The sequence below is a fragment of the Dama dama genome, chromosome 31 (genome assembly GCF_033118175.1).
Source record: "Dama dama isolate Ldn47 chromosome 31, ASM3311817v1, whole genome shotgun sequence".
Lineage (NCBI taxonomy): Eukaryota > Metazoa > Chordata > Mammalia > Artiodactyla > Cervidae > Dama > Dama dama.
Window position 1 is genome coordinate 52,911,667 of NC_083711.1, and position 288,358 is coordinate 53,200,024.

The window sequence follows — 288,358 nt, forward strand, 5'->3', positions numbered from 1 at the left end:
TTCATGGCTGCAATCACCATTTTACAGTGATTTTGGAGCCCCAAAAAATAAAGTCTGTCACTGTTTCCACTGTTTCCCCATCTATTTGCCATGAAGTGATGGGACTGGATGCCATGATCTTAGTTTTCTGAATGTTGAGCTTTAAGCCAACTTTTTCACTTTCCTCTTTCACTTTCATCAAGAGGCTCTTTACTTATTCACTTTCTGCCATAAGGGTGGATATGTGAGGTTCTTGATATTTCTCCGGGCAATCTTCATTCAATCTGGGTAGGTTGGTTTAATCAGATGTTGATTAAAGTACAATCATCATTTCTAAATATTATCTGGGATATAGAGTCATTTCAGAGTACCCATTCCAGTAGCCCTGCCTGGAAAACATGGCCGGGGAACCTAGGGGGCTATGGTCCATGAGGTCGCAAAGAGTTGGGCACGACTGAGACAGACGCACAGTCACTAATAATGGAAGTTTATGAGGGAGAGCGGGGCTGCTAGAATTTTACTTGGGAAAATCCTAGACTTCTTTTTGCCAGTGATAATGACAAGACATAAGCATGCACTTGCTTATTTTGTTTAACGTATTTGTGGGCTCGGTTCCTCTGTGTTTATCAGTCAATCCAATTCTCAGAAACAGTGAGTCGGCGACTTCTGACCCAGGAGGCCGGCTGGGGCCCTTCATCTAGAGGAACAGAGATCCGGAGGACTGCAGTGGACCACACTGCATTGTCTCTTCTGCGCGAGGCGGAACCGAGCTATCCGACCTGGGGGCTGGCGATGCCCCAGGCTCTGGGGCAGCTGGGGACGAGCGTGTTCGCGGCCAGCCGCGCGGCCGGCCGCGCTCTCTCGGGTTCCGAGTCCGGAGCCAAAGATCAAGCGCAGGCTCGCTCTCTCGGTCGGTCCCGACGGACGCAGACTGGACGGTCCTCGTCAGTGGAGATCAGTTTCCGGTGCGAAAGACAGCGGTTTGCTAAAGAGGAAGAGCGGGGATTCTCTCTGGGACCCTGCCTACTCTGCCGGGCGTCCAGCCCTCCTCCCCGCCGTGGGTTCGCGGCGTAGGCGTGCGGAGCCAGGGGAGCCGGAGGCGGCTGGGCAGCGGAGCGGACGGACGGGAGGGAAGAGGAGGGAAGCAGTGGGAGGGGAGAAAAGAAGGCGAGAGAAGTGGGTCAGCTTCCGGGACCGTGAGATCCGGGGACCGAGCCTAGCTCGGGGCTCGAGAATGGAAGCAAGGCCAGCTGCTGGGGGTCTGGAAGGACGCGGGCCGTGGACAGCGAAGCCGAACCTTTGCTTGCGGGGAAGGACTCGGCTGGAAGAGGGGAGGAGGAGGGGAAGACGAAAGCATGCCTTTATTTTTCTGTGTTTATTTCTGTTTTTGTTTGTGTGTTCTTTTCTCTACCGAGCGCAGAAAGGGAATCAGCCGATACTCTGGTCTGGGGAGCATCCAACGTTTAATGGATACAAGAGAGCATGTATTTATTCTTTTTTCTTCTTTGAGATAAATTCAGCAGCACCGCTTCCCTCTCCACCTCCTCCGTTCTTCTCCTTTCCCACTTTAAATTCTGATATCCCATTCTCGCAGCAGCCCTAGTCTGATTTCCAGCTGTTCTTTGGAACTAATTGAAAAAATTTGTCTCTCTTTCTTTTTTTATGTCCTGTGTGTTAAGCTTTTGTTCGGTTTTAATTTGTGTAAATGACTCCGGAGTTTACTGTTTCGCTAATCTGGACTTCCATTCTCAATGTTTCCGTCCTTTTTAGTCCAGGGGTCTCATCATTAAGTGATCTCGGCCCCTTCCGATAATAAGAAAGGATTTTCGTTCTGAGCCCCTTGCATTCCAACCCCTAGTGGCCTGCGGTTTTGCCCTCTGACTGTCTTATCACATCAAAGGAGTTTGCTTTGACTGCCCTCACACCCAAGTAATGCCTATTGGTGGGGTTGCTCTCTAGACTGGGAATCCTTACCACTTAACTTCTTAAAAAAAAAAAATTTCCATTCTTAATAATGACAATAACAGTAATGCTTAGACGAAGTTATGAAGAGCATGCCCAACATACTACTTTCCTTCTCTATCCTCCATCATCTTTTTTCTCCCCTCCTCCCAGTTTCCATCAGCAACTCAGTTGTTGGCATCTCAAAAATTAATTCAGCATCTTGGACTCACATATGAGAAAAGAGCTGGTATCTGTCATTTTAGGTGTGCTATAAAGTAGCACCATTCATTCAACAAACACGCATTGAGTCCTTACTAGATTCCAGACTGGGAACCGGTCCAGAGACTGCAAAGATAAATGAGGGTTTTCTCTTCTCTTTTTTTCCCCATCACTTTCTCTCCCACTGCTGCTGTCCCATCTCCTTTGTCATCACCATCAGCATTGAGAATGATTGAGTTATTGACTCCTTAATTTATGCCAGGCATATGGGTAGGAGCTTTACATGCATTTTCTCTTTTAATTACTGTAAGGACCCTGATAATGCAACATTCTACCTTATAGGTGAGAAAATGGGCGATTAAAGAAGTTGAGTAGCTTTCTCAAGCTCATTCATCTAGTATGTGTTGGTGCAGGGGTTTATAAACCAGACAGTCTGACTCCAGACCTGTGGCACATCACTACTGAGAAGTTACTGTTCTAGTGGAGGAGCCAGACTTGTAAACAGATAAATATAATTCAAAGAGGAAAGTGCTAGCACTGTAGAAACACAGAGACAGCATGACTAACACTGCCTGGGGGAATCAGGAAAACCTTTTTAAAAGACAGCTTGACATGTGAGGTGGGTCTTGAAATATGAGTAGGAGTATCCCAGGAAACAAAGGGGTAGGTTGGTAGGTGCATCTCAGGCTGCCAAAGGAACCATATATGTCATGACACAAGTTGAGAAAGGCTGCCAGGGTATGTTTAGGAAACAGTGAGTTCAACCCAACTGAAGCATAGTGCTCATGAGAGAGGGCTGTGATATGAAACCAAGATGGGTAAATATGAAACCAGGACAAGAATGTCAAGGGCTTTAGAGATCTTTCTAGGAAGGTTAACCTTCATTTGTCAGTAAAATGATTCCAGCAGAGATTTTAAAGAAAGGGAGTGCCACAGTCAAGTGTATGTGTGTGTGTGTGTGTGTGTGTGTGTGTGTGTGTGTGTAGTCTGCCAGTCTACGAAGACTACAGGGAAGTCTTGAGGACGACGAGTAGAGCCACGTGGTAGCTGACTGGTTGGAAAATTCATGTACAGTGAGGGGGCCTGGGCTAGGAGTAGTGAGACTCGAAAGGAGAGATCTTGTTCACCAAAGAGTATTGGCGTTAGGACTTCTCTCTGTTTCTAGAATAAAGGGCTCTCAACATAAAGAAACTTGTTCAAAATAAAAAAGTTCTCTTCAGAGAACACCAAATTAGCCCTCTCACTTTCACAGATATAGTTAAAGTCTTATGAAGTTTAGGAAGATTAAACCACAGGATCAACTAGTGAAAGTATGGTAGTAGCCACTTTTTATTAAGACCGTCCACATATTTAGCATCTTTTAGTACAAGGGATCTTCCTAAACTGACACTAAGTACAAAGCTACTCTTTCATCCATTTAACAGATGAGGAAGCTGAGGCCAGTAACTTGATGAAGTCAGCACAGATGATTAGAGGTGGAACTGTGATTCAAAAGTAGAGATGTTTGATCCAGGAGTTCTTACCATTTAGTGTGCTGTGTTCTGAGATTGAAATTCAGGCATTCTTAACCTAGGCTTCCCATGTAGCTCTAGTGGTAAAGAACCTGCCTGCCAAAGCATGAAACATCAGAGTCAATCCATGGAAGATGGGGGGTTGATCCCTGGGAGATGTGGGTTAGATCCCTGAGTCCGGAAGATTCCCTGGAGGAGGGCATGGCAACCCATTCCAGTATTCTTGCCCAGAGAAGCCTGGCAGTCTACAGTCCATAGGTTTGAAGAGAGTCGGATACGACTGAAGCAGCTTAGCACAACACACACGGCACTCTTTATCTAGTGCTGTCAGGCATCACTGGCCACATATTTTTACTCTGTGCCTGCCTACTCTATGAATATGCCCCACAGTAGGATTTACTGTGGCTTCGCTATCTACCAAGCATACTAAGCAAGATACTCTGATGATTCTTTTTTTTAACACTGGGGGTTCTGTGGTGAAGGAAAGCAAATACGAAAGACATCAACATACGTCCAGAAACATAGCTAATCCAAACTATGAATGGAACACACATGAAGGATCAAGTGCCGTTGAAGAAATAGCTACTCTCACTCAGCACTTTTCTGTGCCAGAAACTTCACCGCTGTTATTTTACTTAAGGAAACTGACTCAGACAGGTGAAACAATTCACTGTCACATAAATACTAGATCAATGAACCAGAACTCGAGTATATCTGACACCAACCTCAGACTTGCAAGCACTGTTAAAAGTGGTTAGTGAAGAATAAAGTCAATTCCAAGGACAGTATGATATGCTAGTAGTTAAAACAACCATCTGAATGCAGAATTTCAAAGAATAGCAAGGAGAGGTAAGAAAGCCTTCCTCAGTGAACAACGCAAAGAAATAGAGGAAAATAGTAGAATGGGAACGACTAGAGATCTTTTCAAGAAAATCAGAGATACCAAGAGAACATTTTGTGCAAAGATGAGCACAATAAAGGGCAGAAATGGTATGGGCCTAACAGAAACAGAAGATATTAAGAAGAGGTGGCAAGAATACACAGAAGAACTGTACAGAAAAGATCTTAATGACCCAGATAACCACGATAGTGTGATCATTCACCTAGAGCCAGGCATCCTGGAATGTGAAGGCAAGTAGGCCTTAGGAAGTATCACTACAAACAAAGCTAGTGGAGGTGATGGAATTCCAGTTGAGCTCTTTCAAATTCTAAAAGATGATGCTGTGAAAGTGGTGCACTCAATATGCCAGCAAATTTGGAAAACTCAGCAGTGGCCACAGGACTGGAAAAGATCAGTTTTCATTCCTATCCCAAAGAAGGGCAATGCCAAAGAATGTTCAAGCTACTACACAATTGCACTCATCTCACACACTAGCATGGTAATACTCAAAATTCTGCAAGCCAGGCTTCAGCAGTTCATGAAGTTCTCGTGAACTGAGAACTTCCAGATGTTCAAGCTGGATTTAGAAAAGGCAGAGGAAACAGAAGTCAAATTGCCAACATATGTTGGACCATAGAAAAAGCCAGAGAGTTCCAGAAAAGCATCTACTTCTGCTTCATTGACTATGCCAAAGTCTTTGACTATGTGGATCACAACTAACTGTGGAAAACTCTGAAAGAGATGGGAATACCAGACCATCTGACCTGCCTCTTGAGAAATCTGTATGCATGTCAGGAAGCCACAGTTAGAACTGGACATGGAACCCCTGTTTATTTAACTTATAGGCAGAGTACCTCATGCGAAATGCCAGGCTGGATGAAGCACAAGGTGGAATCAAGATTGCTGGGAGAAATATCAATAACCTCTGATATGCAGATAGCACGACCCTTATGGCAGAAAGTGAAGAAGAACTAAAGAACCTCTTGATATAAGTGAAAGAGGAGAGTGAAAAAGTTGGCTTAAAACTCAACATTTAGAAAACTAAGATCATGGCATTCAGTCTCATCACTTCATGGCAAATAGATGGGGAAACAGTGGAAACAATGACAGACTTTATTTCCTTGGACTCCAAAATCACTGCAGATGGTGACTGCAGCCATGAATTTAAAAGACACTTGCTCCTTGGAAGAAAAGCTATGACCAACCTAGACAGCATATTAAAAGCAGAGACATTACTTTGCCAACAAAGGTCCATCTAGTCAAGGCTATGGTTTTTCCAGTAGTCATGTGTGGATGTGGAAGTTGGACTATAAATAAAGCTGAGCACTTAAGAATTGATGCTTTTGAACTGTGGTGTTGGAGAAGACTCTTGAGAGTCCCTTGGGCTGCAAGGAAATCAAACCAGTCAATCCTGAAGGAAGTCAGTCCTGAATTTTCATTGGAAGGACATTCTGAAGCTGAAACTCTAAGACTTTGGCCACCTGATGTGAAGAGCTGACTCATTGGAAAAGATCCTGATGCTGGGAAAGATTGAAGGCAAGAGGAGAAGGGGGCAACAGAGAATGAGATGGTTGGATAACATCACCGACTTGATGAACATTAGTTTGAGCATGCTCAGGGGATTGTTGATGACAGGGAAGCCTGGTATGCTGAAGTCCATGGGGTCACAAAGAGTCAGACACAACTGAGTGACTGAACTGAAATGAAAAACAACCATCTCTCAAAACCAAAACCAGCCCAGACTTGCACTGTTTGCCAATTTTCAATTTCCATTTCCCATGATGGCAATTTCAAGCTGCCAGTGTGACATACTGAAGGTGGCATGGTTAGTGATAGTGATGGAGATGACTTTGAAGATGCTTCCGAATTTGGGGTGGATGATGGAGAAGTATTCGGCATGGCGTCATCTGCCCTGAGAAAATCTCCAATGATGCCAGAAAACGCAGAAAATGAAGGAGATGCCTTATTACAATTTACAGCAGAGTTTTCTTCAAGATATGGTGACTGCCATCCTGTATTTTTTATTGGCTCATTAGAAGCAGCTTTTCAAGAGGCCTTCTATGTGAAAGCCCAAGATAGAAAGCTTCTTGCTATCTACCTCCACCATGATGAAAGTGTATTAACCAACGTGTTCTGCTCACAAATGCTTTGTGCTGAATCTATTGTCTCTTATTTGAGACAAAATTTTATAACCTGGGCTTGGGATCTGACAAAGGATGCCAACAGAGCAAGATTTCTGACAATGTGCAATAGACACTTTGGCAGTGTTGTTGCACAAACCATTCGGACTCAAAAAACAGATCAGTTTCCACTTTTTCTGATTATTATGGGAAAGCGATCATCTAATGAAGTGTTAAATGTGATACAAGGTAACACAACAGTGGATGAGTTAATGATGAGACTCATGGCTGCAATGGAGAGCTTCACAGCCCAACAACAGGAAGATATAAAGGATGAGGATGAACGAGAAGCCAGAGAAAATGTGAAGAGAGAACAAGATGAGGCCCATCGCCTTTCACTTGAGGTTGACAGAGCAAAGAGGGAAGCTCATGAGAGAGAGATGGCAGAACAATTTCGTTTGGAACAGATTTGAAAAGAACAAGAAGAAGAACGTGAGGCCATCAGGCTCTCCTTAGAGCAGGCCTTGCCTCCTGAGCCAAAGGAAGAAAATGCTGAGCCTGTGAGCAAGCTGCGGATCCGGACCCCAAGCGGCGAGTTCCTCGAGCGGCGTTTCCTGGCCAGCAATAAGCTCCAGATCGTCTTTGATTTCGTAGCTTCCAAAGGATTTCCATGGGATGAATCCAAGTTACTGAGTACCTTTCCTAGGAGAGATGTAACCCAGCTGGACCCAAATAAGTCATTATTGGAGGTAAAGTTGTTCCCTCAAGAAACCCTTTTCCTTGAAGCAAAAGAGTAAAGATGGCTCAGCGGTGGAACCAGCCATTCCTTGACAAGCCAGAGGCCTGCATCAAGAGGAGGGCTCCTCGTCAACCCATTTACACGCTCGTCTCACTCAACTCAATGTCACACTTCTGCCTCTTGCAAGATTGCTGGAAAAAGTAATAATAAACATAGCTTCTTAAAATTTCCCCCCCCCCAAAAAAAAAGAAGCGCTGCACACGAGCATCTCTGGGGAGAAGTCTACAACGGTACCATGGAGGAGTGGAAGCTCGGGCCATGTGTTAGAGAAGGGGTATGATTCGCAGTGATTCTTGGAGAAAGAAGGGATAATGCATGGAGGCTGGAAAGAGGATTCATTTAGTTATACTCAAGTAGGTAGATAGATTGAGCTAATTGTAGAGGGATCCAGTAGAATGTGTGATTGAGGATTGGCTGCTGACAGCTCCTTGCTTAAAATCACCATTCTGGGGGTGGTGGTGCGCAGTTTGCTTGAAAAAAGACCAGAATGGTGACTTCCTACAGGCACTTGTCTTAAGGGCTGCTGAAACTGAAAAGATCGGGCCTACATGAATCAGAGACGTTGGCCAATATGAATTTCTGGCTATTTTTCTACTTTTTCTTTATGTAAAGACAACAGCAGACTGATGACAGTGATAAATTGATGGAAAGTAAGCTGTAGCAAATATATGGACAATAAAGTTGAAAGGAGTTACTCAGCTCACCTTCCAAAGAGTCCTGAGGAAATACCTGCTTGTTTGGCAGACTCTCAGAGGAAGTAAGCGTGTTTTTGAATACTTCAGAATATTTATTTTGTCACCTTGTTTCACATCCTTCTAAGCACAGAGCAACACTAATGCTCACTCCTTCCCCACATAAACAGAGTGTGTACAGGACATGTATGCTCATTCATTCAGTTGTGTCCAACTCTTTCTGACCCCAAGGACTGCAACTTGCCAGGCTCCTCTGTCCATAGAATTTTCCAGACAGGAATACTGGAGTGGGTTGCCATTTCCCTCTCCAGGTTATCTTCCCGACTCAGGGATAGAGCCGGTGTCTCCCGTGTCTCCTGCATTGCATTATATTCTTTACCACTGAGGCACCTGGGAAACCATTAGTAAGAATTTGCAAGTAATGCCTGTTTTCTCTTTGTGCCAGTGATTTAGCCCTTAGAAAGGAACAAGGATGAAAACAAGATTAAGTTTTCCTATGTTACATAGTATTTCTGTTTTCACCTTTATAATCAAAAGCTCTTGTTGTACACAATCTGAACAGAAAACATCTTGGTTCTAAGAACCAGCTAAAAAATAACATAAAGCAAATGCAATGTACATCTACTGTTTTTGTCTGCTCCTTGGGAAATGGCCCCCATCCCTGCAATTCTGAGGTCCCGTCAAGTGTGATGCCCACCTGCCTTCTGGCTGCAGAGGTGGACATATGACTCAGGACTGGCCAGTCATGGTCCAGGATCTTTTTATTTACAGTAAGTTACTGAAGAGATGGGTAAAACCAGTTCTACACTTTTCCACGTGTGCATGCATGGTATGTTGATTCAGTCGTGTCCGACTCTTTGGGAACCCACTGACTGTAGCCGCCAGGCTCCTCTGTCCATGGGGTTTCCCAGGCAAGAACACTGGATGAGTTGCCATGCCCTTCTCCAGAGAATCTTCCCAACCCAAGGATTGAACCCTTGTCTCATTATTGGCAGGCAGTTTCTTTACCGCTAGTATCACCTGGGGAAGCCCCACTTTTTTCCATGAGTTAGAGTCTATTTCTTCCCTTAGAATTTCAATCCCTATGAATATAAGCTTAAGTTTGAAGGTATCTTTTTGGATGAAGGAAATTAGGCCACAGCAGAGAAACTAGGAAAACAGTCCAAGACAAGCAAAGGGATATAGAATTGAAATATGGAAAAAAGAACAAAGAGTCTTGACAATTTTGTTCAAATGCTTTGATCCTGATATGCCTAAACATACACATACTTTGGGGATTCCCAGTCATTTAAACCAGTAAGTCACCTCCTCCTCCTCTTCATTTTTTTCTCAGTTATACTCTCTGGACCGTGTTTTTGTCATTTTTTTAGTTGAAAGTATCCTGGCCATTACAAAAACTTTAGTAAAAATTTCCCAACATGATGACAAACTCTTGCTGGCTGACTGGCATTATCAAAACAATGTCTCTGTAGCTCAAATACATAAATAAAAAGCAGAAGGAAAGGGGAAGGGGAAATACCAAGAACTAAATTCCCTTTTTTGGCCTATATTCTAAGATAATTCTTATTTAATTGTGTGTTTTCCTGACCTATGACTCACCTCTCTTTAAATATCTCTTTCTTTCACTGATATCCAGACCATAATACATGTCTTCCTTCTTTCATAAATTGTCATGACTTTAGTATTTGAAGCTGAGCTTTCACGGTACTGGCCAAAGACAAGGCACTCAGTTGGGAGAAAAAGACAAGAGAAGGAAATGCTGATCATTTTAGAACTGGAAAGACATATCAGTGCTAGAAAAAAAGGCTTCACATCTTAAGTTTCATGGCAGGAATTTGAGCGGATGGTGAAAAATCACCTCAAGATAGAGTAACTTGGGAGTTTTACTTAGACTTTCTGGGAAGATCCCAGAAGTTGAAGACATGAGGAGAGCAGAAGTGAGAATACAAGATGACTCAGTTGCTGCTGTGGGAGAAAAACCTGAGTAATTAAGGCTATTACCTTCTCAGCAAGGCTAGATGACTATGATTCCCCTTCCATTCACACTCTCAAGCTGCTATTTGATGTCCCTTTGCCTTTAAGTGTTGAATTTAGAGATCATTTAATCTGAAACTCAAGATTTGTCTCAGTCTTGAGAAAATCTGAGAAATAACCATGGACCTTGCTCTCTTTTGAAATGTCCTTCTTGCCTGGAGAATCCCCGTGGACAGAGAAGCCTGGTCGGCTACAGTCCATAAGGTGCCAAAGAGTCACACACTTAGGTGACTTAGCACTCACTGGGAAAAATGATCGAGAGTTACATTCTTTGGGCATTATCTCCTACCTTGATGTGTTAACTGCTCTTGGATAGTATGCTTCACTCTATAACTTGGATGTCAGTTTTATAAAAAGATAAATAATTTTCCTTAAGAGATGTATCAATTAACTAGTTTTAACAGAATTTCAAAACTGGAAGCCATAGCTAAAAATCATTTCATCTGTTGATACTTCCCTGCCAGCTCACTCACACGTCACATATTCTGGTGACTTCAATGAAAGCACATACATGTTTATAAATCTTCTTGTGGACTAGATTATAGAGCTGTTTTAAAATGTATTGTGTTTTCTCTTAAGCTTTCACCTTGAGGTACAATTATTAAGTGGATTTCTTGCCCTTACAAAGAAAAGTAAGCACATTAAACACCTCCCTGTAATGTTAAAATGCTGGGCATTAAATTAAATTAAATATTTGTCCTATAGCACTGTTAGCTGAATAGGTTATGAATCATCTATGTTTGTGGAATACATTGCTCTGAATTATAATTTTGCCAAATGCACCCTGTAAAGAACAAAGTATAAAGAACATTGAGGCTTAAACTCTTGACTACTGAGCCACCTCTAGACTTTGCAATATTGATACTGCATCCGTAATCATGTCTTAGTGAAATGTTGTACAGAACTTTACTCAGAACGTCTGTTCCAAAAAAGAATTGGTTAAATACCCTGCATTTAAAATTGATTAATAAGACCTGATAGCATCCAAATATTTTTTTATATTGGTTTGTTCGACTTAAAAGTTACAGAGGATCTTGTGTATTTACTCTGCCAGAAAGTGGTCCTTTTGCATTTAAGCAAGAGTGGTATTTACCCATATCTGTGTAAATTTTGATAAAGTCTTCTGGATCCTGGGACCTCAACTACATCACCTGTCTTATGATACAGTTACACTGGCCTAGTGGGTTTCCTAGCTATGCTGAAAAGCTTTGAAGTATCTAAAGGGGGAAGTGAAACTTCAGGCTGCTTTATCAAACTTCAGTAAAAGCAGTCCCACCTGCTTCAGTTTATTAATTACCTTTCACAGTAATTTATTATTCATCAACTATTTGTGATTTGATGTATTCAGTCAAGTAGTATTGTGTGCCTACTACGTGTCTGTCTATTCTAGTCATATAGCAGAAAATAAAACACACACACATTTCTGCCCTCATTGAGCTTTCAGGCTATCATGTTATATGGTGATAGAGTTGATAGAGAAAAAAATGAAACATGAAAGGAAGATAAGGAGTATTGGAGCTGGGGGTTTAAATTTTAAACAGTTGTTCATGGAAAGCTTCAATGAGACAGTAACATTTGAGCAAATACCTTGACAAAGATGATGGAGTAAGCTACACTAATAACTGGGTTAAAGAGTATCAAGGATAAGAAATAATAAGTGCAAAGGTCCCATTGTGGGAATATGGTAGGTGGTTTGAATGGATCAAATGGGGAAATAGGAAATTGGACTTCAGAGTAAGCCTACATTAGAAAAAAAAAAGTTTGTATTTAAATAAAGAATGAAAACTCTTCATCTCAATTGCTTATAAGTCCCTAAGAAACATTAAAATGATAAGATTCATATGTTACATAATCAATGAGACATTATTCAGTGTTATTAACCTTTTTTTTGCTAATTAATATCACTCCTAAAAAAATCACTCCTTAGGGATAATACATTTATGCAAGAATTTCATCTTAATGCTTTTCTGTAAACTCAAGTATCTTAATTATTTTAAGGAAAAATGGTATAGATAACCTAGGCCTAGTTAATATTTATTTAATTCAGTTTTCCGGAAGTCCATTAAATCCATGATGATTTGTTTTAGAAAATCAAAGATACATTATTTCCAATTTCTATAGTTATTATTTGTTCTCTTCAGAATTTCTGAATGAAACTATAATAAATCACAATGGCTAGCAGACATATGCTTCAAGTAGAACATGGCAATCCACTCCAGTATTCTTGCCTGGAAACTTTGATGGGCAGAAGAGGACTGGCGGGGTACAGTCCATGGGGCTGCAAAGAGCCAGACATGACTGAGGGACAGCACAGCAGACATATGGTAGAGCAAGTGGAGAAAAGTTTGCAGAATTTTTGGAGAGGTAATCAGGCTGAAACTTCTTTTGAGGTATCAAAAATTTGAATAATTACACTCTTAGTCACTTTCTAATTACCCAAAACTGAAAGAATGGTATATTTCAGTTAAAAGTTGAAAACATATAAAGACCTTGGAAGAGACACTCTCAACCTATAGGATGAACTCAGACTGTTATAATTTTTGAGTAAATTTTATGCACCTAGTGAAATCACTAATGAATTATGAGTGTTCAATACACTAAGAGTTTTGGCATCTGTTTTATAGTTAACGGTATATATTTCATAGTCAGAGAGCTTACTAGATTCTTTCTCCATTTCTCATGTAGAAGACAGGAAGGAGATGACTAAGTGGATTTCTGCTTTGATTGAAAAAGCTGTGAATTTCTTTTTGTACCCAGACACTGAGTGATCCACAGTCTGAAATAATAACTCAGTGTTTACCATAGACTTTGAAAGTTTTTGCCCTCCTGAGCTCCAGTGATACAGCTTTATTAGCTAATGTTATTGAAGATGTGAGTTGCAAAATTGTATTCAAGTGATGACTTATATTACTATTAATCAAAATTAAACAATAAAATTCAAGAGAAAATTTTATAGAAGGAAAGATACCCTTCTGTTCCCCAGTCCATGTCTAGAGTCATTTTAAGCATCATTGACTTAAAAAGCTTTAGGGTCCAGAAATGAAACAGAGCTTTGTCTTATATCTGTGTAAACCCTGTACTTCTTTAAAATAATTATATCTTTCTAGACTTAATATAAATACCACTTAGCATTTCAGTATAATCTATTTCAATCTCTCTCATCAATGTATTAGGCAAGGCCCTTGCCCATTCCCTGCCTGCTCACTGGAGAACTTTACTAGTCAGGATTCTGTTCTCAGCATGGCTCTTTCTGTTTTCTTCTCACTGATGACAAATAATTTTTTCCACAGTCTTCTTCCTGTAGATTAAGTTTCTCAGCTTATATTTCAAGGTTTTCACTATGGTGACTAGGACTTGACTCATTCTTTTTGCCTTTCCTAAAGCTTAGTCTGCCTAGATGTAATATTGTATGTGATACCAAGAAATATAATATTTGGTCTTGACTCCTGGCACACAGCTCCTAAAACTCTTGGGATTTCCTAAATAAGGAGAGGGAAAGGGGATCTTTTGTTATGTTAATGAGGTAACTTTGGAAAGCCCTAGGTCACCTAAGGATGGTTCTTGGTTGCCAAGAGATCTGACTTCGTGATTAAAGTGTGAGACCTTTAGTCCCACCTCTGGACCTCCTGGGTGGGGAGTGGGACTTGAGAGTGAGTTCAACTACCAATGGCCAAGAATGTAATCAATGGTGCTTATGTAATGAAGCTTCCATAAAAACTTGAAAGGACTGGGTTCCAAGAGCTTCTGGGTTGGTAAACAGGTGGATATTTGGGGAAGAGAGGCCTGCTCAGAGAGCAAGGAAGCTCTGCTCTCCTTCCCACACAACTTGCCCTAGGCATCTCTTCTATCTGGTTAAGACCATAACCGGGCTGATACTGTCAGAATTAAGTTGAACTGTAGAACATTTAGCTAGGGTCCAAGAATTCCTTGGTGGTATGTAAAAAAAACCCCACACGATGGAATTGGTGCCAGAACATATTAGTCCAATCATTGAAGGCACAGTGGAAACACTTTTCATCTCTATTTTTCACTCTTCCCGTTAAGTTTGTTTCAGGGTCGCTGTTCTATAAAGAACTCTTTCACATTACGTATCCTTCATACTTACGTACTTAGGGAGTAGTCTATGTATTTGCAAAGTATTGGCCAGAAATGTGTACTCATTGGGAGGTGGGGGTGAGGACAAAGTGAGTCAGATTGGTTGTATGCTCTTGAATTGCATACATCTCTTGTTAAGCTAGGAAGGCAGACAAAACACTGTAACAAAGGTGGTAAGTAACAATCATCCCCAGCCTCCAAAACTATCTTTGGGAAATTTCATCTCCAGTGGGAAATTGTTTACATTGATCAAAGAAAAAAATCACTTCAACTTTTTAAATGCTCACATGCCCCACCTAGCTGTATTGTGACATACTGATGGGTTAGTACAAATGGGGCAAAAGTTCCTGACCTGAGCCTCTGGGATCCTGAGAACTGATCTCAACAGATTCTAAACTGAAAAATTGTCTACTGTGCTGTTACTGCTCTCAGCTTACTGTCCCGACTGATGATGGATTCTTTTATACTGGAGATGCAAAATGCTTCTCATGTTTCAGGTAACAAGAAATATGTTTTTCTCTGGCTGAACATTATTCATTTTATTTCCTGCAATAAGAAGTACCCATTATGATGCTCTGATGCATGACTAAACTGGTAAATATCATTGGAATACTGTTTTCTAGGTTGTAACAAAAGCAACTGTGATCCAGATGCTCCGGAAAAGGTCTTCCTGTTAAGAACTAGGTAAAGTGGTTCCATCTCTCCATTCTTTAGATTGTGAAGGACAAATACTCTACTACATTGTTTGGTGGAACTCACATTTCAAGCTTATTTCCAATTCTGAGCTCTTACTTGTGCTAAATTACTAGAAATAGTATTGTCATCTCATATGCACTGTACCTTGCTCATGCAGATAGGGTGCACTGCTTTACTAATTTCTTCAAGGAAAATGTATTTGAGGGTAGGAGGCTTTATTAAAGCTTTGGGACTATAAAGGAATTTATATTTAATCAACACCACCACCCCCCAAGCAAAAAAAGTCAAATTTATTGTTACACATTTCTGATAAACGAAGTGGATAGTGATAAGCAAGTAAATAGAAATGAAGCTCTAACATCAAAATCCCTTGAGTATTACCATTACTATAAATCATGGATGACTGTGTGACCTTGGGAAAGTTACTTCACGTCTCTGGGCTTCAGTTTCTTCATGAGTAAAATGAAGACAATATTAGCACCTCCTTCATAGGGTTTTTTTTGAGGGGGGATTATTCCACTAATTCATATAAATTGTTTAGAATAGCCTAACAAAAAGTAAGTGTTTAATAACTGCTATTAATGTTATTTATAATATATTTAAAGGTCTTCCACCATTTCAGTTTAGAATTGTGTGGCTTAGTCATTGTCCCTTCTTTTTTTTTTTTGGTCCCTTCTTTTCTCAGCATCTCTGTCTTCACTCCCCTACCAAATTCTTATTTTTATTATTTTGTATTTTCTCATTTTGCTTTTCTTATGTGATTTAATATAGAGTAGTTTCACCATCACTTTTGAGACCTTAGCTATAGATGACTAATAACTTTTGGAGTTACTGCTCCAAGTGGCATGTTAAGGTATTTTCCTAGGATAGGACAAATTCCTCCCTAAAAGGAATACTAGAGCAACTGAGCACTACATACAATCATACTTGTTCTAAATGTACGTATGTATAGCATGCTCAGTTTATAGAATGTATTCTGATCCAACTTAGCTGCACATCTTTGAAGGTGGCCCTCTGATGTGTCATCACACTTTGATGATGAGACTGACTTTTGCTCAAGGTCACTCACTTGTGCAGAACAGGAGTTTTAACTAGACTCTTATTGCTCCCTAAAGCCCAAGCTCCTTCTACTGTGCCTAGCCAACTATTTGTGTGATTTCCTTTAATCATGAGAGCAATCTCACAAGGCTGGCACTATTGTTGCCACTCTTTACAAGTAAGGAAACTGAGGCTTAGAGAGGTTTAGTTCATCAAGATCACGCAGCTGATAAATGTCAAAACCCAAATCAAACACTCTGCCTTTTGCAGATCCACTTTTTAACAATTATGCTATATTAACTCTCATCCCAAAATAAAGGGGATCAGATAGAGAGAGTTGAGGGGGAGATGGGTGGAGGTTAAATATATAGTTAAGATGATTTGTCCCTGTAAAGCTACTTAGAACTGCTGTTAAAAGGGAAACAGTTCCCTAAAGGATTTCTACAGGATCCCATCGGAATGCTAGCAATGCAGTCAAACTTAACTCATACTGAGTTAATAAATACTGAATAAAAGGAATACTGAATTAAAAGGTGTTTGCCTCATAGCATTTGCCTTCTTGTATGTCCATAGGTGAAAATGAAATGTTCATGTTAAAACCAAGAGGGAGAAACTACTTATTTAGAGAGGAAAAAAATATAAGAACTCTAGAATACTGTGAGTGTAATGTAAGAAGAACCAGGAACACAAGACTGGCAGCCTTTATCATAAAAATCACAGCGGAAGACGGAGCTTAGAGATTTCAGCATGAAAAGAAAAAGATTTCAAAGACTTGTGTGTGCACACGCGACCGTGCTCCCTCTTGTTTTATTATTTCTCCTGCCACCAACTCCGCTCATCCCCATCTAGCTGGTGACTCAAGCCTTCTGATGAAAGCGCAGTATGTGAAGATTGCTAGTTGACATTCTCTTCTGCAGACTAGCCTCACACAGGGGTGACCCTGTGATGCACAGAAGGCTATTCAATGCCTTGGCGAAGTGGTTCTGGGACCAAGATTTTATTATGCTTCGTGGATGAGAGTTGTGATCCCACATCCCGGATTTAGAGCCACTAAGGGCTTCGACAGCTCCACCCAGGTGTTCTAGAGGAAAATATTCCTTCATGCTCTCTGTCTGATCTGAAAGCAGCACAGCTTCCTAATGTTCCGCCTGGGAGGTGGTTTAATCTTTAGAAATTGCCGGAGAAGCCTGTCCATCTGCCGGCATGCCTGGCTTTTCTGAAAACGGAAAAGAAGCTTGGCTGTTAGAGTAACTTGAAGATTTCTGTTTGTAACTTAAAGCCGCCGCTTAATTCAAAATAAAAAAGACACACGCTCTGGCTTTTGCAGACATTGGGAAAATCTGTGTGACGAAGTATGGATCTAGAAATTCCTGATTTAATTTCCCCCGGGAAAGAGTAAATATTTTCTATTTGCAACTGGGCAGTCGACCCAAGCGATCAGCCTGCAAAAGGTGTGTGCGAGAAGGGCCCGTGGCGGGGATGGGGGGGTGGGGGGTGCGGGTAGAAGGAGGACTCAGCCTAATAAGTTGCTCCCCCCACCCCGCCAATCAGTGGCCGTTCATTTTAACTTCTCGGAGGCAAGTTCCCACCCTAGCCACCTCCTCCAGCCCCTCCTCCCTCTTTTGCTCCCCTCCCCCCAGCGTGGACCCAAAGTGAGAGCCCCCGGCGAGGTCCGTACCCCACCTCCCTGCCCTAGTGTTCCTTTTACAGAAGAAGCAGGCTGCGATATCACGGCCGAAAAGTCCCTGAGGAGTGAGTCAGTGAACGGGCGTCTGGGGGCAAACAGGGGGCAATCTGAACCGCGGCGAAGCTGCGTGGGCAGTGTGAAGCGAGCTAGGTCTGAACGCAGTTCTGGTAACGACACTGCAAGTGGCGGTCTCGGAAGGCCCTACCGAGAGCCGGCTGCTTCTGGGTCCGCTTCCTATTGGCGGGCGTGGCCCCGGGGCGGAGCCACTCAAATGCCCCGCCCACCTGGGGCTCCGGGAGGCGGCGCGCGCGACTTCCCAGAGGAGTCCCAGATCCCGCCTCAGCCTGGGACTTGGTCCTGCAGCGCCTCTAGGCTGCGGATCCCGCTCCTACCACCTGCGCTTGGCTGTACCTCCTGCGAAGCGGGGAGCTGCGAGGAGAGAGGGAGGGCGAAGGGAGGAGGAGAGCGGCAGCTTACACACGCCTTCCAGTCCCTCCACTCAGAGCAGCCCAGAGACCGCCGCCGGCGCCGCTGCTTTCGCCGCCGCCGCTGCCACCTGAGGAGACCGCCGGGACCTGTCGCCCCTCGGTTGCCACCCCCGGCAGTTCTTTCCTAACACCGGGCTTTTTATGCACACTGCCACTACCATTATTATTATTCCAAGAGAAGGAAAACAACAGACCCGCTAAAAAGAACCACGTATACCTTTCCGAATTACTCAAGTGTCTCCCGGGAAGAGAGGGTCGCCGGCCCCGGGAGGAGCGGCCAAAGGGGCCGAGGGCGGGTGTGGAAGGGGAGGCGGGAGGAGTTGGGCCACTGCGTGGTGGAAAGTTGCGGGCGGCGGAGACGGGAAGGTGCAGCGCCACAGCCCAGAGGGCGGTGTGTCGGGGAGAAGCCTCTGCCCCCAGCGTCCGGACCGCGAGCGCGCGGGGCCGGGGACGACGCCCCCTCCTGCGGCGCGGACTCTGTCGGTGGTCCCCGAGGAGGAGGAATATGGCTTCGAAGGCGGCCCCCTCCTGCCGTCTGGTCTTCTGCCTCTTGATCTCCGCTGCTGTCCTTAGGCCAGGTAAGAGCAGGGGCCTCGGAGCAGCCCCAGGGCGGCCTGGACCGGGGGGCAGCTTCCTAGGTCCCGGGCCGGGGCCTCGGGCCCCCCACCCCGCTGGGCGGCGCGCCCAGGCAGATGGGGGAGGTAAGGGACCGGCGGTGCGGGCACAGAGCTGGCCCTGGGTTCCCTCACCTGTGCCGCATGTTTGAGTTCGATCGCTTGGCTCAAGTTGGGGCAGCGACTGGGGGCACTGGATAAATCTCCAGGAAGTTTGGGTGCGGCTGGGGTCGGGGCTTCAGGGGGCCCGCAGGCAAGCTTCGTCTGGTTCTCTCCCCTTCCCCCATGCGGCTCCCGCCTGGGTGGCGAGCTCTCGCCCTCTGACAACCCCTCGGGTATCAAAGTCCACGTCACTGCGCTCTGGGCAGTTTTCCTTTCGCCTAGCTCTCAGAGGCAATAACTCGCGCTTTTTCGTGATAAATCCCCTGGTAACTTCCCCTGGGTGAGAGGTGAAGAAAGGAAGGGCGGGCTTTCCTCTTTGGAACCGCTGAAAAGCTCCGGCCGCGGCTTGGAAGCCCCTTCGTCCATTGTCTGGGTGGGTTGTGAGGGTGGGGGTGACGGCGGGCAAAGGACGCAGCCTGGACTGGAGTCCGCAGCCAGGTCTGTGCGCCCTTAACGAGGGGGCTGAGGATTGGTCAGGACCCGCGATCCGACCTCAGTTTTCAGTTCTGTACTGAGACTCATAAGGGGGGAAAAAAAACCCAACCAACAACTAATATATCTCGCCTGGGAATCCCTTTCCTCACCCTTGGGGACGTCCCCTGGCGCTGTCATCCTCGAGACCCGCTGGGTGGCTGACAGGAGTTGATCCTCCCAGGGCGTTCCGCGTGCTCGCAGTCGCTTGACAGAGCAGCAGGTTAATTTTTCCCTTGACTTGAGGATTTGGGGGGACATTCTTTTCTCCCTTTGAAGTTTTGATCTGTAGCCCCTCCTAGACAGTTGAAGATAAAACTCCTACTTCCTGTTATTCTGGCTTCTGTTTGTCCTCTTGCTCCTTGCTTTAGTTTTTATCAAAGGAAAACTCACTTGCTTTTCGCATCTTTTATTTCTGCACATACCTTGAGTTGTTGGCCAGCTCAGGTCAAAGCAGAGGTTTGAAAGCCTCTGGATCTCTCCCAGGAAAGGGGGGAAGAGTGAGGCTGGGGGTTAGAGCCTGAAGATCCCTGGTGTTGGTGAACTGCCGCCGCTGTGTGTGTTAGTGGTGGTGGTACGCGGGAGGTGGGTGCCCTCCCCAGATCGGGTCTCTTTTAAAGTTACATTTCTAGTTGAAGCAATGAGCTCACCTGCTGTTCTGAGGAAGAGAAAGAGGGGTCTGTGACAGATCGCCGGTTCTGGGGCTTCGAGTGTGAAGCCAGAGTTGAACCGGATTGAAAGCTGGTGGGGTGGGGCGAGAACACCCGAGAGGGAGGATGGGGAGACCCCCTTGGGTCAGGCACTGTACAGATCTCACTTTTTCCAGATCCCAGTGTCCGGTGTGGGAAGGAAGGGCACTCACTCGGGAGCCGAGGGGAGAGGAGGGAGTGTGAGGCTGCTGTAGTTTGTAAAATGCGAAGATCCACACGGCTACAGTTGGTTTTAACCCCCTCGGCACCTTGAGAATGTAATCTCACCTACACCCCCCCACCCCCACCCCCGGACCACATGCACACGCCCAGTTTCCTTTTCAGTGCTGGAATTTATTTTCAGTTGGGCCACCTCGGAGGACAGGTTTTTCCGCACTTGTAACTGCTATAAAGGGAGAGGTTCCTCTTTCGGATCTTGGGGCGACTCTTTTGGCTCAGCAAGCTCGCGTTTCTCTCCGACACCCGACTGCGCGCTTCCAGCCGGCCCAGGAGGGCTCCGTTAACCGCTGCCTACCCGCCACTGATCTGCGGGTCGGAAGGCTCGGATGCTCAGATCGGTGCTTTCCTTGAATTTAACCGGCTGACGTATGCTCCAGATTCTCCGTACGGCATGTGTGTTTTGAAAGAAAGGATTATGACACTAAAACCGCCATGTCCAGACTCTGGACGCAAGTCTTGGACGGCAAGTGCGCCTCCTTCGGATCCCTCAGCACAGCCGAGCCCAGTGGGGGTGCAGTGCCAGTAGCTGGCTTAGGCGAAGGGACTAACTATCTGCCCCGCGTGCAGCCCGTCATTTCCGGAGCCGTTTTGACAGTGTGTTTAGAAACCTAGAGTTTGTGAAACTGCCCCTGCAGGTCTTCCCGTCTATAGTCACTATATAGCATTGAAATCAATATATTGTAGGCATGGTATGTAGTCTGTTTTGAAGGGAGGGGGAGGATTATCTATGAACCACGGAAAATGAATTCGGCGATAAAGGCGATGAAGTATGTGTTCAGCATCTGAGGGAGCAAGAATCTCATTATTCTCGTAGAAAGAGCGTCAGCCTGTGGTGACATTTTGTATTGCCTTTAAAAAGGCTTTCCTTGGTTATTTACAGGAAGGTGGGGTCCTGTAATTAACTATCTCTTCTCTTGGGTCATCTGTGTGCGCTCCTCTCTGCAATGTTTCTGAATTGCTCACTGATATAAGGTTCATTCCAAAACATAAGCACCCTTGAAGCTGCACCCCCCCCCCCCAGTGAAATACTATGTTCGGAATGCATCTGTTTATCTTAAGAGGCCTTGGGAAAACATCAAATAATGTCCTTTCAGACTACCTCATGTGGGACTATTTAAATTTATAATTTCAAAACTGCAAACTGCTTAGAAGCCAGTAATACTGCTGTTTCCTTGATGATTTATTTAATCCAATAGCAATTTATAATTTAATGGGGCACTATTTAAAGTAAACTGCTTTTCTAGGTTTGTTTCAGGACCATTTACCTTCAGGCACTTGAGCAAGTCATTTCACTGCCTACTCGCCTCTGATCTGCGGGTCGGAAGGCTCGGATGCTCAGATCGGTGCTTTCCTTGAATTTACCCGGCTGACATATGCTCCAGATTCTCTGCACATAGGTGCAGCTATGATGAAAGGGTAACTCTGCCTGTGTGTATACACAGAAACTTTAATTTCCCTCAAAGTGTTAATTTTATTCTTAATTGTTAGATTTTCACAAAGGCCCATTTTATTTCTCACACATGATTTTATGTAGCATATTAAGAATTGAGCTAACTTATTGGAATACTAAAGAAAATTTTCTTGGGAGTGGTAAGTGATGAATTAATGTTTATTTGATTATTACTTTTGGATATCAGCTCCTTTTGATTTTCAATACAGATTGAAAAAGACGGGAAAAATGTCCATTTATATTTCTCATTACTTTTTTATTAGGGCAGAAGTTTCCTTTTCCTGTGGAGAACAAAGCCAAGACTAAAATATATCTAAAAAAAGGATATTATTGGCTTTTGATAAGGTTAAATCCTACAGTTATTACAAGTATCCCTATAGTGTACAAAATATCATATGTTTGTAGTTACTGATATTTTCATCCAGCTAATTTCTCTGTTTAAATAACAAAATTTATGTTCTCTCCCCCAAACATATTAGACAGAATACCATATATATTTCAGCTAGGACTAGTTCCAAATGTGCTGTAGTATTCAGTAATTGTTTTATGGTAACCTATTATCAGATCCCATTATTGTAGTGTATGTTCCAAGAATGAAATTAGCTTTTAGTGCTTCCTCTTTTATTTATCCAGTCAGTTCTCAATTATCTATTCTATTCAAGGGGCAATCAGAGTTGTGCAAAATCCAAAAATTTCTAATCAAAGGATTACATAATTCAACTTTGAGTTGAGGTACTTCAATGAACATGACTATGTCTGACCTTCTAAGAATTCATGAAAGTGAAAGTGAAAGTGAAGTCACTCAATCGTGTCCGACTCTTTGTGACCTTGGACTGTAGCCTACCAGGCTCCTCTGTCCATGGGATTCTCCAGGCAAGAGTACTAGAGTGGGTTGCCATTTCCTTCTCCATAAGAATTCATAGTATTGCAATATAATGAAATGAAATTGTGGGAGAAAAGTCTAATCAGAAATTAGACAGCTGTCCAGTTTCTCTGGCTTCCTTCCCTGCCTTTTTCCTCCCTAAAACTCTGTTCTCTGTCACTCCATGACCCATACATCATGGTAGATCCAAGACACTCCTGGTTTATGCCTGGTTTATTCAATTATTAATGGCACCCTTTCACTCTCAGAAGTGCAGTTTGGATGGCAAATTATATGGTCACAATAATTATTAATGACTTGACTGTCTATGTGTCTTTCTTAGAATACTTAAGTTAGAATACTACAGTTAAGGCATTCCTCATCCTGACACACTGCTTATTTCTAACCTTTTTATTTTAAGTATCAGCTACAGTGAAGTATCAATAAGGGGTTATATGTTTCTTTAATGTCAAGTTCGAAAGAGATATAAGGTTATGGCTGGAACCCCTGAATATTGTAGTATGTGTGAAACATTAAGAATTCCATGGATTGGAGTGGAAATCAAATTGACCTGAGATGCCAAGAGAGTAGTGGTGTTTGAAATTCACCTGAGAGCTATACTTAGCCATGGAGTTATCTAGGGAAGGCCTATTTCAGTTTGATTCTGAAATCCTTTCTTAGCCAGCTGCACAATTCTCATTCTGTTCTGTAAAGTTTCTCAGTAGCTCCACTGTCAATTTCAATCTAATAATAAATTACCAAGGATATCTATCCAATTGAAGGAGGGTTTCAAGCCTTTTTGTACATGTGAGCTACAGTTCCATCAGCTAGATATGGTGACCTGACTTGCAACAGCCAACAACAAGGCCAGGACAGTCAGTGTCAAGACTGACTATTCCTAATTGGTTACTCACAGGTTGTTTGGTTCATCTGTCTCTGAGGGTCTCAGATATACAGAAAACTCCAAAAGCAAATGGAGGTGGGAAATGTGAGAGGGTATTATCTAAGCACACAGTTAAAGGGTGCATAGATTTGTCCTCATTAATAGGATAGATTGAAGGGAGAGGGCATTGGACACTGCAGCTAAAACTCTTATCAGCATATTCTTAAGTACTTTCCCTAATAGTTGAGAGGTTTCTGGTTTTCTAGCTCCAAATCAAGCAAAAAACAAAAAGAAGTCTTGCTACTCTTATTAAAATTTTGAACCACAGTGTGTCAGTTAACTACGCCACATAATAAAGTACTCCAAAATATAATGGCTTAAAACAGCAACTGTCTTATGTAGTTTGTTATTTTTCAGTTTGGCAATTTAGACTGGGCATTTGGGTGCTTTTTGGTTTTAGTTCCATATCATTCTACTGTAGTCTGCTGTGGGTCAGCCTATGTAGCTTTGCATTTGAGATTTAACTGGTTGTTGTTCAGGAAAAATTAATTCTTTTCCATAGTCTTTCATTTTCTGATTGGCTTCCATAGGCTAGTTCTCTTGATGGAAGCCGGATTCTGAGAGAAGGCAGAAGTGTGCAAGTCTTCTGGAAAACCATTCTGCCACATTCTGTTTGTAAAGACAAATTTCAAGCCCAGCTCAGATTCAAGGGTGGGGAAATCATCTCCATTTATTGAATGGAAGGAGCTAAAATCACTTTGCTAAAGGGGTTGATAAAGACCAGGAGAGAGGGTTAGTATTATTTTTGCAATCAGTCTGCCTCTCACAATAGTAGTGAGGGGTGTGGCAGTAACAGGGGTCCTTCCTACAGATCCTTAACTCCATATCCACAGTTTACACCCTTCTTTTCCAGATTATTAGGCACAAAATATTATAGGGGCTCATATATTGTAGAGCAGTGTCCAATAAGAATATTGTTGCCCACTGTTCAAACTTAATTTTCCCCTGGAATAAAATCATGGCAAGTTTAATCTGTGTATGTGTGTGTGTGTATGTGTATGCAGAGAGAGAGACTGAAGGGTTAAAGGCATGCAATTCATGAATCAGAAGCTAAAATGTGGTAGAAGAGGGGTTACTGGGAAACTGAGAAGGTGTCTGAGACTTCCATCTTCTTCAGTTCTTCTGTTGACAGCTAAGACAGAGGAAGATACAGGTAAAGAAAAGTAAAATTTGAAAGAGACTTAACCACCATTTTTGGGGACAACGATGTTTTTAGTTTGATGTATGTTTAGACCCATAGGTTCAAGGTTTTAGAGCTATGAAGAACCTTAAAAGTACTTAGCTACTTGCCTAAGTATAACCAAGCCAAAATTAATTAAAACTCTTGTCAATTAACCATTCAGCATATATAATAGCATTCAAATTGTGTTCAGTATGTGCAAAGGATTGAGCTTGGTGCTGGGGATACCGTAATAAACTAGCTACTAAATAGCCAAGTCCTTCATGTCAAGAAATTATGTTCTCTCTGGGAAACTGACATAACTCAGCTAATTATATAATTATTGGATAGAACTTTTGCTAAGTACTACAAGGATGCATAAAGAACATTTTACATCAGTGTGGCCAAATTTGGTCTGGAGATTAGGAAAACAAATCAGAAAGGTTCTTTCAGGAAGTGATATCTAAAGTTGAGAGATAATTAAGCAGAAGATACGAACTGAAGGAATGAGATGAGTGACTACACTAAGGAGAAGGAATATGGTTCTCACTCCTAGAGGTAACCAGGAATTCCTTGACATTGTTCAGATTCTTTTTTGTAATTTCTCTAATTTACTTACCACTTGTGGGGTTCAGCAGAGGATCTCTTTGATTTTATTCAAATTCTTGTATACTAACACATATTTGCATGTATACTTTCTCCACTTTAAAAATACCTAGGGGAAAAAAATTTTAAAAAACAAAATAAAATAAAAATACCTAGGGGGAACATACTCTACATACCATTTTGTACTTTTCCTTTTTCATTTAGAAGCACATTTTGGAGAATAAGAGAATATCTAATATCAGCACATCTCTACCTCATTTTTTCACATGGTGTATTGGAGTTTATTATGCATACCATAATTAACCATTTCCCCAGTTCTTGGAAATGTTGATTTTTCCCTAATCTTTATTACAGACAATATGGTGGTGGACATTTTAATACTGGTTCTTGTTCATAAGATCAATTATGTTGGCAGGAAAATATCTTAGAAGTGAAATTGTTGAGTCAAAGAATATATGTATTTTACATTTAGAAAGCGATTCTATTAATAATTACAGTTCAAAGAACATATACTGAATTATATACTTAAAAGTTGCTAAGGAAGTAGATCTTAAAAGTTTTCATCACAGAAAATACTTGTAACTATGTATGGAGATGATGGTTAACTAAACTTATTGTGGTTGATGGTTTTTGCAATATATACATCTATAAAATCATTATGTTGTACACCTAAAACAAATATATGTCAATTATATCTCTATTTAAAAATGAAATATGTATCTTTGAGAAGTTTCCTCAGCAGCTCTGCAGTAAAGAATCTGCCTTTACAGCTCAGCAGTAAAGAATCCAGTGCAGGAGCCTAAGAAGACCTGGGTTTGATTCCTGGGATTGGAAGGTCCCCTGGAGGAGGACATGGCAACTCACTCCAATATTCTTGTGTGGAGAATCCCATGGACAGAGGAGCCTAGAGGGCTATGGTCCATAGTGTTGTGAAGAGTCGGACATGACTGAAGCGACTTAGCATGCAGGGACATATCTTTAATTGCAACAAAGGTATATGCAGATGCACCTTACCCATACTTCTCCTCTACTATTACTATAACTTTTCAAAAACCAGGATAATATGTTAATTCTTATTTATTTAGAGCTTGTGGGAAAAGTAAGAATTATAGGAATAATTGGCACACATCTTTATGTAAGGGAAAACTCTAGACAGTTTGATGTCTAACTTGAATATGCAGGAGTTGTTGTTTAGTCGCTAAGTTGTGTCCAGCTCTTTTAACGACCCCATGAAATGTAGCCTTCCAGGCTCCTCTGTCCATGGGATTTCCCAGGCAAGAATGCTGAAGTGGGGTGCCATTTCCTTCTCCAGAAGATCTTCCCCACCCAGGGACTGAACCCGTGTCTCCTGCATTGGCAGGTTGATTCTTTACCACTGAGCCACCTGGGAAGCCCCAATATACAGGAGGGTGTGTGCATGCGCAGTCATGACCCTGGAGCCACAAATGCAGGAAAGAAGTGCATTTATTATGAATTATTATCATTGCTATTTCCACATAAGATGGGTAACTTTTAGAACATAAACCATGTAATCATAAGCCATATTTTTTAGAAGACTCATACTCTGTGGGATGAGATTAACTGAAGCAGTGGATTAAGAGGGAGCAAGATGTGAACCTTAAGAGTAGTTGATAATGCTTTTCACTACACAAGTGGTTTCCAAATATTCATGTTAGTTCATTGTGGATGCAATACACATTAAACCCTATTTAATAAGTTTTACTGAATAGACCTCATTTTTAAGTAAATCATATTTTGAACAGTTCTTCCAAGTTTGTTTTAACAGGATTGTCAAAATTTTTTTTGAGCTGATAAAAATACCATCTTCCATAAGTTTTTAAAAAATATCAGTGCTATTACATATGGTTCACCCTGTAATTTTTGGCCCAACTATGGAAATGAGTAAAGTATAATTTTATAATCACTTTTGTGTGGAGAAACCATAAAATATATACATGAAGTTTCCAACAAGTATATGCTGAAGATATATTTTTAAAAGGCAACAAGCGCTCAAAATGGACTTACTGTATGTACATACTGTAATTTTATGAATAAAGCAATTTCTGCCTAGCATTTACTTTTAAATATCCAAACTTGTGGCCTTCATTCTGTAGGCATTTTTCTTTACCTGGTGATAGGTATGACACTTTCTAAGAAAAATGTTTATGTTGGTCATAAGGCATAGGTTTTATATTTTTGCAGAGATGAGCAAAATATGAATAATGAATAATGCTTTTGATATCAGATCTAAGAGTAAAATGTAATATATATTTGGATTTACCCTGTTGGATTAATCTTCTATGAAGCCCAACCCCAGTGTATCATAATCTAATTCTCAAATAGAAAATTTCCTTTAGAAATGACTGATTAGTATATGATAAAACTGCTTTTCTTATCATACTGGAATGGCAAATAAATATGTTTATTAAAACAAAACCTGCATCAACTCAGCTGTTTTTCTCTTTGCTGATAAGTATGTCTTCTTTCTAAAATAAATGATAAAACAGTAAAAAGAGTAGAGTTTCCAGGTATGGTTTGGAGGTTATCATTTTCTAGAAAAATGATCCTCAATATTGAACTAAAAAGGATTTGAATTACCTGAGTAGTGATTTTGTGTGTGTGTGTGTACACTGTGGCTATACCTCAGTGGTATTAAAAAATAATTGCTTAATTTTTGTAGACTGTCACTGCTTACAGATTTCACAGACTGTCAGTACATAGCATATATTCCATTGCACAAGAGCTCAAGAACTTGGGCTCTGGATCAGAACAATAGTTTGATTACTGTCTCTTGCCTTTATCTTCTCATTTGTAAAACGAGGATTACAATACTATCAAGTTCACTTGATGTGAATATTCAAGAAGGTAATGAATGCATAGTGCATGACTCAGTGCCTAGCACAAAGTGGACTCTCAACCAATAATAATCATTATGAATCACGTTTTTCAGAATTCATAATATTATAATAAGTGTCAGTTTATTTGTAACAGAAAAATCTGTGAAATACCTCACTTTACTGACTGGAAGATATATTTAGTTCCATTAAAGTACATTTTTGAGTTTCCATAACAAAATTGGAATTCCTATTCTTATTAGGACATATCATAGTCCCAGTATCTGTCAAGTAACTTTTCAGTTTTACAAACTCAAGGAAAACAAAAGGAAAACACAAATTGAAAATCGCAGCCTTAAAATGTAATTTCCTGCAAACAAAAATCGTTAAAGAAAAATAACACTTTGTAAAATTATAAAGACATAAGCAGTTTATAATACTATTCTTAGAAATTGATATTGCATATGTGCTTCTGTAATTTGAAAAGTAGAGCTTAGAAAGGGAAAAGTTTTACAATATTATAATAGAGTTGTTTTGAGGGTAAAATTATGATTTTAAATACAAGATGCATTTTCTCAACCATAATTCAACAGAGGGAGCTCCACTACTTTACTTTTGTGAGTACTGTAGGATGCTTCTATTTATTATGATTTTCTGGTGACCTCTAATTTAATAATGAAATTATTAAAAATTTGTAATTTTCATATTAATGATATTTTTGAAATTGAACAATATCTTCCTCTTATTAATAGAATTCAAAAAGTGCTTCTGCACATAATACATGTTTTAAAACCCTAGTTCTTAGTTCTCTATATCCTTTGAATAATAAATCACTAGAGGAAATTAAAGTAGGTATACTCTTGAGAAGCATACTTCAAATTAATACAGCAAGGCATCAAAGGATAAGTTTATTTCCAGTGATAAAATAATGAATATTTTGATACTACTTTTGTGGTATCTGTTAAATAAGACAGTTATATAATGGAGTAGAAGAGGAAAAATAGCTGGTATTTTTCACACTCTGCCTAGATTTTTAACCCAGTGATTATAGATGTCTATGTGCAAATGGCCTATACTCGTATCTTTCCCACTTTTTTATTTTTCCAAATATCCCCTTGATTTAGATAGCTCCAACTATATTTTCAATCTAAGTTGAAGTCTGTCACTTGTGTGTGACCCTGACAATTCATTTACCTTTTCTGGGGTTCACTTTTGTCATGGAAGTATTGTCTTATGATTTCTAAGATCTTAAAAATTCTAAGATTCAAAATTATACATTGATCTAGAAAAATTTATATAGGTTTGAATCAGTAGTAATCAATAACTTTTGCTGGAGGCCCAATTAAGAAAAAAGGTTTTAAAATGATTCTTATTTACTTTTTATTCAAAACAGAAATTATGAGTTCTACAGAAAATTGCCTGATTCTATACACAGACCTCCTAATTTATTTAAAAAATGCCATCAGTTAAAGAAATGGCCCAGTACGTGTAAGAATCGCCAACACAGAGAGAGACATCTTTTAAACATTTCATAAATTAAAGTTAGACATGTGCTCTCTTGGCAGGGCTAGTGGAGCAGCCTGGGATTGAGGCCTGTAACTTATTCATTATGGTTTTAAGCCTTCTTTGAAGTAAGTGCTTGTTTGATTTAGCTTTCTTTCTGTTTAGATTAGAGTTTTGAGAGTGTGGCTTCTGGAGGCAAACTGAGTGGTTTTGAGACCTCGTCTCCACTCTTCACCTTCCTAGCTGGGTGACTTTGGGCAAACTGTTTAATCCTCTTCTCTAATGATGTGTGCAATAGGGACAAGCTCATTCAGTAGTGTGATTGTCAAATAATCTGCTCTCAGTACATTGTTAATATTACTGAAATATTTAAATTCAGTTAATCTCCAACTTCCCCCAAATATGATTATAAACCCAACTTACTCCCACTAATATAACACATGAAAAAGAGAGGCCTCAGGTTATTCAAATTAAAAAACTGACAGCTGTAGCTCCTCCCCAGTCCACCTTTTTTCTCTACTCAAGAAGCAGACTATGAATGGCAGTGATGTTATTTATTAGTCATTAACTTTGAATTTATTTGCTGTATGAAACAAATAAGTCATTCACAAATGCCTAGGCTTTATCCATTAATTATTAGTACCATATTCATTATGACACAATTCTTGTCTGATAGTGAAACATAATTGCATTGTGGTCTAAATTTAGAGGTAAAATTAAAGCTAAAATTGTAGACTTTAGTTCACAGCGTCTGAAAGTGTATTGTTGTTTTAGGTCATTCTTGTAAGTTGGCCAGAGGTAATTTAAGAGTAAGAAAATGTGTATGTGCTTAAGACAGATTTACGTAGACTCTAGATTCAGAGTACAATAGAGTAGTGATCATAAGCAATTTTAAGGAAGTAAAAAAAATAAACAGTCTGTTTTCCCAAACTTCAGTCTAGCACCCCTCCAACCTCTTCTATCTGCCATTAAAATGAAATTAAGATGTGAAAGAATCTTGTTACTGTTCTGCTTAAAATACTTCAATGGCTTTCTGTTACTGTAAAGATAAAATACAAACTTCTAAGTGTAACATTTAAGGTCCTTCATGCATTTCTTGACACAGTCTTTCTTGGAAATCTGTGCTCCAGTCATACTTCTAAGTGTGCCATGACTTTTTTGACCCTGTGTTGTTATTCATGTCACTGTCTTATTCCAGAGTTCTCTCTCTACCCTCCTCCATCACCATCCCTTTGCCTGAAAAATAACTGGCATCTCCATCCTTCAGACACAGTTTAGATGCCATCTTCTTCAGAAATTCTTCCCTGATTGCCCTAAAGTGTATGCTCTCTTTAGTTCTAAAGCTAATTTCCTCTATTGCCCAGTGCCTGTTGACTCATTTCTCTCTACCTTAGAGGATTTTTATGTTCTGGAGGCAGGGACTATGTCTTAATCTCTTTTCCTACTCAGTGTCTACTGATACACACCATATCCCCCATACATATATGAAGATTGAATAAATACATTAAGTAAAATTAGAAATCTTAATAAAGCATATATATATATATGATTTATATATATATATACATATTCATATAAAACATATGAATATCTGTACGGGGATAATTTTTCAATGGCTTTTAGAAATTCAATTAGAGAATGGTTAATCTCCTGAATTATGGTTCTTAAAAAGAAATATTTGCCACACTTTACCCAAGCTACAGGCTTCCCTAGTGGCTAAGATGGTAAAGAATCTGCCTGCAATGCAAAATACCTGGATTCCATCCCTAGGTCAGGAAAACCCCCTGGAGAAGGGAATAGCTGCCAAATCCAGTACTTTTGCCTGGAGAATCCCATGGACAGAGGAGCCTGGTGGTCTATAATCCATTGGATCACAAAGTGTCGGACACGACTGAGCGACTGACTCTCTCACTTTTTCACCCAAGCTATGCAATGAAGTATAAAAAGAAGTGGAATAAAGTTGGTCTAATTTTACTTCCAGGTGCCAATCCAGGTTAACATAAAATAAAAACCTTAATAACTGTGTTCCCATAGACATTGAACATTAAAAGTAAGATCATCCAGAGAAATACAGAAGTGCATTTAAACTGATTTATTTTAGTTTTTAAGACTAAATTTTTCTAGGAAGATTGTAGGAACACATCCTCAATAGGCAATAAATGACCAGTAATATTTTTATTTCTCCTGTTTTGAATTCTTAACTTAAAACTTTGGATCAGGGCATTTTCCTGATTATGGCAAAAACAGGATAGAAAAGATTTCATTAGAAGTTGGTTAGTCACACAGGCAATATTGAATATATTTGTACCACAAAAGATATGTATGTATTGTGGGCCATGCCTTGAAGGCTGTTAACAGTAAAATATCAGAGATAATTTGGACAATATCTAGTGTTACTTCTGTAGAAGTATTTTTTATCGAAGAATTTTTATTTATTTTTATTTATTTATTTTTTTATTAGGAGGGTGGGATGTTTCAAAAGAACAGCATGTATATTATCTATGGTGAAACAGATTACCAGCCCAGGTGGGATGCATGAGACAAGTGCTCGGGCCTGGTGCACTGGGAAGACCCAGAGGAATCGGGTGGAGAGGGAGGTGGGAGGGGGGATCGGGATGGGGAATACGTGTAAATCTATGGCTGATTCATATCAATGTACGAAGAATTTTTAAAATGTAGGTACAGATAGAGAAAAGTTCATGAAAAAAATGGATTTTGTTTTTACTGAAAAATAAACCTTGTGCACTTGAAACAGATTTTTTTCTCTGGGCAAAGTAATCTTAATGCTTATAAGATTTCTAGTTAAAGTCTTTTTAAAAACATAAGCCTTTATTTACTTATTTTTACTTTACTTTGACTCCTTCCCAGTTGTTTGGAATTTTAACTTTCCTATCATGGCTGTATTCTGTTATTCCCTATAGAATACCTTGTTAGTAAATTTTTACTTCTATGGTCTGATACTCAAGTCCTGAATCCCACAGAGAATTTCTAATATATTAGAAAAGTACTTGTCCAGATAAACCAACACAAATGCAACACGTTGTCATTAATAGATCCCACAGATTATATACCTGGTATGCTCCATGCACAGTAGTACCTTAGAAAAGAATGACCAGTATATTTGTATAATCAATCTTAAGCTTAAAGACTATAATTTTTATTTTATTTTTTGAGTTACAAAGTCTACTGTCACTTTCAGCCTTTACAGCATAGGACTTTGAATGTGTATAGTGTTGAATGCATATAGCGTTATGTATCAAAAATTAATCAGTGTAAACATATTCTCAAATAAAGCCAAGTAAATGAGACTTTTTATTTATATATATAAAACTGGTTGGGCTATGTCAATGACCTGTCAAGAGTCTGTATTAGTCAAATAGTCCACATGAGAATTTAATTTTTTTAATTTCTTCTACTGCTTGAAAAAATGTTACTCATTTCTATGACAAATGTTGCATGGATTCTAGGGTTCTAATATAGGCTCCACATTAACAATATTGTAACCCAACAAAACAATCATCCCACAGTCGTGTCAGACAATATATAAATCATAGAGCTTTCAGTTTTCCATGGATGCAGAATCTAAGGTTAATACAATGAAATAATTTTCCTTATCAGTGAGCCTTATTTTATTCTATGTGAATAGGTTTCAAAAGTTAAATTTTCTTATAGGAAATGTGATTATAGGAAAAAATGAGTATTTTGTATATGCTGTAGAAGACAAGTGATGCTTAAGGGGGCAGCCTGTACTACCGAGGAATATGTAAGAGTGAATGAGAGGACCTGTCTACAGAGAAAAGAGAGACAAAACTTGAATGCTAGCATGAAAGAGAAATTGCTATTTAAAAGATATTAACACAAATTGCTTATGTGGACCAGTAGCATCATACCGTAAAATAATTTTTCTTTTCAGCTCAGCACCTGGTTGATAATAAACTCTAGTAATTCCAAATTTGAATCTCTCTTCTCAATAACTAAAAGTCACTTTTTTTTTTTTTTTTTTATCTTGGAGTAGGGAGAACAATGGCTGGAAAGAAACTTCTTACGGAGAAATTTTGATGCAAATCTCTATTGAAACCCAGATAATTATTGACCAAATTTAGCAGTGTCTATCCAATACTACAATAGCAGAATGTGAAATTATGTTTCTTTATCAAAGTTGGGGAATTCTGAATGGTATTAGTTTGCTGAATTCCAGAGATCAACTGAAGTTAAATCAAATAATTCTAGGGCATATCATTTAATAGTGAAGTTATATAAATATACAATATAATGGTCATTTTCCATATTTATGTATATTCTGATACATATTCTAAGCATATTTATGTATATTCTGATCTGTGATGAGTGCTGAAGTCTTGTTTATACAAATCCAGCTCCCGACATGAACCAGTGAGAATCTGCTAAGCCAGTGTTTTTGAAACTACTCCCCCAAGAGATGGATGGAGCATATGCTATTAACATAGTATTAAATGATCTTCTCTAAACCTGGGGATTAGTGGGCCTGAGATAAGGCTTGAGCATTGAGCTTCTGTTTCAAAGGGTGGGTCTGGGCTGGAATGAAGAGTTTAACTCCCAAGTTTGCAGAGGAAGTTAAAGTTAGAGGAATGAGTATAACAGAAAAATAAGTGGGTGACTACTCAAGTTCTGGAAAAGGAAGTTTGATAGGTGGACATCCTGAAGGAGGAAGAAATGGATATTAGAAAACCAGAGTTAGGTATACAAAAATGAACCAGTGAAATATCTTTGGTTAGAACAGGTGCCTCTACATCTGTTTGGCATCAACTGCACAATGGCTCATGCTTAAGCCTACTGAATTCAAGACCATAATAACTGCAAATTTGGTTCTACTTACAGTTTCCCTCCCCTGGTTTATTCATAAGGCAAGAGTGCAGCCGAATCAGTTCTTATTGGCTGGGGACATTACTCCCCATGCTTAGATTTTGTGACACTTTTCCCCACATGCTACCTTCCTACCCTCTTGCCCCATTGCCTTTACCCTGAGACATTAGACCCTGCTTCCTGATAGCCTCAACTTGGCCTCTCATTATATGAAAATAATTGCATGTATTTAGTTGATTTTTAAGTGAGTTGTGGATTTTTTAAAAATTAAAATCGTGTGAGAGATGTTTATTATTTCCTATAGAGTTACACACATTTATGAGACACATGCCTGTTTGAACACAAAGCCCAATTCAAGAACTACCAAATAACTTGTTGTCATTGTATTTCTTTTTCAAGTACAATCTCTAATGTTTCGAATGGTATCCTTCTGAATTTAATGCTTTAACATGAAAACAAGGTCAAAGGTAGTATGATCAAGTTACCTAATAAACATTATTTTCCCAATGGTTTTAATCTCGCTCTGGTTCATATCATATTAAATGGTAATGATACTTCAAATTGATAAGTTTTGAGTTTTATATTCTTTTCTCACCTCAGATAATTTTCTAGATAGGTATTTAGAAATTTCTCCTTAAAAATTAAAATAACTAAGTGGTAATTACATTTTCCACAGCAATGTTTAGAAGTCAAACAGGCTGAACTTCCAAATGAGTTTGCTACAGGAATGGCAGGCGGAAATAAAAATAAAATATTTAAACAAACCTCTCCACTCCCCACAAAATACCATCAAACAAAGCCCAGAAACAGTTCAAACATAAGATCATCCTTTACTTTTTTTGTGGTTATTTACTTTGCCTTCTGGAAATATTGCACAATCTGTTAGTCTTTTCTCTTTAGATGTTTGCAGGCTATGAGATGTACTACTAAGTTTTTTAAAACTGACATTGATTCTCACAACAGAACCTGTGTGTACTTGTTAACCACATAACTACATTATTAACTATAGGTGCTTCACAAATGGTAAGATAAAATGAAAAAGAAACTTAGAAAACAGCTGCCATGAAAATAGTTCACATACTCCACTAACTTTATTGTTTAATGATTAAACTAGAAAATATTTAATAGTGAGTGTTTGTTTGCCATTGTTGAATCAGTAACAGTAACCAGGATCGTGTGGCGTTGATAACAGTGACCAGAAGCTTTCCTATTTGGTGAGGCTTGACTGCCAGTGATCAATGGCAGAGTGATGTAGGAGACTGGAGAGGAAATATGAGCCCCAAGTTTCAGTTCTGCCCTGGGATTTTGCTGTTTTCTGTTTCTTTGGTTGTTCAGTGATGATATTAGGCCAGAACATGTGACTGATTATAAGTGGGTGAGTTTCCTTCCATGTGATTATAAGTGCTGTGTGATTTAATTATATTGCCAAATAAAAAGGATCTTTGCATTGCCTCTCTTGGTATTCACTGTTGTTCTTCTCTTCTCACCAATGTGCTCAATTAAGAGCTAACCATGTAAAATTTTGCAGTTTGAGATTACCAATCACATTGTCACATAAATAAAATAATAAACTGTAGAAATAGAGAATAAAGTATAGACAAGCATTATCAGTGTGTTAAATTATGGCAGACAGGAGGGATATAACTTCTCCCCTAGTCAACACTGAACATACTTGATGAGAATACACTATCATGTTTTCATTTTGGTCTCAATATTTGAAATAAAGATATAGAAAAGTTAGATTTGGTGCAGAAAAAAACAATAAACTTGATTAAGCCTTATAGAATACAGGTCTTGTGAAGAAGACTTAAAGTCTAGAGAAGGAAGGAATAAACTGTGAATTAATAGCTGTGATGAAAACACTGATCCATGACTCTGTCTTTAGAGACAGCTGTCCTACATCAATAATCACAACACAGGATTCAGCTACTGAAAAAAGATAGTTCCTTGACTCTGAATTGGCTGCTTTTGAGAATGACTCAGAGACTGCTGTCTCTGATAGTGTTACAAAATGTTATAGCCAATTGTCTGTCTGGGGTGTTTTATATGTATTTCATAATCAAGGCAGAGATTTTTCTGATATCTCTTTCAATGCAGAGATCAGTATGAAAGGATAATAAACTTGGTGATAAACACTTCATTTTTCTTATCCTTTGCATGATGGAAACTGTAACTTAAGATCTCTCTGGTTCAAATTGTCTATGATTTTTGAGTGTTGGAATGTTGGATCTGAACCTTAGCTTAATATTCAATTGTAGAAATATCCTTTTAGGAAACTTAGTTTAAAAGATCAGACTTTTCTTTCTTTTTCTTTTAAAAGATAAAACGGGTAGATTTTAAAATTTTTATTTATTTATTTTTGGCTGTGCTGGGTCTTCGTTGCTGTGCAGGATTTTCTGTAGTTGAGGCAGGTGGGAGCTACTTTCTAGCTGTGGTGCGTGGGCTTTGGTGGCATCTCGTGCTGTGGAGCAACGGCTCGAGGATCTGTGGGCTTCAGTAGTTGTGGCTTCTGGGCTCGAGAGCACAGGCTCAGTAGTTGTGTTGCATGGGCTTAGTTGCTCTGTGTCATGTGGAGTCTTCCCAGACCAATGATCAAACCCATGTCCTCCACCCTGGCAGGAGGCTTCTTTACCACTGAGCCACCAGGGAAGCCCCACGTGGGTAGATTTTGAACTTAATAATTAGATTTAAAATGAGTCTAACCAGACCCTGTGGATCTTTTAGCTCTTTAGGTTTCAAAGACCTGAGACTTAATATTCAAGATATAAAGACCATAGAGGCTTCCCAGGTGGCTCTGTGGGTAAAAAATCCACCTGCAATACAGAAGATGAAGACAGATGTGAGCTTGATTCCCCAGTTGGGAAGATCCCCTAGAGGAGGGCATGGCAACCCACTCCAGCATTCTTGCCTGAAGAATCCCATGGACAGAGGAACCTGGTGGGCGGCAGTCCATAGGGTTGCAAAGAGTCAGACATGACTGAAGTGACTGAGCATGCATGTACTCATAGACACTATAAATTGAGTGGTTATATTAAGGATATTGTGAAAGAAAAGAGGAAGAATGAATAACTGAAACAGATACTTAAGTGGGCAAGTTATGTAATTCTCTAGGTCAGTTTCCTTGTCTGTAATGTGAGTGAATGAATGAAAGTTGCTCAGTCATGTCCGATTCTTTGGGACCCCATGGACTATACAGCCCATGGAATTCTCCAGGCCAGAATACTGGAGTGGGTAGCCTTTGCCTTCTCCAGGGGATCTTCCCAACGCAGAGATTGAACCCAGGTCCCCTGCATTGCAGGTGGATTTGTTACCAGCTGAGCCACAAGGGAAGCCCATCTGTAATGTGAAAGGAGTAATAATATCAGAGTTGCTGAAAAACCTAATTGAGATAATCTTTGTAAAGTGATTAGCAAACTGAATGGCAAGAAGTACAGGCTGAAATGTTATCTATTATTGTTAGCACTGCCATTGTTGTCAACATCTTAAATAATGTTTTAATATGCTAAAACTTTCATGGAAAAGTTTAAATATTATACATATGCAAATATAATAGATAAGAGGAAAATATTTTCATGTAAAGTGGAAAACTACCCCACTATAGTTTTCTTTATCCTTTTCTTAATTCAGAAAAAAGTAGTGACAGAACTATGTATATGATATGCTCATTTGCAAGAAAATGGAATATGTCCTTAAACAGACGCAATCATTTAACATGCTTGTGTATACAAAGCTATTTTTTTTCTGGAAAACATACAAGAACATTTAGTAATGGCTATCTCTGAAAGGGAGGGCAGGGGATATGAGACAGAAGGGAAGATTTTTCTGTTTTAACTGCAAATTCTTTTATGTGATTTGAGTATTTATAATTGTATATTATTTTTAAATAAGCTACTAATACAAAGATTATTAAACAATAGTGCTACTACCAAAACTATAGAAGAGATACATCTTCTCAAGTAAGTAATGTATTTATTTTGACTTGAGAAATTAGAACATTTCTCTGCATATAGTGCCATCCATTATTATAAAATTTTAGAGTAACAGTTATACTCATTTTTGCCTTTCTTGCTTCTGTTTCTTTTCTTTAGGCCCATGAAAGTTTTTTGATTTATTATAGTAAACATACAAATATATTGGGATTAAAATGACCCCTCGTTTCTGTTGACATTTTACAAAATACTAGTCCATATTTCACTTTAAATCAATTTAAGATGATATTACAGTTCAGTTCAGTTCAGTCGCTCAGTCGTGTCCGACTCTTTGCAACCCCATGAACCACAGCACACCAGGCCTCCCTGTCCATCACCAACTCCCAGAGTCCACCCAAACTCATGTCCATTGAGTCGGTGATGCCAACCAACCATCTCATCCTCTGTCGTCCCTTTCTCCTCCTGCCCTCAGTCTTTCCCAGCATCAGAGTCTTTTCCAATGAGTCAGCTCTTCGCATCAGGTGGCCAAAGTATTGGAGTTTCAGCTTCAGCATCAGTCCTTCCAATGAACACCCAGGACTGATCTCCTTTAGGATGGACTGATTGGATCTCCTTGCAGTCCAAGGGACTCTCAAGAGTCTTCTCCAACACCGCAGTTCAAAAGCATCAATTCTTCAGCACTCAGCTTTCTTTCTAGTCCAACTCTGACATCCATACATGACTACTGGAAAACCATAGCCTTGACTAGACAGACCTTTGTTGACAAAGTAATGTCTCTGCTTTTCAATATGCTATCTCGGTTGGCCATAACTTTCCTTCCAAGGAGTAAGCATCTTTTACTTTCATGGCTGCAATCACCATCTGCAGTGATTTTGGAGCCCAAAAATAAAGTCAGCCACTGTTTCCACTGTTTTCCCATCTATTTGCCATGAAGTGATGGGACCGGATGCCATGATCTTAGTTTTCTGAATGTTGAGCTTTAAGCCAACTTTTTCACTCTCCTCTTTCACTTTCTTCAAGAGGCTCTTTAGTTCCTCTTCACTTTCTGCCGTGAGGGTGGTGTCATCTGCATATCTGAGATTATTGATATTTCTCCTGGCAATCTTGATTCCAACTTGAGCTTCTTCCAGCCCAGCGTTTCTCATGATGTACTCTGCATATAAGTTAAATATTGCAGGTTGCTTGTTAATTGGTATTTTGAAGTGACTTGCAAATGTAAATGTAAGCCTATATGATACCTACTATAAGACTGTTCAGTCATATAGGTAACAAATTCACACATGTGTAGATAAGCAAATGAGCCTGGGAAGAAAACATGTAAGAAGACAAATTTTAATTTTGTATCAGTGATAATTTTCTGACACCATAGGTTGTTGAACCATGTTTTATGAAATTGATAACTTTAGAAACTTGTGGAACTGAAGTCCTGGAGAACTGTTTCTTAGACTCTTATGATCCCAATAATTAGGGTATCATGAAATTCATCTGTGAAATGGTACATGTTTATACTCACTCTTAAAATTCAGTATACAAATAAGCTTTACTAATGTCTGATGTAAAGAAATTTGTTTAGCATTGTTTAATCTGGTGTCTGGTGTCTGATTTAAGACACTTGGAGAATCAGTGCTTAGGAAACATTATTCTATTCACATTTACAAAAAAAATATATTACACAAATGAAACTTATTTTCCAAACTTAAGATTATTTGCTTTCTGATATCATCTAGAACTATATTTCTGCATTAAAAATAAAAATACGACAGAAAAGCAAAATAGCCAGCTAAAGAGGTCTACACAATTCATTTCTATGAAGCTACATATGAGTTCTTCATAATTTAGAATTTATATCATCCAGTTTTTAATTTTAAGCTTACTTAAGACTAATTTTATATTTGGAGAAGTAGCCAACAATAATTGTATTATTTTCATTACTTTTTGCCTGGTATGCTGAATACTTAGCACCCCATAAGAAGCTAGAGGACTCGGGGGTTATCAAAGATACAATATTACTACACAGAATATAGAAAAATTGTATTACCAAATTGTTTTTATCAATCAGAAAATTTCAAAGCATAAATATCTGCAAATAAAACTTTTTGTTATTCTAATTTAAGGATGGCTTAGAGGAACGGAAGAATATTAAATCTTAAGTCTTCACTGGAGGAATTTAGCAGAGCCACATTCTGTGAGGCAGAGTTAACCCTCCTCGCAATCTTCCTAACAACAAAGGATGATTTTTTTCAAGTGTAGATTCATACAAAATGTATTTATAACTCACCTGATTCATGAGACAGCACTTGGGCCAGAATCTCCCTATAGTTGTTATCTCTGGCATTTTTCAGAAACATCACTCATAAAATGATTCTTTTCAGTACTGGCAGTCTAATGGTGTCTTACTTTTAGATTGTATTCTGGCATTTAGAAATACAAATTGTTCTGATTTCTAGGCCCTCCTTTGTATCTGACATTTAGTTCACAGCTATTCAAGAGCTAATTCAAAAGAGATTAGACTTTAAAATACACGTAAACATGTATTAAAAGAAACAACCAAAAGAATAAGATACTAAAATTAAGACAGGGAGTAAAAGGTTGTTTTGTTTTTTTTTTTTATTGAAAAATATAATGAACACCTGCCTGTAGGTAATCAACAATTCCAGAGTGTTATAACTGATCTCACTTGTCATGTATAGAAGCCAGGCTGATTTAAGTAAAAGTGCTTTCAGTTTATGAGCTGGGATGAATAGTATATGAAAGGCATTATGAATCCCCTCAAATTGCCATAGTAATCCCATAGCTACAGGAGCAAACAAAAAGGCTTTGTGTTTTTAAAATGTGGTTATAGTCCATTTCCTCAAGAATGCCACATCAGTAGGCAGAGTACTATGGCACTTTCACCAAGTATGGCAACAGTATGTAAAACACCTAAAGCTGAAAGAATTAAGATTAATTCTTAGATCATTGAGCCCACTAAGAAGGTGCAGAATAGTTTGAGGCAGTAAGGTGAGTGTATTTAGTTCCTCTTTTCCTTTCCCTTGTAGCCCATAACACCTGACTCACTTCATCTGTATGAGATGATGGTACCTAAACTGGGAGGGCATGGCAAACCACTCCAGCGTTCTTGCCTGGAGAATTCCGTGGACAGAGGAGCCTGGCGGCCTACAGTCCGTGGGGTCGCAAAGAGGAAGACACGACTGAGCGAGCAGGCACACACTACTGGGTATTCGAGCAAGGAGGGAAGCCTAGGCATCTTGAGATGTTTCCAGTTGGCTGCTGCAGATGCACACAGCCCTGGTCAGTGAGCCTCCACCCTCTCTCCCCAGTGCTTGGGCTTTTCTGTCTTCAAAATGCACATCGCCTGCTTCTCAATTGACATTTCTTTGCTACCATTTACGCTTACTAGGGCTTCAAAGATTTCCTTTAACTACTTCAACCCAGGCTGACTGTGAAACAGACCTTTGTCCCAGAGGACTTTTAATAAGTTATCACTGTGTTTAAGAAAATACAAGATATGAAACGTATTCCACAAAGTACTCCACAAAATTATTTTTCTTACTTCAGAGTTATATCATGCAGCTTTATGGTCTATGGGTCTCATGCACTTATTGTCATGAGCAAACTTATTTAGTTTGGCAAATGATTTTTTTTTTCATTTTAAGATTAACTGCAGCCATGTAGAAAGTATGGCAAGCCAATGACTATATTTTGGAAAGTTATTTAATGATAATTCAGTAGCTTACAAAGATTGCCTTTGCTTTTTCAGAATCCATCATGGTATTCTCATAAGGTTTTGCTTTATGTTATTATCCTTTCTATTAATATGGAAAGTAAAAGTAGTTTTATAATTGGTGAAACAAATTCAGGGTAGGTTAATAATGACCAGGTTCATATATAGTTTTTTGTAAGGTCATAAGTTGGAAGCATTATAAATAAAGTATGTATCACATACCACAGAATTGCACCTAAAGCTTATCATAAGTTAACAAGTAAGATCTGTGATTTAATGAAGTGACTTTCCTGTTAACTTATTGACAAACATTTTGTACTATTGAAATTTTTAACGGTTACTATGGATAGCTGTCCACTAAAAATATGTATATTTAATGACCACAATAAGGTCTAGATAGTCAAAGCTATGGTTTTTCCAGTAGTCATATATGGATGTGAGAGTTGGACCATAAAGAAAAACTGATGCATTCAAATTGTGTTGCTGGAGAAGACTCTTGAGAGTCTCTTGGACAGCAAGGAGATCAAAGCAGTCAATCAAAGGAAATCAACCCTGAGTATTCATTGGAAGAACTGATGCTGAAGCTGAAGCTCCACTACTTTGGCCATCTGATGCAAAGAACTGACTCACTGGAAAAGATCCTGATGCTGGGAAAGATTGAGGGCAGGAGGAGAAGGGGACAAGAGAGGATGAGATGGTTGGATGGTGTCACCGACTCAATGGATATGAGTTTGAATAAACTTCAGGAGATGGTGAAGGACAGGGAAGCCTGACGTTCTGCAGTCTATGGGATCACAAGGAGTTGGACACAACTTAGCAACTGAACAGCAGTGACCACAACAGAGTACACTTTTACATTTTATGTTGAACCATATTCAATGGAATTTTTTCGTGGCAACATTCCACATATTGTCATCCTCATCCTATACAGTAAAATGGATATCTAGAGCTTTTTGTCTTCTGAGAATATACAAAAGTGTAAAAATCCAAAAGGACAAATAGATTCCTACTTCCCACATGTAGATGGTTTTGTTACTTTCTTACTCTGTATATACTCATGTTATATATTTGTTCTGTCTGATTTCAAGTGACTTTTCCACATTAGCTTTCTATTTTATTTACCCTGAAAATATGCTTTTCTCTTATTAAGTCAAAAGTAGTTAACTAAATGTGACCTATGATTCTGGTACCTGTTTTGGTTAGGTAGTAACAGTGGTAGTAACAGTGGTCTTTTATGGTAGTAACAGTGGTCTACTTGATGTAGTTTAAGCAAAAAATGGGGTTTCTAATGAGGGTACAAAGTATCTGTGTAACAACAGGAAATGATACACCTAGGATTTAGGACTGCGAACTGAATAGAATCAAGGGCATGATCGCTGTCAGTTCTCTTTCTCCATTTCTTAGTTCTTCTTTGTCTTTGTGTGCCTTCTCTCTTTCTGCAAACTATCATATTTTGATTCTAATGCTGAAGGTTAGGCTGTATTGCCTGGATCTGGTTCATCTTCACTCAGTAAACTAACCAGCATGGTTTGTCTAGTTCCAGGTCCAAATTAGCATGGAAAGGATTCTTTTTGGCTTAGCTTGGATCAGATGCTGACTTCAGACCAAGCAGCTACGATTGGAGGGAAGGTTGACAGCTTTCTGGGCAGTTTCATGAAAATTGGGCATGTGGTAACGGAAGGGACTGGACAGGCACAATAATACTTTTCTTTACTGTATAATACTTGCAAGTAAGTTTTAATACTATGTAATACTTGCACAATAATACTTGTACTTTAATTAACTTAATATTTATTGCACATCCATGAGGAGCATTCCTTTGCAAATAGCTATTGTTCTGGATAAAGACAAATAAGATAGTTACTACATCAAAAGGTGTTAGAGCAACACAGCAATGGCACCAGTCATTGGAGCACAATGCAGACAGAAAACGGAGATTGGTAATGATAAGGAGAGAAATAGGAGGTCAGGGAGCTAAGGGGTTTGATTCAACGGAGTATGTTTGGGAAAGAAGAGATCTTAATATGTATGACAAAACCCACTGAAATGTTGTGAAGTGATTAGCCTCCAACTAATAAAAATAAATAAATAAAAAATAAAACATCATAGAGTTGGAATCATTAAAAAAAAAAAAATATGTATGTGGGTCAACAGAGAAGATGAAGCAAGCTAAAGTGGCAGAACTAGACTTGGGAGCAAATGGGGATTGATTAAGCAAACTGTTAAAGTTGGAGGAGGAGAAGCCAAGAAATGGAAATGGAGTGCTTAGCAACTTGGGCTTCTTCCTCAGAGGAGAAAATGAAAGGTGGATCAAGGCATTAATATCAGCTGGATTTTAAAAGTAGATTTGTAGCGGGCTTAATAAAGTTTTTGACATTCTGCAGTGATATGTACTCCCTAGGAATTAAAATTTGATGGAACCATAGCTTTCTTCCCTACCTGGTCCTCTGTTTCTTTTGTTCTTTTCTCCTGCCCTGGATGCTCCTGGTGTCAGCAATTATTGGCATGGCTAACACCACTGATGACATTCAGGAGAATAGATTGTTCCATTACGGGTTTTCATTCCTTTCCAAAGTTCATGGCCTCTGGATTCATTTCATAGCAGTTCTATAGTTCTTTTGTTATACATCAGCATGTGAAATAGTAATTTTTATAAAAAGGGAATGCATATCTTTAAGCATTAAACATTATTTATTGACTTTCTATTTGTTGGCTTTTAGCCAATTCTTAGATCCTGGTGACAGGTTTCCTATTGCAGATGAATGGAATTAACTTTTTGAAGTAACATATTTTTGTGAGGCTATGTTACATGGTTTGCTAAAGTTAAAATATATGACTGTGCCCAATTTCCCATTTTCTACTAAAGTTTATAATTCAAACAAAAATGCAATAAAAGCATGTCTCCTAAAATTGTACTTTGTAAAATGATGACAGCCGTTATTCTGCCCCTTGAGGTTCATAAATTGTCCTGTTGGCATTTGTTTCCTTATTTAACTGGCAGTATAAGTTTAGAGTTTGCAGATACAAATCTTACTCTTATTTTTAAGTTTTTATTTTTGTTCATCCTCTGTGAGCACTGATTTTGAAAAATAAAGGATATCTTTTACAGATTTTGCACATGTATCGATATATATGAATTGAAGCTATCCAAAGTGCTAGTTATTTTGTGACACAGAATTTAATGAATATATTAAATTATGTTAAATAACAAGAAATGATAGCTAAAAAGTTTAAATGGATGACTAAGTTTAATAAATAATTTATGCCAGTTATGCAGAATAATAGGTAATAGATTTTATTTCTCAAGAAGACCAATTCCTTCTCAAATAATCCTCCCTCCAATAGTACCAACAGAAAATGAACAAACTACTCATTCATAAATTCAAAACTATTTATGTGATGATTGTCATGATAACTTGTTAAAGAACATTTTATTTTTCAACTGCAGTTGACTAAATTTGAATCAGAATGCTTCCATTTAAATGAAACTTTTTAAAAAGTTCAACTTCTGTAAATGAAATTATTTATTTATAGCACTAGAAATACCTAAAATGATGATTTGGGATATCTTTTGAAGTCTACTTTATTTCGGAAAATGGTTTCTTTTTAATGAATTCAATCAACAAATATTCGAGTGCCTACCACGGGCTGGCCATTGTGCTACGCTGAGTGGTGGAGATCAGCAGCAAACACAATGTGGTCCCATGGAGCTTTCATCTCAGTGGAACTATGGTTCTCAAACTCAGACATGCATCAGAAGGACCTGGTTAGCTTGCTAAAACATAGATTGTTGGGTCCAGTGCCTAGAATGTCCAATTCAGTCCTTCTGATATGGAGTCCAGAATTTGCATTTCTAACAAGTTCACTTATATTACTGGTGCTGCTGTTCCTGGAACCGCACTTTGGTAACTGCTGTGCCAGAGGAAGGCAATGTTGTCTATCTATCCAGTCTCCAATGAGCCTACCTTCTGATGACCCCTGCCCGTTGCAGGACTCCCTTTGTAGTTATTTTCAGCAGTAAGTATGCTTTCTATATATGCAGTCTGGTGTTTGGATAGCCCACATATTGTGTAGTTGCTTATAAAATAATCAAGAAATTTACAAGGTCAGATAGATACAGTTTTCAAAGACAAAGCCACCTTGTTTATCCCAGAAAAATGTATCATCAGCATTACGGCTTGATTTCCAATTTAATCATCACTTTGTTTTAACATAAAGCTTTTCTTTCTGATCTTTTGGTAAGCCTCCAGATTTCCATAGTCTTTTAAAAGTGATGGCCAGCAGTTCATTTATTGCAATAATTAAGATGGATAGCAGCATGCCAGCTAGAATGACTACACTTGTGTTTGTTGTATAAATTATTTTCCTAGCATGAAAACCTCTTTTATGGCTTTTGCTTTGGTCATATCTTTTGTACAGCAAACAATTAAACATAGTACATTTAGGAGAGGTATTTATAAAGAAGCTGGTAGTATTTACCAATTTTTAATCACCATTATTCATGTCTGCATTTTTCTTAGCACTGAAGATTGCCTTTCACTTTGTTCCTTCTGCCAAGAGCAGCAAAAGAAAAGGGCCTCCAGCCTTCATAAGCCTTTTTTTTTTTTTCAAACTACCTTTACACTTCCTTTATTTTGTTCTCATTGTCAGCCCTTTCCCTTGGGAATCTTAAGTGATTTGGGACAGTTTACTAAAAGTACTTTGAAACACAGCCTTAAATGTGAATTTCTTATAAGGTATATTTGAAACTACCATAAGATACGGATAGCAATAAACTTTTATCAATTTTGAAAAATACTACTTGAATTTGGTGGCCTTTTCCATCTCAAAATGAATGCATTTCAGATTCTGTAGGAATTATTCAGATAAAACCTGGACACTTGTCACCTTATTTCTGTATCTGTTATAGTGCAAAATACATTTAGTTAATATTCGCTGAACTGACTATTTTTGTTCTATACATTTTAGCTTCAGAAGAAATTGCATGTCTGTTATTTCCCTGAAGCTTAAAATAGCTTGCTACATTTACAAGACTCATCTTCCACTTTAAGTTTTATAAATTTGAAAAGATGAAATATAACACTGTGTAAAAATATTAAAACATTAACTTAGTTATTATTTATTTGCCAAAAAACTAGTTAAAACAATTCAAAATAGCTAACAGAAAATACCTAGTCTCAATTAACATTGTATTGCACATATATACACCTATTAGACCTATGTAGATTTATTGGCTGCAACTCTTTAAATTTCCTTATCAAATTTCAGTATAAACAGTGAATGAAATAAGCAAAAGATTATATTTAGTCATTATTATTAATGTTAATTTCTCTGTCTCATAATTGTTCACAGCTCTATCTATCACTATGGTTTTGTGTTTTCAATCCAATTTAACAGGTTGGAGTTTTCTGACCATCCAACTGTGAAAACCTTCCCTCCCTGGAAAATCCAAAAGAGCTGGTCAGTTCATACAAAGACAACAAGGGTCACTCTGTTTGGAAAACTTTGGCTTTCTTTCAGCAGAGTTGCCATTGGCCTGAAAATACAGAGTATTCTTAACCACTGGCTTAAATTAACTTGTTCAGCAGACAGCCTCCATCTCTTTGTATAAAAACTGCTCTTAAAAAGTAGCAAATATTTTTCTAAATTCCCTTACTCCATCCCTCACTACCATCACCTACTTTCTGTCACAGGTATATTGATACCTTTATTCTTATATACAAATTTTATATGCATGTATGTTTATATGTATTCTACTCCTGCTTTCAAGTTGAACTTAAAAGTGTAATAGCTGTCTCTCTGGAATTTATATCATGTGTTTAATGGAGCGCCACTGAGACATATAAACCTTGCTGACTTCTGTATACAACTACTTGAGAAGTCCCTTACTACTTAAGGGACTGTGACACAGGAGCAATACAGTGGAGGAGCTAGACAGAATCTTCAGGAGAAGATCATATTCAGATAATTTTCTCATAAGAAATTTGTTTTCCCTCCCAATAAATTCAGTATGGTTGTTTGTTTATTCATTTGTCCAGCAAGTGTTTATTATGTTATTAATAAGGACTCATTCGAAAAGACCCTGATGCTGGGAAAGATTGAAGGCAGGAGGAGAAGGCGATGACAGAGGATGAGCTGGTTGGATGCCATCACCGACTCGATGGACGTGAGTTTGAGTAAACTCCCGGAGTTGGTGATGGACAGGGAGGCCTGGTGTGCTGCAGTCCATGGGGTCACAAAGAGTCGGACATGACAGAGAGACTGAAGTGAACTGAGCTGAACTGAACACCTGGAAATGTAGTAGCCAAGATAGACGTAGTCCCTACTTTCACAGAACTTAAAGTCTGTCTAAAAAAATTAATAATTTCAACTCTTTCGTAGGGTATTCATCATACTATGTAGAATAAATTATGTAAAGTTTCCACTCCCATACTGTAATCCTTTCAGTGACTACTGCCCTTAATCATTATTAGATAATGATTTGATTCTCGGAAACAAAGTAAATGCCTGTAGGTCAGTGGTTATCAACACAGACTGCACCATAGGATCATCTTGGGAATCTTAAAAAATACTAATAACTGAGTTTCACTGCAGGCAATTAAGTAAAAAAAAAAAAAAACCTTGGGAGTTGACTCTAACGTGTAGCTATGATCGAGAACCACTGCTTGAGAGTGGAAAGCAGAGAAGAGAAACACTATGTAATTCTGAGATAATGTATAATGACAAACACCAAGCAAAGGGAATGATAAAAGTAATACTGAAATATTCCAAGTATATGGCTTATACAGAAAACAAGTGAAACAACTTACTGTTACATAATCTAGTGATTTCATTTGTAGTCAATGGAAATTTCTGTCAAGAAATGTGCGAACTCTAGTCACTTTATCATAGTATTAGGAATTTCTTGTCCTAAAAATAGTTTGCCATACCTTGCTAACAGGAGCTATATGATTACAATGAATACAGGACAGATTGGTCTATGTTTTAGTAATAATACCTACATGAATTTGAATTTGCTGCTTGTAACTTTACTGGCTTCATTTTATCCTCACAGTCACCTTTGATGTTGTAACAAGGCCATCCATTTGATGTCCATTTGCAGTTTCAGTCTCTAAGATCACCAATCTGGGTCACCCAGAATTAGCACAATGGGAAAGGCAGGTTGGACAGGCTGCTTTAGAAGTCACAAAGGCAAGTTGTCTAACATTGGTGGGAAGGAGGTAGTATCTGCTGTGAGGTCTTCCATAAAATCCATCAGAGAATCAGAGTGGGTTCAAAGCAAACCAGGGCAGAGGCGTGTGCCCAGTCTCCCTTTGTACGTGTGTGTCTGTGTGTCTGTCTATGGTGTGTCTGTGTTTGTGTACCCTGATATTATTTGCAGCTCCATGGAAATAGGCTTTACTTACTTGGTTAATGATCTAGTGTTGGTTTATTTGGAAACCTAAAGGCAAACTCATTTATTCTGCTACCTTTCTATGGCAGGCAGTGCTTCAATATTCTTAACAGCGTGCTAGTGACTCAGAGATTGTGAAATCTAGTCACAGTTTGACTCATCTTTAAGTGGCTTCATATCTACAAGTTAGACCTTTCATCTGTGAAAAAAATGGTTGATGATGACATACTCTCCCATGGGGATTTGATTAAGGAGTAAACATTAAGAATGATTGTGTGACATTTTGAAAATTCAAATTCCTTTTTAAAAAAGTATTTTTAATTATTTTCAAAATTTCCTTTGACATCATCTCATGAGGAAAAAGGTATAATATTTTCCCAATATAGCAGTTTTTAAGAAATTTAATTTTTGACCTATCTTTATAATTTTATACATGCTTGTATATAAAACATCACAGCCCATTTATGAAGTTGATAAACATCATATAATATTGAAAGATATTTCTGTTAGGCAACTTTCAATTATTCATGTTAATGGAAGAACATTAATGCAGATCTTACAAAATGACAGACTGTCAGAACGCTCTCAGGAAGGATGAAGGGCCAGAAAAGCTAGAGGCCCTGATCTGTATAAATTTGCTGCAGTATCTTTATCAACTGTGGATAATAATTATGTTAGAGACCATGTGATCAAGGAGAGCCTGGCTCAACTGTACATTTAAGAGGAGTTAGGAGTTGGGAGGAAGTGATGTTCAGTTCCCTAAAGCTCACTCTGGGTGCCCCACATGGTAGAAGAGAGTGCATCTGCCAAGGTCTGATGGCATTAGAAGCAGAATCAAAGAAGTAATAGTAGTAGTCGTAAAGGAGTAGTAGTAATAATAGTCACAGGAGCAGCAGCAGTAGTAGTACCAGGAGCAACAGTAGTAAATAATCGGAGTAACTGAAATAGTACCATGGTATTAGGAGCAACAAGTGACATTTATTGATTATTTACTATGTGCAGCCGCTGTTATAAGCTCTTTACGTGTTTTAACTCATTTAATTCTCAAATTAGCCCCTAAAACATGAGCTATTCCCATTGTACAGAGATTATCTATGAGGAAATTATTCATCAAAATCAGTAAAGGGACTAAGGGCAAATTGGTATATAGTGTTCAGAGTTTAGAGATGCTGATTATCATCTGTACAGAGCTGAACAGGAGTTTCTTAGCAATGCTGCCTTTAAGGCAACAGAAGTCCTTACTTGACTCCATGAGTAACTACTGACATGAACAGCTTCTAATGCTAAGGGGCAGAATATATAGAAGATTCTACAGTCCTCTGTGTTTGGGGTTTCATAACCTAGGAGAGAAATATAATCTAAAATGAAGGAGTATGTATGTATGTTAGTCGCTCAGTTGTGTCTAACTCTTTCTGACCCCATGGACTGCAGCCTGCCAGGCTCCTCTATCCATGGAATTCTCCAGGCAAGAAGACTGGAGTGGGTAGCTATTTCCTACTCCAGGGGATCTTCCCAACCCAGGGATCAAACCCCGTGTCCTCTTGCATTGCAGGCAGACTCCTTATCATCTGAGCCACCAGGGATGATGGAGTAGAATGTATTTATCTTTCAGAAGAAAAGTGTACGAAATGGTTTAATCACATGTAACATTTATATTGTAAATAGGAAGAATGGAAAAACTCTCATAGTGGTTAGGGCATTTTATGAACTGCAACAAATTGCTGAAGGAAGAAATGAAATCTTTTCCCTTTGAGATATTTAATATCAGGACTAATAGCATACATATAGAATGATATGAATAAAACTTGGAGAATGAGAGGATAAGCCTCTAGAGTCATTTACAGACCTCTGAGTGTATAGTGTAAAGTAATTCTTAAATTTTTAGTATCACAGAATTGTACTCATAAGGGGAGAAAGACATTTATGTGACCAAATAATTAGGACATTCAGCATTTCCACTTTAACAATCTTGAAGCATGTAGTTAAAGAAAAACTTGAAGGCCAAAATTATTAGAAACAAATGTGCCTTATTCTCATTGTTAACTGAAATGGTAGATGATGTTTAAATTGCATAATTATAATTAGTCTGAAATGTGGTATTCAAAATTTAAACAAATATATTCCTCTCATAGTAACACTGTTAGAAGTAAAATAGTGATTTTTTTATTAAAGGCAGTAAAATTAGTGATCCATTTGCACATCTTGTCTTGCGAGTTATTAATCTTATATTGTATTTTTGTGTTTGGGAAATGCTCAAATTTTAATTCAGAATCATATTTTTAAGTGCCATGTTGCGTCTTTTACACATGAGATGATTTACAGTCTTAAGTGCTATGTTCTTTGGAAGAAAAATGACTTAGATATAGCGCCACAAGTCAACAAGAGCAGAAAACAAATGGTGATTTTGTCTGGTTTAAGAAAAAATTTCCCTCTAGTGTTTTGGAAAATACTAGAACAGTATGTAAATAAAAATATGAACTATAAGTTAATGTTCATCCACTATGTTTAATATTTTACATTAAATGCTCAGTAACAACCAAAGGTTATATTAATGAGGATATTAATTAGAATTTATCCAAGGAAACGGTTTGAACAAAATTATTATAAATCTCATGCATGTAAACTCCTTATCATATGATAAACAATAATAAAAGATTTATCTAAATTTAACATTTCAGATGCTTAAGTTCTGCCTGGATTATATAAACTTGCACATATAGTTAGGAAATATATCTTGCCATTCCAGCAGTCCTTGTTCTAAATCAATGTCCCACCCCTAGCTAGCATTGTGATCTTGGATAGATTAATACCATCTCTGAGTTTCCATTTCTTCATCTGTAAAATGTGTATAATGGTAGTATTTACCTTAGTGTTCTTGTGATGATTAATTAGTGAATTAAATGCTTGGCACAGTAATTGGTATTTATTATGTCTCCAAAGATTATATTTTAAAATTATCATTTGATTTAAAATATGCACCTGATAGTAACACCATATATTTTAGGTTAAATATTATAGGCTGGGACATTTATAGAAAGATATATTTGTTTAGTAGTCCTTTCTCGTGTTAAATCTCTCTATAAATTTGCTATACAAATAAGGATGAAAAATAGTTTCTCCATCTCTTCTATACATATTTGCACTGCATTTCAATTTTGTAGACCTGGGAATTTGTGCTGTAGTCTAGAACATGTCTAGACTCTATGGTAAAATATACCTGACTTATAGATCCTGAACTAGAACCTAATAACTGGGCACAGGATAAGTCACATATTCCATTTCAGTCCTTTCCATCTATAAAATGAAAGGACTGATATTTAACAAGTTGTTTGGAATTATCAATGTAACAATGCCAAGAATCTCTATTTGATATGCGGCTGCTACTGCTGCTGCTAAGTCACTTCAGTCGTGTCCGACTCTGTGCGACCCCATAGACGGCAGCCCACCAGGCTCTGCTGTCCCTGGGATTCTCCAGGCAAGAACACTGGAGTGGATTGCCATTTCCTTCTCCAATGCATGAGAGTGAAAAGTGAAAGTGAAGTCACTCAGTCGTGTCCGACTCTTCACGACCCCATGGACTGCAGCCTACCAGGCTCCTCCGTCCATGGGATTTTCCAGGCAAGAGTACTGGAGTGGGCTGCCATTGCTTTCTCCGTCTATTTGATATAGAGCAGGCTTAATACTGGATAGGTAATATATCCACAGCTCCTTTTTATTGCAGCATGTGTTTGATCATTATAGGCTTCCTTTTAGTTACAATCTCTTTTCATCGAAGAAATACAAATGAAAAGTAATAAAATAGAATGTGGAATATTTTTATTGAATTTTTGCACTCAATGAATGGAAGAAAATGGTGTAGAACATAATTATCTTTACTTAGACCTAAAATGGACATGTGCTATGATGTCATTTATCAAACATTATTAAGTTTAGCAAATGCAGTGCTTACTATATGTAAAACATCACGCCCAACACTGATGGAGGGGAATAAATATAAGCATTAATAGCTTAGATAAAGTTCTTCTATTTAGTGATTTAAAATCCAGTGATGCACAGAAACTCAAAGTTTAAGATAAGCAGTGAAAGTGTTTGAAGAGATGCACATTCAAAGTACTGTGAGTTTAGAAGAGAAATATAGATTTTTTTCAAACTGGGATGAATTGGGTATCTTCTTTATGCAGCTGACCTATGATGTATGGGAAGGCTGCTATGAAGTTTAAGAGTACTTTACAAAACAGCTTGATCAAATAAACTCAAATTTGAGAAAGCTTAGAGCATGTTCAGAGAATATAGGGTGTATCACATGTATGTTTGTGTGGTTGTGTTTCTTGGTGAAAGATGGACTAAGAGTCAGTGTAGTAGGAGATAAAGTTCAAAAATAAAGTTGTAGTTAAACTGGAGGAGGATTTGAATTCTAAGATGAAGGGTGTGGAGCTTATTTTGTAAACGTATCAAAAGCTTTTATGACTGAGGGAATGAAGAGACTACTTGTATTTGAGAAAGGCAAGTCTGATGATAGTATTTAAGATATGTTTGGGGAGAAACTTTAGAAAGAAGGAGAGCATTTAAGAAGCTATAATGAAGGTAAGAGACAAACTCAATCTGATCAACAGCATTGAGAGCAGAACTGGTAGAGCTAATTCAAGAGATATATTAGATAAAGCACCAGCAAGATCCGTGCCAGCTCAGAAAATTTTGGCTTCTCTCTAGAGTACTGTTTTGCATGCACTGCTGGGCTAGCAGCCTGAAACTGTTGCAGACTCTTCTTTAGAGAGCATATATATTCCACTATATAATTGTAAGGGATTTGATTTAGGTCATACCTGAATGGTCTAGTGGTTTTCCCTACTTTCTTCAATTTAAGTCTGAATTTGGCAATAAGAAGTTCATGATCTGAGCCACAGTCAGCTCCCCGTCTTGTTTTTGCTGACCGTATAGAGCTTATCCAGGGAACATCTGATGGATGCCCATTTTTCCTTGCTTATTTATTGAGAGACTCCAGGCAAGAGGCCTAAATTTTCTCTTTCTCGATAAACATGAATTACTTGCCTTCACCACTTTGGTCTCAGAGAGATTTTATGGATTAATTAGTTGAGATAAAATTCTTTAGAAAGAAAAACTATGGGACATATAGTTTAACTGAAACAAATAAATCTTCTAAGTGTCTCAAGTCTATGTTGTGGAAATAAATTTTTAAAAGGCAGAAATTGTGTGAAGTGAAAGATGAGTAGAGATCTCCAGATAAGTGATCTCCTAAGGACCAGCTTTTGCAAGGAAATGAAAATTTTTGTCCACTGACAACAGTTTATAGATATTCCCTCCAGAAAACAACCTGCTGCTCAGCCCCATGGCTAAATTAATGAAAATGGTGGAAACATTTATTGGTTTTCTTCTGGAAACAACATAAACCAGCAATTATGTTGAAACAAAGTAGACATATATAAATTAGTTTTACTTGAGAATGTCAACTCCAGAAGGTGTTAATGATAATAAAAAAAAAAAAAGAAAAGAAAAAAAATCTTTTTCCATCAAGATTTTTGTGCTGTTTCTTCTTAAATCAACCCTACAATTTTATGTCAAAAATACAGCTTCATTATACTTTTACCAATGGCATGGAAATGGTCAAACAGGAGATGGCAAGAATGAACATCGACATTTTAGCCATCAGTGAAATAAAATGGACTGAAACGGATGAATTTAACTCAGATGACCGTTATATTTACTACTGTGGGCAAGAATTCCTTGGAAGAAATGGAGTAGCCATCATAGCCATCAATAAGAGTCCAAAATGCAGTACTTAGATGCAATCTCAAAAATGACAGAATGCTCTCTGTTCGTTCCCAAGGCAAACCATTCAATATCACAGTAATCCAAGTCTATGCCCTGACCGTAATGCTGCAGAAGCTGAATTTGAACAGTTCTATGAAGACCTACAAGAAGTTCTAGAACTAACACCCAAAAAAGATGTGCTTTTCATTATAGGGGACTGGAATGCAAAAATATGAAGTCAACAGATACCTGGAGTAACAGGCAAATTTGGCCTTGGAGTACAAAACGAAGCAGGCCAAAGGCTAACAGAGTTTTGCCAAGACAATGCGCTGGTCATAACAAACACTCTCTTCCAACAACACAAGAGAAGACTCCACATGGACATCACCAGATGGTCAACACTGAAATCAGATTGATTACATTCTTTGCATCCAAAGATAGATAAGCTCTATACAGTCAGCAAAAACAAGACTGGGAGCTGACTGTGGCTCAGATCATGAACTTCTTATTGCCAAATTCAGACTTAAATTGAAAAAAGGAGGGAAAACCATTAGACCATTTAGGTATGATCTAAATCAAATCCCTTACAATCATACAGTGGAAGTCACAAATAGATTCAAGGGATTAGATGTTATAGACAGAGTGCCTGAAGAACTATGGATGGAGGTTTGTGACATTGTACAGGAGACAGGGATCAAGACCATCCCCAAGAAAAAGAAATGCAAAAAGAAAAATGGTTGTCTGAGGAGACCTTACAAATATCTGAGAAAAGAAGAGAAGCTAAAGGCAAAGGAGAAAAGGAAAGATATACCCATTTGAATGCAGAGTTCTAAAGAATAGCATGGAGAGGTAAGAAAGTCTTCCTCAGTGATCAGTGCAAAGAAATAGAAGAAAACAATAGAATGGGAAAGACTAGAGATCTCTTCAAGAAAATTAGAGATACCAAGGGAATATTTCATGAAAAGTGAAGTTGCTCAGTCACGTCCGATTCTTTGCGACCCCATGGACTGCAGCCTACCAGGTTCCTCCATCCATGGGATTTTCCAGGCAAGAATACTGGAGTGGGTTGCCATTTCCTTCTCCAGAGATGCACACAATAAAGGACAGAAATGGAATGGACCTAATAGAAGCAGAAGATATTAAGAGGTGGCAGGAATACAGAGGAGAACTATGCAAACAAGATCTGCATGACCCAGATAACCACAATGGTGTGATCACTCACCTAGAGCCAGACATCCTGGAATGTGAAGTCAAGTGGGCCTTAGGAAGCATCACTATGAACAAAGCTAGTGGAGGTGATGGAATTCCAGTTGAGCTATTTCAAATCCTAAAAGATGATTCTATGAAAGTGCTGCACTCAGTAGGCCAGCAAATTAAAAAAACTCAGCAGTGGCCACAGGACTGGAAAAGGTCAGTTTTCATTCCAATCCCTAAGAAAGGCAATCCCAAAGAATGCTCAAACTACTACACATTTGCACTCATTTCACACGCCAGCAAAGTAATGCTCAAAGTTCTCCAAGCCAGGCTCAATGGTACGTGAACCGTGAATTTCCAGATGTTCAAGCTGGTTTTAGAAAACACAGAGGAACCAGAGATCAAATTGCCAACATCCGCTGGATCATCGAAAAAGCAAGAGAGTTCCAGAAAAACAGCTATTTCTGCTTTATTGACTCTGCCAAAGCCTTTGACTGTGGATCACAGTAAACTGGAAAATTCTGAAAGAGATGGGAATACCAGACCACCTGACCTGCCTCTTGAGACATTTGAATTCAGGTCAGGAAGCAACAGTTAGAACTGGACATGGACCAACATACTGGTTCCAAATAGGAAAAGGAGTATGTCAAGGCTGTATATTGTCACCCTGCTTATTTAACTTATACGCAGAGTATGTCATGAGAAACACTGGGCTGGAAGAAGCACAAGCTGGAATCAAGATTGCCAGGAGAAATATCAATAACCTCAGATATACAGATGACACCACCCTTATGGCAGAAAGTGAAGAAGAACTAAAGAGCCTCTTCCTGAAAGGGAAAGAGGAGGGTGAAAAAGTTGGCTTAAAGCTCAACATTCAGAAAACTAAGATCATGGCATCCGGTCCCAACACTTCATGGCAAATAGATGGGGAAACAGTGGCAACAGTGTCAGACTTTATTTTTCTTGGCTCCAAAATCACTACAGATAATGACTGCAGCCATGAAATTAAAAGACGATTACTCCTTGGAAGGAAAGTTATGACCAACCTAGATAGCATATTAAAAAGCAGAGACATTACATTTCAACAGAGGTCCATCTAGTCAAGGCTATGGTTTTTCCAGTGGTCCTGTATGGATGTGAGAGTTGGACTATAAGGAAAACTGAGCGCCGAAGAATTAATGCATTTGAACTGTGGTGTTGGAGAAGACTCTTGAGAGTCCCCTTGGACTGCGAGGAGATCCAATCAGTCCATCCTAAAGGAGATCAGTCCTGGGTGTTCATTGGAAGAACTGATGCTGAAGCTGAACTTCCAATACTTTGGCCACCTGATGCGAAGAACTGACTCATTTGAAAAGACCCTGATGCTGGAAAGATTGAGGGCAGGAGGAGAAGGGGACAATAGATGATGAGATGGTTGGATGGCATCACCAACTAGACAGACATGGGTGGACTTCGGGAGTTGTTGATGGACAGGGAGGCCTGGCGTGCTGTGGTTCATGGGGTCGCAAAGAGTTGGACATGACCGAGTGACTGAACTGAACAATAAAAAATCAGAAAAAGAAATTAAGGAATCAATCCCATTCACCATTGCAACAAAAAGAATTAATTTTCTAAGAATAAACTTACCTAAGGAGATGAACTGTACACAGAAAAGTATAAGACACTGATGAAAGAAGTCAAAGGTGATGTAAACAGATGGAGAGATATTCCTTGTTCCTGGGTAGGAAGAATCAATATTAATCAAATGACTATATTACCAAATGCAATCTACAGAGTCAATGTGATCCCTATCAAATTACCAATGGCATTTTTCACAGAACTAGAACAAAAAGTTTCACAATTCATGTGGAAACACAAAGACTGCAAATCGCCAAAGCAGTCTTGAGAACTGAATGGAGCTGGAGGAATCAGCCTTCCTGTTTTTAGTTTTTTATGGAACCTCCATACTGTTCTCTTCAGTGGCTCTACCAATTTATATTCCCATCAACAGTGCAAGAAGATTCTCTTTTCTCCACAGCCTCTCCAGCATTTTTTGTTTGTTTTTTTGATGATGGCCATTCTGACTGGTGGGAGGTGATACCTCATTGTAGTTTTGATCTGCCTCAGGAATAGAGACACGGACAATAGCGGGATGAGTTGGAAGTTTGGGACTAAACTGTGTGCACTGCCGTGTGTGAAACAGGCAGCTCGTGAGAAACCTGGTGTGTAGTGCAGGGAGCTCAGCTTTGTGCTCTGTGTGGTCTAGGTGGGTGGGGCAGAGGGAGGGAAAGAGGTCCAAGAGGAGGGGATCTTTGTCAACATATAGCTGATTCACTTCATTGTACAGCAGAAACTAACACATCTTTTTGAAACAGGTATACCCAAATAAAAAATTTAAAAAGAGAATTGAGCTTCATTTCCCAAAATGATCATTTGTTGTGTGCCCACTGTGTGCCTGGCACATCTATAGGTTTCTGTTTTAGCCATCTGGACATGTAAGTGGAAGATGGATGGGGCTTGTATATGTGTGTATATATATATGTATATATACATATATATATACATATATGTATGTATATATACATACATATATATATATATATATAAGATCAAATATAAAACCTTTTTTGGCATTTTTGAAGAATCATAAATATTATTTCATATTTTAAAGTGATAGATTAGCAAATACTAAATACTTTAAAAAATTTCCTAAAGTGTACATGCTCCAATTTTCCCATAGACAACTGAGTTACCTTGCATCATAGAGTCACTGTTGGATGTTCTCCTTCCTCTTTTCCTTTCTTCTTCTTCATGTATACATGATCTTCAAGTGATCGCATTTATATTGGTTCTCAACAATAAAAATTTAGAACAATTCATTGACATATAACTCAGTTTAAGTCATGTTTGTGGACACCCAAACTGATAGGATGCATACATGTTGTTTTGGTGATATGACTCAACATAAATCAGGTGTTCTTAATGTGGATTGTGCAGACATGTTGAGGTATCTGCTCAGTTGCATTCTTCTGAAGAGAATTTTCATTGCTTTTCTTGGTTTCTCAAAAAGGCCTTTACCTCTGAAAGGACAAAAACCAGTGTAATAGAAATTTTAAGAAAGCCAATAGAAAGTGAATGTTCACACATCTCTGTGGAAGCCCCTCTCAAATACCAGACATCTGAATTGTCCTTTAGAAAGAACAGGATAGGAATTGATTCAGGGTTGTGCTCACTAAAGAGTTCCTGAAGTTCCTTCATTCCACAAGTAGCACGCAGACTAGTAAACAGTTACAAGGAATGAAGATACCTGAGTACCCCAGATGTGGAAAGAAGATGCCTACTCTTTTATGGCTCCAGGTTGAACTGCTTTCTTCTTTCCAAATTGCCATGTATAGAACACTTGTAGAAACAGACAAAACTTGCCTTTCTTTTAAAAAAGGTGCTCCAAATGTGTTCAATGCCTAGATATGTAATGCCCTTTATTATATTCTCAGAGTTCTATATCAAAGAACATTGAGAATACTGTTTTAACTTAGCAAAATTCAAGGACAGGTTCCATACGTTGCTATCTGCTCTAAGAGAATCAAACTCTGGTTCCAAGAATGTTAGCTTTGAGGAAATATTACATCTAAATATTGCATCTAAACTTCAGCCAGCATCAACTAACCATAGACTGAACTCTCAGGGAGCTGAACTGATTTGGTAGACAAGAGCATTTGGAATTATATATTTGAATTGTGAAAATTGTTTCCCATCAAATAATAATTTTTAGTATTATCTTCCTCAGCTCATAGAGCATTTATTTCTTAATGCCACTCCTGAGTCATTCAGTTCAGTGATGGCATTCCAGAAGATGCCAGGTTCTCTCTCTGGATGTACTCAGTGCAGTCAAATTGACACGCACATTCACAGCTAGCTATAATGCACTAGGATGGGGACAATAATGGAGATATTGCTATGGGAACATAAATGAGGCAGCAATATATTTTAGTGGAGGTGTGGAAGATGTCTGTGCAGAAGAGAGGAAGGCAAAATGACAGAGATTTGTCATCTCTGTGGGAGTATGGGGTTAAAAGATTCAGGGGTTTAACACACAATTTGGTTGCATTTCAAGGCATGAAATGAATGATAAATTAGTAGTAACTTTGGAGCAATATTTTTCAGGATTGGCAACCTGTGGGCAAATAAGTTAGTAAACATTTGTTTATAATCCTCAGAGACTATTTAAAATATATTTTAGATATGACGTGTTTTACTTACACTATCTCCCTTAATAGTAGCAATAACCTTCTGAGATAAGAGTTGTTAGCTTTATTTCAGAGAGTAAGAAATGGCTTCAGAGAGAGTAAGCAAATGGCACTGGTCACAGTTACTAATCACCACTAACATTCTAGCTGACTGAATTAAATATAAGACAAGAACCTATGATAGGAGGAAAACACTGTGGAATTGATAGAAAAAATAGAATAATATTGGTGCTGTTTCTTTTGCGGTTCATGAAAGTTCTGTGTTGAGTATAACATTGAAAATATAAAATCTCAATGACCACATATTCTATTTTTAATAAACTTTTATCATAAGAAGCTAATAAAATTGCACTGTTTCCCAAAGTTTTCTCAAACTCATGTCCATCGAGTTGGTGATACCATCCGACCATTTCATCCTCTGTCATCGGCCCTTCTCCTCCCGCCTTCAATCTTTCCCAGCATCAGGGTCTTTTCCAGTGAGTCGGCTCTTTGCATCAGGTGGCCAAAGTAATGGAGCTTCAGCTTTAGCTTCAGTCCTTCTGATGAGTATTCAGGGTTGATTTCCTTTCAGATTGACTGGACCTCCTTGTTGTCCAAGGGACTCTTAAGAATCTTCTCCAGTACCACAGTTTGAAGGCATCAGTTCTTCAGCACTCAGCCTTTTTTACTGTCCAGCTCTCACATCTGTACATGACTACTGGAGAAAACATAGCTGACCTTTGTCAGCAAAGTAATGTCTCTGCTTTTTAGTGCAGTCTAGGTTTGTCATAGACTTTCTTCTAAGGAGCAAGCGTCAAGTTCTGTACTAATTCTAATTCTTTGTCAGGATCATGTTTGTTTCTCAAATGACTAAAATTTGTATTAGTGCAGTAACCAAATTACTTTAGTTGGTAACAGTATTTTCACAGATTTTACCAGAAAATTATATACACTCATGTCATTTTATTCTGCAAATTAATGCTGTTCTAATTTAATATAAAGAAAAGTTCCCTTAGTATTTAAGTCTAAAGAAATCCACACCTTAACAAACCTTGATCCTATAGTTAAGAGTTCATACACTTTTCATAGAGGGAAAATAGAGCTTATAAGAGTTTAATTATATATACAGTAACTTTGATTCATGTGTCAAATAAGCTACCTGTATTTGAATAGTTTGGGGAAAATACACCTAGTATTTTTTTAAATAAATGATTTCTTATTAAAATTTCAGATTGTTCATTTAGTAACATTTTCAGTGCATATACCAAGAACACTACTACTCCAGATACACATGCTTTTTAGAAGTTAACAGTACCAGCTCAGAAACCACACATCTTTACTGGAAAATTGCTTTAGTTTTCCATACCCCAACTTCCTCATGTATGAGAAATGGTATCTTATCTTACTTCATAGGGTTATTGCAAGTATCAAGCATATAAATTCATGTCAGTCAGTTCAGTCACTGAGTCATGTCCAACTCTTTGCGACCCCATGAACTGCAGCATGCCAGGCCTTCCTGTCCATCACCAACTCCCTGAGCTTGCTCAAACTCATGTCCGAGTCGGTGATACCATCAAATCATCTCATCCTCTGTCATCCTCTTCTCCTCCTGCCTTCAATCTTTCCCAGCTTCAGGGTCTTTTCAAGTGATTCAGTTCTTCGCATCAGGTGGCCAAAGTATTGGAGTTTCAGCTTCAGCATCAGTCCTTCCAATGAATATTCAAGATTGATTTCCTTTAAGATGGATTGGTTGGATCTCCTTACAGTCCAAGTGACTCTCAAGAGTCTTCTCCAACACCGCAGTTCAAAAGCATCAATTCTTCAGTGCTCAGCTTTCTTTATGGTCTAACTCTCACATCCATACATGACTACTGGAAAAACCATAGCTTTGACTAGACGGACCTCTGTTGACAAAGTAATGTCTCTGCTTTTTAATATGCTGTCTAGGTTGGTCATAGCTTTTCTTCCAAAGAGCAAGCGTCTTTTAATTTCGTGGCTGCAATCACCATCAGCAGTGATTTTGGAGCCCCCCAAAATAAAAGAGTCACTTTAAAAAAATAAAGACTCACTGTTTCCATTCTTTCCCCACCTATTTGCCATGAAGTGATGGGACTGGATACCATGATCTTAGTTTTTTGAATGTTGAGTTTTAAGCCAACTTTTTCACTCTCCTCTTTTACTTTCATCAAGGTTTTTAGTTCTTCTTCGCTTTCTGCCATAAGGGTTGTATTTAAATACATGTAAAACATGTAAATACATTTTACATACATGCAAATACATACATGTTTAAATGCCTGTTAAAAAATTGTGGTGTTTAAAATGGTATTGAATTGAGTATTAGCTATAGTATGCTCTCAATAAATTATATCTATTATTTGCTATTATTTTCTCATTTAATCCTCACAAAAGACTTATTAAGTACTTAGTCCGAATTTAAAAGGAGCCATGCTATCCTAAATTATACATCTAGTCAAATATCAGAATTCATATTAAAACTTAGAGTTTTTTGAATCCAAAAATCTTATTTTTCCTATGCTGAGAATGAGAGGGCATTTCAGAGCAAAACATGTTGGTATAAGAATGAGAACTTCTATGGTATTATACTGAAGAATTAAATTTGCTTCTCTTAGAGTTTGGGGTAGATAACGTTAAATAGTTGGAAGGCCAGTTTGGCCTCCCCAGGCGGCTCTGTGGTGAAGAACCCAGCTGCCGGTGCAGCAGGTACGGGAGACACAAGCTTGCCTCCTGGGTCAAGAAGGTCCCTTGGAGGAGGGCATGGCAACCCACTGCAGTGTTCTAGGCTTCCCTGGTGGCTCAGTGGTGAAGAATCCACCTGCAATACAGGAGATGTGGGTTTGATCCCTGGGTTGGGAAGATCCCTTGGAGAAGGAAATGGCAACCCACTCCAGTATGCTTGCCTGGAACATTTCATGCACAGAGGAGCCTGGCAGGCTATGTACAATCCATGGAGTTGCAAAGAGCTGGATACGACTGAGCACACCTGCTAGTGAATGAAGCCGGATTCTCAGGTTAGAGAGTAAGTTCTTTTTCCTCTTCTTCACCTACCATAATCTATCAACAAAGATTTGTTTCTTTGAAATAGCTATAGTATTCTAACATGATTTCATTGTTTTGATGTCATTTTAGTGTGGCTGGGGCTTCACATCTATATTCCAATGAGGTCATCCTTACTTCTCTTGCTAATCTTGTCCTTTCCCAAAGAAACCTGCCATTTTTCGTCACCTTTAGACATATCCAAAAGACTGAGCACCTGCTATGTAGCTGCCATTGCACTCAGTATCCTGAGGTAAGTGGAAGAAGTAGAACTTGAACTCTGGCCTCCAACTTGTGGGTGGCAGCATGTTCTGCTATTTTGAGTTTCATTCTAGAGAAGCGACTTAGCAGCAGCAGCAGCTAGACATAGGAAGAATGGGGCTCAAAAATATAAATTATTATAACCATAAATAGAAGAATAAGTGCTAAAATTCTGAATGTTTGCAGTCATGTTCTGTGCTTCATAATTTTTAAGTACTTCTCTAATTCTTTCAGTGTAAGTGCTAGTCTTTCTGAAAACATTACTTTCTTACTTGAGTTCAGGCTGTGCTATATGTTTGGTGACACAATGGTTCCATTTCCTTTTTTTTTTTTTTTCATGTGTCTGTATAATATCTAGTGAGGCTTGAGGAATTTTCTCTTCATCCAGAGGAGACCCTCTCAAATTGTCAGAGGAGGAGCTTCTATTAGAGGAATATTGTTCTTTTAGAGCTTCAGCTGAGCACTTTAGAGTGCTAGGAAACTGATTTTTGTTCTCCAGAAATGATTTAAAGAATAATTTATTATAAAGATTAAGTGTATTACACTGTAAAAATCAAATAGATTACACTATAAAAATCACATAATTATTCCTGTAAAACTACAGATGAAAGCAAGCAGAGAAAATTATAGTGTAAAGTTTTTAATTAGCTTCTGATTAGCTGTAAACTTATGTTTTAAATGTACCATTCAGTACCTTATAATAACTAGGCATAGATTAAATAGCCACTGGTATGTACATAGTAAAAAGATTAATACTACAACTAGTAGGCAGTTTTTGCTGGCATAGTTTGATACTTTTTACAGTAAAGTGGGGGCAGATTCTGCAGAATTGGCGTATCCATCACATGATTATTGGAATGGCAGAATACTCTGTCAGAACATGAGCAGTAGACTTTACCTAGCTGCTCTGTGCTTGCTGATTTGTTCATTTCTTAGAAACGTAGAAGTCTCTCTTTCAAAAATGAGATCCTTGGAAGATTTCAATGATTTACTTTAATAGGGGACCTGTGCTTCGAGTAGAAGGGAATGCTGGCCTTAAGATCATAGCAAAACTACACTCTACTTTGCTATTTTTGTAGGCGCTGTCTTGCTCATTTTAGGTTATACACTTGTTCCTCATTTTAGGGTTATATACTAGAAACTTAATTTGAGTGAAAGTTTGGGTATTTTTTGATCTATATACAGTGACTTTAACTTGGTGAGTGACTTTGGGTAAATCATTCAAGTTATATAGGCTTTAATTTTCAAGCTGATAAACTAGCAATTTGAATTAAATTATAGGTGGCGTCAAATAAAAATAATCATCTTTCTATATTTATTCTACTTTTGAAGGTTCTTGGCCCCTAAGTTATTTCAATATTATCTTAGAAATCAAAAATACTTAAAAGGGTTTTAAAAAGCAACCCCTCAGTATTCTGACATGAAGAAAAAGTTTCAGTTGCTTTCCAGTATACAGTTTGTTAGCTGCTTAAGCAACGAGGATTCTTCTGAATTAGACTTTGGATCTCATTTGGCAAAATACCATAAAGTTCATAAGCCTACTTAGAATTTAGGAAGACTTAGATTCAATCCCCAGACATCTCTACTGGGACAGTGATGATTGTTTCTATCTTTTTGGTTACTTTTAAGATTAACAGAAAATGGAGGAACGAATATAACAGCTGGCCAAAAATTCAAGAGTGTATAGCATTATCTGCTTTTGTGGAGGACTTTCCTTGGGGGTATAACTGATCTTGGATATGTTAAAGGAGGTTGCTGCTGCTGTTTAGTCACTCAGTTGTGCCCGCCTCTGTGACCCCCGTGGACTGTAGCCCACCAGGCTCCTCTGTCAGTGGGATTTCCCAGGCAAGAATACTAGAGTGGGTTGCCATTTCCTACTCCAGGGGATCTTCCCGACTCAGGGATCAAACCTGCATCTCCTATATTGGCAGGCAGATTCTTTACCATTGAGTCATCTGGGAAGCCTAAATGTCTGGACAATGTAGAATTGCTATTTGCTTCAAATGCAAAATGTAAATTAGCATACAACATATTGTTCCCTGGATATTATAGATATGACTAGAATTAACAGCAAAAATGAATCACTAGACTTTTGTAAATGTATTTTTTTAATGTTTCCATTATTGATCAAAAATAAGCATAATTTAACAATATGGGTAGTTTTGTATATATATGCAATGATTCAGTGATTGAGAGTTCTCTTACAGTTGAACAGTCATTCCTTCTGGAGAGACACAGAGATTCTGCTGCCTTCCTCAGTGCCAGTGGGAATTGTCTGGCTTTGAAGAAACCTTTAAGGAGTGGGAAAGGAAGGAGAAATAAAGGAAATCATCTTCTTTCCTTCTCCACTGCCCACACTTGCCAAAGAACTATCTCTAGTTCTTAGTAGCTCCTTGCACAGCAGGGAAATGGAGGGAAGCAGACACAGGAGGGACGTGGGGAGAGGGCAGCCAGGATAACTAGGAAAGCGGAATGGCTGGCCAAGATTATCTTTCTCATTCTGACTGGAAAACTCCTATTGGCTATGCTCCTCCTTTCCCGGGAAACTGCGGCTGCCCCACACAACTGTGTCTTTCTCTCATCTGTAATGAAGAGATGGAGGAGAAGGGAGAGGAAGATCTGGGTGAGAGGCAGAGAGAAAAAAAAGGTGGGATGTGGGTAGAAGGGCAAACTCTAATTTAGATTGCCTTAAAACTTCCCTTGCTGCTAATTCTTGCCGTCTGTTCACAGTTTCATCATCATAGGCCCAAGGTTGCCTCTGAGTGGTGAAGGAAAGAACGAGCCTGAAGACAGTGAAACTGTAGTCTCCCTCAGTATCTACCATTCTTCATCTATTTCCCTGCCTTGTCTGACACTTTACTTAAAGCAAGGACTCTTTAACACCTGAACTTCTGGAAGGGAGTCCTTAAATGAGCTTCACAATGTTCTTTAGCAAAGTTTGGAGTGTTTTTGAGGGTTTGTATGGAGAGAGTACATAGAATTGACTAGATTCTTAGATTAACCTGGACTTCATTTTGGTTCAGTGTAACCTAACCCATGTGTACTTTTCAACTCTTTCCTTGATTTCTCCTTGCCAGCTCTTCATCACCTGTTATTTTGCTTCTCTCAGCTCTCCTACAAATTTAACTGCTATGTGCACAATTCTTTCCATTGGAAAATGTTTACAAATTGTATACAAAGGACGTTTCCAGACATGAGCAGAAATACTCATCCAAAGGTGGATGAGCATCCAGACATGCTCATCCAGACATGTCTAATTTTAGAATTAGACACAATTTATAATATTTATTAAAATGATAGGCAAATCAAAGGTTAGATTGAGGTAAGATATATTTTATCCTTTAAGCCCCTACACAGAACAATTTTGGAAAAGAAAGAAAAACATTTTAAAATCCTTTATTTATAACCTTGAAGCACCTGAACTAAATATTAGAATGCCTAGAAAGACCATGAGTTGCTGTGTGCTCTTAGAATCACACTACTCATATCCTTGGTAAACTCCCATGACTGCATAAATATTATCAGACGACCTTAGAATTAGATGCTTCAGTTTTTCGATCTAAACGTTTTCCAGGGCTAAAAGGCCCTTTTGACACAATGTTCCTCTTAAGGTTTAATGAACCTGGAAACAATAAAATCTAAAAAAAAGAAAACCAGGGACATTATTTTTTACCTCTTAATTTTTCACCCTTATAAGCCACTTTTTTTTTAATTTGAAAAAAATTGCTAATGGTTCTTCTTTGCAACTATGACTATCTTCTGTGATGTTTTCTGGCACTGAAAGAGATTAGTTGAGCACTCTGTACATATTTTTAGAATACTACATATAATGCATGTACTATAAATACTAGTAATGTATATACAAACATTTTAATGTATATATATAAATTTATTATATGTAGAATTTCTGCTAATCTCATTAAAGAAGGAATGAGCTATTGAACAAAGTGCAATAGTAGATATTACAGTCTTCTAATAAATATTCAGAATTTCTACTTTTAAAAGGTAATTCATGGAACACTGCATTTATATATCTTTTAATAATTCCACTATTTGTATCTCCTATGGAGACATGGTAGTTGTATGGACCATTATACAAAGCAAAGGTGGATTAATATTATTAGTGTCTGAAACTGTTAACCAAAAATATTTATTAAAACTGAAACGTGTGTTTGTGAGGGCATGCAAAAAAACAACTGGAGCCACAGTGTGCTGGAGTTGGTCTCCAGAAGGGAATTGGTGTCACCAGGCCCTTAAAGGAAGAACAAATCTTTAATCTTTATGACCTAGTGATTTACATTTGTCCATTTATACTCAATATAATCTTCACATTGGACAGAGCAAAACACTTTTAGTGAATTTATGTTAATATTCTTCCTTCCAGATTAAAAAAAAAAATCAAGCATAACATGATTGCCTTCTAACTTTTGGAATCTATGCTCCCATTTTATGGGCAACTTCAGATAATAAACACTAAACCAGTGGGCTTCCCTGGTAGTCCAGTGGTTAAGACTTCATGCTTCCACTGAAAGGGGCATGGATTTGATTCCTGGTCAGAGAACTAAGATCCCCCATACAGCACAGCTGGAAAACACACACACACACACACACAAACAAAACCCAACATCTTAAATTGTTTCACTCTAAAATCCTATCTGCAAAAAGTCTATTTTGCTCTTTAAGACAATATTAGTGTCAACTATTCTTCCATTATCCTTCTCTTGGTTGCCACGTCAGTAGACAGAAAGAACAAAAGTATCTGCCTGAAGCAAATATACTGCAGTTCACTGTCAAACAGAGATTCCCAAGAAACCAAACAGAAAAGGAATAAAAGTGAGAGGCATGTTTTATTAAATGTCTTCTACACCTGCTTCCTTTATCTTTTAGACCTGTTTACCAAAGCTCGATGGATAGCTTTCATTTCTTTAAAGCCACCAAACATATGAGCTAGTGGTTATTTCTGTCACTTCAATGAACATTTGTCTCATACCACTAAGTTATTAAGGATAATAACCTAGTGTTAAAAAATAATAATGTTCCATATATGTAGGGGACATTCATGAAAGTTTTGCAGCTAAAAAAAAGGTTATAGTTGCTAAGCAGACTGGTTATTTATTAAGCTAGCTTTGTAAATAAAAAGAATATTTAAACAGCTGGTATCTCTGTGATCTTACCATTAATCTTCTCCAGAAAAACTGTGACAAGAAGTGATATTTGACCATAATTTTAGAAAATGATAGTGAAAACTAAGTGATTTAAATTTTACTTTCAAAATTATGTTAAAATAGTGTGTGATATGTTCAAATTCATTTTAGAATTCAAATTACTTTAACCTACAAAATTCAGAATGAGATACTGTTTGTTTACTAGTGATTTATATTAAATTAGTAATCTGTTAAAATTCATTTCTGTATAACACTGTTGGGGAAATTACAATTTTTCAGACTTTTTAGACAACCTATGTCTGAAATTTCAAGAGAATCTTACTAGGTAATGAAAGAGAAAGCAAACAGGTCAATAATACATAAACAAAATGTTGTGTATAATCAATCAAAATCTTCCATTTGTACAGTGGAGCAGTGAATGATTCATTTTTTTAAAAAAAACATACTAACTGTTACATATTTTCAGGGACACTATATTTTTAATAAAAGTTTAATTTCAGACTGTTTTGGATTTATAGAAAAGTTGTGAAAATAGCACAGAATTCCCATATACTCTATACCCAGTTTTCCCTATTCTCAACATCTTAGCAACAGTATAGTACATTTGTCACAATGAATGAATGAATAATAATTAAGTAATTATTAATTATAATTCATACTTTATTCAGAATTTCTTAGTTTTTGCCTAATATCATTAGAACACCCCTCTCCATTCAGTCATCATGCCTCTTTTTTTTTTTTTTTTAACTGAGGTTTTACTTTTTTTTTTTTATTTTATTTTTTTATTATTATTATTATTTTTTTCCAGTGGGTTTTGTCATACATTGATATGAATCAGCCATGGATTTACATGTATTCCCAATCCCGATCCCCCCTCCCACCTCCCTCTCCACCCGATTCCTCTGGGTCTTCCCAGTGCACCAGGCCGGAGCACTTGTCTCATGCATCCCACCTGGGCTGGTGATCTGTTTCACCATAGATAGTATACATGCTGTTCTTTTGAAATATCCCACCCTCACATTCTCCCACAAAGTTCAAAAGTCTGTTCTGTATTTCTGTGTCTCTTTTTCTGTTTTGCATATAGGGTTATCGTTATCACCTTTCTAAATTCCATATATATGTGTTAGCATGCTGTAATATTCTTTATCTTTCTGGCTTACTTCACTCTGTATAATGGGCTCCAGCTTCATCCATCTCATTAGGACTGGTTCAAATGAATTCTTTTTAATGGCTGAGTCATCATGCCTCTTTAAGGTCTTGACTAGGACAGTTTCTCAAATCCCACCCTACCCCCTTTTTATTCATCTTGACAGTTTTGAGGAGTACTGGTCAATTATTTAGTAGAATATTCCTTATTGGGATTCATCTGTTGTTTTTCTTGTGATAATTTTGGGATTGAAATATTAGGTTTTGAGGAGGAAAACCACAGAGGCAAAATGCAGTTCTCATCCCATCATATCAGAGGTTCATACTATCAACATGATTAACAGCTGCTGTTGTTAACCTCCAACACCTGGCTGAGTTGGTGTTTGTTAGATTTCTGCCCAGTGAAGTTACTCTTTTTCCCTCTTTCTCTACCATGCATTTTAGAAAGAAGTCACTATGTGTAGCCCTCACTTAAAGGACACGTTATTTATTCTCTGCCTCCTTAAGTGTGAAGTATCTATCTAAATTACTCAGAATTATCCTACATGGGCTTCTCAGGTGGCTCAGTGGTAAAGAATCTGCCTGCCAATGCAGGAGACCCAGGAAACAGTGGTTCCATCCCTGGGTCGGGAAGATCCCCTGGACTAGGAAGTGGCAATCCCCTCCACAATTCTTGCCTGGAAAATTCCACAGACAGAGGAACCTGGTGGGCTGCAGTCCATAGGGTTGCAAAGAGTAAGACGTAGCTGAGCGTGCATGCATGCACACACGCACACATTCTGCATGGGACATTTATCTGTTCTCCCTTATTATTTATGTAATCATTTATATCTGTATACTCTCATGCATATTTATTTTATGCTCTCAATCATATTTCTTTACTACTTTGCTTATTTTGTTGCTCTAACAGTTCCAGACATATCTTTTGAACTATTTTTTTATATTTGGAGTTCTTAGCACAGTGCCAGAAACATAGTAGATGCTCAGTAAATGGTAATTTAATAGAAACCTGCATGTAGAAATGTGCTCATGGGCTGTTTCCTAATGAAGAAATATAAAATGTACTTTATTAAGATGAACTTATTTCTTAACTGACTTCCCTGGTGGCTCAGATGGTAAAGTGTCTGCCTACAGTGTGGGAGACCCAGGTTTGATCCCTGGATCAGGAAGATCCCCTGGAGTAGGAAATGGCAACCCACTCCAGTTTTCTTGCTTGGAAAATCCCATGGACAGAGGAACGTGGTAGGCTACAGTCCAAGGGGTCGCAAAGAGTCGGACACGACTGAACGACTTCGCTTTCACTTTATTTCTTAATTGCAGATCCCCACTTATACTCTTAGAAAGAAAAAGGAGAAGAGACAGAGTATATGATTTAGATATTGCTGCAGTAATGTGACATTATAAACAACCACTAAAACTTAGCAGCAAATAGCAATAAACATTTATGTAGCTTGTGAGTGCATGGAGCTCAGCCAGTCTGGTCCAAACTTGGCTGATTTTGGCTGGGTTCGCTTAGGTGCAGGTGTCGGAGGGGAGGGAGAGAGGTCAGAGGAATCGGCTGACTCCGGGAGCATAATTGGGGCAAATCAGCTCCAATCCAAGATCTCTTTTCACGAAGGAGACCAGTCTGGGCTTGTTCTGGGCAAGAGTGAGCAGAAATGTGTAAGCATTTTTCTGAAGACTCTTGCTCACATCACATTTGCTATCATTAGAGTGGTCAAAGCAAGAGTCAATGTGAGCCCAAATTTAAGAAAAGAGGAAGAGATCCGTGCCTCCTTAGCGAGCAGAACTAAAAGGTCGCATGGCGAGCATAGCCCTTACAGGAAGGGGTACAAAGTAGGGCCATTAAAGCAATCAATCTACAAAGCTTAACTGTGCAAGGACAAGTGTCTGAGCTCTCCTGGGTGTGCGTTTATTGTTTTCAAAGTGTTTTCACCCTGTTTTTGTTATGAATTATGAAAGTAAATGGAAGTGCAGTGCTATCATTAGCTATCATATTTCAAAAGCTGTTCTATCCAAACTGAGGACCAAATCATTTAAAAGTATAAGATAGTAATTTACTTTTCAATTCTGCACACATCTCGGATTATAATAAAATCTTATTGAACAAAAGCTTTTTAATAGGAGTGTGTTTTCAATATGAAAGAATTTCATGCAGCAAAATTTGAAGAGTAATAATGAACAGGTCTGTAAAATGAAAGAATCAGCTAAGCCTATAAATCTCCCCCATATACATTTATGCCAGAATTAGACATATGAATAATCTATTCTTAGTGAATATTCAGGAAAGGATTAACTCATACTTCTAAAGAGGTCTCCATGGAAATGTTCTTTAAAATAGCGTTATTGACAACTGATTAAATATGCAACTTGCAAATTTGTTGTTTTAGGGTTTGTTTGAAATAAAATAAGCCTTTCAGAATTCATGCATATCAATCCTATTTTTTTTCTGTAGGAAAATTGAAACAAACAAATAATTAGCTTTTTTTCTTAAAACATTGGAAAATAATGTATGAGATGTAATTAAATATAAACTTATATGTTAACATCTCATATTCTAAATACAATCCTAAAAGAGGCAGTTTCTGTTAGAAAGTTTCCTTAGAAAGCTGCTTATGTTTAAGGTAGCACTTTGTAGTGAAAAATTAAGAGTTTAAAATCCAAGAAGATTTGGGTTGAAATCTTGATTCTGTCTTTTGAAAAATTGGTTTAGCTAGGGTTTTTATCCTCTGTGAGCCCCAGTTACCTTATCTGTAAAAGGGAAGTGTAAAGTCTATCTTGTATGGTTTTTAATGAGAATTAAATGATAGATAGGCTGTCAAACGTAGTACTGTGATTTATACATAAGAAGATCATTAGTAATAATTTGATATCACTTATATATATATAATTTTGTGTTTATTTAATACCTTACTTCCCAATACTGTCTTTAAAAAAGTCTTTCAGTTACTTGCCAGGGTCCATATATCTATTATTCTCAGATTGAGATTATCTGCCGTATACCAACACTTTGGTTCAAATGTAGGCATTGGAAAATGCATATTAGAAAGAAAATCATCCTGCAGAGTCCGAACGAAACAAATAACTGGTTTAAATGAGTATGTTCAGTCAGTTCAGTTGCTCGGCCATGTCTGACTCTGCAACCCATGGACTGCAGCATGCCAGGCCTCCCTGTCCATTCCCAACTCCTGGAGTTTACTCAAACTCATGTCCATTGAATCAGTGATGGCATCAAACCGTCTCATCCTCTGCTATCCCTTTCTCCTTCTGCCTTCAATCTTTCCCAGCTTCAGGGTCTTTTCAAATGAGTCAGTTCTTCGCATCAGGTGGCCAAAGTATTGGAGTTTCAGCTTCAGCATCAGTCCTTCCAATGAATATTCAGGACTGATCTCCTTTAGGATGGACTGGTTGGATCTCCTTGCAGTCCAAGGGACTCTCAAGAGTCTTCTCCAACATCACAGTTCAAAAGCATCAATTCTTCGGTGCTGAGCTTTCTTTATCGTCCAACTCTCACATCCATACATGACCACTGGAAAAACCATAGCTTTGACTAGGAGGAACTTTGTTAGCAAAGTAATGTCTCTGCTTTTTAATATGCTGTCTAGGTTGGTCATAACTTTTCTTCCAAGGAGCTATTTTCTTTTAATTTCGTGGCTGCAGTCACCATCTGCACTGATTTTAGAGCCCCCCAAAATAAAGTCTGTCACTATTTCCAATGTTTCCCCATCTATTTGCCATGAAGTGATGGGACCAGATGCCATGATTTTAGTTTTCTGAATGTTGAGTTTTAAGCCAACTTTTTCACTCTCCTCTTTCACTTTCATCAAGAAACTCTTTAGTTCTTATTCATTTTCTGCCCTAAGGGTAGTGTCATCTGCATATCTGAGGTTAATGATATTTCTCCTGGCAATCTTGACTCCAGCCTGTGCTTCTTCCAGCCCAGCGTTTCTCATGATGTACTCTGCATATAAGTTAAATAAGCAGGGTGACAATATACAGCCTTGACCTACTCCTTTTCCTATTTGGAACCAGTCTGTTGTTCCGTGTCCAGTTCTAACTGTTGCTTCCTGACCTGCATACAGGTTTCTCAAGAAGCAGGTCAGGTGGTCTGGCATTCCCATCTCTTTCAGAATTTTCCACAGTTCATTGTGATCCACACAGTCAAAGGCTTTGGCAGAGTCAATAAAGCAGAAATAGATGTTTTTCTGGAACTCTCTTGCTTTTTGGATGATCAAATGGATGTTGGCAATTTGATCTCTGGTTCCTCTGTGTTTTCTAAAACCAGCTTGAACGTCTGGAAATTCACGGTTCACATACTGTTGAAGCCTGGCTTAGAGAATTTTGAGCATTACTATGCTAGTGTGTGAGATGAGTGCAATTGTGCAGTAGTTTGAGCATTGCTGGCCATTGCCTTTCTTTGGGATTGGAATGAAAGCTGACCTTTTCCAGTCCTGTGGCCACTGCTGAGTTTTTTTAATTTGCTGGCATATTGAGTGCAGTGCTTTCAGAGCATCATCTTTTAGGATTTGAAGTAGCTCAATTGGAATTCCATCACCTCCACTAGCTTTGTTCATAGTGATGCTTCCTAAGGCCCACTTGACTTCGCATTCCAGGATGTCTGGCTCTCGGTGAGTGATCCTACCATCGTGATTATCTGGATTGTGAAGATCTTTTTTGTATAGTTCTTCTGTGTATTCTTGCCACCCCTTCTTAATATCTTCTGCTTCTGTTAGGTCCATACCATTTTTGTCCTTTATTGTGTCCATCTTTGCATGAAATGTTCCCCTGATAGCTCTAATTTTCTCAGAGAGATCTCTAGTCTTTCCCATTCTATTGTTTTCCTCTATTTCTTTTTACTGATCCCTGAGTAAGACTTTCTTATCTCTGCTTGCTATTCTTTGGAACTCTTCATTCAGATGGGCATATCTTTCCTTTTTGCCTTTGCTTTTCTCTTTTCTTTTCACAGCTGTTTGTAAGGCCTCCTTAGACAGCCATTTTGCTTTCTTGAATTTCTTTTTGTTGGGGATGGTCTCAATCACTGCCTCCAGTACAGTGTCATGAACCTCTGTCCATAGTTCTTCAGGCACTCTCTCTTATCAGATCTAATCCCTTGAGTCTTATTTTTTCATTTCTACTGTATAACTGTAAGGGGATTGATTTAGGTTACACCTGAATTGTCCAGTGGATTTCCGTACTTCCTTCAATTTAAGTCTGAATTTGGCAATAAGGAGTTCATTATCTGAGCCACAATAAACTCCTGGTCTTGTTTTTGCTGACTGTGTAGAGCTTCTCCATTTTGGCTGCAAAGAATATAATCAGTCTGATTTTGGTATTGACCATATGGTGATGTCCATGTGTAGAGTCTTCTCTTGTGTTGTTGGAAGAGGGTGTTTGCTATGACCAGTGTGTACTCTTGGCAAAACTCTGTTAGCCTTTGCCCTGCTTCATTCTGTACTCCAAGACCAAATTTACCTGTTACTCCAGGTGTTTCTTGACTTCCTACTTTTGCATTCCAGTCCCCTATAATGAAAAGGATATCTTTTTTGGGTGTTAGTTATAGAAGTTCTTGTAGGTCTTCATATAACCATTCAATTTCAGGTTTTTCAGCGTTACTGGCCAGAGCATAGACTTGGATTACTGTGATATTGAATGGTTTGCCTCGGAAACAGAGATCATCCTGTCGTTTTTGAGATTGCATGCAAATAGTGCATTTCGGTCTCTTTTGTTGACTATGGTGGCTACTCCATTTCTTCTAAGGTATTCTTGTCCACAGGAGAAGATATCATGGCCATCTGAGTTAAATTCACCCATTGCAGTCCATTTTAGTTCTCTGATTCCTAGAATGTCGATGCTCACCCTTGCCACCGCCTGCTTGACCACTTCCAGTTTGCCTTGACTCACGGGCCTAACGCTCCAGGTTCCTGTGCAGTGTTTCTCTTTACAGCATCGGACCTAGCTTCTTCAACAGTCAGATCCGCACCTTGATGTTGTTTTTGCTTTGGCTCCATCCCTTAATTCTTTCTGGAATTCTTTCTCCACTGATCTCCAGTAGCATATTGGGCACCTACCAATCTGGGGAGTTCATCTTTCAGTGTCCTATCTTTTTGCCTTTTCGTATTGTTTATGGGGTTCTCAAGGCAAGAATACTGAGCTGGTTTGCCATTCCCTTCTCCAGTGGACCACATTTTGTAACCAGTATGTTACAAGGATTTATATATACACTTTTGTTCTAATCATAGTCTCTGAAACAACAGGAGCATGATCATTAACCAGTTAAATGTAACGCAACTAATTGCCCAACTAATACGCACGCACACATAAATTAAACTGGAGAACTCTGTTTGTAACACTTTGAACTTTGAGAAATGGCCATGTAGTAAAACAGAGAGAATGTGCAAATATTACACTTCAGTTTAGATATCACTTTTTCCTCCTTCCAGAGACAATGAAAATTTTTGCTTATTGCTATAATAATCAGGTACTATGTTAGATATATTTCAAAGAACCATTCTTTGTTTAATTTTTCTGTTATTGCTGGATGTTTGTCACAGAGTATCCTAGTTGATGCCAGGTCCTCAATGCCAGGATTTGTGAAGGACAAAGAGGCTCTATCGATAAATAGGTGTTCAGTGTGCAGCTTCAAATCAGAGCTTCCTCTGATTCCATGAAACATTCAGATACTCCAGACAAGTAGTTTTTCACTGCAAGACCCTGAATATTGTTTCGTAGAATCCATGAAAAAGTTATGTCTAAGCTACCAAATTCCTCCTTTACTGTCTCTGGAATGTGCTGAGCAAGTTTCTAAACAGAGCTTGACATTACTTCTTTCATAGTAGGAAAATATATGCACACTCTCAGACAAGCTGACACCCTGTAAGCGGATTATAGACAGTGTGTTTAAATTTTGTGATAGACATATGATGAGCTGGTCAGAGTGAATCCTCCAATTAGGCTTTATCTCACGGCAGAGAAGTGCTCCTGAATCTGCTGCCACAAAGAAGACTGAGTGATTAATTAAGAACAATGGAAGAGTTTCTTCATATTTTCTTCCCCCGCAAAGTACTTACTTCTTTGTCCCACCACTGGGGATATATGGAAGGGTCTTAATTATGAGACTAACTGATCTTAAAATATAAGACTAAGGTGCCCTTGATAGTAAGAATTTCTTATGATTCTAATTAATTTCAAAGTCTATTCTCCTCATAAAATGACTTTCTCTTTCAAATTCTTTGGCATTTATAAAATTAATAATGTGTTGCATTAAAACAGAGCTTTTCATTCAGGAACTTCAAAGCACTTTTTGTCTCATACTATAGTTAATTTATTATGACTATAAATTTTGTGATTGACATAGAAGTGAGAAATCATTAAGAAAAACAGAGTGCAATTTTAGGAAAGCTTTCAAATACCTAAGACTTTATCTTAACCAATTGTCTTAGTTTTCTGTTCATGGTTAAAAAAAAAAAAGTAAAATTTTAATCTCTCGGTCATGTCCAACTCTTTGCAACTCCATGGACTATAGCCCACCAGGCTCTTCTGTCAGTGGGATTCTTCAGTTAATAATACTGGAGTTCATGGTAAATGAGACTGAAATGTGAGAAGTTCATTTTGCTAAGATCTACTTATTTATTCTTTTATTTTAACTTTTTATTTTATATTGGAGTAGAGTTGATGAACATTATTGTGTCAGTTTCAAGGGTACAGCAAAGTGATTCAGTTATTTATATACATGTATCTATTTTTTTTCTAATTCTTTTCTCACTTAGGTTGAACATACAAGATCTGTTTATTTTAAATTAGATTTTAATTTAAATGATTTGTCCTTATTTTGAAAGTGTAATATAGAGAATATTTTGTCTCAGATTTTGAGTTTCCTTTACTAAAAGTTATGTATCTTTTAATATATGTAAATATATTCTACATTGGCCTTTTTATCTTCTTGGGCAATTACTAAAGTAATTCATAGACCTGTTCTTACTGGTAAGAAAATATAGATTAAATTTATCAGGACACTAAAGTAGCATTAGGTAAATTATGAACCATTGACCTAAAAGATAACTAATTCTCCAGAAATGAAGCTGTTTATTTCCTAACTCTTGTATAAGTTTATGTTGGAAGTTTGAAGCTGCTAATAAAATCACTGTTTATTGAACTCTTAATTAACAGTGCACAGCATGAAATTCTGCCTAATGATAATACATATATATAGAAATTGTGAACCAGTTTTCTACATGTGAATAGAGTTCTAAACCTAACTAAATATTGTAAGCTCTTACATTTGTGATTTAAAAGGAAGTCTCTGAAAAGAAATTATAGCATGAAGATAAGTAAACTCCCAGTATGGTTTCTTGTGTTTTAGTCTTTGCTTCTGCTACAGGGCAGTGATATGACATTAGGGAAAACACTTAACTTTGTTCAACTGTGAAATGAGGGTATATGTGTTGATTCCTTATGCAATTTTAGGCTTCTGTATGATTTAGTAAATTGCAGCTCCTTCTGTGGAAATTGGATTGTTCTTTCTCTGTTTTTAAACCATGCTTATGGTTGGATGCTACTGACAGAAAAAAGTAATGATTAATTATCTTACTTCAATTTTGTAGTCAACACAGCTGAAGCCACCAGTGGCAAGTCACACAAAGTAAAACATACCATCTAGAGCTGTTGACAGAAAAATAAATCCTGTTTTTTATCCTTCTTAAATTTAATATGAGTAAATTAAAAAGAGAACACAAACACTGCTAGACATTTCTTAGAGGACACCTTGTGATTATCCCTATTTCCTGCCATCAGTTCAGTTCAGTTCAGTCGCTCAGTTATGTCTGACTCTTTTCAAGCCCATGAACCACAGCATACTAGGCCTCCCTATCCATCACCAACTGCCGGAGTCTCCTCAAACTCATGTCCATTGAGTTTGTGATGCCATCCAACCATCTCATCCTCTGTGATCCCCTTCTCCTGCCCTCAATCTTTCCCAGGATCAGGGTACTTTCAAATGACTCAGCTCTTCGCATCCCGTGGCTGGGAAGTATTGGAGTTTCAGCTTCAACATCAGTTCTTCCAATGAACATCCATCTCCTTTAGGATGGACTGGTTGGATCTCCTTGCAGTCCAAGGGACTCTCAAGAGTCTTCTCCAACACCACAGTTCAACAGCATCAATTCTTCTGTGCTCAGCTTTATTTATAGTCCAACACTCACATCCATACATGACCACTGGAAAAACCATAGCCTTGACTAGACGGACCTTTGTTGGCAAAGTAATGTCTCTGCTTTTTAATATGCTGTCTAGGTTGGTCATAACTTTCCTTCCAAGGAGTAAGCATCTTTTAATTTCATGGCTGCAAGCACCATCTGCAGTGATTTTGGAGGCCAAAAAAATAAAGTCTGACACTGCTTCCACTATTTCCCCATCTATTTCCCATGAAGTGATGGGACCATATGCCATGATCTTAGTTTTCTGAATGTTGAACTTTAAGCCAACTTTTTCACTCTCCTCCTTCACTTTCATCAAGAGGCTTTTTAGTTCCTCTTCACTTTCTGCCATAAGGGTGGTGTCATCTGCATATCTGAGGTTAGTGATATTTCTCCTGGCAATCTTGATTCCAGCTTGTGCTTCCTCCAGCCCAGCATTTCTCCTGATGGACTCTGCATATAAGTTAAATAAGCAGGGTGACAATATACAGCCTTGACATACTCCTTTTCCTATTTGGAACCAGTCTATTGGTCCATGTCCAGTTCTAACTGTTGCTTCCTGACCTGCATATAGGTTTCTCAAGAGGTGGTTCAGGTGGTCTGGTATTCCCATCTCCTTCAGAATTTTCCACAGTTCATTGTGATCCACACAGTCAAAGGCTTTGGCATAGTCAACAAAGCAGAAATAGATGTTTTTCTGGAACTCTCTTGCTTTTTTGATGATCCAGCAGATGTTGGCAATTTGATCTCTGGTTCCTCTGACTTTTCTAAAACCAGCTTGAACATCTGGAAGTTCACGGTTCATGTATTGCTGAAGCCTTATGTCCCCCTAAATTTACATGTTGAAGTCCCAACCTCAATATGATGGTATTAGGAGCTGGGGTTTGGGGAAGTGATTATGTCCTAAGGGTGGAGCACTCTTGAAGGAGATTAGTGTCCTTATAAAAGAGACCCCAGAGAGTTCCCTTGCTCCTTCCACCACATGAGGACCCGAAAAGAAAAAGATCATTTATAAATCAGGAAGTGGGCACTCATCTGACACTAAACTTGCTGGTTTCTTGACACAGGACCTCCCAGTCTCCAGAACTATGAGCAGTATTACAGGTCTTCTGTCTTTAAGCCAACCAGCCTATGGTATTCTGCTACAGGAGCACAAAAGGGAAAGTGAAAGTCGCTCAGTCTCGTCCAACTCTTTGTGATCCCATGGAATTCTCGAGGCAAGAATATCAGAGTGGGTTGCCATTTTCTTCTCTAGGGGATCTACCTGACCCAACAATCAAACCCCAGTCTCCCGCATTGCAAGCAGATTCTTTACCAACTGAGCTGCGAGGGAAGTATGAACAGACCATAACATTATTTTTCCCGAGGTCAACACATATTTGGTCTCTCCTACCTGGGCTCCAAAGGCACTGCAGATGGTACCTGCAGCCATGAAATTAAAAGACGCTTACTCCTTGGAAGGAAAGTTATGACCAACCTAGACAGCATATTAAAAAGCAGAGACATCACATTGCCAACAAAGGTCCGTCTAGTCAAGGCTATGGTTTCTCCAGTGGTCATGCGTGGATGTGAGAGTTGGACTGTGAAGAAAGCTGAGCACCGAAAAATTTATGCGTTTGAACTGTGGTGTTGGAGAAGACTCTTGAGAGTCCCTTGGACTGCAAGGAGATCCAACCAGTCCATCCTGAAGGAGATCAGTCCTGGGTGTTCATTGGAAGGACTGATGCTGAAGCTGAAACTCCAATACTTTGGCCACCTGATGTGCAGAACTGGCTCATTGGAAAAGACCCTGATGCTGGGAGGGATTGAGGGCAGGAGGAGAAGGGGATGACAGAGGATGAGATGGCTGGATGGCATCACCGACTCAATGGACATGAGTTTGAGCAAGCTCAGGGAGTTGGTGATGTACAGGGAGGCCTGGCATGCTGCGATTCATGGGGTCGCAAAGAGTCAGACACGACTGAGTGACTGAACTGAGCTGAAACATTCAGCTCATGATACCTGGCATAATATACTTCATGGTATGGGAACTGGATTCAAGTTTGATTCAAGAGGGCATTTGCGTTAATTCATTTCTCATTTCCACACACTATAATTTTGAGGAGAAATACTAAGGATTTTCTTTTATTCTCTTTATAGTTGATCATTGACTATAATAATTACAGTCCTCTAAAAACTCAATCACAGAATTTTTAAACCTGTAATATGTCATACATTATAGTAACCTTTGTTTAATGTCATTAGTAAAAAGATTAATTATTTTTCATATACCTTCTGGGGGTCTCATTCAGTATTCTTTAGAACAGCCTTTTTGAATTTCTGGATTACTGTCACCATGATAGTATATAACTTCATGGCAAAGATAGATTTAGTTTTTATTTTTCTATCACTTCTACCCCTCAGGGTCCCCAGATATCTTGAGACAAGGAAAAATTTTAAAGACTATTCCTTAACATTCTTGATATTACCTGGAAGGATTCTTCTTTTTTGTGTGTGTGTGGTTTTTGTTTTTCTTTTCTAAAGGAATAAAAATGATTTTTAAAAATCCTAGGTGTTTTGTGGAAGAAGTGCTGGCTGATTCTTACATGTTAAAACATTAGAACACTTCATCAACAACAGCTAATAAGAAAAGAAATTTAATGCATAAGGACATTGAAATTAATTCAACTATATTACATGAACTTTTGGTATGTAGCTGATAGGAAAATCTGGTTAGCTATAATATTAAAGGAACTACTGTTCCTAATAGCATATCATCTTCCTGGGTAATAGGCTCTTCCTGAATCTGATATAACACTTTTTTTTTCCTCCAAGACAGGAAAAGGATGTAAGTTAACATAAAAAGTTTCTCTTTTAAAATCTACCCCAAAATTTATTACAGTGTTATGAATTCCTTTTCATTTTGTATTCATTTTTATTACAAATGAATACAAAATATCATACTTAAACCATTGTATGCAAATTAGAAGCAGCCTATTTTTACATCCATGTGTATGAAAAGGTTCCTCAGCTCTCATAGAAGGAAAATTTACGTTTTAATCAATTTTAAATTTAGGCCCCATTTAAATTTTAAAAGAAAAGCTGTAGCCTAAACTCAAACCCTATTTGTACATACATGATTCTGTACAACAACTAATTATATAACACAAAGTCATCTTTCAGGCTTTTTTCACACTCGTCTTTTAGAAAAAAAAAAAATCATTGACTTCAGAGGTGGTGCTAGTGGTAAAGTACCCACCTGCCAATGCGGGAGACTTAAGAGCTGTAGTTTCAATCCCTGGGTTGGAAGATCCCCTGGAGGAAATGGCAACCCTCTCCAGTATTCTTGCCTGGAGAATCCCATCAGAGGAGCTTGGCAGTCTACCACCCATAGGGTTGCACAGAGTCAGATATGACTAACGCGACTTAGCACTCACTCATTTTCATTATCAATAAAAATGACAAAGTAAAACAGTTTACCCTCGGACAATGCAGTGGTTAATCTGCCTGTAATTTACAGTTTGCCCTCCATATACAGGATTCCTCAGCATCCTTGGATTCAGCCAACCACAGATCATGTAATATTTATTATTGAAAAATATCTGTATATAAGTGGATCCAAGCAGTTTAAACCTATGTTGTTCAAGGGTCAACTGTAAAATGAAACTAAACAAAAACACTTTATATGTTTGGGATTTTTGTTATTGTTGGTATGTATAGAAAATCATGAAATTCACCTTGCATGTGGTAAGTACTCAACAAATTATACTTACTATGATCTGGGTAAAGAAACAGTCTCTTTCTAAAATGAGCTTGTGATTCTGTTGGGAAGAAAGCCATAAGATAAGTAAAACACGTGAATGAGAATTGGGGATGGAAAGAATCTGGCTCAGTGTGGAATTCTGACCTTGTATCTAAAAATAGAAAGTTGAAGCAAGTATTGATCTAGACTCTAAAATGTCAGGTGCAGTAAGATCAGGATACAAGTATGCAGAGCACAGATTGAATCCAATCCCAATGCTGAGTGAGTAATTTCTGTGTTCTATTTTATATTTCCTGAAGGAATCTTCCAGGCTGCAGGTCAGGACAATAGTATAGTTGCTTTGTAGAGAGCAGAATCCCTGTGGCTACAAAACTTGCTATTTTGTTGTTGTCATTGTTTTTATTGGCTATAACATGAAAGGAAAAGTGTGGTTAAAGGAATACTTTTACAGTTCAGTTCTGGTCCTTATCATCAAAAATAAAGCTTAAAGTGTTAATAAATATTCTATATTATAGCAGTTTATTTTACATTAAACTATAGGTACCATTTTTGTGTATGCCAGTAATTTTTCTTTTTGATTTTGAATTTGTCTTTAAATAAAATTAGGCATGTGAAAGTTCCTAGCAGAATTTGTAGAACATTTCCACTCTCTTTTCATAAGCATTCTTTACTTTTCCTTGCTCTGAAATATCATCATAAGAAAAATGCGTATCAATAATTACTGCCTAAAAAGTAAATCAACGATTCCTGGTAGCTCAGCTGGTAAAGAATCTGCCTGCAATGCAGGAGACCTGGGTTTAATCCCTGGATTGGGAAGATACCCTGGAAAAGGGAATGGTTACCCACTCCAGTAGTCTGGCCTGGAGAATTCCATGGACAGAGGAACCTGGCAGGCTACAGTCTGTGAGGTCACAAAGAGTCAGACACGACTGAGTGACTTTCACAAAAAGTAAATAAGAAATGTAAGATTTCCAACATGAAATGCTAATGAATGAAATATAAATAACAGAAAAACTAGATTAAGCTATATAGGTAACATCATTTTTTCTATTTCTTTTTTTAAATGATGGAAAGAAATAAAAGAATTAAAATGAATTACATTTTATGTTTTAATATTAACATTCAAGGCTTTTTGTAAAATTTAAAAATAAAATTTTATGTGGCACTATCCTGTATTCTAAAAAAGAAAATTATTTTATTGCTGTATCTTTGCAATTTATTTTTCAAAATTGTACATTATATTCAGTAATTTCTGAATGTCCATGCTATTTCTCGTCTCTCATTTCCTTACTTATTTAGTTCAGGGCATAAATCAATTAAATCAATATTTTGAGTAAAAGCCATCAACCTATAGCACCATTAATCATAAAGATGGTAGTTGCTTTCCATTTAGCTTTAAGTTCAAAATACCAAGTGAGACAAGCTGTGATTTTCTTTTACCTTATGATTTATGACTAAAAATAAAATATTTATAAGTCATTTATAATAATTGTTTATTGGCACAGTAAACAATTGAAAATCATCTAGCAATATTTAACCATAATAGGAGAGATTTTTAAAATGAATACTGTCGTGGTTAATTGAAGTGCTGTCCTTTAGTTTCATTTTTAAATATTTTTTTAAAAAAACTGAACTGAACTGAAGTGCTGTCCTTTAGTTGCATTTTTAAATTTTTTTTTTTTTTTTAAAAACAGATAAGAATGACAAAATTTAGAAGATGTACTTTTCCATTATGGTGTTTTGTAAAGACAGTCAACTGTTAATGCTTCAAAATCAATTTTCATCAATTTGTTGAGCCAAAGGTTCAGTAAAACTTGAATACTTTTTTTTCATTAATAGTTATTTTAAATTCTTTTCTTTTTCCACCTTAATACAAATTAAGAAAATTTTTTCATAGATTGCAGCATTTGACTTACTATCTTGCATCTAAAAGCATATGAAGCTATGGTCTTACTTTGGGTAAACTTTTTTTTTTAAAGATGATTTAGATACACAATATTACTTCTTTCCTATGGGAAAAACATCAGTTGTATATCATTCATTCAGCCATATGTAAGGATCATTTAATATTTGCAAAGAACAATACTTATCAATGCAGATTAAAGTGATAAGGATAAAAGTCTTAACAGGATAAGGAGAAAACAAATTCAGAATGAGAGAAAACCCCTGGGAGTAGTTTAGCTGTGGTCAGCCCAAGAAATAACACCTAAATCAAGTAAGGGAACCTTGTAGGCATCACAAACTCAGTGGACATGAGTTTGAGCAAGCTCCAGGAGTGAGTGATGGACAGAGAAGCCTGGCATGCTGCAGGCCATGGGGCCACAAAGAGTCAGACAGCTGAGCTAGTGAACTGAAGGGAACCTTGGGGCAGGAAAGGCAAAGGAAAATGAAACAGAAGAGAGAAACTCCTAAGAGGTACCACTTTTGATAAGAAAAAAAAAATTGTGGAACAACTCTAAAGCTAAAAAGAAAATAATTTATTGATTATCCTGCTGCCCATCCTGGAGTAGCACAGAGTCTTTTCAGACCTGTTTTATTTTGCTCTGTTTTGCCTAATTTCTTTGTGCTTGGTAGAGGAGGGGAGATTTGAGGAGACAACCTCCTCAAGTCACAACTTTTCAAGGTCGGGGACTGGAGTGTCTCTTTTATGACCCTGTCTTCAGCACTTCGCTCAGAGGCCATCAAATAAGAGACTTTCAACTAAAAAGACGGTGCAGTCTTTAAAGGGTTGCCAAGTTACTGACCTCTTACCTCCAACATGCCCTAGGGAAGACTTTAGCAAAGAGCGCTGAGCCTACCACCTCCTGTCAGTAATCAAGATTCATTTATGTTAATAATCCTTTTTTTAAAAGCAAGTCAGGCAGGAAATGTAAGTCATTGCACACTTCTACATAAATTACCTCCATCAGATAGCCAAACAAATCGCTTTTCTGTTAATGCTATCTCAGATCTGCTGCCCCAGAACATTTCTTTTCAGGCAGTAGAGGAAAGGTGTGAGTTTCTTTGGAAGTCCGGGCCATTTGGGTCTTCGTGAATCTTCTTGGGGGAACAGAATGAGGGTGAGGAAACAGAGAAAAGAAACTTCCTCTTTTAAAAAAATTTCACCTATGGTCTTTTGTATGAGTTAGAAAACCCCTTCAAGAGCATTTGTTCTAAACTGCTGAGGCCTTGTGCATGCTGTCTTTTAAGTCATACTCAACTCTGTCCCCATGGACTGTAGCCCACCAGGCTCCTCTGTCCATGGAATTTTCCAGGCAATAATACTGGGGGTTTTCCAGTAGTCATGTATGGATGTGAGAGTTGGACCATAAAGAAAGCTGAGCACTGAAGAATTGATGCTTTTGAACTGTGGTGTCAGAGAAGACTCTTAAGAGTCCCTTGGACTGCAAGGAGATGGAACCAGTCAATCCTAAAGGAAATCAGTTCTTAATATCATTAGAAGGACTGATGCTGAAGCTGAAGCTCCAATACTTTGGCCACCTGACACGAAGAATTGACTCAATGGAAAACACCCTGATGCTGGGAAAGATTGAAGGCAGGAGTAAGGGGGACGACAGAAGATGAGATGGTTGGATGGCGTGACCTACTCAATGGACATGAGTTTGAGCAAGCTCCAGAAGTTGATGATGGACAGGGAGGCCTGGCATGCTGCAGTCCATGGGGTCTCAAAGAGTAGGGCATGACTGAGTGACTGAACTGACTGAATACTGGCTTGGTTTACCATTTCCTTGTCCAGCTAAAGCCTGAGCTAATAGGACCTGAATAAATAATAAGTCCTAAATTTACAGTTTGATTCTATACATCAACCATGATCACTGGATTTTGAATAGAAGCCCAAATATCATTTGGCCATTTGCCAAAGGACCAATGTACTTTGTGACCAAACAAGAATAAAAGGAAATACAAGTTCTAACTATTAGATCTGACTTTTCTTGTGGGCTCACCATTTTTTAGCCCAGAATCAGATGATTTATTTTGTTTTCATGTTTACATATACTTTTTAACTGTGGTAACTAAAGGTTCTTAACAGTGTAGTTGCTACAGTGGCCGAAGTTCACAGATCAGCCTCTATGGCAATGCATTGAAATCAGGTTTCTGCTCCCATGTTTATAAAAGGGAAGATTGACTAGAAGAGAATATTGCCACCTGATTCATTATGCATAGCTCATTAGTTCCCCTGTCAACTTTCCTTTGCTTTTAATCAATTGAAAGAAAAAGCCTTCACAGATTTTCAAGTAGGAAACATATACAGCCACAGCTCATCAGTTAATATGTGAACTTATATGTAAAGATGCAGCTGACCTTGACTATGCATCCTTCCCATGTTGCCTCTTGTAAATCCTGTTATCAATAAATGAAATAGTATTCCAGCCCCTTCACAACTCACCTTCAAATAAATGTCTGGTTTTCTACATATTATTTAAAACTTCTGCAAAACTTTTTTTCCCTGTAACAGGCTCCAAATCCTCATTATATTACTGTTTCATAAAAGAAGGGTTTAGCATTTCTTCTGTTTTGAAGTATGACTGTAAGATAATGTTAACAAGATTGATATTTAAAGAAATCCAACTCTACCTAAATATCTAAATGAATGCTACATGCTTATAAGGAGTCACCCTGAGTGGCAATACGTTTATTCCAAGGCCACTGCCATTACATGTAGGTTATTGCTGTTGTTCTTTTGGAATGGCATTTAGAACCTGTTTTCAAACTTCAATACTTTATAGTAACGCCTCAATTTTTATCATTTACTACAGGTGAAGACTTTTTGTTCTCTGCTTTTTAAAATAACCAAGGGGATTTACACACACACACACACACACACACACACACACACACACACATATAGTGAAAGTACTGGGAAGAGTAGAAGATTGAAAGCTTATAAATGGGTCCATGCTGGTTTTGAGGCTGACTGAGATTTTATATTATTAACCAAAATTAGACTATGACCAGAGCCAATCTATCTTTGGCCTTTGTGCCTCTTTTTGTCTCCCAGGTTTGAGGTACCAGGGTACCCTTAGGGCCATCCTAACTCTCAGAGACATCATGAGCTTAATGACATTTATTGTTTTCAAAGTGTATTAAAACATTGAAGGATGTGAGCCAAGTAATTTTACAAATTTATTTTAAACTAAAACATTTCCACTGCAAGGTAATAATGAAGATATCTTTTCACTTTGTGCCTTAGCATAAATAAGAAAATGTCAAATATTTTAATGGGAAAAAAAGACTTTTTTAAAGAAAGAATTACTTTTTTTTAAATAAGTAAATTCAAAGTTCTCAGATTGGAAGAAGCATACAATATATCAAAACATTATTAAAAGAAGTATCAATAGAATACTTTTTCATAAAAAGAGTTGTTTTAACCTAAGGCTTTTTTTCTTATTTTGCTTTTCAGTGCACCCTAAGATATACTATTAAAATAATATGTATTATTTGGAAAACTAAATTGAAAGATTATTCATTTAGTTGTTAATTTTTGTATGAGGACAAGCATATTTTCATAGGGTTTAAATCATGGTCCTGAAAGGTGCCTTTTACGAATTGCATCGTCCCTCTCCAACTTTCTCTAAATTTGAAATGCCTCCCCCCTTTCCCTCATTTCTATTGCATTGAAAATCATACTGCCCGTGTGCAATGTTTCTGAGTAAAGGATATTGTGCAAATGAGCTTCCTAAAAGCAGAAAAAATATTTAGAACCAATGAATTAAATCACAGCTATACAAAAGACATTGAATAATAGTAAAAAGTATATAATCAAATTCAATAATTCAGTAATTAAAACCTTAACTGAGGTTTGTGTAAAATAATAGGCTTTTTAAACTAGAAAATATGATTTCTCTTGAAATTATAATAAAAATATATATATATATGTATACTTGTGTCTTCAACACTAGTGAAAGTGAAGTCGCTCAGTCATGTCCGACTCTGCGACCCCATGGACTGTAGCCTACCAGGCTCCTCTCTGTCCATGGGATTTTCCAGGCAAGAGTACTGGAGTGGGTTGCCATTTCTTTCTCCAGGGGATCTTCCTGACCCAGCAATCGAACCCGGGTCTCCCCCACTGCAGGCAGACGCTTTATCGTCTGAGCTACCAGGGAAGCCATCTTCAGCACTGGACAAATGTAAAGTGAAATATCTTTGTTATCAAAATAGGCTGAGAGAAGTTTTGTTATTACAATAGGCTTAGAGAAGTTGCATATAAACTTGCTGACATGAGTAATTTTAAATCAGGCCAGTTATAGCTTTCATACCTTGAATCAAATTCAGAACTCTTACTTTCATAGTATTAAAAGATAAATCAAATGTTTCTTTAATGCCTACTTTCATTCAATCTATACCCAGTTTCAGAGGACTGTTGTCATGATGCCAAAAACATAGACTAAATTTTTAATAAGTTCCTGATATGATAAAATGTATTTGGGATAATTGTATAGTATAGTCTATTGCTGAACTGATTTTATTCCTTTTGAATAAAATGAAACCACTACTAGTTTCTTAAAGGGCCTTTAAAAAAATGAATGGAGAGAGTAGCATGGAAACATATACACTACCATATGTAAGACAGATAGACAGTAGGAATTTGCTGAGTCAGGGAACTCATACCAGGGTTCTGTAACAACCTAGAGGGGTGGGAAGGGGTGGGAGGCGAGAGGTAGGTTCAAGAGGAAGGAGACATATGTATACCCATGGCTGATTCATGTTGATGTGTGGCAGAAACCAATGCAATATTGTAAAGCAATTATCCTTCAATTAAAAATAAATTTAATTAAAAAAATGACTGTAAGAATAGCATGATTTGTTCATAACAGGGCAAGAAATACTGCCTTTTATAATCATTCATAATAAAGGTAGTTGTATTTGCTTTTACAGTGGTATTGCAATTTATTTTCTATAAATAGATAAAATATATATTTTTAATTGAAATATAGTTGACATATAACATTATGTTATTTCAGGTTTAGGACATAGTGATTCAACATTTATCTACGTTATTCATTGATCACCACCACAAGTCTAGTAACCATCTGTTACCAAACAAAGTCACTGCAGTACTATTGACTATATTCCCAATACTGTACATCAGTGGTCCCCATACTTTTGACCGCAAGGACTGGTTTCATGGAAGACATTTTTCCACAGACCAGGAGTGGGAATGGTTTCGGATAATTCTTATAAGGAGCACACAACCTATTTATCCCTTGCATATGCAGTTTACATTATGGTTCACACTCCTATGAGAATCTAATGCTGCCACTGATCTGACAGGAATCAGAGCTCAGATGGTAATACAAGCGATGGGGAGTGGCCGCAAATACAAATGAAGTTTCTCTCGCTCTCCTACCTCTCGCCTCCTGCTGTGTGGCCCCGTTCCTAACAGGCCATGCATGGTAGCAGTCCATGGCCCGGGAGTTGGGGCCCCCTGCTATACATTTACATCCTTGTGAATTACTCATTTTATAACTGGAAATTTGTTCCTCAATCCCTATCACCTATTTCACCCAACTTCTCACCTCCTTCCTCTCTATTATTCTCTAGTTTGTTCTCTGTATCTGAATTTGTTTATGTTTTGTTTCCTTTTGTTCATTTTTGTGTTTTGTTAGATTCCACATATAAGTGAACTTATACAGTGTTTGTCTTTTTCTGCCTGACATATATCGGTACTTAGCATAATATTCTCTAGGTCCACCCATGTTATTGCAAACGGTAAGGTTTCATTCTTTCTTATGGCTGAATAATATTCAGTTTTGTTTTCATCTCTTGGCTATTGTATATAGCAGTGTAACAAGTGGGGAAGATGCCTTTTTGAATTAGTGCTTTTGCTTTCTTTGGGAAAATATCCAGAAGTGGAATTGCTGGATCACAGGGACGTTTAATCTTTAATTTAAACCTCTATGCTGTTTTCCATAGTAGCTACAACAGTATTCAGTCCTACTAACTACACATATCCTAGCCAAAACTGGATTTTTGTTTTTTTGGTAATAGCCATTCTGACAGGTGTGAGGTGATATCTCATTGTGGTATTGATTTGCATTTCTCTGATGATTACTGATGTTGAGAATCTTTTCATGTGTCTGTTGGCCATTGGTATGTCTTCCTGAGAAAAATGTTTATTCAGGTCCTCTGTCCATTTTTTATTTGGATTGTTTGTTTTTTGTTTTTTTTCTGATGTTGAATTTTGTGAGTTCTTATATATTTTGGATGTTAGCTCTTTATCAGATACATGATTTAAAATATCTTCTCCCATTTAGTAGGCTGCCTTTTCATTTTGTTGATGGTTTCCTTTGCTGCACAAAAGCTTTTTGATTTGATGTGGTCCCACTTGTTTATTTTTCCTTTTGTTGCCCTTGCCTGAAGAGGGAAATCCAAAAAAATGCTGATAATGACAGTGTCAAAGAGTACATGGTCTCTGTCTTTTTGGAGGAGTTTTATGGTTTCAGGTCTTACCTTTAAGTCTTTAATCCATTTTTAGTTTATTTTTACATGTGGTGTGAGAAAGTGGTCCAATTTCATTCTTTTGCATGTTGCTGTCCAGTTTTCCCAATATCATTTATTTATGAGACTCTCTTTTCCTGGTGTATAGTCTTTGCTCTTTTGTCATAAATTAATTGACAAAATAAGTGTGAGTTTATTTCTGGGATCACCATTCTGTTACTTTGATCTATGTCCCTGTTTTTGCTCCAGTACTGTACAATTTTGGTTGCTGTAGCTTGTAGTATACTTTGAAATCAGAGAGCATAATGCATCCAGCTACAATTTTTCTTTCTAAAGATTGCTTTGGCTATTAGGGTTCTTGGAATTTCATACAATTTTATGATTACCTGTTATAGTTCTGTGAAAAAATGTCATGTATGTTTTCATAGGGACTACATTGAATCTGCAGATTACTTTAGGTTGTTATTGACATTTTAATGACAATTCTGATCTATCAGCATGGTATATCTTTCCATTTATTTGCATCATCTTCACATTTCTTCCTCAATGTCTTATATTTTTCAGAGTACAGGTCTTTCATTTCCTTGGTTAAATTTATTTCTAGGTATTTTATTCTTGTTTAAATTAATTTTTATTAAAGTACAGTTGCTTTACAAGGTTGTGTTTATTTCTACTGTATAGCAAAGTGAATCACCTATATATATATATATATACATATACCCCCAATTTTTTGGATCTTCTTCATTATACAATGTATAGAAAACCCTAAAGATTTTGTCAAAAACCTATTAGAACTGATAAATGAATTCAGTAAAGTTGCAGGATAAAAAAATCAATATACAGATATCTGTTGCATTTCTCTACACTGATAAAGAACTATCAGACAGAAAAGTTAAGAAAACAATTGCATCATAAAGAATAAAATACCTAAATTTTCTATATATAGCATAATGTCATCTTCAAATAGTGACTGTTTTGTTTTCTTTTCTGTCTGGATACCTTTTATCTCTCCCTTTTTTTCATTTTCTTTTTTTGTCTTATTGTTTTGTCTAGGACTTCCAACACTATCTTGATTAAGACTGGTGATACTAGGGATTCTTGTCTTGTTCCTGATTTCAGAGGGTTCATCACACATGGTTTGTATTATGCTGGTGTATGTCCCCTCTCCACCCACTCTGTTGACAGTGATACCATAAATGGGTGTTGACTTTTCTCAAACGCTTTGTTTCCACTTACTGAGATGACCACAGGATTCTTATTTCTTTTCTTTGTTAATGTGGTGTATCACATGGTTGATTTACACACACTGAACCATCCCTGGAATAAATCCCATTTGATAATGGTATATAATCTAATGCATTGTTGAATTTTGTTGGCTAATATTTTGTTGAGGATTTTTACATGTATGTTTATCAGGCATATTGGACTCTAATATTTGTTTTTTGTAGTGTCTTTATCTGGTTATGGTATCAGAGTAATGGTACTCTCATAGAATGAGTTTGGAAGAATTCCTTCCTTTTAAATTTTTTGGGGATAGTTTGAGGGGGATAGGTATTATCTCTTCTATAAAAGCTTGGTGTAAAGTCATGTTGTTCTGAACTTTCATTTGGTGGGTTTTTTGATTATTGAGTCAATTTCATTACTAGTGACTGGTGTGTTTAGATTTTTTATTTCTTCCCTTAATCAGTTATATTAGATTATTTGGGATTTTTCTTTAAGTAAGCAAAAATATTGACCAAATAAAATAAATTCAAAAAGCCACAAAACACATTTAAAATTTGTTCAAAAGATGAAAAAATAATTCAAAGTGCCATGATTATTTAAATCTGGTCCCTCCAATGTGCAAGGTATTCATCTTCATAATTAGAACCAAAATGCTTAGTAATATTATTTTTGTTGTATATACTTTTAAAAAGTATTCATGCTTTTTATCTTTCTGCTCTTTTTAAAAGATAAGTAGTCAGGTAAGTAATCACCTATGCAGATCTTAACAAATAATGAACCTTTCATTTTGAAAATATTGAAAGCTTCGTTAGAAAGACGGATGGCATCACTGACTCAATGGACATGAGTTTGAGCAAACTCAGGGAGATAATGAAAGACAGGGAAGCCTGGCGTGCTGCAGTTCATGGGGTCACAAAGAGTCAGACACAACCTCACGACTGAACAGCAACAACAACCCTAGAAAGCAGTTTATATGCGTATGAGCCATGAACTCCCAGATGTACAAGCTGGGTTTAGAAAAGACAGTGGAACCAGGCATCAAATTGCCAACATCCGCTGGATCATAAAGAAAGCAAGAGAGTTCCAGAAAAACATCTACTTCTGCTTTACTGACTATACCAAAGCCTTTGACTGTGTGGATCACAACAAACTGTGGAAAATTCTTCAAGAGATGGGAATACCAGACCACCTTATCTGCCTCCAGAGAAATCTGTATGCAGGTCAAGAAACAACAGTTAGAACTGGACATGGAACAAATGCCTGGTTCCGAATCAGGAAAAGAGTATGTCAAGGCTGTATTTTGTCACCCTGCTTATTTAACTTATATGCAGAGTACATCATGCATAATGCTGGGTTGGATGAAATACAAGCTAGAATTTAGAATGCTGGGAGAAATATCAATAACCTCAAATATGCAGATGATATCACCCTTATGGCAAAAAGTGAAGAACTAAAGAGCCTCTTGATGAAAGTGATTCAGAGTAGAGTGAAAAAGTTGGCAAAACTCAGCATTCAGTAGACGAAGATCATGGCATCCAGTCCCATCACTTCATGGCAAATAGATGGGGAAACAATCAAAACAGTGACAGACTTTACTTTCTTGGGCTACAAAAGCACTGCAGATGGTGACTGCAGCCAGGAAATTAAAAGACGCGTGCTCCTTGGAAGAAAAACTGTGATCAACCTAGACAGCACAATAAAAAGCAAAGACATTACTTTGCCAACAAAGGTCCGTCTAGTCAAAGCTGTGGTTTTTCCAGTAGTCATGTATGGAATGTGAGAGTTGAACTATAAAGAAAGCTGAGTGCCAAATAATTGATACTTTTGAACTGTGGTGTTGGAAAAGGCTCTTGAGAGCCTCTTAGACTGCAAGGAGATCCGACCAGTCCATCCTAAAGGAAATCAGCCATGGATATTCATTGGAAGGACTGATGCTGAAGCTGGAACTCCAATACTTTGGCTACCTGATGCGAAAAACTGACTCATTTGAAAAGACCCTTTTGCTGGGAAAGATTGAAGGCGGGAGGAGAAGGGGCTGACAGAGGATGAGATGGTTGGATGGCATGACCGACTCGATGAACATAAGTTTGAGCAAGTTCCGGGAGCTGGTGAAGGGCAGGAAAGCATGCATGCTGCAGTCCATGAGGTTGCAAAGAGTCAGACACAACTGAGGAACTGAACTCAACTGATACATATATACAAATGTATATAACTCATACATTCCAAGTACATCCAGGAAACAACTAGCAGTTTTTTTGATAAGTGATTTATGAAACAAATTTTTTTTTGTGACCTGCATTCATCTTAGTCTGTCAGACAGTAATAGTATTTATAATGAACTTAAAGAGCAACAACAACAAAAATAATTGGAGAAATTAACACTGAAGACATATGTAAATTAATTCACTCCATTACACAGCTGCCACATATTCAAATACAATAAATGTTGGTTAAGTAATACATGAACAGGTAATTTTCATCTTTAAAAATTGGAAGGATTAGCTAAGAGGGAAAGATGTAAAAGGTTTTGTAATTTCAGTGCAGCAGTAAATTTCAGAATTTAATGAGATTGAATATATTTTTAAAGGTAAATCAACACCTGTCTTATTAAAAGGAAGACAAGTTCATGTTTATAATTTTGAAAAATATAATCCTCAAAACTCTAGCTTGTTTTTGACAAGTGTTCTCCTTTTGTTATCAAATAATGCTGGTGTTTGGCAGTGGAATGGGTTTCTGTCTTCCTTCATGACATTGTTACCAGTAAACACACGAATAGGTTGAAAAGATGTACTTCACTTTATCTTTATAATGCTCTAAAGGAGTAGATCCGGAGAAGGCAATGGCACCCCACTCTAGTACTCTTGCCTGGAAAATCCCACGGACGGGGGAGCCTGGTAGGCTGCAGTCCATGGGGTCGCAAAGAGTTGGACATGGCTGAGCGACTTCACTTTCACTTTTCACTTTTATGCTTTGGAGAAGGAAATGGCAACCCACTCCAGTGTTCTTGCCTGGAGAATCCCAGGGATGGGGTCGCACAGAGTCGGACACGACTGAAGTGACTTAGCAGTAGCAGTAGCAGTAAGGAAGTAGATCAAAAATATGAGGAGAAAGATGTTTGATTGTCCTGATTATATTTTTCCTATTGGTTTATAGATTATTGCAATTGGATGTGTTTGACATGAACTCTCGATATGTAGATACCACCATGACCAAATAAAAGCAGTTGTGATTGTGAAGTTCTAACGGTAAAGGATATGCTATTTTCTTTTAGAGGTTAGTTATTTAAAAGGCATCTGAAGTTGAACTATAAGTATTTCAGTAACATCCTGAAAGCATTTCAGTTCCAGTTTAGGGACTTTCTTGTTCCGATCAATTTAAAATAATTATCATATATATGAAATACGTCTTACATATTATTCTTTCTGCTTACAAAACTTTCAACTTTAGGATTTTATAAACTGTAGAAATGTAAGTAAATAATAAAAAACAGAGAGGAAGTGAGATACACAGAGAGAGACCTACTCTTTCTGATCAATTTTAAGCAATCTTCATCTGTACGTGTATATATAAAATGCAAATATATGCATAAAATATTAGGCAGTATAAGATTATTCACCCCTGATATGTTGAAATTCTTCTAAGCTGAAAGAAAAAATCTCACTTATAGTTCTTTAGTTTCCACTAGAATAAATAATTCCAGTAATCTTCTGAATCCCTTTTCAGCCAACAGCTCTGTAACATCTTGCCTCTACACGTGATACTGCCCTTTTAGCCAATTCCAGCTCAGAGAGATGAGTAACCATGGCTCCATCCAGTTTTCCACATGACATCTGTGGCAGCAGAGGCTTTCACAGGACCTCTTTCCTGGAGAGCTCTTCCTTGGGTGGAGCTTGAATTTCTGTAAGAAAATCATTGACACAGGAATTCAGTCAGGACTCTGCCTTAGGACTAGATGCTGCCAGGGCTCAGATGCTGACAAGGCCACATTTCTTATCTCTGGGACTTTCTGCCCTTCCCCCATGAAGCTCAGTTCCTTCAGGCTGGCAGGGAACTTGCCTCTGGACCAGGGGGTGACAGACCCTCTTTGATGATGATCATCCTCAAGCACAGGGAGCAGACTCTTGCTATTCATTGAGCTACACAGCTGTGACAACTGGGTTCTGCCCGGGTGTCAAAAATAGGGGGCAGGGCTTCAGTACTAGCAAAAGGGAAGACAGTTTAAGCACAAATGAACCGCTTTACGCTCTGTGAATTCATCTTCCCCCAGTTGCCCTGATTTAAGTTCAACCCTTTATTTTACTGAAACTTCATAGATGCAAAGTGACCATCTTTTCCATATAGGCTCATATGAAAACAATAATTACCATGCTTTCACACCTCAAAAGGCATATTTTCATTTATAAATGACTTGATAGATCTTTGATTTTAATATTTTCACAGCTATCTATTCTCCCTTTCTTACGATTCATCTTCAATTATATTGTATGCTTTGTCTGCCTCTGGGTGTGTGGAATAATAATAATGACTTAGTGGACTTTTTACCTCTTTTGTGAACAGAAAGCTTGCATAATTAATGAATAAACTGCTCAAATCTTGAAGGATATAGGCATGTTCACCAGGCATTTTTAGAAGGACATGAAAGAGGTAATTATTTACAGCTAAGCAAAGTTTTAAAAGCAGATAAAGAGTTAATTCTACTCTATAAATGAATATGCTAATCAGGGCATAATTTATCTCTGAAGAAACATATTTATTGTGTCTGCTATTTGATTAGATGGCTTCAATGTTCAATTAATCAGTTACCTCTCAATATCGTTCCTGTGAGCTGCTTAATTAATCTGTTGCACTGCAACCCTATTCATTCTACTAAGCTATCCCTTGCCCCATTTCAAATGACAAAGCCCAGGAACTGTGCCATGTAAAGACTTTATGTCAATGTCAGGTGAAGGTTGATAAGTGGCTGACTTTTTTTCTTTATTAGGTTAATCAAACCAATCAGCCTTATAGGATTTATATTTGTCAAAAATTTTAATGGGATGAAGCTAATGAGAAATAGAGGAAAATCACCGGGAGAATGGTGGTATTGCTGTGTACTTCAATGGAAGTATACTATTTTCATCAAATGAATTGTTTTCTCGTTTTTTTTTTTTCCTAAATGATGAATTTTTAAAAACTTTTGCTGATTGAACCCAAACTAGTCTATTATGCCAAACTACCACATCTCTCATTAAAAAATCTCTCTTCATGGTAGGTCCTTGTGTCTTTGAAGCAAGAAAGTGTTCCACATGGTTACTGCCTTCTGGGTACTGCTTATTGCTTCCCAAATGCTACTTATAATAGTTCAAATTATAGCACCATGAATATTTACCACAAATTTATCAGTTTGAAGGTGCTTCATATGTTACATAGAGTAGCCACTCTAAGTAGTAGTTAAGATACTCCACCAATTAAATCACAGGGTCATGGTATTTTCTTCTCCTTTTTTGTTTTCTGTGGTTGGAATCTCCTTTTTTATTTTTTTCCTCCTGATCTTGACTGAGATTCTATATTATCCCTCCATGTCATTCCTTTTTGCTCTGCAGAAGCAGTTGCATTTTGGTAGAAGTTCTACAAAAATTGGTATGCAGATTTGCAGATCTCAGATTATTCTTCATCTTCTCAATGTCCTGGGCCAACTGTCATCTCCCAACACCACCTCACATAGGCCCATTTAGCATTTTAAAAAGAATTGTAAATACTTTAAATCAATCTTGGTTACCTCACATAATTTCTAAAGTAAAAGTCATGAAAATATAGGGCAGTGTTTCTTTAATTGTGTGGGTGCCAGAAACCCCTTTGAGAAGACTAATACTAATAAAAATATTTGTATTCTATTTGAGTACTTTTAATTTGTCAGGTACAATTTTATGTTTTATATAAAATATGTATTATTTCATTTAATCTTATCTTCAAATCAGCCCTATATGCTAGTACTTTACTCATTATACATATGAGAAAACTGAAGCACTGGGAGATTAAATAACTTGCTCAAGTCATCTAATTCAAAGGAAGATAGCATTATATTTATAATATTTTTAATATAATTCTGAAAATTCTAGCAGGATTATGACAGGTACTTTGCTTTTATCAACTAATACTATAATCAAATAATACTTTCCTTAATTTATTCATACTCATAGAGACTAATCACAAAATTATCCAACAGATTATCTATTATCTAGGTTTCAGTTAGTGGCAACTAACAGTAAACAAACTATTTTAAGCTAAAAAGAGACTTTATTGACTTGGAGTGCTAGGAAGTACAGGGTACATATGGCCTTAGGCTTGGCTGGATCCAGGTACTAAAAGTATGTCATCAGGATATTGTCTCTTGCTATCTGTCAACATGCTTTCCTCTGTGTCAGCTTCATTTTCAATGTGGGAAATTGAGTATCTCAGAGGCTTAGAAGGTAGACCATGAGTCAGCAAGCTTGTATTTTGGTGCTGGCTTCTTCATTTACTAATTTATAATTTCCAATAATACTCCATCAGAAGGGGAAGCTCTGAGTATGCCCTTCCTCATTGTTTATTACTAGATAGCACCTGGAATGGTGCCGGCACAGTAGACGCTCATTAAAATTTGTTTAATGAATGACATTCTGTAACAATAGGCAGCAGTTCAGTTACTGTAAGAGGTTTAGGCAAACCCCTGTTTTTTAAATATTATTCATAAGTTTGGTTGGATGAACAGTGATATTTTACTCAAGTTCTGATTTCTGTAAAATAATTTATTAGGGATAATAAGTTCAAAATATAAAAAAACAATGTAAAATAACAAACACGAAAGTGTAAATTGGATGACTTAAAAAGTTATAAAATGCAAATACATACTAATAAGTTACTCACTAAATTGAGCCTGTAGAAATAATTCCAGTGTTATATTAGGTGCAAAGCATTATTTCTTATTGATTTTCTTCAGCAAAAGCATCTTCATAGTTTGTTTAAGAAGTGTTTATCCAAACTTGAATGAGACTTATAAAGCAATGGCCTGGGTTTTCCCTGGGCTCCTATTTGCATTTTACATATGGATCTATAGTCAGCCCACACTCATTCAAGTGCAGAAATGTGGTCTGTTCCTTAATTAAGTGTGAAAGTTGTTGCACAGTCATGTCCGACTCCTTGTAATCCCATGGACCGTAGCCTGCCAGGCTCCTCTGTCCTTGGAACTCTTCAGGCAAGAGGACTGGAGTAGGTTGCCATTTCCTTTCCCAGGGCATCTTCCCGACCCAGGGATCAAAACACAGTCTCCTGCATTGCAGGCAGATTCTTTACCAGCTGAGCCCCGAGGGAAGCCCACTAGCAGAAGTATTCATATGTTTGATTTAGAAATATTTTTAATATAATGTAGCTAAAAATCTACCTATGGACTCTACTACACTTAATTAGAGTCCATAAGTAGATTTTTACATTATATTAAAAGTATTTCTAAATCAAGCACATGAAAGCTTCTGTTTATTACGGACCTCAGGGAAAAGCAATTCCAGTTAGGCATGTTTTCGATCTAAAGGTTTCTAAGTTTATTCATGCTAATATGTTACATTAACCATTTTTAAATGATCTGGGTATTTAAAACAAATGAACTTTATTATATAGAACATAAAAGGTTTAAACTTTTCTTGATGATTTAGGGATTTAGGGGTGAACATCATGAATATCAGTTACACATCATCAGATCAAGTGTTTGTTCTAAACAAGCCTTTGTTCTAAAAGATGTTACTATTATCATGACCCCCATTGGAGTTTTTTATTTATCTATACTCCACTTTATGGTTAAGGGGTTAATATTCCTTACAAAATGCATTTTAATGACTTTGAAATAATGTTAAGAAGCAGGGAAATCAGGATACAGATGAATTAAGTAAAACCAATAAGATGAGGCTGGGGATGATAGTAATAAAAAGTGTGTATTAGGAAGTGCTCTTCATTTGTTAGAGGAAGGCACAAGTGACTAGCAGCCTACAAAAATAGGGAGATGTCATGTGTGCACATGTTCTGTTCAGATGTGCAGAAGAATCAGAGCTATTTTGGTCCTGAGAAAAACATTACAGTGTTTCCATGCCTTCCCATCTGCTGGCTAATTCTACCTGGCGTGTCCTATCACTTCTCACTGACTTACTCAGAACACTTGGAAATTTCGCATGCATTCCTCCAATGGCATTGTTAGATGCCTCTCCTCTGTAGTACTGTCGTTTGAGATGTATCAGTATCATTGCACTTACAACATTGTCTTATAATTACTTGTTTAATCATCTTTCTCCACCATGGTTTTGGAAAGTTTCTTTTTTTTTTTTTTTTCATTTATTTCATGAAAGTTTCTTAATAGCAGTGGTACTGTGTTATTCATCATATTTTATCTCCAAAACCTAACACAGTGTCTGAAAAATTACAGATAATCAATGAATATATCTTGAATGAATGAAAGGGTACTGGTATTGTACTAAAGAACCTCTTAAGCAATACACTCATTAGAAAGATTAAGAAAAGCTAGTTTCCTAGAACTATTTCTTATAATCATCCTTACTGTACATGCAGTTCAGAAAAACAACTTTATAGCGGAACCAACACACTACAGCTCAACATCTACATATAGGGGAATCATTTAACTCAGAAAATAAATTTTAGAGGAATGGTTGGATTTGGAATCATTATGGAACTTTAGAAGTTCTTCAACCCAGACTTTTTATATCAGGCAATCTCATGGATGCCTGAAACTTCCAACATACTGCACCCAAATATATACAATGTTTTTTCCTATACACACATACATATGATGAAATTTAATGTACAAATTAGGCATAGTAAGAGATTAATAACAATAATAAAATAGAGTAATTATAGCCGTTTACTGTAATACAAGTTATACGAACATGGTCTCTCTCTGAAAATATCTTACTGTACAGACTGAATGCATCTTAAATAGGCTCTTACCCTGCACTGTGGCCATAACTTTTACAGTTTGAGGTGCTGCAGCAAAACTAGCACACATTTCTCTTTCATTCTTCATGATTTCATGGATTGAAGATTCATTTTTATCATATATCTTAGCAACCACAGCATAGTTTTTTTTTTCTTTCCTTATTAATTCAAGAACTTTCACCTTTTCACTTTAAAGGAAGCACTTCATGGCTTCTCTTTGACATATCCAAATTTCCAGCATTACCACTATTATGCTTGGGGCTATTCGGTGAAATAAGGGCTACTTGAACACAAGCATTGTGATAGCCCAGCAGTTGATCTGATAACTCAGACGGCTACTAAGAGACCAACTACTCAGTGACTTACAGGCTGGATATGCTGGACAAAGAGAGGATTCACGTTCCAGGAATGGGGGAATGGAGCAGACAGCGCGGGATTTCATGATACGACTCAGAACAGCCAGCAATTTCAAAAATGTATGAATGGTTTTTTCCATTTAATATTTTCAGACTGTTTTTGACCAAAAGAAACTGAAACCTTGGAAATCAGAACTGCAGAAAAGGTGGCACTACTGTGTGTTAAGTTCAAGGCTGCCTTCCCTGGAAAGTGCCTTGAATATGCAGCAGTTCTATGCTGCTCCTTTAAATGAGGAGCCATGTACTTAACCTATTAGTGAAGCTGGGTATACCGTTGAGTTTTGTATGGAAAACCAGGCATATGTGGGCCAAGGTAGCATTCTCCTCCAGCACACAGAGAAATGGTAAATGTCATTAAACAATGCCAGAAACAAAAACTGCACCAGTTGGTGTGGTTCTGTTTGCTTTTAAGGTTTTTTTTACCTCTTTCTCTTAAGCTATTGGCTCTCATTTCTTAATGCTCTGTGAAACCTACCTACTCAAAAATTTCAGTTTCTAACTTATGCTGAATTGGTAAACTAGATATTTAGGCTTATTTTTAAATTATCTAAGTAAAGATAAGAAAGAAAGAGTGAAGTCGCTCAGTCGTGTCCGGCTCTTTGTGACCCCATTGACTGTAGCCTGTACTAGGAGTACCAGGCTCCTCAGTCCATGGAGCTGTCCAGGCAAGAGTACTGGAGGGGGTTGCCATTTTCTTCTCCAGGGGATCTTCCCGACCCATGGATTGAACCTGGGTCTCCCACATTGTAGGCAGACGCTTTACTGTCTGAGCCACCATGGAAGCCCACAAGTAAAGATCAAATGAACCTCAAATAAGAACCTGAGGAACTTCTGCTGAGCATGTGGTAGCTTAGGTAGAATTAAACCTGCTTTTCTTCTCGGATTCCCTATCTGTATGAAGGGCAGCAAAATCTACTCAATTATCCAAGCTACAAACCTAAAAAACATCTTCATGTTTGAGCTCTCTCTTACCTCCCCACATCCAGTTATTCAACAAGCTATGCCATTTAACTTCTGAAACAGTTCTACTCTGGTTTTTCAGCTCTCCCTGTATTGAGGGCTCATATCATTGTACATGGAGCTTCCCAGGTGGTGCTGGTGGTAAAGAACCCAGCTGCCAGTGCAGGAGACATAGGAGACTCGGTTTGATCCCTGGGTCAGGAAGATCCTCTGGAGGAGGTCACTGCAACCCACTTCAGTATTCTTGCCTGGAGAATCCCATGGACAGAGGAGCCTGGCGGGCTACAGTCCATAGGGTTGCAAAGTCAGACAGGACTGAAGCCACTTAGCATGCATACATGCACGTCATCTTACACGGACAGCTGCAGGAGTGTCCTGTCTGGTCTCTGTACCTTTCATCTTAGCCCCTCCAATCCAACCATCACTTTCACCTTTTGGAACCTTTTCCCAAATGCAAATCCTTCTGTACATATGCAGCACCCTTATGATAAAAGCCAAACTCCTTATCCACTCATTCATTCACACGAATTTTTGACACCTATTTTTGTACCAGGTGCTGTGCTGGGTGCTTAACTCATAAAAGCTTTCCAGGATCATATTTCTTCCTTGCTCTATCTCCCAGTACCCCCTGGTCAGGTCCTGTGAGTACACTCACCTTACAGAACAATGAACTCTTCTGGAATGCAGAATGTTCTCTCATACTTCCAAGCTTCTGCACATCCTGGTGCTTCAGTATTAAATGTCTTTCTCTCTTTGCCCTTCAAGATGCAGCTCCTTCTCTTTGAAAACTTTCTTGGCACTCCTGCCCATTCCTGGGCAGAGATAGAAACAGTCTCTCTGGCACACATATAGCCATGTTTTTCTACATAGCACTTAAGTGAACATTTAAATCTTGATGTTTGTAACTGTTTCCTTGCATTACTTTCCTAATAGACTGTGAAGATAGGGTATCATCTTGTTTATCCTGGTATCCCCAGGGCTTTATAGGGCATCTAACAAGTAGTGAATGTTTGGTTACTGTCTACTGATGTTACTGAGTGAAACATTGATGGTATTACTATGATATAAGTCATGGTGTGGGTCTTGGTTATTTGCAAAATTATCTTCTACTTCCCCTTCCAGTTAGAGTGTAAGCCCTGTAGGGTAGAGAGTTCTTTTTCCTATGTACCCACTTAAAGGCTTTGCACATAGTAAGTAAATACTCAGTCCATAATTGTTGAATTGAACTTTGAAAGCACTCCAAAAATTTCTCTGTTGTCTTTTTGAACTTCCAAAGTGATGACTTCATTGCTGTATGCTCATTAAAGAGGTATAAAGAAGGAATTGGAGAACTTCCTAGGGAAATCACTTCTCCTCTGAGTTCCTGTTCTCTTCTGGCTTCTTACCCACTTTGATTGACTAAGCATTAGGCTTGAGCAGAGAAAGGCCAGGAAACTATGGGAGGAAAAGCTGTATCATGCAATAGAGACTCCATTGAAATAAAAAGAAAATTGGATTTTTTGATGGCAGAAACAGATTGAAGAAAATTGTTGGAAATATTAATTCAAGGAGCATCTTGGGTGAGAGGAGGCAGAATCAGAAAACAGTGTGGGGGAAAGGAAGCAGTTAAAGTGAGGCAGTTTGACAGTCTGTGGTGGATACTCTCTCTGGTATGACTAATTGAGAATTGATTGTGCATGCAGAAAGGTTATGTTTTATTAAGGGAAACCTTTTTCCCTTTTGTCTTTATGAAATCCGCTCTTCTGCAGATGTTACTCCCTTCCCATGCTAAACCCTCATTAATTTATAATTCACCGCATTACTTTAAAAGTGCTGCGCAGATTTCCTGTTTCTCTCACACGCAGTGCTTCTAATAAAGTCAAGTACGATATAGGTTGAAATGCCACTTGTCTTGAGAGCTGCAGAGCAGACTTGCTGGTGCCAAAACATTTCACCAATCGTCTCTTAGATCATTGTAAATGTTTCGAAGTGCCATTTTGCAAGCTCCATGAAAGTGAATTTGGGCTCTAAAACAACTCTTTTACTGTTGACTGTAAATTGACTCTGGTTTCTGGAATCTGAAATCAAAGCTAAATGGAGTTGCTTAGTGCAGCTCTGTTAATTTTAAGGACAGGTCCCCTCACAGAGTGAGGGGCACCGTTTCACCAAGTGCAGACTCTGAGGGCAAGAAATAGTAGGAATGGAGAGGAGAAAATGAGTCCCCCCACCACCACCATGACCACCCTAACTGCTAGTAAATCTGCCAGTAAATCTCTGACAGAACTTGGGAAATCACTGGATACCGATATGTAAATGAAGAAGTCGAAATGACTTTTTGGTTTCTAATTGCTCAATGTACCATTAGTGAAGATGGGAAATAAGAAGTAGATTCAACACCATTTTTAAACTGAATCTCACTTTATGGACATATAGGAAACAGGAAGATAACCTGACAATTTAGATAGCGTTTTAAAATTTAAACATTTTAAATATGAAATGCCTAAGAGATATATAGATAGAGACCTTGGGTCTTTTTAGAGACTTCAAGTAAGTGTGGAGTCTGTGTGTATGGGGCGGGGGATGTTTGAGAGTGGGTATATTAGGATGAAGTATCATCAGGGGTTAAAATCTCACATATCCCACAGGTTCATGCTAGGTGGGGATAAATGTAAATATGTGCCTGGACTAAATGGGCAGTAGTTATTCAGCTCTGGTTGATCACTGCCAAACAAGAAGCAGGCCAATGGGACCAGATTCTGTACTTTTCTAAGAGAAATTAGAAAACTATTTTTTGTCATACTTTCTCACATGAATATCTGCGACTGGTTAAACATTGAAATTGTGTGATGGTCAAATAAAATACGTATTTGAGACAATTCAGTTGTAAGTTTGAGACCTCTGGATGTCTCTGATGGTACATATTCATTTATTTGACAGATGCTGAATGGAATTTATTCATTAACTGACCAAACTGTTATTGAAGTTTGGCTATCAGCTTCTAATTTTTGATAAACTTTTGAGGAACATGAGATGGTACTGGGGAAGTAAGACTTAACAACGTGTTAAAGAACTTATAAGTGTAAAAGGAAAGAGATCAATGCTGGCTGAGGTTAAGCCAGAATTATGGGAAGGAGTGTGATGATATCTGAAACTTAATGAGTTTAGTAAGAATGAGTGGCTATTAGTCACAGTAAGCAGGGGAGTCAGCATTCCAAGCAAAGCAGTTTGAAGCCTAGAGATGATAATTTGGGAAGACAGTAAGTGAGAACAAAGAAAGGACCGAAACCATTTCTTCTAACCCCTGATCCATTGTTTTCTTTTCCATGCTCTGTCACCTCCTATCTTGACTTAGGATAAAACAGAGATATTCATTAAGTAATTAAATATTTATTGAATACCTACTATGTTCCACATACTACTTCAGACTCCAAATGACAATTCCTATTAATACATGGTCTCACACGCATATGGACACAGGTCAAACCAACCTTATTACAAATTGATTACATGGACAGTCATACTAGATATACTTCAGTTATTCTAGAAGAAAGTGGAATTATTTGAGAATGTCCATAATTCTGTGAAAATCAAAAATAATATTTTGTATATAAGATTCTGTAGCATGTCAAATATAATTGTGTCAAAATATTTCTAGAAGCAAATGAACGTAAAACCATCTCATGTTCATCAAAAGTTTGTAAAAAATTAGAAGTGGATAGCCAAACTTTTGGTCAGTTAATGAATAAATTCCATTCGGCAGCTATCAAACGAATACTTATCATTAGGACAAATATTAAAATCAGTACAAGTAATATTTATATACTTTACTTTCTTACCTTACATGCCCTTTGTGAATGTGCCACATAGATTTGCAGAGAGATAGGTAGAGAAGCATAAAAAAGAAAGGACAGCTATTCTGGAGAATGGGAGCAGTACTGGTATATCCCCCCAAATATTTTTGATTACATATAATATTTCATTTTATGCAATATACATGTATAAATATTAAAAATATTTGACATTCTAGCTTCAGCAGATGCCTTTATACTTTCTAAACTATAGATTGAGATATATACTAATTTTACAGATTGACATATATATCAAAAGACCCATATTTAACAGAGTAAAATGTAATGTGTTTAAAGAATAATTACGTTGCTAATCAATGAATATGAGTAAGTACTGGTGGGAAAAGTTTTATTCAATTGTTCACTGCCCATAGCATAGTAAATTGCTACACATAAAGCTAACAAAAGTCTATGTTGGTGTTTCAAGCTTAGTATTACTCTTAAAACATGATCAAACAGTTGAAAACCATTCCAAAAGCATTGAAGTTTAGGTAGTTTAATATAAAATATGTACTTAGAAAGCTTGTATTGCATAGTGACATTCTACTCAAAAATGCTGTATTGCTAGCCTAACCTCTCTATCCATTTCTCACAGTCTTCTTTTCCAGGCACTGTTCCAAGACACACAGAATATTAGTTGTGCACTCTCCAAGTTTAACTTGAAAATTGAGAGAGATCAGATCCATATGTACAAGAAAAATAAAGTGTCAGCATGACCATCTTAAATCTGTATCTTGGATATTATTTTTTTTAAAGCTACTCCTTCATAGCTGACATACCACATAACAAATATAATGCAGTTTAACCTTATTTTGTTGCATACCTTTCAGAAAACCATATTTCAATCATGAAAAGGAATAAAAGTCAGTATCACTTAATAATTTTTATTAAAAACTATATACCCAAAAGGAACTTCCCAGCATTTGAATTTCAGTAATATTTCACCTCCCTCAGCCCGTTTCTACTGTGTCAGCACAACATTATCTCGGGCAGCAGCTATTAGGGTGGTTGTTTATTTAATGGTGGTTCTCTTGCATACATTTTCCTGCCTGCTGTGATGGAATTTTTATCTTCACCATATATTTCTAATTTGTCTATTTCTGTGCCCAGTAAGTCTATATGCTAAGAAGGTAAAGGTGCAGAAACCTTTAAGTGACATAACTTTAAGAACAGAATTTTCCAACAGTGAACAACTTGACACACTTTCTTAAAGCATTTTGATAAAAATATAAAATTTTCTTGTTAAGTTTTTTGATTTGCAATTTATATGAATAGAGAGTTTGGAGGGTTTTTAGAAAAGGAGGATTATTCAATGAGTACCACCTGCCTAACAAGGCTAAACTAATTCTCTTGAAAAGTTTGAAATTTGCAATTACTCTAAAAAATTCCATTGTTGACTTTTGGAGATAACACAGATGTCTATTACATTTTTTCATAGTGAATGTGTTATAATATATAACTGTGGAATATTGGGGCCATGGATTCAGAGATGCAATGAAGCTATTTAGGAATATGGGAGATTTTGTTCTGTTACTGTTTTCCTTGAAGTCACTCAATCAATAGAAGGAATAGCAATTTCCCAGGGACTGCAGATTACTTTATCTGGAGGATTGGCAATTTATAAAATTTGTGTCCTTCCTAAGGAAGGTTTTTATAATGCACAGATATTCTGTTCAGCACAAGCAAGATTAAAATAAGCTAACAAGATGTGCAGTTTGTTTCGCATTATTTAGTGCCTGTAAAATATCTGCTGCTCTACAAGAGCCAATCTATCAACTTCCATGCAAGTGCAAGGTAATGCATAGAACAGAGACAGTCCTGTCTTAGATAGTTAAATACATTTATTTTCTTGTCTAAGCATATTTAGAGTGTTAGTAAATTCATATTTTTTCCACCAAAATTTTCACTGAAAGCTTCTATGTAGAGGAATATTTGACTCTATGAAATGCAGTGTAATAGAACAATAATTGAAAATAATTAATAACTTAGCATGCTTTATATTATGCATAATCCTGGTTCCCAAACAAAATTTCTGTGTACAGAGCTTTTAGTAAAAAAAAAAAAAAAAATTGAGCATTTTAGAAAGGAAATTTTAAAAAATATTGGTTACTTTTGGTTACTTAAACCAGTCAAATCTCAATCTACAAAGAGATTTTCAAATGTCTTCAAGTGAGGGACCTAGTTTTTTCTTCATACATTCTTCATAACTGTAAGCACACTGGGGCAAATAATAAATTTTATTGCATTGGATGCCCGTGGAATAATGTAGTTAATTTTCCACTTTATAGGAAACTGTTTTATCATCAAAAAAAGAATGAAAAAAAAAAAGGCTTATCAAGAAATAATCCTTCCCAGAATAGGTGACTACATTTGCTGATTAATGGGGTTTTCATATGAGGACTGTGGTTGTCTTTGGAAAAGTAGCTACAAAATAATATTGTGGTAGAAATAGCTAACAAGAGATGAGAAATATGTGAGTAGTTTGGTGAAGGAAATATCAGAAATGCTGTACTTTCTGAATATATCTTTGAGATGTAATTTGAATTTAGATCTTAATTGTACAGATCAATAAGTTTTGATAATGCATTCAGCCAACCTAACCAATATACAAGACATCTCCACTACCCCAGCTAATTCCCTTCATGTCCTTTCCAGTTAATCTCCTGTAGCCCTGCCCAGAGACAATGACTGTTTCAAGTTCTGTATTATTATAGGTTAGTTTTGTCTGTTCTTAATTTTGGTATAAATGAAATACTATGATATATACTTATGAATTTTGATAATGAGAAAAAAATAGTAATACCTGGTAGTTAGAAGAGGCAAGAAGTTTTGTCGGGATACTTGTTTATATTGTTCATGGGCTCCGGGAAAGAATTTGTGTAGAGAAAGAGCTAGAAGATTCAAGAGAGAGGGCATAAGTAATTATGTGATTTTTGAAAGAGTAGAAACATGTCTATCCTGAACTGGAGATAAAAAGATGTATAAACATAAATTCATAATCCTGTCAGTCAACACTGTTATGTGACTTTTTCCAGAGTGTTCTGAGCTAGAGTAGGTTCAGAGAAATCAAAAGACATAATTTAGCCAAGATTGATTATGGGCAAGATGAGTTCAGGAAATGATCAAAAGTGTAATGATAATTAGAGCATATTAAAAAATACATGGAGAAAAAATTGGTAAGGAACAAGGAAATGGCAGTTTCTATGAGTAGGACATTTACACCCTCTGGTATCTGGTTTGAAGAGCTTGTGACCACTTTTAGCATATCTGAAGTAGCTATCTCCAGTTTATACCTGATTTCTCTTTTCAGCTTTAAACACACAACTTGCTTATTTAAACACAACATGTTTGATAATCTTTCAGCAAATTTAGGAGATTTTTCATTTTGTTTTCTACTATTGTTATTATAGATAAGCATTAAAACACATTTGTTAATGAAACTCTTCTTCTAAACATGGAATTTTTGTAGCTTTTAATCTTTCATAAAAATTTTGTCATAATTAAACCTGAGTAGAGAGCTAGACTGGGCTTCCTAGGTGGCTCAGTGGTAAAGAATCTGTGTGCGAAGACAGGAGAGGTGGATTCAATCCCTGAATTGGAAGATCCCCTGGAGGAGGAGATGACAACCCACTCCAGTATCCTCACTGGGATAACCCTTCGGACAGAGGAGCCCGGCGGGCTACAGTCTATGGGGTTTTGCAAAAGACTTGGACAGGACTTGGTGACTAGCCAACAGCAACAGGAGAGCTAGACCGCTGTGTGTTCCCAGAGAGGTAAGTAGGTGTTCATTTTAAACACCAAGAAATACTGCAAGAAGAGAGGCGGCCATTGTTCTTCAAACCTCAGACCTATGATGACTTCACTAAAAATCAAAGCAGCGCCAGTCTCTGAGTGGCCATCATCTTCATACAACATTAATTTTGCATTCTTCTTTTATTCAAGACACTCAAATAGTCCCTAGTATCTAATTTTTAAAAATTTCTTCCACCATTTATTTCTTGGTCCTTGATTTCTAACTCAAACAATGTGATGACAGCTATTCTGTTATCCCTGCTTTATGATTAGTTTCTTAACTCTTCAATATTTGGGGGAGCTCTTGTCCTTGTAGGTCCAGATTCCCCTAATTTCCAGGACACCTAATAAGTCTCTACACCTAATAAGTTCCTTTATGGCCATCTCGAATGTTCTCCAAAAAATCATGGATGAATAGGCCATGGTGACTATGCTCTTAAGTGCAGATCACAAGCCCTTTCAGCCATCAGGGGCCAGAGACCAGGCAAAAGCATCCTCTAGCATTGTGCCATCTTCACATTTTTATTTAATGGTTACTCATTTATTAAGGCTGCATATGTTCTGAAGAGTCTGCTTCTGTATAAGAAGTGTTTAAGTGCTCTTCTTATATCCATCTGTTCTTTTTATATTAAAAAACATCCTTCTCTTCCCAGCTCCATTTGTTAACAAAGCCATTCTTTCTCATGTTCCAAGCTCAAAGGTTAACTTGTCCATCCAGCTTAATCAAGAGGTGACTGTACTCTGGCATCTCTGAGACATGCAGAATGAAAAGGTTATAAACCCTAAATGTTTAGAACATTGTTTCAGCACATATTAATTAGTGACAAATGACCTGAATTGATTCTGTCTAGATCCAGGTCAAATGAGCAAGCAGATATTTGACTTCTAGCCTCAAATGCCAGAAGCCTAGTTGTTGGATTTTTCCACCAGGAGACTCAAGGTCTAATCTCAACTGCTTGAATGAGTTAGACTTTTGATTTTATCAATTCCACATAGGGTAATTGAGTAGCCTCTGTAGAAGTTATTTGCTCTAAGCAGGCTCATCAGAAATTGATTTATGAAGCAAAATGGCATTTTATCAATTTACAGTGGAAAAGAAAGAGTATGGACTTTGGAACCATGTAGAATGAGGTTTAATTCTGAACCTCACCGTTTAACAGCTGTGTAACTTTGGATATATAATTTAATCCCTCTGAATTTAATTTTCCTATTTGTAAAATGAATATAGTACTTATTCAGGACTCTGCTGAGAATTACATAGACTATATATGAGAATTGCATAGGAACTTCTCTGGAATGTATTATTGGCTAAGTAAATATTGATTTATTTTTCTTCATTCCTGTTGAGCACAGACATGTTTACCTAATGAGAGCTTGGCGCACTAGTCGGTAGACTCCTTCAGAAAGTCAGTCTTCAGATCAAACAGATATTTCATAAACACAGAGTTATATAAAGAGTGACATTTCATTTAGTGCAGCCTTAATGAAATGAATCTTCTTCAACCTAGGAATATTTCTGGATAGATAACTAATATTGGACTTTAGTCCAAAAAAAAAAAAAAAACCTCTCCTATAGAGTGTGTAAGAGACGTATAGAAACATTTCACTATATAATTCTTATTCTTCAATATTCCTTATTAATTGCATGCTTCTCATAGTATAATCTTTCCTGTAAGGTGATTTTCTTAGATAATTTGACTCCTGATCTTTTGTGACATATTTTTAATTAGGAAAAATTTCAAGATCTTCAGTGAGGTTTGGAGATACCTTAAATTTTTTCAGATTTATTTCTGAAATAAATAAATTATTTTTCAGCATCATTTCTTCAGATTCATATTGATTCTTTGTAACTTAAATTTCAGGTGATTCTCAGACCCTGATTCTGAAGTGAGAAAAATTATTAGGTGCCTGCAGTGTACCGAGTAAAAAATACACTTATGAGCAATACAAATGAGGGCCCTCATTTCGCAGAACAGCACTGTGGCACTTACCGTTTTATTACCTCTGTCCACCACTGCCTCAGACATCCTGAAAACCTTGTTTTTCATTTTTTCATCTCACATTTAAAATTTTCAGTTTTGTTGAGGAAGTAGGGGTCAATTTTTGTGATTCTTTCCATGCAGTTGCCTGTTGGCCAATGAGAAAGCAGTAATTTATACTTCTCTCAAGAAGTTTGAATGTGAGGAAGGATGTAGGCAAGAAAAGGACAATTACAATAGAATGGGCTAATTTCATCATTGAGCCATGTATATGCTGTAATAGCAGAACAAACTGGTTTTTAGGAGAGGGAAAATGGTTCAAACTGAACAAACAACATGTTTGTTCAAGAACTAATAAAACAGCCTTTTACCAGCTCTTGGCTTTACTACTCTCTTTCTCTGGTACAAACTAGGATAACTATAAAATATATAATAAAACTACCTTACTAACTGACACTTAATAAAGATTAGTTAGTAAGAAGTTTGGTTGATCAACCGTTGGTTGGTTAGAGATTAATGCTAAGAGATCTAATGACATAGCTTTGATTATTTGATTCCCCTCCTAAGCAATATCATAAGGTGAACATTTTTTATAGACTGTATCTGTAAACTTGATCAAAAACCATTTCTTTATGTTATTTTTATAGAGATATAGATCATATGAATGCTTTTTGCATCCTGTCAGCATTTCAGGAAAATCAATCCATGAAACTGCACGTCCATTGTGAAAAGGTTGTGGTTTCATGTCTCGTGGGCAGTGCATGTGACAAGTTGCTGATATAATTTACTTTGTCATCTCTATTCCTTTTCTGAAAAAGAATTTCTTACTAACAGGGTTGAACAGAGTCATAAACAATGACTGAGAGCACATAAAATAATATTCAGTTTAGTTTTATTGTGAGTTCATGCTTAAAATACGAAGCTGGCATGTCTGAAAACATTGGTATTTATCTAAATGAATGTTGTAGGTCCACTACAACCTCCTATTTCAGATATTGACTTTTTCAGTTCTAAAATCCTATTTGGTTTCTTTTTATTTCTTGGTGTCATTTCTTATTTGTTTACTGATTTTTTTAGTAAATATCTTTGAGTATAATTACAATAGGCTGCTTTAAAGTCCTTGCCTGCTAAGTTGAGCCTTTGGGTCACACAAAGGCCAGTTTTCTTTGACTGTCATTTCCTTACATGTGAATCACATTATTCTGTTTCTTTATATGTGTGATAATATCTGATTATTCATTATTATTATACACAAGTCCAGGACTTGTGAATAATGAATGCATTGTAAGGACTCTAGATTCTGTTATATTCTCCCAAAGAGTGTTTTTTGTTTGTTTGCTTTATGAGGCAATTAATTTCAGGCTTTGTCTCCACAGCTTGGGAAAGTAGCTAATAATTTTTCATATCTTTTAGCCTTAATTGAGTTTCTTAGAATTTTCAGTGCTCATGTGTATATAGTTCAGGGCTCTGCTAGGTATTAGGCAGGTTTAATCTGCAGTGTTTGTCCTCTGCCTCTCTGCAGCTTTTTCCTTTCCAAGATTCCTCCACCCAACCCCGCTCCAGATGCTATTAGCTCCAAACTCTGCTTTGTTAAGTCAGTAAGACTATGGAGCTTACTGTTATTTATGTAATTTGAAGGCACTGAAGAGACCAAAAGTAAGCAGAAAGTAGAAGAGCTGAGAGTTGAACTTAGAAATAGATAATGCACTAGGCAAATTCATATGTTTCTTGGTTTTATAGGATTTTGCCTGTGGACCAAATAAATTAAGGTGGTGTGTGCAGAAAATATATACCATTACTATTCTAGCTGACAGTGTGATCTTCTCATATTGAAACATGAACTCATAAACTCTCTGGTTTACTTAACCTCACTGAGCCTCAGTTTTTATATTCTATAAACACAGAAATAATAACTCTTATTCACTAGAGACACTATGATATGTTGTATGTGTGGGGTTTTGTGTGATATATAAATATATTATATATACACACATTATACACATATACACATATGTGTATGTGTGTGTGTATAAATATAGTGTTTTAATGTGACTGATACTTGGTAAGTACTCAGCAAATGATAGGTTTAATTTCTCTCTACAATTTTTACCTAAATTGAAAGTCATCCTTTATTTCAGTTATTCTCTAAAGTCTTAAAAGGTAGAAACTGGGTACCAGAATTCAAGGGTGCTTTGTACATAGTAGGTTCATATTATTATTTAATAAATAGATAAACTGAGAATCATTCTTAAAAAAAAATCACTATGCAGCTTTCCTCTCCTCTCCTTTGAATTAGCATTCCATATTTCATGCACTCCAGATTAAGACAGCATGTAATCTCTCCTATCCTAAAAGTTCTTCATATATTTACCAGGATGAGAATGAACTTACACAATTAATTTATAAATAAATAGAACCATCATTCCAGGTGTTCCTTTGCCACAATAAATAATGAATATATTTGTGTTAATAATGAATTAATCAACCATATTAGTGGAAGTTAGAAAGTAAGTGCTTAGAGGTTAAAATATAATTAAAATAATTCGTATTTTGATAATTGAAAATTTTTATACATATAAAAGTTAAAGTTACTATAAATAGAACTAACTATAGTTCTCACTTTATTAGAATTTTATAGTGCTCAGATTTAAATGAAAGAGAAAAGAGAGAAAAAGAGCAAGTGATAAACAGGATTTACTCAGAAGATAACTTTCTATGGCTTTTTGAAGATTATATATGATCAGTCCAAACTTTGATATCATCCCAGAAATGTACAATGAGAATTATTATTCATAAGTGATTCTGATTCAATCTAACTCATCATATATGTTTTTTCTTCTCCATAGATTATAATTAATAAGCCAAGAAAGGAGTTAAATCACTTTCAAAAGGTTTTAAAGAATTGAAACATTTAAAGACTGTTTTTCCTCCCTAATTTAAGTTCACTAGAAAGTTTAATTAGAATGTTCCATTTTCTGAGCTTTGTACTATTAGTATATAAAGAATTTTTCAACTCTCAAAGCTGCTCAGTGAAATGCTACATTTACTTTATACTAATTTTCTGTCCTCCTTCTCAATATCACCTCCCCTAAAAGAATGAGACTAGGGAAAGGAGAAGGAAGAGAATAGAAGAAATAAGAGGACCATCTATTCTTATACATGTAGGTCAATTTATTGGTTTATTTTCATTTAATTAGAATATTGCTTGGAAAATTTTCTTAGTGTGAAATAGGCCAAATGTGATAGCATGGGGGATAAGATTCTTTATTGTTTAATGGTTAAATCATTCTCTTTTGGAAGCCAGAATTTATAGTTACTCTGGCCAAACTGTTGAGAAAAGGGGAAAAGTTACCTGAAAAAGAAACTTAGGGGAAGTAACAATGTCATTTTCTGAGAACATCTTGGCTGTAAAAAGCTTGATTATTGTGCTGTTAAAAGGTCAGTAAATACTTTCTTATATGCTTACATCTCTCCCCAAAAAGCATTATGACTAAAGAATACATGTATAACGCTCCTGCCCAGAGTCTCATGGCACATTCCATCTCCTGCTCCATTCTCTCCCTCTTAAACCCTGGAGAGGTATTTAGGTCAGTCAAGCCACTAGCCAATGTGGGCTGCTGCTAACAATGGAAACAGGACAGTTTTTCTTTAAAGAGTGAAAGTGACTGTCTTCAAATGTCTGCTATACCCAGTTATTCAGAGTTACATTCAAGGTTGAAACCATGCTTTTAAGAGTTAATGGCTACTTAATTATTGACCCTATCACTATGATTATGTACCTGTGGTTCCATCAGTATCACAGGTAGTGGTTGGGGTTTGTAGCATTTGGTTTCACTCTCAGAAGTTGGGAAAATATCCTTTGAGGTTTCAGCAATTACCCAAAACATATGCTGTTTTTCCAACAACATCAAATGGATTATGTAGACCTCGTTACAAGAATTTTGATGCTGTTCTGTCACTTGCCCTCCCATAATTTTGAATTAAATATGTAATTAGACACTAAATAGAACTATTGGAATGCAATCTGCATGTCAGCTTCTCTCTGTGGTGTTCATGAAGCAGCTTCCTGTGTTTGTGTATGTGCTCCAACTTGTTCCACACTGCAGTTTGTAGACTAGATTGAAGTATTATGTGGAAAATTTTATGACAATGTATGTTCCCTTGTTCTATGAGAGATCATTCAGTTTGTTAAACTGTCCCCAGGACATAAGATTATTACCTAAGAGATTTACAGCAACCATAAGTACTTTTATTCATTTTTGTTGTTATTGTTGTTCAATCGTTCAGTCGTGTCTGACTATTTGTGACCCCACAGACTGTAGCCTGCCAGGCTGCTCTGTCCATGGGATTTCTCAGGCAAGAATACTGGAGTTGGTTGCCATTTCCTTCTCTAGGAGTTCTTTCTGAACCAGGGATCGAAGCCATGTCTCCTGCATTTGCAGGCAGATTCTTTACCACTGAGCCACCGGGGAAGCCCCTGCAGTAGACATACCATAATTTTAAATTATAAAGCTGTAATATTTTACTTTTTATTATATTTACTAGAATTATTGTGATTAAGTCTCCTTTGGATTCCTGGTTCTTTTTATTTGTGTCACACGCAAAATACGTTACAGACAGTCCATTCATTCAACTGGCTCGTTGAGAATCATCCCCAGAGCAGCTCAATTAGAGCAAACAATACCTGAGTATCTACAACTGCAATGCTCTTGTAGCTATATCCAGAGTCACCTACTTATCCCTCTGCCATGGGCAAAAATCTGGCAGCGCACTTTCTAACCTATTATACTCTTGATGGTGTTTGTTTACATTGTAGGTAGGTAGAGGGCATTTGTTTTAAAGCCTGTATTCTGAATTAAAACGATCAAGCAAAGTCTATTAATGCAGAAGGCTTTAGGTTTGTAGTTTCCTCGATGAATATATTTTAAATGATACAAATAATTATATAACATCCTTCATATGAGGTTGACTTGTATGCTAAAAAAATTTTAAATGAGATTTTTTAAAGTGCTCTGATTTCTCTGAGGAGAAATCACTCAGGTAAATCTCCAGAAATAAAACAGTAAATTGCAGTATGTGTTCTATTCATCTGTTTCAGTTGTATACTTGCTCAAAATTAATTTGCTGGTTAAGATAACATTTCCCTTTAAAGTAGTCTTTGCTAAGTAGGTAAGACATATCTATAACTTTTCATTAACTGGGGCATACGTTTTAAATAAAGAAGACTTAATCACATACATAATTTGGCAATAAAGTTTTTCAGCATCAAATGTAACTGTGATAAATTTCATGCTCAATAAAATATCAGATTATTTGAATAAATCTGAGAGAAAGCTCTTCTAAATGTTGTCTCTGATTATTGGACTAACTGAAAACATAACTCACTTTGTCGTAGCTTCTAGCAGTCTCTCGGGCCCTTCACACTCTCTTTTGTCTATACTCTCTCCCTCTGAATTTGACCCTTGCCTTCATCACCACTCTCAAAATGCTGCCAACTTAAAAAAAAATGTATTTCTATCAATATAACCCTCCTTTTCTTCACTCTTCCAATGGCCCCCTTCTTCTTTTTCTTCCTTTTTAATAACACATGCCTCTTTCATCAGGCCTAATTTTCCTCCAAGCTTCATCCCTCCAGCAAAAAGTGATTCACTGTAAGATCAACAGTAGGCCATAATGTTAAAGCAACAGGATTTGGGCTTCTTCATTTTTCATGGCTTCTCCGGTACACCACAAGCTAATGATAATTCCTTCCTCTAGGCACTACTTTCTTGCCCTTCACCACATGGCACACACTTGTTCTTTCCTTTGCTGGCTTATCTCATCTACCTAACCTTCTCCAAGTGATAAAGTTGCTTGAGCTTCAAGTGGCATATTTTGATAGCAATTCTCTTCTTTCTCTAAATGTTCTCGTTCACAGTCATAGCATTCATTGTCATCTGTGTGATAATGATCCCTAAAATTTACACTTCTAAACTAAAACATTTCTCTGATATACAATTCTGTATTGAGTTGTACCCATAACTTTTTCCTTTGAATGTCTTACAGCACCTCCACTAAAATTCAGCATGTCCCAACAAGTACTCTCTAATTCTTCCACAGATTTCTACCTTTTCTATTTTTCCCATCTCAGCAAGTGGCATCACCATCTACTTAGTTGCTTAGGCTAGAAACCAAGGAACTATAGTTTACTGTTCCCTTTGACTCTCCAAATTCAGAATATCTGCTTTTCAATTTTAAATCGCCTGTCTAAAGTGCTTTAACTGACTATCCATTGCAACAGAGGAAAAGCTATTAATCATTTACTTGGTCTACCAGGCTTAGCTAACCTTGCCTGTCTTACCTGGAAACCATTGTTCCTTCTGTGATCCATCAACAGGCTTTTTCTAGGGTCCTTCAAACACATTTTCCTCTTTCTGAATCAAGCTTCACGTACTTCTCCCTCTTTCTTAGACTCTCTTCATTGATTAACTTTTGTTCATTTTTCAAAGTTCAGCTCCGTTTTCTGTCTCTTGAGCCTATCTACCACATACTTTGATATCACTGTTGGGTGCTGGTGGTGGTTTAGTCGCTAAGTCGTGTCCAACTCTCGCGACCCCATGAACTGTAGCCTGCCAGGCTCCTCTGTCTGTGGGTTTCTCCAGGCAAGAACACTGGAGTGGGTTGCCATTTCCTTCTCCAGGCATCTGTTTACTTCACTTTTATAGCACCATTATAATTAAATAGTTAGCTATTTTTGTATTCTTATTTGCTTTCTTACTTCCCCATTAAAATATAAATTTTATTAAAGCAGAGATTATGAATATATCCCTGGCTTCTGGAATAATGCCTCACATGTACATAGAGGATATTTTAAAAATAATTATCAAACTACTAAATACATAATTGAAATTTTTCTTCTCTAACTAGATTTTAAAAGGTAAGTGCTTCAAAAACTAAAACAAAATACAAAATAAATGTTTGATTATGTAAATTAAATAAAAATAAATGTTTAGAGCTTTATTGAGACTTTTTATAGCTTTCTGTCATTCACACTTAAAGAATTGAATTAAATAATTTGTTGATGTTTGATCAGGTTGCAAATTGTTCAGTTACTATATTTTAAATTGTGGAATCAATATTTTGCAAACGCTTTCCTTTTATTTTACAACGTATAATACATATTTAACAAAGATTTCTTTCTAAGGTTAATTATGTAATAACAAATAGATTTACAAGTAAGTACAATCAGTGTAAAGATTGTTAAAAGACTGAACACCAAAGACTGATTAATGAGTTTTGCAAAATAATAATGTTTTTGGAAGTATAGCAAAAATAGATACCCAATTTCATAATTATTTTTTACATTCATATTCCTTTCTTTTAAGGTCTTATATTTATATTATACAAATATCAATAGGCAAAGGTAGTTGACTGTTTTGTTTAAGATTATACATCTCTGTACTGTGTTTTTGTGACTACTGTTCTATCAGTTGCCAAGAGGATATTAAAAATCTCCAACTATGATTGTAGAATTATTTATTGTTCTCTTTAATTCTATTTATTTTTGCTTTCATGTACTTTGAAGCTCTGTTATTAGGTTTGTATACATTTATGATTACTTATATCATCTTAATTCTCTTATTACCCTGAAATGTTTCTTTTATATTAGTAATACTCTTGGTTTGAGTCTATTCTATTTGATATAAAGTATCCATTGCATGTTTCTTATGCTTGCTATTAGCATGGTCAATCTTGTTTCACATACATCTATTTTGAAACTATTTCTTTTTAGTTGGGTTAAATAGCCATTCTTTGTGAATTTAGATACTGAGAATCAGTCTCCTAAAGCCTAATTATACCTAATGTTTATGTCTGCAAAGTTTTGGACAGATCATGTCCTGTAGAGATTCCACTCAGTTATATCTAATCCATTCCTACCCTATACCAGGCACAACCTTGAATTCCTTACTACCCATCCTAACAGTATGAATACACACATTTTGACATAATATGTTAACAAATATATATGGGAAAAACCATGGAAGTAAGAATAAATTAAAAGTTTATTCATTCATTGGCCTCAAATTTCTGGTCTCTTTAGTGCTTTTTAATCCTTGGCTTGCTGGAGTGTGTGTATGTGTGTGTGTGTGTGTGTATGTATATACATATTGTAAAGTTTTTGAAGCAGTTCCTAAGAGGTGGTTTGAGAAGGGAGCTGAATTCTGATCCATTGACTTAACAGACTCATAGAGCTCAGATCAAAATCCCTCCAATGCATGGCTTCACCGCGGCCAGACATCTGAGGTTGTGTAAGGGGTGTGCTAAGCTAACGTGCAGTGAAAAAAAAAAGTTCTTGTTAGGATGAGAACATTTCTCTTCTCCATACATAGAATAAAGCTTGACTTCAGATTTTTTTTTTAACTTTTATGTGCTGTTACTTTGGACCTCCTGTGTTTATGAAATAAAATTCAGATAAAATGTATTTTCTAAGAATGATTTATTCATGTTGGAAACTGCATACTTGAGATATAAGCACTGCCATTTTCTCTCATAGTCTTACACAGTAATTCATCAGAATTACTTGTTTGGGGATTCTTTCCTTTGTTTCCACTCCAGCGAAAAGAAAGCACCAGAGAGTAAAATCTTGTCTGATTGATGAGATTTTGTTCAGGCTGTGACAGTGCATAACTTCTCTCATTGCCCTATCTGTTGACCCTCAGAGAGGCTGAAAGTAGCACAACCTTGGGATATAAGAAGCTCTGTTTTTTTTCTAACATTATTTATAAGAATAGAGCCATCAACACTCATGATAGTGAAAAGTAGAATGTATTTTTTAGCCAGAAAACTGAGAAAATTGGTGAGTTTGGGTTACTTAATGGGGCCAATAAAGCAAATGCTATCAGACTTTGCACTTGTGTAAGACATAAATATATTTTGTTTGCTAAAACCAAAAACTGAGCACATAACTGTAGTTCATAAACAACTTTTCAATGTTACTCAACAATTGTGAGGGGAACCAGGGCAGACATATTATACATAGCTTAATGCTATTCATCTTCCCATACTGGGAAATAACTGGAATTTCATTTTTTACTGATGTAAGTGATGCCTCCCCTTTCCTTTCTAAAAGCTAGATCATTCATAGCACAGGTTATAGGATACTAAGTTAAAAATGTAATTTTGCCATGGAAAGAAAGTAAAAGTAAGTGAAATGATGATAGAATGTGGTGTGTAATTCTGAATTAGCAGTATTTTTATCATCTTTTTCAAAAACTAATTCTACAAGTAGTCCAGACTGAATACACATTTTATTTTATTACTTTGCCTTTTCGGTTAAATTACTATAAAATGATTTGGTCTTTTCTTGAGGTGTAGTTGACATATAATATTAATTAGTTTCAGGTGTTCCACATAGTTATTCAACATTTGTATGCATTGTGAAATGGTCATCCCAATATATCTAGTAACCATACGTCACCTTATAAAGTTAACACAATATTATTCACTATATTTCTCATGCTGTACATTATATCCTCATGATGTATTTATTTTATAACTGGAAGTTTGTACTTCTTTCACCTATTCCATCCTTTTCCTCTGGGGCAACCACCAGGCTATTTTCTGTATCTATGAGTCTGTTTCTGGTTTTTTTGTTTATTTTTTGGATTCTACATATTACTGAAATCATGTGGTGTTTGTCTTTCTCTGACTTATTTCACTTAGCATGATAACCTCAAGGTCCGTCCATGTTGTCACAGTGACAAGATTCCATTCTTCTTGTTAGCTCGTATTCCGCTATACAGTATATATGCACTACATCTCTTTTATCCATTCATCTATCCATGGATACTTAGATTGCTTCCGTATCTTGGCGATTGTAAATAACGCTGCAGCAAACACTAGAGGATGCATAGATTTTTTTGAATTGGTGTGTGGTTTGTTTTTTTTTTTTAATTACTGAGTAGAGTTGCCAGATCATATGTGGTAGATCTATTTTTAATTGAGGAACCACCATACTGTTTTCCATAGTTACTGCACCAATTTACAATACCACCAACAGTGTACAAGGGTTCCCTTTTCTCTACATTGTCACCAACACTTGCTATATTGTCTTTTTGATAATAGCTTTTTCACAGTTGTGAGGTGATATCTTACTGTGGTTTTGATTTTCATTTCCCTCACAATGAGTGATTTTGAGCATCTTTTCATACACCTATTAGTCGTTGTATGTCTTCTTTGGAAAAATGTCTGTTCAGATCTTCTACCCATTTTTCAATTGGATTGTTTGTTTTTTGCTATTGAGTTGTAGGAGTTCTTTACATATTTTAGATAATAACCCCTTATCAGATTATGATTTACAAACATCTTCCTTTAAGTAGACTGCCTTTTTATTTTTTGTTGGTTTCCTTCACTGTGTAGAAGTTTTTTGGTTTGATGTAGTCCTATTTATTTATTTTTGCTTTTGTTTCCCTTGCCTTTTGGAGTTCCCTTGCCTTTTGGAGTAACATTGCTAAGACTGATGTCAAAGAGCTTACCACCTTTGTTTTCTCTAGGAGTTTTATGGTTTGGGGCTTTCATTTAAGTCTTTAATCCATTTTGAGTTAATTTTTTTATATGGTATAAGAGACTGGTCCAGTTTTATTCTTTGGCATCTAGTTTTCCCAACATTATTTATTGAAGAATCTGTCCTTTTCCCATCATATATTCTTGCCTTCTTTGCTGTAAATTAATTGAACATATATGTGTGAGTTTATTTAGGGGCTCTTTATTTTGTTCCATTAATATGTATGTCATTACATAATATTAATATATATGTTCCAATAATATATAATAGTCTGCTTTTATGCTAATGCTATACTGTTTTGATTACTATAATTTTGTATTTTATAGTTTTAAATCAGGGAGCATACCTCTAGTGTTGTTCTTTATCAAGATTTTTTTGGTTATTTGACATTAAATACAGATTTTAAATAGTGTCTTTACCAAAAGGAACCAAATAGGGGAATATTTCATTTAATAAATTTCTCCACATATTTCATACACTGAATTAACACAGAGAGTTGCACAAAAGTGATGAGAGTTTTTCTTGATGAAAAATATGTGTTTTTGATGAAAAAAGCTGTGTTTTCCCTTTGTTGTTTGTTTAGGTATTTCTTAGTGTTTTCTTTATGAAACCATAAAGGTGTTATTTGAGGTGCTAGACTGATTCATTAAAGATAGTTTGTATGTTTAAATTAAATTTGTAAGTTTAAATTAAAAATGAGAATTAAATCTATTGATCTCTTCACTATTTACCTAATTATGTCTGGTAATTAGAGTAAACAAGGTTATTATTTGATTGGTTTCCTACACTGTAGACTAATTAACCCCAAAAAGAAAATTTAATGGAAAACAAACTTTAAAGAAGAGCCAGGAAATACTGCTTGAACCTTTATAATTTAATACTAATATTAATTCATACTGAATATTATATGGGAAGAATTTTCTAAATTTTCAAGGAGATTTTTTTTCTAGAAAGTATCTTAGGAAATTTTGAATTATTACTATTATTATTGTTTATACATAATTTGTCCATTTCAGACCAAATAAAAGTAATAAGGACCACTAGAAATACCTGTTCATTTTGAGTGTCATCATATAGATGAGACCAGCCCATGGAGCTCATCTCACACGAAAGTTGAAGCTGAATCTTATACTATAGCTTTATCAGTGTATTTGTGCAGCCTATGCTTTATAGTAAAACATAAGGATTCATCTGAATTCATTTCAGTTTATAGGGCAACATAATCTGCTAATTAATGAAAACCTCATGTTTCATGATTTTTTATCAAAATCTAGGGCTAAGTCTTTTTCTGTGAGTTATTAATTTTGTAAAACAGACATAGGTCTTTTAGGGAAAAAAAAATGTGCCCAAGAACATCTAAGCAGTCATGGCTACCTGGGGACCAGAAAAGCCAAACTGATCTTTGTGGAAACCATTGGATTTCCTTTTGTTACCACCCAAGGTGAAAAGGAAATTCGCTCAGTCATGTTCGGCTTTGCAGCCCCATAGACTGTAGCTCACTAGGCTCTTCTGTCCATGGAATTTTCCAGGCAAGAATACAGGAGTGGATAGCTATTCCCTTCTCCAGGAGATCTTCCCAACCTGGGTCTTGAACCTGAGTCTCCTGCATTGCAGGCAGATTCTTTACCATCTGAGCCATGAGGAAAACTCATCCAAATTTCTTCCTTACTAAATTTGAAGAGATTAGTAGAAAACTAAATAGATTATAAATGAGTAAGTAGATTTATTCATTACCTAGGTTTTTGTTCTTCAGAAAGACTTCCTCATGCTCCAGCTTAGGTAACCTCATATATGACTTTTCTTGGAACAACATGCATCACAATAATATCTCTTTATCTTTCTCTGTTTGCTAGACAGTGAGCTAAATGAGGGTAGGAATGATGTCTTAGTCATCATTCATTTGCTCATTCTTGTTCTAGTCATTCATCCATAAAAATTTATAAAGCACATATTATGTGTTTACATAGGCATTACAATGAACTGGTAGAATGGAGAGAATGAGGACAAGACAAATGACAGACATCCATATAAGATGTTAGGAGAACTTTGTGTTTGATTAGGTGTGGGGAACTGAGAGTGGTAGAGAAATCTAGAGTGGCATTCGCCTGCCCAGTTTGGTTGCTTGTACAGATTGTTGAATTAGTAACCAAGTAGAAAATATAGGAGAAAAATTATTTGCCTATGGATGATAGAGTGAGGAGAGCAAGAAAATAGTTGTTCAGTTTGGGCCATATTAAGTTTAAGATGTGTGTGAAACATTCAGGTGAAGAAGATTTGTGAACAATTGCAAATATGGGTGTGGATCACAGAAGCATGGTCAGGACTGAATATACTGACCAAGAGATCCTGGCAACTGGATGCAGTTGATACAACATAAACAGCCAGGCAGATACAGAAAGTAAAGGATAACCCAGGGAGGACAGAAGACAGGAAGGAGGATAGGAGAGCAACATACCATGAAGCCAGAAAAAGAAACATCTATTTTAAAACGCATGTGACCACAAGTGAAGGGGGTGAAAGGAAGTACATGTGGTAATGAATAATTTTTATCAGATTTATAGTTTGCTTTGTTCTGAATGTCAGAGCTTAGCCTGTCTAGCATTTTACAAAACCCAATTAAGTTGCAAGTGCTTTTTAACAAGCTGAGTGTTCTGAAACAAATCTCAATGAGTCTTTATCTTTTTCTTTTATTTGTAAACTTTAGGGACTCAATAAAGTGGTTCTTCAAGAGTCAATATTTTATGTACAGTATTGAAAGTAAACAGGTAAGCATTCTTGACCAGAAGCAATTTCCTAGGGGATAGAAGTAGACAAATAGAGCCATCATATGTCAAGTTCATGTCATATATCAGAATATCAACCATGGAAGGAAATGTTGAAATCATATAAAGAGTAAAGTTTGAGAGCAACTTTTGCTGTGTTTGCTCTACTAGATGAATTACATTCATTATATAACAACTGGGAAACCATATAAAGAATGTCAATAATCCAAGCAATGGTGATATTTTGCTTTACCAGCTTAATCCAAATGGCATCTTACATGTTTGTCACACCCAGATCTCAAGGAAAAAATTGTTAAATCTAAATGATTCCAGATGAACAAAGATCAGTGAGTTATGTTATTATTACCAAGTCAATATTAGTACATACTCCTATGGGAAAAAAAGAAATATCTATTTATTGAGTTATATACAGTTAACTGAAGAATATTTACTGGAACTCAAGCTTTCTTAACCAAAGTCAATGTGGATGACTTTCAGGATGTTAGCAATACCACGATGACACAAAGATATTAGTTCCTAATAACATCAGGTTTCAGACAATAGAGAAAGGGCAGAAGAGGAATCATTAACATCCAAAGACATTTGTACATAATGATAATTATATCCAGGTGCTCAGATTAATATGTTTTCAACATAAACATGTGGAATAAACAGCTGTTGTGGAAATGTGCCACCAAAATGAAAACAGCTTAACTAGAGAAACTATTCAGAAGCTAGTGACCCTGTACATACTCATACTTTAGGAAAGCAAATAATTTTCATTAAGCCTATAAACAAACTTAAAATCAGGATAGATTTCTTTGGAAAATAGTAGAAATCTTGAAAACATTCTCAGTATTTACCAAATATCCCCTAAACATTTGCTCAAAAATTAAAATGAATAGCAATCTTTTATTCACTGTCCAGTGTTTAATGATCAAATATCAAATTAAAAAAATAAATTCCACTTAGAAGACAAAAATAAAAGATATTCTTGCAAAACCAAATATTGCATCTCTAATGCAGTATGAAAAGAAGCCTGTGGATGGTGCATTCAGTTGCTAGCATTCAGACTCACACACAGACTGCTTCTGGTCAAAAAATGCCCTTGTGCTTTGCCTTGAGCACTTCACTGATTGATATTTGAAAGTTGTAATTATAGTCAATAGTCTAGGATTATTTTTGAGATGTCAGACAGGACTGTAGTGTGTGTGTGTGTGTGTGTGTGTCTGTTTGAGAGAGGGAAGGAGAAAGGCAAGGGATGAGGGGGAAGAAGAAAGAGAAGAAAAGAGAGAAGTAGAGATAAGAGCATTGCATATAACAAAAAAATATATAGAAGAAATTCATCTGCTTCTGTGCTTTCTGGAATATAGAAGATACACTAAATCAATATAGTTTGACCCAGAAAGTTGGATTTAAGCATTAAGTCTATAAGAAGACTGATAGGTGAAAGAGTTGTGTTAACTCTCCACTATTTATTCCTTCAATAAATACATAGTACACGGTAAAGCATCTGCCTACAATGCGGGAGACCTGGGTTCGATCCCTGGGTTGGGAAGATCCCCTGGAGAAGGAAGTGGTACCCCACTCCAGTACTCTTGCCTGGAAAATCCCATGGACGAGGAGCCTGGTAGGCTACAGTCCATGGGGTTGCAAAGAGTCAGACGTGACTGAGCGACTTCACTATGCTCACTCTGCTACAGACCAAACATCTGGGTTATTGAGTAGTAATCATGATATTAATGAAATTATATATCTACTAACCTTGGCTTTATGTTAAACAATATGAAATTATCCACTTATGGCCATTTTTTACCTCAGGAAAAAGGGGCTATTTCATATTTTTTAATCCAGTATTTGATTCATCCCTGCATACTCCAATGGTAAGTGTTAATCAACAGCTTATAAAGGCAATTTAAGAAAAGTGCAAATTTATTACTGTATGAACCCAAATAATGACATGCAAATTTAAACTTTGACTCTGTTACACAGATTATATCAATTTACCAAAAAAAATAATTCTTACAATCTGTCAAGCAAGGGCTTGCTCCTCTTTATATTTTACCAGCTACCAAAACAGCAAGATCACATATCTTTTTAGAAAGTTATTGCTTACAGAACTATTTGGATTAAACAGTTCTTTCAATACCGTTTAGTTAAAACATTGAAAGAGTTAACCTATTTGTAGCAACTTTGAGCCTTTCTAAATTTAATATTTTTAGGTGAAAGCACTGATCTTCCTGTGCTTTACAAAAGAGTATCCTGCTGGGCACTGTCATTACAGTGATAATCCTACTGGGAGAGACACCAATCCAATTTACTGAATGAAGATCTTAATATTGTGATAGACACTCTAAAGCTCAGCTTGATTCTTTAAAAATGTTTTCATGCTTCGTGGATGCTTACTATACTCAGTTATTTGAGATGTGGCACTTACTGAAATTTTGCTTGAATTGCAATTCTCCAAATAAGACTATTATATCAGCTTATAAAGCCTGATATATTTTCTACCTTCCAAGTGGGCATTCAACAAACTTCAATTGTGTCTATATACTATACTTAGCTGTAACTCAGTAATTCTTCTTTAAGGGAGAGGCCAGTAGAAAGAGAGCAAAATGCAAAACAAAGTCCATACTAGGGGGAATTAGTATTAGTTTTTAATAAGGAGAGAATGTGTTCTGCATCATTTTGAATTCTCATCTTATGCATCTTAGTGAGTATTCATCTAATTGCACTGGTTGTTCACTAATAATTTACCACAGAACAAGATGCATATACTGACAGCAAAATTAATTTGCTAGACATGGGGCATTTAGAAAGGCCAGCTTCTGATAGTTAACCAATCCAAAGGAATTCCTAAAAATATAGATGAAAAATACTTCAGGAATTATGTTACATTCATCTTTCAACATTAATTTTCAAATTGGTTAGCATGAAGTCTAACTTTAAAATGGATGAATTTTATTTTGAAATTAAACACCTGCATTAAAAATTAGGTTATTTTTAGCAGTGAATTATTCTTATGCTATCTTTCTGAGCAGACTACAAACATATTTATTTATTTAGTTGCTGTGCTAGGCTCAGATTCAAAATAGGTTACTAATGAAGGAAGAAGATGTTTGCCTAGTTTTGCAAGAGTTTTATCTGTAAGCCACATAAAAAAGAAAGCTTTCATTTGGATTTGGGAAAACCAGATAAGATACAAGAGCATACATTTTAGAGGTGGAATAACTATTTTTTAAAAATCTAACTATATAAAACTGTTTGGGGCCTACTGAGATTTTTAATAAGAAGCCCCTTCTTCTCTTCCCCTCACATCCTTCTCCCAAATACTCATGGAGAGTCCTGTGTGAGGGAGATTCTAGGTAAAGTATACCTTTATTACTAATTAGATTTAAACTTATAGCCATATGGAATCTGTGCTCCTGGGCTGAGCACAGATAAGGCTAAATAAGGCTAAGACTAAAATCTAATTTTGGGGTCAACTCCTATTCCCTATTTTCCTTGTTTATGGCATAGGCTTGTGAGAAGGAAATGATGTATTCATGTCCTTTGCTCACCTAATAGTTACATAGAATAAGAGAAAATAATGCAAATAGAACAAGTAATCCAAGAGCTATAAGAGATCTCAAGAAAGAGAGGCCAGAAACAAAAAAGTTCTTATTATTTGTTTCTTTCACCAGAGCTCATAATCTTCTATAATCATGCTTTTGCCATGACTAACACTAGTACTTATTATTAAGAGTTATGAGGTCTGAGAGGAAGGTGGAGTTGAGTTTTTTATCCTAACCCTACAAGATGTGACTAAAGACTTATAAAGGTAGAGAGTAAGATGAGCTCCTGAGAGCTGATGATGCAGTAGAGAGAGATTTAGCTGCTACTTTAAGAAGAGCTCCTGGGCTGAGCCCCTAAAATTTAAGGAGCTTGCATAGAGCGCCACCAACCTGAATGCAAAGGTCAGTCCAGGCAGAAAAGGAGATCAGGAAAAGTCCATGGAAAAATGAATAAAGCCTTAACTTAGACCCAGTCACTCAGTTGTATCCGACTCTTTGTGACCCCATGGAATGTAGCCCTGCCAGGTTCCTCTATCCATAAGATTTTTTCTGGCAAGAATACGGGAGATTGAACTAAGTGTGAGGCATAAATACATGGGACTCCTACTATAAGTCTTGATAAAGATATGTAGAGTTTAATCTAAGGGAGAATGAACCCACTGAACAGTTTTGACACTGATGTGTAGAAAAGAGTGCATGAATTTCAACAGAAAAAAAAAATTTTAAGCAAACAAAAGGAATTGAGTGGACATAACTGAATGAGTGGATCTGTGATTAAGATAGAATAAAGCATGTTAATACTTGATTAGTGTGTTAAACCAAGTCACTTCATCTTCCTGGACTTCAGTTTTCTCTTGTGCAAATTGAGGGGATTAGATTGACCCTGAAAATTTATAATGTTCCTCAAAGAATTAAAAATCTATGATTCTTGGCTCTAAATGAATTGATTAATATATCCCTTTATCTGCAAGAAATTTATTTCAACTCAGGTTTTTTTCTTGAAAATAACGATTTGCTAAGGGTATGTTAGATAGTAAAAATAATCCATGAAGGTAAATTGAAGAGTATTAAAGGGAAAAATTGAGTTCTCAGAACAAAAATTTCTGATTTCTCAGGTGATAGTAATGAAATTTCATCATTGGCGAGCTTGTTGTTGGAGAGTATTATGTTCTAAATCAGTGTTTCTTAAATTTAATATGCATAAAGTTCTTGTGGTGATATTGTCAAAATTCTGATTCAGTAGATTTCAAGATGGAGTAGTACTGAGCTTTTTTCTAGCAAACTCCCATGTGATATCAATATCAATATCACATTTTTCATATCCTAATGTATTATATTAATATTCTAATAGTTTGAGGTGAAAGAAAGCAAATTCATATATACCATATTCATAAGTCAGACTTTAACAATTATTTCAATAATATTCATGCAAAGCTAGTTCTATATCTATCCTTATGCAAGAAGGAGAAAGTGCTACCTGTAGGTTCTTGTGTGACTATTTAAGACTCCTGAATTTTATATCTCAGTTGTCTGATTCTCTCTTAGGGTTTAGTTCATTTTAATGAAGCATAGTTTAGAAGAAGCAAGGAAAGGAAGGGAAAATCCTTAAACCAGACACAATAAAGAAATGATGGCTGACAGTGATAAAGGAGATTGAAGTATCAGAATCTGGAGAAACGCAGCGATCCAGAAGGCATTTAGTGGATAGTAGGTCACTCAAACTGCATGGCACCTCCCAGAGAGTTCATTCACTTAAATAACAGGGCAATAATTTTGATTCTTATATCGTCTAAAATTGGATAGTTTCTGCTTAGCATGTGACCAAGTTTGATGGATAAATCAGTGGAATGTTCAGTGCATTTTAGAGAAATTGCCACCCAAAATCTCAAACCATGTTTTGTAGATATAATTTTATAATTAAATGGGTATGCTTTAGTTATCTTGAAAATTTTCTCATCCAGAACATTTTATTCTCCAGGGGAAGATATATAAAAGAAGTGTCAGTGTAAATATGTACATTTATGCTGCCTTTAGATGTAATTCAATCTGTTTTATGGGACTGAATATAAACTGCATTTTCTGAAGACTGTCTTGGCATAGAGAAAAGACTTATTACCATAAAAAAAATTTATCTGGGTACTTTTCCCCATCCATCACTTAAACTCACTTAGCTAGGTCACCATTTAATGATTTTCACCTGTTTTATTTTTCACATTCCAGTCATTGTGCCAATAACACTTTCTAAGTAGGGTTAGTATTGCTATCAGTTCCTGCCTCTCAGGTCTGATTCCAATGTACATATTAAGACCTTTTGTTTTCCTAGCAAGGTAACTAAGGAATTTGGAGAAGTGAGGCTAAAAATATATGATATCTTAGGCAGCAAGTGTCCTCCCTCCTGAAAGTCTTCTTTATTGAGAGTTTCTAGGTTGCAAGTGTCCTCCTTATTTAGGCATTGTAGTCAAGTTTTTATAATCTAAATACCCAATGTTTGAGCCTCTTATGTTCCTAGCCTTTCACAAACATTTGGTTGATGCCTTGTGATAGAAGAGTGATGTCAAATGACCATACTCAATAGAATTATTTTAACACTTAGTGAAAGAAATTGGGTAAATAAAGATAACTGTTCAGGTTTACTTTGTGACACTGAATTCTCTTAGCCTGTGAAAAGTAAAGAAAGTGAAGTCGCTCAGTCGTGTCTGATTCTTTGTGACCCCATGGACTGTAGCCTATCAGGCTTCTCCGTCCATGGTATATTCCAGGCAAGAGTGCTGGAGTGGATTGCCATTTCCTTCTCCAGGGGATCTTCCTAACCCAGGGCTTCAAAGGTACTCTTAGCCTGTAGTACCTTTGAAAACAGAAGTGAAATATTACTTTCGTAAGTACACACTTGTGTCCTCTGATTCTTTGTTTCCTGTATATTTCCTGTTATTTGAAACGTAACTCTGTGTGTGTGTGTGTGTGTGTTGGTTGGAAGAAATGGGTGAGAAAAAAACAGGATATACATTAGGATTTAGGATTGTGGTCTCTAAATGTTCTTTTAATATAAAATTAAATTTAAAATATACTCCTATTGGACTGTTCCCCTCTTCATCATTTATTGAATTGGATTCAATAAATCTTGGGTGTTTTTGGCACTAACGTTTCTGAATAGCCATTATCTTTGACCCTGTATAGACTCCTATAAATGAAAAATGAATTTCCAGTGTCTGCAGTTTCTTGTTAATGTTAACCTATAATTTGAATACAAATTAACAGGGAAGAATTATCCAAAAAATCCAGTCTGTCACAGAATAACACAGACTTTGAGTATAATGTTTGCTATACTTGTTTATACTTAGGACACTTGGATATTAAGGAATATAATACTTCCCAGGTGGCTCAGTGGTAAAGAATCCACCTGCCAATGCAGGCTATGTGTATCTGATCACTAGGTCGGGAAGATCCCCTGGAGGAAGATATGACAACTGACTTTAGTATTCTTGCTGGGAAGAATCCCATGGCCAAAGGAGCCTGACAGACTCCAGTCCATGGGGTGGCAGAGTTGGACATGACTGAGTGACTGAGCACATATGAGCGCTTGCATAAGAAGATATATTTAACAAGGCGGGAACATTGTGGGAAAATATACTTGCCATTTATCAGTTACATGTAAGCTAGGAATTCCATCACCTAGAAATTTCAAATAGCTAAATTTATTGTCGATAGGCTTCTGGCCAGATAATACCAGTTATTCTGTTAATAAATATTAACCTCTTCCCACAGTATCCTAAAGAAAAAAAAAAGGATAAAGAATTTACACAAAAGTATAATGATTAAGAATGATTTATTTAGATATTGATAGAACTTTTTATTAACGTTTCTCATTCAGTTCAGTTCAGTTCAGTTCCATCGCTCAGTCTCGTCCAACTCTTTGTGACCCCATGGACTGCAACACACCAGCCTTTCCTGTCCATCACCAACTCCCGTAGCTTGCTCAAACTCATGTCCATTGAGTTGGTGATGCCATCCAACCATCTCTTCATCTGTCGCCCCCTTCTCCTTCTGCCCTCAATCTTTCCCAGCATCAGGATTTTTTCTAATGAGTCCATTCTTTGCATCAGGTGGCCAAAGTATTGGAGTTTCAGCTTCAACATCAATCCTTCCAATAAATATTCAGGACTGATTTCCTTTAGGATTGACTGGTTTGATCTCATTGCAGTCCAAGGGACTCTCCAGAGTCTTCTCCAACCACAGTTCAAAAGCATCAATTCTTCAGTGCTCAGCTTTCTTTATAGTCCAACTTTCACATCCATACATAACCACTGGAAAAACCATACCTTTGACTAGACAAATCTTTGTTGACAAAGTAATGTCTCTGCTTTTTAATATGCTGTCTAGGATGGTCATAGCTTTTCTTCCAAGGAGCAAGTGTCTTTTAATTTCATGGCTGCAGTCACCGTCTGCAGTGATTTTGGAGACCAAGAAAATAAAGTCTGTCTCTGTTTCCATTGTTTCTCCATCTATTTTCCATGAAGTGATGGGACCGGATGCCGTGATCTTAGTTTTCTGAATGTTGTGTTTTAAGCCAACTTTTTCACTCTCCTCTTTCACTTTCATCAAGAGGCTCTTCATCACTTTCATCACTTTCATCAAGAGGTTCTTCGCTTTCTGCCATAAGGGTGGTTGTATTTGCATATTTGAGATTATCCATATTTCTCCAGGCAATCATTATTCCAGCTTGTGCTTCATCCAGCCCAGCATTTTGCATAATGTACTCTGCATATAAGTTAAATAAGCAGGGTGACAGTATACAGCCTTGATGTACTCCTTTTCCATTTGGAACCAGGCTGTTGTTCCATGTCCAGTTCTAACTGTTGCTTCCTGACCTGCATACAGATTTCTCAGGAGGCAGGTCAGGTGGTCTGGTATTCCCATCTCTTGAAGAATTTTCCATAGTTCGTTGTGATCCACATAGTCAAAGGCTTTGGCGTAGTCAATAAAGCAGAAGTAGATGTTTTTCTGGAACTCTCTTGCTTTTTTGATGATCCAACAGATGTTGGCAATTTGATGTCTGGTTCCTCTGCCTTTTCCAAAACCAGCTTGATCATCTGGAAGTTCACATGCTATTGAAGCCTGGCTTGGAGAATTTTGAGCATTACTTTGCTAGCGTGTGAGATGAGTGCAATTATGTGGTAGTTTTAACATACTTTGGCATTGCCTTTCTTTGGGATTGGCATGAAAACACTAGAAAGATAGAATTACAGGACTTTTCTATTCATAACTCAAAGCCATGTTAATATTATCTGGTTTTGGCCTGGGGATTTGGGAAAGAATTAATAAAACATACCTTATCACTAAACTGATAATATTATAGTATGAAGATAAAACTGCATGACTTCTATATTCTGTTTTAGCTATAATTTAACATTCTAGTCTGATCTTTCATCTTAACTGATATTCCACTTATCAATTGCTGGTTTTTGCTTACCTAAGTTCATTTACTCTTAGGGGATATGAATACAGGCATATTTTAATTAATTTTCTAGGTCTTAGATATTAAAGATATGAGATCTCCATTCTACATGGCTTTGAAAATTCTCCTTTTTGCATTTTTACAGTGATTTAAATATCATTTCTAGTCAGCTGGTATATTTTAAGCACTTTCATGAACTCAGAAATAATCTTGTGACATTGTACCATCGAAATTTATTGCCATTCATTTGCTTTTAAATAGGTGAGATAGGTCGAGTCCTTCTCGTTCCTAAACATATATATCATTTTTACCATATACAGTATCATTTAAAAAACTATGAAAAACATTAGTATTTGTATAACCTAATGAAGAACTGTTTCACTCTATTTTAGAGCAGCTTGTGATGAATTACATCTTCATTAATGGAACAAAGCCACTATCTAATGTCACATTAACCATACCATGGCAAGACAGAAAAAGGCATATTATACTAATAGACAGATAAGGTACCTGCCCACCCTCCCACCCACCTCGCCCCACATACACACACACAGAGCAAACTGACAAACATAACATTCTGGTGAAAAGGTTGTCAAACTTAAGACAAACTGCATTGTGATTCTTCTTCTCTATTTAGTATGGAGACCAAAGTCCAGAGCACGCTAATCACACACTCAACATTTAGAAAACTTCTCAGTAATGCTGATGATTCACATTTGGTATGTCTGACCACAAAGTATGGAATAGCAAGCAGAATATTATACAGCAGGGGTCCTTGACCTCTGGGATCTAATGCCTGATGGAGCTGACGAAATATAATAGAAATAAAGTGCACAATAAGTGTAATGTGTTTGAATCATCCTGAAACCACCCCTCCCTACCTCACCCCCACCCTGGTATATGGAGAAATGTTGGGGACTGCTGCTATAGAGCATGAGGGAAAAGTCCCAAATTTTGCTATTCAAATGTTCTGGTTTGAACCCTCGCATCATGACTTCCTAGCTGTAGAAGTCTTGAGTATATCATTTAATCCTGTGTGCTTCTCTACTTCACAAACTGTAAAATGGGAAAAACCGCACCTCTCTTCCAGCATTAAGTAGATAATGAATGTAAGACATCTATCACTCTGGACATGGTAGGTGCTTCACAAGGGATAGCCCAATTTTCACTTTCAAACAATAAGAGCTGAGGAAATTCTGCTTGGCAACATATGAATTCAGTGACCACATCTTCCAAATGAAAAATTGAGACATAGTCTGCCAAGTATGAATGCATTTTTGGTGACAGCAGGACAGAGCGTTTGAAACTGGAAATGTCACTGCAAAACCATGATGGGTGAGCCTCGTGATGAAAGTGAAAGAGGAGAGTGAAAAAGTTGGCTTAAAGCTCAACATTCAGAAAACTAAGATCATGGCATCTGCTCGTTATCACTTCATGGCAATTAGGTGGGGAAACAATGGAAACAGTGACAGACTTTATTTTTGGGGACTCCAAAATCACTGCAGATGGTGACTATAGCCATGAAATTAAAAGACCCTTGCTCCTTGGAAGAAAAGCATCCTAGACAGCATATTAAAAAGCAGAAACATTACTTGGCCAACAAAGTCCATCTAGTCAAAGCTATGGTTTTTCCAGTAGTCATGTATGGATTTGAGAGTTGGACTCTAAAGAAAGCTGAGAGCTGAAGAATTGATGCTTTTGAACTGTGATGTTGGAGAAGACTCTTGAGGGTCCCTTGAACTGCAAGCAGATCCGACCAGTCCATCCTAAAGGAAATCAGTCCTGAATATTCATTGGAAAGACTGATGCTGAAGCTGAAATTCCAATACTTTGGCCACCTGATGCGAAGAGCTGATTCATTCATGGAAAAGAATCTAATGCTAGGAAAGATTGAAGGCACAAGGAGAAGGGAACGACAGAAGATGAGATGGTTGGATGGCATCACTGACTCCATGGACATGAGTTTGAATAAACTCCAGAAGTTGGTAATAGACAGGGAAGCCTGGCATGCTGCAGTCCATGGGGTCGCAGAGTCGGACACGACTGAGTGACTGAACTGAACTTCTAATGACAAGAAATATGTTCTACCTCAAAGATATGTTCTATAAATTAGTTCATGTCTATCTTTCTACCTACCAACTAATTTGTATTCATTGGTTATAATCTCCTGGGGGTGGAAAAGTGGTTGTTTGATGTGATTGGCATATTGTATTTAAACACATGATCAAATAAGTAAATGGTGGCAGACAGAAACAAACATATATCCTCAGGATCTTTGGGTAGAAAGCTGATGTGATTTCAAGACAGAACATCTTACACTAATGACCTCAGTTCAGATACAGATACATTCTTCACTGCTCCATCACCATTTAACTCTTGGAATCCCCAAGAGAGCTACTTTTTAAAGTGGGAATTTTAGAATTGCTGTACTGGTGAATGCTGGTCATTTAAATTAATATGATGTTGCCTGTCTTTTATTTCAAATTATTTTAGCTAACAACCACTTTGCTTTCAAAGCCTCTTTGAAGAAGATAAACCTGCTGTGGATTTGCTTAACTCACAACAGTCTACTCAGGGTCCTCATTATAGGTTTTGTTTAGGACACATAAGGACCAATTAAAGTCTTCCAATTTATTTCTCAGATGTTACCAGTCCCAAGAAAGGCAATGCCAAAGAATGCTCAAACTACCACACAATTGCACTCATCTCACACGCTAGCAAAGTAATGCTCAAAATTCTGTAAGCCAGGCTTCAGCAATACGTGAACCGTGAGATTCCAGATGTTCAAGCTGGTTTTAGAAAAGGCAGAGGAACCAGAGATCAAATTGCCAACATCCGCTGGATCATTGAAAAAGCAAGAGAGTTCCAGAAAAACATCTGTTTCTGCTTTATTGACTATGCTAAAGCCTTCGACTGTGTGGATCACAATAAACTGTGGAAAATTCTGAAAGAGGTGGGAATACTAGACCACCTGACCTGCCTCTTGAGAAACTTATATGCAGGTCAGGAAGCAACAGTTAGAACTGGACATGGAACAACAGACTGGTTCCCAATAGGAAAAGGAGTACATCAAGGCTGTATATTGTCACCCTGCTTATTTAACTTATATGCAGAGTACATCATGAGAAATGCTGGGCTGGATGAAGCACACGCTGGGATTAAGATTGCCGGGAGAAATATCAATAACCTCAGATATGCAGATGACACCCCCCTTATGGCAGAAAGTGAAGAGGAACTAAAAAGCCTCCTGATGAAAGTGGAAGAGGAAAGTGAAAAAGTTGACTTAAAGCTCAACATTCAGAAAACTAAGATCATGGCATATGGTCCCATCACTTCATGGCAAATAGATGGTGAAATAATGGAAACAGTGTCAGACTTTATTTTTGGGGGCTCCAAAATCCCTGCAGATGGTGATTGCAGCCATGAAATTAAAAGGCGCTTACTCCTTGGAAGGAAAGTTATGACCAACCTAGACAGCATATTAAAAAGCAGAGACATTCGTTACTTTGCCAACAAAGGTCCATCTAGTCAAGGCTATGGTTTTTCCAGTGGTCATGCATGGATGTGAGAGTTAGACTATAAAGAAAGCTGAGCACCGAAGTATTGGTGCTTTTGAACTGTGGTGTTGGAGAAGACTCTTGAGAGTCCCTTGGACTGCAAGGAGATCCAACCAGTCCATCCTAAAGGAAATCAGTCTTGAATATTCATTGGAAGGACTGATGCTGAAGCTAAAACTCCAATACTTTGGCCCCCTGATGCGAATAGCTGACTCATTGGAAAAGACCCTCTTGCTGGTAAAGATTGAGGGCAGGAGGAGAAGGGGACGACAGAGGATTAGATGGCTAGATGGCATCACCGACTCAATGGACATGAGTTTGAGTAAACTCCGGGAGTTGGTGATGGACAGGGAGGCCTGGCGTGCTGCGATTCATGGGGTCGCAAAGAGTCGGACACGACTGAGTGACTGAACTGAACTGAACTGAACTGACCTGTACTTGATTTACCAGCACAGCTTCTAGTTTAATTGATAGTAGAATTTCTTCTCCAGAATTCTACTTCCAAAGCTAATATATGAATCATCATTAATTTGTCATGAGAATAAATCTGCAAATATTCAAGTCAATTTCTCCTAACCAAGGAAAAAAGCATCCTTTCATTTTTGTTGTTGTTGTTGTTAAGTGTGAACATGGTGAAAAGTTGTTAGGTAATAAAAAAAAAAAAAAAACTGGCTTTTCTACAGTGAAATATATAGTCTGCTTTTATTTCATTATGCATTTTTTATTAAAATGAAATATTAAAATACTTGATCCATTTTTCTTCTATTCCAGTGCGGTCATTTGACAAACAGGATTGTTTTTCAGAATGAACTATGAATAGATTGTAACAGGCAATTATTTCTTCCTACTCTCAACACCTGAGAAGAATTAAGTATCAAGTCAAAACTGTCACTCAGTTGAACACCAAAATGTTTGGTAATAATTGTGTTAGTTAGTTGAAAGTGGAGAATTTAGGGGGAATAGTAATCAGTTTTTTCACACACCATCACTTAGAATACAAGTGACCAATTTAGCCACTCTTTCCCTGCTGCCAAAAAGCTATAATTGAAATACCTATGCTGATTTAACCACAAACTAATGATAGTTCATATTATTAATAGAATGGGAGAAAATTATTGAAACACAAAAATTGCTATACTTCCTTAATATTCAAATGCAAAGAATGATTTACTTTTCCCAACTCTTCTTCCTTTCAACCTCCCTCCCTCCTTTCTTCCCTCTTTTCTTCTCTCCTTTCCTACTTTTTCCCCTTCTTCCCTTTCTCACTCCTTTTCTTTTTTCTTTTCCTTTTATTTTAGGATTTAGTATTTTCAAAATATAGGCTTTGTATGTGAGAGTAGTCAGATAACATTTTTTTTTAAACTCAGTATGTCTTTTACGATGTTTTCTCTCCAACTTTTCAAACTATGGGGAAAATACCTATAAGGTATTTACAGTTTAATAGTGGGAAAGTCAGTCACTCTGTTACATGCTTCAGTGTATGTCATACTACATACACTTGAAAATACATTATCTTCATCTATCATTTGGCTAGATTCCAAAAGCTCAGTATCTTAAAAATACCAGGGAGGTTTAGAACAAGGGCACATTATGGTGTTAATAGAGAGCACATTGATTGGGAACAGAAGAGTTGTTTCCTGAAGTCAGTTCTACCTTTAGCACTAAAAATGCTCTAGTCGTCAGCCTCCTTAGTTGTATGATGAGTAACCTGTAGTGAATAATCTCTAAGGTTATTTCTCATTCCAGTGTACAGTGACTTTAAATCACTAGACAATTTATTGTATAAAGTGCAATAACAGAATATTGTGTAGGATCAGAGGCTTCTTATCTGCCAAACTCAACCCTTTAGAGCCCAGCCAAGAATCTATGGGAAACACATAGGTTCTCAGCAGCCAAAATAAATGCTAGTGTCCATGAGCATTCCTAACCTTATTCTTTGGGAAAGTCCTTGGGGCCCTCACTCACAGATTGTTTGCTCTTTAAATAGAATCTCTTTTTAAGTTTATCTTGTTTACAAAGGCCTGGCAGTTTGGAAAGGGACTACGAGGCCATCACAAGATGGCACAATGTATGGGAAAGTGCTTTGTAGGCTCTCAAGTAACGTGCCAGTCTGGGCTGTTATCATTAGTAAGAACGACACCTGACAGGAGCAGTGAGAGGAAAGATAAATCATTTCAGACAAACATAGTGATGTCAAAATTCTATTGGGCTGTGCTGTTTAGTATACCTGGGCAAATAGGTTTAATCCTTTCAATAGTTTCCAAGATCCTCTCTGAATTATAGCACAGTATGTGTTTATAGAAATAGCTGAATTACCACAAGAAAGTTTATTTATATTCTGAATAATATTTGGTTTAAGAGATGATTTCTTGGAAAGTGCATTTTTAAGTAATATATAAATGTTAGGTATTATCATATAATTTGATTTGAAGTTCAGGACAGTATGCAATGTGATACAAATGTTTTCCATCTGAGAGAATTAAAAATTTAATATAATATGGTACATGATGGGCTAGATTTCAATTACCTAAAAATTATATCTGAGTAATCCTAAATATATGAAGTGCTACTCTAATTTTGAAAGGCAGTAATTTTTTATTATCTATAGTAGAAGTAATTAAGATAAAATAATATTAATTCATTTTGCTCCATGATTAAACAAAATTATTATGTGCTCAGTTTAGAATTTTCTGTAACACTGTTTCTAGACTCATGAGCCTGTTATGATAGTATTGCATACTGTTGGAGTAATGCAAAATATAATACATGCCAATACTCAAAACATACTACATGCTGAGCCAATGTAATAAAAGTTTTTAATAATTCTTGAATGATACTGGTAGCCAACATAAAGCAAACTAAAATTAAATCTAAAAACACTCATCAATTGAGAAGTTAGAAACCAAAACCAAAGTTTGTCGGTGTCAAGTTTCTAAAATATTCACTGGAAATGCCAACAGCAAATTAAGTTATAAAGCGAAAATAAGAAATCTGACATGTTCTCTCTTTTTTTAAAAGATTTTGCCAGTCCAGGCATAAAAGTAATATGGCTTCAAATGCCAGCTGAAAATTAACGAGAATCCTTTATGAGAATCCAATATGGGAATCCTTTTCTCATATTTGGGAATGTTAAGCCTAGAAATTTAAGCCCTGTTTTATATCATATTATACATGAATAAATGGAGGCCTAGGAAAACAGATTCTCAATGATTTCAAGCTAAATATGAGACAAGAACTCAGGTTCCTAAACTACCACACCAGAGTTCTTTCAACCATGAGTTGCAGATTCAATATTTTATACTGAATTTTTAATAAAGACAGCTTAATAATCTACTCTATCGCATCAATGGCAGACATTTTAAGAATGAAAAAGTGGATGGAGATGACAGTCCATGAGGCCATAATTTGGAAATCATTTCCTAAAGTCCAGGCATTTAAGGAGAGCACACGGAAGCAGCTGAATGGTGAGCAGGAGAAAGGACATTAGACAGGCAGGTGCAGGTTAGTCAAATTGATTGACTTCCTGGTAGACAAGGGCACAGATCGTTCGATTATGCTTCTGTACAGCAAGGAAAGAAAGAACAACACCAGAGGCTGCTAAGTCCCAGCTACAAGCAACTTCTGAAAGGGTTATTTGAAAGATATAGAAGTAATATCTTCCACTCTCTCCCTTTATAGTCTTTGGCAATCATCTTTGGTCACACTGTCACTTGAATTGGAATGTTTAAACTATGATAGTACAATGACTTTGTATTTTTAATTAATTTTTGTTGGAGTATAATCACTTTACAGTGTCGTGTTAGTTTCTACTGTACCACAAAATGAATCAGCTAAACATATACACATGAAAACAGTGAAAGTCGCCCATCCATGTCCATCTCTTTGTGACCCCATGGACGTTAGCCCACTCAGCTCCTCTGTCCATGGGATTCTCCAGGCAAGAATACTGGAGTGGGTTGCCATTCCCTCCTCCAGGGGATCCTCCCAACCCAGGGATCAAATCTGGGCCTCCTGCACTGCAGGTGGACTCTTTACCACCTGAGCCCCCAGGGAAGCCCACATAGACATACACTCCCTTCCTTTTGGACCTCCCCATTCAGGTCAGTGCAGCTCATTAAGCAGAGTTCCCTGTGCTGTGCGTTATATTCTCATTAGTTACCTACTTTATACATAGTGTCAGGCTTTGTACTGTATATCAGAGCTCTGTGAGGTCCTTGACCCACTCATCAGTGCTTGAAGAAACACTTCTGGAATCCCAATTGAATTCAGAAACTGTTCTAAAAAAGAAAAATTAGTAGTGACCTAAAAGCTCAATATTGTAGGTCTTTTTCTTTTACATTTCGTTTTTGCTTTTTTCATCAAAGTTTCTAACTGGTAAACACAAAGCCTTAGGGGAATAATAAGCAGGAAAATTTCTTTAGGACTATATAAGTTTCAGCACCATGGCTTTTCTCTTTCTGTCTTTTGCAGTGTTTACCGAAAAGGGCTTGCATGTGTTAAAACCAAAATGCAAGTTACATTAACAATTTGCATTTAGAAATCCAAGCACTTAACACCACCAGACTTAATATTTGCTTTGGATGGTTCTGCTTGTTTAGTCTCAAGCTTTTTCCAAAAAGCTAACATAAAAAGGCAGCTCTCCTATTTGCCTAGTTCGTGTGTGATTTCACACATGGTGCATGATATGCTTCTACAAGACAAAGTGTTATCTCTTCTTCACATGAGCAGTGTACCCGGCTAGGTTGGGAAATGTGAACTTTGTGATCACATGAAGCTCACATAGATTCCAATTTGGAAATGTTTCCTTCGCACTGTGCTTTCTCTTCTTCATTCTCTTGCCATATTTCACTATGATTACCTGACCTTCTAAACATTGTAAGTTTCTGACAAGGTTACCATCCCCTAGTCCCTTCTGCAGTTGATTATCTTTCACAATACTGCTAAAGAGAATTTTCAACAGCAAAAATCTGACTACTTCACTGCCATCCTTAAAATACACCAAAAACCCTTTCTTCCACATTTTTTATTGGGTAAAATCCAAATTATTTAAGCTGTTGTTTAAGGATTTTCCTAATATCACTCCAGAAGCAACCTTCCCAGCTGTTATTTCCTTCCATTACCTCCCACATGCCCTAAGTTTTAGCCACACTGGCCGAATGAGATCATACCTCTTGTTCCCAGCGTTTCATCTGCATATACTTTCCTTCATTCTCCTTCTCACTTGAAGAAATTCTTGTCTGTGAAGGTCAATATGAATGTCCTTTTAAAATAAAGCCTTCTTCAGTCTATTCATCAATCTCTCCTCTGCTTGTACAACATTTGGCACATAATCTCTTTAATTCCACTAAATAATAAAAGAGGTATAATAGCTAACATTTTTGAGTTTTACTGAGATATTATTGACAGAAAAAAAAATTGTGTGTGTGCAAAGTGTGTAATATGAAGCTTTGATACACATATTGCATTGTGATTACCACATTTAAGCTAATCAGTGTATCCATCACCTCACATAGTTTCCCTTTGTGTGTTGTTGGGGGGGATATAATGAGAACCTTGATATCTAATCTGAGCAAATGTCAGGTGTACAATACATTACTATTCATTATAACCACTTGTGGCTCAGCCAGTCACGAATCCTCCTGCAGTGAAGGAGACCCAGGTTTGATCCCTGGTTTGGGAAGATCCCCTGGAGAAGGGTATGGCAACCTACTCCCGTATTCTTGCGTAGAGAATCCCGTGGACAGAGGAGCCTGGTGGGGTCACAAGAGTCGGACATGACTGAGCTTAAGCACACACGCACGTATGTTAAGTATCCAGAACTTACTCATAACTGAAAGTTTGTAGCCTTTGACCAGTATTTCCCTGTCCCCCCTTCCCCCAAGCCCTAGCAACCACCATTTTACTCTCTGTTTCTATCTGTTGGGCTTTTTATGTTCAACACATCAGTGAGATTATGCAGTGCTTGTCTTCCTGTGTCTGGCTCATTTGATTCAGTGAAATATCTAGATTCATCCATGTTGTCACAAATGGCAGAATTTCCTTATTTTCTTCTTTTTTAAGGCTGAATAGCATTCTATTATGTGGTTGTATGTATGTGTGTGTATCACAGTTTCTTTATTGATGGACATTTAGATCGTTCACATATCTTGGCTACTGTGAATAATGCCACAGTGACTGTGAGAGTGTAATGTCACTTAAACATAGTGATTTTGTTTTCTTGGATATATACCAAGAAGTGGGGTTGCTGATCATATGGTATTTCTATTTATATCTGTACTTTACCATGATGGCTGTGCCCATTTACATTCCCCCCAACAGTGTACAAAGATTCCTTTTTCTCCATATTCTCACTAACATGTACCTTTTGACCATACCTCCTAAGAGGTATGAGGTGGTATCTTGTGGTTTTGATTTCCCTAATGATTAATGATGTTGAGCATCTTTTATTAATAGTTAGCATTTACTGAGCATTTGTATGAAAAGTATTCTTTCAAGCAGCTTGTGTGTTAAGTCACTCAGCCATGTCTGACTCTTCGTGACCCCATGGACTGTAGCCTGCCAGGCTCCTCCATCCATAGAATTCTCTAGGCAAGAATACTGGAGTGGGTTTCCATTTCCTTCTCCAGGGGACCTTCCCGGCCCAGGGGTTGGACCTGGGTCTCCTGCAATGCAAGCAGATTGTTTACTGTTTGAGCCACCGGAGAAGCCCTCTAAGCAGCTTACACATCACTTTATTTAATATTCACAGTTAACCTTTGAGCTTGATACTATTGTCTTCCATTTAATGGCTGGAAAACATGAGAACATACAGTTCAACTAACGCTGGAGGTCACTTACCTTCTTAGTATCAGGGCTGGAATCACACCTGCTTGACGTTGTTGGTGTAGTCTCTTGTGTAGTAGACTCTTGGCTAGAAAACATTTTTCTAGATTTTAATCTCCTTCGAATAGATAATTTATTTACGTTTGTGTGCTGAAGAGGAATACAGTATCTGACATATTGTAGCCAACCTATTGCTTTATGGTATGACGCATTTATAAATAACATGAAATAGAATCTTTTGGGTTAAGGAAATGTTATTTTCATAGGCTTTTAGAAAAAATTAAGGAAAATATGGCACAAGTCAATAATAAAATGTTTATATTGAGATGCAAACTGTGAATCTTGGTGTTTAGCATATATCTTTTATAGTTTCTCAGTTACATCAACGATATTGGATAAATGTTTAACCTGTAATTACTTTAGACTATTCTTCAGGCACATGCAATTTTCCATTTTCAGTAGATTTCAGTGGCTTTCCAATGTACATCATTATAAATTATCTTTTAGCTATTAAGGTTTTAGAATGAATAGCACACTTCCCTAGTGATATCTTTCTGAAGTACTTGTGTATGAGTTATTTTCATTGACCATATAGGTTTACCTTGGGTGACTATTAGTATGATGTTGGGTTGGAAATTTCCTTTGTAAAATATCTCTTGGTTTTTAAAATTAGAGGTAAGAAACAATGAATTTCTGAATAACAAACTCTAAAATCATACTTATTACCTATAAAGGTATGGAATATATATACATATATAGAGAGAGAGAGATTGAATATGCATCAGTCGTCATACTTGTATGTTGAGGCTACTGACAATTTAAAAAATGATAATGAAGAAATCATTGTAAAGCTGATTTCAGAGACGTTCTTTATCATCTGTTCTATGCACAGGTAAAATTGTAGCTGAAGAATGCACACTTTTGGCATGTTTTGGTAAAGCTCTTAAGGGGGAACTAACTTGAAAATTGCCATTGGATTTTCAGACAGTGACACAGTCTAAGCATCCCAGTCATTTCTATTTGGTTTGTTTGTTTTTAATTAATTTCTTCCTTGAGAGGCAGCTTTAGGAGTATTTTCAGTTGTGGAACTCAAATGAAATTCATAAACCAGACACATGATATAACATGAAGTCTTGCTTACACGCCAGCAGCTCATCTCTGTAACCTGGTATTCTTTTAATGTGTAGGAACAGTGAATTGCTTTTTTAACCTTAATGACACTATTGTCTTTAAAAACTGTTAAGAATAGCAGAGCTAGGGAGGTAATATTATAATATGAAGTTTAGGGGGATTTTGAGCATCATTATCTTCCCGAGCAGTAATCATGAACAAATTATCAAAGACATTATCTCTTATAATCCAAAGATGAACCAAATATATTAGCACTTTGGTGGGATTGAGAATATGTAGAAAGCATAATCATAAAACGCCATTTCTTGCTGCAGCATGACCACCCAGGACGATGTTCAGCAGAGGTCTTGGTGTTGTCAGCACCTGCGGAGAGCCACCTGGGGATGCAGCTGGCTAGACAGAGATCACCTGTGCTGGGGGATGCAAAGCTTTGTCCTTGAAGATTTTATGTCCTTCCTTCCATCTTAACCAAGGGAATTTAAATGAGATTGTCTGGATACAGAATGTATACATTCCATAGACTGAAGAAACTATGTGCATCGTTCTTCTTAATTAATGGAGTATTTTTTATCTGTTTTAGGTTTATAGAAAATTTCAATGGAGAGAAGAGAGTTCCCCTATACTCTTTCAAAATTCCCCATCCCCCTATTTCCCTATTATTAACATCTTGCATAAGCGTGGCACATTTGTTATAACTGAGGGGTCAATATTGCCACATTATTATTATTAAGTAAAATCTATAATTTATATATGTTTTCCTCTTTGTGTTGTCTGTTTTATTGGTTTTGACAAATGTATAATGATTTGTATCCACCAATAATCTCACTACTCAAAACATTCTCTGGGCTCTGTCCATCCATCCCATCCTTCCTCTCATCAAACCCCTGGGAACTCCTCTCTTTACTATCTCCATCGTTTCATCTTTTTCTATAATGTCAGAGTCATACAGATTGACACAGAAGATCAGTCAGATTGACTTCTTTCACTTGGCAATGTGCATTTAAGTTTCCTTTGTCTTTTCATGAGCTTGAGCTCATGAGCTTGGTAGCTTATTTCTTTTTATTGCTGATATTCCACCATATGTGCCACCTGGTTTATTCATTCACTCTTGAAGGACGTCTTGGTTGCTTCCAGATTTTGGCAATTATGAATAAACATTATATTAAGGGTTTTTGTGAACTTAAACATTTTCAACTCAGTACAAGGAATGCTACTCAATACTCTATAATGGGAAAAGGATGCTTCTCTATATGGGAAAAGGATCTAAAAAAGAGTGGATATATGTACATGTAGAACTGATTTATTTTGATAAAGTTATTTACTTTGATGGAGTTCCCTGGTAGCTCAGTCAGTAAAGAATCTGCCTTCAATGCAGGAGACCTGGGCTTGATTCCTGGGTCAGGAAGTTCCCCTGGAGAAGAAAATGGCAACCTACCCTAGTATTCCTGTCTGGGAAATCCCGTGGATTGAGGAGCCTGGCAGGCTACAATCCACAGGGTCACAATAGTTGGACACGACTTAGGGACTAAACTACAACTACTACACTAGAAACTAAAACAACATTGTAAGTCAACTATACCCCAATAAAAAGTAAAAGATTTCCAAGAACTTGCAATTGTGAAAACTATTTTTGATGGAGAGGAAAGGCATGAGTTTTGAAGTTAGACTTGATTTGAATCCTAACCTTCATTTTATTCATCCAATGAATTTTTCTTGGTAGTCTCCTCTATTATTTCTACTGTGCTGGGTGTTTGAAATGTTTAAATAAAGTGCCACTCCACCTGTCAAATGTGCCTTGTCTACACTTAAAAGCCTTATTATACCTCTGATTCCTTATATGAAAGATATCTATCTCAGATATTGGCAGTTTTCTGTTGTGTTCTGAGAATCAGATGAGCTGTCATAGACAAGACTTCACATATTTCCTGGCAATAAATGCTCGGTGGGTATATAACATCCAATTGAGAAAGAGGCGGTAAACTTAATAGTTTATTTTCTTGCTAGTCCTTCTGTCCTTCTGATCTATAGGTTTTATAATGTTAAATATGAAAGTTTTATTTAATAATACATATGGAAAACATTTTTTACTTTTCAAACAATATCCCTAGCTTAACCACAATTTAAAATGAAATAAGAACATGTCATCATTTTCTGTGTATCTAATAGTGATGAGTATTGGACTGCAGGTGAGAATTAATCTGGCGCTCTAGCTTCACTACAGACTTGTTTGCTTGACGTTGTTGGTGTAGTCTCTTGTGCAGTAGACTCTTGGCTTTGAAGGGTGAACAGGATCCCATCAGCAAAGGAAGCATCATAGTATGTGTTCACCATAAACCTTTATTTGTTCATCATATAGGGCTACTGTGAGACTCAAATGCAAAAATGTACAATATACATAAAAGAGCACTACAAACTATAATGCACAGTAAAATGTCCATTATTATTGCTACAATTGCTCTAATGTATTTTTGCTTTTAATTTGACTATCTCCTTACTAAATCAAACTGTAGGTTTTATTTTTCTTTTCACTACACCCCTATTGCAATCTGAATTTTCTAGGATCCAATAACCTACTAATTTTAGAGGGTCAGTTCCCTTGTGGTTCAGCTGGTAAAGAATCCGCCTGCAATGCAAGAGACCTGGGTTCGATCCCTGGGTTGGGAAGATCCCTGGAGAAGGGAAAGGCTGCCCACTCTGGTATTTTGGCCTGGAGAGTGGAGAGTTCAGCTAAACGCAGAAGAGCCATTTCCTGCTGTAAGAACTTGTTTACCTTTCTAGGTGTTTGTTGTTGTTATCGTTTTTGCCATTTTGTCCATGATGGTTAGTCTTCCAGAAACTCTGCGGATCATTAGACCTTTTCCTAAATCACAGTATAAATATGACACATTTTAAAGTTACAGTGAGCCTCTGGGATTACAAAGTGTTCAGCAAGTTAAAAATCTTTGAGAGTAAGGGAGTTTCAAAGCTCAGCCAAATTAAGATCCAGATTTTACAAGGTCTTTTAAAAGCATTCCCCCATTCTGATATCCTTAGAAATGTTAAAACTACCTTTCAATACAACTTCCTATATTCCTTGTTTCTATTTATTGCCTTCCTAAATTATCTTGTTCTCTTTCCCACCTTTCCTCCCACTCATCAATTAAGAGTAATGACTGTCAGGAAAAGTGTAATATATCAAAGTTATTGTTAATATTGTCTAAGTTCATGCATTTCAGAGCAACACCACTGAGCTTGTGCTATGGACAAGCTACAGTGGGTACCATTCTCTATGCTTACCTGTCCTTGAAGCAACACAAAACCTCTAAAACTGGAGGATGATTTCATTTTTATATAGTAGATTATGCTGATTTCCTATTATGCAACTATCTGTTTTAATTTTTTTAAAGAAAATTTTATTTTTCCTGTGGTCTTAATTGCTTTCAAAAATATATTGGACAAATGTTTCTATTTCTTCTTCCTCATCAGAACTAGAAAACTAGATTTCATAGTAAGTTGTTTAGTTCTTTAAAAAGGGCAAATGCCATAGAAAGCCATCATTTTCTTCCTATGACCTTAACTTATATTACAACCCCTGTGGGAAGTTGTCAATTTAAAAGCATGGAATTTACACGAATCTAAGTCTTGGAAATCAGCCAGCAATCTTCACGAAATATGTGGGGAAATCTATTAAATAGCTTTTTAACCTTTATTACTTACCATGTTTGATTGTACAAATCTATATCCTCAGGAGACATAGGCAGTGTTAATTGGGATTCCTGTGAAGAAAAGAGCAAAAAGCTATTTCAACCTATGTAAACATTTTTTGGTACCTAGTTAAATACTTCAGAGAAGGCAATGGCACCCCACTCCAGTGCTCTTGCCTGGAAAATTCCATGGACAGAGGAGCCTGGTAGGCTGCAGTCCATGGGGTCGAGAAGAGTTGGACTTGACTGAGCGACTTCACTTTCACTTTTCACTTTCAAGCACTGGAGAAGGAAATGGCAACCCACTCCAATATTCTTGCCTGGAGAATCCCAGGGACGGGAGCCTGGTGGGCTGCCGTCTATGGGGTCACACAGAGCTGGACACGACTGACATGACTTAGCAGCAGCAGCAGTTAAATACTTAACAGGGAATATTCCAGAAGCAGGCATCCTGGACAAGATCACTCAACCAATTAGGAAGCAAAAGTTTACTACTCTGCTCGTTCAGGAGCCTTGACAATTTATTTGCTATACCCCCGTAATTCATTACCTCAATTATTGGGTAAAATTCTCTAATGCTATTGAATATTACTTTAAATGCTAAAGCAATAAAATTAGCACAAGCTGTTATTAGCAGAAGCTCTCTGAAAACAATGATGATCTTATTGGCTAAAAATATTTATAATATGTTTTTTCTAAGACATCTGAGAAATGTAAAAGCTATTAGGAATTTGCTGTTTGGGAGCTGGAGAGTGTTATCAAGGACAGCTTTGATTATCTCAAATCAAGAGGTCTTTTTGTTGTCATGGCATTAAATTATTTGCAGACAACAAATTTAATAATGTCACAATAACTATGGACTCTTTCTGAAGACAGGCTCTAGTCTAAATTCCAAAAGTTTCCATTACTTCAGATGATGCACTTAAGGTCTTTTGTGAAGCATTGTGCCTGCTTTCCTGTTGATAGTGTTTTCATGAATACAATACAGTTATTGTCTTTGCTAAAATAATTAAGTCATATTCACAATTTCAATACAACTTACGTGGGAAAATGCACAAGAAAATGTAACTTTTCAGTATTCACATATAATTGATACACTTAGTTAAACTTGGAGCATCTTTCCTTTGCATCTAACATGGGGCAGTGTTCAAATAGGGGTTTCTTCTACCTACCTCTTTAGTTAAGCTGGTTCCCAAATGAAGTCCTCAGGATCTGAATAGAGACAGTGCAAGAATTAATGCAGGAAATTGAATTGGGGGAGAGAAACGAAAGGAAAATAATATTTTACTGATTCTTTTCATTGTATTGATTAAGTGTCTGAGTGGATTCTCATTAATGACACAGCATCAAGTCCTAGATAATTAGGAGAGAAGCATGATAGTAGAAAATAGTCAACTTTATGAATCTCAACTTACATAAATTATTAGTTACATAAGTATTTGTAAATATTATAATGTGTGAACTGTAGAATATAAAGGGAAACATGATTAAGCCTTCTTTTCTTTAGTCTCATTTACTATGAAAATCCATTTTAAAATAAAATATAGAAGATTGTTATTTTCATATACATTTTTAAATTTCTGGTTCAATGTAGTCTCCCTGGCTTCCCCCTGCCTCGCCATAGAGCATGAAGTGTTTTTAAGTATTTTTATTTGAGTTTGTCCCCACAAAGGAACCAGTGTTTACAGAGACTGTATAGTCCAGTCAAAAACTCATCACTGAGGAATGAGAACTTGGTGACACACAGCTCCCCTGTGAAACAAATTTTTGGAAACCCTAGTCTCATCTTCAGAACAAAGAATGTGAAGAGAACTGTCAAAGAAACCCTAAATCCTGATGCTCTTGGTGACATTTCAAATGTAAATTTAGGTCTGTGCATTGTTTTGAGTGTATGTTTTATTCCATTAAAAATATTTTTAAAACAAAATAGCCTTTTGGTGGGGGACAATGCTAAGATACTGAATTCTAATTCAGTATCCGCTTTATCCCCACCTTCCCAGATTCCCTAGAATCCCAAAGAATAGTATATGGTTTTCTGAAATGTTAAATGCAAACTAAAAATTATGGGTTGTAAGAATATGATCTGATAGAGTTCCTTTCAGTGCACTGCAATGGGGCTTTATTTTATCCATTATTATTGAGCACCTGCAACCTTCATGGTGCTGCAATGAATTTCAAAGTGAGGGCAATGTAGGTTTTTCCTTCAAATAGATTGCAGCATGGTGGATAATTAAACTGATAATTTCTCCCTCTTTTGAAAAGAAATTAAACTTCATATATATATATATATATATATACATACATGTATGTATATATACATATATATATGTATATGCCTAGAATTTAAACTCTGAATACAGGGTGTTTTCTTTTCATCAATGTGAATTGCCTACCCTAGACAGCCCTTGGCACAAAGCGAGCACTCAATAGCCAATAAATGAATGATAAAGAATAAACACTGAAATATATACAGGCAAAAAGGAAAACCATGTATTTGCCCATTTATTTCAGTGTGTTCGTGGAGAGCATTGTGTAGATACACCTCTAGCTTATATTTCTGTTTTAATGAACATTAGTTTCCTCAGTTGTTTAGTATTCAAAATAATTCTGTGTTATCTTTATATACAGTCATGCACTTGTGCAAAAACTTTTTGTAGGCTAGATCCTTAATGGTATAATTACTGGATCAAAGGGTATTAACATTTTAAAATTTGATAGATACCATCAAATTATGCTTCCATAAGTTCTATTCAATTTAGAATGAACCTTAAATATTTTGTTTTTTAATTCAAGGCAATCTTTGACAATCTAATAAAAGTTCTGAGTTCTCTTTCTTTAAAAAGAAATGCTTCAGTATACCACAATTTGGGTTTTTTAAAAAATAACTTTAGAGGATTCATAGATGCCCTAAAGTCCATTTATGGATTCCAAGTTAAGAAATTCTAACAAGTACAATAGAGTTTGTGTTTTGCTGGTTTAAAATTCCTGAGGCATTTCCCAAAAGCAAGAATAAAAGTCCATAAATTAAATCATTTCTGTTGCTTTTAAATGATTTCTAAGTAAAATTTTTGCTTTATAATTAAAAAGTGACCCCAAATGGAATCCAAATGCTGGTGTTGATGGTGAAAGGAAAGAAAAAGTAAAAAAATGTAACAGTTTATTGCATTTTATTAAGAAAATTTTATGTGCATTTATGAATTTGGGTAAACTGCCAGTTTTAGGACATGTTCCTTATGAGGATCAAAGATATAATTTGTCAAAATTACTATAATAAAAAATGGAATCTGCCATAAGACATAAAACCAAGTATCACTCAATGCGTCTACATGGTCCCTGGTTATGGCAGGCCAGTGAAGTAGTTCTCATCTTTCCAATCACAGAAATTCAGTGTTCACATCAAATAAAATTTTCTCCAAGACACTTTAACCAATATCTTCAAACTCCTTGTTTGGATTCCTTTCTCCGCTTTGCCATACCACTTACTTTACCTAGTAAGCACCTCCTACAAATTCCATCATGTACATATCCCTCATATTCTTTGAGGAGTAGGCCTCATTACTTTATTTATATATTTCCCCCACAAAGAACATCTAGCAGTTTGACTGTAGTGAAAATGAAAGTCACTCAGTTGTGTCTGACTCTTTGCGACCCCATGAACTGTGTAATCCATGGAATTCTCTAGGCGAGAATACTGAAGTAGGTAGCCTTTCCCTTCTCCAGGGGATCCTCCCAAACCAGGGATCGAACCCCAGTCTCCTGAATTGCTGGCAGATTCTTTACCAACTGAGTCACAAGGGAAGCCCAAGAATGCTGGAGTGGGTAGCCTACCCCTACTCCAGGGGGTCTTCCCAACCCAGGAATTGCACCGGGGTCTCCTGCATCGCAGGCGGATTCTTTACTAACTGAGCTATCAGGGAAGCCCTGATAGTAGTAGTAGGTGTTGACTGTAGTAGGTGTTCAGTAAACACTTGATGCTTGTTTAATGTATAAATAGGTGATTTTTTAGGTGGGTCTTAAGAATATGTAGGAATTAAGTCAGAGCAGATGGTCTCAAGGAGCAATGATAAAAATGAAGCAGAGATGAAGTAAAACCTAAACTAAGAGGAAATAAGTGTGACTTATCAGGCTCATAGATTATATGCTTAGGATATTAATATATGAGGCATATGGTATAGGCTACCCACACCAATATTCTTGGGCTTCCCTTGCGGCTCAGCTGATAAAGAATCCACCTGCAATGCGGGAGACCAGGGTTCGATCTGTGGGTTGGGAAGATCCCCTGAAGAAGGGAAAGGCTAACCACTCCAGTATTCTATTCTGGAGAATTCCATGGACTGTACAGTCCATGGGGTCACAAAGAGTCAGACACAACTGAGTGACTTTCACTTTTACTTTCATATGGTAAATTGAGAAGGTAGTTTTTAGCACAGTAATGCAAACTGGTCACTGTATTTTTTTAAATTGTATTGTTTTTCTAGATGTCCCTTCTGTGATATAATATGGATTATTAAATTGACCTATACTCCACTAAAAAGATAAATATTTTGAGCATTATAACATGCCAAACTTGGAAGTAATGTTAAAAACACATATATTATAGTGTATTCCTGAATACTAGCAGTATTTTATGATTTAATAAGATTTTTTTCATCTGAATATGATTCCACAGTGGCCTAACCATTTATCTAAAAGACATAATATAATGCATTTATGAGGCTTACTCAATGGCTCAGTGGTAAAGAACCCATCTGCAATGCCTGAGATGCAAGATATGCAAGTTCGCTCCCTGCGTTGGGAAGATCCCCTGGAGACGGGAATGGTTACCCACCCCAGTATTGTTGCCTGGAAAATTCCATGGACGAAGGAGCCTGGCAGGCTCCAGTAAAAAGGGTCACAAGGAGTCAGACACGACTGAAGCACATATGCACACAATGCATTTCTAAAATTGTAGTAACTGGTGAGAGGAAAAGAAAGGAAGAATTACTATTTTTCTGATATGTAGGCATTGCACAACTATACCTATATTATAATATATGATACTTATGAAAAGCAATGTAGAAAGTAAACTTTGAAAAACTATATTCCTAATTCTGATTTAGCAAAAACCCAACTTTACCCCCATGTACCCATGTTTATGAAGGGAAATTAAACAAGAAAAAGTGGGCTGCATAGCTGTTTTCTCAGTTTCACAAAGTGATATTGAATTCCCTCAGATGTCTTCTCCCATCTGCCATGCAACCAAGTTATTTGGGAATTACAAGAACTCATATCACACATGCATACGCATGCACACACACACATACAGAAATCTTACTTGTATATTACATGACCTTGACAAAGATTTTAAACTCTTATTTAATATAATAGTTTATGAGAGGAATTATGAGATATAATTATGTGTCACTGAATCATAAAATCAGGTATGGAAGACTCTTTAAAGACATCAGCTTAATCTTCTGTCAGTAGAGCTATTATATTTTATCATATTAAATAAGATACATGTGCTATATACGCTTTAGAAAACATATATAGTAGATACAATTTGTGCTTCATTATAATGAATATATGAAGTAGATTTCTATGGAATAGATTTTTTGTAATTTCTTAGATTGGATTGGATCCCAGTGTTTCAAGTCAGAAATCAATCCTCCTATCATAGTTTAATATAATATGTTTCTGTGAAGAAAACCAATTTGATAATAACCAGATGTTATTATGTGCAATTGCTTCCTCCATCCTTTCATTCATATTCAGTGATTATTTAGTCGTACACTAAGATTCTATTTTACAACAATGATCCCTTTATTGGAAACCACAGTTTTATTAAATGAGTGAAGGTCTAAACCAGTAGTTCTTAACTAGTTGGGATTTCTGGGGACAGTTTTGCCTTCCGGGGACATTTGCCATGATTGAAGATTTTTCTGTTGTCTTAGTGAGAAGAAGGTGCTATTGGTATCCGAGGGGCAGAGACAGGGGTGCTGCTAGAATTATGTAGGACAGCCCCCCACAGTAAAGATTTATTCAGTCCCAAATGTCAACAGTGATGAAATTAAGAAACACTACCTGTTTTAATTAGAGTTGTATATATCTTAATTCATTAATAAAGCAAATAGGGACATTGGCATGTTTGTCAAAATCAGTCAAATACATATGAAAGTAATTTCTAAGGATAAGTCTCATTTTTACCTGCTTCCTCCCCCAACAGTTCATTTGCACAAATAAATTTCTCTAACATTTCTGTAGAACTGGAATTTAGTTTTTATGTCGTAAGCTCTGAGCCCATTGTAAAATGATTTACCCTTCTATGGCACCAACCAGAGCTACAGAGCTAAAAAAAAAAAAAATGCTTTTAAGGATGATGATGCTTTCAAAGTATCAGTGCAATAAAAAATAATTAACCACACTAAATTACAGCGTGTAAAACAGACTCTGATGAATTTTGGTCTTATACTATTCTATATTATTTGTTGCACTTCCTCTTGAAATATGGTAGCAGATTCTGACTTTTAAGTGACCTCAATGCAGATGTCTATATGTCAACAAAGTAAAGAGAATGATTACTCAGACGTTGATCATCCTTAAGGATTACTTTACACAGAAAAAGAAAGTCTCACCAATATAGCCCAAATTATTACAGTTTTATTATTTTAATTAGAAATATAAAGCATTCACCTGACTTCAAAAGGTTGCCTGAGTCTGTTTTAGTGCCTCTTTAAATTATTTGCTGTATAAAATGCATAACTATAATTATCTTGTATTTTATAATCACTTGCCTGAGAATTCTATATGTGAGATTATTTGGTCAAGAGATTTTTCTTGGGATGTGCTTGTCTTATTTTTTTCTCGCTGAATTCTCCTGTCACCTTTCTAGTTCTATAGTTCTTTATCTGTAGTTAATAACTCTTCATAAGAATGACTAAAGAACTACACAATTCTGTTCAAGTACAGCACATATTTATGTTTTATTGTATGTCATGACATTTTGATAGCAACAGTAATAATAGTGAATAACATTACACTAAATTTTTAGAACACATTTAATACATAAGGTGATTTAGCCCAGTTTAAAGTATCTTCTGACATATGCATGTATGTATAGACATAACATGTATAGAACAGAAATGCAAACCCTTGTGCACACACACATTTCCTTCTATATTTTATATTTAGCCTCTTTGAGAAAGGACATCATAGGTATTCTATATTTGCAATAATATCCAATAATCTCTAGACTATGAAACCATGAATAATTTAACAAACTAATATTACAGGGAAGTAATTGCAGGGGGATTCTAGTAAGCTAAATTTAATTCAAACTTGGCAGTTCAAAGATAAAATCTCTTGCTTCCATGAAAAGAATAAACAGAATTATTTGTGTTGACAGGTGCTTTGGGTCTACCTGGCACTTCATCTCAAAGACTGAGATGCCCTAGAGGTGTCAGGAAGCCAATGTATCACTAAATCGTAGTAGTCTTTATGGCTACTTTATCTCTAGAGGGTTAACAATATTAGCTCTCCCACACGTATAAGTCTTTCTTTCAGGTGCACCCAGGCGCCATTATACTCCCACCTGAAGAGGAAAGTTGATGAATATGGCCAACTTATTTCTAAACTCATTGTGACTGTGGCTCCTGATGCCTTCCAAACGGTTACCACTCGTTCTGCCCTCGGTCTGTGGATTGCTCTCTTGCCCGTTTACCCACTGTGCTCACTCTTGTCAGATGTCTGACTGCCCTGTGTTTCTGGCAAGTCCTGTCCTGGCTTATTATGGATATCGAGCTGTCACTGAAAGACCCAACCCATAAATGTGCAAATACTTTAAAAAACAGCTCTGTTGTATGGTCATCACGGGTAAGGAAAAGGCATTTCTTAGGGACGTTTGCAAATCATGGCGTACAAACAATTCTTCATTTCTCTTGAAAGAGAAGGAAGAAATGTTTTCTCCTGTAGTTACATCCATAAATTCATAAAAACATAGAATTTGTGCTTGTTTCTCTTCAAGTAAGAGCATGACATTCAAGCTCAAATCTATGTTCCCTAAACATTGAAGACAGTATATGACAGCCTTCACAGTAGGTGCCAAGAATAAGAATTTTGAAAGTTCCAGTGTTGTCAATGCCTCCCTGGTTTCAAAGATGTTAATTTGATAACTAAAGTGGAAAGGACTCCACAAGATTCAAATGGAAAATTATCTTATTAGATGCCCATTAAAAATGCCAGAAATTATCCCAGGGATACTGTGGTTAAAAAAAAAAAAAAAATGTGTTCCCTTCCCTGCTGTAATTGTGCTTTCATCATGCTAATACATTATGTACTTGAAATTCATATAGGTTTAATTTCAATTATAAAATTATAACATTTTAAGATTTTAAATTAATTATAAAATTATAAAGTTTGCTGTATATTGAAGCTTTATAGAGAAGAGGAAAGAAAAATGGTCTGTAAGATAGAGCAGAGCATTGCATTTTTTGGAAAAGGCATTTTTTATTTCCCTTTACCTAGCAAAGGATCACCTCACTGGTACCCAGGCTCTGTAATCTGTTTTCACTCCTGGACCAACCATGGGAACACCATCAGTTGTCAAAAGAAGATGTTTTGATAATACAGAAAGTAATTAGACATGCATGTCTTACCATAATTTAAGGAAGAGAATCACTACTTTCTAGAGTCATTACATATTCAGGTGTCTTGCTATATAGTCATGAAAAAAAAACAAGATACTAAATCACAAAATTGTTTCCATGGCTTGGAAAACCTGCCCCTGTGTACAGTGCTTGAACAGATCCTAAAATACATGATACAAGTTCCACATTTAGGATCCAAAGTATTATACAAAACCAAGTTCTATTTTGTAAAATAAAGCAGTTCCTTAACTGCCATAAGTTTGCTTGTCTACAACCACATGTCTAAATCCTTACAATTTTTATTTTAATAAAGCTGAAGAGACCATCTCTTCATTTACAGTCTTATGCTCTTCAATGATTTATCATAAAAAAGAATTTAAATCAATATGATTGACACTAAACAATTGAAAATTATTGATGGAAAAATTTAATTTTTCATTATAAAATAATATGTAATAAAAGTTTTAGTCAAATTTTGTCTATAATAGCAAGTTAAAAATGCATTCTATGGCTTATACTATACTTGCTATTCTTCATTTTAATGATGTTAAAAATCCTGGAAAGTAGTTGTGTGGTTTATTTTTGTGAAAATTTGTGTTCTCTGTAATGTTTTTGTTCACTGGAGCAAAAGTGCTTTAAAGGAAAGTACCTTCCTCAGTTGACAGAATTCCTTTTCTTTCTATACTAAGGTTAATATGAAATTTTTGTTTATGTTGTTACTGATGGATAGCAGTGAAAGATAGTCTCCACCCTGTCTCGTTTCTTTAGAAAGTCATAAGATGGCCTTATTCATGTGTTCTCATTGCCTTAGCTTTGCACTTTAGCGCCACCTGGTGGAAAAAACATCGTTTGTTTTTCTCTTCGGTTTAGTTAGCCCCTTCACATTCTGCATCCCATTATAAGGTATCTTAATAGATATTAAATCATTTAATACAATTAAATAATTGTAAATGTATATAGTCTTAAAGACAGTTGTAAATAAAGTAAGGTAAAAAGATCTGCTAGACTTCTAAGTGAAGTCGCTCAGTCATGTCCGACTCTTTGTGACCCCGTGGACTGTAGCCCACCAGGCTCCTCCGTCCATGGAATTCTCCTGGCAAGAATACTGGAGTGGGTTGCCATTTCCTTCTGCAGGGGATCTTCCCAACCCAGGGATCGAACCCAGGTCTCCCACATTGCAGGCAGACGCTTTAACCTCTGAGCCGCCAGGGAAGTCCCTAAATACTATATTATTGCCAAGTTAAATGCCTATGTTTCTTTAAATGTCATAAATTTGAATAGTATGTTACATATCTATGAAAAATGTGGAAATTATTGATAATTCAATTAGTTATAATTTTCATTCTTTTAATAAAGAATTAAACAAGGAAGTTTTCTGTACTTTAGTAGCAAAACAATTGCTTAAGTTAGATTGTCTACCAAAAAAGCAGTGTAATCATTTCATGAAGAAATTTCATACCACAAATTCTTTTCTTTTTTTGCCCTCTCTCAGCTTGCAGGATCTTGTTTCCCCAACCTGGGATTGAACGCTCACTCTCGTAGTGAAAGTGCAAAGTTCTAACCACTGCACCGCCAGGGAATTCCCTATAGACTCTTATCATGTTAATATTTTGTGTATAGTTAAAGTGAAAACTAGTACTTTAACCATTACTACAGTAAAGCAGGACACTTTCATGCTCATTTTTCCACTTATAATTAAGATTCAGTTGTGGGCTTATTTGTACTTGTTCTTAGTTATTGATAGTTTTCGCAATTTTTCAGAAGTTAAATTTAAGAGTATTTTCAAATGAAAAACACAAATATATTTGAACCCAGTTTTGAAAAATTTAAGCATATTAATCTCTTTGTGTAGTCCTATGTTTCTATGGAATACAGTTGAAGGTGAAAATAAACCCTAGGTGTTATATGGTTCCTTTGGCATATACTGCTTATTTATATGGGGCTTCACCAGTGGCTCAGCGGTAAAGAATCCGTCTACAATACAGGAGCCGCAGGAGATGCAGACTGTATCCCTATGTCATGAAGATTCCCTGGAGGAGGGCAGGGCAGCCCACTCCAGTATTCTTTCCTGGAGAATTCCATGGACAGAGGAGCCTGGCAGGCCACATACCACAGGGCTGCAAAGAATCGGACACAACTGAAGCGACTTATCATGCACCCATGCACTTGTCTATTCCCTGGGAAAATTGAGAGTTTTATAGATTTGAATCTTATGACATTCAAAGGCTTAATAAGAACTAAACTAAATAAGAACTGTTGATATTTAAATAGGAAATATGTTCTAACTGTACAATTTGTTGTATTTCATTTAAGATAAAATTATAATACATAACCTTCACTAAGACTTGCATCTTGTACTGAAGTTATTTGCTTTGCTGCTTCAAGAGAATATTTGAACTCTTCTGTCTCTCTTTTGTTCCTTTCCTTTAAAGGTCTTGGATGGTACACTGTAAACTCAGCATATGGAGATACCATTATCATGCCTTGCCGAGTTGATGTACCTCAGAATCTCATGTTTGGCAAATGGAAATATGTAAGTGTGATCTATCTAGGACTTGGTTAGTTGCCTCTAGTCTTTTGAAGAAAATTCTAGTCTTTTAAAGAAAATGAGTAAATGTGAATTTCAAATAACATAATGGTAATATTCAACTGTGGGTATAAATGTAAGAAGATGAAATTAATGTGTTGAGTATATCAGAAGAATAATTCCTTACATAACAAATGCTATTTTAAAATAAAGCCAATAAACAGACAATTCTTAGCTCAAATTAGTCTGAAAGAGTCACCCTGAAGTGTTCAAAGCAAAAGAAATGGCAGAATTCCAGAATAAACTCAGGGAGTATAGGACAGAGCTTAGAGAAAAATGGTTACCATTCTCTACATACTCATCTTTTGTTTGGTGTGGTCACTTTAAAGGCAAGACGTACCAGGAACCAGAGCATTCAAATGTCCGCTGAAAACTAGTCGTCAGTGTTAGAAGCCTGCTTCTGGTACTTGGCCTTACAACTCAGTAGATGTGGTAGCTTCTTTTAAAATTTAACATTGCTGATTTTATTCATTTTTTCAGTTCAGTTTAGTCGTTCAGTCATGTCTGACTCTTTGCGACCCCATGGACACCACGTCAAGCTCCCCATCCATCACCAACTCACGGAGCTTGCTCAAATTCATGTCCATCGAATTGATGATGCCATCCAACCATCTCATTCATTCATTTCTTACAGATAGGAAAATCATATTTTCTCAGGTATTGAGGTACAGATAGGTTTGGAAATGCAGGGTAGCTATCCTAGTAGGTGAAGTGGAAAGGCTGGAAAACGTTGACCAATAAGATACCTCAATCTATTTCCCAAAACCAACAAAAATCTGTGTGGCACCATTTCCGAGTGCTAGATCACATAAGACACAATAGTTTGCAAGTTTGAACAGAGGACATATGTCTCACTGAACACAATTGGCAAATTTTCCCTAGGTCCTTGAAATGTTAAAAGATATTTGAATAGGAAAAGGATTTGATGGTCCAATAATTTTTGAAAACTGTTTTATTACAATACTTCTCAGAGCCTTTCCTATATACAGCTACATGATAAATTGTCTGAGTTCATTCATTTCTTAGGTTTATTGAACCACACAACTTTTTCTCTCAGATATCTGCAAGAACAAATGTTCCACAGAATAGAAATGTGCATAGTTGCATCCAAGGGGTAGTGAAGCACAGTCTCTTAAAGTACAGGTTCTGAAGTCAGACTGACATAATCTATCATGTACTGGCTATAGAATTCCGGACAAGTGAATTAATCCCCATTTTCTCATGGGAAAAAAATGAGATGATAATGATAATCTTCCTTACACTGTTGTGAAGGTTACATGAAGTAATTCATATAGGAATACTTACCTAGTACTTGGCACGTGGTAGTTGTGTGAAAAGTGTGAACTGTTGTGAGTGTGGTACCACCGAGTTCTAAACACAGTGTGTGATGGGGCAGGTGAAGGCAGGAGGTGAGGCGGCATACCACTTCCCTGTTCCCTCCTCCTAACATCCAGCTCACCCTGGGTAATTTTTAGCTATTTCTGGTTCTGTATAAAAATGGAAATACAAAGTTAAGGCCTGTGAGGACAAAGTCTATTCACAATCCTAAAATCCCAAGGGTCTGGGAGGCTACCACCATTAGTGCTAATATAAATGGAATCCACTGGTGAAAAACTTCTGTGATTATCGACATTTCTGATGCCCAGGAAATACTTTTCACCTAAACTGAACTGGCACAATGGCAGTGAAAACAAACAATAATGGCAGGTTTCAAACTGTTAATGAAATAAAAAGCTTCAGCGATAAACTGATGAGCTATATTTGAAGTGCCATATGCTCTGAAAGCAGTCTTGATTCCCTGATGCAGTATACAACCTCTAATTTAATGTAGCCTGAAAGACAAAGAGCAGCTTTGGAAAGAGTGAAAGGGAGAGAACCCAGAGGAAAGATGGATTCATTCCTCTCTTACTGCATGGTAATCTCCCTGTGAGTGGAGATCATACCTCCCTGCACCTCACCCTACCCCACTCCCACTGCTTCTTCACCAGCATCCACCTCTGTGCCTGGTACAGAATAAGCATCTGAGGCTGTCAAGAGTGATATAACGTAGTCATAATGGAGCCAGGCAGTGAAGCTCCAGTCTTGGCCCTGCTGAGATACACTGGCTGGGGCCCTGGACCAGTTATTTAACCAACCTCTGTCTCCATTGTCTATAAATGAGGCCAGTATTATGTGTAATTTACAGGGTTGTTATGAATATTAAATCCATTAATGCACGGGAAGCCCAAAGAAAGTCCCCTGGTTTATAGTTAAGTGCTCAAAATGTAATAACTGTCATTTCTTGCATGAGTTAACAACTATAGAAATTTAAGATACTGGTCTAACATATTTTTCTTAATGAAGGAATGATTTAGTACAAGGATTTGCACTGTAAACCTGTAGCAATATTAAAAGATTTAAAGAGAATGTTACTGATGTATTCAGATATTCAACCAACTGAACCTTTTGGACTCCAATTTTAGCTTAGTAATTGTCTTAGTCACCTTGGGCTGCAATAACAAACTACCACAAACTGGTAGTTTAAATAAACAGATGTTTATTTCTCAGAGTTCTGGAGGCTGAGCAGTCCAAAATCAAGGTGCCAGCTGATTCAGTTCTTGAAGAGGGCTCTATTCCCGACTTGCCAACACCGGCCACTTGCTATGCGCTCACAGGGCCTCTTCTTTGTGTTTTCATTGAGAGGAAGCGCTCATGCGTCTTCCTCTTCTTATACGGGCACTAATTCCATCATGAGGGTACCATCCCCAAGACCTCTTCTAAACCTAATCATCTCTTAAAGGCCTACCCTGGGGGTTAGGGCTTAAACATACAACTTTGAGAGGGTCTCAAGCCTTGAGCTCATAACAGTAGTAAATAATTTTTAAAATGTTACTTCTCTTAACACCTTGAAATTTGTCATACACTTTAAAATGTTTTATTATATTTTATTTTCTTCAAGACCTTGTGAGGTTAGTAGAAGAGAGTACACACATGTGCGCTCAGTTGCCCCGTGGTGTCCAATACTTTGCAACCTCATGGACTGTAGCCCGCCAGACTCCTCTGTCCATGGGATTCTCCAGGCAAGAATACTGGAGTGGGTTGCCATGTCCTCCTCCAAGGGATGTTCCTGACCCAGGGGTCGAAGCCACATCTCCTGTGGCTCCTGCATTGCCGGCAGGTTCTTTACCACTAGTGCCACCTGGGAAGTCCCAAGTAGAAGAGAGATTAGCCCTTATTTTAGATTGTTGTTATTAAGTAAGAGGATGTCTGTGAGAGCAAAGGAAGGAAGGAATTGTATGTCTCAGTGCTCTTGGCTTAAGTGTATATGCCAGATTATATTTTACTTTGATAATAAGTTTTTGTATGAAAACCCTCTGAGCTAAGTTTTATGACTCAGATAGCAAAACCATGGGTTTCAGTGATTAATCAGATTCTATTGCTTTAATGGACATGATCCTTTTGCAAGGGCAAATATACTGTTCCTCCATGAAGATTCATTAAACTATGTTATATGTAAAGGTCAGCTGTGTCAGTTCTGACTGAAACTGAAAAGTGTGGGCACATAAAGTATACGGATTAAAGTAACGAGCATGCTAAAGATAATTGCCTAGGATTTCTTAATGAGTGTTTGCAGCTCAAGTGTATGTTGCTGTGATAGTTAGCTGAAAATCCTTTTGTAACATAACACAAAACACGTTTGTTTTCACCTATTTTTCTTTTATATTAGACAAGGCCAACCCTTGTCAATTTCAAAAGAGATACCAATTCTGTCCTTCAGATGCAAGAAAAGATGGGATCCCTTAAGCTCCATCCTTTCATGTTTGTATACTTACTGATGCCTGTAAAAGAACTTAAAGCTTTTCCCTTATGAAGAGTGATCCTTTGTAACCAAAGATTTATGTGAGGCTCATATCCAAAATTACTCTTCTTGGACAGAACTACAAATTTTGATGGAATAACATGGCCAAGAAAATTTTGTTGCTCTGACTGTAATTCTGAAATATCTAAATATGCCTGTTTTTTAATGTATTGTTACTTTAACTTTTAGGAAAAGCCCGATGGCTCCCCAGTATTTATTGCCTTCAGGTCCTCTACAAAGAAAAGTGTACAGTACGACGATGTACCAGAATACAAAGACAGATTGAACCTCTCAGAAAACTACACTCTCTCTATCAGTAATGCAAGGATCAGTGATGAAAAGAGATTTGTGTGCATGCTAGTAACTGAGGACGACGTGTTTGAGGCTCCCACAGTAGTCAAGGTGTTCAGTAAGTAGTCCGAGTGTAACTGCTAAGTGGGATTGATGACTGGTCCTAGAAAATGTTCTTTAGAAAGAAGGCTGAACTCTCTGGTGTCTCCACAGCAGGTATCATGTTAGAGGATTTCTAGAGAGCTTTGTTCTACTCATGCATGCTGTCAGTGAGAAAAACAAAAACCCGAAATTCAAATAAGAATTTTATCTAGCAAAGAAGCAGAATATTATTTTATTTGCAGTGAGGGAATAAAAGAATATTCTGTTGTTTTGTTGGATAAAATTTCCTGTGATATGAATTGCTGTTAAATAAAAACGAGCCTGTGAAGTTTCACTTTCACTGACATGTACAAATAAATGTTATGTGATAGATACTAATATATAGATACATCATATTGGGTTGGCCAGAAAGTTCATCGGGATTTTCTGTACAACGTTATGGAAAAATTTGAACATTTTTGATATACATATTCATGCATATCAATGCATCTATAAATATGCATTAGGCTAAACCATATAAAATTGCTATTTTGATGTATAACAATAACAAAATGCAAGCAGGAGACCTAAGTTTTCTATATATGAATATGTATATGTGTGTACACATACACATTCTGACCTTAAGCACTTAATGCTTGTTGATTTACTTTCTGAGAGTGTTCAAGTGGTTTAGAAAATTGCCCTAAAATAAAGAAGTTCACCTCTTCTTTATGTGGTGTATGTGGTGTATGTGGAATCCATCAGGGGGGAAAAGTAGAGTAGGATTGGAAGAAGAGAAAGTTGTAAAGAAGCTTGGAATAATTACTGTAGGTTACTTTGGCTAATGATACTATGTAGTTAATGTGAGGGTGCAAATAGCTCTGCAAATAAATGACTTGAGAAGTTCTAATTAAAATGTTTTATCTTTTAACATTTAAATAAAATATCCCGCCGTCATTACATCATAATATCTTAGAAATTACAGGGAGAAAAATAGGTCTCAAAGGTTTCAGAATGCCAGTCTTTTTTAATTAGGGAAGAAGGTCTCACTTTTTAGTTTTTTCCAGTTTTCTGATAACTTGACAGCACCTAGAAATTATTAAAATAAACAGGGAAGAAAGAAAGCCAGAGGGCCTTGCTATTACAGCAAGTAACCTTGGATTTTTCCTGTTTCTCTTGTAATAGCCCATGCAACTAAGTGGGACGGTCCCTTAAGCATTTATATGGACTTCAAAGCTCCTTTGGGCTCACGACAAGGATTCAAAGAGTGCTTATACTATCAAAGAAGCCTTTGTTCTCCATAAGAACCGTGTAAAAGCATATTACATGTTTCAGTTGATTACCTTTCAGCTTAGAAGGCACTTTCCAGAAACCATCAACTCAACTCAATTATTTTATGGATCAAACCAAGTACCACGTGTTTCTCAGTTATGCCCCCTTCTAGTAAACACCCCAAATAATCTCCATCCTGTATTTGCCAAAGTTCCATGTATTTTTTTCTTTCCTTTTATTTCACTTTTATGTTATTAGGAAGATGAATTTTGCACTGCTAGAAACACTTTTTCTAAAGAGAGCATCCAAAATCTTTTAATTAGGCCATGATGTCATTAATATAAGTATACAGGAATGTACTGCAGTAGGTAGAGATTAAGTCACATCACTCTAAAGGGTTATGTGTGTTGATGTCATTGTCACATTTCTTGTTATTATGTTAAAATTACCAAGTCTCAAGACAGTTGAGAAAGAAGAGACAGTTGAGAAAAAAACAAGAAAGTTGAGAAAATCCAGGTTGTTCCATTTTCAGAATACAAATTTTAGAATATAATTTTTTAAATGCCCAGAAGTTCAGTTGGCTTAATTCGATAAAATTTGTAAGGGATATCTATGTTTGTAAAAACAATCTCACACCCTGCATACCATCAGCTCCCGCTACCTACCCCCTTCTCTTTTGAATGTTGTTGAAAACAAAGTGATTCTCAGAAACAGAATTTGCATTCCAGGCTCTGGGCCAGGGAGAATTTAAATAGATGAGTTATACATTTTTGAAAATGGGGTTTTATACTAGAAACTGTGGGACCCTCCAAGTCCAATTAAATAAACAGCACAGCTCATGATAAAGAGTCTGCAAAGAGCATATAGGGACTTTGCTTTTTTAAAAAATAATGAATTTACTTTGGATCGTTATTTGTGAAGCAAATAGCAGCTGTGACATGGAGGCTTTCACTCTGTGCATGTATATATTGCAGTCACTTAAGAGTTACTAGGCTCATCAATCAGTCCTCTGTTTCCTTCTGACGAGTCACCTAGCAACATGCATTGTGTACCACAGAATGAGTACGGTTAACGTGAGCTAATCCCAAATCAGCTTGCTGCAGAATGTCCGCCTTATAGGCAAAGTCAAACTGTTTTCGTTCAAACTAGAGGCCATGAGTGATGACTTTATTACTCTGATGAAGGTTTGTTTATTCAGTCCTAAGCTATATCTCTCATGCAAGAAATCATGCCAGTGAAGCAGGCCAGATCCAAAATAAGTCTCGTGCTTTGTCACCACTAATAAGGCACTTTCGTTTGTTTGGTAGTTAAAATGGCACTAAAATCAGACTCTTCGCGTTTAATGTACATTTGAAGTTAATAAAACTATCCCTTAGCAAGAGCAAACCTTTAAAAGTTCTCGCAAAGATTCATTGTTGTGATTGTGCAAAAGTCTTAGAGGTTGAATGCGTGCCCAGAGAGCCAAATGGCTGAATGGCTGTCGGCGGTATAATAGGAAAATCACTGAACTGGTCATCAGGACATCTAGCTTTGTTAGATCTGCTACAAATTTCTGACCTTGGACAAGTGACTTCCCCAGTCAGGGCAAGGCGTGAGAGTCTCTCCTCGTCCGTAAGTGAGTTTTCCCACTCTGTTCCTAGGATTCTCTTGAGGAGCTAATGAATAAGGCTGAGGAAAGTGAGGAGCAGCTTCTACTTGAATAACTAGAATTCTAGTCACTCAGTGTTTCAAAGTTTTTTCATGATATTTTGTTCAGGGGAAAAAAAAATGAGAGAAGGGCTTGAGCACTAAAAAGCCTTTGAAAATCACAATCCAGCCTAATCTTCGGCACTGGAGTGTGTGGTGTTAAAAGGAAGATTATTTCTGTGACTTGGAGTCTGGTGTCTACCTGGACCAGCCAGCTCTTCTCCTAGTAATGGTTGACATCACAGTGTTATTTTAGAGCTTTCATTTGGACACTGTGCTCAATATTTATCACAACTGAGCATCCCTCTTCAAACCCTCCCTGTGAAAATTATTCAACTGCAAGCCACTTCTTTTTTTTAATGAAAGAAGCAGAAAATAACCCTTTCAACAAATGAGGTCTACCCTGTATATTTCATTTTGATCCTTTAAATGTAAAAAAAAAATACCTCTTCCCATCTCATAAGGAAAATAAACTATAATTTAATGTTCATGATGATTACTTAAAGTAGATCAAGAGGTGATTGTCGAGAAAATACAGAGAGAAGCGTCCTTGACTCACTGTAGCCAGTACACCTGCCTCTTACTCTCTTTCCATACCAGATTGAGCTGTCTGTCCTCTGTGTGGCTTTTGAGAATAACTCTAGTGCATTCTGGGTGATATAGAGCAGCTTTGTGTTCATCACTTCATCCTCACCTGGCTGTGAAACCCTTGACAAAATTATTTTAATAATGCTAATAAATTTGTGACATGACTTTTCCTTTCAATTCTATACTTAGTTATGAATCCATGAATCATATTAAGATGTAATTCACATAAAGCTTTTTTAATCACTTTGGAATCAATATGCAATTTTGCTAAAATAGTACACGTCCTCTTTTACGGTCCTCTAACCAACACTCATCGATTGTTACACGCTGATATGAAAGTTACCTGCAAAATATGTATTTAATATGAAATGTTTGAAACAAAAGTTTGAGAAAATAACTCAAAGAAATGCAATTGGTATTAGCCTTACTTTCTCAATATTCAATATGACTCTCTCTTCTAAATAGAAAAATGAACAACTGTACAAAGAGAACTAAATTTTAAGTATCCTTTCATCAGGTTTCCCTGGGTTTGCTGCAGCTTTCTTTTATTGAAATAATAAATTTTAGACAGTGTTTGTGGAAACAAGTGCACATGGACATGTGGAAAAGACCAACAATTTGAACACACCAGTATTAACAGTTATAAAGAATTTATAAATTATAGTAGAGGATTATATTCTACATTAGAGGAAATATGTGTCTAACTGACTTGTCATCTGATTTTCATGAACTAGATATTAGTGCAACCTAACAAAACTGCCCACCTGCACTTTCTATTAAAAATCTAATATTTTAGAGGATCTTTTCATGTATATTCCAGGCATAGATAGTAACTGAAGGGAAACAGAAAACTATTTTGCTCTTTTTTTCTTGTTAAACTTGACTTTTAATCAACCACATAAATTAATTTAATACCTTACCTCTTTTGAGCTCTGAGAGTGGTGTCACTGAGTAGCTGACTTTAGTTTCCAGAGAACTTCCACTTACTCAAACCCCAAGATTTTCGTTCTGTTTAAATATTTTGGATGCAGCCCTATTGCAAAGACATTGCCATAAAAAAAGACATTTGCCATAAAACACTGGATTCTGAACATAATTTAAGGTTTTATCAATAACTCAAGTTGTAATTATGAACATTAATGATTTTATTTTAAAATAGTCACAAAATTAAGACTTGCTGATGTGTAGAAGGCTACATATTTCCCAGAAATTGCTATTTATTTTGAGTATTTTTTCAGTTTTTCGTAATTTTTGGTCACATTCTTAGCAGTCAGGTAGCCAGATCACTTCTTATTTGTGTTAATGTAATTGTTTGTTATTCTTTTCTATTTTTCTATCTTTCTTTTACTTTTTAATCTTTCTTATATTTTCTTTTCAATCTGTGCATTTAGAATATAGATAATTGCTCTTCAGGAAACTGTATCAAGAAAATTATATTTCTAGAATTAATAGTAAATAGGCCTCCTATAATTGAAGTGCAAGTTCAACACATAGGGAAATTCACTATTATTATTCATTGTTCTAACTTCTAATATAAAATAATTGCAAAGGGAAAATTAACTCTGGATATTAACTTGAAGAAGATTATATTATTTTTGCCTGGAATCTTGGTGATACCCATTTTGCTATTTCAAAGACTTTTTGTCTTCTTTCATGTTCCCTATAGTGGTCTGGTTAGGTAATATGTGTCATAACTGAATTCCAAACTCAATAATAATAATAGAAAAGCGAGTTTAGTTTGGTAGTAAAAGTACAGTGATGGTAGACAGTGAGATTATGAAAGAAAGGATAGCTGGTTGTCTTTGTCTATTTATTTGAGAATAGAACAGTTGTCCATGAGACTAACAAAAATCAATGACAACGTGAGAAAATATCCATTTTCTATAGAGTAATTCTTAGAGCTAATTAATAAGTTAAAAAATCCATCAATGATAGACAACTAAAGGCTAGAATAAAATAAGTTTAAATAATACCATGTTGATCCAATTTGTAATCAGTTTTTCCCAAAGCCTCTATTAGAATATATGCTTATAGAGCTCCCTATATTGAAAATGCCTCTGTCCATTATCTTAGGTTCCAAATTTGAAAGATTTTCTTACATTTATAGTTTCATAATATAACTTCACTTAAAAGACGAGGTTTAAGATAATAGGAAACCCAAGTTTCTACATCCCTTAACCACTATATATTTCCCTTGATTTTAGAGCAGTGATTCTTAAACTATACTGTGCCCAAAAATCCCCAATGGAACTTGTTTTAAAAGTAGGTTTATAGGATTTCCCCTAGATATTATGATTCAGTTGGCCTGATAGAGCTCAGAAATTTGCATTTTAAATAAGCGCCCCTGTGATTCAAATTCATGTGAACTCCAGTTTTCATCTAAAGAGTTGGAAATTATTGGTAAGTAGAAAGTGCACACAGTAATCAACTGCAGATAATATATCCTCTTTAATACATTAACCTCTGTTACCATCTGAACCATACTCACTGTTTATAAAGCATCCAGAAAATGTTACCAATATTTTATTCACAGGAGTAATAAGCATTTAAAATAATATTTAATGTAATAAAGCAAATATCTGGAATGGGTAGCTAACCAGATTTCTTAATTATAGATTATATGGGAAAATTTTATTGTGTTGCTTATTTTTCTACTTTGAGTAAATTAATTATTTTTCTGTAAACCAAATCACAAATGTCCATTTTCTTCTTCCATGTGCACTTAAAATATTTCTCTGTTTAACTTTAGAGCAACCATCTAAACCTGAAATTGTAAGCAAAGCCCCATTTCTTGAGACAGACCAGCTTAAAAAGGTAAGAACTTGTTTTTGATTGATTGCCTTTCCTTAGCCTATTGCTGAATGTCTTTTCTTGTCCTCAGATGCCAGGACAAATAAGATAGACTTTGCTCTGTGGAGTTGACAGTGTTCCAGGTACCAGTCAGAAAGTCCGCACAAGGTAGAAAGGAGACATAGAGGAAGGCATGGTTATTTCTGCAGGGAGGAGAAGGAGATGAGACTTTCTTTTGTAGAAAAGCGTCAGTCTTTCCTGTGTGAGTGCACCGAATGTTTAATGAAGTCATGGGAGACGAGTACATTTTCTGCACACCACAGACAGAAAGGGCTCTCCAACAATATGAGATAACACCATGTGAAAGGAAGTGGCACGGTTGGGAAACACATTATTTGCACTGCCTGAATTTTGGGTGCTCAGCCAGTGGGCAAGAGAGTCCAGTAAGAGGTGAATCTCGAGAGTTAAGAGAGGCTGGTTATGACAAACCTTCTATCATGTATAATGTTTGGTCTCTATCTTACTGATAAACCATTGAAAAGTTGAAGAAAAGGGATAAGATCAGATTTGTACAATCATATTAGCAGAGATTTGAAGGAAGGGCAAAACTGGAGTTCCATATGTGAGCATATCACTTGATTCATAATCTCACTTTCACTAATTAAAATAGCCCAAATTTCTTTTATTGGAGGAAAAAGCAAGTTCAAAATTCTTTGAATCAGATTAAAGTTGACTGCATAATATTATTTGATAAACACTAAATATTAAAAACTGGAGTAGGAAATGACAACCTATTCCATTTCCAGTATTCTTGCCTGGAGAATCCCATGGACAGAGGAGCCTGGCGGGCTACAGTCCCACAGGGTTGCAAAGAATTGTACGTGGCTGAGCATGCACACGCATGCACAGACACACACACATATTAAAAACACATGTGAAGTACAGTGGTAAGGATTACAGTTCATGGTAAGTATATGTCATCTGAAATGTAGCATGAAGCTGGAGAGGCAGCCTCGTTTTAACACCATTAACGACTCTTTCAAATGCAGATCTGTCAGCCATGGTAATAGCCAATGTTAATGCACTTATGTTATTTAGTTAATGTTAGAAATGAACACTGTCAAAATGAATTGGGTAATGCTTTTCAATGAATGTGATTTTATTAATGGTGGCAGCATCTACTGCGCATTTTAAAATGGGCAAGACTATAATTTTAAACACAAGACATTGTTTTTATGTAAGAGTGCATTCATTCAGTCCTTAGTTGGGACTTATAAAATGAATGGGTCAGGAAATCATTGGAGGAACTCTGCATCCCTTGAGGAGTCTGGGGCTTTCAAATGGACAACCCCTGATGAAACCAAGGTTGTAATATTTCCTCTCTATATTGCAGTTGGGTGAGTGCGTTTCAAAAGACAGTTATCCAGATGGCAACATCACGTGGTACAGGCATGGAAAAGTTCTGCAGCCTCTTGAAGGAGGTGGGTAAGAAGTGGGCAATAAATCCAGGTGACCTGTTTTGCCTTTCTCTTGTCTAAGCATTCTTTAGACTATCCTGAGTCTAAATGCATTGTCCTCTTTTGATTTATGACTCTATATTCTTTGTTACTTAAGTATCCATTAAATCAGTAAGGGATTTTTTTAAAACTTCATTTTAGACCTTGTGCAGAAGAATCAAGAGCAGAGAAAATTATTTCTGTATATGGCATGTTCTAGAAGTTAATTAAAGTGAGTGGGAGATAAAATTCCCAGGATTCTATTTCTGTCCATGTCTCTGATTCATGCTTTTGAAAAGACATCTACCTCACTACATGTCAATTTTCCCTCCTGTTAAATGCAGTAAGAAGGACAAAACCACTTCTCAAAGTTGCTATGACAGTTAATTAAGGGCTGTGATTTTCCAATGAAAGATCCTACCATTAGTGTTCTTTATTTTCTTCAGCGGTGGTCATAATTTTTAGAAAGCAAATGGACCCAGTAACTCAACTCTATACCATGACTTCATCCCTGGAGTACAAGACATCCAAGGCTGACATACAAATGCCATTCACCTGCTCTGTGACTTATTATGGACCGTCTGGCCAGAAAACAGTTTACTCTGAACAAGCAGTTTTTGATATTTACTGTAAGTAACTCAACACAATTATACAATTTTAATGTATTAGAAAAAATGTTCCAATGTTATTTTAAGTCCCAATTCAAAAGCTCTTTGGAATCTATTTCCAAACTCCCATCCCTATTCCACAGTACCCAACTAATATCTTCCTTTTTGCAAGACCTATAGAATAAATGCTCACCCATCTTATGATAGCTTTCAGCCTCTACTTTGTTATTTATAATCATCTCCTCTGTATTCTCTAACTTAGTCTGATTTCTTCTGTTAATTCTCCACCCTGGCACATAGTCATGGACTTTGTAGGAGTTCGGAATGCCACCTGATGGTTTTCTGAATGAATGACAGATGAATAGAGACTTATGACTGATTGGTTTTCTAGATATGGAATTTCCATTTTAATAAAGAGAAATATTTTAATAGTGCAATCAATTGCATACGTTAGATAGAATGTTGAATTCCAAGGTATTTTGTTTAACTTTACACCACAGATTTTAAAACCTGGAATATTAGACTACAAAGGAACTTTCTTGATCATGTGATCTAAGTCCATTATTTTATTTAACAGCAAAATGAGACCCAGAGACTTGCCCTAAATTAGCTTTAGCAACTGGATTAGAATCCTTTTCTCCAACGCTGTGTTCCTTCCTGTAAGATGGAAGTCAAGATAATATGATTTAGAGCAAAGGTGCTGGCAATCCAGTTTCATTGCTGTTAGTTACTACGTATTTCTAGAAAAGAAGCTTAACTACTTTGTCTGTTTTCATATTTGAAATAGGACAAATATAGTACTTAACTCATGGTGGTGTTATGGAGAGTCAGTGAAATTAAAAATCTAAAATAGCACAACATGTAGCACATTAAATGCTTGTTAGTAAGTACTATTATCATTTTTACCTAATAAGCATATAGACAAGATATATTTCAGGGAGTGATACAGAATATTTTACTATTTTTAATGAATTAGAAATTCCCATAATACTGTCATATGTTGTAGAATAACCTAGTACTTCTACAACTATTTGAGAGAAAGCATAGAAATGCCCATTAAACCTTCAAAGAGTTTTATCTCAGCTACATTTCTATTTGGGTTCCATAAAGTGCAGAATCTTATATAAAGAGCAAAACTGAAATTCCACTTGCTCTAACCATCATGAGATGTTTTGCCTTAAACTTTGTAAACAAGTTTCAACTTGATTTAAAGGCAAGGATTGAGAGGATTTCATCATGTACAGCTTATCTAAAATCAAACTATTATTTCTGTATGTGGAAGCAGAACTCTATTCAGAGATATTCAATTGGAAATAAACTATCTTGGTGTAAGCACAGAAGTACAAGATAGGAGAGAACATCAAGATGAGTGAAAAGGATTGGAAAATTGGCTTAGGAAGGAGAGAATATATGTGAATATCAGGCATGGGGAAATAGATGGGCAGAAAAGTCCTTGGATGAATAAGAAGGAAATTATTTTACTGTGGCTGGCTGTGTGGAGCACATTTGGCAGAGCTTTTGAGAAGGCACAGTGTATGCAGTGCTGGCCTTCAAAGCAAAGACCCCAAAGTGTTTAAGACATCGTCCTGACATTCAAGGGGTTTCTCCAATAGAGAAGATAGATGCATCGGAAGGAAATTATCAGTGCAAGGTTGCAACTGTAAGTGCCGCAGAGACTCAGTGAAGAGTCCTGAAAGTTCAGAGTCCAAGAGCAGTGATCCCCAGACATCAGTGTGCATCAGAATCCCTGAAGGACTTGCTAGAATACAGACTACTGGACCTGGCTCTCGAGTTTCTCACCCAGTAGGCATGAGACCCTGGTTTGATTCCTGCCTCAGGAAGATCCACCGGAGAAGGGATAGGCTACCCGTGCCAGTATTCATGGGCTCCCTGATGGCTTAGCTGCTACTGCAATGCCGGAGACCTAGGTTTGATCCCTTGGTTGGGAAGATCCGCTGGAGACAGGAACAGCTACTCACTCCAGTATTCTGGCCTGGAGAACTCCATGCACTGTATAGTCCATGGGGTCGCAAAGAGTTGGATACGACTGAGCGATTTTCATTGCTCCAGGATGACTTCAGAGAAGAGAAGGAGGAGCTAAATGAAAAGTAAAGAAGTATACATTCAAGAAAAAGAAATGTGATCAATTCATCTGGAAAGTTTTATAGAACCTACCTCTTTCATCTGTGTATATCTGATTCACAGTACACCTCTTTCATCTGTGTGTATCTAATTGTGCCTTTTGACACTGCCTAAGATTATGCCACCATTCCTCATTGCTGGTATTTTTGTAACAGCTTCAAAAATAGTTTTCCTGTCTATTCACCCGAAACTGCCCTGCAAGCTGCTACCAGACATATCTTTCTAAAACACAAATGTGAACATGTTACTCCTGTGATGAAAACTCTTCAGCAACTCCCCAGATCTCTCAGGGTGATGTTTACATTCTCAATTTCAAAATGCCTTGAGTCTCCTATAGCCATGGTCCTTTCCTTTTCCAACCTTCACCACTTCACTGCCTTCTCTAATCTGTTCTATTTTCCAGATTCCTCCTGTAGAATACTGTGTACATTCCTATTCATATACTGTCATGCTGTCATCTTTATTATCCAGCAAACATCTTATTTTTCAAAACCTAGCTCTGGGGCCAACTCCTACCAGAAGCTTCCTCATCTGGTGAATCTATAAGCTACCAGTGATTGCTATGCTTATGCGTCTTAGGCAGTTTTAATGTTGTTACAGTCTTAATTTATAAATTTGACATCATCATAAATAAACTGAGAGTTCACTTAGGGCAGGGAATTGCTGTTTTCAACTTTGTAACTCCAGCACTTTGTACTTGAACTAAACAAGTATTAACCAAATGAATGAACATAAGATAAATGAAGAAATGAGAAAAAGAAAAATTGGGTAGACCCTTTTGGTTATTATGTAGGGGTATTTATGGAGTAGTGAGATGTGATTCTTACCCAAAGTAAGTTCAAAGCAGTTATGGATACCAGATTAAGAAATTTTTATTTCAACATTTGCTTTTTGGGAATGCATGCTGCTGCTGCCGCTGCTAAGTCGCTTCAGTCATGTCCAACTCTGTGTGACCCCATAGATGGCAGCCCACCAGGCTCCACCATCCCTGGGATTCTCCAGGCAAGAACACTAGAGTAGGTTGCTATTTCCTTCTCCAATGCTTGAAAGGGAAAAGTGAAAATGAAGTCGCTCAGTCGTGTCCAACTCTTAGCGACCCCATGGACTGCAGCCTACCAGACTCCTCCATCCATGGGATTTTCCAGGCAAGAGCACTGGAGTGGGGTGCCATTGTCTTCTCCGGGAATGCATGAAGACTTTTAAATATCATTGTAATAGTCAAAGCACTATTTCCAAAACTGATTTAGAGAAAGTATGTATAAAGATGTAGAAAACAGAAAGGCTTACAGTGAGGAACTAAATGACGTTTAGTGGCAATGTTTCAGATGTAGATTAATTAGAGCCTTTACAAGGAAAGTGTTGGGAGAACAGAAGGGAAGAATCAAATGCAGAATATAAGGATTAGTCATTAAGATTGGGTGACTGAGTGGATAAGAGAGGGCAAAGGAGAAAGCCGGAGTAACTGGCAGACTGATGATTTACTAATAGAGTAAAATTCAAAGTCAAAGGGAGAGCATGAGACCATTAATTTTGTTGGACACACATTAGCGGGCATCCAGAAAGCCACTGTTAGAACTCCAATGTGTTACATTAACCCCCTGATCTGTCTAGATCTTCAACTCTCCAGTACAGAGCAGAGCCTATTGAAGAAGGGATCCAGAGAAGCAGGGTTAAAATAAAGCAGAAAGTCAGATCGATTATGATTCCTAGCTGTTCTGGTGTCAGCTTTGGTCAGAGACGTGCTGCAGTGATGTGAGACAGACCAAACCAGGCAGAGAAGGGCCATGTGAATGAGGGAGGGAGGCCTAGAGGTGGAAGGCCAGCGGGGGACAAACTTTATTTACTTTCCCACTGTACTGAGAACTGGTCAGGGAACTACCTCAGGCAAATTCAGAAAAATGAAAAAGTATATTAAGTCAATTACTCTTTAGCCTCAGAACCTTCTGGGCAAATATTCAGAAATGCCCAAGCATGAAAAAAAAGTCAAAGGCAATCTATAACAACCCTTCTGGGTTTCTTTTTTTTTTTTTATTCCTGCCTTTAATCTTAGCAAGACAAGTAAATGATTGCAAGAGATAGAAGAAAAAACAGCTTTAAAGTCTACCACTTATTCATCTCACTTTATTAGCTAATAGCAAAGTAAGTCTTCATAGATGGATTATTTTTAGTGCTGCCAGTTTGGAAACATAGACACATGCCTCAGTAGTTATTAAGCCTTGTGGAAAAGACTCTCTAAAATAAACCTTTACATTATATGATTTCAAAATTCATTGTTCATTGTATTACCAGCTATATAACAAGTGAATATATTAGAAAGTGGGTCATTTATAACTGCCAACACAGCCTCCTTTGATTTCCTGTTGGGTAGATATGGTCCACTGTGCATCCAACTTTTAATTCCTTTAGCATTCTACTGTTGAGCAGTAGCCTTGACCAAAGAATACCCTTTAGCCCTATTTTCTCCTTAAAAATGACCAAAATGGAATTTAAAGTTGCATCTTGGCTCCAGTGAACAGAAAAGAATTACAAAACATTCACAGTTCTGTTGATTGTATTTTATTAAGGGTCTCCCTCTGTTCATGGGATTCATCTTTCTGAAAGCAAATCTGCTCTCCTGCATACCAAAAATCTTCCTGATATTATTTGGCTTATGTCCCTTTTTATTTAATATAAGATATTATTGTGTAATATGAGTGTGGGGGTGCCTGATAGTTTTAGCTCTTTTTCTAGCAATCTTTTCAAACTGTAAGATATGTGTAATATAGTTAAATGTCCTTATAATGAGATTATACAATGAGATTGTTCCTACTGGTCTTTTACACATAAAATAATTATGGTCATTCCTATTTCAGGTAAAGACATTTTGCTAAGAAGAAATTGATTTTTATGTTAACAGAGCTTCTTTGTAGTTTGCTCTAACCAAGATTAGTACTTGTTATAGCAAGTAGCTATTAACTTCAGTCCTTCTATAAAAAGATACATTTAAGTAATTACCATTACTAGCTTCTTGAGAAAATTGTGTATAATTTAGTCACATTATATGTACAAAGTAATTTGGTGCTTGATGAAATGGTTAACTTGTGTTTGTGACTCTTGCAGATCCTACAGAGCAGGTGACAATCCAAGTGCTGCCATCAAAAAATGCCATCAAAGAAGGGGACAATATCACTCTTAAATGCCTGGGAAATGGTAACCCTCCTCCTGAGGAGTTTTTGTTTTACTTGCCAGTAAGTGACTCAGGATTTTTACTTGAGCTAGACTGCTATCATTCTGTCCTGTTGTTTGGCAGTTGGCTGACATTAAGAATTGTATGTTCTTGGGCCGCTTAAGTGAGAAAGGATGTTATTCTTGGAGACAACGGAAACCTGTGGAATGTCCTTTAAAAGTTTTTTGGCATATGCCGGTGCCTTTGCCTTTTTGTATTCAGTGTTAAGTGGAATCAGAGACAAAGAGGAGAAGAGCTGATCATAGGAAACCATCATGGTTGAAACTCAAAGTTTCATCATCCAAATAAACTGTAAGAATCTGCTCTTCTTAAGCAGACAAACATAAAACGTAGAATGATGATAGCAAATGGTTTGCTGTGGATTCTAAATCCACACAGAGGGTGTTCCTCAATATGTCCCTGAATTCCCAATATAGGGACACTTGTGTTGCCATTATATTTAGCTTGATAGAGGAAAGCAATGGGCTATATCTTGCCATCATACATGGTCATGAAAGGCCACTTTCTTAACTTTTATCAGTATTGGAACGGAAAGAAGTGAAGTCTAGAGGATAATTTGGCTGTGTTCTGGATGTCCTAGTGTTGTGGAGGCAGACTAGATGAGAGCTATGCCTGAGGACACTTGCTGGCTCTCCCACAGCCTTCTCAGGTTTGTGTTTGACAGAACATTCCTTTGGGAGAAGCCATATGCAGCTCTTACTGCAGGGGTCTGTTCATAATGCCACCCACTGCATTGTTCAGTAATGCCTTAGACTATCAACCACTGATTACTCAGAAGACCAGTATAAGTGATTTCTTTTTACTTTAAGGAGCTTCCCTAGTGGCTCAAATGAAGAGTCTACGTGCAATGCAGGAGACCCAGGTTCAATTCCTGGGTCAAGATCCCCTGGAGAAGGGAATATCAACCCACTCTAGTATTCTTCAGGCAGAGGACCCTGATAGCCTACAGTCCATGGGATCTCAAAGAGTTGGACACAACAGAGAGACTAAACACGTTTCACTTTCACTTTTATACCTAAATGTTGACAGAAGATTCTATGTATGCTAATAAATTGACATAGTGTTTTTTGTCTGATATGCAAATGAAAATTTGAAACTAATTACGTTTCTACCTTGATTTTCAGGGATTACAGAGCCAAATTTGTGTCTTAGTTTTATGAGTCACTATGTCTTTTGTTAATATATACTCCTAATACTCAAAATATATTTTTTAATTCTTAGTTCCCGGTTCTTTTTTCTTTTAAAAATTTCTTTTCTCCTCTCTTCCTTCCTTCCTTCCTCCTTCCCTCCCCTTCTACCTCTCTTCCTTCCTTCCTTTTCTCCCTCCTTGCTTTCTTTCTTTAATTTGAATATATGTTATATTTTCTTTTAAGCTCCCTCAAGTCTTTCTGTCAAATTAAGAGATAAATGTAAAAATAAAATATTGGCTATTTTTTTAATTTTACTTTAACACAAGCCATAATGTCAAAATATATGTCGTCAATGCAATGTAAATTACCTTCTCAATTTCCTTAGAATCAAATTATCAATTATTTTCCTAGGATTCAGATCATACAAAATCTAATATCATTTTTCCAATCAAAGAAACATATTCCTTTTTTTTCTTATCTGAGAAAAATGTCATTTTTATCAACAAATACAACTGTTCTTATTGTAGCTACCAAGTATAATCATCTGACATTTTTGCCTCTATCAAAAGGGACAGCCTGAAGGAATTAGAAGTTCAAATACTTACACACTGACAGATGTGAAACGCAATGCAACAGGAGACTATAAATGCTCCCTGGTAGACAAAAAAAGCATGATTGCTTCAGCAGCCATCACAGTTCACTGTAAGTCAATTTATTCTTCTTTACTAACTTCACTTGAAAGACCTTTTCTCATTGTCTAACTTTGCTGTCTTTTCAAATAAATTGCACTCTATTTTTCTTAAATAATGTGATTTCAACAGATGTACTAGAGACCATCACAGTGAACCCAAATTTGGTCCTGCCATTAGAGTGGTAACATCTGCATATCTGATGTTATGCTTTGCCCTACAATATTAAATTTGCCCTACAGTATTAAAATCTTGAACGGATCTAATAACTGTAACTGTTGGGAGTGATAAACCTTTGTCTTCTATCTAAATGTCTCCAATTTGTGGTATTAACAAAATATTCATGTGCATCTTTTCTGTAATATTCTTTGGCATTGCTCTCTTTGGGATTGGAATGAAAACTGACCTTTTCCAGTCCTGTGGCCACTACTGAGCTTTCCAAATTTGCTGACATGTTGAGTGCAGCACTTTAATAGCATTATCTTTTAAGATTTGAAATAGCTCAGCTGGAATTCCATCGCCTTCACTAGCTTTGTTTGTAGCAATGCTTCATAAGGTCCACTTAACTTCACACTTCAGGATGTTTGGCTCTAGGTGAATGATACCACACCATTGTGGTTATCCCAGTCGTTAAGAACTTTTTTGTATAGTTCTTATGTGTAAGTTCAAACTACCACACAACTGTGCTTATTTCAAATGATTCTGCTCAGTATCCTTCAAGAAAGGCATCAGCAGTGTGTGAACTGAGAACTTACAGGTTTACAAGCTGATCTTAGAAAAGGCAGAGGAACCAGAGATCAAGTTGCCAGCATTCGTTGGATCATAGAGAAAGCAAGGGAATTCCAGAAAAAGCATCTACTTCTGCTTCACTGACTATGCTAAAGCCTTTGACTGTGTAGATCACAACAAACTGTGAAAAATTCTTAAAGAGCTGGGAATACCAGACTACTTTACCTGCCTGCTGAGAAACCTGTATGCAGGTCAAGAAGCAACACTTAGACCTGGACATAAAACAATGAACTGGTTCCCAATTGGGAAAGGAATACATCAAGGCTGTATATTGTCACCCTGCTTATTTAACTTATATGCAGAGTACATCATGCAAAAGGCTGCACTGGGTGAATCACAAGCTGGAATCAAGATTGCTGGGAGAAGTATCAACAACCTCAGATACGCAGATGTTACCACCCTAATGGCAGAAAGTGAAGAAGAACTAAAGAGCCTCTTGATGAAAGTGAAAGAGGAGAGTGAAAAAGCTGGCTTAAAACTCAACATTCAAAAAATGAAAATCATGGCACCCAGTCCTATCACTTCATGGCAAATAGATGGGGAAACAATGGAAACAGTGACAGACTTTATTTCTTGGACTACAAATCACCTCAGATGGTGACTGCAGCCATGAAATTAAAAGATGCTGGCTCCTTGGAAGAAAAGCTTTGACAAACCTAGACAGCCTACTTAAAATCAGAAACACTACTTTGCAGACAAAGGTCTGTATAGTCAAAGCTATAGTTTTTCCAGTAGTCATATACGGATGTGAGAGTTGGACCATAAAAATGGCTGAGTGCTGAAGAATTGAGTCTTTTGAATTGGGGTGCTTTAGAAGACTCTTGAGAGTCCCTTGGACTGCAAGGAGATTCAATCAGTCAAACCTAAAAGAAATCAACCCTGAATATTCATTGGAAGGACCATCCTGAAGCTGAAGTTGCGACACTTTGGCCACCTGATGCGAAGATCCAACTCACTGGAAAAGACCCTGATGCTGGGAAAGATTGAAACCAAAAGAAGAAGGGGGCAGCAGAGCATGAGATGTTTAGATAGCATATCACAACTCAATGGACATGAATCTGAGCAAACTCTGGGAGATAGTGAAGGACAGGGGAGCCTAGCATGCTGTAGTCCATGGGTTGCAAAAAGTCAGATACAACTTATCAACTAAACAATAACAACAACACATACACCTTAAAATAACAAATTGTTTTATATTTTAAGAAAATATTAGAGTATTCTTGAAGTTTAAAAGGTTTTCATTTGGCCTCTAAAAGTATAGATTAAGTATCTTTTAATTTACAGAGTACTCTTAATCCCTCAACCCAAGCAACACAAAGTTAAATAGACTCAACTTTGGAGGAGGAGGTAGATACCACCAAGAGTTTTTTAATGGTCTCTGTACAGACGGACAGAAATTTTCTGGAAACATAACTTCAAAATCACCCTAAACATACTTTTTAACTCTCTTTTATACTCCAGGTGCTCCCAAAGTTACATTTATTCCAGTAGATTGAAAATAATAAATATATATAGAAAATAGACCTTTATTTCAATTCTTTTCTTTTTTTTTTTTTGTAATTCCTGACTGTCTATATTACTGATGTACCCAGTGCGTTGTAGAAATGGGAAACCAATTTGAACTTCTCCCTGGTGACACTAGAATTCACAGCGTTCTTTGGGCAAATGTCAGTTTTGCTTGGAGACATAGATCAAAATTTTTAATAAGTCCTTTGTACCCAACAACACTTCTGGCTGTGATCCATTACAGTAAGGTTTCTCTAGACTTGATTCATTACAATCCCATTCATTATGAGTGTTTCTTTGTTTCAAAATGGAAAGAGATGTTGGAAACTGTTCTGAGAAAATGTTTCTAAATCTTTCACTTTACCCATAGTGCTTGGGAAACATGTAGGAGAGGAGTTGAAACTCTGACGTAAGGCAGTACTCTGGGGAACAGAGTAACCAGACAGTTGCCTTTGAGTGTCTCATGTTGGGCGCACACCCTGGAGGGCACTGTGGTGACAGCTGAATATTAAGATTCACAACCAAGCGACTTCTCTGTTTGCTCATTTTCGTGTTGAACAGATCAGAGTGTGTCTGGCATCAGGGGCAAGTTAGAGGGAAAGCAGCAACTTCTCACAGTAACAGCTGTGCTACTTCTTCTCTGAGAACTATTCTGTCCTGGGATCATTTACCCAGTTTGCTCCATAGGGAAAAAGAAGTGAAGTGAGGGAATATAACCAGTAGATACAATTGCCTGTGGAATAACTTTCTGTAATCATTGCTCATGAGATCTTTGGACCAATAACCAATAATCCAGTGCTTAGAGATGGTACAGTGTGGTTATGTTTAAGAGATACTAGCTACTCAGAACCCTAAAGAAAGAGAACTCTCATTTTATCACCTGGATATCAGGCAGAAAGGGAGAGAGAGCAGAAGGATTAGGCAAAAGGCTTGGCTGCAGCTGCATGATAACTCAGTGGTCAGCTGTGGTTAAAAAAAAAAAAGCATGCAACAGTTTAATTGAATTTCAGTGCAATTTAATTAGATTTGATTTAAATACATTTAGGTTTTGAAAGATAGGCTCTAACACTGGGCTTTAAAGCCTATATTGCTCTTTAAAAGCTAAAGTAGTGAAGAAAGTGAAAGTCGCTCAGTCCTGTCGACTCTTTGGTACCCCATAGACTATCCAGTCCATGGAGTTCTCCAGGCTAGAATACTGGAGTGGGTACCAATTCCCTTCTCCAGGGGATCTTCCCAACCCAGGTCGAACCCAGGTCTCCTGCATTGCAGGCAGATTCTTTACCAGCTGAGCCACCAGGGAAGCCCAAGAATACTAGAGTGGATAGCTAGAGTGGATATACTAGAGTGGATAGGCAAGAATACTAGAGTGGATAGCCTATCCCTTCTCCAGCGGATCCTCCTGACCCAGGAGTTGAACTGGGTCTCCTGCATTGCAGGTGGATTCTTTACCAGCTGAGCTACCAACATTGCAAGTAAATAAAGATTTTACTCTAAATTACATGAAATGAACCCTGGAGAAGGAAATGGCAACCCACTCCAGTATTCTTGCCTGGAAAATCCCATAGACAGAGGAGCCTGGAGGGCGACAGTCTATGGGGTCGCAAAGAGTCAGATACAACTAAGCAATTAACACTTTCACTTTCACATGAAATGAAAACGTCAAAATCCTATTTTAGCCTACTTATCCTAAATTGTTTCCAAAAAAGCAAGATTTGTTTTCTTTTCATAGATGACTAAAGGGAGTGGATAGAGAAGTGCCCACCAGCAGTTGCACATGACAGCAGAACAGACCTCTCATCAGGCTTTCAGTTCACAGACTCATAGTTGCTGAAGTACTAGTCCTCTGCCGATTCATTCACACATAGATTCTTCATCTGAGCTTTCAAAGTCCATCATCATTCTTTAAAATAACTTCTTCTGTCTTCTCCTTGGCAAGTTATCTGTCCAACTAATAAAAGCTTTAACTCGACCTGAATTGAATTTTCATCTAAATATAACTCAACAAAACAGTCTGAGGAAACTCCACTTTTCTATGTGATAATGTATATTTTTATATTAATGAGAAACTGAAACACATGCTTCTTCACTTCATTCAACAAGAGTTTTTGAAGGCCTACAATGTGGCAGGCTCTGTGGATACACAGTGACAACTCAGGGCATGGTCCCTACCCTCATGACACTTATAACCTAGTAGGTGAAACAAGTATTAAAAATAATGTTGAAAACAATCAACAAATTGTGATTATAACATGAAAAACCAATGGGAAGGACAAGGTGCAATGGCAAATCCCCACTGCCATAGGATAGAGTCCCAACTCAGTATGGCAGTCTCCAAGGTGGTGCTAGTGGTAACGAACATGGCTGCCAGTGCAGGAGACTTAAGAGACGTGGGTTCAGTCCCCGGGTAGGGAAGATTCCCTGGAGGAGGGCATGGCCACCCACTCCAGTACTCTGGCCTGGAGAATCCCATGGACACAGGAGGAGCCTGGCTGGCTGCAGTCCATAGTGTAGCACAGAGTTGAACACAACTGAAGCAACTTAGCACACACACACACAGTAACTCTAATAATGTCTAATAAGCTTTGTCATCTCTGAATGTTGATTGAATTAATGAATGAATACATCTAAATCACCAAATGAAATGGACTTCCCTGGTGGCTCAGATGGTAAAGAATCCACCTGCAATGCAGGAGACCCGAGTTCAATCCCTGGGTAGGGAAGAACCCTTGGAGAAGGGAATGGCTACCCAGTCCATAATTCTTGCCTGGAGAATTCCAAAGACAGAGGAGCCCGGCAGGTTACAGTCCATGGGGTTGCAAAGACTAGCACTTTCACTTCACTTAGTATGGCAGGCATAGTCCTTCATAAGTGAAGTGAGTGAAGTCACTCAGTTGTATCCGACTCTTTGCGACCCCATGGACTGTAGCCTACCAGGTTCCTCCATCCATGGGATTTTCCAGGCAAGAACACTGGAGTGGGTTGCCATTTCCTTCTCCAGGCTAGCCTAAATTACTTGTATAGGTTTATCTTCCATGTGTTTTAACCATTGATACCATTTTACTCACCACTGTGAAATCCACCACCCTCTCTCACCTCTTTGCCTTTGCTTATGTGGCAGAAATTTTACCAACATTTCCACTTATCAAAGTCCTTCTCAACCATTAGGGGCCACAAACAGATATCACCTCCCATTCAAAGCCTTCATTATTGCCTTGAAACCCAGCTTGGTTCTGTTCTCCACTCTCCTGTAAGTCTTTGCTTGTACCTCTGTCTGTAGTCTTTACTCTAGTTTTTCAGCAAATATTTCCTGAGCTCCTAATCTATAGCACATTTACCACCAAGTGCTGGTCTCGTGCTGCTGTGTAGTATCGTCACATACTTGAGTGCATATTACCTCTACCTCAAATTGTGAATTGTAAGCTCATTATTAATCTCAGTATCTCCTGTCAGTGCTTGGAACCTAGTACAATAAAGGTTCTATTGAACTGGATTTTCCTCATACAAATCATACTATGACAGTAGTTTTTTATAGAAATTACTTTCCATCTGAAAGATTATACTTCCATAGATGTGTTTATGCTGTGTTTTTTAAAAGTGGTATCTGCTGACAGTGTACCTAACAATAAGCCTTATTTAAAATTTCAACTGGGGAGAACCAAGATGGTGAAGGAGTAGGTGGTCGTGGAATACATCTCTCTCCACGGATACATCAGAAATACACCTTCAGACACAGGAGTGCATGCAGAACACCAGCTGAGAGCAGACAGGAGTACCTGACCAGTGGAAAAGAATATATAAAGCCACGCCAAGCTCAGTAGGATGAAGGAACTAGGGGAAAAAACAGGAGTGTTAGTAGGACTGGACTTGCCCTTCTTGGGTGGGGGAACTGAAGCAATGGTCCGATCCCTACATCAAGGCAATTATCTGAGTCAGAGGAGAAACATTTAATGCTGGGAGGGAAACAGCTGATCTGTGGCAGCCTAAATGGAATGAGAATCAGACAGTCCTTGCTGCAGCCATACATACCCCGGACATATCCCCAAACATACCCCATACATATCCAGGAACGCTGGTCCCCTGGAAGGCTCAATGGCTGGGAGCTGGGGTTTAGAGATTGTGGAGCAATCCCAGAGCAAGGGATGCTGTTGACTGTGGAGAGACAGATCAAGGGGATGTGAGGGAGGAGATCATGGTGGGAAATGCCTGTGGAGGAAAGCCAGGCAGCCATGGAAGCAAGGCGATACTGCTGAGTCATGCATAGCGGGTGGAGCCATCACCATAGTCTCTCTCCCCAGGGCCAGCATCAGCAGCTGAACAATAGAGAGGCTGGCCCATCAAATGCCTGACCCACTGAACTACAGAGTAGGACCCAACCCAGGGTGCCCTTGTAGGTACCTGAGACACCAATCTACCGAGTAGGACCCCCAGCCAGGGGGCTCCTCTACGTTCCTGATGGCTGAACAACGGAGAAGGACCCAGGCAAGGGAACTCACTAAATGCCCTAATGGGTGGAGCTACAGAGAAAGACTGGCCAAAGAGGCCTTCTGATTGCCAGCTTCACGAAGTTCGAAAAAAGACCCTGATAGGGCCACAACCCCTGCAGCAGAGGCAGTCCGTGTCCCTGAACACTTGGCGCCGCCAGAGTCCCCTCAAGGCAAACAGCTGCACCAGCTTCACGCCCAGCTCTCACTGGGGCAGAGCTGCCACAGGCCAAAAAAAGTCTTTCCTCTATGTGCGCAGGGTCACTTCGGTCCTGTCTGAATCTTTGCGACCCTGTGGACTGTGGCAGCCAGGCTTCTCTGTCAGGAGGGGCTTCTCCAGGCAGGAACACTGGAGCGTATGGGCCAGTACTGGCTGCCTCACCCCTCTAGAGACTATATTCCTGCTGCCCTAGCTGCCAACCCCTCTGGGTTCCTGGGGCTGCCAGAGCCCCTGTGACCCAAGCGGCTGCCCCACCTCCACACCTGGCCCTCACGGGGGCAGACCCGAGTCCTCCAGGGCAGCCTCCGGAGCAAACCCCAGTGGACGACCCGCGTGTGAGGGGAAATCAAACCACAGTTGAAACCCGGGGCAGTGTGGCTAAGGAAGACCCAAACCTCCCCACCAGCTGCGCAAGATGCAGGTTAAATCCACAGGGTCAACTGGGCAGACTGTGTCTGTGGAATATATAAAGGGTCATTGAGAGCGCCCACAGGAGAAAACGCACCGCTCTGATAGCTGTGGGCATGGGAGGCAAGAACACACAGGAGCAGGACCAGGTTAGAGTCTGAGCGGCCCCCACGGCAGGCCCAGAGATCAGCGCAGTGTTGGAGGGCATCCCGGGGAGGGGAGGCGGGCTGTGACTGCCAGCGAGGGTGAGGACCCTGACAGCAGTGAGTCAAGAAAAACATTTATTATTCTTATGTTTAGACTTGTTCTGTAGAATCTTTTGGATTTTTTTCTTTTTGTTTTCCTTTTTTGAACCCACTCTGTTGTAGTTGTCATTTTTATTGGCACTATGAAATCCAATTAAGCTTTTGAGCTCTTTTTTTTTTTCTCAATCATATTTTTTATTGTTATAAACCTCTGCCTCTATGTTGGGCTTTTGCCATTCTGTGGAGTTTTCCTTTTTTTTTTTTTTCTTTTCTCTTTTTTTTTTTTAAATTTTTTAAAACTATTATTATTTTTCTACATTTATTCCTTTGCTTGCTTTTCCTACTGTTATTTTCCCCTTGCAGTTAATCTTTAACATATATAAATCTTCTTTATCTACCTCTATTTAACTTTGCATATCTATTTTTTCTTTCTTTTCTTTCTCTCCTTTCTGCTCAACATATTTGTTAATTTTATTTTCATTGCTTTATTCCCCAATTGGCACCTTGCTTTAGTTTTGTTTTCCAGTTTGTGCTTTAGTTAGTTTTGTTCTGGTAGATATAATTTTTGATTTCCTTTGTTTTCTGGGTCAGTCGACTGTACTTTATCTTTGTTGGACTGTTTTTATTTTGCTTATAGGCGTATATGTATATGTATATATTCATTCATACTTTTTATTGTTGTTATAAACCTCTGCATCTACATTGGGCTTTTGAAGTTTGGTGGAGTTTTCCTTTGTTTTTGTTTTTTTTTCTTTCTTCTTCTGTTTTTTTTTCTTTTCTCCTTTTAATAATTTAAATTTTTAATTTTTTAAACCTATTATATTTTCTCTACATTTATTCCTTTGTTTGCCTTTCCTACTGTTCTTTTCCCCTTGCAGTTAATCTTTAATAAATATAAATCTTCCTCATTTACCTCGGTTTAACTTTGCATATCTATTCTTTCTTTCTTTTCTTTCTTTCCTCTCAACATATTTGTTAGTTTTGTTTTTATAGCTTTATTCCTCATTTGGCACCTTGCTTTAGTTTTTTTTTTTTTTTTTGAGTTTGTGCTTTAGTTAGCTTAGTTCTTAACTGGTAAATATAATTTTTTATACCCTTTGTTTTCTGGGTCAATCGACTGTACTTTATTTTTGTTGGACAGTTTTGACTTTGCTCATGGGTGTATATATTCCATTATCTTAATTATTATTTGCCTGATTTTGTAATTGCCATTTGTCTTGGGTTCATCTTTGGCTTCTCGTTTTTGGATATTTGTTTTACTCTCATTTAATGCCATAAAAAGCCACTTGTGAAATCTTCTTTTCTGATGAGAGATCAAGCCTTGAGCCTTTGGAGCAGAAGCACTGACTCCAAAACCCTAGACTACCAAGGAACTAACCCTAGGGAATATCAAATAGTGAGAACTCACACAAACAAACCACTTGAATACAAGACCCAGCATCACCCAAACACCAGTAGCACCCTGTGCAGGACACCTCATCTAAGAAACAAACAAAACAAAAATAGAAACCCAATCATCAGCAGACAGGATTACCACCTCACTCAGCCTTGCCCATCAGAGGAAAAAAACAAACAAACAAAAATTCAGCACAAATCTCACCCTACAGGAAGCTTACACAGACCACTGGACCAACCTTCGGAAGGCAGAAACCAAAAGGAAGAAAGAATTCAACCTTCTTGAAGGAAAGAATTCAACTTTCCTTGAAGACTGGGAAAAGGAGACCTCAAACACAATAAGTTAAAAAAAATAATAACGAAAAAGCAGAGAAATACTACACAAATGAAGGAACGAACTAGAAACAGAGAAGTCCAAATAAATGAAGAGGAAATAGGCAAACTACTTGAAAAAGAATTCAGAATAATGATAGTAAAGATGATCAAAAACATTGAAAACAAAATGGAGAAAATACAAGAACCAATTAACAAAGACCTATAAGAATTAAAGAATAAACATACAGAGGCAAACAACACAATTACTGAAATCAAAACTACTCTAGGAGGAATAAATAGCAGAGTATCTGAAGCAGAAGAATGAATCAGTGATCTGGAATATAAAATGGTAGAGATAACTTCTGAAGAGCAAAATAAAGTAAAAAGAATGAAAAGAACTAAGGATAGTCTCAGAGATCTCTGGGACAATATCAAATACACCAACACTCGAATTATAGGGGTCCCAGAAGGAGAAGAGAAAAAGAAAGGGTATGAGAAAATTTTTGAAGTGATTATAGTTGAAAATTTCCCCAACATGGAAATGGAAATAGTCAATCAAGTCCAAGAGGCACAAAGAGTCCCATACAGGATAAACTCAAGGAGAAACATGGCAAGACACATACTAATCTAATAAAGACTAAATGCAAAGAAATATTATTAAAAGCCTTAAGGAAGAAGCAACAAGTAACATACAAGGGAAACCCCATATGCTTAACAGCTGATCTTTCAGCAGAAACTCTATAGGCCAGAAGGGAATGACAGGATATATTTAAAGTATTGAAAGGGAAAAATCTTACAACCAAGATTACTGTACCCGGCAAAGATCTCATTCAAAATTGATGGAGAAAGAAAAAGCTTTTCAGAGAAGCAAACGTTAATAGAATTCAGTACCACCAAACCAGCTTTACAACAAATGTTAAAGGGACTTATATAGTCAAGAAATACAACAGAAGAAAAAGATCTACAAAATCAACCCCAAACAATTAAGAAAATGGCAGTAGGAACATATATATCAGTAATTACTTTAAATGTAAATGGATTAAATGCTCCAATCAAAAGACAGACTGGCAGAACGGATACAAAAACAAGACTGATATAAATGCTGTCTACAAGAAACCCACTTCAGGCCTAAAGACACATGTAGACTGAAAATCAGAGGATGGAAAAATATATTCCATGCAAATGGGAAGCAAAAGAAAGCTGGAGTAGCAATCCTCAAACCAACAAAATAGATCGTAAAATAAAGAAGATTACAAGAGATAAAGAAGGACACTACATAATGATCAAGGGATCAATCCCAGAGGAAGACATAACAATTGTAATATCTATGCATCCAACATAGGAGCACCTCAGTACATAAGACAAACACTAACAGACATAAAAGAAGAAACTGACAATAACTCAATAAGAGTAGGAGACTTCAACACCCCACTGACACCAATGGACAGTTCATCAAAATAGAAAATTAATAAGGAAACAAAAGTCTTAAATGATACATTAGATGAGATAGATCTCACTGATATCTTCAGGACATTCCATCCAAATGCAGAAGAATACACCTTCTTCTCAAGTGCACATGGAACATTCCCCAAGACAGACCACATCTTGGGTCACAAATCAAGCCTCAGTAAATTTAAGAAAATTGAAATTGTATCAAGCATCTTCTCTGACTACAATACCATGAGACTAGATATAAAAATACAAGAAAAAAAAGTGTAAGAAACACAAGTACATGGAGACTAAACAACATGTTTCTAAATAACCAACAGGTTACTAAAGAAATCAAAAGGGAAATCAAAAAATTTCTAGAAACAAATGACAATGAAAATATGACAAATCAAAACCTGTGGGATGCAGTTCTAAGAGGGAAGTTTATAGCAATACAATCCTACCTCAAGAAACAAGAAAAACATTGAATAGACAACCTAACTTTACACCTAAAACAACCGGAAAAAGAACAGAAAAATCCCAAAATTGGTAGAAGGGAAGAATCATAAAGATCCCAGCAGAAATAAGGGGGAAAGAAAGAAACAATAGTAAAGATTAATAAAACTAAAAGCTGGTTTTTTGAGACGATAAACAAAACTGACAAACAATTAGCCAGGCTCATCAAGAAAAAAAGAGAGAAGAATCAAATCAACAAAATTAGAAATGAAAAAGGAGAGGTTACAACAGACAATGCAGAAATACAAGGGATTATAAAAGACTGTTATGAACATCTATATGGCAGTAAAATAGACAACCTGGATGAAATGGAGAGATTGTTAGAAAAGTTCATTCTTCCAAGACTGAACCAAGAAGAAATAGAAATTATGAACAACCCAATTACAAGCACTGAAATTGAAACTGTGATCAAAAATCTCCCAAAAAACAAAAGTCCAGGACCAGATGGCTTCACAGGAGAATTCTGTCAAATATTTAGAGAAGAGCTAATGCCTATCCTTCTAAAACTCTATTAAAAAATTGCAAAGGAAGAAACACTTCCAAACTCATTCTATGAGGCCACCATCACCCTAATACCAAAACCAGACAAAGACAACACACAAAAAAAGAAAACTACAGGCCAATATCACTGATGAACAAGACGCAAAAATCTTCAACAAAATTTTAGCAAACAGAATTCAGCAAAACATCAAAAAGCTCATACACCATGATCAAGTTGGGTTTATTCCAGGGATGCAAACTTTCTTTAATATATGCAAATCAATCAATGTGATACAACATATTAACAAATTGAAAGATAAAAACAATATGATCATCTCAATAGATACAGAAAAATCCTTTGACAAAATTCAGCCCCAATTTATGATTAAAACTCTTCAAAAAATTGGCATAGAAGGAACCTACCTCAACACAGTAAAGGCCATATATGATAAGCCTACAGCAAACATTCTCAATGGTGAAAAGCTGAAAGCATTCCCCATAAGATCAGGAACAAGACAAAGGTGTCCACTTTCGTCACTATCGTTCTACTTAGTTCTGGAAGTCCTAGCTATAGCAATCAGAGAAGAAAAAGAAATAAAAGGAATCCAGATCAGAAAAGAAGAAGTAAAGCTCTCACTGTTTGCAGATGACATGACACTGTACATAGAAAACCCTAATGATAGTATCTGAAAATTACTAGAGCTAATCAGTGAATTTAGCAAATTCAAATTTGCAGGGTACAAAATCAATGCACAGAAATCACTTGCATTTCTATATACCAACAATGAAAACTCAGAAAGAGAAATTAAGGAATCAATCCCATCCACCATTGCAACAAAAAGAATTAAATATCTAGGAATAAACCTACCTAAGGAGATAAAAGAACTGTACACAGAAAATTATAAGACACTAATGAATGAAATCAAAGATGACATAAACAGATGGAGAGATAGTCCATGTTCCAGTGTAGGAAGAATCAATATTGTAAAAATGAGTATACTACCAAACACAATCCACAGATTCATTGCAATCCCTATGAAATTACCAATGGCATTTTTCACAGAACTAGAACAAAAAATTTCAGGATTCATATGGAAACACAAAAGACCCCAAAACAGTCTTAAGAAAGAAGAATGGAGCTGGAGGAATCAACCTTCCTGACTTCAGATTATATTACAAAGCTGCAGTCATCAAAACAGCATGGTACTGGGACTAAAACAGAAATATAGATCAATGGAACAAGATAGAACTCAAAGAAATAAACCCAGGCACCTATGCGTACCTTATTTTTGACAAAGGAAGCAGGAATATACAATGGCACAAAGACAGCCTCTTCAATAAATGGTGCTGGGAAAACTGGACGGCTACATATAAAAGAATGAAATTAGAACAGTTCCTAACACCATACACAAAAATAAACTCCAAATGGATTAAAGACTTAAACGTAAGATCAGAAACTATAAAAATCTTAGAGGAAAACATAAGCAGAACAATTGATGACATAAATCAAAGCAAGTTCCTCTATGACCCACCTTCTAGAGTAACAGAAATAAAAACAAAAGTAAACAAGTGGGACCTGGTTAAACTTAAAAACTTTTGCACAGCAAAGGAAACTATAAGAAAGGTGAAAAGACAACCCTCAGAATGGGAGAAAATAATAGCAAATGAAACAGCTGACAAAGGATTAATTTCCAAAATATACTAGTAGCTCACATAACTCAATATCAGAAAAACAAACAACCCAATCAAAAAGTGGGGAAAAAACCTAAACAGACATTTCTCCAAAGAAGGCATACAAATGGCTAACAAACACATGAAAAGATGCTCAACATCACTCATTAATAGAGAAATGCAAATCAAAACTACAATGAGATATCACCTCACACCAATCAGAATGGCCTTCATCAAATGTCTACAAACAGTAAATGCTGGAGAGGTTGTGGAGAAAAAGGAACCCTCTTACACTGTTGGTGGGAATGTAAATTGATACAGCTACTATGCAAGACGGTTTGGAGATTCCTTAAAAAACTAGGAATAAAACCACCATCAGTTCAGTTCAGTTCAGTTGCTCAGTCGTGTCCGACTCTGTGACTCCATGAATCGCAGCACGCCAGGCCTCCTTGTCCATCACCAATTCCCAGAGTTTACTCAAACTCACATCCATCGAGTCGGTGATGCCATCCAGCCATCTCATCCTCTGCCATCCCCTTCTCCTCCTGCCCCCAATCCCTCCCAACATCAGGGTCTTTTCCAATGAGTCAGCTATTTGCATCAGGGGGCCAAAGTATTGGAGTTTCAGCTTCAGTATCAGTCCTTCCAATGAACACCCAGGACTGATCTCCTTTAGGATGGACTGGTTGGATCTCCTTGCAGTCCAAGGGACTCTCAAGAGTCTTCTCCAATACTACAGTTCAAAAGCATCAATTCTTCGGTGCTCAGCTTTCTTCACAGTCCAACTCTCACATCCATACGTGACCACTGGAAAAACCATAGCCTTGACTAGATGGCGACCCAGCAATCCCACTCCTAAGCCCTGAGGAAACCAAAATTGAAAAAGATACATGTATCCCATTGTTCACTGCAGCACTATTTACAATAGCTAAAACATGGAAGCTACCTAGATGTCCATTGACAGATGAATGGATAAGAAGTTATGGTGCATATACGCAATGGAATATTACTCAGCCATAGAAAGGAATGCATTTGAGTCAGTGCTAAATGAGGTGGATGAACCTAGAGCCTATTATACAGAGTGAAGTAAGTCAGGAAGGGAAAGATAAATATTGTATTCTAACACATATATATGGAATCTGAGAAAATGGTACTGAAGAATTTATTTTCAGGGCAACAGGAGAAACAGACATAGAGAATACACTTATGGACACGAGGAGAGGGGAGGAGAGGGTGAGATGTATGGAAAGAGTAACATGGACACTTACATTACCATATGTAAAATATATAGCCAACGGGGATTTGCTGTATGGCTCAGGAAACTCAAACAGCAACTTTGTATCAACCTAGGGGGTGGGATGGGGTGGGAGATGGGAGGGAGGTTCTAAAGGGAGGGGATATATGTATACCTATGACTGATTCATGTTGAGGTTTGACAGAGAACAGCAAAATTCTATAAAGCAATTATCCTTCAACAAAAAATATTTAAATTTAAAATTTCAACCGCATGAGAAATGGGATAGCATTTTTAAAAATATCTAGCTACTGTAGTCAATTCTCTCTGAAGAAACATGTAAACACCTTATGATATTTTAGTTTATCACCTGCTGTGTAGATATACTTGATTTCCCATGGTATGTCTTTTCAATTCTTTTCATAATATTTACTTAGTCATCATCTTTCTTTATTTTCTTCCAGAAGTGATTTAAGAATTTTTTTCTGAAGGTGATAGACCCCAGATGAATACTTACATGCATTCAAAACATCAATCATGTTAACTGCATATAAATGCATAATCAATTAAATTGACCATTCACACTTGTCTAAACTGGTCTCAAAGCTGGCTTGAAAAACTAGAGTGATTATGCTACACTTGAGTTATTTCAGTCACATAAATCACTTCTGAATTTCAAGTAGGGTTAGCAGGAGTTTTTCTTTCTTTCATCTATTTTTCTCCAAAAATATTTTGACTGTCTCATTTTCTGGAGTTGTATTTCAAGCAGATTTTTCTGCTTCACAGATTTGGATTTGTCCTTAAACCCAAGTGGGGAGGTGACCAAGCAGATTGGCGATGCTCTGCCTGTGTCATGCACAATATCTGCCAGTAGGAATGCAACTGTGGTGTGGATGAAAGTAAGTAGTATTCTTGGTAATGTTCTTCTTTTGGACTGACTCCTTCTAGGGTTCTCTTGTATAGTCATGTGTAATATGTTTATACATGCAAACTCATACTCTCTTTTTTTATATATAATAATAATAAATAGACTACAATAAAATTTAGAGGTACTCAATATCACTATGGCATCCATAATTGTTTCTCTGAAACTTTGTTTGGGGCATTAATTTAATTATGTGTATTTACTAAGTAATTATAGACATATACACATGCATATGGACACACACGCATATACAGTTATATGTTTTAGGGGTTAACAATTTCCAGTGTGTTTTAAGCCATAATGTTCTTAACAGTGTGTTTATAACAATCCTGTGAAATATGCAGGAAAATGGTTAGTTCTGTACATTATTTGAAAGAACTTGAAGTGAGAGAAATCAGAGAGCTCATAGGTGACAGAGCAGAGGCTCAAGCTCAGGCCTTACCCAGCATAAACACCACACTTTAGTCACATAACCTTCTGCCTTTCAGTTGAGACTGACCTTAAGTGTCTGAATGTGGGTTCCATGAATTAGTAGCTCCTTGATGGTAGCGATCTCTTGTCACCCCTGGGCCATAGTAGAACACCTGGAATATACTAGGAGCTTAGTCTGTATTTCCTGAGTGCTTCAGTTCAGTTTAGTTCAGACGCTCAGTCGTGTCTGACTCTTTGTGACCCCCATGGATTGCAGCACACCAGGCCTCCCCATCTATCACCAACTCCCAGAGCTTGCTCAAACTCATATCCATCGAGTCAGTGATGCTGTCTAACCATTTCATCCTCTGTCGTCCCTTTCTCCTCCTGCCTTCAATCTTTCCCAGCATCAGGGTCTTTTCCAATGAGTCAGTTCTTCACATCAGGTGGCCAAAGTATTGGAGCTTCAGCCTCAGCATCAGTCCGTCCAATGAATATTCAGGACTGATCTCCTTTACAATTGAATGGTTGGATCTCCATGTAGTCCAAGGGACCCTCAAGAGTCCTCCATCACCACAGTTCAAAAGCATCAATTCTTCAGTGCTCAGCTTTCTTTATGGTCCAACTCTCACATCCATACATGACTACTAGCTTTGACTAGATGGACCTTTGTCAGCAAAGTATTATTGAAAACATTATTATTATTATTAAAGACATATTTAAAAGTCTCTGCTTTTTAATATGCTGTCCTGAGTGCTTGTGTTCTTCTTATCATCTGAAATATAGGTCATTATCTGGGAACCCAAGCATTGCTGTTATCTTTTTCAGCAAAGTATTTGTCAGCAAACCTTTGTCATCAAAGTATTATTAAAGACATTATTATTATTATTAAAGACATATTTAAAAGTCTCTGCTTTTTAATATGTTGTCCTGAGTGCTTATGTTCTTGTTATAATCTGAAATGTAGGTTATTATCTGGAGACCCAAGCATTGCTGTTATCTTTTTAGAGTGAGATCAGTAGCATTGGAAATTGGTGATTTGAGATAAGGTTATTAACAAAGGTTATCAACAAAGATAAGGTTATCATCAGGACTTCCCTGGTGGCTCAGATGGTAAAGCGGCTGCCTACAATGTGGGAGACCTGGGTTTGATCCCTGTGTCGGGAAGATCCCTTGAAGAAGGAAATGACAACCCACTCCAGTGCTCTTGCGTGGAAAATCCCATGGATGGAGGAGCCTGGTAGGTTATAGTCCATGGGGTCACAAAGAGTCAGACACAACTGAGCGACTTCACATTCACTTTCTTTCTTTATTAACAAAAGGAAAGGTTGTTACTAGGTTCCCTCCACTCAAATCCTTAACTAGTATATCTAAACACCCCATCTGTTTATTCCTGTAATGTGACATGTAGCAGAAGCACTTATCCAGTAATGAGTTGACAAAAACACATCAAACCACTTAAAATAGGGGTTGACAAGAATTATGTTTGTAAAAAGTTGTGGGAAATATACTGCTCCAGTTTCTTTTAGATGAAAATGTAAATTATTTTCTATTGGTTTTTTATCTCTTTTCATGCCAGATCCTCTGTTACTTGTTATCTTAACTCTTAAAACTCAGTTTATTATTTTGTTTTCTCTTAAACACAGCCTCATCACAACATTTTATTTGCTCACATAGTTAAAATGTCACTCCATAGACTGAATACTTAGCATGATGTGTTATGGCAGTTAATGGTCAAGGGGCTTGATAGGTTTTTAGTATATGAACTCTCATGGTGTGTTTTACTCAGAACTAGAGAAGCTAAGTTTACTTGGTTAAACCAGTTTCCTCATAAGCTGCAGTCACTGTTGTCGATTGAATAACTCATATCAGTAGTGCTGATCAATATTGCCTGGCTATTGGTTAGTTGATGGAAATGGAAAAAAAATTATAGTGTACAAAGACCATATAATCTTAAGATTGTGTTTAGTTGCCTTAGGAGCATTTCAATTCCTGGTAAATAGTATTATTTTCTGATATCAAATTATTTTCGAAGTTAAATGTTGCATTTCCTTTGTTCATAGAAATTTTAGTATAGTAAGCCATTTAAAATTTTTCTTTAAAAGACATTTTTGTCTTAATTGTTCTGTAATAGATTCCATGCCTTGATAATTGTCTTTAATATGGTAAGATTACTACCCTATTTACAAGTAAGGAAGCTGAATCTCAGAAGTTTATGAACTTGTTCCAAATATAAATTCAGTAAATGGAAGAGTCTGAAATAAAACTCTGATTTGTCTAACTCCAAAAGTACAGAGGAAAAAGGAAATCTATTTGTGAAAACATTTGAAGTTAAGAAAAGAAGTTTTCATTTTCATTAGGCCCAGAAGAATAATTTCAGTGTTTATTACTGTATAATAAATACATGGAGAGTTATAATTGTGCCATGTGACATAATTAACTTTTTATTTAATCAGGATAACATCAAGCTTCGATCTAGCCCATCATTTTCTAGTCTCCATTACCAGGATGCTGGAAACTATGTCTGTGAAACTGCTCTGCAAGAGGTTGAAGGATTAAAGAAAAGAGAGTCGTTGACTCTGATTGTAGAAGGTAATAAAATACATGAGCACCAATTCAGAATTTTCTTTGAGAATTTAATCTGTTCCTTTTATGATCTCAGTTCAACATCTTATTTTAATTGTAATATTTTTAGGAAAACCTCAAATCAAAATGACAAAGAAAACTGACCCTAGTGGACTGTCTAAAACAATAATCTGCCATGTGGAAGGTTTTCCAAAGCCAGCTATACAGTGGACAATTACTGGCAGTGGAAGTGTCATAAACCAAGCAAGTATTTGTCTTCTTGTTGTGTACTGTACTTGGTCCAGTGTGTGGTTTTATTTAGGTACCTAAACTGTAATCTAACTTATTATCAACACGAAATTCACAGTATGTCCTCAGAGGAAGCTTTTGCTAACTTCCTAATTTTCCCAAAGGAAGACCATAGCTCAAGGAGAAATTTAAAATCCTAGGGTCATGGTGTATGGAAGACTTACTTTGTTGTGGTCAGTATCTGGACAAATTGAGAGTAGTGTTGACATATGTATATGACCATGTATAAAATAGATAGCTCATGGGAAGCTGCTATATAGCATAGGGTGCTCTGTGATGACCTGGAGGGGTGTCATAGGTGGGAGGAAGCCTCAAGTGGGGGGATATATGTACGCTTGTGGCTGATTCACATTGTTGTACCACAGCCACCAACACAGCATTGTAAAGCAATTATCCTCCAATTAAAAATAAATTTTAAAAATGTATAAATTAGGTAATATCCCATGGTCACTAATTCCTGAAATTTGGGTGATTAAAACATTAAGGTATATATTTACCTACATCCTGAACTTCCACCTCTTAGTATAAGTGGCCTCACTTACACTTTGCTTACTTTTATGCACATTATGGGTTATTTCTTCTTGATATTCTACCCTGGAGAATGGTGAAGAACATAGTCACTGTGAACATATGGTCTGATCTGTGTGTACTGGGGCCAAAGTAAGGCTAGCTAAATATATAGTATCTAGGAAGATTTTTGCTGAACAAACGTGTATGTAAACCAAACAGTAATATTTGTACCTTTGTCTCACCATTTTAGTTTGCAGTAGTAAAAGGCCAAGAATGTATGAACACTACCAATAATTTTCTCTTTGACAAAAAAATATGAGAATCCAGCTTATCACAAACTGTTCAGAGCTGTAATCCCATTAAATTGCCAGTCAGCTTGGGTTACTGACATATTGTTTAATTCCATTCTCTCTGCGACAGTCTTCATGTCCCTCTCTTCAGTGGAGCCCCTTAAGGATTCCTCAGGAATACCCACATGAGCCATTTGATTATTTGAGTCATCTGTGTTGCCTCTTTCCCAGCTTTCGACTCTTGAAATCTGAGAAGGCTTGCATAAACCAGAATTGTAATTTACAGTGTCCGCTCTTTCTCTGTCTATTGAAGGTGGGCTACTGGTCCAGCTTATATAGTCTAGTTTTGCAGAACATGGTGAATTTTGGCTCTTTCAACTATGGGTGATGCATGTTTATTTGCATAACTCAGGTATGGAATGTCCCTAAAGGAGTGGACACAAGCAAATGCTTCCTGACTTGGTTACATGTGATGGGACACACAAGTAAGAGAACATGCCTGAGGATGACAAAGAAGCTCTTGATTTCAGAATAAAGACCTGAATTGCTGACAATGTTTAGATCTCTTTTTTAGCATCAAAAATGACTGTTTCTATTCTACTCTATTCTTTTTTTTTTTTGGCTCTCTAGTTCAATTTAATAATAATTACAGCAAAAAGACCTTTTGTTTTGGTGTAATGCAAACATAAAAAATAAAAAAATTATCAGATAAGTGCTTAATGAAGAAAAAGACACAAAGATTTAAAAGGTCAACCTAGAAATAAGCAAATGCATTTTGTAGAGATAAAAATAATAAAAATTTTAAAAGTCATATGAGAAAAGTCCAGTGAGAAAGTCATATGAAAAATACTAGTGGGAATTGGAAAAAATAGCAGGTGAACTTACTATGAGAATAAAAGTAATAATTCCATTCTTCATTGTCAAGGAGAAGGATTGATTCTGGCCCACTAGGTGATATGTTATTTTTCTTGTCCTAGGCTTGTGCTGATCCAGCCATAATTTTTTTTTATTTGTTCCCTCCTCCATCATATGGTGAATCTACTATTTTACAACTACTGGTACCTCTGTCCCACCCCTATCCCAGGGACTCCACGATATCTCTAATCATGAAGCTCTCTCCTGTCCTCAAGGCCTTTACAATGCAGTTGAGGAGGAAGCAAATATAGAGCAATAGAGGACTAGAGGACGTGGTGTGTATAATATGTCTCAGAAAACAATGCAAGTACATGCTTGCTTTAATGGGGTTGGACTGAGAATCCTCTTACGGAAGAGAGTAGTGTGGATTGTCTCTTATGTTTGAAGAAATTAAATAGCAGTGGTTACCCTCATCACCAGTCACTGAAAAAGAACCCATTCTCTGTATTTAACTCAATAAAATTGAGAGAGAGAGAAAGAGAGTCTAGTTTTCCCATGAGAAAACCATACATACATATGCACGTACGTATCATGGTTTAAAATAAAAGAATTCAGTATTATAGTGGAGGGGAATGACAGTTTTGTTGTTTAGTCGACAAGTCATGTCCAACTCTTTTGCAGACTGTAGTCCACCAGGCTCCTCTGTCCTTGAGATTGCCCAGGCAAGAATATAGGCAAGAATACTGGAGTGGATTGCCATTTCCTTCTCCATGGGATCGTCCTGATCCAGGGATTGAACCCACATTTCCTGCATACATCTCCTGCATTCCAGGCAGATTCTTTACTGCTGAGCCTCCAGGGAAGCCCTAAACATAGGAGAGCAACTACCCAACTCAGGGCATGCACCCATCACCCTGGGATTAAGGGTTTCATGCTCTGCTAACTGAGGACATAGTTTACAAATAGAATTAAACTCATATGTTTATTAGGAGAAAACTGGTGATGAGTTAATCACTAATTAATTATTTTGAGATAGGTACTATCATACCAAATATAGACTAACTTGAGACATCTATTGAAAAAGAAGAGCTTAGTTAGTTTAATTATTTAAATTAATAATAGAAACATAAAGAGAAATCCAAGTATGGATTCACTATTCTTTTTCCTGTCTGATGTAGTTAGAAACCTGACCTCGTCTCATCTATGAACTTACAAATACCCTTGCATGCCAGATAATGCCGCAGAGTACCACACCTATCTTGTTCCATTCAGTGTTACCCTTTCCTATGTTTTTAATTCATTTCCATTTCTAAAGCCATTTTCCTTTTCTTTTTCCAGACAGAGGAATCTCCATATATCAATGGCAGGTATTATAGTAAAATTATCATTTCCCCTGAAGAGAATGTTACATTAACTTGCACAGCAGAAAACCAGCTGGAGAGAACAGTAAACTCCTTGAATGTCTCTGCTAGTGAGTATTTCCTTTCTGGCATTAAAAAAAGTAAGAAAATTTGAAGTTATTCTTCATTAGTTTAAAATCTTCAATTCCATCTTCCTGTACTGCATTATGGTAAGTTTTATTTATTTTGCATTTGGTATCATCATCATAAGATTCTTTTTTTTTTTTTCCCTGGTGTCCATTCTTTACAATCCTTGTCTTGACAGTTAAATCATTTCATGTTTTATGGATCAGAGACTTTATCTTGTACAGGAATATTTCCAAGATCAACAAAGGATAAGGACTGTGTTGCTCTTATTTAATCCATGTTTTGTGTTCAGAGTACAGATGATTCAAAGATTACCTGAAAACATTTCTCTAACAGTTTTAAATTTGGTAAATTTTTAATTCCCTTTAATCTATTATTTTGCATTTCAATTCTTTGTGGTATTTATCCTATTCTTATTTTGCAAAGGAATGCCACATGCTTAAAGTCATTCAGCAAATTGGTAGTAAAACTGGTATCAGGAATCCAAAAGTTTAGTTTCAAAAATTGATGCATTTGAATATCATATTTGAATCATAGGTTAAAAATCAAACAAATGAGATAATCTCAGAGAAAGTGAAAAAAATCTGTCAATGCTGAAATCAAGGTAATGGGTACATACCAATATCTGCTTCTTTATTTAATTTGAAGTTATCTATCATCTTCGATTCTATAATTCTTTATTTTGCTGTGTTAGTCTTAAATCAGGGCTGGCCTAGATTGAGATTCAGATCCGGACAGGATACTAACTGACTCTGCAGACTTTCATTCCTCAGTCAGCTGGAATCCTTTATGTGATTTTAGCAAGATAGAGATATCCTGGCTAGGAATTAGCTGAAGCTAGGAGAAAATAATTTTCTAAAGATAATGGCCCTTAACAGAATATGACTGGAACATAAAAGCCTTTTGGATTGACAGGAGAAAAGAACCAAATGAATTTAACTCTAAAATAGGAGCATTGACTTCTCTGAATTCAATTCAGTGAGTATTGATCTGTCCTACCTAAAAGAGAAGTTATCCTTTCTTCCTGAACACAAGTCTCTCTTTTTAATTCTAACCCATTAAACGGTGGCTTTATAGACCTTGCAGTGGTTTGATCAACATTTAATACCATCATTTTCAAAGTCAATGAGCACCTCCTAAAATTCCAATATAGTAGGTATGAGGAGGGTCTAGGAATCTGCATTTTAACAATCATCAATGAAAGTTCTGATGCAAGCCATAAATAAAAATATTTATTTAGTCTAATATTAAATGATAATCCACCACAGTGACAATCCCTTAAATGGGCCAAGATCATAGTGCTGTTAGTCATCTGGAGGGCTTTTACAAGCATCACGTATATTGCACCTTCCCCTCTGAGATGTCCCCAGTTTTAACCACCACCCCTACCACTTTGAAAATGTCTCTAAGTGGCAAATCTCTGACACTAGAGTATGAAAATAAATTCTCCTCCACTGAGGCAGGAAAATTGAAGTTGAGAAACACTACACTGTAGATTCCATTCATTGCAACTTGTTTCTCCTAAAAAATAAAGTCCTATTAAAAGGTGGTAGATAGTGGGAAAGTTAATATGGATTTCAGATTAATACTATAGCTTGTCAGGTGTGAAGTTTTCTATGGTAGACCAATACCTTTGCAGTTTTATCTACTGTCTTTTCCTTAAAACAAGATGAATTTCTTTGTACGGAAGTTCAAGCTTTATTAAATGTAAATTTTTCTACCCTCAGCTGTAGAATAGATATTTTATCTTTGAGTATTATTACATCATACTATAATGGTAAAGGTGACTTTCATATATCAACAAATTTTGTTTTTAATTTCATATTAACATTTTTCATTTCAGTAAGTATTCCAGAACACGATGAGGCAGACGAGATAAGTGGTAGGTACTATGCTGCCGGCTCTTCTTCCTTGACTATCTGCTCAAGATTTATGAAGTGTCATTGCATAAGTAATTCTCCTAGCTGCCACATTTTGATTTGAATTAAAATAGCAAATGAGACAAGATAGTAAGAATGCTAAAATTTTAATCCTTTAGAAGCACAAGTTTGCATGTTACTCTTAGTAGTGAGCCTTGGTCATTTTTAATCAGAAATAATAACTAGATTGACTTCTTTTCAGAAATGCTTGGCATTGTCTGTAATTGCATGGGCTTTTCTTCTTTGTTGTAGATGAAAACAAAGAAAAGGTTAATGACCAGGCAAAACTAATTGTGGGAATTGTTGTTGGTCTCCTCCTCGCTGCCCTAGTTGCTGGTGTCGTCTATTGGCTATATATGAAGAAATCAAAGTAAGTTGAAGAAAAAAGATCTTCATTGTTCATTGACTTTCATAGGGAGAAAATTCAATGTGTTCATTATGTTTATTTCAGCTGAGCATGTAAGTTTCTCTTAGAGGAAAGACATATTGCCCAAAGTCAGGTTGATCATGTTTTGCCTTCAGCTCACCGTGACTACATTACCAACACTGGGGACATGGCTTGGAGTGATTTCACATGTGTCCCCTTATTTTTCTCAGTCAGTAGTCCGAATTGAATTACCTTATTTTTCTCAATAGGTAGATTTTTAAAAAGCACATAGTCCCTAGGAGTCAGCCATTCTGAACTGTTTGACTGAGGTTTGTGGACATTAATTAAAAGTGGTTAGTACATCCCATGGGGACAGCGGGTGTCTTTATAGTGACAGGTCTGGCCAGCAGTGAAATTGTTGGTGAGGTCAAGCCGTCTTGCTGTCACTACTCCTCTTAGATTCTAGTTAGGTCACTTTTTTTCATAGGAGGATCTAATTCATGGAAAAAGTCATCATTATGTTGTGTTGAATTTTTTAAAAAATGATTAAAGTAATAAGATTACTTTAAAAATGACTAAATGGTGTTTAGATTAAATATTATTAGAATGATACAATAATACATATAGAGTCAACCTCACAAATCATCTAATAATTTTTTATAATGAAAATCCAGTTAATAGTTGTTGTTCAGTCACCAAATTGTGTCCAACTCTTTGGACCACATGGACTGCAGCATGCCAGGCTTCCCTGTCCTTCACTATCTCCTGGAGTTTGCTCAAACTCAGGTCCATTGAGTCAGCAATGCCATTCAACAATCTCATTCTCTGTCGTGCTTCTCCTGCCCTTAATCTTTTCAAGCATCAGGTTCTTTTCCAGTGAGTTGGCTCTTTCCATCAGGTGGCCCAGTTGGAGCTTTAGCTTCAGCATCAAATCCTTTCAGTGAATGTTCAGGGTTGATGTCCTTTAGGATTGACCAGTTTAATCTCCTTGCAGTCCAAGGGACTCTCAAGAGTCTTCGCCAACACCACAGTTCAAAAGCATCAATTCTTCAGCTCTCAACCTTCTTTGTGATCCAACTCTCCCATCTGTACATGACTATTGGAAAAGCCGTAGCTTTGACTATACAGACCTTTGTTGGCAAAGTGATATCTCTGCTTTTTAATATGCTGTGTAGGTTTGCCATAGCTTTGCTTCCAAGGATACAGTGTATTTTAATTTCATGGTTGCAGTCACCATCCACAGTGATTTTGGAATCCAAGAAAATAAAATCTGTCAGTGTTTCCACTTTTTCCGCTTCTATTTGCCACGGGGTGATGGGACCAGATGCCATGATCTTAGTTTTCTGAATGTTGAGTTTTAAGTCAGCTTTTTTACTCCTTTCACCTTTAACAGTGAAAATTCTTAACGTACACACGTGCCTAGCACTCCTCATTGCCCTAACTCTGACCCTAGATTCAGATGCAATTGGGCAGAAATGGGGTTCTTGTATTGCATTTTATAAAAATTCCATTAGTGATTCTGTGGCATACCCTTGGTTTCAATCATGGGTTTCAAACCCCTGTATCTTATAAATGAGGAAACTGAATTTTACAAGGGAATGTGTATAGCTTGTGGCAACTTTGGACTTTACTTTGTATTTTCTTAATGTTTTGATATAACCCCTATCAACAACTCAGGTAGAGTTAACTTAAAATCAAAAGAAAAAACAGACTCAATCAGATCCATGATTCTACTCTTCACAGATACAAATTTCAGTGAAGTAATATTTGAACAGATCTACCATCAAAAGAAGGTAGTAGCTTACAATTTTTAAACTCACATAATATGAGCATGAATTGAGTTCTTCCTCGTTCTCACAGTCCATCTCTGAAGTAGATAATCTTATTATACATATTTCACTTTGGAAAAAAACTAAGGCAGAGAATGGTTATAAGGCTTGCTTAAGATCGTACAGTTGTAAGGGACAGAATTATGTTTTATTTAAGGCAGTAGTGTTTTAGAATCTTTGTGTTTAATTCCTGGGTCTTATTTTCTCTCATTACGCCTTGCTTTCTCTCTCTTCAGAGAGGCAGAAACACATTCCTGTTGTGTACTGTAGTTGATATGCATGTCCACTCTCACACTAGGGCATAGCCACTGCTCGTCTTGGCACTTCAGCCCTCTCTCTTGAACAGTCCACACTATCACTTGATAACAAATGTGGGTTTTTTCCTCAGTGAACATTTTACCTACAAACTCTTCATTGTTGCTTTGTACCCATGGTTTCTATGGAAAGTGTAGAAGACTGTCTGTACCATGTAGAAGAAAGGAAATGCAGTTTCCCAGAGGCGGTATCTATCTTATTAGAAATTCTCCTTCTATGTGTCTAAGTTTCCTGACTATCAAAATCTTATCCTTCCTTTATAATCTACAATGAAGTGCTCACAAATCTAACAACTTGGCCTCTAGAGTATTTTGGTTTTATTTATTTAGGGTTTCTGAAAGTAATTTTTATTTAGGGCACTTCAAAATAATTTTACTTCTTAAAGAATAAAAATAAAATTTCTCTGTATCCTGGAATTACACTGAAAAATAAACAGCAGTCTTCTACATTATGATCAAATGAATGTGAAACTCATGGCATTCCCCAGTGTCCTTAATCATCATACTCTGATTGCCAATATTTCATCATATCCTATTTGTCTTTCTATGAATAGGAAAAAAAAATTGTGTGTGAAGGGCAGGGAGGTTGTTCTGTTTTAAGTTATGTCATTGGATATTACCATATGATAACCCAGAATTAAAATCATGGGTAAATAAAGGCTGGACATTTAGCTTCATAGTGTCTTTAGTTTAAGGATTAAGACTGCATGCATTTCTTTTGAAGTACTTCATTTAATTAAGTGCTTATTTTACCATCTGACTTGAACATTTGTCTAAATAACTTTTATTAATTGAAAAGTGCACCAACTTTGCTAGAGTCAATATTATTGGTAATCAGAATAATAAATTGCAATTCTTACCCCAAGCATCAAAGTGTTTTTATTAAGACTTTGCAGAACTCTTCAGATTTGCTAAGTGCTTCACATTTGTGCTCATTCAGTCGTATCCTACTCTTTGCGACCCCATGGGCTGTAGCCTGCCAGCCTCTATCCTTGGGGTTTTCCAGGCAAGAATACTGGAGTGGGTGCCATTTCCTTCTCCTAGAGAGTGCTTCACATTCCTGACTAGCTGTTCTTTCTACTGCCCTCTGAGATAAGCAAGCATTTTTGCTGTGTGAGTTATTGTTGATACTTATGCCCAGAGTAAGTGCAGATTCATAACAAGAGCTTTCAGGTTAAGAATTCTTAGATCTGTTTTTGGGTCCACAGTACCCCGTTTTCTTCCTTTTTTTCTAGGTAACCTCACCATTACAAGTCAATATGAGAGTTTCATATCTATGCTTAGCTTAATTCATCACCATTTTATATGGATATGAGAGAATTTAATAATAAAGATATGGTTCAGACTTTTTTCTCACATACCTAAAGAAATATGCCTCTGTGATTACCCTCCTGTGAAATGATACCATCAACAGTCTTAGTGAGTCACCCATTATTGCAAACAACTTGTGGCAACAATTATATTAGTTTTTTGGTTTGGCAATTTAATGTCAGTGGAGAGAGAAATGAGAAAAACAATCTTCCATGCCCAAGTAAAATTTGAGTACAGCATACCTAGTGACTACTCAAAAGACAGGAACTCCCCATTCCATTCATATGAGATACATATTTTTGTATCTATTTTAAATATGGAAAACTGCAGCAGAAAATGCTTAGCAGTTGTGTGTGACATTGTGATGTGGTATGTTCATTGTAGAATAAGGATTCGTGCTTCCTCTACTGTTTTGATTCATATAACTTCTCACTGGAATTTTTTTTTTAATTTGAGATATTTTGATAGTGAGAATGGATGACTCATCATTTCCTATGCATGCAGGGTACTAACTGTCATTTCCAGGCAAAAGGTATTAACTGACTAAACCCAGTTCATATCTAGCTGTTTAATGAGTGAAAAAAGTGAAAATATTAGTCATTCAGCCATGTTCAACTCTTTGCAACCCCATGAACTGTAGCCCACCAGGCTGCTTTGTCCATGGACTTCTCCAGGCAAGAATACTGGAGTGGGTAGTCATTCCCTTCTCCAAGGGATCTCCCTGACCCAGGGATTGAACTCCAGTCTCCTGCATTGCAGGCAGATTCTTTACCATCTGAGCCATGTTTAATAGGAAACATGGAAACATAAAGACCTAGACCTAGAGATAATTCAAAGACTTTTAAAACTATTTACTCCATTTCACTCCCTCATGTTCTCTGAACATTGTTTTTATATCTGGAGGAAGTTAAACGTTACTTTTTGAGTTCTAATTTCTCTCCTGCATTTTTATAGTACAAGAACTACTGAAAAATTGAGAGTCAGAGACAAAGGAAAAAATATAAGGCAGCATGATGTAGCCACAAGCTTATTCAGAAGTGTATTAAAACCATAATTTCCTGATTGGTTGCATTTAAGAGACCCCTGACCACCATACTTCTTATCACTAAACTAAAAGTAAGCATCAACCAGACATTTATAATGTCAAAATACATGTTATGTGGATCTTGGAAATTTACCAAGAGATTTATCTTTTGCAACTGTGGAACTCATGACTATTTTCATGAATTTTGTACAATATGAGGACAATATGGAAGTCTAAAAATCACAAATATCATTTGTCAGTTCTGCCTTATATAATGCTTTACTATTCTACTACTGTCTTAGGGAAAAAAACAGACAGTCCTAAATTGGCAAAAGACTAAAGAAGACTAGTTTCTGCTGCTAAGTCACTTCAGTCGTGTCCGACTCTGTGCGACCCCATAGACAGCAGCCCACCAGGCTCCCCCGTCCCTGGGATTCTCCAGGCAAGAACACTGGAGTGGGTTGCCTTTTCCTTCTCCAATGCATGAAAGTGAAAAGTGAAAGTGAAGTCGCTCAGTCGTGTCCGACTCTTAGCGACCCCATGGACTATAGCCTACCAGGCTCCTCCATCCATGGGATTTTCCAGGCAAGAGTACTGGAGTGGGGTGCCATTGCCTTCTCCAAAAGAAGACTAGTATTTAACCCCAAAACTTTAAGAAATATGGTTATATTAAACCTTTCTAGAACTCTTCTCATTAGTATCTCTTAGTATATGGAAGAGGATCTTGCAAGAAATTTAATTTTAACTGAATTCTATTTTCAATCAATATTCTCTCTAAAATCAATGTTCCCATAAGGAAAGATTGACTCCCCGCTGAATGACTTGAAAACACAGGGCTGAAGGACCATTTATGGCACATTTTGAGTGAATTTCCTAGTGTATGACTACATAACTGAAATCCTCAAAATTTAATGAGGTAAGTTGAATTAAACATATTTCATAGTATCTAAGGCTCAGTGAATATTACCTGCCCAAGTTAGCGTATGCAGTATCTTATTCCGTATCCCATATAAACTTTCAAATACATTTTGCTGCCTCACAAGGCTTTCTTTGGAATTAAAACCTCATCTCTGACTTTAATTGCCTGCTGGCATTTTATGTAGTGCTAGGGGTGGAAGGATGTGCTTTCAAGTGCAGAGCTGACGTGGCCTCTTGCTTTACGTTAGACATTAAGCTAGTCCACGTTTTGGCTTCTTTTTCCTCTGCTGCCCCATAGCCTGGCAGGCAGCCAAAAGAGGAAGAAAAGACAATGCCACGTTATTCTGTCAAAGCATAAATAATAGAAGAGACCAAAGAAGAAATAAGATAATGTGGGAATGCTGGAGTCCCCATTCAGTCAGTCACAAGGTCAGGGCCACTCAAAAGGGCAGAACTGTCCATGGCCCTGCTCTCTCCGACTACATGTGGACTGAAACCTTTCCAGCGGAAGGAGATAGCATCAAAATTTCCGTTTTTATCTCTCTCTGTGTGCTTACTCACTCAGTCCTGTCTGTCTCTTTGCAACCCCATGGACTGTAGCCCACCAGGCTGCTCTGTCCATGGGATTCTCCAGGCAAGAATACTGGAGTGGGTTGCCATTTCCTTCTCCAGGGGTTCTTTCCAACCCAGGGATCAAACCTGCATCTCCTGTATTGGCAGGTGAATTCTTTGCCACTGAGCCACCAGGGAAGCCTGTCTATATATATATGCATTTCACTTAATTTCTTTCATCTCATGTGTTTTTTTAAAATCATTGTTTCAAAGGTGAAGGGAAGTCCTATTCCTCAAGTTTCTGCCTCTGCCCATACTGTTACCACATTACCCACCTAAAGGAAACGCCTAAATCACCCACCTAAAGGAAATGCTTTGAACCATGATGCTGAATACATGCCAGTGGCATCCTGCTTTCATGTATACTCAGTGTTGTTATGTTTATTTTGATCCACTGATCCACTAACATGATGGTGGCTTCCATATTTGCTATTGCCCAAATGAAAGGCTATCTTCTATTTTTCACTGAGGATATTAGTGTTAGGATATAATTTGGTGTTGTATTAGCATATGTTAGGATATATGTTAGTTAGGATATCCAAACTATATGTTAGTTAGGATATATATTGGTGTTAGGATATAATATATTAGGATATACTGTTTTGGTGGAGAGTTTCTTTGGAGAGTCATTTGAAAAAATGCTAAGGATATCAAATCAAAACTTTTAAGAAGTCCAACTATCCATTTTTCTTTCTTTCCTTCTTCAAACCCAGAAATTGCTGACGAATGTCCTTCTGAGATGTGGGGCTTAGAGTCCTCCTCTCCTAACTCTTTATTAAGGTTAGCCCAGGGGGAAGCTTACTTTGCTGAGAGCTGTGACCAAAGAATAAAGAAAATAACTATTCTCATGGTTATGACCCTGATTACCTGTACAGGTGTCAATGGCCGGTTTGCTGAGAGTGGCAATTCCACACTGCCAGGGTCCCAGTCTTAAATACCTGTGATCCTGGTGCCCTTCTGTGCTGTGTTCCAGGCATGCTATAAAGTGGAAATCATAGAAAATGCCCTTTTAAACTGGGAAGTATTAATAACTCCTTGTGTTGTCTCTCAGTTTCTAAATTTGTTATACATATGCCTACATTTGGAAAACCTAAAGTCCTATGAACTCTTTCATGTATGAATTATTATACATGGCTATTATTTTTATTTTCCAAATGTGCAACTCTGTTAGAGCACTTTATGTATCCTTTCCAATGACACCACATTCCAAGATTATGATATATTGGCTATGTCTGCCATTCCTACCCCCTTCGCTTTTCCTACCTCCTTTATCCCCTTTTAAATTTATGTTAGTTGAGCTATAGTTGATGTATAACATTGAATAAATTTAAAGTGTACCTCGTATTGCTCTGATACCTTTATATACTGCAATATGATGTCCACTGTAGCATTAGTAACATCTCTCTCCCATCTCTTAGTAACTCTAAAGCAAAGGCACATTTAGATCTGGAAACAAATTTATAGTATTGGGGAAAATCTCACAAAAAAGTTAAAGAATCTTCTGAAATGTTACTTAAAAGCAACTTGAATGCTTAGCAAGACTGCACTTACAGAAATAACACAGAAGAGTGGTTGAGAGCGAGGACTGAACTCTGGCCACTCGGTAGCCATGTGGCTGGGCAACAACCCAGGACTCACCATTGCTTTGTGAGTCCCTGTCACTTCCTGGGGACTTTCACATACTCTCTGCATTGATCCTCACACCAGCTCCCCCACTTACAGAGGAGCAAACATCTTGAGAGGACGGACTTGTCTAAGGATTCGCAGCTCAGACTTGGCACATGAGGATGAGAACCCAGGTTTACTAACCCCAGGGTTAAGACTCTTCTCTCCACTTTACTGATTAGAGGGCTACCTCCAGAGCTTCTTCCAATATTAATTTGTTATTCTATTATTTAAATTTCATCTCATTTAAAAATTATAAAAAAGCTGACTGATGCATAACTCTTCAGACAAGTAACTGTAATAATTTGTATTTTAACCGAAATGCTCATTCTTTATAAATGCCTTAACCTCCTTCCTTAAATCAATCAACTTAGAAAAATATATTGACTGAAAATATTGCTCAAAAGAATGGTTTAAATAAATTTTTGTTCTCTTCCAGTAGTAGATGGATTTCTAACCTGTGTAATGCTTTCACACCTCTAAAATTTCCACAAATTAAAAAAGACACATCCATAAAATTATATTTATTTTTACCACATCAATCTCAAAACTGAGCCCAAAAATAATCAGAGTAAGTTCTAGAGTTTTTCCCCAGTTAGAGAGAGCAGACTCTCAGTAACCAAAATGCAGAAATTCATAAAAACTTCAAGTAAATCTTATATACATGCACTCCGTGAATACCTCCCTCCCCCAACAGCAACACTATTTTATTTCTATTTAATACATTTCACAGTGGTTAACACTTAGCATATTTGTATAACTGTGTAACTTGGCCCGTAGATACTGGAGCCAGACTACTGGAGTTTGAATCCTGGCTTTGCTGTTTGCTAGCTGGGTAACCACAAGCAAGTTTATTAGTGTACTTCAATGTAAAACAGAGGTACCCTAAAGCTAAAATAATTTAAGATCTATGAAGCATTTAGAACAGGGCCTGGGGCACACTGAGGCATAATAAGAGGTTTAGCAGTTATTTTTTTGGATAGTGAGATTAAGAAAAGACGGGAAATTTCTTTCTCTTTTAATTTTAAAAATAATCAGTTTGAAGTTGCTCAACTCTTCTTCTACAAACATATTCTACAAATATGTTTCATGTTACCCTTAACAAACTCTTTTTCATAATGCTAAACTGTAAGCAGTGATTCTTAGCCTGATTTTACCTGACCAATATGCTGAAAAATATTGTGATTTGCCCTGAAAACCACAACTTCCTTAGAATTCTAGTCACTCTCTTCCTCTCGAGACCCCCTTCTTTTGATAGAATTTTTTGAAATCACAGAAATTACCCTTCATCCCTACACAAAAACTAAATCCACCTAGAAGTTGAATAGAATTGGAAATGGGAACGGTATCCAGGTTCTTATTGTACTTTTTGCCTGATTCTTGCAATTCTTGGCCATGAGGATAATGCTTTAGTTTTTCTCTATATAATATTTTTATATTAAGGTGTAATTTGCTTACATTAAATATGCAATTCAATATGTTCTGATAAATGTATACATCATTGTAGCCATTACTCCAAACATGATATAGAGCACCCCATCACCCCTTTGGAATTCCTTCCTGTCCAGCCCTGTCATCCTTTTTCCCTTAGGCAGTCACTATGCTGATTGCTATCAAAAGTATTCTATTTTACCTATCTGTGAAAAAGCAGCTGGGGCTGTATTGACTTTATATTGTTGTTTTTCAGTCACTGAGTTGTGTTTGACTCTTTGAGACCCCGTGGACTACAGCATGCCAGGCTTTCTTGTCCTTCGCTATCTCCCAGAGTTTGCTCAAACTCATATCCATTGTGTTGATGATGCCATCCAAACATCTCATCCTCTGTTGTCCCCTTCTCCTCCTGCCATCCATCTTTCTCAGCATCACATTTTTTTCCAATAAATTGGCTCTTTGCATCAGGTAGCCTAAGTATTGGAGCTTCAGCTTGAGCATCAGTCCTTGCAGTGAATATTCAGTGTTGATTTCCTTTAGGATGGACTGGTTGATCTCCTTGCAGTCCAAGGGACTCTCAAGATCCTTCTCCAACACCACAGTTTGAAAGCATCAATTCTTTGGCCCTCAGCCTTCTTAATAGTCCAACTCTCACTTGCATATATGACTACTGGAAAACCATAGCTTTGACGATAATGCAACTTTGGCGGCAAAGTGACTTCTCTGCTTTTTAAATACACTATCTAGGTTTGTCATAGTTTTCCTTCAAGGAGCAAGCGTCTTTTAATTTCATGGCTGCAGTCACCATCCGCAGTGATTTTGGAGCCCCCCAAAAGAAAATCTGTCAATGCCTCCACTTCTTTCCCATCTATTTCCCATGGAGTGATGGGACCACGTGCCATGATCTTAATTTTTTGAATATTGAGTTTTAAGCCAGCTTTTTCACTCTCTTTTTCACCCTTGTCAAGAGGCTCTTTAGTTTAGACTCGATATTGGTGAACACTAATATCATAAGGAACAGTAAAAGGAAATACATATGAAGTGTAATAAGGCCAGGTAGTTCAATTCAGTAAAAGAAATATCTTTTGGGTGCCTACCTTATTCAGACAAGAAGGTATAAATAAAACACGGTCCTTACTATCAAGGAGTTTACATTCAAGTCAAGGAGACTAAAGAGATTGACCACATTTGAAATGTCACAGGACAGATGCGTGGAGACCGGGGTGGAGACTCTCTGATGGGAAGAGCTGGATCTCTCTATGTTTAAGGTCTGGAGAAAGCGAGACTTGTCAGAATCTCAATCAGAAGCTTGAGAGGGCCATGACTTAGGGGTAGGGACAAACTAGATGTAGACTGAATCTTACTAAAACTGCAACTGAGCCTCAACCTAGCTCAAACCCTGACCGAATTGAAGTCATCCTATCTACTCACCTTTCTGTTTAACAAAGTAAAGGGGGAAAGTAACATTGTATATAGTCTCTTCTGTTATTTTGTATATGGTGTCATGCAAAATAAAAAGGACTAGATATACAAAGAGTCAAGAAAATACAATCAGTAATCAAGAGGAAAAGCAGACAAGCGGATCTGTGCATTATTTGGGTATTGTAGTTAACAGACAAGGATATTAATAAAACTATAAATAATATATTGAAAGTGAAAGAAAAGATGGCCAAAGGAGATGGAGTCAAAAATTGAAATGTACTTCAAAATATTTTTTAAAATATAATGTTAAATATGATATAATTCTCCTGTATTGCAGTCAGACTTTTTACCATCTGAGGCACTGTCTAAGCCACCATATTCAGTTCAATTCAGTTCAGTCGCTCAGCCACGTCCAACTCTTTGCAACCCCATGAACCACAGCACACCAGGCCTCCCTGTCCATCACCGATTCCTGGAGTTCACCCAAACCCATGCCCATTGAGTCAGTGATGCCATCCAACCATCTCATCCTCTGTCATCCCCTTCTCCTCCTGCCCTTAATCTTTCCCAGCATCAGGGTCTTTTCAAATGAGTCAGCTCTCCACATCAGGTGGCCAAAGTACTGGAGTTTCAGCTTCACTATCAATCCCTCCAATGAACACCCAGGACTGATCTCCTTTAGGATGGACTGGTTGGATCTCCTTGAAGTCCAAGGGACTCTCAAGAGTCTTCTCCAACACCACAGTTCAGTTCTTCAGCACTCAGCTTTCTTTATAGTTCAACTCTCACATCCATACATGACTACTGGAAAAACCATAGCCTTGACTAGACAGACCTTTGTTGGCAAAGTAATGTCTCTGCTTTTTAATATGCTGTCTAGGTTGGTGATAACCTTCCTTCCAAGGAGCAAGAGTCTTTTAATTTCATGGCTGCAGTCACCATCCGCAGTGATTTTGAAGCCCAGAAAAATAGTCAGTCACTGTTTCCACTGTTTCCCCATCTATTTCCCATGGAGTGATGGGACCACGTGCCATGATCTTAGTTTTCTGAATGTTGAGCTTTAAGCCAACTTTTTCACTCTGCTCTTTCACTTTCACCAGGAGGCTCTTTAGTTCTTCACTTTCTGGCATAAGGGTTGTGTCATCTGCATATCTGAGGTTATTGATATTTCTCCCAGCGATCTTGATTCCAGCTTGGGCTTCCTCCAGCCCAGCATTTCTCATATAATATTAAAATATATATTAAGATAGGTCTGAAAATATATTAAAATAGGTTAGTGTTAGGGTTTGGGTTATTAAAAACAGGTCACTGGTGGATAAATTTAGAAGTAGTTTGGCCACAGCAGAACACAAGAGAAGCAAACTAGAATACAGATCAATAGAATACATAGAGGTCAAGACACAGAGGGGAAAAGAATAGATAGGATGTTTAAGAGAATAAGAGACATGTGGGACACACGTAAAGATCTATCTTATGTATCAACATAAGTGAAATCCCAGAAAGAATAAAGAGCAACAATGTCCATCATCAATGAAATAAATCAGTCTGGTAACAAGCTATACAGTAATGAGAACAAACAACCTATAACTACATGCAACATTATATATGAATATCACAAACATAAAGTTGAGCTTAAATAAAAGGCAGATAGAAATGAATACATATGGTACGGTTTCATTTATAACGAATTATAAAAACAGATGAAACCATTCTGTGAGAAGTCTGGGTTGTGATAACCTTTGGGGAGGTAGCAGTGACTGGAAGGGAGTATGAGGGACTTCTGCCTCTGAAGTCGCTCTGTTTCTTGAGCTAGTTGCCCGTTACCAGTTACATTCGTGCATCCACGTTTGAAAATTCATTGTACACTTTTGATGGTGACATTATCTTCTACAGATTTTATTGAGGTTGCATGTGTGCATGCTCAGTTGCTCAGTCACATCCAACTCTATGGGACCCTATGGATTGTAGCTCTCCAGGCTCCTCTGTCCATGGGATTTTCCAGGCAAGAATACTAGAATAGGTTGCCACTTCCTCCTCCAAGGGATCTTCTGACACAGGGATCGAACCCACATCTCCTGGGTCTCCTGCATTGGCAAGTGAATTCTTTACCACTTCAGTTCAGTTCAGTTCAGTCTCTCAGGCGTGTCAGAATCTGAGACCCCATGGACTGCAGCACACCAGGCCTCCCTGTTCATCACACTTCACCTGGAAAACTCCATTATTGAGGTTACTAAGATTTTATTTGTTACTAGTTAAGTAACTAATTAAGCTTCCCAGTTGGTTCAATGGTAAAGAATCCACCTACCAATGCAGGAGATACAGGTTCGATCCCTTGGTCAGGAAGATCCCATGGAGGAGAAAGTGGCAACCCACTCCAGTACGCCTGCTGGGAAAACCCTATAGACAAAGAAGCCTGGTGAGATATAGTTCGTGAGGTTGCAAAGAGTCAGATGTGACTGCGCACACACACACACAAAGTAACTAATTAGAAAAAGAGAGTAGAACTCAAAAAATCTGTGATATGCATATAATTATATATATATATCCATCTACATTATATATATGTATATATATAAGGGTATATATACCTTTATATTAGATATGTAAATTCATATCTATTCTGTCACATATTATAGGACTCAGTCATCTTGGCAAGATTTAAGACTGTAGTTTAAGATAAATTAAAAATTTTTAAATCACAAATTAAATTTAGGCTCAATATAATGAATGTCCCAGTATGAATGAGCCATATGTCTTTATCTCACTTGGACATAAAGCATACACTCTTAAACAGTATTAACACTATTAAGTTGTGATTCTTAGCAAATGAGTTACAGAATTCTATTTAAAACATAGCAATACTTTTAGGGAAAAATGACATTTTCTATCCCAGCTTCCTTAATCAAGAAACACATGTGGTGTTATATAATTTTTAAAAGTGTAAGTATTACTAGGAATCACTGACTTAATAGACATGAGTTTGAGCAAACTCTGGGAGATAGTGAAGGACAGGGAAGCCTAACATTCTGCAGTCCATGGGATTGCAAAGAGTTAGACATGACTTAGCAACTGAACAACAATAACAATTACTAGGAATTATATAGCAATAATAATTTGAAGTACCATCACTGAGGTTTCCCTGATGACTTCTATTTCTCTTAGCATATATTTAATGCAACCCCAGGTCCAAGGTAGTTTCAGTGGAATGTGTTCTATTACCAGTCAAGGTCACAGATGTGGAATTGTTCATCCTAAGAGCATATGTGTATTTGATGTAAAACATTTGCTTTTCAAAGATACATTAATGTGAACTCTAATATTAAAAATGTTCAGTTTCTCAGTCATGTCTGACTCTGCAAGCCCATGGTCTGCATGGAACAGGCTTCCCTGTCCTTCACCGACTCCCAGAGCTTGCCTAAACTTATGTCCATTGAGTCAATGATGCCATCCAGCCATCTCCTCCTCTGTCATCCCCTCCTCCTCATGCCTTCAGTATTTCTCAGCATCAGGATCTTTTCCAATCAGTCGGCTCTTCACATCAGGTGGCCAAAGTATTGGAGCTTCAACTTCAGCCTCAGTCCTTCCAATTAATATTCAGGGCTGATTTCCTTTAGGATTGACTTGTTTGATCTCCTTACAGTCCAAGAGACTCTCAAAAGTCTTCTCCAAACACCACAGTTTGAAAGCATCAGTTCTTTGGCGCTCAGCCTTTATGGTCCGACTCTCACATCCATACATGACTACTGGAAAAACCATAGTTTTGACTACATGGACCTCTGTCAGCAAAGTAATGTCTCTGCTTTTTAATATGCTGTCTAGGTTTGTCATAGCTTTTCCTTCAAGGAACTAGCGTCTTTTAATTTCATGGCTGCAGTCACCGTCCATGGTGATTTTGGAGCCCAAGAAAATAAAGTCTGTCACTGTTTCCATTATTTCCCCATCTATTTGTTATGAAGTGATGGGACTGAATGCTGTGATCTTTGTTTTTTGAATGTTGAGTTTTAACAGCTTTTAAGAAATGTTAAATATGTTTGTCAGTGTGATAATGTGTATTTAATTCTCTTGTAGGACTGCATCAAAACATGTAAACAAGGACCTTGGTAATATGGAAGAAAACAAAAAGTTAGAAGAAAACAGTCACAAAACAGAAGCCTAAGAGAGAAACTGTTCCACTTGTTGTCCAGGTGGGTAGGCTGTGTGAGGTTTACAAAGATCATTCCCTGGAAAAATATGAAACATTCTAGTGATGAAAGGGAAGGCCTTGACATTAACATGCATTATAATTGCAGCTTTAAAAACAGGAAGAGATTTTTTCCAAAGAAAACTTTGGTTACTCAGAAAGGTATTCTCAGAAGAATGGAATCTCAGTGGACTCCCCATTCTCAAGAAAATCATTATCCTCAGGATAATTGAACTCAATTTAGAGATTTTAACATTCAGTGAGCATTTTCAATCTAATGCCAAAAATTTTGCTGAGTGCAAAAAGCTTAATTCTATAAGTTTATGTTTTGGTTAGGTAAGAGCCATTCTCATATTTTACTTTAAAAAGCAATTGTGAGAACAATTTTAAGATATAATTTTAATCCGAGGGTTTAATACACTTAGAAGTGTCAGTACATTTATGCAGCCATTTCTGAATCATTCTAATGAAAAGACTAACAAATTTGTATGTGTGTACACACAACTTTTCCAAATAGTGTATATGTTATATGTATGTATCTATACATGCACATATATGTGTGTATAATGCACATATTGATATTATATATATACATATATATTGCATATATCTATATATAATTGCTATGTAAGTATGCTTTTAAAGACAGTCTCCAAGAGGTATGTTTCCATGGCATTGCCTCTTTCAATTTGAACTTTTACTTTTATTTATGCTCTCTCAAGCCAGCCCAACGGAGAAGTCATTTGGACAAATTATTTTTCATGTCCTTGAGGATAAGTGTTACCGTACTTTATTCATATATGTAAAAGTCCCCAACAGCCACAGTGAAATTTGGTTGATTGTAAGTAAACCACAAGTTAAATAGTTTGAGTAGGTCACCTAAGTTTATCCCATAAAGGAGATGAGAACAAGGGAAGGAATTGAAATTAGAAGGATGCACACAGGAAAGAAAAATAAAATGACTGAAATAAGACATTTTTAAAATCTGAAAACCAGAATTTCAAAATGATAGGGTGAAAGGAGTAAAAACTAAATTCGTTCCCCATCCTGTCTCCCATTGGAGGCCAAGCATGCAGCATTCCCACCTGATTTTTATTTTTGCTTCTCTAGGATTCATTCCTCAATCCTTTATAAACATAGAGTTTGCCTTTCCGTTTTCTTCAAAATCAGATAGAGGAAATTCTCAAAGGAAAATTGAGCTTGAATACAAAGCCTACAAAATGGGGTGTGATTTGAAGGGATAAATGAGATTTTTAACCTGAAGAGAAACAGAATGAAATATTTTCGTGGAAAACCTTATAATTTTCATAAGAATTAAGCAAGTTTCCCCAAAATAAAGACTTTCAACAATTCAAAAAAAAAATTATTAGTTGAAGAGCTGCAACAATAACTGGGATTACAGCTAAGTTCAGGGATGACAGAGTTTTATAAAAAGTTCTTGCAAAGTATCACATTTAGTATAAGGCATATACTGATTGTGAAAAGTGATTGCTATGGTAACTTATCTGAATTATGTGGGTTTCTTTTTATAATTTCAGAAAAAAACTATATAGAACAATTGAAGCATGAACGTGGATTGTATTTAAGACATATACAAAGACACTGACAGCAATTCATGGTTCAAGTATTAAGCAGTTCATTCTACCAAGCTGTCATGGGATATCAGAGAATTATCTCAAGTAAAACAATGAAATGAAATTACAAATAATAACAAGTTTTGGCAGCCATGATGATAGGTCATATATTGTGTTGGTTTCATTTTTTTCTGTAAATGTCTGCACTGAGAATTTCTTTTTGGTTTGCCTTTTATGTAAATTTTTTACGTAGCTATTTTTATACACTGTAAGCTTTGTTCTGGGAGTTGCTGTTAATCTGATGTATAATGTGATGTTTTTATTTCAATTGTTTATATGAATAATCTGAGCAGGTACCTTTCTGATTCTGATTGCTATCAGTAATGCCCCCAATCTTTCTCACAAGCACCTAAATCCCAAAGGTGGAAACTTGTGAAGACTGGGGACATTGCCCTAATCAAAAACTGATTTTTATCACTAGGGAGGAGTCAGAGAGTCAGGTTGATAAGCACCAGATGAACTATTTCTGTGAATGTGCCGCCAGCTGACTCTCAGAAGCAGTCACACACACATATGGACACACACATAATAACAAATAGTACTCCCAAACTGACGCTTTTTCCTGTTCTGAAAAAAACATCACACAGAACTTGGGTAGCATTTACCTTTAGAGACAACTGCTAGTAAATTATTTTCTGTCAAAAAAAAAAAAAACAAGCCAATGTATGAGAGACAGTTTGGAAAACTCATGGCTAACATTCCCATTTTCATAGATTACAATGTAAATCACTGGAACTGAAAATTGGAGTTAAATCCTTTGGGTTATCCACTGCCTTAAAATTATATCTATTTCCTTTAAAAAAAAAAAGATATCAGTCAGAATTGGAGATTTTTAACAGTGATCATTATCAAAGCTGTGTTATTTTCCACAGAATATAGAATATATATTTTTTTCGTGTGTGTTTTTGTTAACTACGCTACAGATATTGAATGCACCTTGAGATCATTTAGTGTTTTTAACTGGTACATAATTTATCAAGCAGTATGTTAAAGTGTAATAATAAAATGTCTATGTATCTTTAGTTACATTCAAATTTGTAACTTTATAAACATGTTTTATGCTGGAGGAGCTCTATAGGGTGGTAGTGTTAAATGAAAACTTTTTGAGGTAGACCAGATATTTGCCAATAGCTACTTGTGACAAGACTTTTAAACTTTGCTCTTTCAAGCAGAAGCCTGGTTTCTGGGAGAACATGGCATGGCCATTTTTGTCCCAGGAGTTACATAACTTTATCGGGAAAAAAAATGAACATCAGATTTCCAGGTATAGGACTGTGTTCTTTGGGAGGAAAGGAAAACTGGTGTTTGCTTTTTAGATTGATGGAATAATTAATTAGGAAGGCAATGAAAAATAAATTGAAGATTAAAGTCAGAAGAAGATTAGGAATAAATACTTTGCCACTTTTGCATTATTTAGAAATACACATTGTTGTACATTTGTAAACTGTTTGCTGTCTGAGCAATAGTGACTCAGTTTAATAAAAGCTTCCTATAGTGTATTGGTATGAATTAAATACATAAAATATTCTATTAGACTCAATGCTGTATAAAATATGATGGGAAAAAAGAAAATATGTTATTTTTGCCTCTAAACTTTGATTTATTGAAGTTTTATTTGGCAGGAAAAAAATTGAATCTTGGTCAATATTTAAACCAAAGTGAAAGGGGAAAAACCAAAGTTATTTGTTCTGCATGGCTATGCCATTCTGTTATCTCTGTAAATACTGTGATTTCTTTTTTTCTTTTATCTTAGAATTTTGTTAAAAAAATTCTAAAAATTTTAAACACCTCCTTTCCGTGATAAATCATGAACACTAAAATTAAGTTACTTTCATATAAATATTTTTTTCTTTTGGTGTGAGAGATCAAAGTTTCAAAGTTTAACTCCTGAGATATATTTGCAGAAAGAAGCAATGTGACAATAGAAAGAGAGTTTTATACTACAATTATTTCTTGGCTTCTGTGGTTAAGTCTGAAAACAGCTGTCAGAACCTAGAGAGCAGAACATGGGAAACTCTGAGCTATGGACTGAAAGCAGAAAGTTTGCCAGGGGGAAGAAAGAGACAACATTATTATCAGTGGATCAGCGCCTGGATAAAAAGGAAAGCTTCGGTGTGTGCCGACAGCCGTCAGCACAGCAAGGCTGGGAAGGAAGATGATACACCAATTCTCAACTTTGAGGTTCCATCTTTCCAACTTAACTCTTTGACAACAGGAGACAGGTTTTGCCAGTTCAAGGTTCACTCCCTATCTGTGATTACAGGAATTGTATGTGGAAATGGATTAACATACCCATCAATACCTAAAATAATAAAACTGAAATATGTCTTCAACGTCTCTCACAGCTGGTCTGACTCTTGTCTAAGCTAGGATGTCGATGCATAGAAAGTAGTTGTCTTTATTATAGAGTGGAAAACTCATTGTGAGTCCCCATCTCCCTGGAGAGGTAACGCAGCAAAATAAAATTGTCTCTGCCCTCCAATTATGTCAGGTGGGCCACTTCAGCTGGTCCTCGATTTCACAAGTGGTGATTTCTATAATGTGTGTCTCCATTTTCAACCATGGGATCATGCTTACTGTGGGTGTCCCATGTCGCTGTCCTTGGAACTGAATTAAGAGGACCCTTGCCGGTTTCTTCACTTCCTCTCTAACACTCCATTCAGCATACTATTTGACATTACCTAGGGATGAACCTAGAAATGCCTCCCCCCTCAAAATAAGGTAAAACTACTACATGTGTCAGAGGAAGTTCAGTTCATTTCATTTGTTCAGTCATGTCCGACTCAGTGACTCCATGGACTGCAGCATGCCAGAGAAGTAATTAATATTTATTAAGCCCATACTGTGAGCTCTGCCCATCTATATATTATCTTATTTAATCCTTAACAGTTATAAGTAGTATTAAATATCCCCCATTTAATAGAAGAAAACTAAGGTTTAGAAAGATACTATAACTCCTGAGTACATTTAGCTTCTAAGTAGGTAAGTCAGGTATCAAACCAGATCTGATCTAAAGGCTAGGCTCACCAGAATCTATTGTAGTTACCATACTTCTTTAATAAACAGATCCTCCTTTTCATGATATGTAAAACTGAGAAATATTAATTGGTCCATGAACTGGTTATACCATCTATAAAGGGTTATTCCAAGATATTCAAATGACTAAATAGATGAATATTATAATATTTTAATATTATATATTAGAAATTATATACATAATTGTATAATGTGTGTTCAAACACATTTATATTTAAATTTAATATATCACATCACATTTTTAAGTAGTTCCTACATACGCACATACATATATATAAATCACATATACATGTACCACATAAGTTTTTTTTTAATTGGAGGCCAATTACTTTACAATATTGTGGTGGTTTTTGCCATACATTGACATGAATCAGCCATGGGTGTATATGTGTCCCCCATCCTGAACCCCCTCCCACCTCCCTCCCCATCCCATCCCTCAGGGTTGTCCCAATGCACCAGCTTTGAGTGACCTGTTTCATGCATTGAACTTGGACTGGTGATCTATTTCACATATGGTAATATACATGTTTCCATGCTCTTCTCTCAAATCATCCCACCCTCACCTTCTCCCACAGAGTCCAAAAGTCTGTTCTTTATATCTGTGTCTCTTTTGCTGTCTCACGTATAGGGTCACTGTTACCATCTTTCTAAATTCCTTATGTATGCGTTAATGTACTGTATTGGTGTTTCTCTTTCTGACTTACTTCACTCTGTACATAGGCTCCAGTTTCATCCACCTCATTAGAACTGATTCAAATATGTTCTTTTTAATAGCCGAGTAATATTCCATTGTGTACATGTACCACGGCTTTCTTATCCATTTGTCTGCTGATGGACGTCTACATTGCTTCCATGCCCTAGCTATTGTAAACTCCACTGTGATGAACACTGGGGTAAACGTGTCTCTTTCAGTTCTGGTTTCCTCAGTGTGTTTGCCCAGCAGTGGGATTGCTGGGTTGTATGGCAGTTCAATTTCCAGTTTTTTAAGGAATCTGCACAATATTCTCCATAGTGGCTGTACTAGTTTGCATTCCCACCAACAGTGTAAGAGGGTTCCCTTTTCTCTGCACCCTCTCCAGCATTTACTGTTTGTAGACTTTTTGATAGCAGCCATTCTGACTACAGTGAGATGGTACCTCATTGTGGTTTTGATTTGCATTTCTCTGATAATGAGTGATGTTGAGCATCTTTTCATGTGTTTGTTAGCCATCTATATGTCTTCTTTGGAGAAATGTCTGTTTAGTTCTTTGGCACATTTTTTGTTTGGGTCGTTTATTTTTATGGTATTGAGCTGCAGGAGCTGCTTGTATATTTTTGAGATTAATTCTTCATCAGTTGCTTCATTTGCTGTTTTCTCCCATTGTGAAGTCTGTCTTTTCACCTTGCTTATAGTTTCCTTCGTTGTGCAAAAGCTTTAAGTTTAATTAGGTCCCATTTGTTTATTTTTTCTTTTATTTCCATTACTCTGGAAGTGGGTCATAGAGGATCCTGCTGTGATTTATGTTGGAGAGTGTTTTGCCTATGTTTTCCTCTAGGAGTTTTATAGTTTCTGGTCTTACATTTAGATCTTTAATTCATTTTAGTTTATTTTTGAGTATGGTATTAGGAAATGTTCTAGTTTCATTCTTTTACAGGTGGTTGACCAGTTTTCCCAGCACCACTTGTTTAAAAGATTACCTTTCCTCCATTATATATTCCTGCCTCCTTTGTCAAAGATAAGGTGTCCATAGGTGCGTAGATTTATCTCTGTGCTTTCTATTTTGTTCCATTGATCTATATTTCTGTCTTTGTGCCAGTACCATACTGTCTTGATGACTGTAGCTTTGTAGTATAGCATGAAGTCAGGCAGGTTGATTCCTCCAGTTCCATTCTTCTTTCTCAAGATTGCTTTGACTATTCAAGGTTTTTTGTATTTCCATACAAATTGTGAAATTAATTGTTCTAGTTCTGTGAAAAATACCATTGGTAGCTTGACAGGGATTGCATTGAATATATAGATTGCTTGGGGGGAGGGGGGGTTACTATACTCATTTTCACTATATTGATTCTTCCAATCCATGAACATGGTATATTTCTCCATCTAAGAAATCTTTGATTTCTTTCATCAGTGTTTTATAGTTTTCTATATGTAAGTCTTTTGTTTCTTTAGGTAGATTTAGTCCCAAGTATTTTATTCTTTTCATTAAAATAGTGAATGGAATTGTTTACTTAATTTCTCTTTCTGTTTTCTCATTGTTAGTGTATAGGAATACAAGGGATTTCTGTGTATTAACTTTGTATCCTACAACTTTACTATATTCATTGACTAGCTCTAGTAATTTTCTGGTGGTGTCTTTAGGGTTTTCTATGTAGAGGATCATGCCATCTGCAAACAGTGAGAGTTTTACTGCTTCTTTTCCAATCTGGATTCCTTTTATTTCTTTTTCTTCCCTGATTGCTGTGGCTAATCCTTTCAAAACTATGCTGAATAGTAGTGGTGAGAGTGGGCATCCTTGTCTTGTTCCTGACTTTAGGGGAAATGCTTTCAATTTTTCACCATTGAGGATAATGTTTGCTGTGGATTTATCATATATCACTTTTATTATGTTGAGGTATGTTCCTTCTATACCTGTTTTCTGGAGGGTTTTTTTAAAATCATAAATGGATGTTGAAATTTGTCAAAAGTTTTCTCTGCATCTGTTGAAATAATCTTATAGTTTTTATCTTTCAATTTGTTAATTGCTGTATCACACTGATTGATTTGTGAATACTGAAGAATCCTTGCATCCCTGGGATAAAGCCAACTTAGTCATGATGTATGATCTTTTTAATATGTTGTTGGATTCTGCTTGCTAGAATTTTGTTGAGGATTTTTGCATCTATATTCATCAGTGATATTGGCCTGTTCAGTTCAGTTCAGTTAAGTCACTCAGTTGTCTCCAACTCTTTGCGACCCCATGGATCACAGCATGCCAGGCCTCCCTGTCCATCACCAACACCTGGAGTTTACTCAAGCTCATCTCCATTGAGTCAGTAATGCCATCCAACCATCTCATCCTCTGTCATCCCCTTCTCCTCCTGCCTTCAATCTGTCCCAGCATCAGGGTCTTTTCAAATTAGTCAGCTCTTTGCATCAGGTGTCCAAAGTATTGGAGTTTCATCTTCAGCATCAGTCCTTCCAATGAACACCCAGGACTGATTTCCTTTAGGATGGACTTGTTGGATCTCCTTGCTGTCCAAGGGACTCTCAAGAGTCTTCTCCAACATCACAGTTCAAAAGCATCAATTCTTTGGTGCTCAACTTTCTTTATAGTCCAACTCTCACATTCCATACATGACTACTGGAAAAACCATAGCTTTGGTGAGATGGACCTTCGTTGGCAAAATAATGTCCCTGCTTTTTAAGATGCTATCTAGGTTGGTCATAACTTTCTTTCCAAGGAGTAAGTGTCTTTTAATTTCATGGCTACAGTCACCATCTGCAGTGATATTGGAGCAAAAAAATATAAAGTCTCACCACTGTTTCCACTGTTTCCCCATCTATTTCCCATGAAGTGATGGGACAGGATACCATGATCTTAGTTTTTTGAATGTTGAACTTTAAGGCAACTTTTTCACTCTTCTCTTTCACTTTCACCAGGAGGCTCTTTAGTTCTTCTTCACTTTCTGCCATAAGGGTGGTGTCATCTGCATATCTGCGGTTTTGATATTTCTCCCGGCAATCTTGATTCCAGCTTGTCCTTCATCCAGCCTGGTGTTTCTCATGATGTACTCTGCATATGATTAAATAAGCAGGGTGACAATATACAACCTTGATGTACTCCTTTTCCGATTTGGAACCAGTCTGTTGTTCCATGTCCAGTTCTCACTCTTGCTTCCTGACCTGCATATAGGTTTCTCAAGAGGCAGGTCAGGTGGTCTGGTATGCCCATCTCTTTCAGAATTTTCCACAATTTATTGTGATCCACACAGTCAAAGGCTTTGGCATAGTCAATAAAGCAGAAACAGATGTTTTCCTGGAACTCTCTTGCTTTTTCGATGATCCAGTGGATGTTTGCAATTTGATCTTTGGTTCCTCTGCCTTTTCTAAATCCAGATTGAACAACTGGAAGTTCATGGGTCACATATTGCTTAAGCCTGGCTTGGAGAATTTTGAGCATTACTTTTGGTGAGATGAGTGCAATTGTGCGGTAGTTTGAGCATTCTTTGGGATTGGAATGAAAACTGACTTTTTCCAGTCTTGTGGCCACTGCTGAGTTTTCCATATTTGCTGACATATTGAGTGCAGCACTTTCACAGCATCATCTTTTAGGATTTGAAATAGCTTAACTGGAATTCCATCACCTCCAATAGCTTTCTTTGTAGTGATGCTTTCTAAGTCCCACTTGACTTCACATTCCAGGATTTCTGGCTCTGGGTGAGTGATCACACCATCATGATTATCTGGATCATGAAGATCTTTTTTGTATAGTTCTGTGTATTCTTGCCAGCTCTTCTTAATATCTTCTGCTTCTGTTAGGTCCATACAATTTCTGCCCTTTATTGAGCCCATCTTTGCATGAAATATTCCCTTGGAATCTCTAATTTTCTTGAAGAGATCTCTAGTCTTTCCCATTCTATTGTTTTCCTCTATTTCTTTGCACTGATTACTGAGGAAAGCTTTCTTATCTCTCTTGGCTATTCTTTGGAACTCCACATTCAGATGGGTTTATCTTTCCTTTTCTCCTTTGTTTTTCACTTCTCTTTTTTCACAGCTATTTGTAAGGCCTCTTCAGACAGCCACAGGACTCATTATATTTTTTGTTGTCCTGATGACAATAGCAATATATGGAATTAGTGTTCCATTCTAAGGGTTGTTCAGATTTATAAATAGTATTGATGTGGTTTTTATGGTGTTTTATCATGGAATGAAATTTACATCAACCCCCTCAGTATCATTACCCAGTGACTGTTGGCATTGCACCAAAGAAAAACTGCCAGTAAGACAGTTCTTGTTGGGCTAGCTCCGTTATTCCCCATTCTTACCAGCAGAAATAGTAAATGGATGAGTATAGGCTGAGGGTGGAAATCAACTTCTCAGTTTCTTCTTTAAAATTATTTTTCCTGGCTTTTGATCCATGGTGAAACCATGTGATTGGAAGTAAAGTTGAATGGGTTTTACCAAAGTAATTACATTCCAATTTAGAAATGAAAGAGCAGAACAGAACAGCAGAGGTCTGGGAACTTAGAGGCACACAGGGGAACTGTTCAGTTATGATTTGATTCTCCAAATCAGTTCACGTTTCCAGGTTTAAAGCACACGTATTTGTCATGGCAGTTAACTGATCTTTTGCTAAAAGATGACGGTGATATGAAGCGTGTCACAAAGCTTGTACAACCTGTGATTTTGTCCTTGGCTCACATTTTCTTCTTAGAAGAAGACACACCACAGCTCTACCATAGGATAAGTCCTTTCCTTCCATTCCTCTCTTTGTATGCTTCAGAAGATGTTTCCTAAAATTAAATGCTTTTGCAAGTAGCATTCCTGTTTCTTCTATGGTCTATCTGTTACATTAGTTATCCTGATTATTTACCCTTACTTGTCTTCATGCCGTTTGCATGTGACTTTGTAGTTCTTCCTAGAAAAACGTGGAGCATATTTTCCCACCCTTTGACTCTAGACTCAGCCATATGATTTGCTTTGACTCATACAAGTGTGTAGAAGTGACCAGTAGCCATTTTCTAATTCTGGGCCTAGGCCTCAAGGGGCCTACCACTTTTCTTCTTGCCTTGTTGTCATCACCATGAGAAGGATGAGCCACAGCAAGCCTGTTAATGCCAGGAGGAGGCTGAGGACCTTTGGAGCAGATCTGCACCAGGTCAGGTGCCTCAAACAAGCCTAGGCTAGAGCAGAGCTCCTCAGCAGCCACAGTCATGTGAGCAGGTTCAGCCAAGATCACCTGAGCCCAGGCCACATCAGCTGTCAGATGACCCACAGATGTGAGCATTATAATAATAGAGGGTTGTTTCAAGCTACTGAGTTTTGAGACTGTTGTTATGTGACAGTAGCTAACTGGCTCACCTCTGCAGAGGCAAGTAAGTTCCTGGTTGACTTCTGAGGTCAGATTAATATCAAAAAGATTCCTTCTTCAAAAACTCGGAGACATTTCATTAAAACCCCAGTGATTAGATTTTTGCACTTCTGAAATGCTTCCCTCTTCTCTGACCTTTCTGGGACCAATGTTCTCCCCCCCCCCCAGGGCCTCCAGCTCTTCTGTGTGGCATTAAATGCACTTTGGCATCAACACATAGAATTATCTGGAGCAATGCCAAGTAGCTATTTAGCGATTTTAAGTATATAAGTTGTAAGTGTATATACAAGCTTCTGGGCAGACTGGGCACATTATGAGTTCTATCTGGCTCTGGCCCACATTCATCCCTTCCCATTGTTCTAAAGTTCAGCATTCAAGACAGGTTCATATAATTGCTCCCTCTACATGCTCGCATAATTACATGCCAATACTTTTCCCCAAATTAGAAATTATATTCAGGCTAGATATTCCGCTGACACCACATTTCTCACCAAATGTCAGAGTCTCTTAAAAAATATTCTTAGCTCAAAAGGCCTAATTAGGTTTTCAGTAATTCATGTCATTGGTCATTAGGACAATCATACAAATCAGCAAGCACTCAGGTATTCAGGCACTAAGTCAGAACATGAATCTAAAAGAGCACAAGCAACAACCCAAAAGATATCAAGAAAGTTTTCTCTCTGCTTTCATTAACCTTGTCCTTGTGTTTTCACATTTCAGGCACCAGGTTTTGAAGACACAAAAGTTCTCAGCAGGAAGGTTCAATGTAAGCAGGGGAAAATATGAATAGTGCTATTTAAATAACAAATAATTGGGAGGGCATTATTAAACAGACATACACATGCATACACCCTCACCAAATTCTCTTGCAACCTTTGCAGATCCTGCAGACCCAACTCTCCACTACCTCCTAGATAAAGTAATAGTGACGATGGTATGAAGGAAGAGAAGGGTCCTTTGTTTCTTGTGTTCCCCAAATGGCACAGGTTATTCTTGAGAGATGGAGGTACTTATCAGTTTAATGAAAAAATTGCAGTCTTTAAAAACAAGCAGACTTTGAATGGACTCCCAAATGAATAGGGATCTATAGCTTATTTAGCAGTGAGGCCTGGAGCACAAGACTCAAAAGTTCTGAGCCTCAGTTATCTCATCTGTCAAATGGCAGGAATGCTGATTACATCAGAGACTATTGTCTTTTAAAGAATAAAATGCAAATGTTAAGGAGACAATGACTCTGTTTGCACTACTGAGGACAAATTGGAGATTATGGCAGAGCAGGGAATCCCAGCAAAGCAGAGTATAGATTACAAAGATGGAGGCAGTAAGCAAAAAAAAAATAAGCATTTTTGTTTTAATATCAAAACCATGAACAGTATCTTTTTCTGCATTATAAAGACAAAGTCTCTGAGGACTGCTGATGTGCTGGGTCTATGTGGTCTAATAGATTAGCTCCTGGGCAAATGCTGGCCTAGTTGTTTGTAGTTATCCTTGGAAACAGTCTTCTCCACACCCATGGAACAGTCCTCATTCTAGCTTAAAGTCAGATCTGTGCCGCTGTCAGCAGGCTCAATGGCCAGGTCAAGGTCTGACATACGCAAAAGGACCACAGGACCGGCTGAATAGGAGACCTTGGATGGATGTACGTTCACCTTACTTTGTTCTAGTCTACTGCAGTTTGTAGCAATATGGGTGCAGATGACCCAGTACAATTAAGACTGAAGTTTGGGGTGACATCCCCTCTTCCAATTAGATCAGTTAGTTACTTGCTTCCTTTATAGCTTAGTCTATTGTGACTGTGACCTACTGTGCTATATTGGAGGGGGAAAAAATTAAATAATTACCAGAGACAGCTTTAAATATCCTCCAAGGCCAGAGATCTTGAAACCATCAGTAAATAAACTTCCTACCTCTCTAGCCTTTTCCCTCCTCCTTCCCCATACTCCAAGTCCCCAAAGTCAAAGCTACAGATACAAAACAAGGGTGTGGTGGGAATGGGAAAAAGCAGTCACACTGCACTTCTGTGCTCAAGCTTTGGTTAGAGCAAAACAGAAAATGAAAGCCTTCCTTCACAATGAAGACTGAGCTGTCAAATTGTCGATTAATATCTTGGACTGGATATTCTTCCTTGCTGAAATGAGACTATGTTTTGTGATTTCAAGTAATGACAGAACTGTCTATTAACTCTCAGTGAGCCAAAAAGTCATGAGTCCTGTCCAAGTTTCCATCCAAGGGTAGGGGACTCAAAAAGAAGGCTCTTTTCTGCTGGGGTGTCTGGTTCTTTAGACTGAAAGTCATTGAGTGGACACTACAGCAACCAAACAGTTGCTGATTTTGCCCCTTTATTATTTGTATACCTAGGCTTAACAAAGGAAAAATGGTCATCTGTGTTGTGGGATCCAAAAGTGGCAGCAGTCAGGCTGCTGAAAGAAATTAAGCAGTTGACAAAAACCACATTAGTGATCGTTTCTTTCTTACTTCCACTTTCTCCTCTTTCTCAAGTCTACGCACACACCAAAAACAAAATGCCACAAATTTTCTGTTCACCACTACAGCTAATGCGATGACCTTTCTATTGCACACAATTACAAATTCGATTTTGCAAACAAATGCATCTTTTGTTGTGTCTTGATATGTAACTTTGTAAACAGCTTTACAGAAGCCTCCCAATGACTGCCAATGATAGTGGACTTAAAGGACTGGAGGTCATTGATCTAAATTAGTGCATGGTCAGATTAGAAAGCCCAGTGCAATGCAGTTCATTCTTTAAAGAAACTTTTCCTAAATTAGGTAACACACGGTTAGAGCATCATTTTCTTGAACTTTCTCTGTATCTCAGGCAGCTAATAATTAACATGCAAGAACAATCATTCCAAGTTCAACATTTAATACCACTGACACAACCTTCACTTAGAAGTTAGCAATTTTAATCCTTTTATTATTAATTTGATTAATGCAAACTACTATATGTGGCTGTGAAGGAACAGAGGCAAATCAAAGTTACCACATTGAGTTATTTAAATTTAAATTGCTGAAAATGATATGCTCTTTATCCTGTGATATCAAGCAAAGGAAAAAAAATATTCCCTGTACAAAATAATAGATTTGTTCCTATATGAAGAATCCAAGGAAATATTTTAAGTTCAAAATGACTAAATGCATTTTGGGGGGATACATATTCTCCATGGATTTAAGGGAGGAAAAATAAAATTCATAACACACATGAGTAAACAGCAAAGTATCTCCAAAGGCATTTTATTTAAAGAAGAACTCATGTGCTAAATGGGGGGGGGGGGCGGGGGGGCGGGTGGATCATATGGGCTGAAAACACCACCACAGAGAAATATATCCAAGATAGTTTTATAAACCTCATTTATGTTTCATTTTCATGTTGTTGCCTTTTTTGCATTTCACTGATCATCATTTTAGGCAGAAGTCTTTCTTCTTCACCTTGACGAATGTATGATGTTCTGTACAAGTAGCTCCATGTGTATTTCAATTTTAAAGAGTAATACACACACATACATAATTTATTCACATAATATGCAAATTAAGAATATAAAGATCAGAAAGTAATTTCTGAAGAGTCTAAACTGGCTGTAGGAAAAAATGTTTTTGTTTTGACTTTGTTGACTTGTTTGCATAGCCCACTCATTTAAATATCTTTCTTTTTCTCTACAATTATCAGATGTTTCTCTTCCTTAAGATTAAAATCAAAATGTATAAGGGTGTGATCCTTATTTTTTTTTTCTAATGACTTCCAAGTACCTATACTAATGTTTAGTTCATGACAGGCACTCAGTAAATATGTGCGGGAAGGAAGAAAGGAAAGACAGGGAGAAATTAGGGAGGAAGGGAAGCTGTTGCTGAAACACTGGAAGTAAGTAACTCAAGAGAGGATTCAACCCAAGCAGTCTTCCAGCTAGCTACGCTGGTTCTGTCTCCACATCTCATAATGTTTAAGCAAATACGTTGTTTTCCACTACCATATTTAGCAGCACTAAGGCCTGTACTTTTCTTTCCCACATTTTAACACCTCTGTAATCAAGATACAAGTTATACCCAATGACATTTTATTTTGCCTCATAGTATTTGTGCCATAGATGTCATTTTATAAGAAAATATGGAAAATTATGGCATCAAAACTTGCAAAATTAAATTTCAGTATATTGGAGGAAAATCAGAAGCACTCTTTTAACTCATAGGATAAAGACATTTGCAAGAGGAGATGGGAAGGACATGAAAAAAAAATGGATTAAGTTCTAAATGGAACTCAAAAGTAGACTATCTGTATATTATGGCAAAACTGACAAGTACACAACACCAGTGGACTGTAAGTATATTTTGGCTCTTGATGGCACAAAGGAAAATGTATAGAAGAATATAGACCTTGCTGACTGAGTTGAAAAGCAATGTAGGAAAGTCCACATTGAATGCTAAGAAATTTTAGGAATCCTTAGCCAACATAGTTTGCTAATATCATTAATTTTACATATAATAACAGTGATATGTGATTCAAAATAAATGTCTAAATAATACCATAGGGATTCCTTCAATGAGTAGCAGATAAAAATTCTAAATGATGAAACATTACATTTTACCCTAATTGACAGCATTTTTCTTGGTACATGAAATCATTGAGTGTTGTAATTGGTGGTATTTTGAATCAATTAAATCATATAGTATATGATAAATAAATAATCCAGGGACAAGTCACAAAGAGTGATTTGCATTTTAGCTAGAGAGGTATAAGCAATAATTTCTTCAAGAATTTCCTATTCTACTGTCAAGAAAGCAATGACGTTGAACCTTTGAAATCATCTTTGTTTCTAAGTGTTGAGTATCCTTGGGGACCTTGGAGTAGGAAATGGCAACGCACTCCAATATCCTTGCCTGGGAAATCTCACGGACAGAGGAGCCTGGCAGGCTACAGTTCATGGGGTCTCAAAGAGTTGGACATGACTGAGCATGTGAACACACACGTGCTTGAGGACATTACTTATCCTTTTGTAAGCCCCAGATTCTTCATCTGTGTAACAGTGAAAGCAATGCCTCTCATATGAGATTGCTGAGAAATAAATGAGCACAAGAAATCCAAAGCCTTGCCCTGTAAAGCACTCATGAGTGATTGCCATGATTTTTATTTATTTGTGTCTTCTCACGTCTCCATTCAAGGTCTTCCAGAATGCAGCTCAATGCCTGTTATTTCCTACAGGCACAGCTTGCTCCTCCTTTATTCTTGTGATATGGTCCCTGCTTTCAATGCTTTCCTCTAAGCCCTCCCTTCTCCTGTCAAACTTCAATCTGCTTATAATTCCAGATTCAACTCAAGTGGCTCAGCAGTAAAGAATCCGCCTGCCAATGCAGGAGATGTGGGTTTGATCCGCGGGTCAGGAAGATCCCCTGAAGGAGGGCATGGCAACCCATTCCAGTGTTCTTGACTGGAGAATCCCATGGACAGAGGAGCCCGGTGGGATACAGTCCATGGGGTCGCAAAGAGTTTGACATAACTTAGTGACTGAGTACATACACACACATTCCTTGTAAACAAGTGGTTAAATGTGGATGCTTGAGTGGATTTAGTTGCAATTATCTAGGCAAACATCTCTTGTAGGTTGTAATGTGTAGTTCCTTTTGTATCACATCAGGAGGTTCATGTCTGACAGTCTGTTTTTAAAAAATCACGGTACATATACATAGCATAAAATGTACCTGCATACTGTGCTCAGCTGCTCAGCCATCTGACTCTTTGTGACCCATGGACTGTGGCCCACCAGGCTCCTCTGTCCAGGGAAATTTCCAGGCAAGAAAACTGGAGTGGGTTGCCATTGCATACTCTAGGGTATCTTCCCAACCCTAGGATTGAGCCCATGTCCCTTGCATCTCCTGCATTGGCAGGCGATTCTTTACAACTGCGCCACCTAGGTACCAGCATAACCACTTTTAAATGTACCGTTCAGGAGTATTATATTCATTTATACTGTTATGCAACTGTCAACACTATCCATCCCTTCAACTTTTTATCTTATGAAATTAAAACTCTAAAACTATTATAAAATAACAACCTACTTTCCCTTTGCCCAGACTCTAGCATCCATCATTACTCTTTCCGTCTTTATGATTTTGACTCTCAGAAGTACCACAGACAAGGGAAATCATGGGATATTTGTCTTTTGTCACTGAATTATTTCACCTAGCATTATAACCTCAAGGTCCATCCATCCTGTAGCATTTTCAGAATTTCCTTTCTTTTTAAGCATGAATAGTGTTCCATCGCTTGTATAGACTATATTTTGCTTATCCATTCATCCTTCAGTGGACACTTAGGTTACTTCCACATTTTAGCTATTGTGAATAATGCTGCTATGAAAATGAGTGTTCAAATTTCTCTTTAAGACCCTGATTACAATTTTGGTAGATATACACTCAGAAGTGGGATTGCTGGATCATATGGTAGTTCTATTTTTAACTTTTTGAGGACCTGCTGTACTGTTTTCCAGAGCAGTTGTATACATGTCAACCAATAGTGCACAAGGGTAGCAATTTTTCCACATTCTCACCAACACTTGTTAAGTGGTAGTCACACTTTTAATGATGATTAGATTTGGGGTTCAAAGTATTTCTTATGAATTTCCCTATCAGTCTTTAACAAATGGTTGAACATCCATTGATGACCTTTTTCCAGTTCCATTGATAACCTGGAGGCTGCAAATGACGATTTTCTAATTATGTCATTATTTCAGCATCTATTAGAGGAGCTGCTGCTGCTGCTAAGTCGCTTCCGTCGTGTCCGACTCTGTGCGACCCCATAGACGGCAGCCCACCAGGCTCCGCCGTCCCTGGGATTCTCCAGGCAAGAACACTGGAGTGGGCTGCCATTTCCTTCTCCAGTGCATGAAAGGGAAAAGTGAAGTCACTCAGTCGTGTCCGACTCCTAGCGACCCCATGGATTGCAACCTACCAGGCTCCTCGGTCCATGGGATTTTCCAGGCAAGAGTACTGGAGTGGGGTGCCACTGCCTTCTCCGATATTAGAGGAGAATCTTCTATAAGTAACTACGCACATTAATTACTTAGTTACCCTACCTTAAAATTTCTACAAGAGAGGAAGAATGGATGCCTGGTTCTTCTTGCATAAGTTTTTAGAGGAACAACATTGGATCTTATGAACTCCAAATGGTAACCAAGGAACAGTTTTTCCTAAGGAATATTAATGAGCTAATGGATTTTTATATATCATATGCATTTCAATCTATCACTGGCATTATTATTATTTTGATGCTCACATTGTCCTATTTATCATGGTCTGTGTGCAGGTTGAAAAAGAATTTCCAAACACAAGGCAGAATGAGAGAAAAATAAAATTTATTAGAGTGGGAGACACTGTTAGAACAGCAGGCCTGCCCAAGGGAGGGCAAAACCGTTTCACAGGCTAGTTGCCAATTTTTATAGCCTCGAGACAGAGAAAATTCCTTCTAGAAGGGTGGCATTAGGTGATTGGTTAGGGTGCTAGAGGGTGGGTAATGGCGTGGGTATTTTTACCAAACATGGCGTCAGGGACCTGGCCGGTTTAGATCACAAGGCTCAAAGCAACAGTTGCTATGCGGCTTGGTAAGTTCCAGAGATTTTTGCCCTGTGACTGTGGTCCAAGGCTCCACACCTGTGACCTTGGTATAGGGCTCCACATTTTAGGCCAATGGGGAGAGAGCACTTTACATTTTGGTTTCTGTTTTCTTTTGATATGAGGACATTGGTCTAGATAAACTCCTTATTTCCTGTTACAGTAAGATGTCTCAAGTTCATGTTCCCATCATTTGCCCCAGGTCTGGCTATAAACACTCATTTCATCAAGAGCCCTGGAATATTTTAGTAGAAATGATATTCACAAACCACACCGCTTCTCATTGCTATTAGGTGTTTTCTGTGGACAGAGTCAAGAAATGTGCTTTTTTTTAAGAGAAAAATGAGTCTCCAATTCAAATTTAAGCTAGCAGTTTTACATTTAACTTGTTTTACTTTGCATATCTTTTCTCTATTTTCTCACACTGAAAGTCTCTTAACTACCTTAATGTAATTAATGACCACAGGTTAAAAAAATTATCTCTGCATGGTTACCTAATAACAGAGTTCATTTGTTTGCTAATACAGAGTGAAAGCATTTCTTTTTTTCTCGTTCTGACATGTAATATACATATCTTAATTTACTTATTAATGTGCTTTCCCTAATCTTGAAGAACACTAAGTATCTTTTGTATTTCTTTTTATGTGAAACAGTCACAGAACTGTTTTTTTTTGTTTTGTTTTTTTTGATAATTCTGTGCCTTTATTGGCAGAGCAGGCTACTTAAGCACAGAAGTGGGTGATCCATCAAACCCCCCTGCCCCCCACGAGCTTCACGGGCCCATAGGTGATGAGAACTTGGTCAGGTAGGGGCCCGTCAGGCTTGATTTGCACCTGGTTGAAGCTCTTTCCTTTGTAGCCGACCCACCCCACCCCATGCTAACCACCATCTCAGGCAGGACGATCATGACCCACACGTGCATCTCTAGCACCGCAGGCTTCTCGTGGGCAGCGCCTGGGCTTCGGCCTCACGCAGCCGCGTTGGCCCAGAGCAGGCTTCCTGCAAGCGTCTGTTCCGCCCGCCGCGCTGTCCCCGCTGCCTGCGCTGCTGGTGGGATGTGTTCACGCAGGTGATCGAGGGCCACCCCAAGGTAGGTGACCTTGCAGAAGGTCTGCTGCTTCTGCTGATTTAATTTTTGGGTTTTCGGCTCAATTTTTGATACTCTTTATATTTTCGAGATCTTGTATTAGCCAGAGTCTAGAGAAACGAAGCCAGTAGGAGAAAGAAAGAGATTTGTCTTAAGGAATTGGTTCCCATGATGGTGGGGCCCGCGAATCTTGAAATCTGTGCAGCAGGCTGGAAATTTCACGGCAGGGTAGGTGTTGCAGTATTCAGTCCAAAATCTGCAAGCCGGGAATCTGCTGGCTGGAAACCTAGGTGAGGTTTTTATGCTGCAGTTTTGAGGCCAAACTGCTTTTTTGAGAAACCCATCTTTGCTTTTAAGGCCTTCAGCTGTTTAGATGAGTCTCTGCACAGTATAGAGACTAGTCTGCTTTCCTGGGTCTACGGATTGCCGTGTTCATCAGGTCTAAAACGTACCTTCAAAGCGACATCAAGATTGGTGTTTGACGAACAATTGGACACCATAGCCTAGCTAGGCTGAGAGTAAAATTAATCATCACAAATGTTAAGGATGTTTCCTCAAAGTGGTCAACTATATTTTGACAGTATCTAAGCTCAAAATCTTATGCATAACAAGTATTCAAATATTTGTTGAAGTTGATGGATGTCTATTTACAGATGTTAGCCATTTTATGGAACCTAAGATGGCCACTGAGAACTTAATTGTAGCCTTCTGTGCATGTCAATTGGAATGTTAATTGGTTTATATGAAGGTATTGGTGAGTAACTTAATTTTTTAATCACAGGACTGAAATTAAGTGAAAACTTTTTATATATCACAGAACATTGTGTTTCTTTAAGAAACACCTGCCTTAAGACATGTTTCCACAAGAGGAACATCCTTTTAATTCTCAAATCTATAGATATGTGTGGTTCTTCTGTGATGAATGTAAATGTTTGAAAATCTGATAAAGAATTCCCACAAAATAGTCCATTTGTGTGAACTTTCTCTCCCCATACTCAATCTCCTTTTCTCCTGGGAAACGCTTTCCTTTTTCCTGCTCTGCGCCATGCAAGTGGTACGCATTAGCATCTTCAGTACTCTGCCTCCTGCTCACTGTGATATTCTAAAAAGACAGAAGTCTCTTCCCAAGGAGATGTCTCCTGCAACCTCTTGGGAAGAGAGAGAATCAGTTCCTCTAGAGTATGAGTGAAGTGATGGTCTGAATCCATGCCCCTCAACGTGTTTTTGAGAAGCTGGTCAGCTGTGTAAAAGTGAATATGTTACCCAAAAACTAGGTTTGCTGAAAGACACAACCAACCCAGAGATAGGGAGAAGGAGGGATTTATTATTACTTGCAGCAAGTATGAAGAACACGAGGGATCTTTCACAAAACGGTGTCTCCCCAACACCAAAATGAAGGAACCCTTGAGGAAAGGGTATGTGTATACCGGAAGGGGCTTGAGCAGAGCAGACTTCATCACAGAATTGGGGCAAAGGTTGCCAGAGACCAAGCTTCAGTTGATTGAAGTTTGAGGAGTCAACATCATCTTTCCATCCTCCACCTGGGCGGGGGGACCTAGTTCCTGTAGAACTCAGATTGGTATCAGATTGTTGTGTATATCCCTTGAGGAGGAACCAGGACTCTGTTGTATTTTGATGATTGTTTCTTGACTACTTCTCCGTTGTTTCTTCATTCCCTTGAGAACATCAGTTACTGAGTCCTGTTCAAGAGCAAGCGTTCTAGTTAGGCTTAGATCACAAAATGGTTAAGGCCAAAATTGTTTCTCTGATGTAAGGAAAGCCATGCCTGGTTCTCTTTCTCTAGGACCCCCGCCCTATCTGCTTACAAATAATGGCGCGTTTGAGAAAGACACAGCCACCAAGTGGGACGGGCACCTTGGCTGTGTGCCAGGCCCAGGTTCCACCTGTTCCCAAGCTCCCCAGGCTTCTACCTGTACTTTCTTATCTGGATAAGTTGGTGTGGGTTCAGTTTCTGTCGCTTGCAACTCAGAGTCCTAACATACACAGGTGCCCGGAAGTTTTGCTTATTGTTTTCAGGGTATTCGTGGACTTCCTGGAGAAATCCATCTTTGAAACTTTATCCCTGGTCCTCAAATATGGGACCTCTGTTCAAAGCTATCCTTCCGTTGTGTGAACGTGAACCGCTACCCAGGAAAACACTAGTGATCATAGACTTTACCTGGTAGCTTTCATGTATTTAACTGATCACATGCAACCCTTATAGCTACAATTCAACTCTAATAACCACAACATTGTCATTTTCATAGACATTTTCATCCTTGTTTTATACCTAACGACACTGTGCCTGGAAAGGGTAAGTAACATTTTCTAAAGTGGTACGGTTCAACTAAAACCTAGTGTTTTGTCTAAAATCTGAAGTTCTTTTTCCTACACTTAAGTTTATTGTTGACTTTGCCTTTAAATCTTTTAAGTTACAACTTTGAAATTTGTCTTTAAAAAAATATATAATTTAATTGACACAAGAAAGTAGTCACTCTTGATAATAGAAAAATGTTAATAATGGAAAGATGCATAAAATGTGACTTTAGATTGCCTATTGCATATCCACCATACTTCAATTTTTAAACAAATAACCTGTGATGAATAGCAGTAGGCTTCCAGAGCATGCTGAAATCTAAGTCCTTAGGAGAAAAGAGCCATAGTAATAGAAGTGTCATTATAAATAATTAGAAATGTCTGTTACACATCCATCTTCAAAGATTTGTCAAAAAACAACTGGCATGTAACCCACCTGGGTTAATCTTCCCATTTTGGTTCAGTTTCTGCGAGAATCTACTTCTCCCAGAGAGAGTGGGACTCGGAGAAGAAGACGAGAACAAAGCCCACACCTGTGTGGGAAGGCTTGGGTTTTTCCTAAACACAGATCTGCCCTTGCACGCTTGCATTTCAGAAATAATTGAGACAGCGGGGCGATCATGCACCCCATTATCTCCAGCTGGAACAGTCTGCTCCTCCACGCTCCCCAGGCCTGGCGGAGGGACGAATCCACTGCAGAGAGAAACCAGCCCCTGCCCTCCCCAGCCCTTCTCTGCTCACACAAGAGGTTTTCCTTTTGATCAGGCAATATTCACAAATGACAGATCCAAAACCTTAAGAAGGACTGAGTAAAAAATAAGGACACCAGGAGGACTGTGGCTTCGCTGTGGCTTTACTGTAGCTGCTGTCCTAGATTTTGTCCTCTCTGCGAAGCAGTCGCCCAACATCTGCCTTCGCTGGGTTTACAAAAAAGCTCCTGCGCTCCTCTGTGACTGGAATACATGCTCTTGCTGTCCTCAGTGGCGTTTTCAGGCGGTTCAGCGGCTCTGTGATTTACGAGGCCCCCTGAGTGCCCTGAATCTGGTTAACTTCCAGCTTCCTACTCCAGGAGTGAATATTTTCTGTGCTAACAAATACCTGCTAGCTCAAGATGAGCTCTCCTCGAGTAGAGTGCATTGCGGTGTGACATCTTCCAGCTGACCTTGACTCCCTGGCTTCTCTCAGGCTTCTGAGCAGTTGGTGGAAGGAGCAGCCAGGCAGGAGGGCCGTCATCTCTTTCCTTTGTCTGCCCTCACGGAGCCCAATCAGGTGCTCTGAGCCCAGTGGGCGCCCGGAAAGTGCTCCTGTCTGTCCGGCCGCCTGTGATCTCCTAGGGATGGTGCCAGAGTGTCACTGCTTCTTCCCAGGAAGGCTCCAGCCTTCCCATCCCCGCCACCAAGCCCGGAGCTCTGAAACTACACAGCTGGAGGTATTTCTGAAGCTACTTGCTCATAAATTGCTTCTCTGAAGTTGTGACAGGGCTGAGTTAAAATAGGCAAGAGGCTCAGGATAAGTTTTTAACAAGGGGGATCAAGAAGATAGACTGAGCAAATCCGTGTGTAGAGAAGGAAGACCCATAGAAAAGCTGAACATCAGCTATGTGCTAGGCATTTTCCTTTCATGTGTTCACTTAAGCATCAACCATTCTTTACCAGAATGCATTCTTCTCTCTGTTTCACAATTGAGAGAAGCGAGGCTTAACTGATATAGAGCCCCTACAGAGAGATGATCAAGGCTATATCCTGCTGGCCTCCAAGATTACTCTGCCTCTTTGCAGAAGTGCTAGTACAGGATTCATGTTAATATTCATCTCGAATTTCTTAACCAAGTTCTTGGTGGCCAGTAGAATAGGAAAGGATGGTGGAAGGAGATAAAAAGTCATACCATAGCTCAAATCTGGAGAATGACTGGATATTTCCTGGGAGAAAACTTGCAAAACAAATTTAGGAACATAATTGGCTTTAGAGATAAACATAAAAACTGGGGCATTTTAAGTGCACAATTACAACAAATGGGTTTTTGAGTGCTTCGTAAGCATGCAGCATTGCTGCAAATGGGGTGGTTAAGGATGTGATCACTCTTGGATCCATCCAGGTCCAATTCTGAATAGGTTGACTGCATTGGTTCACATACCGTATTTGGGTTTTTCACTCCTCCAGAGAAATGGTCAGCTGACTGTGGGCAATAAATCATCACTATCTACTCACAACACGTTCTGGGAACGCTTGTGTGGCAGTCAACAGCAGCTGCTGCTCAGAAAGAGATAACAGGTTTTCATCCATCACTCAGAGTAGGAAAGAATGGCAGGGGTACAACCCACCGATTCAAGTGCTGCATCCTCTTGTCTCAAGTGGAGACACTCGCAGGAAAGGTTTAGAAGGAGATCGCAGACGATACTGACACAGATCCACCAACACCCACTTCCTAATTACTGTGCATCAATTCCTTACAACAGTCCTGAGGTAGACGTTACCGCTCCATTTCACAGAGAGAGAAGTGGAGATTCAGGGAGGGGGAGTAAATAAGCCAAACACTCCTGAATGTGATTCCACGTTCAGCGCCTTACATTGTATCATGACGAACTCACTATGCACAATGGTTAATGCCTAGATTATGTGTGGCCTTGGAATCAGACTACAGCAGTAACAGCAGTGTTTATGAGATTGCCATGTACAAGGCGTTTTATAAAATTTGGCTCAGTTAATAGTCAAAACAACTAAATAAATACTTTTATTATGATTTTGGTAAATGAAGAATTTTGTCTTTCCTCCCTTGAGGCTGGAGTGTGGGGTGTGTGTGTGTGTGTGTGTGTGTGCGCGTTGGGTGGGGGAGGGGTAGAGATGGCTGCTTGGGGTGGTGTTCACAGCAGAGGAATGGATCTGATGAACTCTAGGCTCCATCACTGAAAATGAAACAACAGGAGGGTATCTTTTTAATCAAAATTGGGGGTGTCAGTGAATCAGTGGAGCTTTTCGAACTAGGCATGTCTTGGATGTCATGTAGAATATTAAGTCAGTTGAGTTTATGCGTATCATAGTCTTGCTCATTTTTTTCCCCCTACATTCTGGGCTGTATGCAATAACCTAAGATTCTTTCTTACTACTACAGATTATTTCTTCTGGTGTTCTCTTGGTCTTATGTATACACTTTAGAATACATACAGCTGCGAATACTATTTTCTAAATAATAGAATATATACAGATATACATACATTTTCCAAAGTACAAATAAACATACATTTATGTATGTATATGGATATACATGCATTTATGTATATATGGATATGCATGCACTTAATGTGTGTATGTACATACAGAAAAACATCTACTTCTGCTTTATTGACTATGCCAAAGCCTTTGACTGTGTGGATCACAACAAACTGTGGAACATTCTTCAAGAGATGGGGATACCAGACCACCTTATCTGCCTCCTGAGAAATCTGTATGCAGATCAAGAAACAACTGTTAGAACTGGACATGGAACAACAGATTGGTTCCAGATCGGGAAAGGAGTATGTCAAGGCTGTATTGTATGCTTATTTAACTTATATGCAGAGTACATCTTGTGAAATGCTGGGCTGGATGAAACACAAGCTGGAATCAAGATTGCTGAGAGAAATAGCAATAACCTCAGATATCCAGTGACACCACCCTTATGGCAGAAAGTGAAGAAGAACTAAAGAGCCTCTTGATGAAGGTGAAACAGAGTAAAAGTTGGCTTAAAACTCAACATTCAGAAAACTAAGATCATGGCATGTGGTCCCATCACTTCATGGCAAATAGATGGGGAAACAGTGGAAACAATGACAGACTATTTTCTTGGGCTCGAAAATCACTGCAGATGGTGACTGCAGCCATGAAGTTAAAAGATGCTTGCTCCTTGAAAGAAAAGTTATGACCAACCTAGACAGCATATTTAAAAGCAGAGACATTACTTTGCCAACAAAGGTCCGTCTAGTCAAAGCTATGGTTTATCCAGTAGTCATGTGTGGATGTGAGAGTTGGACTATAAAGAAAGCTGAGCACTGAAGAATTGATGCTTTTGAACTGTAGTGTTGGAGAAGACTCTTGAGAGTCCCTTGGACAGCAAGGAGATCCAACCAGTCCATCCTAAAGGAAATCAGTCCTGAATATTCATTGGAAGGACTGATGTTGAAGCTGGAACTTCAATACTTTGGCCACCTGATGTGAAGAACTGACTCATTTGAAAAGACCCTGATGCTGGGAAAGATTGAAGGCAGGAGGAGAAAGGGACGGCAGAGGATGAGATGGTTGGATGACATCACCGACTCAATGGAGATGAGTCTGAGTAAGCTCCTGGAGTTGGTGATGAACAGGGAAGCCTGGCATGCTGCAGTCCGTGGCATCACAAAGAGTAGGACACGACTGAGCGACTGAACTGAACTCATATACAGAGGTACATACATTCTCTAAATAATACAGATATGCATACAGATATAATAGAATACATACATGTGTGAGCATAATTTTCTATCATTAAGCACATTCCTACAAACATTTGTATTAATAAGTGTATATTACAAGGCCCAGGGGATTATGTGAGGCTGTTACCTAATTTTGAAGAAGATAAAGTTTCCCATCAATGGAGAGTCTCCCTCCTTGGTTCTTGTCCCTACCCCACATGTCCCTCATAGTGGCAGCGGGAGAGGCTGTGTATTGTTAGGGTCATGGCCTTCTATCTCTTCTAGGTATGTAAGACTGAGTAGTTATTTCTCTGTCTAGGTCACTTGTTTTTCTCAGCTAATGTGGCATTAGATTAGCTCTCACTTACATCAGTTGTTACCAGTTAAAACTGTTCCATAGGTTGTGTACTAAACCTGCACTTATCTGCCACTGTGCCCTAATTCTAGCAGCTGCCTTCTGCTCAAAGATGGGAACTTTCCTGCAGGGAAAGAGCCAGTACCCCTCTGAGACTCATCCACAAAATCAATTTTTACATCCGTTCTTAACTTGCCCTCGAAACACAGATGCTGTGCTTAAAAGACTAATTGATCATCTTATTTCAATTGCGCAGAAATGATGTTGAAAAAATGAGCAGACCTTAGGCCATTAGAGCTCAATAGTTGGCAAAAAGCAATCTGCTTATCAATTAAAATCAGCAACTCAAATCCCCACTGTTTCCGATTGTCAAGGTAATAAAGAAAAATGTACCCCCAAATGGTATAGCATTGACTCCAAATTCATTCTCATGAAACTCTGTCTGTGCTTATAGCGTTAGCATTGTCAATTACAGTAGGAATCTGCTCGCTCTAATAGCTAATAATTCATATGTATTTTCCTTCACAGCCTGTAAGTTAAATGTGATATTTTTTATATTCAATAGATCCAATTTCCCCTTCCACTACATACTTTACATGAAATCACTTGCTATTATTATCATTTGTGTAATTTAATAACATATACATACCCTGTCTCTCCATATCATTCTCTGTATGTTACAAGTAAAATGGCATTTGGGGCATTAACACTGAAAGAGGACCAGGAAATCCAAAGTACTTTGGAAAACCAAGAAAACAAGACTTTTGTGACTAAATTATCATTTCTCTTCTATGTTTTAGATTACTGTTTCCAATTAACAGTCACTTGGTACCACTTACATGCCTTGCACTGTGCCAAGTGTTATAATTGAATCAAAGAAAATTAAGATAAAGAACTGGTCCTCAAGGGGAACAGATTAAAAACCATATAATAACAGCATAACATAAGGCCAACCAGGGTCAATAATAAGGCACTTGCAGGATGTTGTTGGAAAACAAAGGAAGGAGGATTCTTTTTGACTAAAGGATACAAACACAGTTTATGGGGAAAATAAGAGAATCTGGTTAAGAAATGAAAAGAACTTTAATACACAGAGAAGGGGAGTTTGGAGCCCTCCAGCTAAGGGCAGAACATCAGGAAATGTACCAGGGTGTCAAAACGCAGTTGTATTCAGGGCCTGGGTTGGGAGTTGCTAGGCCATTTGACCAGAAGGCTGGCAAGATGAATTAGGAGATGAATCCGGAGGTTTGGCAGATGGTCTTTGTTGCTGTGGTAGATTGCAGAAGCAGTCACAAATTCTTCTTATCCTTTTATGCATATTTCTCCCCCCAGCTATTGTTTTAAAGGCTTTCTAGAGAATTTTGAATTTACAGAAAAACTATGCCAAAAGAATGGATTCCCCATATACTCCCTTTCCCCAACTCCTCTCTCCCCACCCCCCCACAAACAAACACATTCCTGTTACTAACAACTTGCATTAGTGTGGTACATGTGTTCCAGTTGATGATCCAATATCAATATATTACAGTTACCTAAAGTCCATAGTTCACATTAGGGTTCACTCTGTTGTACATTCTGTGGGTCTTGACAAATGCATAATGCAGTGTGTTCATTATCAGCATCAGAACAGGCCCACTGCCCTACGAGTCCCCTGCTTTCCACTCATTCATCCATCCTTCCTCACAGACCTCTAGTATCTATCCACTGATCCTTTATTGTTGCTACAGTTTTACCTTCTCAAGCCTGTTATATATTGAAATCACACAGTGGAGAACCTTTTCAGACTGGCTTCTTTCACTTAGCCATATGCATGTAAGTTTCTTCCATGTGTTTTCATGATTTGATAGCTCTTTTCTTTTTCTGTCACCGGATCAAATATTGGGTCTGAGAGAGAAGCTTAATCCTGAATCCCTTGCTTCCTGGAGTGTCCTTCCCCTGGGCGTGCACGTCGGCGCTCTGCTTCAATTAAGTATCCACTCAGGTATCACCTACCAGACTTTCTTTGACTATAAATTCTAAGAAGACCCTGCTCCCCACAAGCACACCCCTTGTCACGTACCCTGTTTTATTTTCTCTGCACACAGCACTTCTGGTATCTATATTTTTATATAATTTGTTTTTCCTGTCATATTGTCTCCAGAAGAGTGCCAAAGCCATGAAAGCAAAGACATGGTATCTGGCATGTCCTCAGGGCCCAGTACAATACTTACTTGATTTTAGGTACTCAAGAAATACTCTTGAATTATCAAGTAAATGAAAGAATACTTAGTTAATAAATGATTATTAAATTTATCCAAGTGTGGCAGGGCATGGAGCTTTGTCCTTCCTCAGTCAGGAGAGGCTCAGGTTCTGGAGCTGTTATTAATGTAAGTCTCCATGTAGGCAAATGTCTGGGCTTCCCTGGTGGCTAAGATGATAAAGAATCTGCCAGCAGTGCAGGAGACCCAGGTTCGATCCCTGAGTCGGGAAGATCCCCTGGAGAAGGGAATGGCTTCCCACTCCAGTGTGGACAGAGGATCCGGGCAGAGTACAGTCCATGGGGTCACGAAGAGTCGGACGTGACTGAGTGACTCAGATAACGACAAGGCGACGTCTATGCATCATCTGAGGTGAATTTAGGCAAACAGAGTCTGGCTGTTAGGGCAGGTGACAAGTAATGATAAGTGTCTCCTCACTGATCTTACTGATTCTACTGACAGTAAGATACATCATGTGAAAAGTGGTGGTGGAAGAGTATACCTCACAAGTGATAAAATGCATTACTATAAATTCGTAGTAATTTTCTGGGTTAGTCATTATTTACTGGAGGTTGAAGATGGAGATCACACAGACCCCAGCTTGTCTAACTCAGTGAAGCCAAGCCATGCCGTCTGGGGCCACCCAAGACGGTCGGGTCATGGTGGAGAGGGCTGACAGAGTGTGGTCCACTGGAGAAGGGAACGGCAAACCACTTCAGTATTCTTGCCTTGAGAACCCCGTGAACAGTATGAAAAGGCAAAAAGATAGGACACTGAAAGATGAACTCCCCAGGTCGGTAGGTGCCCAATATGCTACTGGAGATCAGTGGAGAAATAACTCCAGAAAGAATGAAGGGATGGAGCCAAAGCAAAAACAACACCCAGTTGTAGATGTGACTGGTGATAGAAGCAAGGTCCGATGCTGTAAAGAGCAATATTGCATAGGAACCTGGAATGTTAGGTCCATGAATCAAGGCAAATTGGAAGTGGGCAAACAGGAGATGGCAAGAGTGAATGTCGACATCCTAGGAATCAGCGAACTAAAATGGACTGGAATGGGTGATTTTCATTCAGATGACCATTATATCTACTACTGTGGGCAGGAATCCCTTAGAAGAAATGGAGTAGCCATTGTAGTCAACAAAAGAGTCCAAAATGCAGCCCTTGGATGCAATCTCAAACACCACAGAATGATCTGTTTCCAAGGCAAACCATTCAATATCACGGTAATCCAAACCTATGCCCCGACCAGTAATGCTGAAGAAGTTGAAGTTGAACGGTTCTATGAAGACCTACAAGACCTTTTAGAATTAACAACCCAAAAAGATGTCCCTTTCATGTTGGGGGACTGGAATGCAAAAGTAGGAAGTCAAGAAACACCTGGAGTAACAGGCAAATTTGGCCTTGGAGTACAGAATGAAGCAGGGCAAAGGTTAATAGAGTTTTGCCAAGAGAATGCACCGGTCATAGCAAACACCCTTTTCCAACAACAGAACAGAAGACTCTACATATGGACATCACCAGATGGTCAACACTGAAATCAGATTGATATATTTTTTGCAGCCAGAGATGGAAAAGCTCTATGCAGTCAGCAACAATAAGACTGGGAGCTGACTGTGGCTCAGATCATGAACGCCTTATTACCAAATTCAGACATAAATTGAAGAAAGTGGGGAAAACCACTAGACCATTCAGATATGACCTAAATCAAATCCTTTATGACTATACAGTGGAAGTGAGAAATAGATTTAAGGGACTAGATCTGATAGAGTGCCTGATGAACTATGGATGGAGGTTCACGACATTATACAGGAGACAAGACCATCCCCAAGAAAAAGAAATGCAAAAAAGCAAAATGGCTATCTAAGGAGGCCTTACAAATAGCTGAGAAAAGAAGAGAAGTGAAAATCAAAGGAGAAAGGAAAGATATGCCTATTTGAATGCAGAGTTCCAAAGAATAGCAAGGAGAGGTAAGAAAGCCTTCTCAGTGATCAATGCAAAGAAATAGAGGAAAACAATAGAATAGCAAAGACTAGAGCTCTCTTCAAGAAAATTAGAGATACCAAGGGAATATTTCAGGCCAAGATGGATTCAATAAAGAACAGAAATGGTATGGACCTAACAGAAGCAGAAGATATTAAGAAGAGGTGGCAAGAATACACAGAACTATACAAAAAAGCTCTTCATGACCCAGATAGTCATGATGCTGTGGTCACTCACCTAGAGCCAGACATCCTGGAATGTGAAGTTGAGTGGGACTTGGGAAGCATCACTACAAACAAAGGTAGTGGAGGTGATGGAATTTCAGTTGAGCTATTTCAAATCCTGACAGATGATGTTGTGAAAGTGCTTCACTCAATATGTCAGCAAATTTGGAAAACTCAGCAGTAGCCACAGGACTGGAAGAGACCAGTTTTCATTCCAATCCCAAAGAAAGGCAATGCCAAAGAATGCTCAAACTACCACACAATTGCACTCATCTCACATGCTAGTAAAGTAATGCTCAAAGTTCTCCAAGCCAGACTTCAGCAACCTATGAACTGTGAACTTCCAATTATTCAAGCTGGTTTTAGAAAAGGCAGAGGAACCAGAGATCAAATTGCCAACATTCTCTGGATCATTGAAAAAGCAAGAGAGTTCCAGAGAAACATCTATTTCTGCTTTATTGACTATGCCAAAGCCTTTGACTGTGTGGATCACAATAAACTGTGGAAAATTCTGAAGGAGATGGGAATACCAGACCACCTGACCTGCCTCTTAAGAAACCTGTATGCAGGTCAGGAAGCAACAGTTAGACCTTGACATGGAACAACAGATTGGTTCCAAATAGGAAAAGGAGTACATCAAGGCTGTATATTGTCACTCTGCTTATTTAACTTATGTGCGGTGTACATCATGAGAAATGCTGAGCTGGAGGGAGCAAAAACGGGGATTAAGATTGCCGGGAGAAATATCAATAACCTCAGATATGCAGATGACACCACCCTTATGGCAGAAAGTGAAGAGGAACTGAAAAGCCTCTTGATGAAAGTGAAAGAGGAGAGTGAAAAAGTTGCCTTAAAGCTCAACATTCAGAAAACTAAGATCATGGCATCTGGTCCCATCACCTCATGGCAAATAGATGGGGAAACAGTGGAAACAGTGGCTGACTTTATTTTTCTGGGCTTCAAAATCACTGCAGATGGTGATTGCAGTCATGAAATTAAAAGCTGCTTACTCCTTGAAAGGAAAGTTATGACCAACCTAGACAGCATATTAAAAAGGAGAGACATTATTTTGCCAACAAAGGTCTGTCTAGTCAAGTCTATGGTTTTTCCAGTAGTCATGTATGGATGTGAGAGTTGGACTATAAAGAAAGCTGAGCTCTGAAGAATTGATGCTTCTGAACTGTGGTGTTGGAGAAGACTCTTGAGAGTCCCTTGGACTGCAAGGAGATCCAGCCAGTCCATCCTGAAGGAAATCAGTCCTGAGTGTTCATTGGAAGGACTGATGCTGAAGCTGAAACTCCAATATTTTGGCCACCTGATGCGAAGAGCTGACTCATTTGAAAAGACCCTGATGCTGGGAAAGATTGAAGGCAGGAGGAGAAGGGGACGGCAGAGGATGAGATGGTTGGATGGCATTACTGACTCAATGGACATGAGTTTGGGTAAACTCCGGGAGTTGGTGATGGACAGGGAGGCCTGCTGGTTCATGGCATCACAGAGTCGGACACGACTGAGCGACTGAACTGAGCTGAAAATGGAGAGAATATTCAGATTAAAATAGGTACTGAACTGTCACGGAGGCAGCCATTGTCCTGTCACGTCCATTCTTCCCCTCCTCCTTGGTGACAGGTCCATGAGTTTTACTGAGTTCATGTCTCTCAGAACTAAAGACTGATTCCCCAGATTTCCAGCCACCCTTATAGTGAGATTGGTCACAGGCTAAGTTCTGACCAGTGACACAGAGATGAAAGTGTCGTGAGGACTTCAAAGTACACAGCTTCTCATTTTTAGTAGTTCTCCATATAACCCTCCACAGGGAGGTGATGGCTGGAAACCCCAGGAACCCAGTTGTGCTCTTGGAGCATAAACTGTCGCTGAGGGTGGCAGCCATGGTGAGGAAGAAAGGCAGCAGCAGGGGTCCTGAATCGCTCCATAGGGTCACCAGCGGCTCAGGTCTGCCCACCTCCACATAGAGGCAACAGGAAAAGAGAACTTCTGTGTCGTTCCATTGTTGGCATATGCAGCCAAACCCAATCCTCAGGGATACATCTGGCTTCAAGAGTTAGATTATTAATGGAAACAATCCTGGATTTATGTTCAGAAAGCATGAATTTCTGCTGCAGATTCCCTGATGACCAAATCGTCACTTACAACTGAGAAAGTAATCTTTCTGAGAACATTTTCTTCCACTTTAAAATTTGGCAAAATCATGCATACTTATAAAGTTGTTGTGAAAGTAGATTATATAGAAGATTAACATTAATTCTAATCAAGAAAGGGTCTTTGCAGAAAAAAAAAAAAATCCTTACTTCTACTGGCCTATTTAAATATTCCTAGAAGCACTTAGTTTCGTATTGTACAATGTAACTGACAGTTTGGAACTGCCTGCTATGTGCAAATCAGTATTGGATGTTCTGATGAAAAAATAATTTATAATACCAGCCACCAATCAACTCCAATCTAAATAGAAAGGAGAAATTTTTACAAATCGATTATACGCCGATGGTGAATTACTGCTGCCCCCTCACTTATGGGCTTCCCGGGAGATGTTAGTGGTAAAGAACCCACCTGCCGATGCAGGAGATGCAAGGGACTCAGGTTTGACCCCTGGTTCGGGAAGGTCCCCAGTAGTAGGAAATGGCTACCCACTCTAGTATTCTTCCTTTTGTTGTTCTTTTTTTTCACTCTAGGTTATTTTTATTTTCTTAATAATTTTAAGGAAGACTGTACTTGGAGATAAGAACATACACCCAATTCTGTGAAGGTGTATTTGGTTCAGTCCCTTCTTCCTAACTCTGTCCTACACTTTCAATCACTGATACCATCGCCGCAGATAATGCCCTCTTTAGCCACTACGCTTGGACTTCCCTTGCAGCTCAGCTGGTAAAGAATCCGCCTGCAATGCAGGAGACCTGGGGTCGATCCCTACGTTGGGAAGATCCCCTGGAGAAGGGAATTGCTACCCACTCCAGTATTCCAGCCTGGAGAACTCCATGGACTGTAAAGTCCGTGGGATCACAAAGAGTCTGACACGACTGAGTCACTTCCACTTTCACTGAGTCCCTTTTCTTAATGATCTTTCTCCCTCTGTATTTGTAACTGCAATATTCTTCACCTTTACTGCTTTTCATTTGTTCAGGGTTTGAGATTCAAACTAGACGTTCTGACAAATGAATCTGGGCCAAAGCATTAATAGCTACTCCAGTATTCTCGCCTGGAGAATTCCATGAGCGGAGGAGCCTGTGGGCTGCAGTCCATGGGGCTGCAGAGAGTCAAACACGACTGAGTGAACAAGCGCATGCACACACACCCCCCTCACTTTTAGACTAAATGATACAAGTGGCAAAAATTCATTTTGGTTGATATCCACTACAGATCTCTGGCCCGCTTTTGTCTTTCCTTGGGGTAATTGAAGAGACTGAGAATCTTCAAATTATTTTCTGATGATTCTCATGCAAGAGAGGTTTCAGGCAACATTTTAGAGTGAATTTGGCAAAATTCCACATTTCATCCTCCAGCTCTTCTATAGCGTGGATAAAATATTTTTTGACAATACTTAAGAAAAAGGAAACTGGAGATTCAGAAGAGAAACAGGAGATGGTAGAGTTAGAAAGAGCTGTTTTTGCAGTACATCCTTGCAAGATATAAAATAAGTGGGCAAGGAACAAGCAGTGTCAAAACCTTGGAAATTACACCTCTGCATTTGTGGGGGAGAAAAATGAGAAGTGGGTTGAGATGTTATTAATACAGCATGGTAATCATTAGTGATGACTGCAATATTTCTGGATTTACGCCTTCTCCACATATAGAATAATGTGCTTTTTGGCCTCTCTGTGTGGATGGGTAATAAGGTATAAGAAGGTATATAGCACATCTGAACCTGTGCATTCAATTATTGCTTTCAAACCACCCCCCAGCACCCCCACCTCCACGCCACCAGAGCTCTCTTTTCTCCTGTCACTGTGACCAGGAATGTTTGAGATGGTGTTTGCTTCATCAGACTAAGTTCTGGAGAGTGGCGGGAAGGCATAACAGGTGTGTAGAAAGGGCAAGACATATATTTAGATTTTTTTTTCCTGTCACCAAGATTTTGGATTCCTTTGTTACTATGACTTAATCTAGGCTTTTCTGCCTGTATAGTATTATGAAGTTTGCTGTAATAATGCCATGAAGAGGCCATAGGTAGGGGTAGGTAGGAACTTTATAATTAATGAAGGAGATGGGAAAAATATATAACTGGGTGTCAATGGAGATTTGTTCCACCAGTTACATGAACCTAAGTAAGTTAAAAATATGATAGAAAAAAAATGACAGAATCATCAGCTATTTACTGACTTCTCAGAAAAATGGGGTGTAGGGAGATTGCATTCTTTGCTGAGCAAATGGTAAGGCTCTGTATCTAGGGAACGAAATAAGGAAAAGATTATATTAATAGCAAGACCTGAGGATAGAAGTGTTGGTGAAATCCAAAGTCAAGAGAGCTGGAAACATTGAGTTCTGAAAGGATGGGAGGGAAATAACATGACTGTAGATGCATTAGAACTTTGGAGATAGAACTCAGAAGTCTAAGGGGGGAGTTATATTGAGCATTTTTGTGTGGCATGCAGATACATCCCTCTTCTCCTTTTTCCTACAAAATCTGTATTGAGTCCCCCAAAACAAATGTAATTTCACAAAGCCTTAGAAACTGCTATAGGTTTTACTGAAATGTTAATTCCCCCTTCAAGGTGGGTGTTGGGTAAGACTATTACATCCCCATGGGGCCCAGACACAACTGGTAAACAAATATTTTATCCTTATTTCAAGCATTTACATTACTCTGTGCTTCCGGAATCACACTGAGACTTTTTTGAGACTGCAGAAAAAATAAGAGACTTATAAATGTAAAAATTGTCAAAGATATAGGAGGATAATTTATAACTACCATTTTTACAATTTTCAGATACATTTTTGGGGAAAGCTTGGGTTGTCTTCCATTTTAATTTGATGCTATTTTTTTTTAAAAAGTGCAGCCGTGACTTTGTTCTCAGTAAAAAACTTAAACACTGATGGTTTTTAAACCAGTGGCAGCTTAACAGTAGGAAGGAGACCAAGACAGGGAAGCCGTCTGCTTCCAGCATGTCTCCCATTCAATCAGAGTGTCTTTGCTTTTGTGTGTTTTAAATGTTAGAATTCCACATAAGAATTTCTAGTTTTTTAAAATGTTTAAAAGCTCGATTCTTTTGTGAAGGCTTAAATGCTTGCGTGTATATTCTCTTTACTAGATAACACACAGTAACATCCAATCTAACTCAGATTTCAAATACTTGTTTGCCTCATCTCTTCTGAAAAATCTCCCTGCTGGATTTTTTTCATACACCCTCCCCCTAGTCAGTTCTGTTTCACTTGTTGGAAGTTCTCTTTCTTGTACCCTCAAGACAAGTACAACTGCCAGCTGACCTTATGTGTTAGAACATCTGTGGCACTTACCTAGACTTCTGCATCCTTCTCTATTTTCTGTTAAGGATTTTCATTTCACATTTTGATTCTGGACTTTTCTGTTTAGCTTGTTAATCTCCCATACATCTGTGACTCCTTCAGCCTTGTGAGGTGCCTGTGAATTTGTCAGATTCCAATGCTACCACTTCAATTTTCCCATCATTGCTTATAGAAATAAACAAAATCAGAATATTTTCTGTAGAGCAGAAATTAATTACAAGTCAGTTACTATGTATGTTTTATGGCTCAAATTAGAGCTCTGAGCAGGGATTCTGCTGTATTTAAAACACAAACAGTTTCCGTGCCAGGACAGCTCTGCCGGGAGAAATCACGCTAAAGGGACAAATCTTCCACATCTTTGAAGAGAATGTCCGTAAAGCAGTTGCCATTTTATTCTTCAATCAACTTGTCATAGGGAGCTTTCTCATGAGACCAAAAATGTGGGTCGAGGGAGAGAAATCAGTGCATAGGGTTTAAGTGCGCTGTGCATATCAGTCACCCGCTCATGCAGAACGCTTGTGCCATTAGATGCCACTTAAGTCCAGTCTCATCGATCCCCCTCCCGCTGGATACTGGACGTCTGCTGCCCCTGCCTGGATGCCTTAGGGCCATGGATGACGCTCAGTGTCACGTGGCTCGTTCAGCTTCCCGGCTCTTTGGTGACAGACTTCTGTCTCTACTAGAACCTGCCACAATCCAGAGCTATGTCTCAAAAGGAGAGTTGTTGAAGAAGGTGTTTTATTGCTTGAAACTCTGAAACACTTATATGGAGTTTGCGGCAGGCTCCCTTTAGCATTCCACCAGCCCACGGAGAAGGAAATGGCAACCCACTCCAGTACTCTTGCTTGGAGAATCCCATGGACAGAGGAGCCTGGCAGGCTACAGCCCGTGGGGTCGCAAAGAGGCAGACACGACTAAGCGACTTCACTCACTCTGGCCCATGGGATATTTAAGCACTGTTTGACCATCTGAAGGCTCGGGTGATGGCGCCCTCATGACGCACTCGGGGACAGCTGGGGCGCCGACTCTGGGTTCTGCTTTAAGTTGTGCAGGTTACTTGGTAGATAGAGCAGCACATCCAAATATGATCATGTTGCATCGAGAATCAAAGAGGCCCACTGAATGTCTAACCTTTTCTCTGTGGTTGGTTGAACAAAGTGCAGTAATTGTCATTCCTTCATAGCTGCACCATGACTGGGAACAGACATCCAGAAATTTCCCTAAACTGGCATGTCCTTGAATTTTCTTGGGGTTTATTGTGCATTATCTTGCATGCATTTTTCTTTATGTGATATTATGTGTATTATGCTCATCAAGTCTGGTAGACATGAAGTCTTTAATGTAGCAGACAGGTAATGTTTGATGGAAATGTGAGATGATGGAAATCCCTGTGGACCTAGGTATGATGGAGAATTAGAATGTTAACATAGAGATTAATTAAGATTGTAAAAAATACTATTGGCTCTTCCAAGTGAAAGAAAATGGATTCTGATAGACTTGGCTTAATATTAAAAATAAACCATCTGCCTTCTCAGTAACTCCATGCTACTTCCTAGAGGCTTTGTTGATTTTCTTCAGGCAAGGCCCATCTGATTAGTCAGCAATCATTGAGGTTACTACCTGATCTGCTAAGGCATTGCATTCTTCAAGACCTGTCTAACTTTTTCACTGATGAAATGGAAGTTAAATGAAGATAGGAAGTACAGGTCTCTTATACTTTCCTAGGGCTGCTGTTACAAAGTATCATAAGCTGGGTGTCTAAAAACAACAGAAAATATATTGTCTCACAGTCTTGGAGGCTAGACATTCAAAATCAAGTTGTTGTAGGGCCGTGTTTCCTCAGAAATCTGCAGAGTAAAATCGTTTTTTGCCTCTTCCTGGCTTTTAGCCATACCCATCAGTCCTTGGCATTCCTTAGCTTGCAGCTCATCACATCAGTTTCTGCCTCCATCATCACATGGGATCATCCCTCTGTGAGTATCTGTGTCTTAGCTTTCTCTTCTCTGTGTTTCTCCTCTTCTAATACAAAGACACCAGTCATACTGGATTAAGAAACCACGCCAGTCTGATTTTATCTTAATTTAACTAATTACATCTGCAACAACCCTATTGCCAAATAAGGTTACATTCTGAGGTACTGAGGATGAGAATGGAGGGGAACACAACTTAACCCAGACCAGCAGTCTTATATCTTCTCAAGACTTGATGTTGGTACTCTTTTGACATTTTTCCAAAGGTTCAGTATTGTGTTTTATGGGTAAGGATTACTTTAGAGGTTTCAAATATGCCCTTTTCATTGGCAGCAGCAATTCACTCCATTGGTCACGGAGCCAGTAGTGGGATTTATGTTAGTTGCAGCGTATGTATGTACCAACAATACATTCAGAAGCAAGGAAAATGACCTTAAAGTGTATTTTCAGACTCACTCAGCCTATTCTAATATGCACTTAGGCTGAAGTTTGGTTTATCTCCTGATCCCAGGCCCTCAGCCTGTCACATCTCATGCTGGCATCCAGACTCCCAGAGCCAAGGTCCTTTTCTGGTTGACTGTAACTAGTGAGGAGATGCAGCACCTTTGTGGAGGCTGTAAAGAAGCTTTACATTACACACTTGTGACAGTGTCAAAGGGATACCTTATCTCCTGACTCAAAGGTCTTAGATAAGCCAGACTAGATAAAACGGGTCTGGAAGTGATTCAGAGGCAGTGTCACTTCATAATAATGATAGCGATTCAGGTTGGGTGCACACAGGTCAGACCTATAGCTTGATGGGATTTTGTTTGTTGTTCATATAAAAATCTGTTTGGCAACAGTTTTCCACCCAAATATTTTAAGCCGCTGCCAGTGATTCCTAGTTATCAAAACATTTTGATGACTACTCTGGACTTGATGTCGATTACAGCAGCCTACTGATTCTAGTGCTGGCATTTGTCTCTGCCTGCGCCAGTGGGGAAGAGAGATCAAGGAATTGGTTTCCATGATTGTGAGGGCTGGGAAGTCAGATCTGCAGGGCAGACCAGCAGGCTGGCCACTCTCAAGCAGGAGCTAGCTGCAGTCCACGGATGGAATTTCTTCTAACTCAGGGACACCTCAGTTTTGTTCCCTCCCATCCCGGTTTCATTAAGAGTTGGTTGACCCACACCACTGTACAAGTTTGAGGCTCATAGCATCATGGTTTGATTTTGGCTAACATCTGTCATCTCATTTAGATACAAAAAAAGAATAAAGAAAAAAAATGTCCTATGATGAGAACCTGTTAAGATAACTCTCGTAACAACCTTCTGTATATCATGTTGTTTTAGTTGCTAAGGCATGTCTGACTCTTTCGTTACCCCCCATGTACAGGAGCCCGCCAGACATCTCTGTCCATGGAATGTGGTAGGTAGGCAAGAATACTGGAGTGGATTGCCGTTTCCTTCTCCAGGGGATATTTCTAACCCAGGGACTGAACCCACATTTCCTGAACTGACAGGCAGATTCTTTACCACTGAGCCACACTCTTAACTTTCTATATATCATATAACAGTGTTAACTGTAGTCATCATGTAGATCAGACTCGTGAAAGTGAAAGTGAAGTCACTCAGTTGTGTCCGACTCTTTGCGACCCCATGGACTGTAGCCTACCAGGCTTCTCCGTCCATGGGATTCTCCAGACAAGAGTACTGGAGTGGGTTGCCATTTCCTTCTCTAGGAGATCTTCCCGACCCAGGGATTGAATCCCGGGTCTCCCGCATTGTAGGCAGACGCTTTACTGTCTGAGCCACCTTAATTGGAAATTTGTGCCTTTTGACCACCTTCCTCCAGCTCTTCTCCTTCACCCCTTAGCCTCTGGTATCACTAAGTCTGACCTCTTTGAGTTTGCTTTGTTTTTTTATTTTTCTGAGATTCTATATATATAGGTGAATTCATACACTTTGTATTCTTTCTCTGACTTAGTATACTTAGCATAATGCTTTCAAGGTCTGTCTTCCCTGTCCCAAGTGGTAGAATTTCCTCACTTTTGAATATTCCATTGTGTATTTATACAACTACTTTATTCATTCATTCATTGGTGGATAATTAGGTAGTTGTCATGTCTTGGCTGTTGTAAATATAATACTACTATGAACACTGGGGTAAAGATATTTTCAAGTTAAGTGTTTTTGTTTCCTTTGGATACATACCCAGGAGTGGAATTACTGAATCATATGGTAATTATACTTAAACATTTTTAAGAATCCTTCGTATTACTTTCCATAGTGGCAATACCAGCTTATATTCCCACCAATGGTACACAGGGGTTCCCTTTTCTCCACATTCATGCCAGCATTTATTATCTTTGTCTTTTGGATGATGGCCATCCTAAAAGGTGTGGTGGTATCTTATGTGGTTTTGATATGCATTCCCCTAATGACGAGTAATGTTGAGCATCTTCTCGTGTACCTGTTGGCCATTTGTATGTCTTCTTTAGAAAAATGTCTATTAGGTCCTTTGCCTGTTTTTAAGTTGGGTTATTATTATTGTTATTGAGTTACATGAGGTTTTAAATATATATATATATATATATGTATTAGATCCCTTATCAGATATATGATTTGCAGATATGTTTTTTCTCATTCTGTAAGTTGTCTTTCCACTTTGTTGATTGTTTCTTTTGTTTCACAAGAAGCTTTTTAATTTGATGTAGTCCAATTTGTTCATATTTGATTTTGTTCTTTGTGCTTTAGGTGCCGTATGCAAAACATCATTACCAAGATTCAAATCAGGGAACTTTATTCATATTATTTTCTTTCAGGAGTTTAATGCTTTTAGGTTGACATTTAAGTGTTTAATCCATTTTAACTTGCTGTGGGTGGTGTAAGATAGGGATCCAATTTCACTTTTTTGCGTGTGAATATCCACTTATCCCAGGACCCATTTATTGAAGAGACTGTATTTTCTCCATTGAGTAGTCTTCCCTCCCTTGTAAACCCTCTCTACTTGGTTTATATTTGGCTCTCAAAGGTGTTTCATTGGTCTACTCTTTTGATGACTGTCAGCTTTTTTTTTTTTCCCGCTTGTCATCATTTTCTAGTTTACTTTTTTCTAAAATTTATTTTTTAATTGAAGGATAATTGCTTTACAGAATTTTATTGTTTCCTGTCAAACCTCAACATGAATCAGCCATAGGTATACATACACCCCCTCCCTCTTGAACCTCTCTCCCATCTCCCTCCCCATCCCACTGCTCTAGGTTGGTACAGAGGCCCTGTTTGAGTTCTCTGAGACATGTAGCAAATCCCCGTTGGCTATCTATTTTACATATGGTAATGTAAGTGTCCATGTTATTCTCATCATCTATCTCACCCTCTCTGCCCCTCTCCCCATGTCCATAAGTCTGTTCTCTTTGTCTGTTTCTCCATTGCTGCCCTGAAAATCAATTCTTTGGTACCATCTTTCTATAGTCTATATATATGCATTAGTATATGATATTTATCTTTCCTTGTATGAATGCAGTGGGAGGAGCAGCTCTAAGGCTGGTAAAACTCTGTTTATTGTCTTAACTTGTCATGAACTTGACCTGTGCTCCAAGCTCCCTGGCCAAAGAGGACCAGTGGCTTTGCTCTGTAAACCACCGGGGCTGCGTTCCCTCGTGCTGGCCTGAGTGCGCCTGGCTGCACAGCTTCCGGGCTCTCCCCAGCCCTTCTGCTCAGATGGGGTCAGGAGCCACAGTCCGTGGGGCTGTGTCTCAGCCCCCTTGCCTGGGTGGGTGGAGGAGAATCCACTCCAGGCAACTCTCAGTTTCCCAAGCAGGTTCTCCAGTTGGGAGGAGCTGGGTACCACCCTTAGCCTTGGCTGCGAATTGCTTTCTCTACCTGTGGCCAGTGTTGGCTTTGCTCTGGAAGAAGTCAGCTCTGCCTGCCTTCCTCTTGGCGTGAGAGTTGCTGGGCTACACAGCTTCCAAATGCCCCTGGCAGCCCATCTGGTCAGAAGTGGCCAGAAGACATTCTCCACAGCAGGTGGAGGTGTGATTAAGCTCCCTGCCTGCTAAGTTGCTTCGGTCATGTCTGACTCTGTGACCCTATAGACTGTAGCCTGCCAGACTCCTCTGGCCGTGGGGCTTCTCCAGACAGGAATACAGGAGTGGGTTGCCATGCCCTTCTCCAGGGGACCTTCCTGACCCAGGAATCGAACCTGTGTCTCTTAGGTCTCCTGTGTTGGCAGGAGGGTTCTTTACCACTAGTGCCGCCTGGGAAGCTCCTTGCCTGGGTGTGGGCAAATCAGCCTTTAGGGCCAGCAGAGTTCCTTATTTGAGAATCTACATCTGGCAGATCTGCACCCTGCTGGATTCTCTGGTCAGTGTATGCCACTAAATCGGATATGTGGATGAGCAAAGCCTCTGACTGGTATCTGCTGGGCACTGGAAGTCTGAACTCTGTCTTCCAAGCTCCATGTGCTGGTATGTTGCAAGCCCCCTTCTCCATTCCAGTGAAATTCCCGTGGCCCGGGTCCCACAGATGCCCCTGCAATCCCACTGGTGAAAGATCAGAATAGGGGCCCCCACAGTGCTGGAGCGGGCTGATGTCTTTTCCCACTGGAGGAACCAGAAGCTCAAGGGAGACTTCTCTGCAAAGTGCTGAGCTGACCTAGGGGAGAGGTGATCAGTCAACATATTTCCACTTCTCTTAACCTTCTAATGCAGTATGTTTGGGGTTTTATGGTTCAGGGGGATGTTTCAGCCTTAACCCCACGTTGTAAGATTCTTTCACTGTTGTCTTGCTCTTGAATGGTTCTTGTGACGGAGAATGAAGTCTGGAACAACCTATGTCACTGTATTGGTGATATCATCCCCTCCAGTTTTCCTCTTAAAGCTTTCGAGGGTCACCCAGATTATCAGGGTTAATCTCCTTAAAGTCAACTGATTACAGATGTTAACTTCCTCTAGTAAATACCCTCACAAGGTATTCAGGAATAATGTTTAAGTGAATAGCTGAGCACTCTGTCCTGTCAAAACTGACCCATAACATTAACTACCGCATTTCTCTTTTGCGGACACATCAACTCATGAAATAAGTCAGACCATTTACATGGCGACCTTTCCCACATGAATGCTGGCCTGTAAGGGACGATCTCGGTAGTGCTTTATAAGAAGCTGCTGCCTGTCTAACTTCTGCATTTCTCAGTGCTTTGGTGAAGAGTATGCTCTGGGTTCTGCTACAGATGTAATTTTAGTTAGGATAAGTAGGCTATAGATAATAAATCTACTCCATCATTCTTATTGTCCTAAATCTTTGTATTCTTTTGTTCCTCATAATAAGAATTTTCTTGAATGTTTATATCATTCCATGTAAGCGAGTCTTAGAAGCACTCTCTGATGCTTTCGTTAACACTTTGAATTGCAAATCTCTGGAAAATGTACACACATTGATAGATTAGGCCTAATCTGAAAAATTGAAGCTCTCTTCCTATTTAGGACCTCAGGGATCTATTCTTGCACATTTTTTTTACATGGTCAAACCAAATACATTGGCAAAATCTTAAAATTTTGCTATAAAGCTATCTCATCCCATGTTGGGTTTTTTTGGTTGTTGTTGGCCCCTGGGTATGCAGAGTTTAATTATTCTAAGTCCGGAGACTGACTGCAGTATGTCATGAGGATAGTGGGTTTTTTTGCTTATGAGGTAACTACTTTGTGTGAGAACTTAAGGAATCTCCAAACAAAGTAGAATAACATTATAAGAAGGAAGGAGAGGCTGCTTCTGCAGACATGAGAAGATCAGTAGATCTGGAGGGCAGAGAGTTCAGATTCCTTTGAATCTGCCTAGATATAGTCATTGAAACTGTGAAAAGCTTTCCTGGAAAATTACACTAAATTGTATAGGACAGTTGATGACACAGTACTTTGATCTATATTTTAATTTGATAGCCTATGTGGTCAGACTGTGCCTTTGATTTTTAGCTGTATCACACTAATAGAGAACATTTTAGGGCAGGCACAGGCTTCTGGTGCATGGTAATACCTTAAAGCAAAGAATTTAAAATCTTGACTTTGTCGTTTTGACTTTATCGATCTTGATTTTGTCATTTTCTTCAAAGCACCCTCCCTTCTCCCCACCATCCTTTGTTTTGTCTCTCTGCCCCCTCTTTCCCCATCTCCCTCTTTTTCCTCCCCTGCCTTCCATCCTTCCTAGTTCCCTCCTTCTCTTCCCCCCTTTTCTTAATCTGTATCTGAGGGAATTAACAAGCTACCAGTCCAATTTACAGTCCCTGTATTCACTTTTGTCTCTGTCAAAGCTCACTTTGGAAACCTGTTGTTTTAACAAGCTCTGTTCTTTATTCTAGGTGACACTGTATGCCAATTTAAGTGACTTTTTTGATCATTTCATGCACTCTGTTTTCCATATTCTGTTTTCCAGTGAGAGTAGGCCATTACTGCCTTTAATCCAAACCAAGTAAAATAATCCCAGATAATTATCTTTGTGTTAACTTCTTTCTCCAAATATTTTATGTGCTGAAAAAAGAAACCACTTATATTCAGAAGTAAAAGTTTAATGTAGAAAACAAGGTGACTAGAACATCATTTGAAGGGCTTAAGAAGAAAGCTGTAGCTTTGGTCTGTGGCCTGATTTCCAGATTTATACAGGGCTGATTCACAAGAGTGTTAATTCACTAGAGGCCAATACTAGAGTTCAGAGTTTAAGAACACCCCTGGGGTTCTGATTCAGGCTTTGTAAACTTGGATATGAGATGTTGTCATGGAAACCCTCTCTTAACATGGACAAAGAAAGAGAATAGACATATAAACACTGCTGCTTAACACTGCCTCTCTTAAGCCTTCCAAATATTAAACTGGTTCATATAACAGAGTCTAAATCAGATAAGAAATCTTAAGTTGCAAGGGACTCTGGAAAATAGAGTTTACACCTTTCCAATCTGGCTAATAGGATGGTGAGTTGGAGAATGAGCCCTTAATTGTGTCAAAAGTGAAAATCTGGATGATGCCACCGAGAAGGTGACATAAGGGGCTCCTGAATTCTTCCTCCCACGGACACGTTGACTGTACAGCTGCACACAACACTTCCCTCTGAGAGAAATTCAGAAGCTAGCTCAGTGACTTCTGTATATCAGGCAACTGGAAAAAAAACATATCAAAACAGGAAAGTCTTTGAGACACACTCAACAAAAACCCCACCTCTTCCATAGGGCCATAAATGGGGAGGGAATCCCACTCCCAACTTTACCTTGAGGAGCAAAAGTTTTGGGCCATATATCTAGAGCCCCAACTATTAAGGCCACCACCTGAGAGAAGGGCCCCCAAGTCACCTAGGCCTGAAAGCCAACAGAGCTTGCATTCCTGAGTGTCACGGGCCACAGTCAATGAAGAGGCGGTCATTAGCAGCCACAGGAGCACTGGCTGTGGCTACCCACCAGGGCTCAGTGCAGAGGGTCTGGGCAAAAGCATCCATCTCCCAGTCCTTTTCCTGAAGTTCAGTTCAGTCGCTCAGTCATGTCTGACTCTTTGCAACCCCGTGGACCTCAGCACACCAGGCTTCCCTGTCCTTCACTGTCTCCTGGAGCTTGCTCAAACTCATGTTCATTGAGTCAGTGATGACATCCAACCATCTCATCCTCTGTCGTCCCCTTCCACTTCTGCCTTCAATCTTTCCCAGCATCAGGGTCTTTTCCAGTGAGTCAGCTCTTTGCATCAGGTGGCCACAGTATTGGAGCTTCAGCTTTAGCATCAGTCCTTCCAATGAATATCCAGGACTGATTTCCTTTAGGATGGACTGGTTGAATCTCCTTGCTGCCCAAGGGACTCTCAAGAGTCTTCTTCAATACCACAGTTCAAAAGCGTCAATTCTTCAGTACTCAGCTTTCTTTATAGTCCAAATCTCATATCCATACATGACTACTGGCAAAACCAAAGCTTTGACTAGATGGACCTTTGTCAGCAAAGTAATGTCTCTGCTTTCTAATGTGCTGTCTAGGTTGGTCATAGCTTTTCTTCCAAGGAGCAAGCGTCTTTTAATTTCATGGCTGCAGTCACCATCTGCAATGATTTTGAGCCCAGAAAATAAAGTCTGTCACTGTTTCCATTGTTTCCCCATTTATTTGCCATGAAGTGATAGGACCAGATGCCACGATCTTAGTTTTTTGAATGTTGAGCTTTAAGCCAACTTTTTCACTGTCCTCTTTCACTTTCATCAAGAGGCTCCTTAGTTCTTTATGCTATACGCATAGTGTCATCTGCGTATCTGAGGTTATTGATATTTCTCCCAGCAATCTTGATTCCAACTTGTGCTTCATCCAGCTTGGCATGCATATAAATAAAACAGGTTGACAATATACAGCCCTGATGTTCTCCTGTCCCAATTTGGAACCAGTCTGTTGTTCCATGTCCAGTTCTAACTGTTCCTTCTTTACCTACTTACAGATTTCTCAAGAGGCAGATCAGGTGGTCTGGTATTCCCATCTCTTAAAGGATTTTCCACAGTTTGTTGTGATCCACACAGTCAAAGGCTTTGGCATAGTCAATAAAGCAGAAGCAGGTGTTTTTCTGGAATTCTCTTGCTTTTTCGATGATTCAACACATGTTGACAATTTGATCTGTGGTTCCTCTGCCTTTTCTAAATCCAACTTGAAACATCTGGAATTTCTCGGTTCACATACTTTTGAAGCCTGGCTTGGAGAATTTTGAGCATTACTTTGCTAGCGTGTAAAATGAGTGCCGTTGTGTGGTAGCTTGAACATTCTTTGGCATTGCCTTAGGGATTGGAATGAAAACTGACCTTTTCCAGTCCTGCGGCCCCTGTTTTCCACATGTGCTGGCATATTGAGTGCAGCACTTTCACAGCATCATCTTTTAAGACTTGAAATAGCTCAGCTGGAATTGCATCACCTCCACTAGCTTTGTTCATAGTGATGCTTCCTAAGGCCCAGTTGACTTCTCACTCCAGGATATCTGGCTCTAGGTGAGTGATCACACAATCGTGGTTATCTGGGTCATGATGATCTTATTTTTTTAGCTCTTCTGTGTATTCTTGCCACCTCTTCCTAGATCTTCTGCTTCTGTTAGGTCCATACCATTTCTGTCCTTTATTGCCATCTTTGCTTGACATGTTTTCCTTGGTATCTCTAATTTTCTTGAAGAGATCTTTTTCTGGAAGCAGTTTGCCTAAGTACTTTCAGGGCTGGTCCCTGAGGGTTGAACTTCTGATCAGACTTAATCTCACTGCTGACTATGATCTTCCCAAGAGCCCTGAGGAGCGAGTATACACTTACCCTATCTTCCCTTTCTGTCTCACTCCAGCTGTAAAACCTAGTCTCCTCCCTGGAAAGAACTTGTCCATGCCTTTGGACAACTTGGGGACTCGAGTGAGGCCTTTACAAGTACTACAGGACCATATTAAACAAACACAAAAAGCAGTTTTCAAATGGGCAAAACAGATGCTTCCTGCAGCTGTCTCCCTAGGACTAAGCACAGAGGGAGCAGGCAAAAATGTTCATCTTCCTGTTTCTTTGGAAGGGATATGACTGCATGCTTCCCCCGCTGCTGCTTGAGGCCCTGGCTTCTGATTGCTGCAGGTGCTCATTGGGGTCCTCCGAGGAATCTGAGAGAGCTGGTGGGCACATCCTTTGCTGCGTCCCCACAGCTTCCTCCAGTGATAAAATCCAATGTCCATTTTCTCCCTGGAAGGAGCTTATCTACCTATCTAGGACCGCAACTGTCATGGCTGTCACCCAACTGTTAGTGACTCCCAAGTCACCGAGCACTGGAAGCTGACAGGGATTGACGTTCTTGAGTCCCCAGGGACTTCACAAAATAAAGAAGCACTTCTGTTTGGGTGCATAAAGAATTCCAGAGACGATTCCCTCTGGCTTAGCACAGTGTGAGTGGACAAAATACCCAGCTCCCAGTTTCTCCTTAATCAGGGCTAGACTGCATATCTAACATCCTGACTTTCTCAGCTGCTGCCTGACAGTTGAGCTTTCAACTAGCGCATTGGGGAGCTGAAGGGGCGGGCGGTTAGTAGTCACCCCAGAGCCTGAACAGGCGTAAGGACATTTCCCACGCCTTTGGGAAACTGGCAGGTCTTGGCGTATCTTCAATTTCCGAGAGCCACTAATTACAAAGATGGCAGCTTGGCCAATCACAAAGGTTTGAGAGGCAACTAGGAGCTTCAGTCTGACTTATTGACAAGGTCCATCTACTTGAGGCAGTCTGTCAAGACGGAAGTGCCTGTTTAACGTACAGAAATCAACATAGAGAATTAAGGAAAATGAAGAGACAGGGTTATATGTTCCAAACAAAAAAATAAGATAAATCTCCCAAAAGCAACTGTAATGAAACAGAGATAAGTGATTTATCTGATAAATAAGAATGTGTATGAGTTCAAATTAATGGCCATAGAGATGCTCACTGAGGTAAGAAGACCAATGCATGAGCAGAGTAAGAATTTCAACAGGGGAAAATTATTAAAAAGTACCAGCTAGAAACCATAGAACTGAAAAATACAATAACTGAACTGAAAAATGCAATAAGCAGTTCTATAGCAGACCAGTTTAGCAAATGAGAGGATCAGAGAACTCGGGATCATTTGTTAAGCCACAAAAAAAGTCTTAACGAATTTAAGCTGATTTAAATCCTGTTTAAACCCCATCACGATGGTATGAAAGTAGAAATCAGTTACAAGAGGAAAACTGTCAAATAAACCAACATGGATATGAAACAACATGCTCCTGAACAACCAATCAAAGAAGAAAGCAAGAGGGAAGTAAATTACTTGAGATAAATGAAAATGCAAGCAAAACATACCAAACTTATGGGATGCAGCAAAAGCTGTTCTAAAGGGAAGTTTATAATAATAAATGCCTGCATTAAGAGGAGAGAAATCTCAAATAACCTAACTGTAAACCTCAAGGACTAGAAAAAGAAAAAACTCAGCCCAAAGGTAGTAGAAGGGAAAAAAAAATAGCAAATATCAGAGTAGAAACAAATGAAATAAAGGCTAGAAAGACAATAGAAAAGATTAATAAGTGGTACTGAGAAAACTGAATATCCACATGTAGAAGAAGGACACTAGACCCCTATCTTATACCACATAAACACACACAACTCAAAATGGAATAAAGACTTGAATAAGACCCCAAACTAAAAACCACCTAAAAGAAAACATTAGAGGGGTAAGATCCTTGCTGATCCTTTGCATCAAAGCAAAGGCAACAAAGCAACAATCAACATAAAAAACTTAGGGCAATGTAAACCATCAACAAAATGAAAAGGCAACCTACCAAATGGGAGAAAATATTTGCAGACCACATACCCAATAAAGAGTTAACATCCAAGGTAACAAGGAGCTCATAGAATTCAATAGAGAAAAAAAAATTTAAAGTAGGCAGAGGACCTGAATAGACATTTTGAAAAAGAAGACATACAAATGACCAACAAGAAAAGGTACTCGGCAGTTATCAGGGAAGTGCATATCAAAACCAAAATGGACAGTACTTCACATTTGTTGTGATGGCTTTTATCAAAAAGGCAAGAGATAAAAAGTATTGATGAAGATGTAGAGAAAAGAGAAATCTTTTGCACTGTTAGTGGGTATGTAACTGGTGCAGCCACTATGAAAACAATATGTAACTTCCTCTATAAATTAAAGATAGAAGTACCATATGATCCAGCAGTCCCATCTCTACATATATATACAAAGAAACAAGATCATTATCGCAGTGAGATATCTGTATTCCCATGTTTATTGCAGTGTTATAACAATAACAAAGGTATGCAAACAACTAAGGTGTTCTTTGATGGACAAATGGGTAAAATGTAAAATGTTTTATATAATGGTATATATGTATATGTATATATACAGAGACACAGTATTATATGTATATACATGTGATGTTATGTATAAATGTATATATATACACATACACACGCACAATGAAATATTATTATTTTTAAACAATAAGGAAATCTTGCCACTTGGAATAATGTGGATGGACTCAGAGGGCATTATGCTGAGAGAAACCAGAGACAAATATTGAATGGTTACAATGCCAAAGAATGTTCAAACTACCATACAGTTGCACATGCTAGCAAAGTAATGCTCAAAATTCTCCAAGCAAGGCTTCAGCAGTACGTGAACTGTGAATTTCCAACTGTTCAAACTGGATTTAGAAAAGGCAGAGGAACCAGAGATCAAATTGCCAACATCCGCTGGATCATTGAAAAAGCAAGAGAGTTCCAGAAAAACATCTGCTTTATTGACTATGCCAAAATCTTTGACTGTGTGGATCAAACAAACTGTGAAAAATTCTTCAAGAGATGGGAATACCAGACCACCTGATCTGCCTCCTGAGAAATCTGTATGCAGGTCAAGAAGCAACAGTTAGAACTGGACATGGAACAATAGACTAGTTCCAAATTGGAAAAGGAGTACGTCAAGGCTGTATATTGTCACCCTGCTTGCTTAACTTATATGCAGAGTACATCATGAGAAACGCTGGGCTGATGAAGCACAAGCTGGAATCAAGATTGCTGGGAGAAAGATCAATAACCTCAGATATGCAGATGATACCACTCTTATAGCAGAAAATGAAGGACTAAAGAGCCTCTTGATGAAAGTGAAAGAGGAGAGTGAAAAAGTTGGCTTAAAGCCCAAAATTCAGAAAACTAAGATCATGGCATCTGGTCCCATCACTTCATGGCAAATAGATGGGGAAACAATGAAAACAGTGACAGTTTATTTTCTTGAGCTCCGATATCACTGCAGATGGTGATTGCAGCCATGAAATTAAAAGACGCTTGCTCCTTGGAAGAAAAGTTGTGACCAACCTAGACAGCCTGTTAAAAACCAGAGACAGTATGTTGTCAACAAATGTCCATCTAGTCCAAGCTATGGTTTTTCCATTAGTCATGTATGGATGTGAGAGTTGGACTACAAGGAAAACTGAGCACTGAAGAATTGATGCTTCTGAACTGTGGTGTCAGAGAAGACTCTTGAGAGTCCCTGGACAGCAAGGAGATGAATCCTGAGTATCCATTGGAAGGACTGATGCTGAGGCTGAAACTCCTGTACTTTGGGGCACCTGATGTGAAGAATTGACTCATTTGAAAAGACCCTGATGCTGGGAAAGATTGAGGGCAGGAGCAGAATGGCACGACAGAGGATGAGATGGTTGGATGGCATTGCCAACTCAATGGGCATGAGTTTGAGTAAACTCTGGGTGTCGGTGATGGACAGGGAAGCCTGGCGTGCTGCAGTCCATGGGGTTGCAAAGAGTCCAATATGCCTGAGCGACTGAAATGAACTGATCTGATCACTTATATGTAGACTTTCTTTCTTTCTTTTATTTTATTTTTTTATTAGTTGGAGGCTAATTACTTCACAACATTGCAGTGGGTTTTGTCATACATTGACATGAATCAGCCATGGAGTTACATGTATTCCCCATCCCGATCCCCCCTCCCACCTCCCTCTCCACCCGATTCCTCTGGGTGTGGAGAAAAGGGAACCCTCTTACACTGTTGGTGGGAATGCAAACTAGTACAGCCACTATGGAAAACAATGTGGAGATTTCTTAAAAAACTGGAAATAGAACTGCCATATGACCCAGCAATAGCACTTCTGGGCATAGACTTTCTTTAAAAAGTCATAGATACAGAGAGTGAATGGTGGTTTCTGGCACTGTGTTGTGGGGGGTGTGTGAGTGGCAGAATATAGAGAAATAGGGAGATGTGACAAAAGGAGACATCGTTTCAGTTATAAGGCGAATTCATTGTGAGGATCTAACATATAACATGGTGAATACAGTCATTAATGCTGTGCTGAATAATTGAGCAACAGTGTTCTCAAAAAAAGGAGAGATTTATGCAGCAGAGACACACTTTGTGATGCTGTTTTGTTAAATGCTTGCCCGGCGGCCTGAGTCATGTGTGGAGTCACGTGTTGTTGAAATCCTGTAGTTTCTGTTGTAGATTTCCGATGGATGACCCTCATTCTGATGGTGACCCCACTCTACCTGTGCCCAGGAGGTAGGTGGCCAGCAGACTGGAGACGGGACTGTCCTAAGGGCACTGAGCTCTTTCTGAAGACCTGCGTGATGTTTCACCCAGAATGGTTAGCGTAGACAGACCTCCCTACTTCCGAATAGGAACACTGACCATAGCTCTGGCACATCAGTCATCCTATGCCTCACCTCTGACACTCCGGACCCTAGGACACTTAAAAACGCTGGGGGCGGGGTGTATCCAGCATGGTAAAGAACGCTGGGCTAGAGGAGCCCCACATTGTATGTTAGGTGTTCTCAGAATATAAGTTGTCTGCATGACATCACGGCCAGTGTATCAACAGGATGTCATTGAAAATGGAAGAGATGCGCGTCATCAGCTCTTGAGGATTTTCTGGAGCAGACTCCAGCACCCCAGCCTTCCTCGCAGAGTGGGAGAGGTGTGCACTTGGGTCAGCTTTGGCTCGCCTTGGGCTGAGGCCTGTTAGGACACCTGCTCAATGTGGTTCTGAAGCTGTTACCACGACTGGGTAGCTGTGGAGTGAAGGGAGAGAGTTAGAAGGCTAGCAGCAGTGTGTGATTCTAGGTGTTTGATGCAGTCCCTGTTCCTTTTGTCTGAAGAGGGAGGGAGGGGGTGGCGGTCTGGGAGTCCCAACTTGACTAGTTGGGCTGCCTTTGGGAAGCTGCTGAGGACACGCCTGATTATCCTTAAATCTGGAACCGTATTTCTTTCTGTCTCAGAACTTGCATCAGTTCATTATGGACATGAATAAGCATTTCTGTCTGTGCAATGCCTTTCCATGAAAGAGCCATGAAGATTTGTGTCCTATATGCTTTTACTCAGTATTGTATTCTCAATATCTTGTAGTGGCACCCAGACTGGCACATAGTGGAAATTTCCAAGTACTTTTAAATTAATGAATGAAAAAGTGAAGCTGCGTCTTTTGAATAGAAATAAAATGTTTGAGCCCTTTGAGAAGTATAGGGTGCCCAGAGAATTTCTTTTTAGAGGTGATCTACCTTGGTCACACCAGCCTGCCCATTAGCAGAAAGGCTGTCCACAGGCATATTGAGCCCATAGACGCCCCCAAACACACTAGTGGACGCGGTACTATCCTTCAGAGAGACAGGATCCAGCTCCAGCCCCCAGAACAACAGGCACAAGTCCACCCAAGCAGGAAGCCTTCTTAAGGCCCTGGTCCATACCCATCCACAGAGGGGCAGCCTGCAGAAAGGAGACCCCAAACACAGTAAATCAGACAAAATGAAAAGACAGAGAAACAATCAGCAGATGAAGGAACGTGGCAGAAACCCATAAGACCAGACAAATGAAGAGGAAATAAGCATTCTACCTGAAAAAGAATTCAGAGTAATGGTAGTAAAGATGATCCGAAATCTTGGAGATAAAATGGAGGCACAGATAAGGGTAATCTACTAATTCCTTGTTTTATTTGTATGCCCATAAACTGCCCCAGACGGTCCTGGGTCATATTATAATAAAATAATTAAATTATCCTTTTGGATACCTTGTGAGCAGTGTTCTAATGCAGGTATACTTTGCATTTGCTTTGCTAAATATACAAATGTGTACCTTTTAAATCTTCATTGTAAGTCAAATACCTTTATAACCCTCTTTTTCAGAAATTGTATAACCAAATAGTGAATGCAAAGAAATCTATTCTGGGTCTTAAAAGTAATATTTCTTTCTTTTATTTATGATAAAGACCTTCATACTATTCACATTTAAGAACACAGTAAAATCCCAGAAGAATGGGGCAGATGAATCATACTGAGTTTACTGTTATTAACATAAATAAGAAGAATCTGGGGTAATTTTTCAATTGTGGAAGGGTTCAGAGTTGCCTCCTAATGAGACACTGAACTTGAGAAGATGAAATCTACTTCAGTAACTTTCTGCCCGCATTTCTAAACCAATCTGCCAATTTCATATCTACAGCTGAGATCATTCATTCAAAAATGTGTTATATAGCTACAGTCTCTGAGCCCCTCTTTGCCCACTTTTAAATTGCTGTGATGCATGCAGGGCTATGCATTTCTTCAAGGGAGATAGAAAAGAAATCTAACCAAAAGATAAGTGAAAATTAATTTCAAAGACACTTAGTACAAAGAGGCAAAAATAATAAAGAACTCTGGATTAGTGAATGACAAAACATTTTTGATTGTCAGTCTCTTCAGTTCTTCACAACTGAAAGAATCTAAGAAAATTCAAAACACTTTTGGAGGAATATTGCGCCTTACAAACTAACCCCACACCTTAAGTTTGTGGGCCCAGCAGTCTCTCTCTGGTGCTATGTCACCTAACAAAGACAGCAGTAATTGGTTAAGAAGCTTTCCAGTTGTAGAAAAACTGCCAAAACACGTAAGAAATCTTAAAGGTTGACCTAAAATGGAAACCAGTTAAACTAAGGCTGGATCTCTATCAGATGGGAATTTGGGGGCAATATTTATGTATTAGGTGAGGAATTGATCTAAGTGATTTATAAAGCCTGTCACCACACGCAGAAAGAAATGATGGATGTTTCAGTGGACGGGATCATGGTAAAAACCCAAGGGCACCATAAAGTTACCTGACTGTCTACGTATCTTGATGTCAGTTTATAAGCTTCACAGAGTCCTGGGATGTCTGTCTTTAACAGAAGAGGAAACTGCTTAGCCCTGCTTTGTGTCACCATATTGATGGTTTTTCAGAATGCCGATGTGCTTTGCTCACAGTTATAGAATCATATGCAGTTACATTCGTAGATAAAGCAGGCTCCTGCTTCTAACATAAGTGCAGTTGTTTTATTCTCTACCTTGTGCGTTAAGTTACAGCCCCATAAGGAAAAGAGACCATGTGTATTTAACTTCTCACGCTTTCAGAAAATAAATATGCTTAAAATATGGTGGCCGCTCCTGTTGCTGCAGAAGGCATTTCTGTTTTTAAAATTGTAGACTTAGGAATTTTGAATAAGGCAGACACACTCCTCTAATACTTCACCTTAAAGCATCTTGCATTAGGCTGGAGGGTAATTTTACTGCACAACAGTTCAAAGGCTGAGGCGAGCGTGAGAGTATAAAGTCCCAAGCGCAAATAAATCCAGAGGTAAGAAATGGTTATTTGGGAAAATTGCTGTAGAATTTCCCCCTTGTTTTGAAAACTTCTGAGAGCAGTTTAGAAAGTCTGGCGTTAGATGAGAGATGCTTTTTAAATACACTTTAAAAAATACAGTGCACTGAGAATTAAATCACCAGGCAGCTCCCAACTATAGGGTAAATGAAACTACAGGTTGCATTTGTAGGATACATTTCATCTGGAGGAATCCCAGAGCACTTTATAACCTGATTAGAGAACACACATCTAGGAATCACACACTGCAACTGAAATCCTGCTGCCTGTGGGTCCAGCCCTCCGGCTCTTCAGCAAGAGACAAGCCACCCCCAGACGGGGCGAGGAGGCCACAGCCCCGTCACCCGCACGAGTTACCTCTAAAAGCCTGGCCTTGAAATGAGAATGTCTCAGAAATTACATTCAGTTCAGTTCAGTCGCTCAGTCGTGTCCGACTCTTTGCGACCCCATGAACCGCAGCATGCCAGACCTCCCTGTCCATCACCAACTCCCGGAGTCCACCCAAACCCATGTCCATTGAGTCGGTGATGCCATCCAATCATCTCATCCTCTGTCGTCCCTTTCTCCTCCTGCGCCCAATCCGTCCCAGCATCAGGGTCTTTTCCAATGAGTCAACTCTTCACATGAGGTGGCCAAAGTATTCAAGCTTCAGCCTCAACATCAGTCCTTCCAATGGACACTCAGGACTGATCTCCTTTAGGATGGACTGGTTGGATCTCCTTGCAGTCCAATGGACTCTCAAGAGTCTTCTCCAACACCACAGTTCAAAAGCATCAATTCTTTGGTGCTCAGTTTTCTTCACAGTCCAACTCTCACGTCCATACATGACCACTGGAAAAAACCATAGACTTGACTAGATGGACCTTTGTTGGCAAAGTAATGTCTCTGCTTTTTAATATGCTATCTAGGTCGGTCATAACTTTCCTTCCAAGGAGCAAGCATCTTTTAATTTCATGGCTGCAATCACCAGGACCAGCCATATGGGGAATTGTGGTATTTTTCTCTCATAGAACCAGGGTTCCCTGGTGGCTCAGCTGGTAAAGAATCTGCCTGTAATGCAAGAAGCTTGGGTTCAATCCCTGAGTTGGGAAGATCCCTGGGGACGGGAATGGCTACCCACTCCAGTATTCTGGCCTGGAGAATTCCATGGACAGAGGAACCTGGCAGGCTGCAATCCATGGAGTCACAAAGAGTCAGACGTGACTAAGCAATTTTCACTTTCTCTCAGCACAGTGAACAAAGCATAGGTTTTGGTGTCAGACAAGCCTTAGGAAGAAAACTCAGTTTGATAATTTACTAGCTGAGTGACCTGGGGCAAGTTATCTAACGGTGCAAAGTCTTAATTTCCCTGTATGTATTACTATATATGGTAAACGAGATGATAGAAGATCTTAGCTCAGTGCTTGGGACATAGTAGATGTCCAGGAAATCTTTGTTGTCTTCTTTTGCTTACTGGTTAGAAAAGTCATCTTTTCCTTTTGAACATATTTTATACCTAAAGTTGCTTTCTTATTTGTGCTCACCATCATTGTTGATATATACACATGTGTGTGCTCAGTCGCTCAGCCGTGTCCTAACTCTTTGTGACCCCACGAACTGTAGCCCGCCAGGCTGCCTCTGTCTCCAGGCAAGAATACTGGACTGGGTTGTCATTGCCTCCTCCAGGGGATCTTCCCGACCCAGGAATTGAACCAGCGTCTTCTGCACTGTAGGTGGATTCTTTACCAGCCGAGCTACAGGGAAGTCCTCCCACGACGTATTCTAGCGCATTTATGGTTTCATCCTTCATGTGTGAGTCTTGACCCCAGCTCCAATTTCTTGTATGAAATAGCAACTTAGACTTACACTTTAAAACTCCCAAAGCCCTTAAAAAAGAGCTTGACTTGCTTTTGACCGAGTCTCTTGCTGCGTGGGCCTTTCCCTAGTGGCGGTGAGGCGGGACGGCTCTCTGGATGCAGTGCCCGGGCTTCTCCCTGCGGTGGCTTCTCCTGTTGCGCGGCGCAGGCTCCAGGTACGCGGGCTTCGGTAGCTGTGACGGTTTTCCGCATGAACGCACGCAGATGTTAATGAACCCGTCCAAACTCACGGGCGCCGAACTGACAGCCGGCCTCTCTGGCCGTGCCCTCATCTTGTCCATGGTCCTGTGCTGTTCCTCACCACTGCTACCTGTGGGTTTCCAAACACCCCTTCAGACGCCCCTTTCTCTCGCCAAACAGCCCCTATCGTCCTTGGTCAGTTTCCCGGGCATCCTTCCCCTGACCGTTCTCCAGTGTGATGGTGGTGTCCACTCTTCAGATGCTAAAATCTCCTTACTCTCCCGCAGGGCCTCAGTTTCCCACCCCTCTGGGGCTTCCTCTTGGAATTAACTTCTTCTTTTCCTCTGCTTACTCATGCCTTATACATCTCCTTATTCACGCCTGGTGTCATATGGACAGGTGAGCCTGATTGAATCAAACTGTCTCCCTGTGTGCATGAATCCAAGGAGCTAACTACTCAGTACATGTGACTGCTTCCTTTCTTCTTTTTTTTTATAATTTTGTTTATTTTATTTTATTTTTTAGCCTCATGGGCTCTAGAGCACAGGCTCAGTAGTTGTGCTGCACGGACTTAGCTGCCCCCGCAGCACGTGGAATCTTCTCGGACCAGGGGTCGAACCCATGTCTCCTGCATTGACAGATGGATTCTTCACCTCTGAGGCACCAGGGAAGCCCCCCGAAGCCATTTTTGACAGCCTGAGTATTCCCCACTGATTTGAAATTACAATGTGACGTATCCCAAAGACTAGAAAAAGTCACCTTGTCTTTTGGGCATCAAATGAAATGGTCTTGAACTGGAAACCTGGAATTCCTTTTACTCTGTGGATATTTTTGTGGACGTTTCTATTCTCCCGGTCATCTTGGGCTCAAACTGAGTGAATTTAGCTTTTGTTTATCTGAAAGAAAATCGTATTTGGTTGTTTTTGTTTTCTGGAGGATATAAATTCTAGATTGAGAGTTTTTCTTTTGTTATGTTAAAAATGTTATCTTTATGTAATATTTCTTTTTAGGGGAAGGAGCTACTGCTTACATTTTTCTCTCAATATTTGTCTTTCAGAATTGAAAATTGTGTGATTCGGTATGATACTCCTCAACTCAGTGAGGAATAATCTCTTCCAAATTTCAAATTTTTCAAACAGTATTTCTCCATGTATTTTTTCCTAAGCCCTTCTCTCCTCTTGATTCTTCAGTTACACACGTTAGAACATTTGGAATGGATCACAGGTCAACTGATGGTCCTTCTTTTTCAGTCTGTTTCTTTATGCTTCATTCGGATATATGTTGTTGATATATATAACTAAAAGGTTAATTCAGGTTTTTTCCATAACATTCTTTGGAAAATCCCAAATTAACGTTTTGGCCAACCCAGTATCTTCAAGTGTGTGTGTGTGTGTCTGTATCTGTTCAGTCGTGTCTGACTGTAACCCCCCCAGACTTCTCTGTCTATGGGATTTTCACAGCAGGAATACTGGAGTGGGCTGCCGTTTCCTCCTCCAGAGGATCTTTCTGACCCAGGGATTGAACCTGTGTCTCTGTGTCTCCTGCATTGGCAGGTGGATCCTTTGCCACTGAGCCACCTGGGTCTATAGCTTCAAATACTATATTTAATTTGCCAGTGCAGTGAAATTTTAACTTCAGACATTGTGGGTCTCATCTTTAGAAGTCCTTTTTATTTTTTTAATAGCTAACATTTCTGTATCTAATTTTATCCATATTTCCCTTAAACACTTAAATAACGTCATATACAAATTGTGATAGCTATTGTGATATACTTTTATGTTTGTTCTGTCATTTCTTGCAATTCTGCAACTGATTCCATTGGTTGAATTTTTCCTAGGGATGAGTTACATGTTCCTGCTTTTTGGCATATCTAGTGATTTTGACAGGAAGCCAGACATTTTGATGATCCCTTGTTGAAGGTCTGATTTTGTTGTCTAACTTGAAGGGCTGCTGGGCTTTCTTTTAATAATAAGTTATTTATAGTATTGTTTAATAATAAGTTATTTATAGTTATTTAAAGTTTTATCTTTTTGAGGTCCTTCTTTTAAGTTTTGCTCGACTCATTGGACATAAGTTTGAGCAAACTCTGGGAGATGGTGAAGGACAGGAAAGCCTGGGTGCTGCGGTCCATGGGGTCACAGAGGGTCGGACCCAACTAAGCGACTAAACCACAGAGTGAGTCTAGGGTAGCCTACCCTCTAGGGGTAATTCAGTCTTACTGCCAAGACATGAAACAGCTGGGTCTCCACTGAATGACCTGATGATCAGTGAGGACTTCCTGCTTTGGTTGGAACTCAGATAACTCCCTACCCACTGTGAGCTGTGGGAATTGCTCACCTTAGAACTCCCCTATCATTCGTCATTTTATGTTATGGAGTTTTACTCTATGCATGTGAGGCATAGTCCTTGGCAAAGACTCAAGGAGAGACCAATGGAGATATCTGGGACAATTTTTCTGCATACCTCTTTCCTTTCCTGTAACTTTGTCCACAGATTTCTTTTGCAATGGTCTCCCTTAACACCTCCAACTTTTCAGCTCTATAAGATGCTATATATTGTTTAATTTTTCCCTCTTTCTGTTCCTGAATTGGAAACTTCTTATTGCCCAATGTCTGAAAACAGTTGTTTTTTAAACATTTTTTCAGTTAGTTTCCTGGTTAATTATTAACAGAGGTTTAGTCTTGTTCATGTTATGTCTTCATTGCTGGAAAGAAGTCAAAAATTTTCTGTTAGTCTACTTATTCATATGTGTGTGATCTTTCTGCTTGATTTGTTTTTAAGGTCTCTTTCATAGCCCTTGGGAATATCACTATAATGAATCAGCTCCATTTTCTAGTTGTTCAGTCTCTATATCTAGATGTCCTAATTGGTCATTATTCAAATTTTTATTGCTTTTTTGTCTTTATTTTTAAAAAAAATTTCCTTACCACAATAAATATCCGTATTTATTTTGTACTGTTTTTCACATTATCAATTTAAGGGTATTGTACTTTTAAGATCTAAATATGTGGGATTTTTCAAAACTTAGCTCTTCAAATTTTCAAAAGATACTTGTTTTCTGTCTAGAGTCTAGGTTGAGATGGGTAAACTTCTCTTCCAATACCCTGTGTTTATGTGCAGACTTTTTAAAAGAATCTGCCTTTTGCTAAGTTTTTAGCCTTGTGAGATCCTAGCTTTATGTAGGCGTCTCAGTTTTAGCTCCTACGTTGCAAGGACCCACAGTCCTATCAACTTTCTTTTGCGTGAACTTTATGAAATAAGACCCCCATCCCCATTGTTTGTTCAGTCACTCAGCTGTGTCCTACTTTGCAGCCTCATGGACTGCAGCGCGCCAGGGTTCCCTATCTTTCACCATCTCCCGGAGTTTGCTCAAACTCGTGTCTGTTAGTCAGTGATGCCATCCAACCATCTCATCCTCTGTCGTCCCCTTCTCCTCCCGCCTTCAATCTTCCCCAGCATCAGGGTCTTTTCCAGTGAGTCAGTTCTTCGCATCAGGAGGCCAAAGTGTTGGAGCTTCAGCGTCAGTCCTTCCAATGAATATTCAGGGTTGATCTCCTTTAGGATGGACTGGTCTGATCTCCTTGCCGTCCAAGGGACTCTCGAGTCTCCTCCAACACCACAGTCTTCCCTGGCGTGGTTCATAATAATAACAGCCCCTTGAGCAGCAGCGATGTGAGTTCATGTGCCTATCACCAAAGTTTCAGTTTGCTTTTTGTTTCTTGCACCTTGAGATTTTCTTTCCATCCTTGCAAGCCCTGTTATGAATTCCCAATTACTTTTATTGGGTTCAGCATTTTTACTTACTTTTTAGGAGGAAATGTTTCAGTGCCACAGATAATCATATCACCTGACCAGAAATTCCATACTGTTTTCTAAAGCATCAAAAGTGGAAGTTGCTTCTGTGTGAATCATGTATGAAAGTCATAATGATCAAGAAAGATTTCCTAAATCTTCTTTATATTTGGAATTATCTTTTAATTTTATTTTGGGAGGAGTCTATTCGCTAACTTTTGGACTCATAAAATATCTTACTGAAGTTGAACATGCAAGGGTATTCTGTGTTCAGTTTTGAATGCCACTGTGTGAATTCAGGAGTGGTAAAGTGTAATTTCTAGTTTGAAACAGTGGATTGTAAACCTGGTTCTGTGTTAGAGAAATTTTTAGAGCTTGGTGAAAATAATTTTGAGATCACGATTCAGTAAATTTAGGGTGCAGCCGTGTATAAATGGAATTAAGTCTTAATCCTACTTCAACTATGTCCCAGTACTATCATGGCCTCAAAAATCTTATGGCGCACCAAGTCTAAAATGTTACAAACCAGCATCTAACTAGCCCTAGAATTTGTTGATAGTAAAAAAGAAGGAAAGAGAGGGAGCAAAACAGAAGCTTTCATTTGAACCATGACATTTTCATTTAAGGCATGCAGACTAGTGTATTCTGCCCTGCCCAGCACATGTAGTAAAGTCCAAGTTGGCATTATTTCATTTCTGGAAGGTACAGAACCTTAAGTTTTTAATCCTGCTGATAAGTGGAACTAAACGTCCTGATTTTTTGTCTTATGCACTTCAGCTTATTTTAAATGGAGAGAGGTTTAAGCTCAATATATGGTGGACATGCTGAGTTCTACTTTGTAATTCTTTCAGAAATCTTATTATGTTTTCTAAACTGCTGTATAGCGTGTGAATTTTTATTTGCAATTTTCCATCATTTTTTTTGCTCAAGAAAACTGTAAAATTCTTGGGGTCAAATACTCTGAGATAAATAGCCTTCAGTTTCATCGCTGTGTCTGGTAATGCATTAATACACAAATTGTCCGTACTTGTTTGATTTGGTGGTCTTTACTTGACATCCGTTTTTCACATAATGACCAACTCCCTAATCTGCTCTCATTTCGTTTATTCACTTTTCTCACTGTACACTTCCTGAAAGTGTACGTGTTAGTCGCCCAGTTGTGTCTGACTCTTCTTCGACCCCGTGGACCGTAACCCATCAGGCTCCTCTGTCCGTGAAATTCTCCAGGCAAGAATACTGGAGTGGGTTGCCATTTCCTTCTCTAGGGGATCTTCTTGACCCAGGGATTGAATCTGGGTCTCCTGCATTTCAGGTAGATTCTTTACCACCAGGGAAGCCCACCCCTTCTTAAAACCCAATATAAATGTTAAATCTGGAAGATATCATACTAATATATTAAAAATGGTAACCTGGAAGTAAGTGCCTGTTCTGCTCATGAATGAGTAACTGGTGTTGGATCAACCCATTGGCCAACAAATAAGAAATGGAGAGAGAGGGTGTGTGTGTGTATTTAATGATACCGGAGAGAAAATAAGCAAGAGAACAGAGCACAAACCAAAACATTGATTTATATGGGCTGAGGATACCAATTTAAGTGCTGCTGATATAAGAGGGGTGCAATCCCAGAGAGAAAGGAGGCATAGAGAAGAGAGGATAAAAATTCATGTATACCTTATTGACTCCTAAACTGCATAGAGAAAGATTTTACAAAACCATGAAAATAGCAGCATCGGGAGCTTGAAGAGTTTAGTAGAGATCTCAGTGCTATCTGCGGAACCTACAGGTGGACGTTCAAATTCTGTTAAATTAGAGGACTCCAGTAAACACTTGCACATTCCTGTGGACCCCAAAAGATCATATCCTAGGATTTCAGACCTATCAAAGACTAAAACTCACCTTAGAATTCTAGATTCACCTGAACTCTAAAACAAGAACCTCTACTGTTCCCATCCACAATGTCTACCTTACAATCAGAATAATAAGATAAACCAAAAAAAAAAAAAAAAAACTTAATAGACACAAAGATGATTCAGATTTTTTTCAGGAAAAATCTTTTTTAGAAAATATGTTTAAGTGAATGCAATTCGTATGTTCAAGAAAATAGAAAAATGTGTTTGTACTTTCAGAATATACTTGGATTTTATAAATGTAAGTTCAAGAAATTCAGTTTTAAAACAGAAAAATGTAACTTTCGTAATTACCAGGAGAAAAATGACCGTATCATTGAAAAACTGACAATGGAATTAAAAACTGGAATGATTTTTAAAAGTTTATTCAAAGGAAGGCAAAAAAATCAAGAAATTCATAAACAAAAATATATGAAAACAAATAGCAAGACCATAGTCTTAAACCCAAGTGTGTCATTAATTAATTGAAGTTCATTTGGTCTAAATACTCCAATTAAAAAAATAAAGATGATCTTGCTGGCTAATAACATAGTTATATATATTTATGGGAAACACACTTTAAATATGTATAGAAAGAAGTGTTAGAGGTATTGAAAAACTGTATCATGAACACATTAATCAAAAGAAAATGGGTGTGGCTTTATTGTAGAGGAAAAATAGGTTTTAAAGAGGAAATATCATCAGAAATAGGAATATTTCATAATGATAGAAGTCAGTTCAATAGGAATGTGTAACAGCCCAAATTTATATGCAGCTAATACTGTAGATTCAGAATATATAAATAAGGTTGTATGTGTGTACGTGCACTTGGTCATGTCCGACTCTTTGTGACCCCAGGCTCCTCCCTCCACGGGATGTTCTGGGGAAGAACACTGGAGTGGGCTGCCGTTTCCTACTGCAGGGGGTCTTCCTGAGCTGGGGGTCAAACCCACATCTCTTGTGTCTCCTGCATTGGCAGGGGACTGTTTTACCGCTGTGCCACATAGGAAGTCTATAAATAAGGCTGCGTGTGTGCTGAGTCGCTTCTTGCGTCTGACTGTTTGCGACTCTATGGATGGTAGCCTGCCAGGCTCCTCTGTCCGTGGGATTCTTCAGGGAAGATTATACTAGAGTGGGTTGCCCTGCCCTCCTCCTGGAGATCTTCCTGACCCAAGGGTCGAACCCACGTCTTTTATGCCTCCACATTGGCAGGTGGGTTCTTTACCACTAGCACCACCTGGGAAGCCTGTAAATAATGGTAAAACAAAAAATGAAATAGACAAAAGACATAATTCACTAGAGATTTTAACTATCAGAAGTGTAAAACATATATGGAAAAGAAAGTGTAAGTATCCAACTTTTTAATTGGCTCCAGTTACATTTATAGAATATCATACTGTGCAATTGCAGAACAGACATAGTTTCAACTGCAAGGAATTTTTATAAAAATTGGCTATGCACTGACATCAAAGCAAATATCAATAAATTTCCAAGAATTAAAATAATGCATAGTATATTTTCTAACTACTTTAGAATTAAATTAGAAATAAAAAGATAATCATTTTGTCTTCTGTAAATTAAGCAATATACCTCTAAAGAACCAATTCCACTCAAGAGAAATGAATGTATACGTTTACCAAGAGAATGTGTAAGAATGTATATAGCAGCTCTATTCATAATACCCCTAAACAGAAAATAAACTGCCCTTCACTGGGTAAATGAACAAAATATGATATATTCATACATAGCAGCTAAAAAGAAGAGACTCTTGCAGCATGGAAGCAACCACATGGATGGATTTTATAGAAATTTTTGCAGAAATTTCCAGGAATATTCTTGGACATGGATACTGAAGATGAGAAAATTCCAGAGCATGGGGTATTGCCAAAAAGAATCAAGCTAAAAAGGACCTCTAACACTGAGTGTGTAGTTGAGGATTGCTGCCCTGAGGGTGCCCATCCTCTGGGTTAAGTGTTACCAGCAACAAGGAGACTGTTCAGACTTGCAAGTAGATCCCTGATTCATTCCATTCTAACTTGTTATGTTTCCCACCACATCCCCAGACCTTGAAGTAAGGACTGTCTCCTTTCCATTATATTATATGGGACACTGGGTAGACACTCAACAAATGTGTGTTGAATCACATGGAAAGGACTGACAGATCTTCCCAAATGACCTTGTCCTCCTTTATACTTTTCCCTTGAAATTATTCCTACTCTCATTTCAAATCTCTCATGGTGGAAAATAAATTGCAGGCTTACTTCCTACTTGACAAGTTCTGATAAGTTTTATTTATTAACGCTAATCAAATGTGTTAAAGGTGCCTGTTGAAAATAAAATGAGACTCAGCAGTGGATTTTTGGTTCCATCTTTTCCCCGTCCTTCTAACATCTTTATTCTTCTCTAGAGCTGTGTTTTATCTCTGTGTCTTACCTCCCCTTACTCTCTTCCTCTCTATGCAGTTGTCACCTTGTCTTTTTCTTCCATTTCTTCTGATTTACTCTCTTTTGGGGGGGACTGTCACCGGTTCAGCAGCTAGAGATTGAAAATAATGTCTTGTTCTTGCACTGTAATTGCTACGTCAAGACAGCAGGCGCAGCAGACTGTCACAATTTTAACACCGACTAAAGAGGAGATTTGTCGTGTGCCGATTAGGATCGGGGGAGAAGGGTGCCTCAAGTAAGGACGTGACTGTCTCACAAGAAATGCCTCCTTCCTTCACTTTAAAGATGGGATAACCAGCCATGTGTGAACACACTCATTCACAGTGGTCAGAGCAATGCATCTTCCATGATATTATTAATGAGTTTTGAATAGTCTTTGAAGAACTTTTCAAGATAATGCTTATTTAATTTTTCCCAAGTTATTTTAAACAAATGAGAGTCTGTAGTACCATTTTTTCCTTATAGATAAGGAAACTAGGTCACAAATAGTTCAATTATCTTTCTCATCATCATGTAAAGAATCATTAATGATGACACAGCTAGTATTTCAGGATATTTTTCCATTAAACCAGTTTCAGATTACATCCTTTCCCAATGCACTGACATATACACGTATACAGTTAACTGATGTAAAATTACTATAGAGAGCTTACAATTGTTTGTCCCTAATATTAAAATTTATCAGTAAACGTATGTGGTGTGGAATTTTCCATTTGACCATCAGTCAAAAATATCCACCTTAGTGAAGCATTGATAATATTTGACTCACAGGGAACCAGAATATATATTTATATATATGTGTGTGTGTCTGTCTGTGTGTGTGTATTGTTGTTATTCAATCACTCAGTCATGTCTGACTCTTTGCAACCCCATGGACTGCAGCACGCCAGGCCTCCCTGCCCTTCAGCCATCTCCTGGAGCTTGCTCAAACTCCTGTTCACTGAGTCAGTGATGCTTTCCAACCGTCTTGTCCTCTGTTGTCCCCTTCTCCTTTTGCCTTCAGTCTTCCTCAGCATCAGAGTCTTTTCCAATGAGTCGGCTCTGTGCATCAGGTGGCCAAAGTAATGGAGCTTCAGCTTCAGCATCAGTCCTTCCAAAGAATATTCAGGACTGATTTCCTTTAGGATGGACTGGTTGGATCTCCTTGCTGTCCACACTACTCTCAAGAGTCTTCTCCAGCACCATAGTTTGAAAGCATCGATTCTTTGGTGCTCAACCTTTTTTATTGTCCACCTCTCCTATCTGTACATGACCACTGCAAAAACCATAGCTTTGACTATCGGCAAAGTAATGTCTCTGCTTTTTTGTTTAGGTTAGACATTGCTTTTCTTCCAAGGAGCAAGCGTTTTTTTAATTTCATGGCTGCAGACAGTGATTTTGGAGCCCAAGAAAATGAAGTCTGTCATTTTTTCCATTGTTTCCCCATCTATTTGTCATGAAGTGATGGGACTGGATGCCACGACCTTCATTTTTTGAATGTTGAGTTTTAAGGCAGCTCCTCTTTCACCTTCACCAAGAGGCTCTTTAATTTCTCTTCACTTTCTGCCTTAAGAGTGGTGTCATCCTCATAGCTGAGGTTATTGATATTTCTCCTGGCAATCTTGATTCCAGCTTGTGCTTCATCCAGCCTGGCATTTTGCATGATGTACTCTGCATATAAGTTAAACAAGCAGGGTGATAATATGTAGCTTTGATGTACTTCTTTTCCAATTTTGAACCAGTGAGTCAAACATAATCCATCTTAGTGGGTGAAGCACTGATAATATTTGACTCACAGGGAAGCACTGATAATATTTGACTCGCAGGGAGCTAGAAGATATATAGAATATTTATAGTTTAACCTATATATTAAGGAAACATAATTGTCTCTAAAGATACTTTAAAAATTTTCGTATGACCAGAAGTCTGGATCGTCTGTTAAGCATATGTGTTTGCTTTCAACTTACATGACTAAAAATTACTGTGCAGGCTCTGAATTCCCTCTTAGAGTTGTAAGGAATGTTGTGAAGTGACCAAGAATAGCAAACAGCTCTCAGTCAAGAAATCCAGGCAAGCTTGGGTCTGGATGTCACGTGGTGTGCCTATGTCTCAAGATAACAAGGACAAAGCAATGAGGTCGGGAAGCCGAACAGGATGAGCTCTTGAGAGACCTTCCG

At 38.0% G+C, this 288,358-nt stretch overlaps 2 protein-coding genes across 3 annotated transcripts; both read left to right on the forward strand.

Annotated features, from left to right (window-relative positions):
• The first annotated feature begins 6,355 nt into the window (after positions 1–6,355).
• Positions 6,356–7,597, forward strand: LOC133050196 (FAS-associated factor 1-like). The gene is given in 1 exon segment (XM_061134380.1): positions 6,356–7,597. A coding segment is annotated over 1 exon segment (1,095 nt). The 3' UTR covers positions 7,451–7,597.
• A 10,592-nt stretch (positions 7,598–18,189) lies between these two features.
• ALCAM (activated leukocyte cell adhesion molecule) lies at positions 18,190–224,477 on the forward strand. Of its 2 annotated transcripts, XM_061134378.1 has the most exons (16): positions 18,483–18,760; positions 161,483–161,583; positions 165,665–165,884; positions 172,143–172,207; positions 173,577–173,664; positions 174,126–174,308; positions 179,529–179,656; positions 181,355–181,487; positions 196,949–197,061; positions 199,955–200,090; positions 200,194–200,331; positions 203,370–203,498; positions 205,358–205,396; positions 205,686–205,803; positions 220,395–220,510; positions 222,045–224,477. In XM_061134378.1, the coding sequence occupies exons 1-15, from the start codon at positions 18,688–18,690 to the stop codon at positions 220,480–220,482; spliced, it is 1,752 nt and encodes a 583-aa protein (XP_060990361.1). In that variant the 5' UTR covers positions 18,483–18,687; the 3' UTR covers positions 220,483–220,510; positions 222,045–224,477. The 2 variants fall into 2 exon arrangements, with proteins under 2 accessions (XP_060990362.1, XP_060990361.1); XM_061134379.1 differs by lacking the exon at positions 205,358–205,396 and having other exon boundaries at positions 18,190–18,760.
• The last annotated feature ends 63,881 nt before the right edge of the window (positions 224,478–288,358 follow it).

Coding starts and splice junctions, on each gene's coding strand:
- ALCAM (XM_061134378.1), top strand. CDS start 18,688: ATGGCTTCGAAGGCGGCCCCCTCCTGCCGTCTGGTCTTCTGCCTCTTG. Junction 172,208..173,576: donor AGACAGACCAGCTTAAAAAG/GTAAGAACTTGT, acceptor TCTATATTGCAG/TTGGGTGAGTGCGTTTCAAA. Junction 197,062..199,954: donor CAACTGTGGTGTGGATGAAA/GTAAGTAGTATT, acceptor TTATTTAATCAG/GATAACATCAAGCTTCGATC.